General features: G+C 40.4%; 9 protein-coding genes across 14 annotated transcripts; 6 read left to right on the top strand and 3 right to left on the bottom strand.

Annotated features, from left to right (window-relative positions):
• Window positions 1–11,359: 11,359 nt before the first annotated feature.
• LOC139443921 (uncharacterized) lies at window positions 11,360–18,936 on the bottom strand. Of its 2 annotated transcripts, none has more exons than XM_071224810.1 (5): window positions 18,865–18,936; window positions 17,995–18,137; window positions 16,138–16,504; window positions 13,357–13,575; window positions 11,360–11,763 (listed from the first exon to the last, which is right to left on the bottom strand). In XM_071224810.1, exons 2-5 carry the CDS (start codon window positions 18,094–18,096, stop codon window positions 11,546–11,548), a joined length of 906 nt encoding a protein of 301 aa, XP_071080911.1. In that variant the 5' UTR covers window positions 18,097–18,137; window positions 18,865–18,936; the 3' UTR covers window positions 11,360–11,545. The 2 variants fall into 2 exon arrangements, with proteins under 2 accessions (XP_071080911.1, XP_071080912.1); XM_071224811.1 differs by having other exon boundaries at window positions 17,995–18,134; window positions 18,865–18,930.
• A 36,224-nt stretch (window positions 18,937–55,160) lies between these two features.
• On the bottom strand, window positions 55,161–70,144 carry LOC139443340 (dr1-associated corepressor-like). The gene is made up of 7 exons (XM_071224320.1): window positions 70,063–70,144; window positions 69,903–69,975; window positions 68,356–68,449; window positions 67,119–67,256; window positions 64,783–64,861; window positions 61,313–61,506; window positions 55,161–57,926 (listed from the first exon to the last, which is right to left on the bottom strand). The coding sequence occupies exons 1-7, from the start codon at window positions 70,102–70,104 to the stop codon at window positions 57,812–57,814; spliced, it is 735 nt and encodes a 244-aa protein (XP_071080421.1). The 5' UTR covers window positions 70,105–70,144; the 3' UTR covers window positions 55,161–57,811.
• A 264-nt stretch (window positions 70,145–70,408) lies between these two features.
• On the top strand, window positions 70,409–84,716 carry LOC139443492 (uncharacterized). Its single transcript, XM_071224477.1, has 6 exons — window positions 70,409–70,581; window positions 75,806–75,939; window positions 77,557–77,684; window positions 79,601–79,669; window positions 82,404–82,557; window positions 84,465–84,716. The coding sequence occupies exons 1-6, from the start codon at window positions 70,483–70,485 to the stop codon at window positions 84,646–84,648; spliced, it is 768 nt and encodes a 255-aa protein (XP_071080578.1). The 5' UTR covers window positions 70,409–70,482; the 3' UTR covers window positions 84,649–84,716.
• A 4,156-nt stretch (window positions 84,717–88,872) lies between these two features.
• Window positions 88,873–194,542, bottom strand: LOC139442323 (UTP--glucose-1-phosphate uridylyltransferase-like). 5 transcript variants are annotated; one of them, XM_071223117.1, is made up of 15 exons: window positions 194,464–194,542; window positions 123,759–123,893; window positions 122,393–122,500; window positions 119,845–120,027; window positions 114,301–114,434; window positions 110,169–110,237; window positions 107,820–107,953; window positions 105,735–105,823; window positions 103,157–103,225; window positions 102,488–102,519; window positions 101,084–101,180; window positions 98,931–99,009; window positions 97,988–98,151; window positions 97,081–97,185; window positions 88,873–95,621 (listed from the first exon to the last, which is right to left on the bottom strand). In XM_071223117.1, the coding sequence occupies exons 1-15, from the start codon at window positions 194,470–194,472 to the stop codon at window positions 95,514–95,516; spliced, it is 1,515 nt and encodes a 504-aa protein (XP_071079218.1). In that variant the 5' UTR covers window positions 194,473–194,542; the 3' UTR covers window positions 88,873–95,513. The 5 variants fall into 5 exon arrangements, with proteins under 5 accessions (XP_071079218.1, XP_071079216.1, XP_071079217.1 ...); XM_071223115.1 differs by lacking the exon at window positions 194,464–194,542 and adding an exon at window positions 179,296–179,406; XM_071223116.1 differs by lacking the exon at window positions 194,464–194,542 and adding an exon at window positions 178,947–179,388.
• Window positions 178,864–230,366, top strand: LOC139442324 (protein O-mannosyl-transferase TMEM260-like). Its single transcript, XM_071223119.1, has 20 exons — window positions 178,864–179,465; window positions 197,412–197,543; window positions 198,736–198,872; window positions 200,689–200,720; window positions 201,676–201,827; window positions 205,286–205,466; window positions 206,524–206,637; window positions 209,835–210,014; window positions 210,666–210,706; window positions 211,572–211,655; window positions 213,600–213,720; window positions 214,514–214,587; window positions 216,130–216,208; window positions 216,679–216,809; window positions 217,963–218,017; window positions 220,359–220,510; window positions 222,733–222,912; window positions 223,869–223,922; window positions 224,691–224,778; window positions 225,641–230,366. The coding sequence occupies exons 2-20, from the start codon at window positions 197,446–197,448 to the stop codon at window positions 225,884–225,886; spliced, it is 2,199 nt and encodes a 732-aa protein (XP_071079220.1). The 5' UTR covers window positions 178,864–179,465; window positions 197,412–197,445; the 3' UTR covers window positions 225,887–230,366.
• A 5,070-nt stretch (window positions 230,367–235,436) lies between these two features.
• On the top strand, window positions 235,437–236,200 carry LOC139443411 (uncharacterized). Its single transcript, XM_071224400.1, has 2 exons — window positions 235,437–235,656; window positions 235,824–236,200. Exons 1-2 carry the CDS (start codon window positions 235,437–235,439, stop codon window positions 236,198–236,200), a joined length of 597 nt encoding a protein of 198 aa, XP_071080501.1.
• Window positions 236,201–239,809: 3,609 nt separating this feature from the next.
• Window positions 239,810–240,556, top strand: LOC139443367 (uncharacterized). Its single transcript, XM_071224354.1, has 2 exons — window positions 239,810–240,021; window positions 240,151–240,556. The coding sequence occupies exons 1-2, from the start codon at window positions 239,810–239,812 to the stop codon at window positions 240,554–240,556; spliced, it is 618 nt and encodes a 205-aa protein (XP_071080455.1).
• Window positions 240,557–243,293: 2,737 nt separating this feature from the next.
• LOC139443412 (uncharacterized) lies at window positions 243,294–244,068 on the top strand. Its single transcript, XM_071224401.1, has 2 exons — window positions 243,294–243,513; window positions 243,692–244,068. The coding sequence occupies exons 1-2, from the start codon at window positions 243,294–243,296 to the stop codon at window positions 244,066–244,068; spliced, it is 597 nt and encodes a 198-aa protein (XP_071080502.1).
• Window positions 244,069–250,224: 6,156 nt separating this feature from the next.
• On the top strand, window positions 250,225–250,986 carry LOC139443417 (uncharacterized). The gene is made up of 2 exons (XM_071224408.1): window positions 250,225–250,444; window positions 250,610–250,986. The coding sequence occupies exons 1-2, from the start codon at window positions 250,225–250,227 to the stop codon at window positions 250,984–250,986; spliced, it is 597 nt and encodes a 198-aa protein (XP_071080509.1).
• The last annotated feature ends 16,241 nt before the right edge of the window (window positions 250,987–267,227 follow it).

Here is a 267,227-nt window from a genome sequence, read left to right as displayed (position 1 = left end):
CCGTTACCGTCGTTCGGAATATCCCGTGTTAACATTTTTGAGGTTGCACGATAAGAAAACACATTCCGACTGTCACTTTCATGATCTGGTAAGCAACGCTTTGATTGGTCGGATGAAAGGTCGTTCTGAGGTGACCCGTAATGGGATGTCCTCAGGTCTTTGTTTAGCGATAGCGAGAACTAAGATCTGATTTTAATGAGATTGTACGATGATTATGACATTACTTGGTACATCATCAGAGGTCAAGGTCAACTGTGATCACTTGGGAACTTCCCATACATCATGCATGTAAGTGGTGGTTTTATCTCGTTATCCTGTTACACAAAACGTATATAAATAAGTCATGGATGGCTGTTTTTGTAACTGTTGAGATCTGTTTTCATTTTGACAGTTGGTTCAGCATGTCAATACCACCAAAGGAAATGGTCAGATTAGCGACTGTTAAATTGTCAACACTTCCAAACCCAATGTTACAATGAAGTTGTTATGCACACAAATTCCAAATCCACCACTTTGTCTAATATGGAGGTGCTTACTCTTTTCCGATGTACATTTTTGTTGTTTTTCCCAGTGATGTTACTTTTTGTTTTCTGGTTTTATTTTCCAGCGACTCTCTATTGTGTTCTATGATGGTGTTATCATGTGTATTGACCCCTCCCATGTGTGCTACTTACGAGCGTATTGGAGCTACTATTGCATGCATTTTCTACTGGCATTGCATATGATGCATCTGTCGCTAGGGCAAAATGGATGTCCAGTTCCGATGCTTGCAGGGATGTTGACTTAGAAATTCATGTTGTCAAAGAACAAAATGTCATTAATAAAAAAAATATTCATATCACAAAGAGTTTCTGTTGTGTGTATTACAAGCAAGTTCCTGCATGGAGTGTTGACCTATTTTTAAGGTGTTCACATTGGAGTTTGAATAGGGGGTTTAACACTGCTTTGAACCTTATAACTGTTCTAGTTATATCATGGCCTGTTAGCTTAATGTGTAAGGAAAGCCCGAAGTGATGCAAGTCTTAGCTGTTTACCACTGAGCTGAAACTCACGATCTATGGTGTGGGGCAAACCTAGAAACAAAATTTTTGGGTTTTGAACAAACTATCATAGGTTCCTGGTGTGCCCAAGGGAGGCAACTCTGCCCAGCAAATTGCAGTACCTTAGACAACTGGGCTAACCATGTTACATGATTTTAACTGTGCTCTCCATTGGAAATGGAATTGTGTAAGCTTGACGATTTCACATATGATACAGATATAGCTGATATTAATTCTTTTGCATAAATATGGCATCTAGTTTGTATTTGATGACTGCATTGGTGTTTTAGATTTGTCAAGAGTTTCATGAAACTGATGTAATACATAGCTTCTATTAAAGCAGGACATAATAGCACAATTATTACAAGAACACGGTAAACTGAGAAATATTCAAAACTGAATTTTTTACCTCTTTAATGTTCAATATTGAATCCCAACAATACACTTCCCAGTCATTTTCAATTATATTTCATGGATCTCATAACTGATTAATCACTTGAATCTGTTGATTTTGGAAGTTGTCCCAAACTCAAGTTGATTCTACTCCTTGAATGAACAAATTCGAGTGATTACTCCAACTCAAACCATGTTATGGTCGATATAGTGAGTGAGTTGGGTTTAACGCAGGTCTCAGACGTTTACCACTTCGGTGAAACCCACGAGCACAGGTATGGTGCTGACAAACCTAGAAACAATTTGAACAGGATTCGAACCCACAATCATAGGTTTCTAACGTGTCCAAGGGACACAACCCTGCACAGTCAATCACGGGGCCTTAGACGACTGGGCCACCCCGGCCCCCATGGTCAGTTTAGAATTTTGCATACTGACCTATCGATTTCCTAGCTCAGAATCAACTGCAACATCAATAGCATGACATCATTATGGCTTAAATCATAGGTGTTGATTGAAGTCCATTTTATCCACTGTTAATCATCTACATCAATAGCATGACATCATTTTGGCTTAAATCATAGGTGTTGATTGAAGTCCATTTTACCCACTGTAAATCATCTACATCAATAGCATGACATCATTTTGGCTTAAATCATAGGTGTTGATTGAAGTCCATTTTACCCACTGTAAATCATCTACATCAATAGCATGACATCATTATGACTTAAATCATAGGTGTTGATTGAAGTCCACTTTACCCACTGTAAATCATCTCCATCACTGGCGACAAGAATCAGGAATCTTACAGCAACCGAAAGTAGATCACGTTTGAAAAGAAAACAACTAGTCATTATGTGTTTTATTTGAGGACCTAAGTGTATCTAGATGTACACATACACATTGCTCTAGCATGACAGAACATCAGAATTTGTACATGACGGGAGGATCGGGGTTCATACATCCACTGCTGTAATAGCATTATACATAGACAGTATGCTTAGTTAAACATGACAATCAAGTACGACATAGCCTGCTGTCAAACAAGAACATTGCTGACACTGTCTCATCCATTCACCAAAGATGTTACAACTCAACCCAATACAAACGCTTCTGATGTGATGTTAATGGACTTTATTACAAAGTTAACATCAGTGTGTCATAACATGTTCATCAGTATAGGTCTCAAAAATTGTTACCGTATTCGACGTAATAAGCGCCCGGGGTGCTCTCAAAATTAGAAATAGGGGGCTCTTATCAAAATATTATTTTGGTGAAAAAAAAAAGAGTTGAAAGATAAATTTCGTGGTTTATGCTTACAGTCTGAAATGTATACTAGTATGTATGGCAGATATATTTTTTCCAGAATTTAATTGCCCATAATTAATGGTGCATATATCACAGGAGTGCGTATTCTACGCAAATGAATAAGTCTTGTTTACATTGATCAATCGGAAGGGGTGCTAATTGGGATTGTTCACATGCCAATATATTAACAAATATCGCCGTTGGCGCTTAATAGAGCGGGGCACTTATTACGTCAAATACGGTAAGAGTCCCTGGGGACGTAACATAACATTTCCTAGTCCATGCCAGTTTGTTTTCATGTCTTTACAGATTAAAACGAAAATAAAATAATTAAACACTGCATACTCAATATATGCTGCTTTTTAACAAATTTGTATTTTAGGGTTTGTATCAAAATTAACCCTGATTAACAATTATATCTGTCTGCTTCCTGATGGCATGCTGGCCAAGACTGTGAAACATGACAGAAGATCTTTCTATGATCTTTCATCCCTGAATTTCCAGCGTATTGTCACCTTTCTACTATAAAACCAATCTCATTAAAATCAGATCTTAGTTTTCGCTACTGCTAAACAAAGATCTAAGGACATCCCATTAGGGTTCAGGTCAGAACGACCTTTTGTGAACTTTGACCGATCAATGAAATGACTGACAAGAAATCGACATTTGCCAATCAGAAGGCAGCTTTCTTGAGCTTTACGACACTAGTTTCAAACTGGCGACTACACTTCGAAACATATTTTGATGTGTCCCAATTAAATTTTTAAAACTGATAAAAAGAACATTCTGGAATGGCTTATAGATGGCCTAGATTGTATGGATATAATCATGAAACCCGTAACTGTCGTTCGGAATACCCTCTGTTAAATATTTCAAGGTTGCATGATTAGAAAAAACATACCGTGTGTCACTTTCATGATCTGGTAAGCGACGCTTTGATTGGTTAGATAAAAGGTCATTCTGACGTGACCAGTAATGGGATGTCCTCAGATCCTTGTTTAGAGATTGGGAGTTCTATGATCTGATTTTAATGAGATTGCTATAAACATACCTTGGCCCCAATCTCCACCAAAGTTTGTTTCTACAGTAACGTCACCTCCATCTTGCTTGTCACAAACTTAGCACAGAATTTCTCTTACTCATGATGGCAATTAGATTGGATGACTAAAATTGTTGAACCCTATTCAAAATGAAGCTGTGGTGGCTAATAGTTCCAGGGTACTTATAATAGAATGAAGAAATAATACTCTTGATAATCGAGGATGATGTACCATTCAGTGTATCACTCCTTTGTACTGTAGCCTGTTTCTACTTGCTCGTGATCTCGCATTCAACAAAGTCAGTCATATGCCACACCAAATAAAGCAGTGCACACTTGGTAGAAACATCATCACAAAACAAATTCATAATTAACAACAGTCTGTACACAACTAAGTACATGTACATGAGACCTATTCTGTGACACAAGTCAAGGCCATTAATAATTTGCATCACTCTCAAGAATGTGTCAGTAGCTGAAATATAATTCATTGATGAAAGTAAAAACTCAATCTCATTAAAATCAGACCTTAGTTCTAGCTACCGCTAAACAAAGATCTGTAGACATCCCATTAAGGATCACGTCAGAACGACCTTTCATCCGACCAATCAGTACCATATTCGACATAATAAGCGCTCAGGGCGCTCTCAAAATTAGAAATAGGGACTCTAAATAGAATATAATATTGGTGAAAAAAAAGTTGAAAGATCGTAAATTTCTATGTTTATGTACCTGAAATGATACAAAAGAAAAGTCTGGGCATATTTTACACGACAGATATATTTTTCCAGAATTTAATTGCCCATAATTAAGGGTACATATAACACACAAGTGCGTATTATACACGAATAAATAAGTCTTGTGTACATTGATTAATCGGAAGAGGTGCTATGTGAGATTGTTCACTAGCCAATATATTAGCAAATGTCACCGTGGGCACTTATAAGAGCGGGGCGCTTATTAAGTCGATTACGATATGCTATTTTCAATATGTTCTTTAATAAAATACTTTTAGTTTGATTCATGGTACTACATGCCAGTATCCTGGCAACTCAAAGAAATGAAACAAATACTTCAGGAATTTACGAAAACATCAATAACAAAAAAAAATCATAGCGACTGTCTTGTTCAGCTACCAACACATTATCCTTGATATCACAGTAGCTGGTTGATATATTAACCAGCTGACAAGATAGTACGGAAGCCTTTTAGGGCCATTTGTTTTTTAAAAAAATTTTCGATACTATCTTGAAATTTCAAGAAACTAAGTTGAAATTTTAAGAAACTAAGGTGAAATTTCAAGATACTAAGTTGAAATTTCAAGATACAGAAGTTAAAATTTCAAGATACTAAGTTGAAATTTCAAGATACTAAGTTGAAATTTCAAGATACAGAAGTTGAAATTTCAAGATACTAAATTGAAATTTCAAGAAAATAAGTTAACAACCTAAGATGTAAAAATACATTTGAAGTGAATAATCTTGAAATATCATCTTAATATCTTGAAATTTCAACTTCTGTATCTTGAAATTTCAACTTCTGTCTCTTGAAATTTCAACTTAGTATCTTGAAATTTCAACTTAGTATCTTGAAATTTCAACTTAGTATCTTGAAATTTCTAGATAGTATCGGGAATAAATAAAAAAACAAATGGCCCTAAAAGGCTTCCATAAGATAGTGTACGTAGACATGTCATCTGGCATTCAACTCAATGCAACACACACGACAACCAATGTATCGAGACTCGAAGAGATATAGAAGAAAATGAAACTCCCATGTCGCACAGGTGAGGGGGTGAGGGGGTGAGATACCAAGCCTAGTGGTTAGAGCGTTCGCTCATCGTGCCGAGGACCCGGGTTAGATTCCCCACTGGTACAATGTGTGAAGCCCATTTCTGGTATCCCCCGCTGTGATATTGCTGTAATATTGCTAAAAGCGGCGTTAAAAACCATACTCACTCACTCAGTGTCTGAATGACATTAGTCAGAACCGTGAGTCTAGTAAAATTAATTTTGGTTTAGTTATCTTATATTGAAAGTCTATATGTTTTGATACAGCTTGTTCAGTTATTGGGTGAGTTAGTTTCCTTTCACAGAGTTTGGTTCCATACCACTACCATAATATTCCACTTATATCATGATGGGACATCACAGATGGGCTTGACACATTGAGGTAATAGTAGTGAGTGAGTATGGTTTTACGCCGCTTTTAGCAATATTCCAGCAATATCACGGCGGGGGACACCAGAAATGGCCTTCACACATTGTACCCATGTCGGGAATCGAACCCGGGTCTTCGGCGTGACGAGCGGACGCTTTAACCACTAGGCTACCCGACCGCCCCTGAGGTAATAGTACCCTTGTGGGATGTCCAACCCCAGTCTGTTGAGCCAATACGTTAACCACTCACTAGGGCCACCCCCCTACCTTGCATGGAAGGAGGATAATAATACTGAATGGTTCATTAGAGTGAGTGAGTTGGTTTGCTGAAGTTTTCAGCAATACTCCAGCAATATCATATTGGGGACACCAGAAATGGGCTTCACACACAGTACCCATGTTAGGAATTGAATCTGGAGCTTCGGTGTGACGAGCAAATATTTTAACCACAAGGCTACCCACCACCTGATTCATTAGAAGACAAAATCCTAAGGACCTTTGCGGATAAAATACAGTTTCAACTTACACAAGATGTGTTTGATAGTAAGTGTGACCATGCAAGTTGACAGACAATAGGGCTGGGACGGGTAATTCGGGTACCCTGGTCAGGTGGGTACTGACAAGGACCCGGGTACCCACAGGACTACCCGGACCCGTGGTTAGTCACGTGACATATTGTTTATTGACAAAAATTATCCAGAACTCTATGGTTACACTACAAGTCACTAATGTTCACATTTCTTTCTGACTATGCACCCATTCCTTCTGATTTTTCATATGGTTGAATAAAGATATAACTTAATTCAACTTCATTGTATGAATGACCAGATTGTTTATTACATGTATCTAAATACTTTGGCCAGGGCTATGCTATGCTGTTCCCAATGGGACATTTTGAGACATCTCCTGAGACCTTCGGTTGGTACCCGGGTGGGGTCGGGTAATAGGGGAACGGGTACCCGGGTAGTAAATTTGGACTCGTCCCATCCCCAACAGACAAGACACGTCAGTTTCATTTACTTCTACATTTCCTTATGTTAAACAACAACAGATTATGTATAGGTACCGGTACATCACAGAGATATGTAGAATGTTACCACTGGGCTTTGTAGCAGCACAGCATATTTATCAATATTATGGATAGGATTTCTCAGCAACCATACACCACGGAATACATGTTGCTTTGTTGAGAAAATACATCAGCCAGACGATGCTTGATACATTCAAACCGGAATAACATCACTCCAACATCTGTAAATTTATTAATAAGCTTATTGACAAAAAGAATAATTTTTCCCTTGATAAACATGATATAATACTACTCAAAAGAAGTTAAAGAACACACAATTCTTTCATGTTACTATAATTTACCTTATCAAAGTATTGTGCATCATAATCGAATGGAGATAATTTCGACACTATGATCAAAGTATTGTGCATCATAATGGAATGGTGATAATTTTGACACTATGATCCAAGTATTGTGCATCATAATCGAATGGAGATAATTTTGACACTATGATCAAAGTATTGTGCATCATAATCGAATGGAGATAATTTCGACACTATGATCAAAGTATTGTGCATCATAATCGAATGGAGATAATTTTGACACTATGATCAAAGTATTGTGCATCATAATCAAATGGTGATAATTTCGACACTATGATCAAAGTATTGTGCATCATAATCGACACTATGATCAAAGTATTGTGCATCATAATTGAATGGAGATAATTTTGACACTATGATCAAAGTATTGTGCATCATAATCAAATGGTGATAATGGAGATATAACTTGATGAAACCTGGTGACTTCAAAAATAATATTTATCCATGTTTCCTGTATATAACAGCAACAATGTCACTATCTACAGCTATCTTACAAGGTGGTATTTTCAAGGTTTAATCCTATCATAGCACCATGAATGTGACGACTCCAACGTAACCATAACAGTGGTAGCAACCACCCAATATAATACAGCACATTATGAAACAAAGTAGATAGATGTTATGTTGGGATGGCATATACAACATAAAAAAAAACATCATGGACATTTATCAATATATTCATGGACAGAATCTGAAAATTAACATTTATTTACAATTAAATCATCCTGTATAAGAGCGCAGCTAAAGGCTCTAGTCCTAGTTAGAGCACAGCTAAAGACTCTAATCCCAGTTAGAGTGCCGCTAAAGGATCTAGTTCCAGTTAAAGCACAGATGAAGGCTCTAGTCCCAGCAAGAGCACAGATAAAGGCTTTTGTCCCAGTTAGAGCACAGCTAAAGGCTCTTGTCCCAGTAAGCACACACACAAAGGCTCTTGTCCCCGGTAGAGCACAAACAAAGGCTCTTGTCCCAGTTAGAGCACAGCTATAAGCTCTAGTCCCAGTTAGAGCACAGCTTAAGGCTCTTGTCCCAGTTAGAGCAGACAAAGGCTCTTGTCCCAGTTAGAGCACAAATAAAGGCTCATATCCCAGTACGAGCACACCTAAAGGCTCTTGTCCCAGTTAGAGCACACCTAAAGGCTCTTGTCCCAGTTAGAGCACAAATAAAGGCTCTTGTCCCAGGTAGAGCACACCTAAAGGCTCTTGTCCCAGTTAGAGCACAAACAAAGGCTCTAGTCCCAGTTAGAGTACAAACTAAGGCTCTAGTCAGTTAGAGCACAAATAAACGCTCTTGTCCCAGTTAGAGCGCAGCTTAAGGCTCTAGTCACAGTGAGAGCACAGCTAAAGGCTCTTGTCTCAGCTAGAGCACAAACAAAGGCTCTTGTCCCAGTTAGAGCACAGCTAAAGGCTCTCGTCCTAGTTAGAGCACAAACAAAGGCTCTTGTCCCAGTTAGAGCACACCTAAAAGCTCCAGTCCCAGTAAGAGCACAGCTAAAGGCTCTTGTCCCAGTTAGAGCAGACAAAGGCTCTTGTCCCAGTTAGAGCACAAATAAAGGCTCATATCCCAGTAAGAGCACACCTAAAGGCTCCTGTCCCAGTTAGAGCACACCTAAAGGCTCTTGTCCCAGTTAGGGCACAAATAAAGGCTCTTATCCAAGTAAGAGCACACCTAAAGGCTCTTTTCCCAGTTAGAGCACAGCTAAAGGCTCTTGTCCCAGTTAGAGCACAAATAAAGGCTCTTATCCCAGTAAGAGCACACCTAAAGGCTCTGGTCTCAGCTAGAGCACAGATATAGGCTCTTGTCTCAGCTAGAGCACAGATATAGGCTCTTGTCTCAGCTAGAGCACACTTGGAGTTGTACACGTGTAGTGCAATATGACCTTGATAATGTACTCTGACAGAAAACACTTTATACAGCAGTACTGCTTGAGGTGGATTTATACACACTTGGACTAGCACGTTCATGGCCTTCTATCAAAAGTGCCATTAGCTTGAATTCTTCCCTTATTTCCAGTTGCGCTATTAGACAGAGAAATGTGACAGAACTATACTGAAACACAATCAAAATCAATAATCAACTTTAACTCGAAATCAGAATCATGTGTTTTTTGTGCTCAAGTTCATTTCCAAACACATCGGACCGCCTCCGTGGTCTTGTGGTAGAGCGTCCGCCCGGAGAGCGGAAGGTCCAGGGTTCGATCCCGGGCCTCGTCATACAAAAAGACGTTAAAAGATTGTACTTGTTGTTACCCTGCCTGGCGCTCGGCATTAAGGGGCTAAAACAAGGACTGGTCGGCTCGGAGTCAGTATACTGTGTCTGAGTGGGGTATTCATGTTAAACTGCGGCATGGTATCTCAGTGAGCTAGCACTATAAATCGGCATCAGTCCGGACTAGAACAAGCAGCCACACACACACATACACGTGCATGCATGTCGCTATATAAGTGCAATAATCTTGGACGCGACGTTAAACCCAATTTCACCTCACCTCACCAAACACATCGAATGAGATTCGAACCCATACGACGACATTGTTTTGTTTGATTCCTCATGCCTAATTACCCAGAACAACTTAATTTGGTTTTCGTGTCCATTTTGCCAAATATTACAAGAAAAAAGAATATGAGTTTTCAAAGTGTCAGTATATAAATGGATATAAAGCAACAGATGCAATGACAATAGGTGTCATCTTTGCAACACCTTCGCTCTGTCAGCTGTACCTTGATATCCTTACAGTCGCTCGTCCTCTATACTGAGAGATCAACATGATCACGTGAAATACATTTACATCCTTAAGAACATACTGCAAACAGTACACCTTGACAGAATGTGTGTTACACATTCATTTCAAGCACCATCTTCCTGAGGCAAGGGAGTTAACTGACTTAAAAAGTCCAGTTTCCACCCTTGCCGAACTAGGCTGGAATTCCTGGGCTAGACCGTAGCGCCACCAGTGGCTATTACGAGTTATGTCCTTTCTATGCCTCTCCTATTGACCAATCAGATTCAACCTCTCATATCACTTGCATTTGCTTCAAACAAAACGGTGGTGCCCAGTCAAGATGATTTGATCAATAATCAAGATCTATTTTGTGATAAAACGAGTCTTACATCGCGAAGTGCATCAAATCACGTGAGCACCTTCATTAAAAGCATGAAAAGATTTAGAAAATATCTGTTGACAACGAGTTAGCGGTGCACATGCTTTGCAAATCCTGCAGTCCACTGAAATCTACATGACACTTTACGAAGCGGATTTCGATTTCGGTGCGCGATTTTGATTGGACTATGCATAGACTCGTTAGTCCAGCCAAAATGTAACTCCATAATACAAGCCTAGTTCGGCAAGGGTGGAAACTGGACTTTTATAGTCAGTTAACTCCCTTGCCTCAGGAAGATGTTCAAGCACTGTGACAGTATATTATCCAGGTAAATACGGTACCGCTGTTAGAAGGATCCTTGATATGGCATCACACAGTTTTCAATGACCATGTCTTTTATATCCAGATAGTATACTGTCATTTGTTTCAAAGCATCAACAAAAACTCACACATTATTCAAAGATGAACACACACCATGAGCCAATGAAACACAAAACCTCATATTTCAGATATTATAACACACGCTCTCCCATTGTCTTTGGTTTCTTGGCATGACTGACAATGAAGCACCCTCATTTTGGTATGCATTACTTTATAGTTACTATTAAACAAGATTTCAAGGCAAATAGTCATGCTTCTATTTTGCAAATCAACTCAAGAACGGGTTCTTCATAAAAAAGCAAGGCATCTTATGTTTTCACCTCCCTAAAAAGAGGATGTTTGGCATTGCAGCATAACAGCAACATCCTCTACAACAGATGTTACCATGGTTACCAGACAGTGCTATAACAGTCAGTAGTGAGCCATTGTAGCATCACAGCAACATCCTCGACAACAGATGTTACCATGGTTACCCGACAGCGCAATAGCAGTCAGTAGTGAGCCATTGTAGCATCACAGCAACATCCTTGACAACAGATGTTACCATGGTTACCAGACAGCGCTATAACAGTCAGTAGTGAGACATTGTAGCATCACAGCAACATCCTCTACAACAGATGTTACCATGGTTACCAGACAGCCCTATGACACTCAGTAGTGAGACATCGCAACATCACAGTAACATAGTATGAGCAACTGTTGCTGCTTCACATCGTCTGTCCTTTCACCATTCCTTTATGCAATGGCATAGTCTGCAAGAAAGTCTGCGAGTTTCATAATAGCAGTCTGGTTGATATCACACTGGTGCAGCCCCTTCTCCTTCCAGAAGGCCATGTCTACGATGGCGCCAAGCTCCTGGAACTCGGCTCCGGTCAAACTCTTTTCACTGGAGAGTTTGGGCAGAACATGGACGTCTTTGTGATGGAGAACAACTACAGCCACATCTTCACTTGCTGTAGACAGAGAATAGTTCCATATATGTATAATCATATTTATAGCTGTAGGGAATTCCTCTTAAGTTACTTCTCCTTATGATGTATATGAAGAGCAAGAGACTTTATTGTTTAGTCTTAAATCATTGCACAGAATTCTGAATTCAATATACCGATAACATGAACCTAAAAAAATAATCTGATTTATGGGGATGGTTTAAGTCCTAACTTATCCCTGCTTAAACGAGTTTTATCTAAGTTCTCACCGTGCAGACATCAGTTTGTAAAGGGCCAGTAAAGTCAACATAGCAACTTTGCAGATCTTAATACTTTGGGGCATACTTAACCACAAATGCTTGACCAAAACTAAATTCTAAAAAATGTAAATAGCGTAAAACAAACAATTAAAAAACGACAGGGGAAATTGTTCGCCAAAATGAATGATTCCTCCACTGCGGGGAATCCCCTTCCTGGGTGCTATTGTACAAAAAAAAACTAATGGGAGTTACGATCACCTTAGCGCCAAGAGAGTTGCGATCCCCTTAGCGCCAAGACAGCTTTGTTCAACGGAACTCTGGTGGTTAAAACGTGTTCCTGGTGTTGGACGCGCTGCACAATTTCAATGATCATGACAATCTGGCCAATGCCCAGTCTGCCTGCATCTGGCTCAGATTTTGGGATACGTTCATTTGAATCCGTGTGTGGAACATATGTCACCTTAGTAACAACACTGAAGATGACTTCAGTTTTTTACACAGGGGATTAATCCATGACAGGTATTTATTGTGTTGAACAGAGCTAGGTGCAGCGTTTGTTTTATTACCCAAACAGGATGTTAGTAATAAAACTCTAATTACCAATCTTAACTTGTTATCTTTATTATTCACTATGTCAAAATTAAGTGAGTGAGTGAGTGAGTGAGTGAGTTGGGTTTAACGCCGCTTTTAACAGTATTCCAGTTATATAGCGGCGTGTCAGCTTAATGTGGGAGGAAAGCCCGAAGTGATGCAGGTCTCAGACGTTTACCACTTCGGTGAAACCAGCAAGCACGGGAATGGTGCTGACAAACCTAGAAACATAATCGGGGCAAACTGGGATTCGAACCCACAATCATAGGTTTCTGGCGTGCCCAAGGGCCGCAACTCTGCACAGCGAATCGCATCACCTTAGACGACTGGGCCACCCGTGCCCCCTCAAGAGTAAGGGTTGTTTCACACTTTTAACAATGAATGCAATGTTGTTATGTTTGTAGTACACACTACACACTATTTATGTAAAACGGCTAAAAATCACAAGAAAGTTAAACGTGGCAAATATATAAGCAAATAAAAACAGCTGTCACCACTGTGGCGGTAGCTTTATGCCACGCCCCCAAAAAGGTTCTTATTTTGAAACCGATTACAAACCGAGTGATTTCAGTACTTTCACGTGGACAAAGAATATTATGAATTTCTCTCTCTTGGAAATTGACTGAATGTATCAAGGAAAACTGATTTTCGCAACAAAATCGCAATAATCTTTTTCACTTTACTTGCTCTTTAAACTGTACATGAACCTAATTCCATTCATGTAGATCATTCCTCAAACAACAAGACCAGTAGATGGCAGACTTACCTCTGACATCTTTGAGGGCATTGGAGACATCTGTGCCCAGTCTGGAGACGTTAACACATAACAATATAGCCGGTCTGGCCTGTTCCGGTACAGGGGTCTCGTCGATCGTTTCTGGAATAAGTTCTATGTCCCTCTGAAGTAGCTCCTCTCCGATACGTGATGTGATGTCACTGACAGGGGGAATCTGCTCCCTCTGGGGACTGTACAGGTACACATACACTGCAAGGACAACAACATCACACATTTTCTTGTTGATATTCACCAAGAGTTATTAATATTAATAAAAAATAACTGGTAGGATGAAATGGTGATCTGACTGTTACCCTTCTAGTGCTTCAGGGGGCACGGGTGGCCCAGTCGTCTAAGGCGACGCGTTCGCTGTGCAGAGTTGCGTCCCTTGGGCACGCCAGAAACCTATGATTGTGGGTTCGAATCCCAGTTCGCCCCGATTATGTTTCTAGGTTTGTCAGCACCCGTGCTCGTGGGGTACACCAAAGTGGTAAACGTCTGAGACCTGCATCATTTAGGACTTCCTCCCACATTAAGCTGACACGCCGCTATATAACTGGAATACTGTTAAAAGCGGCGTTAAACTCAACTCACTTGCTCTAGTGCATCACAGACAGCTTGTGTTGTATACGACCCAGGGAGCTGAGAATGAATATCGATTGCACGCTGACCTATTGATCAGGGTAATAATACAACTGGCAATGTCAATCAGTTTGGGCTGAAGACAAATGGCATTGGGACCTTTATATGATTTCATCAACTTTTCATAGGACGTTTTCCTTTATTTATTTGAACTAAAATATTCAGGACATCTTGGAATATACTCAGTCAATGACCAAGCAAATGAACTGATCTGAAACACTGTCAATGCAGTGTTTTATAACGACAGGTCAGTTTCAGTCAATTAATTGGAATCTGATCACAATGCCACACATAATCAATCCAGCGGTAACTATATTAAGAACAAATCAGGCCTCAAAGTGGTGACTAAAATGGTCATCAATGCGACCTAAATATCAATTTGTCTACTGTCTAAAATTCAGAGGTAGCCAAATGACTACCTAGAAAAATATCTTGTGGCGTCTAAATTCTATTGCTACATATCTGTAGACACAAAAATAAATAACAGCTGGAAAACATGTCTGTTAATAATTGTACTCGCAAATAATTCCTTCTAAAGTCAACAATGTACCAAAATACATAAATATTAAAATAATTAGTATTTTACTTTAGTTGATAATGTAATCAATGATATACCTATGTAATCTAGTAACATAAATTGCATCATTGTTCGAGTCACAAGTAACAAAAGTCAAGTACAGTTTCCACTAATATACAATTTCAAAACTAGTGCTATGACTTGTACATATTATTAAAGTTATTTGATAAAAGATAATTTCAAATGCTTTTGGCTACCTACAATATTTGCTTGACTCTTTGATTTTACCACTGGCTACCTGGAAAAAAATACTTGTAGCCACTTAGCAAAACTTTAAACTTTGAGGCCTGCAAATGGAATTAATGTTTTGTTATAACTGAGAAAAAGATGGAAAAGGGATTTATGCTTCTCTTAGCGATGATTATCCAGTGATATTAAGACAGGGGACACTAAGTGAGTGAGTGAGTGTGTTTTATGCCGCTATCAGCAATATTCCAGCAATGTCACAGCAGGAGACACCAGAAATGGGCTTCACACATTCTAACCATGTCGGGAATCGAACCTGGGTCTGCAGCGTGATGAGCGGAACCTCAGTGCATTAGCTACTTCTGTTGAATCTTTCGAGGTTAATGGCTCAGCCTCTTTGTATCGACTAGCCACATCCACTACTGTTAAAGCGTATTTATACGTTTTGCGTTTTACCTTATCGTGGGGAAGAAACAAGAGGTCAGCCTGATGAACTTCATTCGTCGTAGAAATATCAAACTTCTTCCTCGGTATATAACGCGGTGCCGGTAAATATATTTGCCACAACGCTTGTTTCTTTAACCAATCCTTGGCCACATCTTTAGATACCTTAGCCGCGGTGGCTAATTTTTTTATTGCTCCTACACCTTTCCAATATCCTCATGGGCTATAGTAAATTTTATTCATTATTAATTAATATTGATGTTTCGTTTAATACGAATCCAGCTCCAGTGGAAGTGGTCCAGAACCATCATTACCTATTAAAATTTATATCATAGACTCCAGGTGGTGGTCAATTTAGCTGAATCTCATGACTATCGTTGAATCGCATAGTCATTTACACATAAAAAATTCCCTCTGTAGTAGCAGTATAGGTATATGAATCCCGCTCCAGTGGAAGTGAGCCAGAACCCCCATTACCTATACTACTACTATATATGGCTGAGCACTAACCTCGAAAGATTCAACAGAAGTAGCTAATGCAATGATGTGCTTTAACCACTAGGCAACCCGACCGCCCCTGGACACTAAGAAAAAGCTTCACATGTATCCAAATGTAAAATCGCATCTGACTCTTTGGCATGACGAAGAAATTTCCCAATTATCAATAATTATATTTACTGCAGGGAAAACAACCTGTTCCACTTAACACTTACATGAATTATAACAAATAGACACTGTTAAAAAATAGGAAACTTTTTTCTTGACAGGAGGATCCTATTAATTTGGTGAAATTGCTTTCAGTGAGTGGGAAAGTGCATTTAAAAATAAGCAATTTATGAACAAATATCAGAGTACTAAAATTCACTCACAGATTCATATGATAAATAAAATCCATAACTATCATCACAAGTCAGCTAAGTTACCTTTTTGCAACTTTTTGCGTTTAAGATCTTGTATCCTCTGATTTGCCATCCGAGATGGGTCAACACCGGACTGCCAGTTAGACATATCATCTCCTCTGTAGCCTGTCTGCCCGTAGCCTGTCTGCCCGTAGCCTGTCTGCCCGTAGCCTGTCTGCCCGTAGCCTGTCTCTTGCTTCAGTCGGTTTATCTCACACCGCTGCCTTTCCACTAATCTCTCAAGTTCACTGTTCTTCATGCTGATTTCCTTGTTTATCCTTAAGATATGATTTCTTTCAAATAATAGCTTTTGCACTAATTTATGCTGAACTGAATTCTGTGATTGGATTTTCTCAAGCATTTTTCCCATTTGTTCTGGTGTGCAACTTCTCTGAAAAAAAGAAACACAAACAAGACATAAATAAGGGAGTTAGTGGATGCTTTGGACTGTGTTTCAGGAATATTAGAGAGTCAGAGCAGTAGAAACTAATAGTTTTAGTCCACTAGTCCTTTTAATGATAACGTATAGTAAATCTCATAAAAATAGCAAATTTCTGCTAGTCCTTAAGATACCTTCACTATTGGGCAATTTGGCAAGGACTACAGGACTAGTGTCAGTTTCTAACGCTGGAGTCAGCTTGATGTGGAAGGAAAGCCTAAAGTGATGCAGATCTTAGACGTTTACCACTTTGGTGAAACCCATGAGCATGAGTATGGTGCTGACAAACCTAGAACATAATAGGGCAAACTGGGATTCAAACCCATAACCAAAGGTCTCTGGTGTGCCCAAGGGACACAACTTTGCACAGCGAATTCCTACACCTTGTGCCACCAATATATGTTAGTATTGAGGCAGAAAAGGAATAATTCAACGCAGGGAAAAGTTCTACCATCAACAATAAGAACTTTCCACTCACCCAAAGGATATACCATTAACAGTATTCCATAATAAAGAATGTAAATTAAAGGGTCCTTATCACAATCCTGAAATTAAAAGATTAAAATAAGCGGTCTCTGAATTCATATACTACAGCAATAAACCTCCAAGGACCCGAGAAACTTTATCTTATCACACTGATTAACACGCTTTGGGATAGTAGACCAGTCGCAGACGTAACGTGTATGCAAGACGGCTCTGCCGTCTCTTGTACGCAAGACGGGTGCGGTCAGCAGTATTCAGTGAAGCGCTTGATACTAATTAATTCAATCACCGTGACTGTGCTGTCACCCGCGACCTCCGCGAAAGTAATTAAAGCGCTATGTAAAATCTTCCACTGCCGAGAGGGACCACAATCCACCCAAGGTCGTGACTGGCGGGTTGCGTGTGCATCGAGGCATCCGCCTTCCTATTTTCACATACCCTATTTTCGAACAGTTAAAACATGTCAACATGTCATTCAGGACTGGATACACTTGAAAGTGTCCACGTCGAAGCTAGCGACCAGTATTCACCATTTTTCTTGTTATTTCTGACATATTTCGTGTATACTCGGACCTCGTGGTACCGCGGTATTCATCGTATCGCGGCAATTGTGATTTCCGGTCGCTCACGCGGGACACGCCTTTTAGTGGGTGTCTGTCAATGAAAATCATTAACCAGGAAGTGCTTACTCCGTAAAAAATTTCAATTTCCTCGGAATGTTCCGTCTGCTGCAAGTTACGGTTCATTTTCACATTGATACTTATGGCATCTTTTAATTATTACCTCATCCCCATCTGTCAATGGACAACAATATGACCAGCAGTTTCCCAAATAAACTTTCTCTCTCGACCTGAACTAGATCATCTAGACAAAAACCTATTATTCTCCGTAAATTGAAGAGCATACACAAGCATGGAAAGTGGAGAACAGAATGTCATTGACAGACACTGGATAAATACCTGGTATTCTCTCAACAGTTCATCGACTGTCTCCATGTTGCACCCTTGTTCCTCTGTACTCAGACGAACTTGATCTTTTCTAAACCAGCTCAACACATTCATGATACTGCTTCAGTTTGCCTGACAGGCAGTGTCGAACACTGCTGGAAGAATAAACAGACATATCAGACACAGAGAAAAATAAGTTAAACATGAAAAAAAAGCTGTAAATGGTTAACATGATTCACCATTACAATATATTTTCACTGCATGTAATTTGTGACCATGACATCTAATGAGTGAATGAGAATGGTTTTATGTGGCTTTTAGCAATATACCAGCAATATCAGAGCGGGGGACACCAGAAATGGGCTTCACACATTGTACCCATGTCAGGAATCGGCGTGACGAGCGAACGCTTTAACCACTAGGCTACCCGACCGCCAGACATCTAATGTAAACAATTGCCTAGCCTAACACATCTTATTTCAAATAAATACTAGTTTAGGGCTATGCTATAGGCCAAGGTACCTGTAGGCTAACGTGTAATGAATGCACACATGGAAAACAGTCGTTAATGATCGTCATATAAGGTAATTTAAACATGTTAAATCGTAAATAGAAAACATTGGTTACCACATTTCAAGTAACAAGCGAGACATTTCTCCCCGAAATGGAGCAACAGCATTTACCCTGAAGCATGAACTAACAGCCGTCATGACTAAGTCCATTACGCACCGTTCACATTACAGATTCCCAAATCAATGAATCATCTTGACAGTATCCCTAAGCTAGTGCTTGCCCAGAGAACGAGCATTCAGACGAGTGCATGTTTCAACATTTCCACAAAATAATAAAGTCGACTAGTGTTAGCTGTATGATTGTAATTACGGTAAATTTAGCCCGATGGAAGCTGTTTCAAGACGAGCCGGCAGTCAGACAGCAGACGAAAGTAAAACCAGGTTTCCAAATGTATCGGGGACTTGTTATTGTTTATTTCTACATCCAGCTTTTTTACAGACTTAAATTACAAACACAATATTCGTGTATGTTATGTTTGACATATTTCACGCTTAAAATATATTTTCTCTTCAGACATGTTCCATATAATTCTGTCATTTCTTCGAAACATCTGAATTAGGAGACAATCATTCACCGGTCCCCTAATTAGCTAGGGGCAAATAACTCTACCTAAAAGGTATTTCTGCTGTATAAACTTTGGAACGCGTGTTCGAATCCTCACTCAGATTTGTAAAACAATTTTGTTTTCTTAAAACCTCTGGTTACCTTAATATCAAATACATATCATAAAAGATAATCATCTTATGCACAATAACATTTTCTAAAAATGAATTCATAATCATATTTATCTATTAATTCTTTGATAAACGAAGTAACCTGAGACTTAGGTGATGCTCTGTTTCTAAATGTAGTACAACATACGTTCTTGAATTTTCGATTCTTTCTCTCAATCTAACATAAAGAATACAAACCATAAATTAAATTACCTTAAAGAATGAAACGACGTAAGGTTAAATTCACGAAGAAAGGACATCTCGTTGAAACGTGTAGCCTTATAGAACGTTGATTCAGCATTGACTGACCTACTGGATATAGTAAGAACAATGTGCCTGATTGGACAGTATCTCTTAAGCCGGTGCCGATTGAGCTACAAGCTGTCTGACTTACTCCTAATCTGGTTAAAGCCGCCCCTTCATTACCATATTTACACAGAGCTCGCGGGATCTGGGAATCGCAGACAAAAGACCCCCAAAGAGGCAGATGAGTGTTTAACAATCATTTCGCTTTCTTTCGTCACGAGGGGAATAAATTTATATCCCTACATCTAAATTGTGAAAAGGTCAAATCTCATATACTTATTATGCACTTTTACCACGATAAAAGTAATACTGGATCAAACCGGAAATATTGAATGAATATTAAAAAAGATATAACGTATCGATTGTGTGTGTTTTTTTAGCACCGCTGCTCTGCGCTATTCTTGACGATGCATTGAAATCGTCCGTCGATCAGAGAACACTCTTCGCCCGCCCGTTTGTTCTAAGGATGTATTGATTTTATTGCGTTCCATGTCAGTAAGGTGATATTTTATTCCGTACATAAAATCGTTTTAATTCTTCCACACATTGAGTACCAAAGGAGAATATTTGACGAGACAATGGCCAGACATCGCGCTATCCTGCTTACAAAAAGCCGTAAAATAAAAACTCAGCTCTCAAAATTGGCATTGATGGCTATGCTGGCATACCACCATCTTCCCGAGGCAAGAGAGTTAACTGACTATAAAAGTCCAGTTTCCACCCTTGCCGAACTAGGCTGGTATTGTGGAGTTACCTTTTGGCTGTACTAACGAGTCTATGCATAGTCCAATCAAAATCGTGCACCGAAATCGAAATCCGGTTCGTAGAGTGTCATGCAGATTTCGGTCGACTGCAGGATTTGCAAAACATGTGCACCGCTAACTCGTTGTCAACAGATATTTTCTAAACCTTTTCATGTTTTTTATCAAAGGGCTCAGTTCGCGATGTAAGACTCGTTTTATCACAATATAGATCTAGATTATCAATCAGATCGTCTTGACTTGATTTGTTTGAGACAAATGCAAGTGCTTTCGTCCCCACTCGCCTCTTTCCGTGACCTGCAAGAAGACTCGTCCCCCTATCGATGAATGTTATGTGCAAAAATACGACAAACCAATCAGAATGCGCGTATGATTTCAAGTTCTTCGTCAAAGAATCCCTCAGAAATAATTTTTGATTTTACATATGTCTTGCATCTAAAAATATACCCAAGACACAGTTAAATGTGTTCAATCATACTGTATAAATTCGCATGTCCCGATGTGATTTAAATTGCATGTGAAATATATATAATATATGGGGAAATAAATGTGAACCATTACGCAACGAGTTGACAATTGTTTTAGGTATGCCCGTTTGCGCTAAGACGGAACCCGGTCGCAAAAATGGCCATGAGAGGGGCACGAGTCGCTATTCGGCTTGTCCCGGAATAACACGAGTTGGTCACGAATGATGCAAGTGATACGAGAGGTTAAATCTGAATGGTCAATAGGAGAGGCATAGAAAGGACATAACTCGCAAGGAAGCCCAGGAATTCCAGCCTAGTTCGGCAAGGGTGGAAACTGGACTTTTAAGTTCAGTTAACTCTCTTGCCTTGCGCGGGAAGATGGCATACCACCGTCCATTCACTCCGTTGGCGGGTATATCCGGGGCAGAATGGTCACCAGTATCCCATGAATGTAGTGGGTATTTAAAATGAGGATCGGGTGGTCACAATGTGTGTCCTGGTAGATTGTGTGTCATCGTACCCGACCACAGAGACACTGCCAGTGCTATCAACCGCTGATTTTCCTTATCCAGATTCGATCATCTACAGGCAGGCTTCGTATTGCTGGAATATTTGTGACTGCGGCATAAAACAACAGCCACCCATTCTAACCCTTTTCTCTTCACAAAAACGAAGGGAATGCACACGATTACACTGCCTTGCGGTCGGCATAAGGGGATAATCAATTTATTCAATAAGTAACGCCGCACTCAACAATATTCCAGCAAAATGACGGCGGTCTGTAAATAATCGAGGCTGATCCTGACAATCCAGTGACTGATATCACGAGCATCGATCCACGCAATTGGAATCGATGACATGCATCAACCAAGTCAGCGAGCCTGACCACCCGATCCCGTTTGTCGCCTCTTATGATAAGCATAGTCGCCTTTCACGGCAAGCATGGGTTGCTGAAGACCTATTCTGCCCCGGATCTTCACGATTCCTTGACATAAAGGGCTAAAACAAGGACTGGTCGACTCGGAGTCAGTATACTGTGTTTGAGTGGGGAATCCATGTTGAACTGCAGCATGGCATCTCGGTGGGCTAGCATTTAACCAGCGTGTCTTGACTAGTCACACACATACATTCATGCACGTTGATAATCTCTGTAATAATCTAACTGAACGCGACTTAAAATCAAATTTCACCTCACCTACATCCGACATTACAATCAACTGCTATATAGAGGCAATGGATAGTATATGTACCCATGTTTGACGGTGAATAAAAATGAAACAAACAAGAAATGCCTATTCGATGGCGATGTTGTTTTTTTGTTGTTGTTTTTTGTTGTTTAACGCCGCACTCAGCAATATTCCAGCTATATGACGGCGGTCTGTAAAATAATCGAGTCAGGACCAGACAATCCAGTGATTGACATCATGAGCATCGATCCACGTAATTTAACGACAAGCAGAGTCGCCTTTTACGGCAAGCATGGGTTGCTGAAGACCTATTCTACCCCGGAATCTTCACGGGTTCGATGGCGATGTATTTGATATGGGTACCATAGGCGATCTTACACGCATCACATCAATGTGTATCTGACAAGCCTTTGCTTTCAAACAAGTAATATTTGTATTTTTTGTCAAATCTAATTTTCAAGTATACATTCTACTTTAACTTGCCCGGCAGTTAAAATAGTGCTGTGACGCGTGCGTCAGTTCGCCGCTCTGTTCAATCTGATATGCTCTTTACCTACGTCCGGAGAGCCGGTGACAGCCGGGAAATCGATATCATGGGATTGAGATTCCTACATCCAAACAATTTCTGGACATTTCCAAACACTATCAATGTTGGCCCCTAGCCGGCGGTCAGACCCCCAGCGGAGGTATCGGTAATCGCGACTAATTTGCCCATGACAAGAGACACTTTAAAAAGCGGCTGAAGGCGCTTCCCGCCATTGAACCGGAAGTGCTCAATGAAGATAGAATCCGACTGTTGGAAGAAAATGGCGAGGAATCAATTACACCTACCGTCCTGTGCTAATTGGACATTTTGCGGAGCTGGCTGACAGTACCTAATTTCGACTAGTTTTCTCAGTAATCACGAGTCTCTTGATAAATGGCTTTTTATTCATTGTCTGTTTCAGGGCACAGTCCACAGTGATCCTTTAATGCTGTCTAGTCAATTTGGGCTAGAGTACTGCTATTACCTTTTAGGGGAATCTTTATGTACATTTATCTTACTTAATTACTGGTCTTGTCAGTTCTCGTATGTTGAGATATTTCTCAGTCCGGTTGATCTGGCGAGTATATATAAAGGCTATATACACTCTTCTTCAATGTGCACAAGAAAATCCGGATGAGTGTTGAAACATGGAATGTTCACGACCATAACAATTTATCTTAAAAAAATCCTCAATCCTTCTAGCCCCGATCACCATTCATTGTGACCACCAAATCAACATTTGAAGCGTCTTTTTATGACGCCATTGCATTGAAACCCAAAAGTGTCAGAATTTTACGCTTGTTACTTTGAAATGACATATCACGATGCATGGTCTATTTTGCTCCTTAAAAGTAGTTCTCTATTGAAACTTGTCATCTTATTCATGGATGCCAGATGTAGATAATTGCATTTAATATACCCCATTTGTCTCATACCACGGGAGGGGCGGTCGGGTAGCCTAGCGGTTGAAGTGTTCGCTTGTCACGCCGAAGACCCGGGTTCGATTCACGACATTGGAACAAACGACGTTAAAATATGGTACTTGTTGTAACGCTGCCTGGCGGTCGGCATTAAGGGGCTAAAACAAGGACTGGTCGGCTCGGAGTCAGTATACTGTGTCTGAGTGGGGTATTCATGTCAAACTGCGGCATGGTATCTCGGTTGGCTAGCACTATAAATCGGCATCAGTCCGGACTAGTACAAGCAGCCACACACACATACACACACGTACATGCACGTCGCTATATATGTGCAATAATCTTGGACGCGACGTTAAACCCCATTTCACCTCACCTCACCTAGTGTCCCCCGCCGTGATATTGCTGGAATATTGCTAAAAGCAGCGTAAAACCAAACTCACTCACTCACTCACTCACTCACTCACTCACTCACTCATACCATGGGAAACATCTTGTATCATATACTTTCTCAGAACTAAATGGCAATGTAATAAGGAACTTTAATGACATTTGTGGAATAAAAATATTAAAGAAATATAATGTCATCAGGTTTTCTTTTTCATATGAAACGTGATGGGTAGATCGCGTGCGGTGATCTTTCTAAGAGGACTGGACACTTTGCAGGGTGGGGTTCATTGGATTGAGTTCGTTCCTGAGATATTGATTAGTTTCGTAGTTTTCTAGCCACGTGAAACTGAAAATGCACAATGTGTCCCCAAAATGGTGCATTAATATTGGAATGCAAATTTTAGTGAAGATAAGAAATAAACCACTAACCAAAAACGCATGCAAGCATTACGATGGGAGATAACATATTTGATAATCAAACCTCATTAAATGATACAAAAAAGTAGACAACCGCAAGCATATCATCTGATCCCTGGTGCATTATTCTTCACAAACTGATAGCATCACTCCATTGATTTTCCCCGACGCATAACCTGCCTAATGTAATTGGCGACGCTGTTGCTGGTCATCAAATGGTGACTGCAGGAGTCATCCGTGGTCTGAGTGGCCATGTACCCAACATGGTGCCCGGGGGGTGGGTATTAACAGGGCGGAGGTCTAATTACTGTTGCTACACACCCTGGAGTCCTCTATTCCCCGGTCTTGGCCGGGGGTAAAGTAATCATATCATATTCATACTAATATGTGCTTCACATCCTGCCTCCATTAGCCCTGGGCGTACACGTGGTCATTTTCACCTTCTTGTGTTGTGCCTGTTAATTGATTTTCCTCTTTACAAGTCTGCAAAACTAGTGGTGCATGGATTCGTATTGACCACGAGAAGAGCTCTGGCCTTTGTCCACATTGTATTCTGCTCAGAACAATTCTTCTGCGTCATTCTTTGACCAACAGAGCTCCAGAGCTATATTCAATCCTTCTTCAACACGGAATGCAAATATGTATGTGATTGGTATTACTTTGTGAATAATGTGCAATGTTTAAGAACATGACATGTACCAAATGTTCTATTGTCCAACGTGAAAAGTTTAAGAACTTGACATTTACCAAATGATGTATTGTCCAACGTGAAAAGTTTAAGAACTTGACATTTACCAAAGGATCTATTGTCCAACGTGCAATGTTTGAGAACATGACATGTATCAAAGGATCTATTGTCCAACATGCAATGTTTGAGAACATGACATTTACCAAATGCTCTATTGTCCAATGTGCAATGTTTGAGAACATGACACGTACCAAATGATGTATTGTCCAACGTGAAATGTTTGAGAACATGACATCTATCAAATGATTTATTGTCCAACGTGCAATGTTTGAGAACATGACACGTACAAAATGATCTATTGTCCAACGTGAAATGCTTATGAACATGACATTCACCAAAGGATCTATTGTCCAACGTGCAATGTTTGAGAACATGACATTCACCAAAGGATCTATTGTCCAACGTGAAATGTTTGAGAACATGACATTCACCAAATGATCTATTATCCAACGTGCAATGTTTGAGAACATGACATGTATCAAATTATCTATTGTCCAACGTGCAATGTTTAAGAACATACATTCACCAAATGATGTATTGCCGAACGTGCAATATTTATGAACATGACATGTATCAAAGGATCTATTGTCCAACGTGAAATGTTTGAGAACATGGCATTCACCAAAGGATCTATTGCCCAACGTGCAATGTTTGAGAACATGACATTCTCCAAATGATCTTTTGTCCAACGTGCAATGTTTAAGAACATATATTCACCAAATGATGTATTGCCGAACGTGCAATATTTATGAACATGACATGTGTCAAATGATTTATTGCCCAACGTGAAATGTTTAAGAACATGGCATTTGCAAAATGATCTATTGTCCAACGTGACATGTTTGAGAACATGACATGTATCAAATGATCTATTGTCCAACGTGCAATGTTTATGAACATGAAATTTACCAAATGATCTATTGCCTAAAGTGCAATGTTTATGAACATGAAATTTACCAAATGATCTATTTCCATACATGCAATATTTGAGAACATGACATTCACTTAATGATGTATTGTCCAACGTGCAATGTTTATGAACATGACATTCACCAAATGATTTATTGCCATACATGCAATATTTGAGAACATGACATTCACTTAAGGATGTATTGTCCAACGTGCAATGTTTATGAACATGATATTCACCAAATGATTTATTGCCATACATGCAATGTTTAAGAACATGACATTCACCAAATGCTCTATTGTCCAACGTGAAATGTTAATGAACATGACATTCACTAAATGATCTATTGCCCAACGTGTACTGTTTTAAGAACATGACATTCACCAAATTATTTATTGTCCAACGTGCAATGTTTGGGAACATGACAAGTACCAAATGATTTATTGCCCGACGTGCAATGTTTGAGAACATGACATATACGAACTGATCTTTTGCCCAATGTGTGGTGTTTAAGAACATGACATTTACCAAATGATGTATTGTCCAACGTCCAATGTAAATGACCATGACATTCACCAAATGATGTTTTGCCCAACGTGCAATGTTTGAGAACATGACATTCACTAAATGATTTATTGCCCAACGTGAAATGTTTAAGAACATGGCATTTGCAAAATGATCTATTGTCCAACGTGACATGTTTGAGAACATGACATGTATTAAATGATCTATTGTCCAGTGTACAATGTTTAAAAACATGACATTCACTAAATGATCTATTGCTCAACGTGCAATGTTTAATAACATGACATTCACCAAATCATCTATTGTCCAACGTCCAATGTTTGAGAACATGACATTCACTAAATGATTTATTGCCAAACGTGCAATGTTTAAGAGCATGGCATTTGCCAAATGATATATTGTCCAACGTGAAATTTAAAATATGGCAAGTACCAAATAATGTATTGTCCAACATGGAATGTTGCAATCACGTGCAATCACGTGCAATCGCTTCACGCACACCAGTGTATTGTTTACGTAATCCAGAATGAATTGTTGACGTCATTCGAATCTTATTGTGACGTTAGGTCGGTGTGACGTCACTTTAGAAACAGCGTCATAGCTAAGACAATAGAAATAATGGGTAGAAAAGAAATTATTACACATGTATGCATGTATGTCACACTGAATGTACGGAGCTTGTGTAAGAATTCGTGTATTACCTCTGTTCTCGCTCGGAATACAAGAACTCTGACAACCGTTCGTAACAGCAGTATGACACACATGCTCGTATAATACTCTCTATGTATGGTTCTGAAATTTGGAGAATGAAGTATTATGATGCCGTAGAAAAGGTACATATGCCCTGTTTAGAAAAGGCTTTTGGTATAGGTAAAGATACTTCAAATACGGCTGTTCTGGGTGAAATTTTATTGTTTGTTTAGAATCAAGTTAGAGAATTAAAATATTGGTCATTAGTTTCGGTATTAAAATATTGAAAATGGAGACATAAAGATATTATTGTCACAGTAACAAAATGTTAAGGCAACTCAATAAATATGGTAAATATAACTCGCCTTCACAAGTGAGACATATGATATTTTATATGACTTTACTCATGTAGAGGCAGCTCAAATTTTGAAAATGAAAAGGTATGTTTATTTTCATTTGAGCAAGGAATTGTAGAATATATCTGTGTGTGTGTGTGTGGCTGCTTGTACTAGTCCGGACTGATGCCGATTTATAGTGCTAGCCCACTGAGATACCATGCCGCAGTTTAACATGAATACCCCACATAGACACAGAATACTGACTCCGCGCCGGCCAGTCCTTGTTTTAGCCCTTTAATGCCGAGCGCCAGACAAGGTAACAAGTATCATCTTTTAACGTCTTTTGGTATGACGCGGGATCTCCGGGCGGACGCTCTACCACTAGACCACGGAGGCGGTCTATTCAAGCTTAAAAATCAGCAGTCACACTATAAACACTATATAAGAATGTGTTAAGACATGAAGCTGGACTAATCTGATCTAGAACGACACAACTACCGGCTAAGCTTAAACGGTACAGCTAAAATTTGAAATTGTTGGTTTGTAAATGTTTGCCGTAAGTTCCACAAAGCGATCTTAGAGCTACGACTGTCGTAAATCTACGTTTAAGTAGGACAGTTACGATCGTCTTAGCGCTAAGATCGCTTTGTGCTACGGGGCCGTGGAACATGGGGTTAAATGTTCATGAGCGGGTGAAGGGATTCTGGGCCCACTTGCACGTAGCGATCTTAGCACTAAGGTGATCGTAACTCCCCTACTTTAACACAGGCTTACCATAGTCTTAGCGCTAAGATTGCTTTGTGCATGTGGGCCCTGGTGTATAAGCAGTTATACAACGTCTTTGCCTTTTCTGAGATAAGGTCTTTTTTAGTGTTTTGTGTTTCAATAAGGAAACAATTGTGACAAATTTGCACATGTCTTAAACAAAAGACATCTACATGTTTAGTTTTTTTAAATTTATTCCGACCGACCAAATATTCTCTGTGAACTCAGCATGGAGATGAAAAACACAATATTCAGGATGGCCTGACGCCTACATTGCTTTGACCATATGCTGTCCACCTACTTAATGTACATGTAACAGAAGGGACAAAACCCTAAATAATTAACGTTATCAGATCGATTTCCCCCAGAAGTTCTCGCAGTGGTGTGGCTGTTGCCATACATTCAATTATCAGACGGGTTGGGATCTGGAGACAAATCAAGGCCAGTGCACTTACATCAAACATCCTCGTTCGATAAACACTCCTGCTTAGGAAAACAGTACTGCGTAATCAGGTGCATTTCTCAAATATTTGTGGTTTATAATAGGATTAAATTCCATTTAAGTGGCAACGTGGTTTATTGACATAACCTGTAATGTTGCAGTTGTGTTTGGAGAACACTATGTAAGCTATTACATCGACTCTGAGCTCCTTAGAGCAATAGGAAGGCGTAATTATTAATGGAAATGTCTTTGGGTCAGAGTCGGTCTACACGTGTAGAAATCTCCCTTCACTGGTGCGTTTTTACGACCTAGAACTGGTTTCATTTCCCTGCGCAGCGCGGCATCAGGTGGTCCATGACCTTCAGAGGTCAAGAGGAACGTAATGGCTTCAGGAAAGAAAACTTTAGGACGAATTTGATTGAAAGGGTGCTTCGTTTTCCAATCTATAAACATGGCACGCCAAACAGAATGCGGTGTTATTCAGGTTGGTGAACTACAATGGGTTTAAACGATTTCTTAGACCACACCACGCCACAGTAATGATCTTGTCGGAGAATGACTTTGGGAGTCAATCCAATTACATCTATCACCACCGGGGTACCTGTATAAATATGCTGATGTGCAGTCGTTTCAAACAAGCATATATCCTTCTTAATGGAACTGTAGACACGGGATAGTTGCTGACATCGGCTTTATTGACGAGGGATTATGGAAGATATTCCTCAAGTCAAAGATTTAGTTAATAAGCCACGTTTTTCCGCGAACGGCGTGCTTATAAAGTCGGGAGAGATCCTTAGGAGACATCAAAAAGCAAACATGTAAGCGGCATCCGTGTGTGAATTTGCCTAATCAATACCTCTCAGGAAACAGACTCCGATCATGAACCGCCCAAACAAAATGATAGGCATTGTTGGACTTAGCACGCGATGAGTCGATGACGGTGGGTCCAACGTATAGGTCTTCTGATGCCCTCCAAGTCTCCTTTTTGCTTTGTTCTCAAGAAAATCAATGCTAGTCTGATAGGGAGTGTATGATTAAACTATAAAGAAATACAACAAGACTACGCTCATTCTGTCTTGAGATTGATTAGTGTTTGGTGATTAAACGACCGCCCGATTGTCAATCATGGGGTTATTGGCAACTAAGGTTTAGTACATATTACAAGAATGGAGGAGAGGGTTGGAGGACTTTCGAAACGACACGCGTTATAATTGTTTTATTTCACATATGGATTTTCTCAGGGTCTAGATTTGGGGAGATTTCGACCGTTCAGAATATTTGAATACAACCCCATATCAGCCTGTTAGGCTCGCGGCTTGAACAGCTACATCGACGTTCTACTCTTTAGAAGTACATCGTATATTCATTGTCACGCAGCTTTGATGGCCGCAGTTGATCTGCTCTTTCATCATAATGAGTCATTATGGTTTTATGCCGATTTTAGCAATATTCAAGCAATATCTCGATGGGAGACATCAGACGTTGACCACCGCCTCCGTGGTCTAGAGGTAGAGCGTCCGCCCGGAGTGCGGAAGGTACGGGGTTCGATCCCCGAGTGCGTCATACCAAAAGACGTTAAAACTTGTTGTTACCCTGTCTAGCGCTCGGCATTAAGGGGCTAAAAGAAGGACTGGTCGGCTCGGAGTCAGTATACTGTCTCTGAGTGGGGTATTCATTTTAAACTGCGGCATGGTATCTCTGTGGACTAGCACTATAAATCGGCATCAGTCCGGAGATGTACAAGCAGCCACACAAACACACACACGTACATGCACGTCGCTATATAAGTGCAATAATCTTGGACGCGACGTTAAACCCAATTTCACCTCACCTCAGACGTTGACCGAGGATAGCGTACCCATGGACGTCGCACGTGACGAGAGACGCTTTAACCACTTGGCAACCACTTCTCTCAGAATACAAATACTACACGCTGAATATCGGTCAAAATATTTTCTTGAAGATTCATGATGATTGGTTAGTTCATTGAAAGTGTGCAACAGCTTTGATTGTGATGTCACCCTTGTTCAATGGGTAGAACAGCTGTATCTATTTTATCTGGAGACCGATATTTTGAGATACATGTTCATAGAAAAAAAAATGTATTACATAGTATTTATCCATCGGGAATTGATATGCTGCGTAACGCTACGAGGTGACGTGTGACATGACGTTACGAAGTGATGTGCGACGCAGCTTGACGCATCTTGATGCTGCATGGCATTACGAAGTGATATGTGACGCTACTTGACGCAACTGCATGCTTCATGACGTTACGAAGTGATGTGCGACGCAGCTTGACGCAACTGGATGTTAGATGGCGTTACGAAGTGATGTGTGACGCAACTGGATGCTTCATGACGTTACGAAGTGATGTGCGACGCGACTTGACGCAACTGGATGATACATGGCGTTACGAAGTGATGTGTGACGCAACTGGATGCTTCATGACGTTACGAAATGATGTGTGACGCGACTTGATGCAACAGGGGTGCGTTGCAAAGCGCCAATCGCTTGTAACCGATGTACAGCGATTCGCCTTACAACAGTGCGCTAACTTTCAGCCGCTTGCAAGCGAAACAATCGCTGACTGAGGTCGCTTCGTTCTCAAACCAAAATGGCGGCTTACTTTGACAGCGGAACAAGGAATTATTGATTGGATCAACGAGAAAATGAGCAAAGGTAGCCAACACCCCATCATCCTCAGTCTACTCCACATTTTCAAAGTAGTCATAAATTTCATCAGCTCGTCATCGAGCCTTTTCTATTATGATCTTCATAACGTCAAGGCAATCAAGCGGTAGTTGCCATTTTGGAAGAGTGCGCAAGACTGTTGCAGACCCCGGGATGAGCGATTAATTTTCTTTCTCTTAGCGATTCGTGGCTTGCAACGCGCCCCTGGATGCTGCAAGTGATGCTGCGAAGTGATGTTTGACGCAACTGGATGCTGCATGACTTTACGAAGTGATGTTTGACGCAACTGGATGCTGCATGACGTTACGAAGTGATGTTTGACGCCACTGGATGCTGCATGACGTTACGAAGTGATGTTTGACGCAACTGGATGCTGCATAACGTTACGAAGTGATGTTTGACGCCACTGGATGCTGCATGACGTTACGAAGTGATGTTTGACGCAACTGGATGCTGCATAACGTTACGAAGTGATGTTTGACGCAACTTGACGCTGCATGACGTTACGAAGTGATATTTGACGCAACTGGATGGTGCGTGACGCTATGAGATGCTGCGTGTTGCAACAACCTACTGGGTGTGATGCGTAACGCTACCTGGTGTACCTGCTGTTTTGCCAAGTTCTTATAGATGCGTTTTGCGTGATCTTTCGAGATGTTACGTGGCGATGCGTGAAAATCTGATTTCGAAACAAAAGCAGGTAGCTTTATTCAATTTCCCCATGGCTATACCATACAGCCTTAGTAATTGCACCAGTGCACTCCTCTCTCCTTCGTGTGAAGACATTGGCAGGACTGACAACCCATAAATAATTCTTTAGTACTCCAACTATTCCTATCGCGTGGAAAGTCCTGCAACAAATTACCACCAACATTATATGTTGACAAGTATTCAAATATTAATGACTGGTATAAACCCAGTGTCATTTCACACCAGCTCGTCTTCCATCTAGGTACTGCAGGGTCTATAAAACTACTAAAGCGACTTTCATGAACGTAATAATTTTCCAGCGAATGCACATTTCTTCTCATTATCGATCCATTCCTTAAATTGAAAGCACATTGGAACGGTAATTTTTAAACCGACTGGTTCTGTTGGCTTTATAGCCAGTATCCTTTCACTGTACCGAATGGTTATTAAATGTGACAGATCCACGCCACGGCGCCAATGCTGCACGTCGCTTTAATCATATCAACTTGATTAATATTCGAAGAAAGAAACCGCGAAACCATGTTTGATTGACGCAAAGTGGTTTTAAGATTGTTTTATCGATCACTCTCACATATTAACTTTCTTTGCTGTGACAGTATGCCCAGAAAACACTGTGGTGAAACGCAACACGCTTTTACCTAATGATGAGACTTTCAAAGGCGCTCAACAGACGTACACTTTCGCGTGGACTCGGAATGGCTGTTTCACGGCCGTTCAGCGGAAACCAAAATAAAAAACATCCCGCAGAGTGAATGAAAGTATTCTCCAAGATGTAAATCACTTCAAATCTCCGTGGGAGTTGTTCTTGGTTCTGCTAAACGGATTAATATGATGTGACAATTTACAGCTGAATATAGTCTCCCGCTGAGGTAGGCATTCAGTCGATGATCCATTCATTAATTCAACGACTGAATCATTGATTCAGTACAATCCTATTCCCTTATCGGTGACTGGGCTTTCTCATAACACGGAATTACTAACGCAAAATAGTTGTCAATGTTGTGGTCCAATCAGACAGCTTTCTGAGGGACAACCGGTAAATACCAATAAATATAATCATGATGAGTTATAACAGTAATTATTGCAATGACGTCATCAACGAAAAGCCAAACGTAATGCTTTAAATAAATGTAAAACTTAAACTTATACGAAACTATAACAAAATATACATACATGATATTTTCAAATAGAATAAATCAATTTTGACAGTTCAGAACCAGGTAGGACAAGTTATTTTGGATGGACGCCTTCATTGGCTATCAGGGGCGGTCGGGTAGCCTCGTGGTTAAAGCGTTCGCTCGTCACGCCTAGTGGTTAAAGCGTCCGGGTTCGATTCCCGACATGGGTACAATGTGTGAAGCCCATTTCTGGTGTCCCCCGCCGTGATATTACTGGAATATTGCTAAAAGCGGCGTAAAATCAAACTCACTCACTCATTGGCTATCAGAACTCGAAACCCATACACTGAATACTACATCGATTCTTCTATTCCAAAGTCTATAAGAAATTAAGAAAAGGTAGAGTGTTTCACATACCCGTACACGCACGCAATCCGATCCCGAAAAAATCCTCAATGAAAGACTGGTCCGATATATACCAAGTTTGGAATTTAAAGTGATTTCATCAAGGCTCATGTACCGTATGGCATAGTACAGGGCGTACGAGAAGATCTGCTTCAACGACAACCAGACTCCGATGATTGGAGAAGTTCAGTTCCCGGTAAAAATCACGAATATAAACACAGGATCTCACATTTTCCAAAATTGGATCTTAAATATAATCACACACATGGATATCCAGCACCACTCTATAACGTCCCTATATAAATACAAAGTGGCGCATTTACCAACTCCCATGCGCGATTCATACAATCTAATGACAAAATGTGTGCTGAGCTTGAGGTAACAGATTTGATTTCAGCAAAGACATACGTCAGATATACGGTAGATAATGATGGTATGAACTCCTTACTATACGATAAATCACCATTCTATTCCTGGACTTAATTGCACGTCTATATGATCACGTGGCTAATACCAGGAACCGTATAGCATTGAAGCCTTCTCCACGCCAATAGACACCACGCGTTTATGATTTCCCAAAGCTAAAATCTGAAAGCATTTTCCGAAGCTATATAGAATTTAAACCCATTAAAGACTTAAGGCAGCCTTACAAAGCTAATCAGAATCTATCGACCAAGCCGTGTGGTAGATACCTACATAGCTGACGCGGTGTTCCAATTTAAATTGTCAACGTAACCATGGAAACAATATATAGAGATTTTCTACTTAACGCTGAGTGTAAGCTTGTACATACGTGGAGTACATGTCCCGTGGAAGCTGTTGGGTCTGCCATGTGGGTTGTTGCACTGATCCAATTGGTGGCGCCGGGCATGTCATTGATCCTTATTTCGCTCCCATCCCCTGCCTGTTTGACATGGACGATCCCCGTCCGCTGGTGACTGTCGTGACAGCCTGATGGTCAGAGGCCTTATAGCTTATAATGGTTATGAAGTGAGGCGAATTATTGACCATTGTGCGATCAATATCACTCGCAGACGACCGCCGACATATGGCGGGAAATGCTATTCGACAAGTGTAATGATTTATTATCACAAGGCTTTCGTGGTCCACGTGTCTCAAATGACAACGTGAGAAATTACAGTGACAGAAGACGCCAATAATGCTTGTTTGAGCGTCTGTTTAAATGTAGTCGATCTCCCCGAGGAATCTTCCGTACAATCCAGTAGTGTAGTGAGCCTCGGGATTTGATTTGAAAAACTTAGTGTAAGTAGCATACCTGCATGTTGAGAAGCTGGATGTCATTTAAGGATTGACTTTATTAGCAATGATGACAACAGTACAGCACCTATAAACATCTGAGTTTTCAGGACGAGGCACCGCCCTTCTCTATCGATCGAAACAGTAATTATTGAGACGCATTGTCCGGAAGAGTAAAACCACGGCTTGTTAACATCTCTTGGTCCTGCAGTGGAGTTCTAGTGGTATAACGAAGTTACGTGTTTAGATCTGTAAATGAAGGCGATTCCTGGGCAGGATAGGTACTCCCATAGGTAGAGTGTGCCATATTTAGCGGCTAAAATGGGTTTCGGGTCAGAATGTTTAACGACGATCAGGTTCGTTTACCTTTGAAGGATGCTCCTATAGGACCACCAATGTTATCTTCCACGAACAGCGCAGGCCAATAACAACACTGTTAGCATCGCGTTTTCTTGGACCAGAACCAACCGATCCTGAGGGACCGGAGTTTCTAGCCTTTGATCGAAAGGAGTTGTAGGTCTCTTGTCTCTTTTATCTTAAATAAAACAATCATCCTTCGTCACTTGATATTGAGTTAATTTACGCAATATGCGTTTCAAAGTTGTTGTCAACAGTATTGACATGCACACCTAAAATAATTATTTTTTACTTGCCATATTTATTGTTCACTACTCAGGTTCTAACTTAGCCAGGGGCGGTCGGGTAGCCTAGTGGTTAAAGCGTCCGCTCGTCACGCCGAAGACCCGGGTTCGATTCCCGACATGGGTACAATGTGTGAAGCCCATTTCTGGTGTCCCCCGCCGTGATATTGCTGGAATATTGCTAAAAGCGGCGTAAAATTAAACTCACTCACTCATTGGCTATCAGAACTCGAAACCCATACACTGAATACTACATCGATTCTTCTATTCCAAAGTCTATAAGAAATTAAGAAAAGGTAGAGTGTTTCACATACCCGTACATGCACGCAATTCGATCCCGAAAAAATCCTCAATGAAACACTGGTCCGTATACATCAAGTTTGGAATTTTAAAGTGATTTCATCAAGGCTCATGTACCGTATGGCATAGTACAGGGCGTACGAGAAGATCTGCTTCAACGACAACCAGACTCCGATGATTGGAGAAGTTCAGTTCCCGGTAAAACTGTACTCACTCACTCACTCTAACTTTGCCAGCGTATATACTGATGGAAACAAATAAAGGAACGAGTATACAGCAAGTCGTACCTGCACTAAGAAAAAGAAGTCTAGTGAATTCTACTTACTTAATTAGTGAACAGCGGCCAGAAGATTGGTAAACTTCGAATTTACTATCCTGCCATTTTGAGACAAGGAAATGATTATGGGTCAGAGTGTTGGGTATATATTGGCTTTGTAACGTATTTGATGTAATTGTTTCATGACTGATAAAAGTTAGAAGGTTATGGAAGTTTTCAATGGCAGTACAATGAAGAAGGGATGTGTTTATGCCATTTGTTATTTACTTGTTGCAATTTGTATTCAGCAGCAGTCAACAGAGACCGCAAAAAAATGACCGAGAAACGAGCTTTTATTAATGTGTAGTAAACCTTACTACAAACCTAGTAGACATACTATTTCAGTATTCTTTGAAATATGAATAGTGATATCTACTAACAGATTAGTACGAGAAGGCCACCTACTAGTCTAATTAGCAAATAGATACCAACTGGTTAGTAAAGTCTGGTTGCATGTCAGTTTGTTGGTTGGTTTGTTGTTTAACGCTGCACTCATCAATATTCCAGCTGTATGAGGGCCGTCTAGAAATAATCGAGTCTGAACCAGACAATCCAGTGATTGACATCATGAGGATCGATCCAAGCAATTGGGATCGATGACATGCATCAACCAAGTCAGCGAGCCTGACCACCCGATCCCATTAGTCGCCTCTTACGACAAGCAAAGTCGCCTTTTTCGGCAAGCATGGGTTTCTGAAGGCCTATTCTAACCCGGGCCTTCACGGGTCAGCATGTCAGTGTCTGAGTGGACAGTTACATGCACTAAGTAAGTAGACTTCATTTACTATTTTTGTCAGTGTGTGTGATAACATGACACTGCCAAGCTGACTTGCTCACAGAAAGAACACGAACAGGCCGTCCAAGGGAGACAACACATATTTGATTGGTGTACTGGAGGGTAGATAATGATCTTCAAAGGCTGGCAGGGAACAGGATGTCTTCACAGATAGTTCGGAATTTTCTCCAAGCAGAAGGACCCGCATTTCATATTCCCATCTTAACTAACTGTAAACGTCCAGTTACCACCCTTGGCAAACTAGGTTGGAATTTATGGGCTCGATCGTAGCGCCACCAGTGACTATTACGAGTTATGTCCCTTCTATGTCCTTCTTGTTGACCAATTAGATTCCACCTCTGATATCACTTGCATTTGCTTCAAACAAAATGGCGGCGCCCAGTCAGGACGATCTGATCGATAATCAAGATCTATATTGTAATAAAACGGGTCTTTCCATTTATCACGTGAGTACCTTGATTAAAAACATGAAAAGATTTGGAAACTATCGGTTGACGCTAAGTTGACGGTACACATGCTCACACACGCATCTCTCTCTCTCTCTCTTTCTCTCTCTCTCTCTCTCTCTCTCTGTCTGTCTGTCTCTCTCTCTCTTTGGAAAGTATCGGTTGACGCTAAGTTGACGGTATACATGCTTTACAAATCCTGCAATAGACCGAAATCTGCACGGCAGTTTACGAACCGGATGTCCAATGCGTTACGCGATTTTGATTGGACAGTGCATAGACTCGTTAGTCCAGTCAAAATATAACTCAATAATTCCGGCCTAGTTCGGCAAGAGTAGAAACTGGACTTTCATAGTCAGTTAACCCCCTTTCCTCGGCAAGATGGCCGCCGCCCCGGAGGCAGGTACAGCACGTTCCACTGTCTGTGTCTACACCTTCGACAGCAAAGGATGCCTTTGTCAAATCATAACTTGAGGGTCAGCCGAGAGCGAAATGTCCTCTTCACAGATGAAAATCATAACTGGAGGGTCAGCCAATAGCGAAATGTCCTCTTCACATACGAGTCCAGATACTGTCTAGCATAGCGGGTTTCTTGAGGGAAGACACAGAACAATACGCCAACTATACCATTGTACAACATGGAGATGGAACCTTGATAGTGTGTGGCGGCATTCAAGTTGATGTTGAATCAATCTTGTGTTCATCAAACGTGGGGCACTTAATGGGACTGACACAATTACACCTGTTATTTCTATTCAGATATCTCCTGACCTAAATTCTATGGAACATGCTTGGACATCCTAGAGCGATGTGTTAATGGACATGTGCAGAGCCTGACTCTTCATCACCTTATGCAGGAATTATTGGTAGAAGCGGAACATCCCAAGCAGGAACTTGGTCGTCTCATGTGGTCCGTGTCACGTGTACAAGCGGCATTCTTTCTGTGAAACGGGGTCTAACGCATTACTGCATCTTATAGCTAAAATGGATAGAATTATCATTAAACCGCCCGCACGTTATCAGAAATGAGCGGGCCACTGTAACCTGATAATGCCCTCATATTGCTTGACGACGGGCCATTATCAAGCCCGTTGTTAGGTGACGTCATAGGGTAGAGAAATGACGTCACGCATTATAGTGACGTCATCTGGTTTGTTCTATGACGTTTCCATATTTGTAAAATGTGGTCAGTGACATTCGTGTTGATTGCAGTAAATGTTTCAAAACCGATGTTATTGTTTCTTTTTATTTGATAACAAATTCCATCCATTTTAGCTATAATAACGGTAACGCTCTTTTTCAGGGCATTATCATTTGCAGAAGCCCTCCGTCTTTTCGACAGCCCTCCTTCGTCGGGCAGTTAATGGAAAACCTCGGGCTTCTACAAATGATAATGCCCTGAAAAATAGCGTTACCCTTATATTGTGTGACCTTCACACAGTTGTTGACTGTCGTGATGACCCGAGTATCAGAGTGTCTTCTTGTCATATTGATTCAAACATTAAAACTACATCAAAGATCATTTATTCAAGGAGAAACCTTGTGTTTATTGTTAGTCGTACTGTGCTTACCAACTTTTATGTATAGTTTATAGGACCACATTTTGAATATGCATGTGAAGTTTAGGACGGTTGTACCGAAGAGCAGAGTGACAGATAAGACAAACTTCAACTTGAAGCACCAAGAACTTGAACTGGTTTACCAACCTTACTTCAATAAAAAAATATTATGTTTGGAAATCTCTTGGAAACCGTTCTACAGGGCATAAAAAGTATTTTTATTTTTAAAAAAAAACTGGTTTACCAACTTTACTTCTATAAAATATATTATGTTTAGAAATCTATTGGGAACCCTTCGCCAGGGCATAGGAGAAAACGTATTTTTATTTTTAAAAATAAACGATATGACGCCGTCATGCCTAAGATCTAGTACCTCATTAACATAACATAGGACCTCGGCACTGGCCATAACATGACATGCCTTTATTAGGTACAAAGAATTCATAATACTCGTTTATATCATCCTCTGCTAAATTGTGGAATACATTGCCCGATCAACAAAGGAATCTTGAAACCTACCCCCGATTTAAATTCAGTTTAAGAATAAATAAATCTACAGTTCCGCCATATTTCTCAAAGGTCTCAGAAACCATATAATCACACACACACACACACACACACACACACACACACACACACACACACACACACACACACGCACTCACGCACGCACGCACGCACGCATGCACGCACGCACGCACATACACACATTTAGCTATATCACTTATCTATATATATTGTTATTCAATATGATCTGGTCATATATCTGAAAAGCACGTGCGCGTCACGTACCAAGGGGCAATAAACAGAAAGTGACAAAAATAAAACCAACACACGTCTGTCACTCGCGTTGTTGTAGACGTTTGAGCTTTATGTTTCTTCACCAAACGATTTTCTTTCTCAAAATTGCGCACACACGCACACACGCACACACATACACCTCACTTACCCTTGAAGATCCGGGTAAGACTAGGTCTTCAGCAACCCACGCTTGCCGTAAAAAAGGCGACTATGCTTGTCGCAAGAGGTGACTTACCGGATCGGGTGGTCAGGCTCGCTCACTTGGTTCATGCATGTCATCATATCCCAATTGCATAGCTCGATGCTCATGATGTCAGTCACTGGATTGTCTGGTCCAGACTCGATTATTTACAGACATCTGTCATATAGCTGGAATATTGCTCAACAATAACAACAACAACAACAACAACAACAACAACAAAAACAACAACAAAATTGACAGTGATAGAGAACTATTTCTTACATTTTCTGGCCATTCGCACCGAGCCACTAAGTCGTCTTTCCTTTTCATCAACCCATGTTTCTTGAGCTGAATAACTGATAGATCTTTGTAATCCTGGGAGCGAAAAATGTTTCACATGTAAATATTCCAGTGCATGAGGATCAACATCCCCCATGCCCAAGTGTAGTATACAGCCATTCTATAGATAAATACCCAGGACAATTCATCACCTACGCTTCATCTCAGAAGTGACATCACCAGATCCCTCATCTCCACCTCAGCATGGAATTTCTCTCTCAATCACTGGATTGTTTGGTCAATACTGGATTATTTACAGATCACCGTCATACACCTGGAATATTGCTGAGTGCAGCGTTAAACAACAAACAAAACATTGACCTCACACGCACACACCCATCTCACTGACTCACACACACACACCTCATACACACATACCTCACACACGCATCTCTCTCTCTCTCTCTCACACACACACACCTCATACACACATACCTCACACATGCATCTCTCTCTCTCTCTCTCTCTCACACACACATACCTCATACACACATACCTCACACACGCATCTCTCTCTCTCACACACACACACATCTCATACACACATACCTCACACGCGCATCTCTCTCTCTCTCTCTCTCACACACACACATACCTCACACACGCATCTCCCTCTCTCTCTCACACACACACACACACATACCTCACACGCGCATCTCTCTCTCTCTCACACACACACACACACACACGCGCGCGCGCGCACGCACCCATCTCACTGACTCACACACACCCCATACACACATACCTCACACACGCATCTCTCTCTCTCTCACACACATACACCTCATACACACATACCTCACACATGCATCTCTCTCTCTCTCTCTCTCTCACACACACACACACCTCATACACACATACCTCACACACGCATCTCTCTCTCACACACACACACACACACCTCATACACACATACCTCACACACGCATCTCTCTCTCTCTCTCACACACACACACACACACCTCACACACGCATCTCTCTCTCTCTCTCACACACACACACCTCATACACACATACCTCACACACGCATCTCTCTCTCACACACACACACCTCATACACACATACCTCACACACGCATCTCTCTCTCTCTCTCTCTCACACACACACACCTCACACACGCATCTCTCTCTCTCACACACACACACACACACCTCATACACACATACCTCACACACGTCTCTCTCTCTCTCTCTCACACACACACACACACCTCATACACACATACCTCACACACGCATCTCTCTCTCTCTCACACACACACACACCTCACACACGCATCTCTCTCTCTCTCTCACACACACACACCTCATACACACATACCTCACACACGCATCTCTCTCTCTCACACACACACACACACCTCATACACACATACCTCACACACGCATCTCTCTCTCTCTCTCTCTCTCTCACACACACACACACACCTCACACACGCATCTCTCTCTCTCTCACACACACACCTCATACACACATACCTCACACACGCATCTCTCTCTCACACACACACACCTCATACACACATACCTCACACACGCATCTCTCTCTCTCTCTCTCTCACACACACACGCACCTCATACACACATACATCTCTCTCTCTCTCTCACACACACACATACCTCACATGCGCATCTCTCTCTCTCACACACACACACACCTCATACACACATACCTCACACACGCATCTCTCTCTCTCTCACACACACACACCTCATACACACATACCTCACACACGCATCGCTCTCTCTCTCTCTCTCTCACACACACACACACACACACACCTCATACCTCACACGCGCATCTCTCTCTCTCTCTCACACACACACACACACATCTCACTGACTCACACACACACACATACCTCATACACACATACCTCACACACGCATCTCTCTCTCTCTCACACACACACCTCATACACACATACCTCACACACGTCTCTCTCTCTCTCTCTCACACACACACACATACACACATTTTGCGAAAGGAAGTCCCAACCAATTACACGTAATTTTTTGGAACAATTATTCTCGTTTTTAAACCTGGAGCAAAACGATTACAATTACGATTAAAAAAACAAACTCGATCGCTGTTCGATGTATCTTGGATGAACAGACACACAACCCACAAGGAACGTGTAGGCTTTTGCGTTAAGCTGGACTCCCGCAGTGAAGCTGTCCCATTAGCTGGCTAGTCCCCCCTGTCTCCCACACTGGTGTCAGCTGGATCCCGCTAGAACCCACAGATAGCCACAGGGATAAGCAGGCTTCCATTTTCAGCTTGGCGAGGTTAATCTTTCTTCAGATATAGCCTGTCTTCAATAGGCAGCACAAGGAGATAGAAACTGTTCGAGACGTGTAGAGTAGGCCAACAGACAAAAGTCCCATTACCGTAGAGGAGGTAAAGAAAGTCCAAATGAGACTTTAATGATCGTTGGGAAACTCTTGATCGCTTTCTTCCAGGGATACTGTAGCAGGACTGCCCTTCTAGATCTGGGTCGTATGAGATTGCTCTATAATTACCCAAGTTAATCCCATAAAAGATTCATTCCAAGAACAACCAAATACTTGACTGCGTTTGCAACATCGTATGGGGTTGTTTGGGTTGTTTTTTTATTATTGCACATTCGAAAGTAAAGTGAAAAATACTTGCAATATTTTTGCGAATATATATTTTCCTAGATATATTCAGTCAAATTCCGAGAGAGAAAAATTCTTAATATTCGTAGAAAGTATTTATATGTCCAAGTAAAAGTGCTGAAATCACACGCTCCGTAATCGGCTTCGAAAACAAATCTATTTGGGGGCGTGGCCTGGCGACTGTTTTCATTGGTTGGTATTTGCCGCGTTTATCTGTCTTTCGATTCCTTGCGTATATATTGTTTCTGCTTTTTCTGTTAATCCTACAAAAAAAATTCATAAGTTGTTGAATGTGTGAAACAATTCTTGATCGTGACATTGTGAATAATTAAAATATTTTAAATCGGTAACTAGCGTTATATTACTAACATCCTGTTGGGGTAACAAAACACCAGCTGCCCTTTTCCCTATACCACGCAATAAATGCCTGTCAGAGATCATTCCCCGGATCAAACAACAGAAGGCATCTTCAGTATTGTTACTCTAAGCTGACATAAGTTGTGGACTGGGTAATCAAATGTATTATAAAATCTGGGGCAGAAGCAGGTGTCTGCCTGATCGTTGAAATTGCGCAGCGCGTCAAACACCGGAAACCCGTTTTAACCCTGCAAGGGGATTCCCCTCAGTGGCTGAATTGATCGTTTTGGGACGATTTCGCCTGTCGTTTGTATCGTCTGTTTTACGCCATTTCCGTTTTTCAAATTTAATTTTGGTCAAGCATTTGTGATAAGGTGCCTTTTGTATTAACATCGGCAAAGTTGGTATGTTGACTTTACTTGCCCTTCGTAGTTACCTTTTAGCCACCCCTCATTTTAGAAGTGTGTGGCTATTATTTGGCTGCATATAATGTGGTCTGTTTCATGCAAGAGTGAGTGAGTGAGTTGGGTTTAACGCCGCTTTTAACAGTATTCCAGTTATATCACGGCGTGTCAGCTTAATGTGGGAGGAGAGCCCGAAGTGATGCAGGTCTCAGACGTTTACCACTTGGGTGAAACCAACGAGCACGGGTATGGTGCTTACAAAACTAGAAACATAATCGGGGCGAACCGGGATCCGAACCCACAATCATAGGTTTCTGGCGTGCCTAAGGGACGCAACTCTGCACAGCGAATCGCGGCGCCTTAGATGACTGGGCCACCTGTGCCCCCGTTTCATGCAAGAGAACGATATGATCTAAAAGTAATATTCCTAAAAAAGTATCAACGCATTTGGTAAATACTTTTTGATATGGACAACACCTTCAATTTGACGGTGGTACCTTGCAGAAACTAATCATCATTATAATATACTTCAAATTTCAGTTCTACCAACGTGGTATTTTAAAATTAAATGTATTGTTCAATTTTGAGAAAGAAAACCGTTTGGTGAAGAAACATAAACCTCAAACGTCTACAATAACGCGAGTGACAGACGTGTGTTGGTTTCATTTTTGTAACTTTCTGTTTATTTTCCCTTGGTACGTGACCCGCACGTGATATTCAGATATATGATCAGATCATATCAAATAGCAGTAGATCTATACTAGTGATAAAGCTAAAGCTATATGGGGATGGGAGTGGGGCACTTATGCCTTAAGCCATCTTGAGAAAACAGATTTTAACGATCTTTGTTAAAATATTTATACCAGGGTGTACTTTGTAAAATCTAAATACACTCAGAAATGACGCTTCTCCATAAAAGGATATCGATTATTGTTTGGGGGTACCGATTACGCAGAAGGGCAGTTAGGTAGTTTTTTATCTTCCCTGCAGCTGTGTTGCAGAAATACTGCAGGGTTATCAGCGTGTGGTTTATGTTTTGACGTATGCTCTCTGTACTGTAAAGGACCGCCTCCGTGGTCTAGTGGTAGAGCGTCCGCCCGGAGAGCGGAAGGTCCGGAGTTCGATACCCGGCCGCGTCACACTAAAAGACGTTAAAAGATGGTACTTGTTCTTACCCTGTCTGGCGCTCGGCATTAAGGGGCTAAACAAGGACTGGTCGGCTCGGAGTCAGTATACTGTGTCTGAGTGGGGTATTCATGTTAAACTGCGGCATGGTATCTCAGTGAGCTAGCACTATAAATCGGCATCAGTCCGGACTAGTACAAGCAGCCACACACACACATACACACACGTGCATGCACGTCGCTATATAAGTGCAATAATCTTGGACGCGACGTTAAACCCCATTTCACCTCACCTTGTACTGTAAAGAACACGGAGTACCACCGAACTAGAATTAGGGTCGGCACCTTATACACGGGTGGCCCAGTCGTCGTAGGCGCCGCGATTCGCTGTGCAGAGTTGTGTCCCTTGGGCATGCCAGAAACCTATGATAGTGGATTCGAATCACGGTTCGCCCCGATTATGTTTCTAGGTTTGTCAGCACCATACCCTTGCTTGTTGGTTTCGACGAAGTGGTAAACGTCTGAGACCTGCATCACTTGGGGCTTTCCTCCCACATTAAGCTGAGTTGCGTCCCTTGGGCACGCCAGAAACCTATGATTGTGGGTTTGAATCCGGGTTCGCCCCAATTATGTTTCTAGGTTTGTCAGCACCATACCCGTGCTCGTGGGTTTCACCGAAGTGGTAAACGTCTTAGACCTGCATCACTTCGGGCTTTCTTCCCACATTAAGCTGACACGCCGTGATATAACTGGAATACTGTTAAAAGCGGCGTTAAACCCAACTCACTCACTCATAACACATGCTCATGGCACACTGTTGGAATCGTACAATCGGCTCCGCTTATAGCAGATATTTCTTGTGACCATGGAAAGGGTTTGTCGCTTTTATTTTCAGTAGAGACATCACTTGAATAAATTGGATTTGTGGTGAATTTACACAGCAAGATCCTATCCTGTCTATCCTGTCTTTTTAACACATTCTTACCCTTTTCGCGGACACCGTGTGTCATCCATGATTCCATCTTCCTGGGGCGGGGCGGTCGGGTAGCCTAGTGGTTAAAGCATTCGCTCGTCACGCTGAAGACCCGGGTTCGATTCCCGACATGGGTACAATGTGTGAAGCCCATTTCTGATGTCCCCCGCAGTGATATTGCTGGAATGTTGCTAAAAGCGGCGTACAACCATACTCACTCTTCCTGAGGCAAAAATGACCACTGACCTATATCATATATAGCCTAGGTGGAACTAGACTTTGATGTAGGCTAGTGGACACGCTGCGTCGTGATGATGCACTGATTGGTATAAATTTCAACACGACTTTGCCTTTTTCACCCAATTGAATCTGTTTTTAAGGATAATCGAGACTTAGTATTCTTTAACGTTGGCGTATTAAATTTATATGAAAATGAGTGAGTGAGTTAAAATTTAAACACACTTCGGTATTCCGCCATATCGTGACAATAAAAAGTTAAACATTAATATGATAAATTTTAAACTATATTATAACCTGTCATAAAAGGATAGTAATATAATTAGACTATTACAGATTAATATTTAAAACTTAGTCTTGTATATAACCTTAAAGAAATATCACTATAAACATAAGAATGTGTTGTTTAACGCCGCAATATTCCAGCTATATGACGGCAGACTGTAAATAGTCGAGTCTTGTCCAGATAATCCAGTGATTGACTTTATGAGCATCGATCCGCGCAACTGGGATACGATGAAATGCATCAACCAAGTCAGCGAGCCTGACCAACCAATCCCATTAGTCGCCTCTTACGACAAGCAAAGTCACATTTTTCGGCAAGCATGGGAAAATCTGAAGGTTTATCCTACCCCGGATCTTCACGGGTTAAACATAACAAGACCACCTAGGGACTATGGGGATTTACGGTACCTCTGCTACCTGCACATATTTATTTATATGTAAGTATGACATTACATAATTGGCATCAATATTGATATTTACTGTGACAGTATGGGGAAACAGTTATTGATGCATTCACAAGTGTATAAGTTGAAGGACAACTCACATGCAATCGCCTTACGTCACAGAATCAAAGGCAGAATGAACTGCACACCAGACGACCAACTGCAGTTCAGCTCTTCGCTGTGATCTAATAACAATATTCTAGAAGACTAAATTGTAACAAAAATACTCCAGCGACCGAAGTATGTTTTCTTTGTCCCGTCGCCATAACAAGTCAGTAACGAGGACGAATGCGGCTCAAGCCAAAACTAGTTACCGTCATTATCGGAAAAAATCCATTGACAGATGTCGTCTGCCCTTCTCTGATGTCGTCTGATCACAAGAACTGGCTTAATGTGGTCGTATGAAAGATCAAGGCAGTCAAGAAAAGTGGGTCCGTCCTTTGACAAGAAAACGCCATATTTAATCTGGGATAAGCGTCATTACTGATTGTGTCTCATGTTATCGCCTTTAGTAATTGTTTTTCGTCCGCACAGGGTAATTAACGACTGTGATTTCTCTGAAAATGTTCTGACCCAGAAACAATTAGTATTATGATAGACAATGTGATCATTAGGTTGTGTTTGATGGGTTTACAAATTACGCTCTCAATAATTGATAAAGATGTCACTCACAGTTTTTTAACTTGGCAGTGGTGTGAGTAGTGAGGTTGTGGCGGAATCAATGCCACACAATTACAAATGTGCCACAACAACCAGGACATATCAAATCTGGACCAGGAAAACCAGTGGTTGATATAATAAGCAACCCATGCCGTCGGTTTGCAATGACACCAACTCGCCGAACCTGTACACACACGACTATACGATCAGAGTGTAACCGCTCGACCCTTATGTTAAGTTTTTTTTCTTTCTTTCTTAACGCGGCCCTCTTTCTTAAAGCGGCAATATTCCAGCTATATGACGGCGGTATGTAAATAATCGAGTCTGGACCAGAAAACCAGTGATTGACATCATGAGCATCGATCCACGCAATTGGGATTCGATGATTTGCATCAACCAAGTCAGCAAGCCTGACCACCCGATCCCGTTAGTCGCCTCTTACGACAAGCATGGTCGCCTTTTACGACAATCGTTATTATTCTAACCCCGGATCTTCACGGGTCTTATTGGAAGTGGGCTGTGTCGCAGGACAGTAGTTGCAGCAACGGCTCGTCAAGTTCATGACACAGGATCGATTCTCCACATTGGTAAACTGTGTTGAGCCAATTTCTGGTCGTGAGGTTGCTTATCATTGACGTCCAAACACACTCTCAGTCATGGTAGTCGGATCTTATGACAAGCATGGGTTACGGGGACCATTTCCTCCCCTGGAATCCACAAGGGAAAGCATTAACTGAAGAAGTGATCAACGATGGAGGGAAATAGAATTAATAACACACGGTCAGAGAGTTCAAATATTGTAGCCACACGGTCCTTGATTTAAGTGAGCGCTGAGTTAACCTAGTGGTTACAGCGTCAGTTCGTCACGCCATGACGTGCGTTCATTCTCTACATGCGTACAATGTCTTTAAAGCCCAGTTCTCTGTCCCTTGTCGTGAAATGAATGGAATATTTCTAAAAATAGACGTAACAACCTACGCGATTCTCTTAGTCAGCTCTTGTGACAAGCATTGGTTACTGTCGACAATAATGTTGGAGAATTGTCAAAGTGGTGGCAATGATGGGAAATATGTAGAAGTACAAGAGACGATAACCATCTACTGAAAACGGTTTCCAGGATATATTCCCTTGCTCTCATTGCTCAAAGCCATCATGGCTTTTGGCACATATTGAAATAAGGATATTTCCCGTTTCAAAATTCTCTCGTCAACCCACGTGTGCAACGTTACCCAGTCATTAAACGGACAAATTAGTTGTCTTGGCACATATCTATACTTTCTTTCGCTGCATTTGCTGTGCTCCAGACCGTCATTACATGGACAAAGTATATACATTTTGGCAGAGATCATGATTTTGTTTGTGGTTTTACGGCACAGTCATCTGTATCACCCTGGTATGTAAATAATCGTGCCAGGGCTAGCCAAACCAGTGAATGATATTATGAGCAATGCCCCAGACTGTCGGGGTGCGGTGACACGCACTGAATCAAGTCAACGAGCCTGGCCACACGATCCATTTAGTCGCATTAGCAACAGACTGATGGGGATCTAGCTATTCCAACACGAGTCTCCACGAGGTCAGATCCTAAGTACAACAGCTGTCCTGTCCGCTGCTTGTCTGCTGTCCTGTCTGCTGTCTTGTCAGCTGTCTTGTCCGCTGTCCTGTCCGCTGTCCTGTCTGCTGTCTTGTCAGCTGTCTTATCTGCTGTCTTGTCAGCTGTCTTATCTGCTGTCTTGTCCGCTGTCTTGTCAGCTGCCCTGTCCGCTGCCCTGTCCGCTGTCCTGTCCGCTGTCCTGTCCGTTGTCCTGTCCGCTGTCCTGTCTGCTGTCTTGTCAGCTGTCCTGTCCGCTGTCCTGTCCGCTGTCTTGTCCGCTGTCTGCTGTCCTGTCCGCTGTCCTGTCCGCTGTCTTGTCTGTTGTCTTGTCTGCTGTCTGTCCTGTCTGATGTCGTGTCCGCTGTCTTGTCTGCTGTCTTGTCCGCTGTCTTGTACGCTGTCTTGTCCGCTGTCCTGTCCGCTGTCTTGTCTGCTGTCTTGTCCGCTGTCTTGTCTGCTGTTTGTCAGCTGACAATGCATGCATATATGGTTGTATATATCAAACTGTATACAATGTCTATAACCATCTTATTTCTCAAAAATAACCTATCATGTTGAACCTTATGCGGAGGAATACATCGGAATGAGATTTAGAGTGAAATCGGGCACTACAACTACCCCAACCAGATGACGGAATAGGCCGACCCGATGCATGTTTGTTGGGAATATCCCCCGATCTTCACCCGTAGACATTGTATCGTGATGAAATTCAGTAATCTGTACACGATTCCCACATCAATTCTTGCTAAAGTCTACCATGCGCGCTGGTAGAGCGTCGCTAAACAAAGCATCCGAGCGATTGTCACATTTCATAAGGTCAGTCTCTGCTGCCATTGAGTCGAGCGAATAAGAAGTCTCACTTCCGCAGTTTCTACAAACCTTTTACACAGGAAATCAATAAATCAGATTATCCCCCTCGTGCTCTGACACTTTTGGGGGATGACTTCTTCAAATATTTATAACAAGGGCCGAGTTGGACGTGTTGCAGCTATCATCAACACGCCCTTTCAATACCATGAAATGAAGTACAGATGACACGCAGGCAGCATGGCCAATTGAACCGGAAATGATTGGGTTCGGAAAAAGAGATTGCTAACGATTTCTGATAGTATTTACAGACTCCCGACCTTTATACACAATTGTTTGCACGCCATCTTACTGACGGGCAGTCCAACTGCAGCTTTGTTAGATAGATGGAATCAGGCGCTAGGATATCAAACGGTGCTCACTTGTAGGACGTTCATCACTCACTCTCGGGAATACGGACTATTTCAATGCAGACATGAACAAGATTGAACATGTTATCGTTACTGACCAAACCAAAATATATTTCCATAATAAAATCTGATTTTTCAGTAACACCATCTAAATGTATAAAAAAACGGAAACGACAGAGAATAACCAGTCTCGATTATCCACAGAAAAAGGCAAACTAGCGGTGAAAATTTTATGAATGGATCACCGAAAATCAGTGATGACACCAGGTGTTAACGAAAACGTTATGCATGCCCTGCCCTACAGGCAGAACCCGCCACTCACACAAGTTACATCAAAAAGTAAGTGTGTGTTTCCTGACGCCGCACACCAGTACTAAACAAACCAGAAGGAAGATACCCTCGCAGATTTCAAAACGAATGCAATATCAACATTATCATTTAGGACACCTGCATTAACTTCGTTGCTAATAAGCCCAAACAAGAGTCATCAGAAAGATGACATATCCCCCCGGCAGCTGTCTGTAATGTAACCACAAGTAAATGTGCAATTCTGTATGTAATGAGTTAAGAGTTGAATGTTCTTAAAGAAGCATACATTGTTTACCAACAAAAGTTCCACCATGGTCGCATCCATATGAAATGGAAAGCAAAAACGTGTGTTTTTGTGTGTTTTTTTATGCAAACAAATGACAAATTACAAGAAACAAGCGTATAGTCAACGAAGTCATCTATATCCCCGAACCATTTTAACACGTTATGGTCCCAAACCAGGTAACTGACCCAACATTTCTCTTTGCCCATGTCAAAATAGCTGCAATGCATTATATGCCGGGGGGATAAGAAACACTTTCTAACTTCCTGACATGCAAGGTAAACACGCTATAGATTAATACTAAAAAAAACACACTTTCCCTTTATAGTTTAACATGAAATTTAATGAAAATGTAAATATAAGCGTCAAAAACCTTTCCTGTATTGATAGGAAATATTTGCCAAAAACAGAGTCGATTGTACAATTCCGACAATATCATGAGCATGTGTTTATGAATCACTATCAAATAGTTCCTGAAAGGTGAGCGTATCCTGCTTCACCGGTCACAAACACATGCAAAGGCATGTCAATTGTTCACTTGAAAAAAACAAGGGAGGGTATGGTTCAAGTCAAAATAGGGAATTTCATCGGACATCATGTTTGTCAGTGGTGCGTCTTATTTGAAAACGTCCTCCGCATGTCTACCATAAAACGTTTTGAAAGCTTTACTGAGGCCTTGGATGTTGTCACATTGATCAAACAACTTCTGGGTAAGAACCGTATGGCGCTCTTTGAAGCCTCTGGAAGAAAGAGCATCCTCGGGTGTACGTCAAAATGCTAGAGCTGAAGGAATATTACTCGACATAAAGGGAAAGTTGAATATTGGAGTGAGTGAGTGAGTTGGGTTTAATGTCGCTTTTAACAGTGTTCCAGTCCCTGAAACCCACGAGCAAGGGTATGGTGCTGACACACCAAGAAACATAATCGGGGTGAACCGGGATTCGAACCCACAATCATAGGTTTCTTGCGTGCCCAAGGGACTTACAACAAGCATAGTCACCTTTTACGGCAAGCATAGATTGCTGAAGACCTATTCTACCCCGGATCTTCACGGGTCGTCTGTACGATATGTTTATTTCAGAGACTAGATGTTAGTCTAGGATGTTTATGGAGCTCTCAAAAACTGAATGGTCATTGGAATCCAGTACAAAAGAGGAATGGACACGTCTACGTGGTTTCGAGTAAAGTCAAAGGTTGATAAAACTGATGAATGTTTTTTGCAGACTTTCCCTCAGTTATGTACTGACCTTATATATAGTAGTATTTGATACTAGTATGTCACACATACCAAGTTCTTTGATCAAACAATGAAGTGATGGTTATTTTGTTTGAGACCTTCTCAGCATGCTCAGTGGGAACAGCTACAAACGTTTCATGTAGGACAGCCTGAGTTAGGATGACAGCAGAAGTCCATCCATAGGACCTGGAAATTACTGATTCGGGACCAGAAAAACCAGTGATTATGTGATTGGAGGAACTGATGACACACCATCAATCAAGTCTGACCACATCATCCAGTACATTCGTGACCAATTCCGGGACAAGCCGAATAGCGACTCGTGCCCCTCTCGTGGCCATTTTTGCGACCGGGTTCCGTCTTAGCGCAAACGGGCATACCTAAAACAATTGTCAACTCGTTGCGTAATGGTTCACATATATTTCCCCATATATTATATATATTTCGGATGCAATTTAAAGCACATCGGGACACGCAGAATTATACAGTATGATTGAATACATTCAACTGTGTCTTGGGTATATTTTTAGATGCAAGACATATGGAAAAATCAAAATTAATTTCTGAGGGATTCTTTGACGAAGAACTTGAAATCATACGCGCATGCTGATTGGTTTGTCGTATTTTCGCACAAAACATTCATCGATAGGGGGACGAGTCTTCTTGCAGGTTACGGAAAGGGGCGAGTGGTGACGAATGCATCCAGTAAATGGCCTCTTAACACTGGTGGAACCCTGTACCCAGGTATTGGTGATGACATTCATCAGTGTTTCAAACCAACTGCAGATCCTGGCAGCCAAGGGAGACAACTCTCCTTCAGTACTCATTGAAAATAAACACTTGCCTTTAGTTGTAATAACATGAATGTATTTCTTTCTCTGACTGCTACCTGTACAATTATATACAGACATATCTGCATCTCGCTCTGTACACATCAACAACATCTGAACTACAATGATCAATGAGTAAAATACAAATACTTTTATACACATTAAATGATTGAGTGAGTTGAGTTTGACTCTGCTGTTAGCATCATACCAGCCGTATCACAGGGAAAATGATTCAGAATGATATCAAAATGACAGAAACAATGGAAATGGGATTCTTTCTGACTACTATTGACCATTTTCAGACAAATATATCTGATGTGACCTCATTTCCCTCTTGACAGTCCCCTACAGATTAATTTGTTCGTTTAAAGCCTCACTCAGCAATATTCCAGCTATATGACGGCGGTCTGTAAATAACCGAGTCTGGACCAGACAATCCAGTGACATTGATCTGAGCATTGATCTACGCAATTGGGATACGATGACATGCATTAAGTCAGCAAGCATGATCACCCGATCCTGGCAGTCGCCCCTTAAGACAAGCAAGGGGGTCTCCCTTAGAGGAATTTATACACCTGTTAGTGAATGTTCATACATTGCATAAAATTGTATACACAATGAAACAGACAAAAGGAAAAAGTGAGTGGGTCAGTGAGTGAGTATGGTTTTACGCAGCTTTTAGCAATATTCCGGCAGGTGACACCACAAATGGGCTTCGCACATTGTACCTACGTGGGGAATTGAACCCGGGTCTTTGGCGTGACAAGTGAATTCTAAATCCACTAGGCTACCCTATCCCCACCCCCCCCCCCCCCCCCCCCCCCAGGAAAAAACTGTTTATGTGTTTCAGCCATATTTTCTTAAGGCCAGTTACTTTCTACTTGGATCAGACTTATTTATGTGCTCCTTCAAATGAGAAAGAAAAAGAAAGAGACATGTTTTGCCAATTGCAAACCTGGTCCTTGTGTTTAAAATATTTTTTGTACTAAGTCAACAGAATCTTTTTTTATGCCCCCCCTTTCACTGCAACCACGAACATCCTGAATCACTCTGAATAGGAAATCTTTCATGTTCGTAGATAAATCTCAATCATTTCTTGAAGTTCTTAAATGAATGTTATTTGATTCACAAACATTCATACAGTTCGCGTGAGTTCGTCGAATTGGCGTGAAAGTTTTTTTTGTCAAAAACTTTAGTGGAAGGGTCCCCAAATTGCAATTTCATGGCTGAATCGTAATCCATTCATAATTAATTCTTATGTTCCGTAACAGATTTGTAATAGATTCTTTTGCATTCTTGGCTATTCTTAGCGATTCTTGGCTCCCCAAATGTCTTGTCCTCAAACTGAAAACATCCCGAAACAGCCAAGAATGTCCCGAGTCAACTACGAATTAAGAATTAAGAAAGAACAACATTCGGCATATTCGTTACTTAGTCGTAGGTGATTCTTACAATTTGTGCATGATCCGTACATGAATCTTGTAATTCGTACATGTTTCTTAACCCATTCCTGGCATTCTTCATATTTTTCAACCCGATGAGCCACGAAAGTTTGCAGTATTGGCCGAATCATCACAAATTTCAAAAGTTCCGGGTGACTCGGGATATTCGTGGTCGTAGTGAAAGGGGGGCATTAGTCTTAATAGACATTTTCTTAATCCCAAATATACATAAGATATGGAATTATTAATGGTTATATGAAAATTTGGCCTTAAAAGCACAATGCAGGGACATGATCACCAAAATATTTCTTGCAAAGACTGAAAGTCGGAAACTGACAATGATATCAATGACATCAAAACAACTTCAAAGACAACAAGAAAACAACACAGATGATATGTGTGTAAGAAGTAAAAACAAGCGATGTAGCCTGAAAACTGTACCAAGCTTGTACCCTGGTTGTACACGAGTGACACATCTTAACAATCAACAAACACAATGGCTACACCTGGGAAAATGTCAAGCACCTCACACCACATATTTCTATAAAACAGCCATTGTTTGGGTTGTATTCTGTATTCATTTCATGACGATCACTTTTAGTGTTTTTTACATGAGTGACATTCCTATAGAAATACAGACTCCACAAGGCCTGTCTAATGGCCTGTGTTGTATGTCTCACGGCAATAGTACTGGATTACCCTTTCCACTGCATCCCTGCATCCCATGACCCAGGAGTTGTGACCATCTGGATGAACGTACACTTCTCCTACAACAACTTTCTAGTTAATACAGAGGGTATCATGAAATTGTTGCAACTGAGATCAGCGCCATATGTAAGTATGCATGGGCGGATACAGAGGGGAGGTGCGGGGATGCGCACCCCCCCCCCCCCCCCCCTTTTTATTTGAAAAAAATCTTTATTTCTGTATAAATTACCACCAAAGACAATAAATGGATCTTAATTGTGCACCCCCCCTTTTCAAAAAAGCTGTATCCGCCAAGGGTATGTATACATTTTCAAAAGATACCTGGGAGCGTGGCATATATGAACGAACATAAGGAAGAGATGCTGATTGGCTTTTTTCAGGTGAATATTAACAAAAAATTAATAACTACAATATTGTTCTTAAAAAACAACTCATACTTAAGAGTTTCTATATTTCTCAGTGTTACACAAAGTGTGTACGTAACAGGAAATCACAAGGCCACAACGTAACTCCACGTTTCCAGGAAAAATTATCTTCAATCTTAGGATTGGCTTTTTTCAGGAGCATATAACAGAGCCATAAACTGCCATATTGGTAACTGTCCTTCAAAACCTTCTCCCAGCTAGGAGTTTGATGATTTCTCAGTGACAGTGTCACCATTGTTACACAAAGTGTGAATGTAATAGGAAATCGTGACGACACAACTCCAGGTTTCCAGGAAGCTGATTGTACTTAATGATCTCGTCCTACTAAAACAATGTCCCTACTGCTGCCTTGCGTACATACATGTTTTCGTTCACATCACAGACACCATGTATAGCAGATAAATCTTGGTTTTGTCTGGTACAAAATATGGTTGGCATACACATGTCTCATGAATGTTAAGACTGTTTGAATCTGAACACAGCGTTAGAACTTAGTTCTAGTCCTGTAATCCTTCCCAAACTGCCCAATAGTTAAGATATAATAATGACTAGTTGAAATTTGCCATTTTTTTAGTTTTGCTATATGTTATCATAAAAGGACTAGTGGACTAAAAAGTTAGTTTCTACTGCTGCAAAAACATTCTTAATGAGAGATTAATCTTTGTCTAAACCTTGCCACCACCGTTGCTAAAAAGTTTGTTTGAAATATTTCGGTGTGTAACACGAAAAGTTACTTCAACAAACTTGTCAGCAATCATGCAAACTGAGAATAAAGTCCAGGCGAACTGGTAAACATTTCATTCGGCTGAAAATACACATGAACTCTAGCTGCTACACCTCTGGGTTCAGAGGAATGTACAGCACCATGAGACTAACAGCACAGGTAAAGCGACCAAGTCAGGGGGAAATGCTGCCCACAACAATATCTCAGTAGATATACATGGGGAAGGCTTCCAGTATAGGCTCTTAATAGTATTCCAGTTATATAACGGCGTGTCAGCTTAATGTGGGAGGAAAGCCCGAAGAGATGCAGGTCTCAGATATTTACCACTTCGGTGAAACCCACGAGCACGGGTATGGTGCTGACAAACCTAGAAACATAATCGGGGCGAACCGGGATTCGAACCCACAATCATAGGTTTCTGGCGTGCCCAAGGGACGCAACTCTGCACAGCGAATCGCGGTGCTTAGACGACTGGGCCACCCATGCCCCGTTATTAGCAAAGGGTACGGACAGCAAGCAAATTACATGTTTAAATGACATGGTGCGTAATTTGCGACTAGCTGATCGGCAAGTGCCAACAGATCCCCACTGTCTCCTGAAACAGTTTGGCTTGAGTCAAACCAAACTGTTTCAGGAGGCAATGGGGATCTGTCAAACCGTTTGACTGATTTAGTGAGTGAGTGAATGAGTTGAGTTTAACAACAGTTTGAACAGTTATAAAATTGTAAAACGGCAGATCCAACTAATGCGGGATGAAAGCCCAAAATGATGCCAGTAATGGATGCTGATGAAGCCGATGAATATGGGAATGATGACACAGCATCACCTGAATCTAAACATACCGTGTTGATAAACATTAACAGACAGGGATAAACTATGACAAAAACTAAACATCTTCTTGGCAATGTGGCAGTACGATGGATCAATCACTTCTCTTGAAGAATACAAGTTCTCACAGTTTTTTCAAGTTGGACTTTGGGTTGTACACTGAACAGTGCATATATACCCAACACAAAGATCGTAAACAACAAAGTTGTACTGACTATTCCAAATCTCTCCGAGTAAAGCTGAAAATACAAGCAAAAAGCCTTCCAGTGTCTACATACCAGTGATCTACCGTAATTATAGTCCAGCTATCAGAGAGGACTGACAAACCATATCTACTACAGACAGTTTAGATCCCACCTCACCCAAAACCGTTCTAAACTTCAATATTGAACCAAAACGTTTTTCAAATTATTTTCATCAACTGGGCTTTCTTTTCGACTATCCCTCTTGGTTTCTGGTTGTAACCATGGTAACAGACCAAGCTGACCGACTTGGCTACAAAGTCAGGTTTACTGATAATACACAGAATATTCACTGTACGAAACAAAAGACATGAATGAAATTAAGCCAATAACCATATCATTTAGTTCATTTTTTGTAACAATCATAAAAAAAATAAAAGGAAAATCACTGCAGGGAAGTGTTGTTTTACTTTTAACACACATTGGATGACTGAACATTATACTTTATAAGTACAACATCGTCACAGGACACCCAATAACAAAGTTCACGTTAAAACCATGAATAATATACACAACATGGGCATTAAAACATGAAGAGTTCAGCAGCCAGTTTTGGAAACAAGAGATCAGTATATTTCTCATTAGCTGCAGTCCTTAACTGTGGTTCATTAACATCTATTGTGTAGAATCATGTATCGTAGTCGTCATCTTCTATTACTTTCTGCTGCGGCAGCGAGGATGACATGCCCGACACCGACGGCATACAGGGGACCTGAGACATTGGGGGCATTGAATACGGGATGCTGAAACGAAAAAAACAAAACATTGTAGCTAACACTCAACTGAGTGGCTATGAACATTTTACAGGTGTCAGGGGCAGACGGGTAGCCTCGTGGTTAAAGCATTCGCTTGTCACTTCAAAGACCCGGGTTTGATTCCTGACATGGGTACAATGTGTGAAGCCCATTTCTGGTGTTCTCCTGATATTGCTGGAATATTGCTAAAAGCAGCATAAAAGCGTACTCAATCACTCACTCAATTATAGGTGTCAGGCAAGTAGGCCATTTACACCTTGCCCTTAATACAATTTGGATAAAAGTCTAGAAATAGGGCTAAATATCATGAACAGAGAAACATCATATGTTTGAATAGAATGAGTCAGATTTTATGCTGCTTATATATACCAAGCGATATTCAGCGATATCACGACAGGGGACACCAGAAATAGGCTTCACACAGTGTAATGTGTACCCAACCCAGGTCTTCAGTGTGACTTTGTGCTTTAACAGAGGCCTGAATTACATCTGGAACTTCCTGGCGAAAATAACCCTAGGACATCCTAGACCAGCTAATGACATCAATACTCAGAATACTCAAGGACTCAACCATACCATTACACTGATCTTTTTGAACAGTGCAGCAAATAAGGCGGCGAGAGTTAGTTCCCCTTATACAAAGAGGTGCATGCTCCTTCCTAGCGCGTGACACCTTCGTTACACTCTCAGTAACATCGCTGCCACCAGTCTGGGCGCGGCCATTACAAGAATCTTGAAATTTGCCCTTCAACCCCATATGTAGTAACGTTGATACTTTTGTTTATGTCTTTGGGAATGCCATCATATTTCAATTTGAAAAGGTTTATGACTGACCATGTTTTCCATATGAATTTACTTTGTTGTTTTAATAATCAGATTGGTTCGAGATTGCAGACGGAAAATCAACCAACTTCTCCCTTACATTCTTACTATATCAATAACACAATAGTTTTAATGAAACAGAAATTCAAATTGACAAACAAAGAAAGTAATTTAGCAGCGATAAGTGTATTCTGTGTCACGACAGTCGTCGGTGGTTTATAAACATAACGGTCATTCGGTTGTGAGTTCAACTCCAAGCATGGTTGTGGCCACCTATTGACAGTCGGGAGTTTGGACTGGTGGCAGCGATAGTATAGAGAGCTCTGCGAACGGGCTATCGCTGTGAGGAGCTTGAAAGAGGTGTACATCCGTGATCATGTTTAGCCCATAACAAATGGATTGCAAGAAATCGTATTACAGGTACTAGAATATCATCAAACTTATTTATATATATATATTTTACATCCTAGTGTGGGCAACAGCTGTTTAAAACAACAAGGATATATATTAAAAACCGACTAGAAATATTACTCTGTATGTATTTATTTTGATATAGAGTACAAACAGAAGAGTGATACTTCCCCTTCAAGACAATAGGCATCAAAAGGGACAGATGCAGGCAGGTTTTGGACATATCATAGGGTCACAGCAGATGGGATTACACTGCTTTCATGTTTCAGTGTGTATATGTGTGTGTGTGTGTGTGTGTGTGTGTGTGTATGGGGGGGGGGGGGGGGGGGTTGGTTGGTTGGTGTGTGGGGTGGGTTTGGGTATGGGGGAGGGGGGTGCAAAGGGGTAGAGGTAATAATTGGTCAGGGATCATTATTTAGTTAATTTTGTATTAGCAATTATTATAGACATCAAGTGGATCAGTAGGATTAAAAGTTAAATTATTACAAGGTGTTAACTTGACATGCAGGCTGGCAATACATAATATATTTACTCTTATGACTCTGACAATTGCTAAATAATGTTACTTTATCATGGACTTAATACGATTATTGCAGAAAATAAGTCCTGTATGGTTACAAGAGAAAAACAGAAGGAAAAATTATATTAATATTTCAAGCAATTCACATTTTTGCCAAAACATGTTAGTGGAACTGTATCATAAGGGTGAAAATAGACTTCTCTACCAGTAGGTTCATGAATATTATCCAGAGTGATATGTTATCGCTCTTGCTGATAGAGAAACATTTATGCTGAAACTTTTACCTAACAAGCTTGGATGTAAGCCAAATTCAAGGTTGTTATATGACCAATGTATTGTCACACTTCCGACCTTTTCAAATGAGTAATCCGAATTACAAGCTTTTTAAAGCCTGTTTGATCTATGTGTACACAATTGGCAGCTCAACCTGTATGAGATACGTGCCCTGGGGTGGGTTATCTGAGTGCCTGGTGCCCTGGGGCGGGTCAGTTGACCTGAGGAGACCTACTCCACACCTGGGTCAACATAACAGAAGTATTGTGCTCCATCTTGAGCTTGTTGAAAGAAGAATGCTCAACTGTCTATTGCTTCTTGAATGACTTTTTGGGGGTTGTCAAAACAAAATTGAAATTTCAAAATCATATATTTTGATTTAAACAGAAAGGTTCACGAAAAAAAAATAATACATAAATGCACAAACATTATGTTGAGTGGTGCTTTGAATGAAATTACTTCCCTTCTCATAGTGACCTACTTTGGAGAATATTTCTTAATTTTGAAAACAAATTTGGGAGAGGAATACGACAATTCCTAGACATTAAATATTATTCCATATTTGCATTTTTTTCATCAGTGAATGCAACCTGTTAACATACCTGATGGCAAACCAAAAAAACCCCAAACCTTCAAAATGTCCATACATTCCACATTTGTGTAACCGTGACTATGTAAGACAAAAGTCTGTTTAACTCCACACCGTCCACTATCCCAGCTATATGATTAATAATGATGTTATAATCGCGTCTGAACCAGTACAATGATTTGTCCGACCATCAAATCGCCTCTTACGATAGCAGGAGCCCAATTCCAGAGCTCCAGATTGGCTGCGTATCTGCGTAAAATACGCATCAGAAATGCAGAAATACGTAACGAACATTATGGATACGCTACAAAAATAAAACTTGTGCGTATCATTAAAATATTGTTAAGTAACCCTGCATATTCGATTAGCAAATCAGCAACTTATTTTGAAATTATAAATGGGCATTCCGTCAACCTTGCCAAACTCCACGATGACAGTTACATCATGATCAATTGCCATCACACTTTCTTGTGGAAGTATCGTGGTATTTTTGAGTCCGATAAAGCTCTCTAACCCACACGACACCAGTTTGCAGGGACTAGATGAATAGTGTTTTTAAATATTTAACTTAAATACCCACATGTGTAACAACTAGTGGGTAACAGAAATTTGAATACCCATATAGAATTACTGATACCCAATGATTTTAAAATGCATGGGTAAAATACCCACAACACCAAAAGCTTATCTGGAGCTCTGCAATTCTAACCTGGAATCCCCAGGGGGAGGGGGGCGAGCTAGCAGATGGTCAACACCTACCTGTTGAAAGGCATCTGTGGTGGGCATGGTGGGAGTGACTGCACATGAATGGGGTGTGGCGCTGGGATGTGAGCTGTGGGGGGTGAGTTCAGCTGCTGGCTGGTGGAGGGGGAGGTCATCACAGGGGTGGTGGGTGCCGACGTCCCATTGTTCTCCTCCTCATCCGTCTCTGTTTCCTCATCATCTTCATTTGCCTGTCAGTTAAGGAGATGTACAACATTGAGACATCATGTATTTCGTCCTTGTTTTATCACCTAATTCCATAAGAGAGAGAATCTATGGATGCCAAATTCTTTACTTTGAGAAACACAACATTTTGGAGTATATGCTTACTCCTTCATCCCCTAATGATGGAGTAAGCATATACTCTGAAATGTTGTGTTCCTCATAATAAAGAAGTTGGCAAATACAAATTCTCTCTGTTATGTGTATCACTTCTTAATCCCAGTCAAAGACCAAATTCCAGTACATCACATGTCAGAGCTCCAGATAAGCTGCGTATCTGCATAAAATACGCATCAGAAATGCAGAAATAGGCAGTAAAATAAAATTCAAGCGTATCAAATACGCAACGAACATTACAGATACGCTAAAAAAATACAAAAAAAAAACTTGGGCGTATCATCAAAATATTGTGATGTAACCCTGCGTATTCAATTAGCAAATCAGCAACTTATTTTGAAATTATAAACGGTCATTCTGTCAACCTTGCCAAACTCCACGATGACAGTTACATCATGATCATTTGTCATCACACTTTCTTGTGGAAGTATTGTGGTATTTTTGAGTCCGATAAAGCTCTCGAACCCACACGACACCAGTTTGCAGGGACTAGATGAATAGTGTTTTTAAATATTTAACTTAAATACCCACATGTGTAAAAACTAGTAACAGAAATTTGAATACCCAGATAGAATTTACTGATACCAAATGATTTTAAAATGCACGGGTAAAAAATACCCACAACACCAAAAGCTTATCTGGAGCTCTGCATGTACTCACAGAGAATTATCCAGCCTCATTAAAATCAGGTCTTTCACTCTGATTCAGGATTTCCCAATGTCAAAATCTGACACACCCTCAACAAGATTTTGAGCTGTGTCAGCTTTCTAACACAATTCAATGTCCAACTGGCGGCCTTGGACAATGCTCAACATGCTCAAAGGACAAGTTAACAAATGTTTGGTTTTGAGAAAAATGAAACCACAGCTGAAATATATTCTCATGATGATGATGAAAGATGTGACTTGAACGACAGGATGTAATCTATCCACAACCTATCAGAACTACTCACATAGGTTCAATTTTGAGATATATGAATTAGATATGCTGGAGTGAATGTTCTGCTCACTCCTACTGAGAATTTCAAAAGTCTCCATGCTGACTAGCTGAAAATAAAGTCCACTTGATACGACCTAGTCTGGAAGAGTCAGATCTTGATGGAGAGCTAAAGTCTCCATGCTGACTAGCTGAATATAAAGTCCACCTGATACGACCTAGTCTGGAAGAGTCAGATCTTGATGGAGAGCTAGAGTCTCCATGCTGACTAGCTGAATATAAAGTCCACCTGATACGACCTAGTCTGGCAGAGTCAGATCTTGATGGAGAGCTAAAGTCTCTATGCTGACTAGCTGAATATAAAGTCCACCTGATATGACCTAGTCTGGAAGAGTCAGATCTTGATGGAGAGCTAAAGTCTCCATGCTGACTAGCTGAATATAAAGTCCACTTGATACGACCTTGTCTTGAAGAGTCATGTCTGGATTGAGAGCAAAAAGTCTCCATGATGACTAGCTGAACATAAAGTCCACCTGATACAACCTAGTCTAGAAGAGTCAGATCTTGATGGAGAGCTAAAGTCTCCATGCTGACTGGCTGAATATAAGTCCACATGATACGACCTAGTCTGGAAGAGTCAGGTCTGGATGGAGAGCTAAAGTCTCCATGCTGACTAGCTGAATATAAAGTCAACCCGATATGACCTAGTCTGGAAGAGTCAGGTCTTGATGGAGAGCTAAAGTCTCCATGCTGACGAGCTGAATATAAAGTCTACCTGATACGACCTAGTCTGGAAGAGTCAGATCTTGATGGAGAGCTAGAGTCTCCATGCTGACTAGCTGAATATAAAGTCCACCTGATACAACCTAGTCTGGAAGAGTCAGATCTTGATGGAGAGCTAAAGTCTCCATGCTGACTAGCTGAATATAAAGTCCACCTGATACAACCTAGTCTGGAAGAGTCAGGTCTTGATGGAGAGCTAAAGTCTCCATGCTGACGAGCTGAATATAAAGTCCACCTGATACGACCTTGTCTGGAAGAGTCAGATCTTGATGGAGAGCTAAAGTCTCCATGCTGACTAGCTGAATATAAAGTCCACCTGATACGACCTAGTCTGGAAGAGTCAGATCTTGATGGAGAGCTAGAGTCTCCATGCTGACTAGCTGAATATAAAGTCCACTTGATACGACCTTGTCTTGAAGAGTCATGTCTGGATTGAGAGCAAAAAGTCTCCATGATGACTAGCTGAACATAAAGTCCACCTGATACAACCTAGTCTAGAAGAGTCAGGTCTGGATGGAGAGCTAAAGTCTCCATGCTGACTGGCTGAATATAAGTCCACATGATACGACCTAGTCTGGAAGAGTCAGGTCTGGATGGAGAGCTAAAGTCTCCATGCTGACTAGCTGAATATAAAGTCAACCCGATATGACCTAGTCTGGAAGAGTCAGGTCTTGATGGAGAGCTAAAGTCTCCATGCTGACGAGCTGAATATAAAGTCTACCTGATACGACCTAGTCTGGAAGAGTCAGATCTTGATGGAGAGCTAGAGTCTCCATGCTGACTAGCTGAATATAAAGTCCACCTGATACAACCTAGTCTGGAAGAGTCAGATCTTGATGGAGAGCTAAAGTCTCCATGCTGACTAGCTGAATATAAAGTCCACCTGATACAACCTAGTCTGGAAGAGTCAGGTCTTGATGGAGAGCTAAAGTCTCCATGCTGACGAGCTGAATATAAAGTCCACCTGATACGACCTTGTCTGGAAGAGTCAGATCTTGATGGAGAGCTAAAGTCTCCATGCTGACTAGCTGAATATAAAGTCCACCTGATACGACCTAGTCTGGAAGAGTCAGATCTTGATGGAGAGCTAGAGTCTCCATGCTGACTAGCTGAATATAAAGTCCACCTGATACGACCTTGTCTGGAAGAGTCAGATCTTGATGGAGAGATCAGATTCTAGTGAGATTTTCATTCATCATGTTTATTAACCATTGACAATAAAGACATAATGTATATTCTCTTGTCCAAAACATAATCCAAATGTTGCATGTAGAGTCAATGTGTATTGATAACCATGGTAACATTGGATCTAAAGAATCAATTAGATAAACATTACCAAATTGGATCCATGACTATTGCTGTGTTACAATGTATCAGTTGACTGAGCTGTAGAAATATTGACCACTCACGTTAGCTTCTGAACTTTCCGATGAGGACTTTCTCCCTGTTCTCTTCCTTGTACTGGTGCCTTCTCTGGGCTTCCGTGGCCTGTAAAAAAAGAAAAAGGAAATACCTGGTAATCACAATGGTAAGGCCTTGATATCTAAATATCGAATCTTAAAATGGGATTTAGAAGTTGTATCAACGAGTGAGTGAGTGAGTTGGGTTCAATGCAGCTTTTAACATTATTCCAGTTGACAGTGTGTCAGCTTAATGTGGGAGGAAAGTCTGATGTGATGTAGGTCTCAGACGTTTACCACTTTGGTGAAACCAACGAGCACAGGTATAGTGCTGACAAGTCTAGAAACATAATCGGGGCGAACCGGGATTCGAAGCCACAATCATAGGTTTCTGGCGTGCACAAGGGACACAACTCTGCACAGCGTATCATGGCACCTAAAACGACTGGGACATCCGTGCCCACTTTGTATCAACGATGGCATGGTTGACATGCCCCACCCAGTTATTGATCACTAACTTGATAAAGGTACAAGGTACCAAATTATGAAGATTCCGGGGTAGAATAGGTCTTCAGCAACCCATGCTTGCCGTGAAAGGTGACTATGCTTGTCGTAAAAGGCGACTAACAGGATCGGGTGGTCAGGCTCGCTGACTTGGTTGATGTATGTCATCAATCCCAATTGCGTGGATTGATGCTCATGATATTAATCACTGGATTGTCTGGTCCAGACACGATTATTTACAGACCGCCGTCATATAGCTGGAATATTGCTGAGTGCGGCGTTAAACAACAAACCAACCAAATTATTGCATGTAAGTTGACATGCATAAGTCAAGACTGTCTTTACCAAAATGTCCTGATACCGCGATATTTTTTGCACAACAACCCCAGTACATCTGGTGTGCATTAGCTGATGATTATATAGACCTATATCATCATGTTGGTTTTGTTTTTTAATGCTTCACTCAGCAATATTCCAGCTCTATGACCATGATGACAGCAGTAGGGGTGAAACGATACATGCTATCATGCTAATAGTTCTCAGGAATGAAGTTGCTAAGTTCATAATTTCATTTATTTGACACTTATGTACACTTTGCCAACAAGATGAAAACATGCATGATTTTGAAAAAATGCAACATACCGGTATTTTCCAAATGCATCGTGATATGTATTCATTCCCATTTCAAATTGTGGTATACTAGTACACTGAAAATATCATGCACCTCTACTCTTACCACACACATAGTTTTCAGAGGATCAGTTCTAACCTTGAATCCCCAAAGGGTCCAAACATCATGAATGTTGCCTTTCAGAATGGGCGTGATTAGTCAGCAGGAGACAAATTGTTTGTTTGTTTGTTTAATGCTGCAGTTAAGAAATAGTCAAGCTATATGATGGCATATGTAAATAATCGAGGCTGGACCAGACAATCCAGCGAATGATATGATCATCAATCTAGGCAATTGGGATACGATGACATGCATCAACCAAGTCAGCGACCCTGACCACCCGATCCCGTTTTACGCCTGTTACGACAAGCACTGCCGCATGTTATGGCAAGCATGGGTTGCTGAAGACCTATTCTAACCCAGATCGTCACGGGTTAGCAGCCAAATCTCATTACAATTGTCATTATGATTTCTACAAGAAGTGGGGCACTTCTTGGCTTCAGTAAAACTGTAAACAAAACTGACTCCTCAATGGTGTTGATTGAGATTTATAAACCTATTCATTTGGATCGCTATTAAGTAAGAGACTTCTTTCTATAGGCATTAAGACCTATTGTGAGGTTTTACTTTCCAGTTGGGTTAAATCTCATAAACAGGGACGTTGTAGTGTCCCTGGGATTCTATATAATATCCCAGGGATTTTATATAATATCCCAGAGATTTTATATAATGTCCTGGGTATTTTATTAATATAACTTCTGTTCAGATTGTAACATGTATTGAAATGTAAAATCAAATGACAAATGTTTTCTTTATATTCCCGAGGATCAAACTCGCAGCCTTCATATCTGTAGCCCAGTGAGTGTACCACGAGGCTACAGAGGTGTTGATAAGCCTCACTGGTGTTTAGAATATCCTTTTCAAGATCCGTACGCCAGCAACAGACATTTTACCCGCGTTTCCTAAGGTTCATGGAAAGTATGTTCGAAGCATACAAATGTTGATAAATGTTGTTTTAAGTTTCTTTTTTCGCCCCCGTGGTTTTTTCCCTCTCCCCATGGCATGCTCTGTCTACCAAAACCTCATGAACGTGTTTTCTCCAATACTAAACATATGGTAACGAATCCCGCTACATTGGACTGTTGATGTCTCAGTCACCACAGCTACTAACCCTCGCGGTCCCCTCGGTTTCTTGGGTTCAGCGGCCCCTGAGTTCTCCCCTCCATCTTCCTCGGTCTGGTGGTCCGGGATGTTGGACACGAGATCCCGCAGGAAGTCAAACTTTTTCTCTGCCTGAATTGTCTGCTTTCTAAAGTCAAACAAACAAAACACCATGTAACTATTACTACCTGAACGAAACAAATATTATCACCTGACAGACTGACTTCACACTTATCTTTGTCTTTCATTATTGGATCAACAGAAAATCGTTTCGTGATGAATAGTTATTTAACAAGTGTAATACGCCATTGCCTGAGAGTGAAGAATTTCCTTCATAGCGTCAATTTCATACCAGTACTTGAGGACTATAGTGGAAACTATGACATGTTACCATGGTTACATCTTCCCAAGGCAAGAGCGTAAACTGGCTATAAAAGTCAGGTTTCCCCCCTTACTGAACTAGGCTGGTATTATGGTGTTACATTTTGGCTGGACTAACGAGTCTATGCATAGTCCAATCAAAATCGAAATCCGGTTCGTAAACTGTCGTGCAGATTTCGGTTGACTGCAGGATTTGCAAAGAATGTGCACCGCCAACTGGTTGTCAGCAGATATTTTCCAAATCGTTTTTCATGTTTTTAATCAAGGTGCTCATATGATTTGATGCATTTCGCGAAGTAAGACCCGTTTCATCACAATATAGATCTTGATTATCAATCAGATCGCCCTGGATGGGCGTCACCATTTTGTATGAGTGAGTATGGTTTTACGCCGCTTTTAGCAATATTCCAGCAATATCACGGCGGGGGACACAAGAAATGGGCTTCACACATTGTACCCATGTTGGGAATCGAACCCGCGTCTTCGGCGTGACGAGCGAACGCTTTAACCACCAGTCTACCCTCGCCCCTCCATTTTGTTTGAAGCAAATGCAAGTGATACGAGAGGTGGATTGGTCTATAGGAGAGGCTTCGAAGTGACATAACTGGTAATAGCCAGTGGTAGCGCTACGATCGAGCCAAGGAATTCCAGTCTAGATCGGCAAGGGTGGAAACGGGACTTTTAAAGTCAGTTAACTCTCTTGCCTGGGGAAAATGCCATGGTTACAGCAAATTCATTTTCTGTAAAGAACAGCATGTAAGCCATAAAAACTATCAACAGTATAGTTTGAAAATAGTTTGTCATATCAAATTTCTATAAGAGAACTTCTTTACTATTTTGGGGAATTATATGATGATCATACTTACATGTGTGACGTTGTAAGGGTTTTTGCATTCTTTGCTGTTGTAGTTTCATTGGTCTTGAGAATGAGAGATTCAATGAACAGCTCTAAAGCCCTGGCTGTGAGGAAGGTTAAGAAATATGCAACAAGAAAGTATCTCAAAGATACAAGACAGTTTGATGAAATATCTCAAAATAAATATGTACGCAAATTGACTCATAATACAAAACAATGATATACTCCTGTAAAAAACATGTTAATTATGCATTCAAAAAAATATTGAGAATGCACAAATTTTATTCCACCCACTCTATTCTACAATTACGATTCCATTTTCTGACATGAACATGAGGAAGAGGCAATGTTAATCCCTTATGTAAATTGAGCAAAATTGTAACCGGGTAACAGCGCAAATGGTAAGCCTGAATAATTAAATATATACCTTTATTCAGAGACAAAAGACCATACATCCAATTAGACAAGGTACTTTCAGTGACCATATAACAATCCAATGGTTGTACATGAATGAATTTATAATAGAAAGAAGTGGGTGTGAATCTGACTTTCTAATAACTTACACTTACAGGGGCTGTGAGCACTGACAAGATTAGAGAAGCTGGCGGAGGTGTTAATTGTCCAATTCTAAACTTAACAATGCATCTTAATTAGTAACACAGATGTTAATAACTGGCTTGTTCCACTCTAGAAAATCATAAAACAATTATCATGGTCCATGTCAACTGTCCAACATCATGAACATGTTAAGCGTCACCAATGTTCAACATGCACTACATGGTATTTTTAAAGGGTTAGACAATATCCTGAAATTGTGTTGATAAAACTAAAAAAAACCAACTGTTTTACATGAACATGACGAAGAGATAAAGGGATTAACATGATGTAAGCATAATTTCGGATTAGCTGACATCTTCTAATTCCAATATAACTGATATTATGACAAGAATGAGACACAAATGAACCGTATCCTTTATCATCTTGACACGAATAATATGCTTGTTTTGTGAGAATAGCCTTAGAATCTGAGAAAAGTTCACTTTGGATGAAAAACAATTAACATTATCTGAGCTGAACATTTTATTTATTTTTGATAAATAATACATCATTGAACATGTATACTGAACAATGATTCAACTGAGCATATTGTCCCAATACAAAATTGTGGCAAATTTAGATTCTAAAAAAGCTGATGTGGTAATGGTATGATTGTTTGTTGTTATTGTTTACATATCATAAATAGGAAATACCACACACAATTCACTGGAGTTTAGAAAAACTAAACGTTTGCCAGGCAATTCTTAAACACTATTTTGGTAATGAATATGTGTATTCACGATTTACATGACTATCATTAACATATCAATGTCGAAATGTTGTTTTTAATGATCGCAACTAAGTGTCTCAGATAATGCCGTTTGATTTTGAAGTCGATGGTGATTTGTCTGATGAAAAAGCAATTGCTGAAGCATTCCAGAGCAACACCTAATAAAACATAAACTTAATAACAATAATTCAGCATCTTAGATAGCCTACTGACTTTTCCACAAAGGATACAAATAATAACTGGAACAGCCGCAGCCACTTTTCCAACTTCATCATCGGTTTGCATGATCTTCTTAATTCTTGCCTGAAAGCATGAAATGTAGGTTTTGAGTGTGTCAAGGTATCGTTTACATCGATAGAATACATAATATACCTGTCAAGGGTTTCTTACCGGGGGAAATCGTGAATTATACTTCTTCTTTTTGCTCGGCATATCTATCTTTTGTAGGGAAAACAGGGGTTCTTATCAACCGGAAGTCAAAATGCCTGAAAGTAAAAAGAAGAAGCGGGAGGTTGGTTCTAAAACGAAATATGATTCGCTAAAGACATCACTTTTGTGGAACAACTTACAAAACACAGCGCTATTATAAGCTGTATTTTAGAAAAGAGTATTTGTAGTCTTATTTACTGATTAAATTATTTTTATTAAGATCTGTTATCAATTCGTATATTTGTGTGCTTCATTCGTTTATTAGTTATTTTATTAAACCCGTTGCCTTCTGCGCATGCCAATTAAAATGAAAGGAAGTGGACGGGGCGCGACGTATAAAACTTTTTGACGTGAATTATTAGGGGCTGTGTGTTTGGTTAAATGATCTCATATGGACAAAGAGACACAGATGTTCGGCAGTTTACAATGTCAGTGACGATTCGTGAAAGGCTCTCAGTTCTTCAGTCACAAGTTAAAGGAGTATGTCATTTTAAAATCTGTTAGATATTTGACAATATTTTGGCTGCAGATGATAAACATAGATCTGAGTAGGACTGATGGCTATTGTGTCTCTGTATATATGTACTGTAGGAAATTATGTTTTCTGTTACAATTCATAATTTAATCGTCTAACGAAAGGAGTGTAAGTGTTGGGGATCTAAGGGGGTATATGTTTCACCTATTTCATATTAAATTTGGGGCGGTTGGGTAGCCTAGTGGTTAAAGGGGCACTGATCTAACGCAATTCCCCGGGACTGGTTGTTGCCTTTGTTATTGTTTTTTCCCAGTGAGTACCCGGATGTAGAGCAGAAATCTAGACTAGCTCGCGACCTCTGTTGCGCCATTCGTAAGCGCTTTAGTCACTTTTATGGATACCGGTAGTAATAAGAGCGTATGGTCACATTGATCAACAAAATGTAATACAGTCTTCGAGATAATAAGGAAATGTAGGCATCTTTGTTGGTAGCATCGGTAATGGTGACGAAGTTTTGATAAGTCACTTGCTTGGTAATTTTGCGATTTTCGTTTACACTATTTTGACTTGCAACACAAAGTAAATATTTCACCTGAGCATTGCTTTTTTTATAGTGTGTATATTTTTTTACTGTCAAAATGTGTAACATATTTATTAAACGTCTAAATATTCAGTTATTTTACAATGTGACTGAAAAACATTTCCATCTGTATTATTATGATAACGAATTCCAAACATTTGGATGTTTAATGTCATCACACAGAGACTGAAAATGTTACGTTGAAAAGTACATTTCTATGTTGTTTGGCTTCTAATCCTACATAATAATCTGTTGTGATATTTGTAGGCCCTTTTGATCGTCTTAATCAATCTGGACAGATTTTTTAGTCAAAATGACTGAAATATTTACACATTTTAAAAATTGCCTGAGAGAATCACATTTTACAAATTGACGGTAATCTATACACGCTTACAAAGGAAATGGCCTGTGAAAACAACGTCTATCGCGCATTGAAGAATTTCCCAACCAAGACGTAGAAAAACAAGAACGAATCGGTTCAAATGAAGGAAAAAAAATGCAAATACCATAATTACAACTTACCAAATTTATGTGTATAAATAGGCAGCTTCCTTATTCGAGGAATGTATCCGTGAATATCCACACAAAGGAATAATATCCCACTTGTCTGCAGCTATACAAAATAACTTATTCGATGTCACGTGTCTCTGTAACTATCAAATATTCTAAAAGATATATATCGTTTTGGGTGTCAAGTCTCAAGGGTCGGCTGAGAAAGGCCACGTGACAACTATTTTCATTACGTCGACGGTTCCTAAAACATCCATTGAGTTTGATAACAATGAGCAACCAATCAACGTATTATCAGTTAACCCTTTGAACAAATTGTATGTTGTTTTTACATCAGCACTTCACGCCATGATATGAGTGTATTCCCTTTGTTTTAGTAAACCTAGACATGTAAACACTCACTTTTGACATATCCACTGTGCAAGATAACAGTGATTAATCAATCAACGTATTTTCTGTTAATCCTTTGATGACTAGGAACGATCCGTTGATTTACAAAAAAAAGTAAACTGATCATTCATCTCTTGCTGGGCTGCCACGTGCATATTACATAACCTCACTTCAAACCTGGATTTAGATTGAATAATTACCCCAGACACAATAAATGCCAAATGAGAACCTTTGTCAGGTAATCTAAGTGGTGCTACCACTAATTGTACCTGTAATAAATTCATTAACTGAGCATCAAGTGAATGACGACAAATACACAAGCGTAGGGTTATACGAGAAAACGTGTATGACAACAAGGGAGTAGTAATCGTATTACACAATCCGAAATCCGAAAATGCTTTCACTGCATGGATACTTTTTTTAGTATTAAACTATAACCATCTTGGGTATTTCCAAATGACGACTTCCGATGAGCTCCGCCGTTCTTTTTGTCTGTTTGTTTAGGCTGAAGAAATTATTTAACATGCGCCCTTTGTCGAATCTTTATAGATCACAGTTAACCAATCAGTGTTTATGCAAAAATGCGTAAAACAAATATTGCCTCCAAGTTTATTTAGCTGTCCTTGCAGACGGTAGCCCAGTCTCTGGTCACGCTCAGTTGCGTTGCGTATCATCCGGGTACTCACGGGGGAAAAAACAATAACAAAGGCAACAACCAGTCCGGGGAATGGCGTTAGATCAGTGCCCCTTTAAAGGGTTCTCCTGTCACGCCGAAGACCCGAGTTCGATTCCCAACATGGGTACAAAGTGTGAAGCCCATTTCTGGTGTCCCCCGCCAGAATATTGCTAAAAGCGGCGTAAAACCATACTCACTCATTAAATTTATATTCGGACCCTGTGGTACCGTGGCATTCATCGTATCGCAGCATTTGTAATGTCCGTGGGGCACTCCTCTTCGAGGATGTCTATTAATGCAAATCAGTAACCAGGACATGCTCGCTTCATAAACAATTTCAATTTCCTTGGAATGTTCCGTCTGCTGCAAGTAAGGAGTTATATAGTAACGAGATGATACTTACTGAACCAGAAACACAACTTTCCATTTAAGATAGGTGTACAAGTTATTGTCACCATCTAAACATGCTCAACGGCATTTGCACTTCTTTAGTAATACAAGTTGCATTTCTTTTGGTCCCTTGTATTACAGTCATTTTAGATTTTAATTACTAAGAACTGTTTTTGTTAATTTGTCATGTGCAAAGGGATACAAACCAAGATTATTTGTTTTTAAATGAATTAGGAAATTTATAGTTCCAATATGGTAATTCTTAATGACATTTGGGGCAGTCGGGTAGCCTAGTGGTTAAAGCATTCGCTCATCACGCCGAACACCTGGGTTCTATTCCCGACATGGGTAGAATGTGTGAAGCCCATTTCTGGTGTCCATCGCTGTGATATTGCTGGAATGTTGCTAAAAGCGGCGTAAAACCATACTCACTACTCACTTAATGACATTTGCTGCAGACTTTGGCAGGGATAGACATGACCACTAGTCTAAAATCAGCTGCTGACTAATGGTATCTACCCCTGTTGGGGCCGCATGTCACCCTTTGAGCAGGTCTAGATACATCCCTGTCAAAACTGCTTCCTTGTATTCCAAGCCCTTAATGTATTGTTCCTCATGTATTTTGTACCTTGGCTCCATTTGCCACCACTGCTTCGTTTTGAGCCTGGTTCGAATGACTTGACGCTAAAAATAAATGTGCAATCAAATTACCCATCTTCCATGATTGAAACAAGCATCGATATCACTGTACACAAATGAAAGAAAGTAGATAGTCCCTGAAAAACAAACCATCATTATTGTGGCGGGTTAAAGTGACAGACGGCAAAGTCAGTGGATAAATCCTTATTACAGTGAATTATGAATGTGTAGCGTTTTCTGATCTAAATGAACAATCAAGTGTACTCTGCTGAAACGTCTACAGAAACACAAGGATCTAAACTATCGAAAGTATTCATTTACTGAGTTTGTTTGCCATCATTGATATATCTTATTTACATTGTGTGTACATTTGTATATATGTATATATGTACGTGAACGCTACGTAATACTGCTGATCTTGTTCTCATACTGTAAACAGGGAATTTTTTGCGACCGTTTTATTATTGCGAGTTTTGCGAACGAGACTCAATCGCAAAAATTAAAAACGCAAAAATAAGTATAAATAATACATACATACTTTATTCATTGCAACGCGTCATCAAACGTCATCATCAACCAGAATTACAAGTTACTCAATAAGTTAAAAACACAAATGAATGCAGAATGGTCACACAATACATCACAAATGACAGTGTAAACAGACCAGTTAGTGTCACTGTTACCTCACAGTAATTCTGCCTTCTTCCAACCTCGCTTGATTGCGTCAGTGTCCTTTGCAATTTTGTCCACACATGACATGACACTGAGTTGAGTCAATTATCGTATTTGATAATTAGTCGCAATCTCTTCCGGTCAACTTTCCGGCCAACTCAGAAAAACTAGCTTCGGAGAGAAGCTGTCTATTGTTTGGTACGCGAGGGGTCATCTCAACACGGCAACTCGCAAAAATATCTCGTCGCAGTATTGTCTTTGGCGTGGTATTCGCAATATTTTAACGGTGCAGAAATAAAGCTGTTTACAGTATATGCCTGTACTGTAACAGCTAAACACCAGTCCTGTACAACTCAACCATGTCCACGCCCTCTATGCAGTGTGTCCCTGGACAGTAAATCTGATTTGTCTTCCTGATTAGTAGATATTGTAGCCGTGGACCATAAACTCAAATACTATAGGAACTCCTGATTATGAGACCCGTGAAAAGTCCAGGGTAGAATAGGTCTTCAGCAACCCATGCTTGCCTTATAACTGGATCAGGTGGTCAGGCTTGCTGACTTGGTTGAAGCATGTCATCGATCCCAATTGCGTGGATCGATGCTCATGATATCAATCTCTGTCTGGTTCAGACTTGGTTATTTACAGACCGCTGTCATATAGCTGGAATATTGCTGAGTGTGGCGTAAAACAATAAACCAACCAACCTGTCCTAATTGTGACTTCCCTCCCCTCAGCTTAATATTCAGAAAAAAAATTCCAGTTACAGTATCATTTCTAGCAGTCGTCTGATTCGATTAAATGTGTTGAGAGCACACTCACTCAAACAAGACCCGTGAAGGTTCCGGGATAGAATAGGTCTTCAGCAACCCATGCTTAACGTATAAGGTGACTATGCTTGTCGTAAAAGGTGACTAACGGGATCAGTCGGTCAGGCTCGCTGACTTGGTTGATGCATGTCATCGATCCCAATTGCGTCGTTCGATGCTCATGATATCAATCACTGGATTGTCTGGTCCTGACTCGATTATTTACAGACCGCTGTCATATAGCTGGAATATTGCTGAGTGCAGCGTTAAACAACAAACCAAACAACACTCAAACAAGGCTGCCATTTTGAAATTAGACCTCTGCCGAACACTCTTCCAGAACAGTCCTTTCGAGTGGTTGTTGATTACCAGCTCACAAGCAAGAGAAATTCTATGCTAAGTTGGAGATGAGGGTGATGGTGATGTCACTTCTGAGATGAAGCGTAGGTGATGAATTGTCCTGGGTATTTATCTATTGAATGGCTGTATACTACACTTGGGCATGGGGGATGTTGATCCTCATGCACTGGAATATTTACATGTGAAACATTTTTCTCTCCCAGGATTACAAAGATCGATCAGTTATTCAGCTCAAGAAACATGGGTTGATGAAAAGGAAAGACGACTTAGTGGCTGAAGTTGCTGAAGTTGCTGAACAAGAGCTGAAACCTGTCTTGGATTCAAATGGCCAGAAAATGTAAGAAATAGTTCTCTGTCACTTTCACTTTGTGTTTTGTTGTTTAAGGCCACGGTGAGCAATATTTCAGGTATATGAGGGCGGTAGGGTAGCCTAGTAGTTAAAGCGTTCGCTCGTCACGTCGAAGACCCGGGTTCGATTCCTGACATGGGTACAATATGTGAAGCCCATTTGTGGTGTCCCCCGCCGTAATATTGCTGGAATATTGCTAACAGCGGTGTAAAACCATACTCGCTCGCTCACTCAAGCTATGTGACAGTGGTCTGTAAATAATCAAGTCTGGACCAGACAATCCAGGTGACTGACATTAGCATCGATCTGGCAACTGGAATATGATGACATGCATAAACCAACTCAGCGAGCCTGCCCACCAGATGCTGTTAGTTGCCTCTTAGGACAAGCATGGTTGCTGAAGTCCAATTCTAACAAATCTGTCATTGTCACTGAATATATGGCTTCTGTGACATATGTTAGTAGTTTGTGTAAGTGTTTGTAGGTATAATGTATTCTAACAGAACATACCTAGGGCTATTGTCCATCTGTTAGATGTTGCCTTGTTGGAATAAGCATTTCCTAAGTACTGAGTTTACCACCCCTGTTGGGTAATATTCACAGTCATTATTGTACTATTGTCAGCATCATATTTGTCTTTTACTCAGTGCTTGTGCAAAGTGTTTGTCAACGAATAGCTATCAGGAGTCTTTTTATGTGCTGGCTCATGAATATGTTCCCATATGTTGAAGACTAGCTATGACACACTACTTGTGCAGAGGCCCATGAAGATTCCGTAGTAGAATAGGTCTTCAGCAACCCATGCATGTCGTAAAAAGTGACTATGCTTGTCGTAAAAGGCGACAAACTTGATCGGGTAGGAACTCGCTGACATGGTTGATGCATGTCATCGAACCCAATAGCGTGGATCAATGCTCATGATATTAATCACTGGATTGTCTGGTCCAGACTCGATTATTTTCAGACCACCGTCATATAGCTGGAATATTGCTGAGTGCGGCGTTAAACAACAAACCAAACCAAAAAACATGTGCAGTAATACCTGTTTCAGAGGGTACAACGCAGAGCTTGCCTGTATGGAAGACTCACTTTGTATGTTGCAGTTCTTGTGTGTGGGCCTTGTTTAATATATAACAGGAAATTCCAATGTCTATTCAATTTACTATTTTGTTTTGTGGGATATCTTCGATGAAGATATTGTATTGCACGGATGTTTTTTACAAAAGGCATGTTGGTTAGGTCTTCCAGCCTTTGTGATGGGGGGCACGGGTGGCCCAGTCGTCTCAAGCGTAGTGATTTGCTGTGCAGAGTTGCGCCCCTTGGACACGCCAGTAACCTATGATTGTGTTCGAATCCTGGTTTGCCCCAATTATGTTTCTAGGTTTGTCAGCACCATACCCGTGCTCGTTGGTTTCATCGAAGATGTAAACGTCTGAGACCTGCATCACTTTGGGCTTTCCTCCAACATTAAGCTTACACGCTGTGATATAACTGGAATAATGATAAAAGTGGCGTTAAACCCAACTCACTCACTCACTCAGCCTTTGGGTAATGCTTGATGTCATCCTTTAACATCACTCACCATGTGGACGGTTCTTGCTTCAGATATAGCCGTGTTTTGCCCCTGGTGAGGGAGATTCACAAACTTGAGGTGAAAAAACAGCAGCTTCTTGACGAACTTCACCTGCTGCAGGTGAGACAAGACGTCCACTGTGTCTTCACCACACTCACAGGTAACCTAGTAATACTAACACCCAACAAGTTGTGGGTGTACCTCTCTCATTAAAATCAGATCTTAGTTCTCGCTACCGCTAAACAAAGATCTGTGGACATCCCATTACGGGTCATGTCAGGCTGACCTTGTGCGAACTTTGACTGACCAATGGAATGACCTGTCAGAAGGCAGCTTTCTCGTGCACTACGCTTCGAAACATATTTCAACAAATTCTTGATAACAAATTTTTAAACCTGAACAAAGGAACATTCTGGAATGGCTATTTGATGGTCTAGATTGTATGGATACAGTCCTTAAACCCGTAACTATCGTTCGGAGTTAGATTTTGAGGCTGCATGATCAGAAATCACATTCCGACTGTCACTTTCATAATCTGGTAAGTGATGCACTGATTGGTCGGATGAAAGGTCATTCTGACGTGACCCGTAATGGGATGTCCTCAGATCTTTGTTTAGCGGAGGCGAGAACTGAGGTCTGATTTTAATGAGATTGTGGGTGTACATTTTAAATTTGAGATCAAAGGAGAGATGAAATTTTTTTCAACATGCTGTTTCTGGTGTTAACATGCTAGTGGTAATGTTTTTATATGAAAAATAGAAGCCAGAATTCATGTCTGCATTTATGATATGCGCTCCCTTCTACAAAGCTGTATTCTGTAGAAATTGCGTGTTGTACATAAGAAAATATGAACTGTAATGTTAGGCTAAAAAAATAATAGTCTTGGTTCTCAGGCACTTCCCACATCATCATAAAGTCATCATAAAGCATGTTTCGTTTTTATTTCCTTTTTAAAAAAAATAAAAAATTCCATTACCATGATTACCAATACTTAAAAACAATGCGATCCAATATAGCATGCAATTACTTCCCTTTCCATGTGCACTGCTTTACTGCACATCTCGTGTTAGGGTCATGGCAGCAATAGGAGTTTGTATGCTTGTTTATGTAGGGAGGCAACAGGTTGATGGTACACAACTGTTTATTTGCTTACATACTAGTTTGAACAAGCAACCGACCGCCCGTACTATATTTTCAAAAGTCATTGCCTGAGAACCAATTCTTTTATTTTTTTAAACCCAATCTCATTAAAATCAGATCCTAGTTCTCTCTATCGATAAACAAAGATCTGAGGACATCCCATTACTGGTCACGTCAGAACGACCTTTCATCTGACTAATCAAAGTGTCGCTTACCAGATCATGAAAGTGGCAGTAGGAATGTGTTTCCTTATCATGCAACCTCGAAAACGTAAACACGGTGTATTCTGAACGACAGTTACGGCCCATACAAATGATCCTGTCAAAATTATCGTCTTTTTCTCGCTTCCGTGGGAAAAACATTTGAACAGACAAGGCGTTGCACTGTACGTGGGATTCACTGCCATACAATATCAACGGTATTCCGGAATGTTCATTTGTTCATTTGTGCTTTCTAATTGGCTGATGTCGACTTCTTATTAGTCATTACAGTGGTCGGTCAAAGTTTGCGAAAGGTCGTTCTGACGTGACCCATAATGGGATGTCCTCAAATCTTTGTTTAGCGACAGCGAGAATTGAGATCTGATTTTAATGAGATTGGTTTAAGCCTTAACTTTAATTCAGTGTAGGGGTGGTAATGTTTTCACTACAGCACAAAAAGCCAGAATGCTTGTAAGTGTGTACCATGCACTCCCTTCTACAAAGCCCTATGTTCTGTAACAATGTGTGTTCTACACACAGACATGTGAACCGTTATGTAAACTTTCGTTCTTTTAAAGATTACATGCAGATAGGTCGAGTAGTTGGTTTGAGGGCGCTTATTGGAGTGGGGTGCTTAACATGGCAAACACTGTAGTACAGTGTACTTTGCACAGAGTACGTCATGTTATGTTTTGAAATTATTTGATGAACCAGTCACTCTCCCTTCATTTACAAGCTACGACTGACAGAAGAGGAGCTCTGTACCCCTGGTTTTCACAGTTGGAGAAATTAGCAGATTATGATGGTAAGAACAGTAAAACAGGGGCCATGGTTGAAAATTTAGAAATAAGCATATGTTTCATAACTATGTTCGGGGTCACGGGTGGCCCAGTTGTCTAAGGCACTGTGAAGAGTTGCGTCCCTTGGGCACGCCAGAAACCTATGATTGTGGGTTTGAATTTCCGGTTCGCTCCGATTATGTTTCTAGGTTTGTCAGCACCATACCCATGCTCGTGGGTTTCACCGAAGTGGTAAACGTCTAAGACCTGCATCACTTCGGGCTTTCCTCCCACATTAATCTGACAGGTTGTGATATAACTGGAATACTGTTAAAAGTGGCGTTAAACCCAACTCACTCACTCACTCAAAAAACTCACTCACTCACTCACTCACTCACTCACTCATGATAACTTATTGAATTGTGCACCTATGTTTAATGAACTTAAAATGAAGCTTTATATGCTTCAATTCCTTGGCAATAGTGAATACTGCTCGCATGACAACATATCCAAGCAGTTAGTCAGACCTCACCATGACACTCAGAATATCCCTATCATTATTTGAGTAGCACACCTCTTGCTGTTTTGAGATACAGATAAAATAACTATTAATTGACATGAAAGATTCTTGAATGAAAACTGCTGAAGTTTGAAGATACGCTGAGCTTTTTTGGATAACACATTCTTTGTAACATTTCAGGGCTACATCATTACGTACGTGACTGAATGGGTGAGAAGTAGTACCAAGAAAAAAGAAATTATGATTTGTTTGTTTGTTTTTTGTTAAATGCTGTCTTTGCACATTCCATTTTTGACGGCGGTCTGTAAATAATCGAATCTGGACCAGATATCCAGTGACTGATATCATGAGCATCTATCCACATAATTGGGATCGATGACATGCATCAACCAAGTCAGCGAGCCTGACCACCCTATCACGTAAGTGGCCTTTTACGACAAGCATAGTGGCCTTTTACGGCAAGCGTGGGTTGCTGAAGACCTATTCTACCCCGGATCATCAAGGTTTAATGTTTAATGTCTGCATGCTGCTATAGGTGGTCACTGCATGAACTGACTGCCTCCATGGACTAATGGTAGAGCGTCCGCCCGGAGAGCGGAAGGTCCAGGGTTCGATCCCCAGCCGCGTCATACCAAAAGACCAGAGGTCCAGATAAGCTGCGTATCTGCGTGAAATATGCATCAGAAATGCAGAAATACGCAGTAAAATCAAATCCAAGCGTATCAAATACGCAACGAACATTACAGATACGCTACAAAAATAAAACTTGTGCTTATCATCAAAATATTGTGAAGTAACCCTGCGTATTCGATTAGCAAATCAGCAACTTATTTTGAAATGATAAACGGGCATTCCGTCAACCTTGCCAAACTCCATGATGACAGTTACATCATGATCATTTGCCATCACACGTTCTTGTGGAAGTATCGTGGTATTTTTGAGTCCTATAAAGCTCTCGAACCCACACGACACCAGTTTGCAGGGACTAGATGAATAGTGTTGTTAAATATTTAACTTAAATACCCACGTGTAAAAACTAGTGGGTAACAGAAATTTGAATACCCAGATAGAATTCCTGATACCCAATGATTTTAAAAAGCATGGGTAAAATACCCACAACACCAAAAGCTTATCTGGAGCTCTGAAGACGTTAACAGATGGTACTTGTTGTTAGGGATGTGCGGTTTTATTGGTATACCGGTATATTGCAATACAAATTCATCACAATACGTATCACGATACTTTTTGGGCGTATTGGTTTTTCCGTCATTATTCAAACACCACCTGATAAAAATATGTCTTCAGTCTGGACTAGTACAAGCAGCCACACAAACACACACACACGTATGTGATTACTATGAAGACTAGGATTTGATGTTGCTTTACTTTGTTTAACTTGTTTTTGCTGGCTTTTCACTATCCAGAATACTAAAGAAAAACACATTTCATTGTGATCACAGTACTGGTAGTGGTAAAACATTTGAAATTTGACCAGTTGTATCTTTTGACATTGAGTGTAATTTTTTTCGCAATGTTTGATGAGAGACAATGACTGACATGGAATTTGTCATGATGTATAATTTTTCAAACTGTTTCAGAGAATTAACATTATTCAAATGTGATTGAAAAAGGTTGGAGACTGTGACTGACATGTATATGCCATTATGTATAGTCTTACCTTATTAAATCAAAACAAAGACAAAACAAATGCTTCATACTCTTTATTTGATTGTAGATAAAAATAATAGTACAATTTATTATAAATTGGTTCATAATTTTGACCAAATTGTTAACATTGCAGCTTTCATATTAATATTTGTCAAATGGATATGAAAAAAAGCTTTTCTCTCGGTAGAAATTATTTCCCAATATATTGCAATAATATTGCAATATGTTTTTGAAATATTGCAATATATCGCAATACACTTTTTGGTCCAATTCCCAACCCTACTTGTTGTTACCCTGTCTGGCGCTCGACATTGAGGGGCTAAAACAAGGACTGGTCGGCTCGGAGTCAGTATCCTGTGTCTGAGTGGGGTATTCATGTTAAACTGCAGCATGGTATCTCAGTGAGCTAGCACTATAAATCTGCATCAAGCAGCCACACACACATACACGTACATTCACGTTACTATATAAGTGCAATAATCTTGGACGCGATGTTAAACCCCATTTCACCTCACCTCACCTCACCTCACCGCATGTACTTGATCAGAGGATGTTTATTTGACATGTTGTAGATGGTGGAGAATACAGGAGCTGCTGTCAGCAGGTGAGATACTCCCCTCGAGTGGAAGCTGATCAACTGGTAGAGCGGCTCTGCCTCACAGTGCTCTATGGTGGCTTCGCTGTGCAGGTGTCCATATCAGCAGCAGCCACCCTGCCTGAAGACAGGTACACAACTCTCTCTACATTCCACCCTAGTTATTGGTTGGTTTGTTATCCCCCAGGCATATAATGCAGGGGGATATAGCGATCAGCCAGTCTGTCTCTCCGTCTGTAATCATTTCCTTTTCCGGGGCAGAATTCGAAAACCATTCAGTGTATTTGATCGAAACTTGGCAAATCTGTCAGGCACATACTGAAGTGGTGCCTTTTGATATTTTGGGATTTTTCTAATTTTCATTTTTTAAAGTTTTTATGGAATGAAGTTGGACATAGACTCAATTGGGGATGGGGTTTGTTTCCGGGGCAGAATTCGAAAACCATTCAGTGTATTTGATCGAAACTTGGCAAATCTGTCAGGCACATACTGAAGTGGTGCCTTTTGATATTTTGGGATTTTTCTAAATTTATTTTTTAAAGTTTTTATGGAATGAAGTTGGACATTTGGGGATGGGGTTCGTTTCCGGGGCAGAATTCGAAAACCATTCAGTGTATTTGATCGAAACTTGGCAAAGCTATCAGGCACATACTGAAGTGGTGCCTTTTGATAATTATCCCCCGCCCAACGAAGTTGGCGGGGGATATAGAAACGGGCTCCGTCCGTCCGTCATGTTTCGTTTCCGGAGCATAACTCATAAACCGTTCAATATTTTTTCATGAAACTTTGCAGGTCTGTCAGCTACATGCTGAACTGGTGCCTTTTGCTATTGAGAAATTTTAGAAATTTTAATTTTTTACGTTTCCATGGCAGCAAGATGGACTTAGGTTCCAAACTCATCTTTTTTTTACAATTTACATGACAAGTTCCACCTTGGTTAATTTTTTTGGGGGGTTTGTTTAGATTTTATTATGTCATAAATTCTGCAACAGGGGCGGGGGATATAGCCATGTTAGTGGCAAACTCTTGGTGTGTTTTTTACGAAATTTTATTTTTTACAATTTTTATGGAAAGAAGTTGGACCTAGACTCCATTGGGGAACGGGTTCGTTTCCGGGCCAGAATTCGAAAACCATTCAGTGGGTAAACAATTTATGCTTCTTAAAGAACATTCAACTGTTGACTCATTACATAGAGAATTGCACATTTACTAGTGGTTACTTTACAGACAGCTGCCGGGGGGGATATGTCATCTTTCTGATGACTCTTGTTGTTTAATGCTGAACAATATTCCAGCTGTAGGATGACGGCTTGTAAATAACATTAAAATCAGACCTTAGTTCTCGCGATCGCTTGACAAAGATCTGAGGACATCCCATTACGGGTCACGTCAGAATGACCTTTCATCTGACCAATCAAAGCGCTGCTTACCAGATCATGAAAGTGACAGTCGGAATGTGTTTTCTTATCATGCAGCTTCGATAATGTTAACACGGGGTATTCCGAATGGCAGTTACGGCCCGTACGACTGATTCTGTCAAAATTATATATGGTCTCTCTCTCACTTCCATGGGATAAACGGAGGGTGCGTTGCACAGTACGTGGGAAGCACTGCCATACAATCTCAACCATATGTTAGACTTTCCGGAATGTTTGTTTGTTCAGTTTTCAAAATTTTAATCGAGAACTGTGTCAACATATTTTTCAAGCGTAGTGTGAAATGGAAGTCGCCAAGTTGAAACAAGTGCCGTAAAACTCGAGGAAGCTGCTTTCTAATTGGCTGATCTCGACATCTTCTTAGTCATTTCAGTGGTCGATCAAAGTTTGCGAAAGGTCATTTTGACGTAACAGGTAATGGGATGTCCTCAGATCTTTGTTTAGCGGCAGTGAGAACTTTGATTTTAATGAGATTGAGTAATGTTCAGAAGTGCATAATAGGATGTCAAACACCAAACCGAATTGGCCAAGTCTTGAGTGTAACATCCCTTTCACTTTTTAGCAGTGTGAGAATAATTGATGGCTTGTCTTATCGTTCCCAGTGATGCCAGCAAGGTTCCAGGAGATCCCCATGTTGTTGTCAGCAGTAGTGTTCACATGGAGGGACTTGGAGACACAGTGACAGCTCTCCTGGAGAAGGACAGCCCAGTGGATGGATTGTTATGTTTTGTGATAGAAACACTGAAGAAAGGTGTCCTGGCATATGTCAGAAGGGATGGCTTGTAACCAGATGACCAAATGCTGATCATAAACATTGGTGCTGAGGGGAAACGAGTAAAGTTATTTTCTCATTTTGTTTTTTGTTTTCCATTTGCCTTCTCTGTGAACAATTTGATGTCCATGTGATCATGATTCAGTCTGTTAAGGGGGGCACGGGTTGCCCAGTCGTCTAAGGCGCCACGATTTGCTGTGCAGAGTTGCGTCCCTTGGGCACGCCAGAAACCTATGATTGTGGGTTCGAATTCCGGTTTGCTCTGTTTATGTTTCTAGGTTTGTCAGCACCATACCCGTGCTCCTGGGTTTCACCGAAGTGGTAAACCGAAGCTGCATCACTTCGGGCTTTCCTCCCACATCAAACTGACACGCCGTGATATAACTGGAATACTGTTAAAAGCGACGTTAAACCCAACTCACTCACTCACTCACTCACAGTCTGTTAAGTTTGGAGCAACAACTCACACCTTGTTTTCCATGAGGGTTAGCGTTCGAAGTCAACAGCAGTGCAACAAGACTGAGTGAATGTTTATTCATGTCTCATTCAACAGCATTCCTGGGGATCTGCTAATAATGAGGGCCTGGCAAACCAATGGTTGATGGCATGAGCAAAGATCCTTGCCGTTGGGGCATGAAGTCCTATGAGATACTGTAACTACATGACAAGCATGTTCTTGCTCAATGCATGGATATCTGGTGACAAATTCTGTCCTGGGGTTGAGTATTGCGTACATTTTTAAACAGGTTCCAAGATTATGTCCTTGAACCGACAATTATTTGTAACAAATATTTCCCTGCATCAACATCGCAGTCCTTGATTACCAAGTGCATCATATCCCTGTTCTAATATATTAAGTACTTTGGGCCCATTAACCACCATAGCCTCATTGGGGAATCGATGATCACTTCATGACAAACTTAGCTCAGAATTTCTCTTTCTCATGTGAGTTGTTTCATTGGATGGCTATTTTTAGCATACTTTCATTTGAATTTGGAGGAACGAGTCCAGTGTATTTGTCATAATAGAATGGCGATGTAATAATGCCATTACTGAATCTGTTCACCACCCATCGTATCATAAAACTAGATCTATCTCATGACAAATTAGGGGGCATGGGTGGCCCAGTCGTCTGAGGTGCTGCGATTTGCTGTGCAGAGTTGCGTCACTTGGGCACGCAAGAAACCTATGATTGTGGGTTCGAATCCTGGTTCGCCCTGATTATGTTTCTAGGTTTGTTAGCACCATACCCGTGCTCGTGGGTTTTACCGAGGTGGTAAACGTCTGAGACCTGCATCACTTGGGGCTTTCCTCCCACATTAAGCTGACACGCCGCGATATAACTGGAATACTGTTAAAAGCGGCGTTAAACCCAACCCAACTCACTCATAACAAATTATTTAGTATTGGAAAATATATATTTATGCATGTTTCTTCGATCGTCAGGGTTAGTCCTGTTTGGGTTATGGTAGGTTACCCAAACTCTATCCTTAGCCCTTGGATCCTTGAAAATAACAGTGGCAAATATAGTCTGTATCGGCTCCAAAATAATATCTGGATAATAGAGAACGCAACACGCAGGCAATACAGGTTACAGAGCTCCAGATAAGCTTTTGGTGTTGTGGGCATTTTAAAATCATTGGGTATCAGTAATTCTATCTGGGTATTCAAATTTCTGTTACCCACTAGTTTTTACTCGTGGGTATTAAGTTAAATATTTAAAAACACTATTCAGCTAGTCCCTGCAAACTTGTGTCATGTGGGTTAGAGAGATTTATAGAACTAAAAAATACCACGTCACTTCCACAAGAAAGTGTGATGGGAAATGATCATGATGTAACTGTCATCGTGGAGTTTGGCAAGGTTGACGGAATGCCCGTTTATCATTTCAAAATAAGTTGCTGATTTGCTAATCAAATACGCAGGGTTACTTCACAATATTTTGATGATCCGCACAAGTTTGATTTTTGTAGCGTACCTGTAATGTTCGTTGCGTATTTGATACGCATGGATTTTATTTTACTGCGTATTTCTACATTTCTGATGCATATTTTACGCAGATACGCAGCTTATCTGGAGCTCTGGGTTATGCAAAGAACAGAAACAAACAGTAAATAGTTTTTCATTGGTTTACCTTTATTCCTCTTTGGCACAAATATATATCTATGTGATGTCAAAATCTCAACAGAATAAGGTGCTATTTGTTCAGCATAACAGAGAAGCTGTGATAACAATAGTTGTTGAAGGACACACAGTGTGGAAATTGAGGGTAACATCTGTAAATACAACCACGGAGATCTCGGGTAACATCAGGGAGAGATCAACAAATTAGGCTTAAAAAAGGTAAAAGAATTGGTTCTTAGGCAATGAGTTTCGAAAATAGTGTGCAGGCTTTCGTTTTTGTATTTTTGCTTGTTCAAAGTAGTATGTAAGCAAATAAACATTTGTGTACCATCAACCTGGGAAAGGGTCTCCCTACATTAGCAAGCACAGAAACGCTTATTGCCACCATGACCATAACACGAGATGTGCAGTAAAGCAATGTGCATGTATAGGGAAGTAATTGCATGCTATATTGGATCGCATTGTTTTTCAGTATTAGGATTTTTATATTTTTTTGAAAATGGAAATTAAAACGAAATGTGCAGCAGACTTTATGATTATGTGGGCGGTGCCTCAGAACCAAGACTATTAATTTTTTTAGCCTTAGTTACATCAGTTTGGATCAGTTTGAATGATGATTATCTTGCAAGTTTTTGCAGGCAGGAATGCATTGATAGCTGTTACCTGATGGTAACAAAATCTTTTACACTGATAGTTGCCTTAACTTCTTTTGAGTAATGGAAAATCACTAAAATGCCTGCATTTCACTATGACAACGAATATCCCCGAATAGGAATTTTTTCATGTTCGTAGATAAATCTCAATAATTTCTTCAAGTTCTTTAATGAATCTTATATGATTCCCATATATTTCGCGGGAGTTCGTCGATTTGGCAAGAAAGTTTTTGTTTGTCAAAAACTTTAGTGGAAGGGTCCCCAAATTGCAATTTCGTGGCTGTATCGTAATCCATTCGTAATTAATTCTTATGTTCTGTAACAGCTCTGTATTCGATTTTTTTCCATTCTTGGCTATTCTTAGCAATTCGTGGCTCCCAAACTTTCTTGTCCTCAACCTGAAAACATCCTGAAACAGCCACGAATGTTCCGAGTCAACTACAAATCATAAGAATTAAGTAAGAACAACATTTAGCATATTCGTAACTCGTAGGTGATTCTTACAATTCTTGCATGATCTGTACATGAATCTTGTAATTCGTACATGTTTCTTAACCCATTCCTGGCATTCTTCATATTTTTCAACCCGATTTGCCACGAAAGTTTGCAGTATTGGCCGAATCATCACAAATTTCAAACATTTCTGATTCCGTGTCATTTGGGATATTCGGGGTCGTAGTGACAGGGGGCTCAAGTAAAGACAGCTGCCGTGAGGGTAAAACAGATTCAGCTGCTGGATTCTTCGTCCTCTTTAACTATTCCACATTCTTGAACAGTATTTCAGGAATGTCACAGCATTCAGCTCCATGGAGGAAAGCCTGATTGATGCAGGTCTTGGATTACCGTAGGTCCACGGTCATGTTTCTGGCATGTCTAAGGGAGACAACTGTTCACAGCAAACATATGGCCGAACATCCACAAAAAACATAATGAAGACAGACACTCAATATGTACACATGTAACCATCGTTTGTCTGGAAGTATGTCATTACCCTAGACTTGGGAAATGTGTCCGAAATGGGAGAATTTCAATTTATAAATCTGACATTACTCCAGCAGTGTTCCTGCTGACTTTTGAAACTGACAGTCCTGGTGGACTGGCAACACTATAAATTACAAGACCCTTCCTAACTTTTTCAATCCCAACTTTCAACAATTAAAAAACCGTAAAAAAATTATCTGGTTTTAATTCATTCAACATGACATCATCTCTGAAGGAACTTAGTGTAGATGCAAGATTTCCTCATGTTTCCAAGTATGAACTGTTAGAAATGAAATGACATGAAATCATGTTAAAATTATTACAACTGATTTTAACTTATTATCCATGGTGGTCCAATGATAAGGACTCTATTAGTAATCTAATGTTCTAAAGTTCAATTTCCAAGTAATATTTATCAATTCTAAGATGGGTACAATGTTTACATGTTCTTGGTAACTTTCCACTACCCCTTGACCTTGACCTTGACCTTCATGTGTAATGTCAGCTCACAGGTTACGTCACGACCTCTTCAAAGCTCATGCATTTCGAAGCACATGCTAGCAAGTGAGTATTGGACCTCCATGCTGCCAGGTTACTGCCTGCTATATTTGAACTATTTTCTCTTCTTCTTTTTTATTCTTCAAGACTTAGTCGCTTCAAATATATATTTAACCTCGAACCAAAGCAAAATGTTATTTCCTTGCACTAAAAATGAAGGTAACAGACAAGCTGACTTCATTCGAAAAATATACTTATATGAATGTCGCTGATGTTTTGTTCAACAACAAAGATTTATAAGGTACTCTCTTTGCCGATCCACGGGGACGAGCAGCCACATGAATTACCAGTCTAATCCCAATTTTACCGGTAATAAACTGGTATTGTCCAGTATGAGAGGCCCCACCCAATAATGCAACGCCTATTTACATTTGGTATACAACTGCCAAACCCATACAGATTTCACAGCATCCATGCATCCCAGTAACAATTAGCATTATCACATCTGAAACCCTCACAAACCAGTATCCCAAAGTGTATTCTTACCAAATCCAAGCATATACACATCATCATCCACCATTTAACCATACATAAAAGCCAGATAGCTCAAACTTCTCAGTGGAATCAATAGTTTCTTTTGCCAACTTTTAAAAATACAGTCAAGTCCCGTTAATCGGACATGGTTGGTTGCATATTATTTTGTCTGATAAACAAAATTAAGTAGTATCAATGTTTGTTAAAAGCATAGTCTGGAATGGAAGTCGCAAGTTGTGAAACTTGCACCGCAAAGCTTAAGACTCGTCTCACATCAAAACACGGGTTTTGTACTCGCGGGCAGATGACGTATGCTGATCACTGTGTCGGATTAACGAGACTGATTAATGAGTGATTTCGGTAATTCTTTGCAATTAGGTGTGTCGGAATCGGAGCGAGAGACTGTCGGATTTACGGGTCTAAATAGCACTGATTTAATCGGTTCCAATCATTAGTGTCGGATAAAGCCAATTGTCGGATTAACGAGACTTGACTGTCGTTGGCATCACTAATTTCATTATTAGTTTTTCATCCAAATGTGAAAAAACAGTTGAGATGGAGACATAACTTTTTTAAACTGATGATGGCATGTCTGTGTATAGTAACTATCAACATCCTATCTACATGCATATGGTATATTTCATCAGGATAAAAAAGAATGGATCAGATTGAATATGTAATAATTTATGAGTGAATCATACTCGTAACTTTATTCAAATACACAAGGATCACACAAACTCCATCTCATATCTTAACCATTAAATTTGTAAACTTTCTTGCTGGTGATATTGTTGCTTTTGACTTAAGATTGTTTTCTTCTGACCAGAGACTTTCGTAATTACTTCCAAGGGTGCTAAAAAAGTTTCTCTACAGCTAAAGAAACCCGGTCTGTTTTAACTATAAAAAAGCAGACAAACACATTAGTACAGTGCTCAAGCATGAAGGTGTTCTACTGTGAATCTATTTTTCTTTTGAAGTCCCATCCCATGTACCGTATTCGACATAATAAGCTCCAAGGGCGCTCTCAAAATTAGAAATAGGGGGCTCTTATTAGAATATTATTTTGGTGATAAGGAAAAGGAGCTGAAAGATCGTAAATCTCATGGTTTATGCTGACAGCCTGAAATGTTTATGTACGACAGATAAATTTTTCCAGACTTTAATTGCCCATAATTAAGGATGCACATAACACGTATTATACACAAATAAATAAGACTGTACATTGATTAATCAGAAGGGGTGCTAATTGGGATTGTTCACTAGCCAATATATTAGAAAATATCGCCGTGGGCGCTTAATAGAGCGGGGCGCTTATTACGTCGAATACGGTACTCTCATTTGTTTCTTTTGACTCTGGATGAATCCTTTTTGTGAAATAAATAGAAGTATCAAGTACAACCACTTTACTTTCATGACAAACCAAGCAAACAAGAGTCATCACAACACAAATGGAACAAACAAGTAAGCAACACACTGCAATGTATGGAGTTTGTATTCTGTAAATGTGTTTGGTTTTATGCCATTGGGCATATTCCTACAGACAAGTGTCAGAGTTTATCATATCTATGACCAAGGCTTGTGATATCAGTATTGATTCAATGCTACGAGTACTAGTATATATTTCAATGACACCCCGGCATGACCAATTTTATACCCCACTTCCAGTACAAGTGTATTGGAAACAAAGACATGAGTCTCCAAGGGTCTAAACGTGTTGAGCCCCGTGAAGATTCTGGGGTAGAATAGGTCTTCAGCAACCCACACTTGCCGTAAAAGGTGACTATGCTTGTTGTAAAAGGCGACTAACGAGATCGGGTGGTCACACTCGCAGACTTGGTTGATACATGTCATAGTTCCCAATTGAGTGGATCGATGCTCACGATATCAATCACTGGATTATTCACAGACCGCCGTCATATAGCTGGAATATTGCTGAGTGCGGCGTTAAACAACAAACCAACCAACCATCTAAACGTGTTGGTGTCCAAAATGTATTCATTGACATTAACTCCATTGAAACTTAACTAGGGTATAAATTGGTTATAGCCTCACTTCTCAGTGTATCTGGTAATATCCTACAAATTGTTGACTTGAAGTCACCTCAGCTCTGCCTCCACCAAAACTGTTGGGAATTTGACAGATACACTTAAAGATATGTGGGCATAACTATGAAATATCCACTATTAATACATTTCAGACCAGATATGCCACTGTATAGCTTCTGTTATAGCTATAATGGATAGAATTATCATTAAACCGCCTGCATGTTATCAGATATGAGCGGGCCACTCTAACTTGATAATGCCCTCATATTGCTTGACGACGACCCATTATCACGCCCGTTGTTAGGTGATGTTATAGAGATAGGTGACATCACGTTCAATAGTGACATCATCAGGTTTGCTCGGTGACGTTTCCATATTTGTAAAGGTGGGTCAGGGACATTCTTGATTGCAGTAAATGTTTCAAAACCAATATTGTTTATTTGATGACAATTTCCATCCATTTTAGCTATAATAACAGTTACGCTATTTTTCAGGGCATTACCATTTGCAGAAGCCCTCGGTCTTTTCAACTGCCTTCCTTCGAAGGGCAGCTAATGGAAGACCTCGGGCTTATGCAAATGGTAACGCCCTGAAAAACAGCATTACTGTTTTATCATGACTGATTACTGTGCTAAGTTCAGTATTCTGCTGATACAGCAGTAAACTCACTTTGTGGTGACAAATACTTACTCTTGACACCTATAAAAGTACAATACCACACTAACTATGAATAAACAAGCATGATTTAATTTTGCATAAATTACTATTCTCACACAGTTACTCAACTATACATAAACTTTAGCAAACTGGTATCACAGAAATAGAAAATGAATGTCAACTTAACTTACATGAGTTAACAGGGGACAATTGTATATATTGTTGCAAAGATTGTTATTTCCTAAAGAAATGTAGGTATACAACCTGGTATATAATAGGTATGCACATAATGACATCTGTGTAAACAGATACCTAAACTGCAACCCTGACTCCTAGGTATGTCAAAATACCATATTTCCTCAATAAGATGCAGGGAGATTGGGTAGCCAAGTCACACCGCTTGTCATACCGAAGCCCGGGTTTGATTCCTTACATAGGGACCCGTGAATAGATCTTCAGCAACCCATGCTTGTCGTAAAAGGCGACTAACGGGATGGGGTGGTCAAGCTCGCTGACTTGGTTGATGCATGTCATCGATCCCAATTGCGTGGATCGATGTTCATGATATTAATCACTTGATTGTCTGGTCCAGACTCGAATATTTACAGACCGCCGTCATATAGCTGGAATATGGCTGAGTGCGGCGTTAAACAACAAACCAACCAACAACCTTACATGGTTAAGTGTGAAATCCATTTCTGGTGTCCCCTGCTGTGATATTGCTAAAAGTGGCATAAAACCATACTCCCTGACTCATTCAGATGCCGGGACTCAAATTGATGCTGGGCATGAGCTCTGTTCCAAATATAGATGCCGAGGATCTATCAGCTTCCATCTGACCACTGTACCAGCTTTAAATAGACACCAGGTCTACAGCTTGCGTGAAATCAACAGAAGCTCAGACGTCTAATAGAGGAAATATGGTAATTGAAGTCCCAGGGAACAGAGGTGAACAATAAATATACATGTTATCGGTTGGTACCGTATTCGATGTAATAAACCCCCAGGGCGCTCTCAAAATTAGATATAGGGGGCTCTTTTTAGAATATAATTTTGGTGAGAAAAAAAATAGTTGAAAGATCGTAAATTTGGTGGTTTATGCTGACAGCCTGAAATGATACAAAAGAAAAGTCTGTGTGTATTATACACGAGAGATATTTTTCCAGAATTTAACTGCCTGTAATTAAGGGTGCATATAACACACAAGTGCGTATTATACACAAGTAGGTAAGTCTTGTGTACAATGTTCAATCGGAAGGGGTGCTAATTGGGATTGTTCACTCATAAACCAATATGTATTCGCAAATATCGCGAGTGGTGCTTATTAGAACAGGGTGCTTATTATGTCGAATACGGTAATGTATTGTACAATAGTTCAAGGAAATACAGATACATTCTAGAAGTGAAGGAACTGGGGCACATTTTAAATTGATGAAATTGATTTCCATCTTGAAACAGCTGTAGAACATATTTCATCAACTGATGAATGAATATTCAGAGTGAGTTTGGTTTAACGCCGCTTTTAACAGTATTCCAGTCATATCACGGCGTGTCAGCTTAATGTGGGAGGAAAGCCTGAAGTGATGCAGGTCTCAGACGTTTACCACTTCGGTGGAAGCTACGAGCACGGGTATGGTGCTGACAAACCCAGAAACATTATCGGGGCGAACCGGGATTCGAACCCACAATCATAGGTTTCTGGCGTGCCCAAAGGACGCAACTCTGCACAGTGAATTGCGGCGCCTTAGACGATTGGGCCACCCGTGCCCCAGAATATTCAGAAAGAGTATGAGTAGGATATGATAAGGAGTAGGGCTGGGACGAGTCCAAATGTACTACCGGGTACCCACCACCTTATTACCTGACCCTACCGGGTACCCCCAGTAGATATTTAGAGACAGGTACAAACTGTCCAATATGGAAATGTTTGACCTTAGCCCTGGCAAAATGGTCACGTATAAAACGATCTGGTCATGCATACATTGAAGTTTCATCTTTATTCAAACATATAAAAGTCAGAAGGAATGGGTGCATTGTCAGAAAGAAATGGGAACATTAGTGACTTGTAGTGTAACCATAGAGTTCTAGATAAATTTTGTCATTAAACAATATATCACCTGACTAACCACATGTCCACGTGGACCTGTGGGTCAGGACCCACCCGACCAGGGTACCCGAGTTACCCGTCCCAGCCCTAATAAGGAGATAGGGGAAATTGCGATATAAAATTCCAGATGCTTCAGGAAAACTGGAATTAGTATATGTAAAGAGAATAATCGGTAATATAAGCACCTGTACAACCGGAAAATAATATCTGTATACTAGACATTCGTCATGAACACACTGCAAAACGGAACACTGTTTAAAGAAATCAACAAATAACATCTGTGTAAAATAATGCAGATATGTTGTCTGTTACAGGGTCACACCAACATAAAAAAATCGAATAAGCAAGTTTTTCATTTTCTTTTATACCAATGTCAGGAGATCATCATCTCAAACAACCTACCAAACAATCTACCAAACAATCTACCAAACAATCCCTTGTGTGAGTTTGTTCATATTATTTCTTATCTACAAATTACCTAAAATGATCTACTTTGTTGTCACCGTCATATAGCCGGAATATTGCTGAGTGCGGCGTTAAACAACAAACAAACAAACAAACTTAGTCAACTTAAATGTACATCCTTATATTTACATTGCAAACTTAGGTGGTGTAACATCAGAACTTGACTTATACTGCTGAATACTGTGGATATAAGGATATAAATAGATCGAGACCCATGGAGAACTGTCAATACATTTCTGCTCATTAGGCCATGAAAAACAAAACTGTTTCACATCGTTGTACGGGTCAATTAAAACATGAATGATGTTTAACAGAGTGATCAATAATGTTTGGTTTTTCCTTGATTTAAGTCCGGATTGTCCTGATTTTAAAAGTAGGGCTGTATGCAGCCATCATCACATAGTGTTCTCAAAAATATATATAATAAATACACTTCTGATACAAATTTGTTTACGTCCTAATTGTGTGAGGGAATAAAAGCTTATATGTTTGGCACCTCGGAGAAATTCTGTCTGAAGCATATTCCGAGTTCTGCTGATTAATTATACCAATTAACTGTCTTATTTTCAAAAACATTCTTTCCAAAAACAACCACCCCACAAACCCCATGCTAACAACCATCTCACCAAAGGTTGATCCCTTAAATCAACTCACTTGTGAAAAGTGATTAACAGTGTTAGAGTTATCAAACCCATTCTCATAATTTGTCCAAGAACCATGCTTACATAACGCGGTGTATCTTATCTGTTGAGAGTGTACGTGTACAGGTATAGTGTGACAGTGCCGCTAGCAGACAATAGTTGTAATTCTTCGTCTTAATGGTCGAGGATGCGGAGGTTGCCCGATACAATCTTGTTTTCCAAGATGGCCCCGGTTGGGATATCTATCCTCTCGCCATGGTTCGCTATGATGATGACAGTACCCTGTTAATAAAAATAAAATACAACATATTTAGGAACATCGTAATAATATTCACACCATACTCGTAGACAGAGGGGAGATAACTTGAAGAGATAGTTGCCCCTCCTCATCCAAGAACAAATCATCAACCAGTTTGTGTTTATCTTGTATGAATGGTTAATTGAAGTTCTGATAGTTTTGTGCTATCAGAATGGTTAATTGAAGTTCTGATAGTTTTGTGCTATCAGAATGGTTAATTGAAGTTCTGATAGTTTTGTGCCAACAGAATGGTTAATTGAAGTTCTGATAGTTTTGTGCCAACAGAATGGTCAATTGAAGTTCTGACAGTTTTGTGCCATCAGAATGGTTAATTGAAGTTCTGATAGTTTTGTGCCAACAGAATGGTTAATTGAAGTTCTGACAGTTTTGTGCCATCAGAATGGTTAATTGAAGTTCTGATAGTTTTGTGCCAACAGAATGGTTAATTGAAGTTCTGACAGTTTTGTGCCAACAGAATGGTTAATTGAAGTTCTGATAGTTTTGTGCTATCAGAATGGTTAATTGAAGTTCTGATAGTTTTGTGCCATCAGAATGGTTAATTGAAGTTCTGATAGTTTTGTGCTATCAGAATGGTTAATTGAAGTTCTGATAGTTTTGTGCTATCAGAATGGTTAATTGAAGTTCTGATAGTTTTGTGCTATCAGAATGGTTAATTGAAGTTCTGATAGTTTTGTGCTATCAGAATGGTTAATTGAAGTTCTGATAGTTTTGTGCTATCAGAATGGTTAATTGAAGTTCTGATAGTTTTGTGCTATCAGAATGGTTAATTGAAGTTCTGATAGTTTTGTGCTATCAGAATGGTTAATTGAAGTTCTGATAGTTTTGTGCCATCAGAATGGTTAATTGAAGTTCTGATAGTTTTGTGCTATCAGAATGGTTAATTGAAGTGCTGATAGTTTTGTGCTATCAGAATGGTTAATTGAAGTTCTGATAGTTTTGTGCCATCAGAATGGTTAATTGAAGTTCTGATAGTTTTGTGCTATCAGAATGGTTAATTGAAGTTCTGATAGTTTTGTGCCATCAGAATGGTTAATTGAAGTTCTGATAGTTTTGTGCTATCAGAATGGTTAATTGAAGTTCTGATAGTTTTGTGCTATCAGAATGGTTAATTGAAGTTCTGATAGTTTTGTGCCATCAGATTTAGCATTTTGTTTCATGGTTTTATTACAGCTGTATGACGGCGGTCTGTAAATAATCAAGTCTGGTCCAGACAATCAAGTGATTGACATCATAAGCATCCTTCCACGCAATTGGCTTATGATCACATGCATCAACCAAGTCAGCGAGCCTGACCACCCGATCCCGTTAGTCGCCTCTTACGACAAGCATAGTCGCCTGTGATGGCAAGCATGGGTTGCTGAAGACCTATTCTACCCCGGGTCTTCACGGGTCTTCCTGGGTCTTCAGTGAGCTAGTGCCTACCTTAAGGCTGACATTCTTGCCGAAGGTGACGTCACCCGACACCGTGAGGTGGTCCAGCTCCATGATGTCGGGGATGCTTGAAAATCTGGACAAGAATTCCTTAACCTGGAATAAAAACACAAACACAAAAAGATCAAAATCATAATATCTAAAAAGATATTAAAAAGAAATATTATCCACAGAGAAATCCAAACTGGTGAAAAAATTATTGCAAATTTGGTCAACACCACACTCCATAATATTCCAGCTATATGACAGCAGCCTGAAAATAATCAGGTCCCAACCAGACAATCCAGTGATCAATATTTGAACCAATGATCCATGACACGCAATCAACCAAGTCACCAAGCCTGACCACCCGATCCACTAAGTCGCCTCTTTCGACCAGCCTTGGTTGCTGGGGACCTATCCTAACCCAGAATCCCCCGAGGATGAGGATGAATTTCCCCTGCTGCAACCTCCAATGGAGGGGTTGCCTGGTCTTCATGCAGAGAGGCATTGTATCAGAGTAAAAGATATAATTTAAATGAGATTGCTTAGCAACTTGGGTTCACATGGAGGGTTCTAAAAATAAGGACAAGATTTAAGGTTGGTTGGTTGGTTGGTTGGTTGGTTGGTTGGTTTGTTGTTGAACGCCACACTCAGTAATATTCAAACTATATGACGGCGGTCTGTAAATAATCGAGTCTGGACCAGACAATCCAGTGATTAATATCATGAGCATCAATCCAAGCAATTGAGATTGATGACGTGCATCAACCAAGTCAGCGAGCCTGACCACCCAATCCCATTAGTCGCCTTTTACGACAAGCATGGGTTGCTGGAGACCTATTCTACCCCGGAATCTTCACGCGTCCAAGATTTAAGGAGCTTCAAATGATGTTTGTAGATTGTCCTAAGGGCCCACCTTTGTGAAGTTTGTTCCCAGTTTGACCAGGGGCACAGTTGGGAAGCATCGTTTCGGGCTCATCTCCAGCGCTCCTGTCTTCATGTGGTACAAGTTGCTCATCACTATCAGCAAGTCTGAAGTCGTCTTCACGGGAAGGAAACGACTCCTCGGGACGTTAATACCTTGATACATTTAATCATATATGAAATACAGGGACAAGCGGAAAAACATATTAATACATAACCAAGGTTAAACTTTTACAGACTTTTACAGATTCAACCAGTGACCAAAGCAATAATCAGATTGTAAATAAATAATTCTAAGTACAATGTTTATCTCAGACGTTTACCACTTATGAAACCCATGAGCACCCAATCAGGGTGAAGCAGGATCCTGGCGTGCCCAAGGGACACAACTCTGTACAGTGAATTGTGCCCCTGAAGACTGGGTCATCTGTGTCCCCACAAAGACTAAAGAATATGCAGAGCTCAAGATAAGTTTTTCAGCAATTGCATTTTTACTCTAGGGTTTCTATTTTAATTGGGTTATTCCATTTTTCATCGGATAACTGGTATTTTTTCACTCATCTTATCATCACTCTATTCGTTTTTTTCCCAAAATTAGTGAACATTTTAAGATTTAAAAAAAAAAGGAAATAATTTTTTAGAAGCATATAACTGTTCTAAATATATAGGTTTGACTCGGAAACTAAATTAGCTCGTAATTGCGTTTCAGAAAGTCACTCCTTTGCACTCATGCTGAAAACGCTTCATTGGGTATTTACGCGTGATTATTTCATATATTTGAGTTTTTCATTTAATGCATGCGTTTCTGTATGCATGTTAAATGAAAGTAATTAGGTTTTGAATATTTTTTTGGGGTATCTTACGCAAATACGGTGCTTATATGTAGCTCTGTAATATGAAAACATACGTTGACAAGAGGCAGTTTCTATGGTTACCTATTGCTCCTTCAAAGCTCTTGATGGCAGCTCCCACTGCTGTCTCCAGTTGTATAACATTGGTGCCATTGTCCAGAGTCTGGGTTAGAAGCAGAGTCAGATACTTGACACACACAGACACACCTTCCAAATACATACATAGTGGTACTGGAGGCACCAATAGCAGTGAATTCTGCCAACTGCAGTCAATATTACAACAATCTCATTAAAATTAGATATCTCGCTGCTGTAAACAAAGATCTGAGGACAACATTTAACGGGTCTCGTCAGACCGACCTTTCGCTAACTCTGACATTAGCCAATCAGAAGGTAGCTTTCTCGTGCTTTACTGCACTAATTTCAAATTGGCGACTACGCTTCGAAACATATTTTTACAAATTCTCGCTTAAAAATTTGAAACCTGAACAAAAGAACATTCTAGAATGGCTAATATATGGTGTAGATTGTATAGATTCAGTCGTTAAGCTTGTAACTATCGTTCGGAATACCCGTTTTAAAGTTTTCGAGGTTGCATGATTTGAAATCATATTCCGACTGTCACTTTCATGATCTGGTAAGGGACGCTCTGATTGGTCGGATGAAAGGTCATTCTGACGTGACCCGTAATGGGATGTCCTCCGATCTTTGTTTAGCGGCAGCGAGAACTAAGATCTGATTATAATGAGATTGATATTCCAAGAATATCAAGGCAACCTCTAAATAAAATTTGGAAGTTGATTGGTGACAACGAAGATACAATTTATGGATAACAACTTCTTTATTTACTGTAGAGACCTTGCTTGACAACAGTATGAGGATCTATACCGTAACGATGCCTTTACAGTAAATAAAGAAGTTGTTATCTATAAATTGTGTCTACTTTGTCAACCTCTAAATAATCAGATCAGGCAAACCAGTAAGGACAAGCAAAGGTAAACGCCATAGGGACATGTTGACATGACCTCCTCCATTGCTTGAGTGAGTGAGTGAGTGAGTTTGGTTTTACGCCACTTTTAGCAATATTCCAGCAATATCACAGCAGGGGACACCAGAAATGGGCTTCACACATTGTACCCCCATTGCTTGACAAACTCGGGACACTGGGGACCAGTTCTACCAAGCAGGAACACAAACAGTTCAACACCAGGAATAACTTTCAGACATGTTTGTTTGTTTGTTTGTTTGTTTGTTGCTTAACGCCACACTCAACAATATTCCAGCTACATGACGGCGGTCTGTAAATAATCGAGTCTTGACCAGACAATCCAGTGATTGACAACATGAGCATCGATCCACGCAATAGGGATACGATGATATGCATCAACCATGTCAGCGAGCCTGACCACCCGATCCCGTTAGTCGCCTCTCACGGCAAGCATGGGTTGCTAAAGACCTATTCTCTACCAGATCTTCACGGGTCTATTTATATATGTCCTGTAAAAGGCTGGAATATGTAGATGAAGGTGTAAAAAAATCCTAGATGCTTGAAATTTCACCAAAATACACAAATGGAAATCTCAATATTTAAAATCCTCATTCATTTTGTAACAAGGGGAATTTCTTCCCATACAGACTAGTATCAAAGGTAAACTTCTCTAGATGTACACAGGTAAATATACCCTGGCTTAATTACTTCAAATCCTGGTTAAGTTTCCCAGTAGTCTTACTTTGTGTGAGTTTATTGGAGCATAAACCTTTATAGAGTGAGGACCAAACTGTATGAACGTCGGAGCTTGATTGAGAGATTTCCGAAGTTGCTAATGAACCAGTGGCGGTTTATATAAATATGTCAGTCATCATTGATCAACTGGCCGATCATTGAAAGGTGATTAAAGATGTGTCAAACTGACTCTAAGGTAAATTCATAGACTGCAGTAAACGGTCACTGTCAGCCCAGACACAGATAGTTTGGATGTGCATTTCTTCGGTTTGTTCATTAGAATGGGCTGTAGTGAGGATATTCGTGAACAATCATGCAGTCAAACACTCTGACGTTTCTCAACGTGAGTGAGTGAGTGAGTGAGTGAGGTTTAACACCATTGTGAACAGTATTTCTGTTTGTCATGGCATGCAAGCTTGATGAGGGAGAAAAGCCTGAAGTGATGCAGGTCTATGCCATTTATCACTTTAATACAGATGCAATGTGGAATGAAATACAAGGTAATCGCCTCTACCTTTGGGTTGACAATGATCTCCATGTGCAGCGTTTTCTCTTCTATTACCCTCTTGATAGCCTCTAGATTCATCCATAAGTTGTTCGTATTGAAAATCCTGGAAGAAAAAGTGGGACACCGTTATATTCATTCGTCACCACTCGCCCCTTTCCGTAACCTGCAAGAAGACTCGTCCCTCTATCGATGAATGTTATGTGCGAAAATACGACAAACCAATCAGAATGCGCGTATGATTTCAAGTTCTTCGTCAAAGAATCCCTCAGAAATAATTTTTGATTTTACATATGTCTTGCATCTAAAAATATACCCAAGGCACAGTTAAATGTGTTCAATCATACTGTATAATTCCGCATGTCCTGATGTGCTTTAAATTACATCTGAAATATATATAATATATGGAGAAATATATGTGAACCATTACGCAACGAGTTGACAATTATTTTAGGTATGCCCGTTTGCGCTAAGACGGAACCCGGTCGCAACAATGGCCATGAGAGGGGCACGAGTCGCTATTCGGCTTTTCCCGGAATAACACGAGTTGGTCACGAATGTGTTATATTGTGATTGTGAGGGAGACTTCATACAGTGGTATATGGAAGGACTGATTAGAAACAAAAGCCAAGAATAAAAATGAAATAGATACAATGTAACTTTCTATATTCGCCCATTTAATTTTGGATGGATTAGAAAGTAGAAGCAGATATTGTTTGAGTCCAGGGTCCCGTTGTACAAATCTCCCATACTTTAACATAGGCTTAGGACAGTCTTAACGCTAAGGTTGTTTTGTACAACGGCTCCCAGGGCTGACTAACCAATGTTTGTGGATATGTCGCCACAGTCAACAAGGTCAGATAACTCTGAAACTCCATCTTACCAAGTAGTCTATGTGTCAAATATCACTTTTATTACTTCGAAAAATAAAAAACCTACAATGTCATATTATCACCTAGAAATATCAAAAACTGACTATGTTGTGGTTACAAGTGAAATTTCACATTACCATATTCGACGTAATAAGCGCCCCGCTCTAATAAGGACCCATGTCGAGATTTGCTGATATATTGGCTAGTGAACAATCCCAATTAGCACCCCTTCCGAACCCTATTCGCATATAATACGCACCGCTTTCTTCCCCTATTCGCGTATAATACGCACTTGTGTGTTATATTACCCTTTATTATTGGCAATTAAATTCTTGAAAAATATATCTGTCGTACATAAATATTTCAGGCTGTCAGCATAAACCACGAAATTTATCTTTCAACTCCAAAATAATATTCTAATAAGAGCCCCCTATTTCTAATTTTGAGAGTGCCCTTGGCGCTTATTACCTTGAATACGGTAACCCTGATTGTATATGGATTTCTTATTAGAAGACATTTTTCTCCTGTTTCGTTTACTTACTTGAATTTGCTTACACTCTTGAATTCATCAACCTGTGGAATAAGGAGATTGTTTGTTAATATAAGAGTAACGCTATTTTTCAGGGCATCATCATTTGAAGAAGCCCGAGGTCTTCCATTAACTGTCTGACGAAGGAGGGCAGTTGAAAAGACTGAGGGCTTCTGCAAATGATAATGCCTTGAAAAAGAGCATTCCTGTTATTATAGCTAAAATGGATAGAATTTGTTATGGAATAAAAATAAACAATATCAGTTTTGAAACATTTAGTGCAACCAACACGAATGTCACTGACCCACTTTTACAAATATGGAAACGTTATAGAACAAACCAGACGTCACTACTGAACGTGATGTCACCTTTCCCTATCCCCATGACGTCACCTAACAACGGGTGTGACAATGGCCTTTTATAATATAATATCCCACACACACATCCCCCCGATGATATAAAATGGTCGGTACCTCACACCTGGAGTGAGTGAGTATCATGGTTTTACACTGCTTTTAGCAGTATTCCAGCAATTTCTCAGCGGGGGACACCAGAAATGGGCTTCACACATTGTACCAATGTTGGGAAACGAACCTGGTCTTCAGAAAGGACAAGCGAATGCTTTAACCACTAGGCTACCTGACCGCCTCCCCTACACCTGGAACAGACATGACTACTTACATGTTCTTTAGGGACTTGGGCAATTTCCAGCAACCGAGTCTTGCCCTCATACTCCACAAGCGTCCCGCCCTGAAGTGTCAAGTGTAAGAGTAAGGGAAGGTTGATTAGATTCATAATGAAGTCTTTTTCCCCACAGTCAGTATTTTGGTTTGGTTTGGTTTGTTGTTTAACGCCGCACTCAGCATTATTCCAGCTTTATGACGTTGGTCTGTTAATAATCGAGTCTGGACCAGACAACCCAGTGATTAATATCATGAGCATTGATCCACGCAATTGTGATCGATGACATGCATCAACCAAGTCAGCGAGCCGGACCACCCGATCCCGTTAGTCGCCTCTTACGACAAGCATAGTCGCCATTTACAACAAGCGTGGGTTGCTGAAGACCTAAGACTCAGTAAGAGTAAGGGAAAGAAATCAGTTTCAGGTTGACATGGAACAAGGCTCACCATATGCTGTATCCTATCAGAGTTTTCCCTCATCCAAAATTTCACAACGATAAATAAAAATTAGATTCATAATGAAGTCTATTTCCCCACAGTCAGTATTTTGGTTTGGTTTGGTTTGTTGTTTAAAGCCGCACTCAGCAATATTCCAGCTTTATGACGGCGGTCTGTAAATAATCGAGTCTGGACCAGACAATCCAGTGATTAATATCATGATCATCGATCCACGCAATTGGGATACGATGATATGCATCAACCAAGTCAGCGAGCCTGACCACCCGATCCCATATGTCGCCTCTTACGACAAGCATAGTCGCCTTTCAGGGCAAGCATGGGTTGCTGAAGACCTATTCTACCCCGGATCTTCACGGGTCCCCCCTGTCAGTAACAGAAAAACTTCAAAAGTAGATTTCTATGGAAAGGGGGAAACTGTTTTGACTCATCTTAAAAGACCATACAAATGAGAATTCACTTTGATAAATATATTTTTTGCAATTTCCATTCTCTTCTTATTTTTATTTAAAAAGTCTTTTAATCAAAGTAATGAAATGCTTTACTATAGGAATCCTACTTTACTTGATAAGGCATGCTTGATCATCCAGTGTATTATATCGCCCTTCTGTTTTGATAAATTTCCTGGACCAATCGCCACCATAACTTTCTTTGGAAAGTGATGTCATCTTCTCCATCTCGCTCCATCACTGAATTTGTCTTGTTTATGTAAATAATTTGACTCATCCTCCCAAGGCAAGGGAGTTAACTGACTATAAAAGTCCAGTTTCCACCCTTGCCGAACTAGGCTGGAATTTTTGGGTTCATCGTAGTACCACCAGTTGCTATCAGGAGTTATGTCCCTTCTATGTCCCTCCTACAAGCTCCTTCCCAGTGTGTGACACCTTAGTTACACTCTCAGTAACATCGCTGCCACCAGTGTGGGCGTGGCCATTACAAGAATCTTGATATTTGACCTCCAACCCCATATGTAGTAACGTTTATACTTTTGTTTATGTCTTTGGGAATGCCATCATATTTCAATTTGAAAAAGTTTACGACGATGAATTTACTTTCTTGTTTTGATAATCAGATTGGTTCGAGATTGCAGACTAACGGAAAATCAACCAACTTCTCCCTTGCATTCTTACCATATCAATAACACGATAGTTTTAATGAAACAGAAATTCAAATTGACAAACGAAGAAAGTAATTTAGCAGCGATAAGTGTTTTCGGCGTCACAAAAGTCGTCATTTGTTTGTAAACATAACGATCATTCGGTTGTGAGTTCAACTCCAAGCATGGTTGTGGCCACCTATTCACAGTGGGGAGTTTTGACTGGTGGCAGCGATAGTATAGAGAGCTCCGCGAACAGGCTATCACTGTGTGGAGCTTGCCCCTCCTAGTGATCAACCAGATTCTACAGCTCATGTCACTTGCATTTGCTTCAAATAAAATGGTGTCCCCAGTGAAGATGATCTGATTGATAATCAAGATCCATATTGTAATTGACCACAATCTGCACGGCTGTTCCTGAAACGGACGCTGATTTCGTGACGCGATTTTGATTGGACTATAAGGAAGCGCTCCTTAACCCTCCAACATCATCATCATTGGACTATGCATAGACTCGTATGTCCAGTTAAAATATAACTCTATAATTCCAGCCTAGTTATGCTATGGTGGAGTGAGTGAGTGAGTGAGTATGGTTTTACGCCGCTTTTAGCAATATTCCAGCAATATCACGCCGAGGGACACCAGAAATGGGCTTCACACATTGTACCCATGTCGGGAATCGAACCCGGGTCTTCGGCGTGACGAGCGAACGCTTTAACCACTAGGCTACCCGACCGCCCCTTTATGCTATGGTGGAAACTGGACTTCTATAGTAAGTTAACTCCCTTGCCTAGGGAAGATGCATTTGAATGGATGGCTATTTTGTATTTTGAGCATTGTGACATTTGAAAAGGTCCCAATTAGGTGACGAATGAGTCTTATGTATCTATCTTACTACTATTATGATAATAGCATGGAGATATAACACCCTGGATAGACACAGTGTCGATGAGGATTGCATCAAGACCAATTTTGTTTGGAGGGTGTCTGGTTGCTGTGAGACTGACAATCAAGAGTTGTCTACCTTGACATCAGCCCTGGTCTTGTCGGTAACCTCCATCACAAACTCTGGAGCTGGGCCATTCTCTGGTTTCAGAAGGAAATTCAGGATATCTTACACTGGTTAAGGTCCAAACCAATGTGTCTATTATAAAGATTTATCATGAAATCATACAATGTGGTGTTAGTAGATACAGTGGCGAAGATGTTAGTTACATTTCTTACTTTCCAACAAACAAAACTGTGAGGAGCGTCTATCTAAACCACATTGGTCTGAACCCTGTTAGTCTGGAAAGAGCATTAGACTGAACCCCGTTAGTCTGGAAAGAGCATTAGTCTGAACCTTGTTTGTCTGGAAAGAGCATTAGTCTGAACCTTGTAAGTCTGGAAAGAGCATTAGTCTGAACCCTGTTTGTCTGGAAAGAGCATTGGTCTGAACCCTGTTAGTCTGGAAAGAGCATTAGTCTGAACCCTGTTTGTCTGGAAAGAGCATTAGTCTGAACCCTGTTAGTCTGGAAAGAGCATTAGTCTGAACCCTGTTGGTCTGGAAAGACCATTAGTCTGAACCCTGTTAGTCTGGAAAGAGCATTAGTCTGAACCCTGTTTGTCTTGAAAGAGCATTAGTCTGAACCCTGTTAGTCTGGAAAGACCATTAGTCTGAACCCTGTTAGTCTGGAAAGAGCATTAGTCTGAACCTTGTAAGTCTGGAAAGAGCATTAGTCTGAACCCTGTTGCTCTGAAAAGAGCATCAGTCTGAACCCTGTGATAGTCTGAAAAGTGCATAAGTCTGGGTATAGATTCTGCCTGTCACTCACACCAGCTGTTGCTAACAAAGTGAGTGAGCCTGGGTATAGATTCTGCCTGTCACTCACACCAGCTGTTGCTGACAAAGTTAGTGAGCCTGGGTATAGATTCTTCCTGTCACTCACACCAGCTGTTGCTGACAAAGTGAGTGAGCCTGGGTATAGATTCTTCCTGTTTTCCTGTCACTCACACCAGCTGTTGCTGACAAAGTGAGTGAGCCTGGGTATAGATTCTTCCTGTCACTCACACCAGCTGTTGCTGACAAAGTGAGTGAGCCTGGGTATGGATTCTGCCTGTCACTCACACCAGCTGTTGCTGACAAAGTGAGTGAGCCTGGGTATAGATTCTGCCTGTCACTCACACCAGCTGTTGCTGACAAAGTTAGTGAGCCTGGGTATAGATTCTTCCTGTCACTCACACCAGCTGATGCTGACAAAGTGAGTGAGCCTGGGTATAGATTCTTCCTGTCACTCACACCAGCTGTTGCTGACAAAGTGAGTGAGCCTGGGTATAGATTCTGCCTGTCACTCACACCAGCTGTTGCTGACAAAGTTAGTGAGCCTGGGTATAGATTCTGCCTGTCACTCACACCAGCTGTTGCTGACAAAGTTAGTGAGCCTGGGTATAGATTCTGCCTGTCACTCACACCAGCTGTTGCTGACAAAGTTAGTGAGCCTGGATATAGATTCTGCCTGTCACTCACACCAGCTGTTGCTGACAAAGTGAGTGAGCCTGGGTATAGATTCTGCCTGTCACTCACACCAGCTGTTGCTGACAAAGTGAGTGAGCCTGGGTATAGATTCTGCCTGTCACTCACACCAGCTGTTGCTGACAAAGTGAGTGAGCCTGGGTATAGATTCTTCCTGTCACTCACACCAGCTGTTGCTGACAAAGTGAGTGAGCCTGGGTATAGATTCTTCCTGTCTTCCTGTCACTCACACCAGCTGATGCTGACAAAGTGAGTGAGCCTGGGTATAGATTCTTCCTGTCACTCACACCAGCTGTTGCTGACAAAGTGAGTGAGCCTGGGTATGGATTCTTCCTGTCACTCACACCAGCTGATGCTGACAAAGTGAGTGAGCCTGGGTATAGATTCTTCCTGTCACTCACACCAGCTGTTGCTAACAAAGTTAGTGAGCCTGGGTATAGATTCTTCCTGTCACTCACACCAGCTGTTGCTGACAAAGTTAGTGAGCCTGGATATAGATTCTGCCTGTCACTCACACCAGCTGTTGCTGACAAAGTTAGTGAGCCTGGGTATAGATTCATCCTGTCACTCACACCAGCTGTTGCTGACAAAGGATACTAAGGTCGACAGTTGCACCCAGGTTATCGATGTTGGAGACGAACACATACTTCTTCCCTGCCTTTATAAACTCATCCAACAGCCCGGAGTTGTAGAAACTGAGGTAAACATCCCCGTGGCCGGGGGGATACCACCTGTAACACAAACAATCACAATCATGAATACCAGGAATTTTTTGATAGGCATTACTTAGAAGTTGACGGATGACAAGATAGACACAATTTTTATGGATAACAACTTCTTTAATACTGTAAAAGGCGACGTTTCGGTATAGATCCTTATACCGTTGTCAAGCTGTTGCTGACAAAGTGAGTGAGCCTGGGTATAGATTCTTCCTGTCACTCACACCAGCTGTTGCTGACAAAGTGAGTGAGCCTGGGTATAGATTCTTCCTGTCACTCACACCAGCTGTTGCTGACAAAGTGAGTGAGCCTGGGTATAGATTCTTCCTGTCACTCACACCAGCTGTTGCTGACAAAGTGAGTGAGCCTGGGTATAGATTCTTCCTTGCTTGACAACGGTATAAGGATCTATACCGAAACGTCGCCTTTTACAGTATTAAAGAAGTTGTTATCCATAAAAATTGTGTCTATCATGAATACCAGGGCTGGGACGGGTAACTCAAACCCGGGTCGGGGGGTACTGAGTAGGACCCGGGCACCCACAGGACTAGCCGGACCTGTGGTTAGTCAGGTGATATATTGTGTAATGACAATAATTATTCAGAACTCTATGTTTAACCTACAAGTCACTAATGTTCGCAGTTCTTTCTGACTACTACACCCATTCCTTTTGACTTTTATATGTTTGAATAAAAATAAAACTTCAGTCAACTTCAGTGTATACACCAGATCTTTTTATACATGTATCTAAACACATTTCAACAGAGCTAAGGTCAAACTATCCCCAATCGGACAGTTTGTACCCTCACCTTGAGACCTACAGCGGGTACACGGGTAGGGTCAGGTAATAGGGGGATGGGTACCCAGGTAGCCCAAATGAATACACACATGTATATATGAGTGTGTGTGCATGTGCGTGCGCATGCTCCAAAGTGTACTTGTGTGTGTGCGTGTGTGCGCGTGTGTTGCTGTTGCATTTTTGTTGTTTAATTCTATTGTTTCTGCACTATTCTAGCTACGTGAAAGAGGCCTGTTAATATTCCAGTCTGGACCAAAAAATCCAGTGATTGATATTATGAGCAACAATCAACAATGTCGGGTCACGTTGAAACAAACAGGCCTGACAACTTCTTCCATTAAGTCACCTACAACCATCATTGGTTGCTAGGTAACAGTTCTAACCTGGGACCCCTCTGGTTTGTGATCTTCCGCTGTGTGTGTGTGTGTGTGTGTGTGTGTTTGTGTTTGTGTGTGTGTGTGTGTGTGTGTGTGTGTGTGTGGCTGCTTGTACTAGTCCGGACTGATGCCGATTTATAGTGCTAGCTCACTGAGATACCATGCTGCAGTTTAACATGAATACCCCACTCAGACACAGTATACTGACTCCGAGCCGACCAGTCCTTGTTTTAGCCCCTTAATGCCGAGCGCCAGACAGGGTAACAACGAGTACCATCTTTTAACGTCTTTTGGTATGACGCGGCCAGGGATCGAACCCTGGACCTTCCGCTCTCCGGGCGGATGCTCTACCATGAGACCACGGAGGCGGTCGCAGCTGGTACAAGTACATTAGACAGATATTTTCACATAAAATGTGTGCTCATAAGCTTAGGGCTAAATATGTTATTGATTTGTCACTCACTGCAATAAAAAAGACGGAAAATGAATTTCAAAATTGAAATATTGGCATCCTTGCACCAGGTAAACATTTCATGGCATCCAGCTTACTGCACTGTGGCATCTGGAATACCCTTTCACAGGGATCGGCATCCATCGTTCCAAAAGGGGGGTTGGCACCCTCATTTAGTTGTCTCAAGCGTCTCTTGACCTATTCGTAGTGAGTGAGTGGTATTCCAGTTATATCACAGAGTTTCAGCTTAATGTGAGAGGAAAGCCCAAAGTGATGCAGGTCTCAGACGTTTACCACTTCGGTGAAACCCACGAGCATGGGTATGGTGCTGACAAACCTAGAAACATAATTGGGGCGAACCGGGATTCGAACCAACAATCATAGGTTTCTGGCGAGCCCAAGGGACGCAACTCTGCACAGCGAATAGCGGTGCCGTAGACGACTGGGCCATCGGTGCCCCCTACTTGAGTAGGGATTTGTTGACATGGTATTTCCTGAGTTAAGTGCTCATAGAAATGTCTTTGTGTTGTGGGGAGAAAACATAAAAACTCTTCAGACGACCCCCCTTGGAAGCCCCCCACAGCGATATATGGTACATACCCGTCCTGGCTCTCAGCGCCAAAATTAAGAGAGACAGGCAGTAGGGACTCTCGGTTGATCCTTGGATATCTGAAACAGAACACACACATTATAAGGGTTATGCTCTTTTTCAGGGCATTATCATTGCAGAAGCCTGAGGTCTTCCATTAACTGCCCGATGAAGGGCAGTTGAAAAGACTGAGGGCTCCTGGAAATGATAATGCCCTGAAAAATAGTGTTACCGTTAATATAGCTAAAATGGATGGAATTTGTTATCAAATAAAAAGAAACAACAATATCGGTTCTGAAACATTTACTGCAATCAACACGAATGTCACTGACCTACTTTTACAAATATGGAAACGTCACAGAACAAACCAGATGACGTCACTATTGAACGTGATGTCACCTATCCTGTCCCTATGACGTCACCAAACAATGGGCGTGATAATGGCCCGTCGTCAAGCAATATGAGGGCATTATCAAGTTACAGTGGCCCGCTCCTATGTGATAACATGCGTCCTGTTTAATGATAATTCTATCCATTTTAGCTATATGAAGTGTTCAGTGGACAACTGATCTATCACTAATAAGAAATATACGCATTTAGTGAAAGAAAATCAATAGTTTTTAATTCATTACTAAATTGAACATCTGACAGTGATCACATAGATGCAATCCTGCTGCACATGCATTATTGGTGGCAATGTTTGTTTACGAGACAAATTAAGTATACTCCGCTGAATTCTAAAACCTTAAAGAAATTTATTCTTCAGAACAATATCTCTATTCATATAAAATCTCCAATAGAATATGGAAAGACATATGGCTTTAAACAGTGAAGCCAGGCCTTGCACTCCCATTACGCCCTCTAGTGTTTCAAGTTGTATCAAAGCACTTTTATCGTGTTGTAAGCACCTCAAGCGTTTCTCTAAACAAGAAGCCACAGGGAACGCTAAGATACCATCTAACACAGAACATCACACTAATACACTGTTTACTGTTTATTCTAGACATGTAAACATGAATAATTTTATTGTCCTTTATTGATATACCCGAGGCAAGGGCGTTAACTGACCATAAAAGTCCAGGTGCCACTTGCACAAAGCGATCTTAGCGCTAAGATGATCGTAACTTCCATACTTTAACATAGGCTTACAATAGTCTTAGCGCTAAGATCGCTTGGTGCAAGTGGGCCCTGGTTCCCTTCTAGTTGAACTGGGGTGGAATTCCTGGGCTTGATCGTAGCGCCCCCAGTGGCTATTACTGGGTATGAGTTGTGTCCCTTCTATGTACCTCAATCAGATTCCATCGCTTATAGTTACGGCATTTGCATTTGCTTCAAACGAACTGGTGACGCCCAGTCAAGGCGATCTGATCGATAATCAAGATCTATATTGTGATAAAGTGCATCAAATCGTGTGAGCACCTTGATTAAAAACATTAAAAGATTTATAAAACATCTGTTGATGCTGAGCTGGCGGTACACATGCTTTGCAAATCCTGCATTTGATCGAAATTTGCACGTCACTTTACGAACTGGATGTCGATTTCGTTATGCGATTTTGATTGGACTATGCATAGACTTGTTATTCCATCCAAAATATAACTCCATAATTCCAGCCTAGTTTGGCAAGGGTGGAAACTGGACTTTTATAGTCAGTTAACTCCCTTGCCTCAGGAAGATGCCTTCATAGAAGATATTTGTATTTTCTTGTCAAATAACATGTTTATCTCATCGAGTGACTTGAATAAATATTTTCAAGGCACTGTAGCTCACCCGGATATATAGTTAACAGTGGAAAATGTCAAGAAAGACAAAAGTCACTGTCAGCACTGATGTTCAAATATTGTTTGCATGAATACAGAGGACACATTAAAAAAATCTAATTATATGAAAAAAATATGTCATCATAAGGAGAAATGGACCTCCCACAGTCTGATGTACACAAGAGGAAGGGGAAGGCGTTTAGAGAGCCAAACATGCGCACTGGGAGTATTTAAGAGCATGCTCAAAAAACAATATCAAAATATCACTTTAAAAAAAAGCCCCCAGAACATACAGTTGTGGGACATAGGTATTTGTCAGTGTATGCTTTTGTGTCGTACAAAATGTTTGGTGCCATTAATGGCATGCTTGCTGTGGAGGTCACTAGCCTTTCTCTAAAAAAGGTCAAGGTTAGTTGTGCATGTGATGGTCATGTGATGGTCATGTGATACTGCCATTTTGTACTTGTCTGCTTTTTGCTGAAACATGTGGGCATATCAAAGAAATCAAAAACCTTTTAGGGAGAAAAAATAAGTCAGAATTGGCTAAGACACTGGGAATTCTTTGGAACGGATATATGCAGATGTTTATATCCTGACGTACCCTAATTTCAAACAGTTAAGATTGCATTGCTGATATTTCGAGGGATGAGTGAATCAAAACTCAAATTCTGCTTCAAACCAGTAGGTGATGTCTCCAGCAAAAGAATTCAGCTACATTCAAAGAAAAAAAATCCTTGATAAAATGCGTGACCTCCATTGCCTCGTCTGTAAACTTCTGCAGCATTCGAGTGCACACCTATTTTCGAACACCTCAATGATTTTATACTTTAGCAGGGTTTCCATGAATGAACAGACATGTTTTGGTGCACATTTCTCAACATAATTCTTGCAGGTCGCCATTAAAGCTCAAAAAGTAATTGAAAGTTTGAAATCTATTCACAAAATATTCATATTTGTCAAATTATAGTGTTCACACTATTTTACTCTTCCTTTTATCATGACACAGGCGCCAATATTCTGAATGACGACATAATGTTCTGACAGGTGTACAGTATATCCGTGACCAACTCGTGTTATTCCGGGACAAGACGAATAGCAACTCGTGCCCCCCTCGTGGCCATTTTTGCGACCGGGTTCCGTCTTAACGCAAACGGGCATACCTAAAACAATTGTCAAGTCGTTGCCAAATAGTTCACATATATTACCCATATATTATATATATTTCAGATGCAATTTAAAGCACATCGGGATGTGCGGAATTACACAGGATGATTGAACACAGTTAACTGTGTCTTGGGTATATTTTTAGATGCAAGACATATGTCAAATCAAAAATCATTTCTGAGGGATTCTTTGACGAAGAACTTGAAATCATACGTGCATTCTGATTGGTTTGTCGTATTTTCACACGTAACATTCATCGATAGGGTGACGAGTCTTCTTACAGGTTACGGAAAGGGGCGAGTGGTGACGAATGGTGTACTGTACTTCACATGAACCAAATGTTGACAGGCTGAACGCGTGTTTTGATGACGTCACACCTCTCGTTATAGCGACAAAAAAATATCAAATACGGCTGTTCGTAAATATTTTGACAGGTGTACAGTACTTCACATGAGCCAAATGTTGACAGGCTGAACGCGTGCACTCTCGAAGCGGCAGTTTTGATGACGTCACACCTCTCGTTATAGCGACAAAAAAATATCAAATACGGCTGTTCGTAAATGTTTTGACAGGTGGACAGTACTTCACATGAGCCAAATGTTGACAGGCTGAACGCGTGCACTCTCGAAGCGGCAGTTTTGATGACGTCACACCTCTCGTTATAGCGACAAATAAATATCAAAATACGGCTGTTCGAAAATAGATGTCGTTAAAAATAGAGTACTGGACAATATACAGTGGAATCTACCAAAACATGACTGGAGAACTGGTAAACTCTCACTAATCTGGACCTCTGTCTAAACTAGACTACCGTCTTCAACATAATAAGCACCCAGGGCGCTCTCAAAATTAGAAATAGGGGGCGCTTATTAGAATATTATTTTGAGTTGAAAGATCGTAACTTTCGTGGTTTATGCTAACAGCCTGAAATATTTACATACGACAGATAAATTTTTCCAGAATCTAATTGCCCATAATTAAGGGTGATATAACACACGAGTGCGTATTATACGCGAATAAATAAGTCTTGTGTACATTGATCAACCGGAAGGGGTGCTGATTGGGATTGTTCACTAGCCAATATATTAGTAAATATCGCAGTGGACGCTTATCATAGCGGGGCGCCTATTATGTCGAATACGGTAATCTTTTCAGTCCCCTACCTGTTTCAGCAGACTTAAAGCCCTGAAGTTGAGAACCATGTATTGCTGTTCCTTACCTGCTTTGGTTGAAGGTGTAGATACTGACTTTCACCTGTCCATACTTCTTCAGCACCTTGGCGGTGTCTTCGTCGGTGTTGAAGGAATTCATCAATACTAGCGGGACATCTGTGTTGTAGGTTTTGTTTAAATGCTGCAAATATAGGAAATACAAAATTAATTTTCACATTCTCTTGTTTTTGAAGACTAATTATTTTGACTTCAATCACACACACACCTCTAAACCGGTTTGATAATGTATGACTATACTGAATAAAGCATTTCTGTAAGGTAAAACTAATGTATATTCTCGGTTAAATAAGAAAAGTCTAATATTCTGAATTTTTATCCAATTAATTACATCTTTGGTTGTACACTCTGACCCACTGATCGGGCCTATTGCATGCTTTGGTTGTACTCTCCCAGGGCACTCTGACCCACTGATCAGGCCTGTCACGTGCTTTGGTTGTAGACCCCCAGGGCACTCTGACCCAGTGATCGGGCCTATTGCATGCTTTGGTTGTACACTCCCAGGGCACTCTGACCCACTGATCGGGCCTGTCACGTGCTTTGGTTGTAGACCCCCAGGGAACTCTGACCCAGTGATCGGGCCTGTCACGTGCTTTGGTTGTTCTCTCCCAGGGCACTCTGACCCACTGATCGGGCCTGTCACGTGCTTTGGTTGTAGACCCCCAGGGCACTCTGACCAATTGATCGGGCCTTTCACATGCTTTGGTTGTTCTCTCCCAGGGCACTCTGACCAATTGATCGGGCCTGTCACGTGCTTTGGTTGTAGACTCCCAGGGCACTCTGACCCAGTGATCGGGCCTATTGCATGCTTTGGTTGTACACTCCCAGGGCACTCTGACCCATTGATCGGGATTGTCACGTGCTTTGGTTGTAGACCCCCAGGGCACTCTGACCCAGTGATCGGGCCTGTCACATGCTTTGGTTGTTCTCTCCCAGGGCACTCTGACCCACTGATCGGGCCTGTCACGTGCTTTGGTTGTAGACCCCCAGGGCACTCTGACCAATTGATCGGGCCTTTCACATGCTTTGGTTGTTCTCTCCCAGGGCACTCTGACCAATTGATCGGGCCTGTCACGTGCTTTGGTTGTAGACCCCCAGGGCACTCTGACCAATTAATCGGGCCTGTCACGTGCTTTGGTTGTTTATCTCCCAGGGCACTCTGACCCACTGATCGGGCCTGTCACATGCTTTGGTTGTACTCCCAGGGCACTCTGACCCACTGATCGGGCCTGTCACATGCTTTGGTTGTACACTCCCAGGGCACTCTGACCCACTGATCGGGCCTGTCACATGCTTCGGTTGTTTATCTCCCAGGGCACTCTGACCCACTGATCGGGCCTGTCACATGCTTTGGTTGTACTCTCCCAGGGCACTCTGACCAATTGATCGGGCCTGTCACATGCTTTGGTTGTTTATCTCCCAGGGCACTCTGACCCACTGATCGGGCCTGTCACATGCTTTGGTTGTACTCCCAGGGCACTCTGACCAATTGATCGGGCCTGTCACATGCTTTGGTTGTAGACTCCCAGGGCACTCTGACCCACTGATCGGGCCTGTCACATGCTTTGGTTGTAGACTCCCAGGGCACTCTGACCCACTGATCGGGCCTGTCACATGCTTTGGTTGTAGACTCCCAGGGCACTCTGACAAATTGATCGGGCCTGTCACATGCTTTGGTTGTACTCTCCCAGGGCACTCTGACCCACTGATCGGGCCTGTCACATGCTTTGGTTGTTTATCTCCCAGGGCACTCTGACCCACTGATCGGGCCTGTCACATGCTTTGGTTGTAGACTCCCAGGGCACTCTGACCAATTGATCGGGCCTGTCACATGCTTTGGTTGTAGACTCCCAGGGCACCCTGACCCACTGATCGGGCCTGTCACATGCTTTGGTTGTAGACTCCCAGGGCACCCTGACCCACTGATCGGGCCTGTCACGTGCTTTGGTTGTACTCCCAGGGCACTCTGACCAATTGATCGGGCCTGTCACATGCTTTGGTTGTAGACTCTCAGGGCACTCTGACCAATTGATCGGGCCTGTCATGTGCTTTGGTTGTACACTCCCAGGGCACTCTGACCCACTGATCGGGCCTGTCACATGCTTTGGTTGTACTCTCCCAGGGCACTCTGACCCACTGATCGGGCCTGTCACGTGCTTTGGTTGTAGACCCCCAGGGCACTCTGACCAATTGATCGGGCCTTTCACATGCTTTGGTTGTTCTCTCCCAGGGCACTCTGACCAATTGATCGGGCCTGTCACGTGCTTTGGTTGTAGACTCCCAGGGCACTCTGACCCAGTGATCGGGCCTATTGCATGCTTTGGTTGTACACTCCCAGGGCACTCTGACCCACTGATCGGGATTGTCACGTGCTTTGGTTGTAGACCCCCAGGGCACTCTGACCCAGTGATCGGGCCTGTCACATGCTTTGGTTGTTCTCTCCCAGGGCACTCTGACCCACTGATCGGGCCTGTCACATGCTTTGGTTGTACACTCCCAGGGCACTCTGACCAATTGATCGGGCCTGTCACATGCTTTGGTTGTACTCTCCCAGGGCACTCTGACCCACTGATCGGGCCTGTCACATGCTTTGGTTGTTTATCTCCCAGGGCACTCTGACTCACTGATCGGGCGTATCACATGCTTTGGTTGTACACTCCCAGGGCACTCTGACCAATTGATCGGGCCTGTAACATGCTTTGGTTGTAGACTCCCAGGTCACTCTGACCCACTGATCGGGCCTATCACATGCTTTGGTAGTAGACTCCCAGGGCAATCTGACCCACTGATCGGGCCTGTCACATGTTTTGGTTGTTTATCTCCCAGGGCACTCTGACCCACTGATCGGGCCTGTCACATGCTTTGGTTGTAGACTCCCAGGGCACTCTGACCCACTGATCGGGCCTCTCACGTGCTTTGGTTGTACATTCCCAGGGCACTCTGACCAATTGATCGGGCCTGTCACATGCTTTGGTTGTAGACTCCCAGGGCACTCTGACCCACTGATCGGGCCTGTCACATGCTTTGGTTGTAGACTCCCAGGGCACTCTGACCCACTGATCGGGCCTGTCACATGCTTTGGTTGTTCTCTCCCAGGTCACTCTGACCCACTGATCGGGCCTGTCACATGCTTTGGTTGTAGACCCCCAGGGCACTCTGACCCACTGATCGGGCCTGTCACATGCTTTGGTAGTAGACTCCCAGGGCACTCTGACCCACTGATCGGGCCTGTCACATGCTTTGGTTGTACTCTCCCAGGGCACTCTGACCCACTGATCGGGCCTGTCACATGCTTTGGTTGTTTATCTCCCAGGGCACTCTGACTCACTGATTGGGCGTATCACATGCTTTGGTTGTACACTCCCAGGGCACTCTGACCAATTGATCGGGCCTGTAACATGCTTTGGTTGTAGACTCCCAGGTCACTCTGACCCACTGATCGGGCCTATCACATGCTTTGGTAGTAGACTCCCAGGGCAATCTGACCCACTGATCGGGCCTATCACATGCTTTGGTAGTAGACTCCCAGGGCACTCTGACCCACTGATCGGGCCTGTCACATGCTTTGGTAGTAGACTCCCAGGGCACTCTGACCCACTGATCGGGCCTGTCACATGCTTTGGTTGTACTCTCCCAAAGCACTCTGACCCACTGATCGGGCCTGTCACATGCTTTGGTTGTACACTCCCAGGGCACTCTGACCAATTGATCGGGCCTGTCACATGCTTTGGTTGTACTCTCCCAGGGCACTCTGACCCACTGATCGGGCCTGTCACATGCTTTGGTTGTTTATCTCCCAGGGCACTCTGACTCACTGATCGGGCGTATCACATGCTTTGGTTGTACACTCCCAGGGCACTCTGACCAATTGATCGGGCCTGTAACATGCTTTGGTTGTAGACTCCCAGGTCACTCTGACCCACTGATCGGGCCTATCACATGCTTTGGTAGTAGACTCCCAGGGCAATCTGACCCACTGATCGGGCCTGTCACATGTTTTGGTTGTTTATCTCCCAGGGCACTCTGACCCACTGATCGGGCCTGTCACATGCTTTGGTTGTAGACTCCCAGGGCACTCTGACCCACTGATCGGGCCTCTCACGTGCTTTGGTTGTACACTCCCAGGGCACTCTGACCAATTGATCGGGCCTGTCACATGCTTTGGTTGTAGACTCCCAGGGCACTCTGACCCACTGATCGGGCCTGTCACATGCTTTGGTTGTAGACTCCCAGGGCACTCTGACCCACTGATCGGGCCTGTCACATGCTTTGGTTGTTCTCTCCCAGGTCACTCTGACCCACTGATCGGGCCTGTCACATGCTTTGGTTGTAGACCCCCAGGGCACTCTGACCCACTGATCGGGCCTGTCACATGCTTTGGTAGTAGACTCCCAGGGCACTCTGACCCACTGATCGGGCCTGTCACATGCTTTGGTTGTAGACTCCCAGGGCACTCTGACCCACTGATCGGGCCTGTCACATGCTTTGGTTGTAGACTCCCAGGGCACTCTGACCAATTGATCGGGCTGATATTTAGAAGAATTCCTTAAATGGATTCAAGAACCAGAACTGCTGTAGGAGTTGTGCTCAACTGGTATTCCTTGTCCAGTCATGGAGTGCTTGTATTGCTTTTATATGAATTAACGTAAGTATAAAAAGAAAAATGAATTAAAAAAATAAACAAGAAATGTTTTTGTCCACAGACGCAAACCAGTATTCCCCTTAAAAAAAATACATTTATCCAAAACACTATTTACAATGTATTTACAATATATTCAGGCTATGCATGGTTGCAAAAAGAGAGAGCTAATTTTGCTTGGAAATCATTATTTTGGAAAGAAATGGCAGAACTATTTATGCATCATCTGTTACTTGAACTAGTCATGTAACATTCCTGCATGTCTTTTCTAAAGTCTAAAGATGTATTCTTAATAATTCATAACCAGGGTCAATTTCAGCATTTAGGGTAAATATGTATCCAAAATAATAATGACAGAATGCTAGAACATGGTGTTGAGGGAAATTGGTGAAGAGTTTTATCTACTTATAAGCCGAAAAAAGAAACTTAAAACAACATTTATCAACATGTGGATGTTTCAAACATACTTTCCATGAACCTTAGGAAACTGGCATAAAATATCTGTTGCTGGCGTACAGCTCTTGAACAAGACATTCTAAAAAGTATTACAATTTATCAGCGCCTCTGTAGTACACTCACTGGGCTAGAGATACGAAGGTTGCGTGTTAGATCCTCGGGAATATAAAGATAACATCTGTCATTTGATTTTACATTTCATTACAAGTTACAATCTGAACGGAAGTTGTATTAATAGACTCCAAGGATATTATCACACATTATATAGCAAATATCCCTGGGTTGTTACATAAAATCCCGGGGATATTATAACGTCCCTTTTTTTTAGATTTAACCTGAATTGAGAACAATAGGATGACGTCACTGGAGGTCTATAAGAGATGTTCGGACCTGATACACTCATCACACATCAAAAAGGCAATTCCAAAAGTTAGCATACCTCTATTTGCTGTACAGTAAGATCAAGGAACGTGAGTTCATTTCGAACGGAGATGACACTCTTTGGTCCTTTACATCCCATTCCCGTGCCAAGGCCGCCATTAAGCTTGATGACCACAAGCTGGTTGAGGAGCTCCTTAATCCGAGCAGGGTCTGGTGTAGGCAGACCACCATAGCGACGAACCTGAGGGAAATACACAGACACATCGTGAATCAGTTAGAGAGTTGGGGTAGAGCTAGGCTATCAGGTAGCTCCTTAATCCGAGCAGGGTCTGGTGTAGGCAGACCACCATAGCGACGAACCTGAGGGAAATACACAGACACATCGTGAATCAGTTAGAGAGTTGGGGTAGAGCTAGGCTATCAGGTAGTTTCTATATCCGAGCAGGGTCTGGTGTAGGCAGACCACCATAGCGACGAACCTGAGGGAAATACACAGACACATCGTGAATCAGTTAGAGAGTTGTGGTGGAGCTATCAGGTAGTTTCTATATCCGAGCAGGGTCTGGTGTAGGCAGACCACCATAGCGACGAACCTGAGGGAAATACACAGACACATCGTGAATCAGTTAGAGAGTTGGGGTAGAGCTAGGCTATCAGGTAGTTCCTATATCCGAGCAGGGTCTGGTGTAGGCAGACCACCATAGCGACGAACCTGAGGGAAATACACAGACACTTCGTGAATCAGTTAGAGAGTTGGGGTAGAGCTAGGCTATCAGGTAGTTCCTTAATCCGAGCAGGGTCTGGTGTAGGCAGACCACCATAGCGACGAACCTGAGGGAAATACACAGACACATCGTGAATCAGTTAGAGAGTTGGGGTAGAGCTAGGCTATCAGGTAGTTTCTATATCCGAGCAGGGTCTGGTGTAGGCAGACCACCATAGCGACGAACCTGAGGGAAATACACAGACACTTCGTGAATCAGTTAGAGAGTTGGGGTGGAGCTATCAGGTAGTTTCTATATCCGAGCAGGGTCTGGTGTAGGCAGACCACCATAGCAACGAACCTGAGGGAAATACACAGACACATCGTGAATCAGTTAGAGAGTTGGGGTAGAGCTAGGCTATCAGGTAGTTCCTATATCCGAGCAGGGTCTGGTGTAGGCAGACCACCATAGCGACGAACCTGAGGGAAATACACAAACACATCGTGAATCAGTTAGAGAGTTGGGGTAGAGCTAGGCTATCAGGTAGCTCCTTAATCCGAGCAGGGTCTGGTGTAGGCAGACCACCATAGCGACGAACCTGAGGGAAATACACAGACACATCGTGAATCAGTTAGAGAGTTGGGGTAGAGCTAGGCTATCAGGTAGTTTCTATATCCGAGCAGGGTCTGGTGTAGGCAGACCACCATAGCGACGAACCTGAGGGAAATACACAGACACTTCGTGAATCAGTTAGAGAGTTGGGGTGGAGCTATCAGGTAGTTTCTATATCCGAGCAGGGTCTGGTGTAGGCAGACCACCATAGCAACGAACCTGAGGGAAATACACAGACACATCGTGAATCAGTTAGAGAGTTGGGGTAGAGGTAGGCTATCAGGTACTTCCTATATCCGAGCAGGGTCTGGTGTAGGCAGACCACCATAGCGACGAACCTGAGGGAAATACACAAACACATCGTGAATCAGTTAGAGAGTTGGGGTAGAGCTAGGCTATCAGGTAGTTCCTTTATCCGAGCAGGGTCTGGTGTAGGCAGACCACCATAGCGACGAACATGAGTGAAATACACAAACACCTCCAAACAAATGCTTTAACCTACCACTAGCCTACCAAATCACTTACAAAATATTGATTGAAAAATCCCTTTCTTGAATGAGTATCAAATCTGTGTTTAACCCCTCTAAATTGAAAACACAGTAGGTTTATCCCTCATTTGACTCACCTCAGTTGGCCCTATCTGACTCCCCATCTTCACACATGTATTCAACCATACTATACAGATCAATCTTACACACTAATGCTGACGACATGTAACATTTATCATTTGTCACAGCTGGGAGTGAAACACATTTCACTGGGACGGAGCGGAGGGCATCAATAACTAACATGCAAATTACTGACGCAGGTACGGGGACTATGTAGGCCATGTAGCAGTGATTCTGAATGCATGAAATGTTCCAGATCCTTGCATTGAAATCCTATCATTGGGTGTGTTTTGACCGAATCACCGGTAGATTCCAAGAAAACGTGTGTACAGCTGATTGCAGTTTCCGGCTTTGTTATGAGAAAATACACAAGGTAATCTTAATCCCTGGATGTAAAACAATGCTTAGCGGAACAAAAAATACAATTTAAACGGTAAATAAACATGTCTGCTGATTTTTTATCTCAAATTTCGAAATTTGTACTGACCAAGTTTCTCATCACCCGTTTGTTAACCGGAATTCGCTGAAGGGGTAGATCTAAGGTGTAATTTTTTTCTGCGCTTGACATTCGATTTTTTTTCCCAAAATACTGAATCAGCTAGAGGGGGTGCGCATTATACATGGGTGTGCAGTATACTCAAGAAAATACGGTAATATATATTACATGGAACACTGAACTTACAGTTTCATCAGAGAGCTGCTTGATCTTATCCCAGATGACGGATGGACCTGATTCACTGAGGAAGCGGGCAAACAGACCTTCAAAACCATCAAACTCAGTCCGGATTTTCTGAAAATTAAATTCACTTTCTGAATTCTACAAACAAAATTAACTATAAAAAAGAATAGGTTGTTGGGATGGATATGACCAAAATTGTTACATTCCAATGATGAGACCGCATCAGTGGTCTAGTGGCAGAGCGTCCTGGATAGAGGAAAGTCCGGGGTTCGATCCAAGGTCGCATCATACCAAAAGACGTTAAAAGATGGTACTTGTTGTTACCCTGTCTGGCGCTCGGCATTAAGGGGCTAAAACAAGGACCGGTCGGCTCAGAGTCAGTATACTGTGTCTGAGTGAGGTATTCATGTTAAACTGTGGCATGGTATCTCAGTGGGCTAGCACCATAAATCGGCATCAGTCCGGACTAGTACAAGCAGCCACACACTCACACGTGGATGCACGTCGCTATATAAGTGCAATAATCTTGTACGCGATGTTCAACCCCATTTCACCTCACCTCACACTTCAAAACCACAAACCTCAAAATCAAAATGCAGCAGCTGGAGATTTCAAGCCAAATCTCACGCCTCGCCCAATATTTTTCTGCTTACCTAATATGACACCGTATGGAGCAAATAACTAATATGATGCATCCTGCGTTGGTTTTATACCACAAACTGGGGACGAGTGGTATAAAACTGAACGAAGATCACATAAAACCACATATACCACTTGTGATCCTGCTACAACAAATGTACATCTTACCGACATTTTTCAATCTGCCATTGTAAACATGTTAAAAGAAATTAAAAAATTGAAAATTGATAGAAAACAGCTGTTTCAAAGCTGAGGATAACTTGTGCTGTTTTCCTGCTGTTTTCCTGCTGAGAAATCCATGTGCAGTCTGTGTTCTTCAGGGCGGGTTATAGGGTATTTATTTGCATTTATATATTATTAATAAAGTTATGACTGGTACTCTTACTGACTCTTCACTGTCGTAATCATAAGCGTCGGCTAAATACATCCATATCTCTAGAGTTAAGTTACAGGAAATACTCACATCTTTCATACCACCTTCATGGCAAGGACATCATCAGTGTCTGTTTAGTACATCCACGACACCAGTGTGAAGTTACAGGACATACTCACATCTTTCATTCCACTTTCAAGGCAAGGACATCATCAGTGTCTGTTTAATACATCCACGACACCAGTGTGAAGTTACAGGACATACTCACATCTTTCATTCCACCTTCATGGCAAGGACATCATCAGTGTCTGTTTAGTACATCCACGACACCAGTGTGAAGTTACAGGACATACTCACATCTTTCATTCCACCTTCAGCTGTCTGCACCAGCTTCTGCAGCTCCTTGTTCATGGCGGTCTGAGCATCTCGGCGGGTCAGCTCCTTGAACTCAATGTCACTGGGAGTTCGACGGTGCCCTCGAACAAATGCAGTCTGAAAAATCATTTCACAAAATCAATAAAACATTTACAAAAATTACCGAATCTTACCCATTGACAGCATGATTCAATTACTGTAAAATCATTTTGCTCAACAACTACAGGTGTACATCTGTTCTTAGCCCAAGATTCCTAAGGCCTCATATTTTTTAAGTTGGTTAATCGAGCCTGACACACACACACAAAAAGAGAAATCAAGAAAGGATCAAAATGACTTTTTGAGTGACAATTTTATTTGACTACTCCATGACATTTTATAACCGGTGTTTGTACAAAATGGTGAATAATATGTGTAAAAATCTTTAATCTAACAGAGAATCCAACCAATTATCTTTCGGTGTCTTGACATGTTAAAAAGTGTTGCTTCTAATTCATTAGTACCACTAGTAATCTGGAAGTTAAAAATTATCGTTTCAGTGAAGGACTAAGGAAAATAATATCATTAAACCATAAGTATTTCTTCTGCTGATAATTATTATTTTGTGGAGTGTACTCACTACTGTTATATTGAGGTCATGCATATGGTGTGCATACACAAAACCCATGGATATGCACATGAATCTTTTCATCTCAAGTACAATCAATCCATTGATATCTTAATCCCATGGTTCCCAGTAGATCTGTGTTCAGTGCATGTGATGTTGAATTCTACAGTTGTGAATGTTCTGCACTGATTCCTTCCCTTATCCCTCTCTAGGAAGTTTTGAGTAGAATTTACAGTGTTTGAAACTGGCACCAGTCCTTTAGTCCTTGCCAAACTGCCCAATAGTTAAGGTATCCTAAGGACTAGTAGAAATTTGCCATTTTAAAGGGTTTTGTTATATGTTATCATTATAAGGACTAGTGGACTTAAACTGTTAGTTTCTAACGTTGATTTAAGAAGACTTGTAATAGATTTTGAAAACCTTAAAAAATAATTAAAAGTGCATGCTTGTAAACATTATGACACGATATCTTGTAATCTTTTGCCATTTTGTTAATCTACACTTACAACTGGTATAAATAGCAGGATAAGTACATATATATATATATATATATATATATATATATATATATATATATATATACCGTATTCGACGTAGTAAGCGCCCTGCTCTAATAAGCGCCCACAGCGATATTTGCTAATATATATTGGCAATTGAACAATCCCAAATAGTTTGATCAATGTACACAAGATTTATTTATTCGTGATTAGTGAGTGAGTGAGTGAGTGAGTTGGGTTTAACACCGCTTTTAACAGTATTCCAGTTATATCATGGCGTGTCAGCTTAATGTGGGAGGAAAGCCCGAAGTGATGCAGGTCTCAGACGTTTACCACTTCGGTGAAACCCACGAGCACGGGAATGGTGCTGACAAACCTAGAAACATAATTGGGGCGAACCGGGATTCGAACCGACAATCATAGGTTTCTGGCGTGCCCAAGGGACGCAACTCTGCACAGCGAATCGCCGCGCCGTAGACGACTGGGCCACCCGTGACCCCTATTCGTGAATAATACGCACTTGTGTGTTATGTGCACCCTTAATTATGGGCAATTAAATTCTGGAAAAATATATCTGTCGTATATAAACAGTCAGGCTGTCAGCATAAACCACAAAATTTATCTTAAAAACTCTGTTTTTTCCACCAAAATAACATTCTAATAAGAGCCCACTATTTCTAATTTTGAGAGCGCCCTGGGCGCTTATTATGTCCAATACGGTATGTGTGTTTCCCATACAACACTTTAATGAAAACACAAACGTTGACAATGGGATATAGAATGTACTAATTGTGAACACTCAAACAAGTATTATAGCAGTAATGAATAGAATTATCATAAAAATGCCCGCATGTGATCAGAATTCTGTTGGCCACTGTAACAACGGGCTGCTATCTATTGCTATGTGACGTCACTGGTGTCATTATTCTTGTTTGTGTCGCATCCTATATTATGTTCTATGATTTTGCTATATGTAATTCAGTGACCTCCGTTGTAAGAGTTTGACTCTTTAATCTATTAATAAAATCACAAACGTGGTTACTTTAAAAATGAATATCTTTGTAAACAATTAATGATATTAAAAAACATAACAGTGTCAAATAACACATTTATGTTCGAGAATTTTCATGAGAAATATGTGAGGTGGGTGTTGGAAAATCCAAAATGGCTGTTACTGACCGTATACGGTCTCATATTAGGTCAGTAACAACCATCTTGGATTTTACTGACGATATATGCGGGCTCATTTCGGGTTAGTAGTTCTGCTCCTTGATTGGTCACTCTCTTTGAGGCATTATAATAGTCGATATAGTGACATATTCAAACAGTATATATATAGGATATTACATGTGTCAAGTGAAATATGTTTCTCTCATCCAGTGACAGGGGCAAGCAGAGGTCCAGATAAGCTTTTGGTGTTGTGGGTATTTTACCCATGCATTTTAAAAGCATTGGGTATCAGTAATTCTATCTGGGTATTCAAATTTCTGTTACCCACTAATTTTTACACATGTGGGTATTTAAGTTCAATATTTAAAAACACTATTCATCTAGTCCCTCCAAACTGGTGTCGTGTGGGTTCGAGAGCTTTATAGGACTAAAAAATACCACGATACTTCCACAAGAAAGTGTGATGGCAAATGATCATGATGTAACTGTCATCGTGGAGTTGGGCAAGGTTGACGGAATGCCTGTTTATAATTTCAAAATAAGTTGTTAATTTGCTAATCGATACGCAGAGTTCCTTCACAATATTTTGATGATACGCACAAGTTTTATTTTTGTAGCATATCTGTAATGTTCGTTGCGTATTTGATACGCTTGGATTTGATTTTACTGTGTATGTCTGCATTTCTGATGCGTACTTTACGCAGATACGCAGCTTATCTAGAGCTCTGGGCAAAAGAGATATTTTCACGAGTGGCGTACGCATGAATGAAAATATCTCCTTCCCCAATCACTGGATGAGAGAAACATGGTATTTCACTCGACAATTGAAATATCCTGTTTATTACATACTTTGTGAGTAGTTGACTACCCGAAACTTAAATCATTTCATTACAAATGTAAAACCTTGAAAGGTAAACTCTCCCCACCTAACACACAGGGACCATTCACAACTCCTTGTGTTTGCGACTAAGAAAGTAGCGTTGTGTTTGCAAAATTTTAAAGAATATAAACTAAAGTATCAAAAAATATTTTGGGTTATGAAAATTCTTCATCATACATTTAGATATGATTATATACAAAATGAAGCTTAACAAATAATATTCTTGAAAACTAAGAGACCACCTTTGGAAGCGAAAGAATACACGCTGGTCAAGTAGCAAAAATGGCATTTTGCGAAACGAACAGTCTCGATTGACAAGATAATAACCAACTACAAGAAGTGATATTTACTCCATAAATGACCATCTGTCATTATCTCGCCTTGTCAATGTGGAACTCAGGTAAAACAATTTGTTTACGGGCTAGACACGAACGATAAAGGGAGACAAATTGAAGGGAGGTAACTCTTGTATGACAACAGTTTTGTAAAAGTGTTATGCTCACTACAGTGAAATAGCAAGTGTTATGTTCACTGCAATGAAAATATCACTTTACTTAACTTCAGAAAACTCATTCTTTCACACTGGAGAATATAATAAAAATTGAAACTAGGGATGTCACGATACAACTATGAATGGGTCCATGTGTGAATTGAGTGAGAGAGTTGGGTTTAACTCCGCTTTTAATAGTATTCCAGTTATATCGCGGCGTCAGCTTAATGTGGGAGGAAAGCCCGAAGTGATGCAGATCTGAGACTTTTACCACTTCGGTGAAACCCACAAGCACGGTTATGGTGCTGACAAACCTAGAAACATAATCGGGGCGAACCGGGATTCGAACCCACAATCTTAGGCTTCTTGGATCCCAAGGGACGCAACTCTGCACAGCGAATCGCAGCGCCACAGATGACTGGGCCAACCGTGCCCTCCACCCCCCCCTCCCCCACGCCCCCATGTGCAAAACAATACCGGATAAAAAAAATATGATATGATAATACATGTGTATGTGTATTACATATCGTATCATCTGATAATATTATCAATGCATCATTGTATTGGTGAATCGTTACATCCTGACTTGAAACAGTTACACTCTATAAATTTAACAATGCTCAGAATGTCACTCACAAATGGGGAATTGTTAAGTTAGCATTCACAGTCAATAATTCCTGGTCCAAGTTCACCAGTGGTTGATAGTGTGAGCATCAACCCCATGATTCAGGGCTCAAAGAGACATGTGACATCACAACACATACCATCGCAACACATACCATCGCAACACATACCATCGCAACACATACCATCACGACACATACCATCACAACACATACCATCACAACACATACCATCGCAACACATACCATCACAACACATACCATCGCAACACATACCATCGCAACACCTACCATCGCAACACATACCATCACAACACATACCATCACGACACATACCATCACGACACATACCATCACGACACATACCATCACAACACATACCATCACAACACCTACCATCACAACACCTACCATCACGACACATACCATCACAGTACAACATCACAACACATACCATCACAACACCTACCATCACGACACATACCATCAAAACACATACCATCACGACACATACCATCACGACACATACCATCACAACACATACCATCACAACACCTACCATCACAACACCTACCATAACACCTACCATCACAACACCTACCATAACACATACCATCACAACACATACCATCACAACACATACCATCACGACACATACCATAACAACACATACCATCGCAACACAACATCACAACTATCACACTCAACAAAGATGTTTCCCAAACAACTGATATATTAACTTCTTTGATAGGCATTTAGAAGTTGGAGTACTAAGTAAGGATAAGAATTTATGGATGAACAACTTCTTTATTACAATTCAGAGCGATGTTTCGGTGTAGGTTCTAACACCCTTGCCTGATAACGGTGTTAAAACCTACACCGAAACATCGCTCTTAAGTGTAATAAAGAAGTTGTTCATCCATAAATTCTTATCCTTACTTAACTGATCTATATATACTTGATGTTTCTATTCTGCCCCAGGAACTCCCTTGGGAGATATCATCATGTAAATCACAACAGCAATAAAGTTTTGTCATTCAAGACTGATCGTTGCAATAATGGCTATGAATAATTCACCCTAACAATGGGTTAAATTCTGATTTTACTGGCCTACGGTTGCATTTCCTAGTGTTAAATTCTGCACCCTAGCATACTTGTCAGGGTCTGCATATATTATCATATTTTGTCCGTGTTATCTAGAACTTTCCTACAAAGAAGTACTACCTAATAAACATGCCATCAACATAAGAATACACCCATAAAATGTTCATGGTGAAGTTAAACATGAGCTTTAACCATTTGTTAACATCAATAGGTGAAGAGATTCAGCATGATTTGCTTGTTTGTTGAACACCGCACTCAGCAATAATCCATCTATAAGAGGTCTGTAAATAATCAAGTCTGGACCAGTAAATCCAGTGATTGATATCATGAGCATCAATCAAGAAAAATGAAATATGATGACCTGCATCAACCAAGTCAGCGAGCCTGACCACCCGATCACGTTAGTCGCCTCTTACGACAAACATAATCGCCTTTTACGGCAAGCATGGGTTGCTGAAGACCTATTCTACCCCGGATCTTCACTGGTCTAGTCTTTAATAGTATCATGCAATCAGATTTAATACCTGTATCAGAACAGGTGGCAAGGTAATGCTTATAAGTCAATAGTAGGGGTAGTTTTAGTCTGGGTTGTTGCAAAACTTTGTAAATACAGTCGTGCCCCGCTTATACGGACTTCAGATATCCGGAAACCTCGGTTCCCGAACGATTTTCATTCAAAACGAAATAATTACTATATAAATTTACCCTTATATACGGAAATTCAGTTTCCGGAACCGGACGGTCATTTTCATAACACAAAACACTGAAATACACACAAAATTGTCTCACTTTTCCGGACAATACACTTCTGCTGGTGGTAATCCTTTGATTCGTGAGAAGTCAATTAACCAAGTGACACTGAGTTACACTGTCAACCAGCGAAACGTAAGCGACACACAGTTACAGCACGCGAAAAAAGAGAAATTTGAGTGGATGTATCTGTTTGTTCTGTCATCTGTCATGAGTTGCATAATTGAAGGGAAGTAACTCTTCCAGTAAGAAGCTGGTTTTAGTTATACGGAAATTCGTTTATACGGACGAATTGTGAAATGACGCAGGTGTCGGTATAAACGAGGCACGACTGTATTACTTTGTGAAACTTGATTCAGAATGCAAATTAGAATCAATAGAAGTAGTCTATCCTTATAGTATCATCAGGCTAAAATTGGCGATACAGTGATACATCTGATGAGGATCAAAATGAAGGAGTTCAATATGAGGTTTACCAAATGGAGGTTAAACAGGAGGAGGTTCATTAGGAGGTTTACCAAATGGAGGTTAAACAGTAGAGGTTTAATACGATGTGATGCAATGCATAAGAAACACTTCTGGTATGTGGGTGAAACAACCTCTATCCTCAGTTGGGAAGGCGGTATCAATGGATGCATCTTCACTTATCATGCAGCTGAGTGAGTGAGTTGGGTTTAACGCCGCTTTTAACAGCATTCCATCCATATCAAGGCATGTCAGCTTAATGTGGGAGGAAAGCCTGAAGTGATGCAGTCCTCAGACGTTTACCACTTCAGTGAAACCCACGAGCCCGGGTATGGGGAAGACAAACCTAGAAACACATTTAAAAATGTGGTCCTTTTTTCAAATTTAGGGATTAAAAGTTTGTTTGTTTGTTTGTTGTTTAACATCTCACTCAGCAATATTCCAGCTATATGGCGGCGGTCTGTAAATAATCGAGTCTGGATAAGACAATCCAGTGACTGACATCATGAGCAACGATCTAGGCAATTGTAGGGATTAAAAGCACAAGGCCCCGTCCTAGAATTATCCCTGTATGTGGATAACTGAATACATTCACAGCAACATGGAGGTTTATTTAATGCTGAACTGAAATCGTCACTATATGGCTGAACCGATGAAACGTTAAACACACGTCACACACTGATGCTTAATTCACACTGAACATTATTCCTTTACAAAAACATCAAATGAACGTAAAGCCTGTCTTGGTCATACCAGCAAACCAGAAGAAAAGAATATGATAGACTTGCTAATGGTTGAATTTGACATTTAATATGATCAGGTGAGGTGAAATGAACGCTTTAAAAACAAGGCTCCACGACCGCCCCTAACTTCTTTTGAGGTAAGGTGAGGTGAGGTGAAATTGGGTTTAACGTCGCGTCCAAGATTATTGCACTTATATACCGACGTGCATGTATGTGTGTGTGTTTGTGTGGCTGCTTGTACTAGTCCGGACTGATGCCGATTTATAGTGCTAGCTCACTGAGATACCATGCCACAGTTTAACATGAATACCCCACTCAGACACAGTATACTGACTCCGAGCCGACCAGTCCTTGTTTTAGCCCCTTTATGCCGAGCACCAGACAGGGTAACAACAAGTACCATCTTTTAACGTCTTTTGGTATGACGTGGGCGGGGATCAAACCCCGGAACTTCCTTTCTCTGGGCGGACGCTCTACCACTAGACCACAGAGGTGACTGAGAAGACTGTAGACTATTCCTCTTGTTTTAACATTTGCTATTTCAAGTCTTAGAAAGCATTTAAAAGTGATGCACACATAAGGAAGATAATTTATGGATTTCAACGTCTTTATTATGAGGAACACATCGTTTCAGTGTACCGTATTCAACGTAATAAGCGCCCAGCTCTAATAAGCGCCCACGGCTTATATAGGCTTATGAGGGAACAATCCCAATTAGCACCCTTCTGATTGATCAATGTACACAAGACTTATTTATTCGTGTATAATATGCACTTGTGTGCTATATGCACCCTTAATTACGGGCAAATAAATTCTGCAAAAATATATCTGTCGTGACTTTTCTTTTGTATCATTTCAGGCTGTCAGCATAAACCACGAAATTTACAATCTTTCAGCTCTTTCACTAAAATTATTTTCTAATAAGAGCCCCTTATTTCTAATTTTGTGAGCGCCTTGGGTGCTTATTACGTCGAATACGGTATATACTTACACTTTCATGGGATGAATGATGAAGGAGTAAGCATATACTCCGAAACGTTGTGTTCCTCATGATAAAGAAGTTGACATCCATAAATTGCTTTCCTTATTTGCTATTTCCCCCAAAATGGCTCAGTGGGAGGACAATACTGTGACATAAATCTTCTACTTCCAAGTCTGCTGAGACAGACAATAAGTTACCTTCATCCAGACTCATAAAAAAATTCTACTGTCATCAGACCACACAAAAACACTTATTTGTGACAGGTTATATTAAGTGTACAATACATCAGCCAGCATAGGTTTAAACTGTTCACCGGTGCAGAGCTCTAGATAAGCTTTTGGTGTTGTGGGTATTTTACCCATGCATTTTAAAAGCATTGGGTATCAGTAATTCTATCTGGGTATTCAAATTTCTGTTACCCACTAGTTTTTACACATGAGGGTATTTAAGTTCTATATTTATAAACACTATTCATCTAGTCCCTCCAAACTGGTGTCGTGTAGGTTCGAGAGCTTTATCGGACTCAAAAATATCACGATACTTCCACAAGAAAGTGTGATGGCAAATGATCATGATGTAACTGTCATCATGGAGTTTGGCAAGGTGGACAGAATGCCCGTTTATAATTTCAAAATAAGTTGCTGATTTGCTAATTGATAACGCAGGGATACTTCACAATATTTTGAAATGACGCACAAGTTTTATTTTTGTAGCGTATCTGTAATGTTCGTTGCGTATTTGATACGCTTGGATTTTATTTTACTGCGTATTTCTGCATTTCTGATGCCAGTTACGTAGATACGCAGCTTATCTGGAGCTCTGCTGGTGTGACAAAAGCCAGGAGGGAAGTCATTTAATAAACCTTATAGTCCGGCAGAGAAATGAATATTTTCCCCCAACCCAGAATTAGGGGATAAAGTTTTTTTATTGCTGGATTTGTTTAATGATGTACTCTAGATTATGAAACTGACTGATGACACTCTGTCATCTTTGGGCATTTTGAAATATTCAAGATGGCCGACAAGATGGCCGCCAAAACATGAAAATATCGCTTCCTTGCTAACAGTATGGAATATGATACCACTTTTGGAGCAAATCACTAATATTTTGATTTCAACTAATTAGAATATGGTATTCTAAATGAACTGGTATCATTTAAAACATAATTTGATTCTTAAATAAGCAAGATAACTGGCAAAATGCCTGTCGAAACATTATAAAGTCAACAAGCACGGCATTCTTTTTAAGGATAATTCTGAACTTTCAAAAATGAATATTGGCTCAAGGTTTTCTTCACATACATACAATCATCATCAACAACACGGTTAGTGAGTTGGTTGAAGCAGACACTGGAGCTACAATGTAATAGGAGAAGGCCTCGTAAGTGTGTGACTTGTGCCTAATCCATTTGGTTTTCCGAAATAAAATATGTTTAATTCAATACCGCCGCTGGTAGTTTAATTTGTGAAAAAATAGCAGGACATTCAGCTGTCGGGGCTATGGGTCAGTGGGTGATTGACGATTTGTGATGGCGCCAGCTGGGGGCGGAGACGACACACTTTCCAAATTATTTCTCAACCTTATCTAATGCTAATTCAACAAGAGACACAGAGACACATAGTTTTTGATAGAGGCTACTTGTTATAATACATTGTTGATTAAAATATGTAAAACTATGTATCTCTGGCTGTCTTGTCATCCCTTCATTCAGTAAAGTGGACTGTTCCAACTACACACATTACCTAATTATAAATCTCATCCAGGCATGGCATACCCACATCACCTAATTGTATTTTGGTACCTTGTGGGGAGAAATTAGGCGATCTGGGAGGATACCGTTATATCATCTAACATGTCCAACTCTGCTCTTAAGTAAACAAGAACCTAATCAGTGAGGGGTCCTTTATCATCCATATTTGACTGCTTATAAAAATCTTATATCTCTCCTCACAGCTGGTTATTATATATTTTTGCTGCTGAATATTCGAAACAGAGTGATTGAGTTGGTACAACACATGTATACGGTTCCAATTTAAATGACTGCAGCGCTCCATTATGAAAACAAGTTGTTTTAACGCCGCTCTCAGCAGCATTCCAGTGATATATGACGGCGGTCTGTTGTATATGAAATAAATGCAAGTTGAATCTTGAATCTTGAAAGTTGCAGCTTTTCCGCAAATCAGTATGACATGCAGTATACAGTATATCAACTGCAATATACTGTATACAACATGCAGTATACAGTGTGTTTGCTTGTTTTTGTAAAGGCGTCAATGCGGCAATACGACAACGCGACAATGTCCCTTCCAAGATTCCATAGTGATCCGTGCAAATAAAACTGAGTTATGAAATAGAAGTTTAACATGCCAGTTAAAAGATAAAGTGTAAAAATGCGCTGATGAGTTCATCTGCATGCCGAGTCTATACGCTGTGATGAACAATAATGCTCTGAGCCAATACATTTTGTCAAATGTATGACATGTATTACCTGTAGGAACATATTGCTTATACTCGTCCATGTTTTTGACGGACAATATAATTTACATGCTCGGTAATAGTGAGGACGGGCATCATTGTGTGTTTCCGTGCTTTGTTCAGGTTGACTTGTCCTTGCATGTGTTTGTGACGGGTGCCACCTGTATGGCAGAATACGCTCACCTTTCGCGAACACCCGTTGGATGGCCTGAACCACTTCGGATTTGTATCCCACATCAGTCTGATACACCGTGATATAACTAAAATACTGTTCAAAGTGGTGTTTAATGCGATCACCGTAGTGTGTTACTGCAACTGTCCAAATTTTGTGTAGTGATGTTATGTAATATGTAAAATAAAGCATATTCAATTATCCAATTGATTTGATTAGAGTATACTTGCGTCAGTGTATTTTATTAACGCCCAAACCCGTATTTGTTAAACACATATAATAACAGATCATATACACGCATTGTGCCTTGACTTACTATTAGCTTTAATAGGCCATTCCGGAATAAAATAGTTCCCCCCAAAGCGAGAAACATCTGTTTTAGTTTGTTTACAAGAAATGTATTCCCCAAAATATCCTCATTAGATGAGAAGGTCCGTTAAGAACTACCTCAGTAAGTCAATCACAATGACAGAGCGTTGTAATACATTTACATCAAGTACAAAATGGCCGACACGATAAACGTGACGGGAGATATTTCCGAAGTTGTTAATTAACCTGTGACGATTTCAAGCCTTTGTCATCACTGATCAATTGGCCGATCATTGAAAGGTGATTGTAAAGATGTGTCAAATAGATACTAAGGTAAATTCATAGATTGCTGTAGATTGTCACTACGATAGTTTGGATTTTTGGGTTGTTTTTTTTCTCTAGGATGGGTATCCTTGAACGGCATGCAACCAAACTCTATGACTTATCCCAGAGTATGCTAAGACGCTACGTTCAAAATTAAAGGGTCTAAATGATGAAAAACAACGCTTCTGTATGAATTCGTACTTGGGAATTCCCAGGGTTTTCCCCAGGAATGTGGAAGTAGTCAGTGTTTACGTAATTTCAAGAATACAGTCACCTGATAAACGTCATGTGACCCACCTCTCGTCCTATGGAAAAGCCGTATATCGTGTAAACTTCACATTACAAAATTAGTTACTGTTATAACCAAATGAAACACAACCCATTATCCGATAGAGGTAACTGTGCATAGCGGAGGGATATGTTATCTCAATAAACTTGGTAGCATGGTTTGGTTTGACTTCTTGGCGTGTGTCTGAATTCCATTAACATGTTACATATCCTAAAACTGACTTATCAGCAAATCTCGCTGCACTGCGCGCGACAGATACTAGAGCAAGGCCTGCCAGAAATACGAAACTTAATGCTTCCGAAAAGAAGCCTTGGGTATCACGTGCGTCGGGGGACCAGCGCCATCTGATTGGCCGTTAACAGTTGTACAAGGCGGAGCAAAAAGCATCGTTTTTCCGTCCATTTTACGCTTGAAAAACTCGACGCTTTTCCGGACACTTTCTAGACGCTAACCAATTAATCAGTTTTAATTGTTGTTTTTTATAATTTGATTTCAAAATGCAGTGGGAATTTATCTTATTTTGTAACTATAGAACATTAACAATCGTTAGAAAATCCACAAGCATCCCAGTTGACACTGAATAATATAATAACAAATGTATATATAACGATATATACTGATTTGGGGTTTTTCATAGACAATATTGCCTATTATTTTTATTAATTACATTTCCAAATGAAACTATTTCATTAAGAATAACATATTCTAATATGTTGATGGCAAAACAATAGTGATATGCACCAAAAGTAGTCCCATATTCCATACAATTAGCACGGAAGAGATATTTTCATGTTTTAGCGGCCGCCTTGGCGGCCATCTTGAATATTTTAAAATGCCCAAATATGACAGAGTGTCATCAGTCAATTTCATAACCTAGAATGTGTACTTAAACAAATCCAGCAATAAAAAAAACTTTATCCCCTAATTCTTGGATTTTGTCCTCTCTGCCAGACTATTAAACATGCTCAACATGTATAACTATCTACATGATCTAGGCCATCTCTGAAGACCCTCCCCCAGGCCGTCATACTTTTCCATACACAGCCAAACCTCAGTGTTATCTCGAACCCCGTTATCTCACATGTACCGATATCTCAAACCTATTCTCCAGTCCCGACCACCACATGATATAAATACATTTAAATATGCTCGCTTATCTCAAATTTGAGAAAAATACACAGCGCTACATCGAGTCGAACCTTGGCCTACTTCTTCACCATAGAATTTTAGATAGAAAGTTGGTATTTGCCACATTAACAGTTCTGAAAAGTGCAATTATATCTCGTACCTTTCCTCACACATCTAACATCGTGGTTGAAGAACAGTTTAAATTGCTCAACCAATCATGTACAGTCCAACTTGGAGTAGACATGAGTCAATACATGGTGCTTCCTGGTTAATTACCGTATTTTCTTGAGTATAGTGCGCACCCATGTATAATGCGCACCCCCCTCTAGCGCGTTCAATATTTTGGAAAAAAAGAAATTTGAATATTATGCGCAGAAAAAATTTACACCGTACCCTTTCAGCGAAGTCCGGCAAACGAACGGGTGCTGAGAAACTTCGTCAGTGCAAATTCGAAATTTGAGATAAAAAATCACCAGACATGTTTATTTACCGTTTAAATAGTATTCATTGTCCTGCTAGGCATTGTTTTATATCTAGGGATTAAGATTACCTTGTGTATTTTCTCGTAAACTAAGCCGGAAACAGCAATCAGCTGTACACACGTTTTCTTGGAATCGACCGGTGATTCGGTCAAGACACACCCAATGATATAACTTTATAGGATTTATAGGTAATTAGAAAAGTGATTGGCTGAAACCTGATGAAATAAATCCTGTTGGTATATACAAGGGTAATGCTGGCCCAATGTGGTGTGTTCCTGTACAACAGGATGTCCTGAAAACCACCAATGTTAAGTGTCCTGGTGCATGATCAACTCCTTAATCTTTAAGACACATTCATACATTCCCCACCTCCTCTGAATATGAACATCTTAAATTCCACATCAACATGTTTCAACTAGCCGTCCCTTGTATTATTCATAGTTCATACGCATGAATAAATTACCTTGCTTTTAAAGTCATGTCTTTCTTGGTAAATATCTATTTGGGGAGCTGTAATATTGTATGATTACAATTAGGGCTGGGACGGGTCCAAATTTACTACCCGGGTACCCACCCCCCTATTACCTGACCCTACCCGGGTGCCTGTAGATATTTAGAGATAGGTACAAACTGACTGATTTGGAAAAGTTTGACCGTAACCCTGGCAAAATGTATTTATACAAGTGTAAAAGGATCCGCTCATGCATACACTGAAGTTTAATGCATGAAGTTTTATCTTTATTCAAACATATAGAATTAAGAAGGAATGGGTGCATTGTCAGAAAGAAATGGGAATATTAGTGACTTATAGTGTAACCATAGAGATTTAGATAATTTTTGTCATTAAACAATATATATCACGTGACTAATCACGGGTCCGGGTAGTCCTGTGGGTACCCGGGTCCTACTCAAGACCCACCCGGACCGAGTACCCGAGTTACCCGTCCCAGCCCTAATTACAATCATATCTTGGTGTTGTGTGACAGTTTATTATAACAATGTTGTGGCAATATGGTGATGTAGGCATGGAGGGAGAATGTTGTGGCAACATGGTGATGTAGGCATTATAATAGAGGGAGAATGTTGTGGCAACATGGTGATGTAGGCATTATAATGGAGGGAGAATGTTGTGGCAACATGGTGATGTAGGCATTATAATGGAGGGAGAATGTTGTGGCAACATGGTGATGTAGGCATTATAATGGAAGGAGAATGTTGTGGCAACATGGTGATGTAGGCATTATAATGGAGGGAGAATGTTGTGGCAACATGGTGATGTAGGCATTATAATGGAAGGAGAATGTTGTGGCAACATGGTGATGTAGGCATTATAATGGAGGGGGAATGTTGTGGCAACATGTTGATGTAGGCATTATAATGGAGGGGGAATGTTGTGGCAACATGGTGATGTAGGCATTGTAATGGAGGGAGAATGTTGTGGCAACATTGTGATGTAGGCATTATAATGGAGGGAGAATGTTGTGGCAACATGGTGATGTAGGCATTATAATGGAGGGAGAATGTTGTGGCAACATGGTGATGTAGGCATTATAATGGAGGGAGAATGTTGTGGCAACATGGTGATGTAGGCATTATGATGGAGGGAGAATGTTGTGGCAATATGGTGATGTAGGCATTATGATGGAGGGAGAATGTTGTGGCAATATGGTGATGTAGGCATTATAATGGAGGGAGAATGTTGTGGCAACATGGTGATGTAGGCATTATAATGGAGGGAGGATGTTGTGGCAACATGGTGATGTAGGCATTATGATGGAGGGAGAATGTTGTGGCAATATGGTGATGTAGGCATTATGATGGAGGGAGAATGTTGTGGCAATATGGTGATGTAGGCATTATAATGGAGGGAGAATGTTGTGGCAACATGGAGATGTAGGCATTATGATGGAAGGAGAATGTTGTGGCAACATGGTGATGTAGGCATTATGATGGAGGGAGAATGTTGTGGCAATATGGTGATGTAGGCATTATGATGGAGGGAGAATGTTGTGGCAACATGGTGATGTAGGCATTATAATGGAGGGAGAATGTTGTGGCAACATGGTGATGTAGGCATTATAATGGAGGGAGAATGTTGTGGCAACATGGTGATGTAGGCATTATAATGGAAAGAGAATGTTGTGGAAACATGGTAATGTAGGCATTATAATGGAGGGAGAATGTTGTGGCAACATGGTGATGTAGGCATTATAATGGAGGGAGAATGTTGTGGCAACATGGTGATGTAGGCATTATAATGGAGGGAGAATGTTGTGGCAACATGGTGATGTAGGCATTATAATGGAGGGAGAATGTTGTGGCAACATGGTGATGTAGGCATTATAATGGAAGGAGAATGTTGTGGCAACATGGTGATGTAGGCATTATAATGGAGGGAGAATGTTGTGGCAACATGGTGATGTAGGCATTATAATGGAGGGAGAATGTTGTGGCAACATGGTGATGTAGGCATTATAATGGAGGGAGAATGTTGTGGCAACATGGTGATGTAGGCATGGAAGGAGAATGTTGTGGCAACATGGTGATGTAGGCATTATGATGGAGGGAGAATGTTGTGGCAACATGGTGATGTAGGCATTATAATGGAGGGAGAATGTTGTGGCAATATGGTGATGTGGGCATTATGATGGAGGGAGAATGTTGTGGCAACATGGTGATGTAGGCATTATAATGGAGGGAGAATGTTGTGGCAACATGGTGATGTAGGCATTATAATGGAGGGAGAATGTTGTGGCAACATGGTGATGTAGGCATTATAATGGAGGGAGAATGTTGTGGCAACATGGTGATGTAGGCATTATAATGGAGGGAGAATGTTGTGGCAACATGGTGATGTAGGCATTATAATGGAGGGAGAATGTTGTGGCAATATGGTGATGTAGGCATTATAATGGAGGGAGGATGTTGTGGCAATATGGTGATGTAGGCATTATAATGGAGGGAGAATGTTGTGGCAACATGGTGATGTAGGCATTATAATGGAGGGAGAATGTTGTGGCAATATGGTGATGTAGGCATTATAATGGAGGGAGGATGTTGTGGCAATATGGTGATGTAGGCATTATAATGGAGGGAGGATGTTGTGGCAACATGGTGATGTAGGCATTATAATGGAGGGAGAATGTTGTGGCAACATGGTGATGTAGGCATTATAATGGAGGGAGAATGTTGTGGCAACATGGTGATGTAGGCATTATAATGGAGGGAGAATGTTGTGGCAACATGGTGATGTAGGCATTATAATGGAGGGAGAATGTTGTGGCAATATGGTGATGTAGGCATTATAATGGAGGGAGGATGTTGTGGCAACATGGTGATGTAGGCATTATAATGGAGGGAGAATGTTGTGGCAACATGGTGATGTAGGCATTATAATGGAGGGAGAATGTTGTGGCAACATGGTGATGTAGGCATTATAATGGAGGGAGAATGTTGTGGCAATATGGTGATGTAGGCATTATAATGGAGGGAGAATGTTGTGGCAATATGGTGATGTAGGCATTATAATGGAGGGAGAATGTTGTGGCAACATGGTGATGTAGGCATTATAATGGAGGGAGAATGTTGTGGCAACATGGTGATGTAGGCATTATAATGGAGGGAGAATGTTGTGGCAACATGGTGATGTAGGCATTATAATGGAGGGAGAATGTTGTGGCAATATGGTGATGTAGGCATTATAATGGAGGGAGGATGTTGTGGCAACATGGTGATGTAGGCATTATAATGGAGGGAGAATGTTGTGGCAACATGGTGATGTAGGCATTATAATGGAGGGAGGATGTTGTGGCAACATGGTGATGTAGGCATTATAATGGAGGGAGAATGTTGTGGCATTATGGTGATGTAGGCATTATAATGGAGGGAGAATGTTGTGGCAATATGGTGATGTAGGCATTATAATGGAGGGAGTATGTTGTGGCAACATGGTGATGTAGGCATTATGATGGAGGGAGAATGTTGTGGCATTATGGTGATGTAGGCATTACAATGGAGGGGGAATGTTGTGGCAACATGGAAATACATAGTTTGATGAAATATATATGATGTTGTCGTCACTCCAGTTTGATAATGGTGTAAGAATCTCTGACGAAATGTCGCTATATCATATGAAATAAACCACAGGTTATTATTCATAAAGTTTACTTTTTCTTATTGACTCGCCAACTTCTAGACTGCCAATAAACAGATAAACAGATAAACAGATTTGAAACCCTGATCCTTTAAGATTTAAGGTAAGATTTAGATATCTATTATCTAACATAGAACATTCCATCCCCTAAAATTCAGTAATACTGAATTCAACGTAATAAGCGCCCAGGGCGCTCTCAAAATTAGAAATAGTGGCCTCTTATTAGAATATAATTTTGGCGAGATTAAAAACGAGGTTGAAAGATATTAAATTTTGTGGTTTATGCTGACAGCCTGAAATGAAATAAAAGAAGAATCTATGTGTATTTACTATTATACACGATAGATATATTTTCGAGAATTTAATTGCCCATAATTAAGGGTGCATATAACAAACGTGTGCGTATTATGCACGAATAAATAAGTCTTGTGTACATTGATCAATCGGAAAGGGTGCTAACTGGGATTGTTCACTAGCCAATATATGAGCAAATAACGCCGTGGGCACATATTAGAGCAGGGTGCTTATGACGTCGAATACGGTACATGTAATATTCATATTTAAACTTTTTCATAAAAAAAAGCCACTGAAAAAAAGTCACTTCATCAGGAATACTAATCATGCATTGAATTATGTCTGAACAATGAACAGGTCTTAATTAAATCAAACATGAAAGTACTTACCTGAGGATCTTTAAAACCCACATATATCCTATTTAAACCAAGAATTGAAGCAATATCCATTATGAATAAATAATCTCTACAAACGACACAAAGCTGTACATCAACACATTGAAAACATCAATCTGATTTTAAATATTTCTTAACAAATAATAATATTTTGAAATTGATGCTTCCTGAGAGCACTAAGAAAGAAGAACAAAATAAATGGCATAGCAAAACTCCAACCAGTGTCGGTGAAGTGGTATACAATTAACCATGTTTCTAGACCAAATGACAAATATCTACTCCATCCAGGTGCACCCAACATAGGTATTGAGCCAATCAAATGCTAGCTGTTTGGATTTATTTACATAGACTTCTATATATTTAAGCAACTTTTACACAGTACACCAGCGTTCAAGATACCTGCCTGCCCGACCGTCCGAGACGGGTTGATTTCAACTCGGGCTGCCAGGTTTTCAAATCCCCATGCCCGACGGTCGGGTTATATTTCATAGGTGACAATATTCTAAATATTTCCCGATGATAATCATTAATTCACATGTAAAGATGAATGATAAAATGTAACCAAAAAGAAACCCTGTTAACTTATCCTGAGAAACATATGATTACAGTGGGCAGGCAGGTTTTGGTCAGGGTAGCCAGTCCTGTGGTCTGGCTGAGATATTTGGGAGTTTCATAGCCTGACTACACACTATCAAAATTGACTACATGTTGAAATTAGTCGGATAAATAGAGCAAATCATGCATGTACCATCTTGTGGTATTGATCAATGACACATATGACGTGAAGTCTCTTGTATATAGGTTGCATATACAGTTTTATACACATATATTAACACTCATTCTACCCTGAAGGCTTTACTAGGTTTTCTTTTGGGGCGCCCACCTCATGTTAGTTTATGAATTGATGTGCTTCATGCTTTCAATGGCTGTCATTATATTCAAGTGAAGTATTTCGGTGCAAAAGAAACTGCTTGAGCATACACAGTGCCACGTTTATTTGAAGGTTGTTGTCAGTGATTCCGTAATTCAGATTGACAACACGCTCAAAACATGAGTTGGACACAACCCCAGCTTTATCAATCAACCCTACCCGCGTACCCGCTGTTGCTGTCAAGAAATAGGTATAAAATGTCCGATTGGGAATAGTTTGACTGTAGCCCTGGCAGAATGTTTTTAGATACATGTATAAAACGATGTGGTCATGCATACACTGAAGTTGACTGAAGTTTTAGCTTTGTTCAAACATATTTAAGTCAGGAAGAACGTGTTCATAGTCATGAAGAAATGCGAACATCAGAGATTTAAAATTGTCGTGTAACCATGTAGTTATAATTATAGTGATTTTTTTGTCATGAAAGAATATATCACGTCACTAACCACAGGTCCGGGTAGTCCTGTGGGTACCCGGGTCCTACTCAGTGCCCACCCGACCCGGGTACTCGATTTACTCGTCCCAGCCCTAGCTCCAAATTCATTCTATTACTTACTTGTTGATAAGTAAGTAAATATTTTAAATCACTAGCCAAAATGAAATTCAGGTGAATTCACACTACGTAATACATTTACCACTGGCATGCAACTTTAGATCTACCTACTATCGTGATGAATATTATAATGTGAAACTCGTTTCCAATTTATCATGTTTATTGTAAATGCCATTTCTTCATTACAATGCAATATGCAGTATTGACTTAAATTTTTAATTCATCCCCATTTTTCTCATCAGTTTGGGTATCTATGACATAAAACTGTAGCATAATAGCTAATTTAGATATGGACGGCTTTTTTCTGTTGTATAAACTGTAGTCTGGTTAGCTGGATTATTCCTGAGTGAGGCGTTAAACAACAAACCAACCAACTGTATATTTTCTATGTCTGTGAGAATAACGCACTTTAATATGCTCTCAGTTAAACTTCTAACTGCCATTAAGAAAATCCAAATTCCACCAATAGATCACCAACATTGTATCTGACCATCTGTGGTGCTGCACCTGAAGCCATGTCTCCCTAACATATACCTGATGGAACATTCACAATTTTATATTTCTTTTCTTTGTTGATAGATTTATCAGTTTCAGTCACGTTAATTTGAAAATATGATGTGATTCGTTTTCCTTTTATTTGTTATCCATAAATTATCTCTACCTTGTCATGTTTGATATTCATATAAAAATCAAAGATGGCTCCCTCAGGTGGCCATTTTGAAATTACACTTTTGATGCGTTGAACAAACTTGTACCCCCTATTGTAACAAACATTCACACAAAACTTTCAGCCGGCTGACTTGCAACAATATCTGTAAGTTCTCATAATCTTTCAAGAAAAGGTAATGATCATCCCAATAATCATGGCAAATGTTGCCTGCAAGTTTCACCATTAGGGGGCATGGGTGGCCCAGTCGTCTAAGGCACCGCGATTCGCTGTGCAGAGTTGCGTCCCTAGGGCACGCCAGAAACCTATGATTGTGGGTTCGAATCCCGGTTCGCCCCAATTATGTTTCTAGGTGTGTCAGCAACATACTCGTGCTCGTGGGTTTCACCAAAGTGGTAAACGTCTGAGACCTGCATCACTTCAGGCTTTCCTCCCACATTCAGCTGACACGCAGTGATATAACTGGAATACTGTTAAAAGCGGCGTTAAATCCAACTCACTCACTCACTCACTCATTTAGTGTTCCGCTGACAGGAGAACATTCTATGTGGTAACAAAGGCCATATGTCTGGAGAATCATGACAGCTGATTCAAGTCAGTAATTCAATTTTGTATGCAGACTTAATCGTCATTTATATAATAGTTTGTTTAATCACAGATGTCATGAAAGTAGGACCCAGGACTTGGCAGAACAATCAGTTTTAGCTCACATTTCTTTTTTTCTCTTTTTAAAAAAAAAATATGTTTAATATTTTTTATTTAATTCAGAATATGATGCTACATTAATTTACATAGAGTAACATGACATGTAATATACTTACCGTATTCGACGTAATAAGCGCCCAGGGCGCTCTCAAAATTAGGGTACTAATTGGGATTGTTCACTAGCCAATATATTAGCAAATATCGCCGTGGGCGCTTATTACGTCGAATACGGTATTAGGTGTAGGTTACATACCTATACAGAAGACAGCAAGTTTTAGTTGGCGGTGAGGGAAAGCAACTCTGCACAGCAATCGCGGCGCCTTAGACAACTGGGAACTCTAAATGAACTGACCTGGCGTAGAATAGGTCTTCAGCACCCCATGCTTGCCATAAATGGCTAATATGCTTGTCTTAAGAGGCGACTAACAGGATCGGGTGATCAGGCTCGCTGACTTGGTTTATGCATGTCATTGATCCCAAATGCGTGGATCGATGCTCATGACATCAATCACTGGCTTGCCTGGTCCAGACTTGATTATTTACAGACCTCCGTCATATAGCTGGAATATTGCTGAGTGCGGGGTTAAACAACAAACCAACCAACCATTAAATGAGACATGTCCTTGGCCACTGAAAACCAGGGATGCTACACCAACTGTGCGATCCATTATGTATCCTGATACCTTGCTCATGATCCCATACGTATCAAATACTTGCATATGCCCTTATCTGTGGTGCGTAAGCTATCTTTTTCAAAGACAGGATGGCCAAATACCTGGCACACTGACGATTTAAAGTTGGCAGTGTTTAGTATGGAACAATGGATGAAAATGTCATTACTTGTTTTCACTGGTAATTAGTGTTACCATATTCGACGTAATAAGGGCCCTGATCTAATAAGCGCCCACGGCGATATTTGCTAATATATTGGCTAGTGAACAATCCCAATTAGCACCCCTTCCAATTGATCAATGTACACAAGACTTATTTACTCGCGTATAATACGCACTCGTGTGTTATATGCACCCATAATTATGGGTAATTAAATTCCGGAAAAATGTATCTGTCGTATATAAACATTTCAGGGTGTCAGCAAAAACCACGAAATTTATCTTTCAACTCTCTTTTTTCCACCAAAATAATATTTTAACAAGAGCCCCCTATTTCTAATTTTGAGAGCGCCCTGGGCGCTTATTACGTCAAATACAGTAAGTGTAACATTTATTAAAGAATACAGTTAAGGAAGGAATCAATACTTTTTGCTTAATGTGCAATTGTGATCAATACTTGTATCGAGAAGTAAAAAATCGTCATCCAATGCATCAGTATATCCCACTACTACAGTGAAAACATATTAATGGTTCACTATTATTATTTAAAGGATAAAGAACTGACTTCAATACTTTTGGTGTGTCTGATGTTTACGGTTCCCACACTGAGTGATTCTGTTCATTAGGCAAATAAATGAATCAACAGTAAATGAGACCAACCTTTTGTTTTTTGGGAGGGACTGTGGTCCTGTTGAGGGAAACAATTTCATTAAAATCAGACCTTGGCTCTCGCTACCGCTGAACAAAGATCTGAGGACATCCCATTAGGAGTGAGTGAGTGAGTGAGTTGGGTTTAACGCCGCTTTTAACAGTATTCCAGTTATATCACGGCGTGTCAGCTTAATGTGGGAGGAAAGCCCGAAGTGATGCAGGTCTTAGACGTTTACCACTTCGGTGAAACCCACGAGCACGGGTATGGTGCTGACACATCCCATTAGGGGTCACGTTAGAACGACCTTTCATCCGACCAATCAGAGCGTCGCTTACCAGATCATGAAAGTGACAGTCAGAATGTGATTTCTAATCATACAACCTCGAAACCTTTAACACAGGGTATTCCGAACGATAGTTACAGGTTTATGGACTGAATCAATACAATCTGGACCATCTATTAGCCATTCCAGAATGTTCTTTTGTTTAGGTTTTAAATTTGTAATCGAGAATTTGTCAAAATATGTTTCGAAGGTAGTCGCCAATTTGAAATAAGTGCTGTAAAGCATGAGAAAGCTGCCTTCTGATTGGTCATTCTATTGGTCATTCTATTGGTCCGTCAAAGTTCACGTAAGGTCAGTCTGATGTGACCCATAATGGGATGTCCTCAGATCTTTGTTTAGCGGTAGCAAGAACTAAGGTCTGATTTTAATGAGATTGATCGAAGAAATAAACTGTTCCAGTAAAAGCTTGAAAATTAATAATTATGCCTCAGATTGTTAAAAAGAAGAAGAAATTGTCAGCCACAAAAAATACATTATCTGAAAGTGGGCGTGGCCTAATCAGTTAAGTTGCATGTATATAATCCCACTACAATGACCACCCCAAGTCTATTTAGAATATAAAATTGGTAGTGGAGCTGGTCAGAATCACAAAAAAACACTCCTGATAATTTCTAATATATATATTTATGATAACAGGCTAGCAATTTTTGGCATATAGCTGATTTCGCTTCTTTGGTGGCCGTCTTTAAAGAGTCATCAGAGAGATGACATATCCCCTGGCAACTGTCTGTAAAGTAACCACAAGTAAATGTGCAATTCTGTATGTAATGAGTCAAGAGTTGAATGTTCTTGAAGAAGCATACATTTTTTACCCACATACATTTTTTACCCAAGGTCGCATCCATGTGAAATGGAAAGTAAAACAAGTGTGTTTCTCTGGTTTTTTTTATGCAAACAAATGACAAATTACAAGAAACAATAACTAAACAAGTGTACAGTTGACAAAGTCATCTATATCCCCCGCCCATTTTAACACGTTATGGTCCCAAACCAGGTAACTGACCCAACATTTCTCTTAGCCCATGTCAAAATAGCTGCAATGGAAATTCTAAAATAAACATTTCTAAAACTCCTGAATATCAAATGGCACCAGTTCAGTATGTGCTTTATATATATAGACATGCAATGTTTGGCAAGGAAATATTTAACAGTTTATTTGTTATACTCCATAAGTGAACCCACCCTATATTAAAACTTAAATCCAACTTGTTGCCATGGAAACGTAAAAAATAAAATTTTATAAAATTCCTAAATAGCACTATGCACTCGTGTGTAAATGTTATATGCACACTTAATTATGGGCAATTCAATTCTGGAAATGTATATCTGTTGTACATAAACATTTCAGGCAGTCAGCATAAACCACGAAATTTATCTATCAACTCTGTTTTTTCACCAAAATAATATTCTTATAAGAGCCCCCATTTCTAATTTTGAGAGTGCCCTGGGTGCATATTACGTTGAATAGGGTAGCTAGTTCATAATATCCTTCAAAGAATCAACACAAAATTGTCGAAATTATTGGAATACTTGTGGCAGCTACCAGCCCTTGAGTTTGTAAGATCAACAATGGAGGACAGGTTGACCCATCCTACCCATGCTTCATCGGGAGAACCGCAACTTTAGTTCACAGCCCCTCCTCTCTACAGTCATCCTTAGGAGGGTCAAAATCCCTCACAATAAACATCCATAACACAAAGACATAAACAAGGTTCCGCCCTTCCCAATATTTCTTTGCTACTGATACACTCATCATATTGAAATCAAGGTGTATGTCAAATTCTTCTCATACAGGTTTGACATAAGAGAACTGACTCACTGATATGACGAGTATGCCTATATATGGCTGTAATGAATGTCACAATCAGGATACAGGATATACACTCACCGTAAAAAACCCGGGAACCATAAAATTGTCTGTTTGTTGTTTATTTGTTGTTTAATGCCCGACTCAGCAATATTCCAGCTATATGACGGCGGTCTGCAAATAATTGAGTCTGGACCAGACAATCCTGTGATTGATGTCATGAGCATTGATCCAAGAATTTGGGATCGATTACATGCATCAAAACCAAGTCAGCGAGTCTGACCACCCTATCCCGTTAGTCGCCTTTTACGACAAGCATAGTCGCCTTTTACGGCAAGCATGGGTTGCTGAAGACCTAAACTTTACACACTAATTCTTCACGAGACAAATGGTGCATCTCGAGTCAATGGATCTATTCATGAGCGTCAGTCACGCAATAAACCAGTATGTTTGCTTGTGCATCGAACCAATCAAATATTTCTTAAATATGAGTAATCCTGCATTCATATGTTAAATAAGGCTGTTATGAATATGCAGTCATGCGTATTTACATACCCTGTACCTAAAAATATCCATAAGAACTTATTATATGCATAGATTTCTTAAACAAGAGTCATCCGAAGATGACATATCCCCCCGACGTGGCATGTCAGTAAACTGTGTGTACCTTCAAATGTATTTAGTTTGGCAAGGAAATCTTTTTCCTTTAAGCCAAAACCAGAAATATGATGAAGGTTTTTAAATATTGGTTCATGAAGCTCACTTTCTGATGATCTCATGAAATTGTAATAACAATAACTTCGTAGATTCGCATATGAATAGCTCTGTAGTAGCCTCATGACACAAAGGCATAAAGAGAATGTACAAGGGATTGATAAAAAAACAAACCTCAACATCTTGTTTCATTATACGTCAAGGGCTACAAATTAATAAGATTAAAATCTGTAAATAACAAACTGCACTACTAGTGAACATGATTGATATATGCATAAAGTTTGGTGAATCTCTGTCGCATGGTTTAGAAGATATGCTCCAGACGAGGACATTACCCTAAGTTCATCAATTTTCAATTTAGATTGAAAAAAGAAAAAAAAAGAAGAAAAAATCTGTTAATAGCAAAGGCACCACAACATAACCTGCTTGATAGGTGTAAAAACTTTTGAGAAGCTAAGTTGATTGGTTCAGGAGATATGGTCCAGACAAGAGCACTACCCTCAAATTTCCTAAGTTCATCATATTTCCATGGAAACGGCAAAAATATAAAATTCTAAAAATCTCTAAATAGCAAAAGGCACTTCTACTGAGCCTGATTGTTAAGTGTACCAAGTTTTGCAAAGCTAGGTTGTACGGTTTAGAAAATATGCTCTGGACAAGAGCAGTACCCTCAAATTTCCTAAGTTCATAATATTTCCATGGAAACAACAAAAATATAAAATTTAAAAAATCTCTAAAATGCAAAAGGCACTCCTACTGAGCCTGATTGTTAAGTGTACCAAGTTTTCGGAAGCTAGGTTGTACGGTTTAGGAAATATGCTCCGAACAAACAATGATTACAGACGGACAGACGGACCGGCAGACAGACGGACAGACTGATGGCTATATCCCCCCGTCTTTATATGTCGGGGGGATAAAAAGACAACACTGTTATGGATTTAATTTGACAGTAATGTAGTCACTGGTTTTGTCGCATTTGAGCAGATACTAGTACCTGGATAAGTGCAGTATATAAATGTGTGATGTAATCATAATTAACACTGTCAACATGGACAAACCATGTCAAATAATATATTTTTCTATTGTGTCACTGAATATAATAAATAATACATAAATTGCGGACTTGATATTGTGTTTGTGAATCTATATTCATATTTATTACCTTATATTTGTGATACGTATCGTATTCGCCTTGTAGTGTATTCGTTGCAGCCCTAATGTTAACTAACATGTATGGTATTCGAGATTCTTTTGTCAGCGAGTATAGTACATTGACATGCTTCTACCTGTGTTACATCTCAAGGGGGACAGAGAGAGAGTTACACTGACACTAATACATCCTGTTGACTACATTCTTACAACCTTTCTGTGTTCCTCTGCCTGAAGTCCGCCGTGTAGCTGATTATACCTTAAATTGAATTAAGAGCCACTAATACTATCATGACCCATCTTCCCTAGGCAAGAGACTTAACTGACTGTAAAAGTCCAGTTTCCACCTTGCAAAACTAGGTTGGAATTCCTGGGCTCGATCGTAGCGTCACTAGTGGTTATTATGAGTTATTATGAGTTATGTCCCTTGTAAGCCTCTCCTATAGACCAATCCGATTCCATCACTTGCATTTGTTTCAAACAAAATCAGTCAAGAAGCTCTGATCGATAATCAAGATCTATATTGTGATAAAACGGGTCTTACATCGCGAAGTTCATCACATTATGCGAACACCTTGATAAAAAAACATGAAAAGATAAGGAAAAGATCTGTTGACAACTAGTTGGCGGTGCACATGCTTTGACAAATCCTGCAATCGACCGAAATCTGCATAACAATTTACAAACCGGATTTCGAATTTGTTGTGCGATTTTTATTGGACTATGCATAGACTAGTTAGTCCAGCCAAAATGTAACTCTATAATACCAGCCTAGTTCGGCAAGGGTGGGAACTGGACTTTTATAGAGGCTTCTTAGAGGGTTAATACAATTATTTAATTGATTTATTTCCAAACAGTTTACCTTGAATATGTTGAAGGTAGAATTGTTACAATACTTTATGACTGAGAGACATCAGATTTAGAATATACAAAGCATATATTTAGCATTGATTCCATTACTTAATGTGAAAATGTGTGAAAAGGTCTTTCATCCCAATTGCAGTATAAATCAAAATATATTATTTTAATTGACCATTTCCATAACCAATACTAGTATATTTCTACACTAGGCCTGTCAAATTTAATTACCATATTTGACGTAATAAGCGCCCAGGGCGCTCTTAAAATTAAAAATAGGGGGGTTCTTCTTCGAATATTATTTTGGTGAAAAAAAACCAGACTTGAAAGATGAATTTTGTGGTTTATGTTGACAGCCTGAAATATTTATATATATTTTTCCAGAATATAATTGCCCATAATTAAGAGTGCATAACACACGAGTGCGTATTATACACGAATAAATAAGTCTTGTGTACATTGATCAATCAGAAGGGATGCTAATTGGGATTGTTCACTAGTCAATATATTAGCAAATATCCCTGTGGGCGCTTATTACGTCGAATACAGTACTTGTTTATAAGAAAAATGCTGTCCGTTTGCTTTGCTGGAGTGAGCTGGAGAAAACAAACATAGTCAAAAAGTCATTGGAGCAGTTAATTTTGAAGTAAAAGGTTACTAGGCCAGCATGACATTTTGTAATTTTGGAGGAAAATGGCTTAAATGTGACAGGTGGATCTGAAGAACGCACAATCAAATTAGTCAGGACTTAGTCATACATTTGAAAAAAGTGATATTTTTGGTTCATATTTGTTGAGATATATTATTTCTGACATAATTACATCTGGCAGAGAATATCATAACTGATAGTTAAAGATGTTAAAATTAAAAAAACATAATGAAAAAATATTGTAGCAGTGGTCTGGTGTTTGTGTGGCTGTATAACTTATCTGAGTTAATCCGTATGTTCAGCTGAATAACTGGCTGCACATCAACCCTAATCCCTTACTGTTTGTCAATCCAGACACACTGAGTGGAACAGTCTCCTTCACAACCTATCAGCTGGCCCCTAGTGACCCCAGGCTTCAGATTTCATTGGGTCACCTTGACCTCCAGTCAGTGTTCATAGCTGGAGTACCACTGGTACAGAAGCTCACCTTTAGGAGATGGTATAGAGGTCAGGTCAAATTTGCGTTCAAGATTATGAGCACACTAATACTATCATGACTTTGTGTGAAGTTTATTGCTTCTTAGAGGGTTAATAAAGTTATTCAATTTATTTTTTCCCATACAGATTACTTTAAATATGTTGAAGATAGAAATGTTACAATACTTTATATGAATAAAAGACTTCAGATTTAGAATACACAAATAATGTGAAATTGAGTAAAAAGGTCTTTCATCGGACCCCAGGCTTCAGATTTCATCAGGTCACTGAGAGAGAAAGAGAGAAAGAGAGAGAAAGAGAGAGAGAGAGAGAGAGAGGAGGGAGAAAAGGAGAGAGAGGGAGGGAGAGAGAGAGAGAGAGAGAAAGAGAGAGAAAGAGAATGACAGAGAGAATGAGAGGAGAGAGAGAGAGTGAGAATGCGAAAAAGATTGAGAGTGAGAGAGAGAGAATGAGAGAAAGAGGGAGAGAGAGAGAAGAGGGAGAAAAAGGAGAGAGAGGGAGAGAGAGAGAGAAAGAGAGAGAGAGGAGAATGACAGAGAGAATGAGAGGAGAGAGAGAGAGTGAGAATGCGAAAAAGATTGAGAGTGAGAGAGAGGAGGGAGAAAAAGGAAAGAGAGTGAGAGAGAATGAGAGAAAGAGGGAGAGAGAGAGAGGAGGGAGAAAAAGGAAAGAGTGAGAGAGAGAGAATGAGAGAGAGAGAGAGAGAGAGAGAGAGAGAGAGAGAGAGAGAGAGAAGGAGAATGACAGAGAGAATGAGAGGAGAGAGAAAGTGAGAATGCGAAAAAGATTGAGAGTGAGAGAGAGGAGGGAGAAAAAGGAAAGAGAGTGAGAGAGAATGAGAGAAAGAGAGAGAGAGAGAGAGAGAGAGAGAGAGAGAGAGAGAGAGAGAGAGAGAGAGAGAGAGAGGAGGAGGGAGAAAAAGGAGAGAGAGGGAGAATAACAGAGAGAATATCACAATATCATTGCTTCTGAATTATTATTTTTTTATTATGCAATATATCATAATACGCATCAAAATTCGGCCTTGTGCACTGCAAAATATTGTGATCCACTTTCAGCCTGCAATACCCATCCCTGGTGTGTGCATGTGTGTTTGTGTGTGTGCATAATGTGCATGTGTGTTTTGTTTGTTTGTGTGTTTGTAGTTGTTTGTATGTGTGTTTGAAAACAACCTAAATAGTTTTGAGTTCGAAAATACAGTGACCGCCTTCCCCAATATGAATCACCAATAATGCAGTTTTGACATTGTACCTTTTACTTTTCTAATCTATCAAAGTCTTCTCCAGACAACCCAGTGATTGACATCATGAGCATCAACCCATGCATAGGGAATACGATGACATGCATCAACCAAGTCAGCGAGCCTGACCCCAATCCCATTAGTCTCCTCTTACAAGCAGTAGTCAGACACATTCTAGCATCCATGAACATGATCTAGCTCATAAATGATTGTTTACTTGTTTGGATTTCTGTTCCTGGATATATTTTAGTTATTTTTCTCATACACTGTCATCACAAATAACTGTATACCAAAGTTAAAAGAGACGATCACTCGGATGGCCAATTCTCATTTTCCGTGGCTGATCTCTAGCCGAATGAATCACTAAGCCAGGCCTTCTAATAGACTTTCGAAATTTAACTACGGTACTCATAGTCTGATAGGCTCATTCTTCTATCTCTTCTTATGATAATCTTTGTCATACAGGCATCAGTCGAGGCCACATCAACCGATGTCGATATCTCAACACACCTTGTACTCTATGCTACCAACTACCATAGACCCATGAAGATGGTCTTCAGCATCCCATATGCTTGCCGTAAAAGGCGACTATGCTTGTCGTAAGAGGCGACTAATGGGATCGGCTGGTCAGACTCGCTGACTTGATGGATGAATGTCATCGTATCCCAATTGTGTTCATGAAGCATGTCATCACATGGTTTTACATGGCGCGTAATTCATGTGTATTTGATGCAATAATTTCCTGAAATACTCACAATATGAGTCATAACTGATACAATAAATTCGCGAAGCAAAAATAAATTCAGACTGAGTATTTAATTTATCGTCAAGTCAGAACTCTTCAGTCTAACTGTTTGATTTGCATTCTAGAATCCTAGAAATTGGCATTTCTTCTATGCTCTTCATCTTGAGAATCAGTTTCGTTAGAGTTTAGCATGACCACGCTCTAGTCTCTGAAAAGAACTAATTTTTACAGAAAAAAAAGTTGTTAAATTACCGGTATAGTTATTAAATATAATAACAAGGAGCCCAGAGACTCTACATTTTAAGATACTGTAGTAATCTAGACATGCCAAACATTATAGACTTGCAAGGGCTGTATTGGATATATTTGTTTCAGGATCTGTATGACAGCCCAGCATGCACCCTATTACACATCCTAATCATATAGTCAATGACTTTTGTCTTAGGACCGCCTCCGTGGTCTAGTGGTAGAGCATCCGTCTGGAGAGCGGAAGGTCCGGGGTTCGATCCCCGGCCGCGTCATACAAAAGACGTTAAAAGATGGTACTTGTTCTTACCCTGTCTGGCGCTCGGCATTAAGGGGCTAAAACAAGGACTGGTCGGCTCGGAGTCAGTATACTGTGTCTGAGTGGGGTATTCATGTTAAACTGCGGCATGGTATCTCAGTGAGCTAGTACTATAAATCGGCATCAGTCCGGACTAGTACAAGCAGCCACACAAACACACACATGTACATGCACGTCGCTATATAAGTGCAATAACCTTGGCCTCCTTTAGTCTGAGCCTGAGGGTTTTATTAACTGAGCTAACTAGACTAAAATAATTTGTGTTGTTGCCAGCTTTGATCTTGTGAGAGGACACTGTACTTGATTGACACAATAGCTTGATTCCTTTTGTCCTTGACTAATGGAAGCTATGCTAACTGTAAACAAAGGCACAGTTTGATATCAATATGTGCACTGCAACTTGTGGCAATTTTTGACAATGTATTGTTGCATCAATAGACAACAGCTGCCATTTCTAAACAAATTTAAAATAAGCTTGAAATGCTCATTTCCCCCGTCAATATCACATGTCCGATTGTGTGCAATGCATTAGCTCCTGTGAACTATGTTCACTGGGCCTTTTTGTAAATGGCCTAATTGCAGCACGAAGAAAAGTTATTACTGGACTTGTTTTGCCATCTGCATTTTATACTAGAATATGTAACTGTATTTGTAATGAGTAAGGATGAGACATATCTATATGACAAACAACTTCTTCATTACAATTAGGATCGATGGTTTCGGTGTAGGTCCTAACACCGTTATCAAGCAAGTGAAGTGCAGAGTATGGTTGACAAGAATATATACAGGATAGGAGGCAGTGATCATGCAGTTCAGTAGGTTTAAGATCAGTTACGCTCTTGTATTTGTTATGTTCCTCACGTTCGTCCCTTTTACAAAGGTCACCATCTTCCTGATGCAAGGGCGTTAACTGACTATAAACATGATAAAAGTCCAGTTTCCACCCTTGCCGAAGTGGGCTGGAATTCAGGAGTTACACTTTGGCTGGACTAACAAGTCTATGCATAGTCCAATCCAAATCGTGTAACGAACTAGACATCCAGTTTTTAAGCAGACATGGATTTCAACATGCAGGATTTGCAAAGCACGTGTATCGCCAACTGGGCATCAACAGATATTTTTCAAATGTTTTCATGTTTTAATTTAAGGTGCTCAAGTGATTTTATGCAATTCCCGGCATAAGACCTGTTTTATTACAATATAGATCTTGATTAAGGATCAGATTGTCTTCACTGGGCGCCGCTATTTTGTTTGTAGCAAATACAAGTCATATGAAAGATGAGAATCTGATTGGGCAATAGGAGGGACAAAGAAGGGACATAACTCATAATAGCCACTTATGGCACTACAATCAAGCCTGGAAACTGAACTGAACTTTTACAGTCAGTTGACGACCTTGCCTCGGGAAGACGAAAGGTCATAGACGCCTGCTTAGTTTATTGACCATCTTCCCGAGGCAAGAGAGTAAACTGACTTTAAAAGTCCAGTTTCCACTTGCCGAACTTGGCTGATATTATGGAGTTACATTTTGGCTGGACTAACGAGTCTATGCATGTATCTCCAATCAAATCGCGCACCGAAATCAAAATCCGGTTTGTAAACTGTCAAGCAGATTTTGATCAATTGCAGGATTTGCAAAGCATGTGCACTGTCAACTTGTTGTCAGCAGATATTTTCCAAATCTTTTCATGTTTTTAATCAAGGTGCTCATGTGATTTGATGCATTTCGCGATGTAAGACCCGTTTTATCACAATATAAATCTTGATTATCAATCAGATCGTCTTGACTGGGCGCCACCATTTTGTGTGAAGCAAACGCAAGTGATATGAGAGGTTGAATCTGATTGGTCATTAGGAGAGGCTTAGAAGGGACATAACTGGTAATAGCCACTGTTGACGCTATGATCGAGCCCAGTAATTCCAGCCTTGTTCTGCAAGGCTGGAAACTGGACTTTTAAAGTCAGTTAACTCCCTTGCCTCGGGAAGATGTTTATTGACGTGTCAGAGTGAAACAATTTGCTCAGTTGACTCAAGTTTTTGTGGATATATACGGTACAAGTCAATGGTATCATGTTTTATCCACAACAATAGATTTTACTGATATGCAATTTGTTCCAAATGAAGCTCAGAAATTACCAATGAACCTCATTCCTTTCATACCTGTTATTGATGAAAATGTCATGATAATACACATGAAAGAAAAAAAAGCACCCTGGAAATAATTAATACTGAAATATTCCCATTCACAACAACTGCAAATTTTGTGATGAATATGTCAAGAATGGTGTTCTGTCAACATGTTTTTTTTTCAAATTCAGTGTCTGTACACCGTTGAAGCATTATCTGTGAACATGGCATAAAGATGGTCAGAGGCGCAAAGATGGCGTATTATTAGTATGCAATCAACAGGTATGAAATACAAAATAATAGGACATCAACCGATCTCATTAAAATCAGATCTTAGTTCTCTCTATCACTAAACAAAGATCTGAGGACATCCTGTTACGGGTCACGTCAGGCTGACCTTGCGTGAACTTTGACCGACCAATGTAATGACCAATCAGAAGGCAGCTTTCTCTTGCTTTACGGCACTAATTTCAAATTGGCGACTACGCTTCAAAACATACTTTGAAAAAATCTCAATTAAAAATTTGAAACTTGAACAAAAGAACATTCTGGAATGGCTAATAGATGGTCTAGATTGTATGGATTCAGTCGTTAAACCAGTAAATATTGTTTGGAATACTGTGTGTTCAAGTTTTCGAGGTTGCATGATCAGAAATCACATTCCAACTGTCACTTTCATGATCTGGTAAGCGACGCTCTGATTGGTCGGACTCTTCACCTCCATGCCTATTTTTGCAAAAATACACTGTGTCTCTTGAGTTTTTGTAAGAACCATGATAAAACTCTAAAAAATATACAGGGGTGCATACCAATTATGGTGCTAGTTTTTGTAAGAACCATGATAAAACTCTAAAAAATATACAGGGGTGCATACCAATTACTAGAGAGTAAAAGTCAGTGGTTACAACATCTACAATGGAGATTGGGGTCAGTGGTTACAACATCCACAATAGAGATTGGGGTCAGTGATTACAACATCCACAATAGAAATTGGAGTCAGTGATTGCAACATCCACAATAGAGATTGGGGTCAGTGATTACAACATCTACAATAGAGATTGGGGTCAGTGATTACAACATCTACAATAGAGATTGGAGTCAGTGATTACAACATCTACAATAGAGATTGGGGTCAGTGAATACAACATCTACAATGGAGATTGGGGTCAGTGGTTACAACATCTACAATAGAGATTGGGGTCAGTGGTTACAACATCCACAATAGAGACTGGGGTCAGTGATTACAACATCCACAATAGAGATTGGAGTCAGTGATTACAACATCTACAATAGAGATTGGGGTCAGTGGTTACAACATCCACAATAGAGACTGGGGTCAGTGATTACAACATCCACAATAGAAATTGGGGTCAGTGGTTACAACATCCACAATAGAGATTGGAGTCAGTGGTTACAACATCCACAATAGAAATTGGGGTCAGTGGTTACAACATCCACAATAGAAATTGGGGTCAGTGGTTACAACATCTACAATAGAGATTGGAGTCAGTGATTACAACATCCACAATAGAAATTGGGGTCAGTGGTTACAACATCCACAATAGAGATTGGAGTCAGTGGTTACAACATCCACAATAGAGATTGGGGTCAGTGGTTACAACATCCACAATAGAGATTGGAGTCAGTGATTACAACATCTACAATAGAGACTGGGGTCAGTGATTACAATATCCACAATAGAGATTGGAGTCAGTGATTACAACATCTACAATAGAGATTGGGGTCAGTGATTACAACATCTACAATAGAGATTGGAGTCAGTGGTTACAACATCCACAATAGAGATTGGGGTCAGTGATTACAACATCTACAATAGAGATTGGGGTCAGTGATTACAACATCTACAATAGAGATTGGGGTCAGTGATTACAACATCCACAATAGAGATTGGGGTCAGTGGTTACAACATCTACAATAGAGATTGGAGTCAGTGATTACAACATCCACAATAGAGACTGGGGTCAGTGATTACAACATCTACAATAAAGACTGGAGTCAGTGGTTACAACATCCACAATAGAGACTGGGGTCAGTGATTACAACATCTACAATAGAGATTGGGGCCAGTGGTTACAACATCCACAATAGAGACTGGGGTCAGTGATTACAACATCCACAATAGAGATTGGAGTCAGTGATTACAACATCCACAATAGAGATTGGAGTCAGTGATTGCAACATCCACAATAGAGATTGGGGTCAGTGATTACAACATCCACAATAGAGATTGGGGTCAGTGATTGCAACATCCACAATAGAGATTGGGGTCAGTGATTACAACATCTACAATAGAGATTGGGGTCAGTGATTACAACATCCACAATAGAGATTGGGGTCAGTGATTACAACATCCACAATAGAGATTGGGGTCAGTGATTACAACATCTACAATAGAGACTGGAGTCAGTGGTTACAACATCTACAATAGAGATTGGGGTCAGTGGTTACAACATCCACAATAGAGATTGGGGTCAGTGGTTACAACATCCACAATAGAGATTGGAGTCAGTGATTACAACATCTACAATAGAGATTGGAGTCAGTGATTGCAACATCCACAATAGAGATTGGAGTCAGTGATTGCAACATCTACAATAGAGATTGGAGTCAGTGATTGCAACATCCACAATAGAGATTGGAGTCAGTGATTGCAACATCCACAATAGAGATTGGGGTCAGTGATTACAACATCCACAATAGAGATTGGAGTCAGTGATTGCAACATCCACAATAGAGATTGGAGTCAGTGATTGCAACATCCACAATAGAGATTGGGGTCAGTGGTTACAACATCTACAATAGAGATTGGAGTCAGTGATTGCAACATCCACAATAGAGATTGGAGTCAGTGATTGCAACATCCACAATAGAGATTGGGGTCAGTGGTTACAACATCTACAATAGAGATTGGAGTCAGTGGTTACAACATCCACAATAGAGATTGGGGTCAGTGATTACAATATCCACAATAGAGATTGGGGTCAGTGGTTACAACATCCACAATAGAGATTGGAGTCAGTGATTACAACATCCACAATAGAAATTGGGGTCAGTGATTGCAACATCCACAATAGAGATTGGAGTCAGTGATTGCAACATCCACAATAGAGATTGGGGTCAGTGATTACAACATCCACAATAGAGATTGGGTAATGTGGTTATCTACACTTACTGATATTGGGGTCAGTTGTAAATGACATTTACATCGACTGCGGCCACTACTTAACACCATCGAACACATGCTGTTTTGCTCCACACATTCTAGAACATTTTCAATTAACCATCAATCACACTTACCAACAATCTCCTATATCATTATCAGTTCAATAAGTAAAATTAGGAAATCTTGGAAAACAATCAGATCATGTTCCGGAGTATGAACGATCCTGAAACCCTGTAGCTTGTTAACTTCGGCAAAGTAAACTTCAGCAATTTAAAAGTAAACTTCAGCAAAAGTAAACTTCCTGTATTGAAGGCAGGAAGCTATATTTCAGTGATATTTTAGAGAAGTAAACTTCAGAAATTTAGAGGTAAACTTCAGCAAAGTAAACTTCCTGTATTGAAGGCAGGTAGTATATTTCAGTGATATTTTAGAGAAGTAAACTTCAGCAATTTAAAAGTAAACCACAGCAAAGTAAACTTCCTGTATTGAGGGCAGGAAGCTATATTTCAGTGATATTTTAGAGAAGTAAACTTCAGCAATTTAGAGGCAAACTTCAGCAAAGTAAACTTCCTGTATTGAAGGCAGGTAGCTATATTTCAGTGATATTTTAGAGAAGTAAACTTCAGCAATTTAGAGGTAAACTTCAGCAAAGTAAACTTCCTGTATTGAGGGCAGGTAGCTATATTTCAGTGATATTTTAGAGAAGTAAACTTCAGCAATTTAGAGGTAAACTTCAGAGAAGTAAACTTCCTGTATTGAAGGCAGGTAGTATATTTCAGTGATATTTTAGAGAAAGATTCATGTCACAACATTCACTGCCAGATCATTCACTCATCATTCATCCATGAAACCATCTCGTACATGAAATGATCTCAGTAAACATTCAACCGTGAAATGTCAATTGAAAGATTATAGAGCTTCCCACTTCTCAACGAAATCTGAAATCTAAATCTTAAAGAACACAAAAGGATAAAACACAAAAAATTCCACCTTCCACTCATTCCTGCACAACTGAACAAGTCTATGTTCAATTAACCGAAAACGATAAAAGCAGTTGCTGCTGCGGCGGCCATGTTGGAAATGCATCTTACTGTGGTGCTGTTTATTGACACACTGTTGTAATAGTAAACAAATAGTAAACAAATAATAAACAGCATTGTTTCAAACTAAAATCATTGTTGCATGCTCATGGACAATTGAGTGAGTGAGTTGGGTTTAATGCCGCTTTTAACAGTAATCCAGACTTACATGCGGCGTGTCACCTTTATGTGGGAGGAAAGCCCGAAGTGATGCGGGTCTCAGACGTTTACCACTTCGGTGAAACCCACGAGCACGGGTATGGTGCTGACAAACCTAGAAACATAATCGGGCCGAACCGGGATTCGAACCCATGATCATAGGTTTCTGGCGTGCCCAAGGGACGCAAACCTGCACAGCGAATTGCAGCGCCTTAGATGACTGGCCCACCCGTGCCCCAAACAGTCTAGGAAAGAGTTGCCAGACGTGTTTGCAAAAACTCAAGGGTGTATTGGGGTATAAAGGGTTTCATAGAGGTAAACCGTAGCATATTGTATTGGCAAATTCGTATTGCAGTATACATGTAAACAGGTAATATCACACCTAGTAAATTGAATTTTAGAGGAAAGCAAGCAGTGGACGTTCAAACCCATGATTAGTGAATCCTGGCATGACTAAGGGAGGCAACTCTTAACTGTGAAATGTGCTCCAAACAAATGGAACATCCAAAACAGATGAGTAGTGCCAAAAGGTATTTCAAAATGGCTGAAATGGTGGAAAGTTAAAATTGGATCAATATAATTTATCACCCTCACACTAAATATTATTCCTTGGCTGATTGGTGAGTCATGGGTTTCAAATTACAGTCATCAGTGAACTGTCTATCTAAGTGCAATGAAAGTACACAACCTACATATGTTTTGAGTTGCAAAAAGTCAGAATCTACTACTTCCTTTACTTGCGTAGTGCCGTGAAAATGTCATATACTTGACATACGGTAAATAATTACTTGCTGACTTTTCATGATGATTAATATGATTCAACTAAAATAATATGAATGTAAAGCTTGAAACGAATAATGGATTTTTCTCATTATATCATCATCATTTACCGTATTTGATGTAATAAGCGCCCAGTGAGCTCTCAAAATTAGAAATAGGGGGCTCTTATAAGAATATTATTTTGGTGGAAAAAAACAGAATTGAAAGATAAATGTCATGGTTTATGCTGACAGCCTGAAATATTTATATACGACAGATATATTTTTCCAGAATTTAATTGCCCATAATTAAGGGTGCATATAACACACGAGTGCTAATTATACGCGAGTAAATAAGTCCTGTGTACATTGATCAATCGGAATGGGTGCTAATTGGGATTGTTCACTGGCCAATATATTAGCAAATATGGCCGTGGGCGCTTATTAGAGCGGGGCGCTTATTACGTCGAATACGGTATCTTGTAAAATCAGGATTAATTTAGTTTACAAGTGGACTTACATCTGGAAGATAGATAAAGAGATAAAGATCAAATTAATAAGACGAGGTACAATTTCCACAGCATGGGGGTTTGAGCAGGTGTAATTGATTGTGTTATCTGGCAATTTATAACGTCCATATGAAGCAGATTGTAAGCTGAGGCATTAGACCACACCCCAACCCCTCTCAACCTCTGTATTCAGCATGTTCTTATCAGGATCATCAAATATTATATATACAACTGCTCGCTCAATCTTGCCTAGCCACATCAGATACCCCCACCCCCCACCCCCTCTCAACCTCTGTATTCAGCATGTTCTTATCAGGATCATCAAATATGATATATACAACTGCTCACTCAATCTTGCCTAGCCACATCAGATCCCCTAGCCCAACCCCACCCCCTCTCACCCAACACGCACCTCCACCCCACCCTACTCCACACGCACCCCTTCCACACAACTCTCAATCTCATTATATTCAACATGTTCAGGATCATGAAATATTACATATACCATAATCAACGTAATAAGCGCCCCGCTCAAATAAGCGGTGTCGGCCCGGGAAGTCGAAAATCTATTTACCAGTAGTACCGGAAAGGCGAATGGAGGGGTAAGGGACTGGGGACCGGGAAGGCGAATGAAAAGATCAGTGATGTGTACCCTCGTTATGTATACAACGGACACTTATACATTGAGGACACTGGGGTGTTGTGAGACGGAAAAGTGAAGAAAGAGATAAAACAAATTGAACTCAGAGAATGTGATTACTAACTTCCATTGAACTCGTGAGACGGAAAAATAAAGAAAGAGATAATCTACTAAAATTGTTAAAATTGAACGCAGAGAATGTGATTACTAACTTCCATTGAACTCAGATTAAGTAATCTAGTAAAAAAACGATGAAGCTATAACAACACGTGGGAATCAGTTAATCTCTACTACTATATCTTGTATTGAGAAGATGCGACTTTAACGCAAAAGTTGTTTGAATTGTGAGTAGGATGTCTCTTTGTTCTGAAACCCAAGTTAGAAGTATATCAGATTTTTATATGTACAAGATCATTAACGTTCAAAACGATGGCTAATGCACAGGTACGTTTGATTTTCATCGACTCTGTTCGTGGCGGCAAGCATCTTTACTACAGTGGTCATAAGTATCGTATTAACAAGAAGACTGATGAAGGAGAGTGTTGTCCAGATTAAATAGTGTCCTCATTTCATTGGTGTTTTCTTTGTAATTAACAAGTACCAGGAAGGCGATCATCTGCCATAATAAGAATTTTTGTGATGACCGGGAAGGCGAACGTAATTTCTAACTCTGAGGGATTGATTTTCGCCTTCCCGGCCCATAACCAAATAAGCGCCAACAGCCATATCTGCTAAAACATTTGCTAGTGAACAATCCAAAATTAGCACCCCTTCCGATTGATCAATGTACACAAGACTTATTTATTTGTGTATAATACATGCTTGTACCAGGTGCCTCTCACTGCATCAATACTAAACCATAAATGTTCACGTTTGACAACGTAGAGAATTAATGTAGGTCAGCATCTCGCAGGAGTCAAATAGAAGTATATGCATGCCAGAAGTATACCTGATGGTGTGGATCATTGGTCATAATATCAATCACTGGTCTGTCTAATAAACAACAAAATAAACATACAAACTTAACAAAATTAAAAAACAGTAACAGCATTAGAGTGAGCATGGTGAGTGAGTGAGTGAGTATTCCAGTTATATCACAGCGTGTCAGCTTAATGTGGGAGGAAAGCCCGAAGTGATGCAGGTCTTAGATGTTTACCACTTAGGTGAAACCCACAAGCACGGGTATGGTGCTGACAAACCTAGAAACATAATCAGGGCGAACCGGGATTCGAACCCACGATCATAGGTTTCTGGCGTGCCCAAGGGACGTAACCCTGCACAACGAATTGCAGCACCATAGACGACTGGGCCACCCGTCCCCCCTATACTGTTATCACCATCAAGGCTTTGATTGTCTCATGCAAATTTTCACTTAAGTTGTTTACAAGACATTTATCTCTGTCTATAGCATGGAGACCAAGCACCTTATCAATCTCCACCCTAACTGTCTGACGATGCTTTAGCAATGTTAAGCATTATCTGTCAAGCAAAGTTTGAACAGCATGTTGTAAACATGTCAGATCTGTAGTCTATACTTCTGAGTTCATTGCACACTTAAAAGTAAGGCAGCCCTTGGCCAGGAGGTTTAGAGAGTACAATATTTCCTCTATAAGATGCCTGGGTGTCTATCAATTTTGCACAAGCCATTGACCTGGAATCTATTTGAGGCCTGGTGTCTATTTTGTTTAATGGTGGCACAAGGGCAAATCACTATCTTACCGAATCCGAAAATCTGAACTGCGTACCCTTGACATGCCGTTTCCAAATACATGTTGAGTTACTGTCTGTGATATGGAGGAATAGTTACATGCTGCAAATTAAAGTGTTAGGGGTCATTAATTTCATTAAATGATGGACCCAGCCTCTATTAGAGAACCTGCATCTAATAGAGACGAGAGTCCATTTTTTGGACCGTTTGACCTGGCTTCAGTGTGAGGTCAGAATGAAGAGGAACTACGGTATTTACACTACAATTCGCACAAAAATAACCGATGACTATCCTTAGGTGTACAAATGGAGAACAACTTTTCTTTCTGTTGATCGCAGAACTTGCGATACACACCCATTGTTTGTCCTAGTGTGCTGCCATTGGGAGGAGGAAATATGAGTGAGTGAGTGAGTGAGTATGGTTTTACACCGCTTTTAGCAATATTCCAGCAATATCACGGCGGGGGACACCAGAAATGGGCTTCACACATTGTACCCATGACAGGAATCAAACCCGGGCCTTTGGCGTGACGAGCGAACGCTTTAACCACTAGGCTACCCGACCGCCCCAGGAGGAAATATGAGTGCTGTATATTCTTGAACAACACAATGCTCTTCAGTACATAAAAACACATGGCAACTCTATATATAAATCCACACATGAACACGACCTCTCCTACATTAAATACATATCACCGAACTATAAGACATGATATTTTGTTTTACTACTAGACCGTGACGAGATCATCCATTTAATAGACATTCAGCTGTATTTGACATTCTGTAATACCGAAGTGCATGCTTCATAATGTCTTTTGTGAACAAGTTTCACTAACAGGTATTGAAAACTCCCAACATAACATCCCTGGGCTCATTCAAGGACATTGCATGTAGAGATGATAGATCACTGAGAGGAGCTGATACACACTCGATGACCCCAGCAACCCAAATGTTGCTAAGCTGATTTCTCATGGCATAGTGGATCTTGCAAAAAAAAAAACCACAAATTAATCATAAGTATTAATAATGATTTTCAAGGTGCTAGCACAGATTAACTACTATGAAAGAAATGGGTGATATGTGTAGGTATTAGGGCTGGGACGAGTCCAAATTTATTACCCGATACCTGACACCCTATTACCCAACACCCTATAACCCGACCCTACCCGGTTACCCACTTTAGGTCTCAAGTTTTACTGGTGTTTGTGTGTGTGTGTGTGTGTGTGTGTGTGTGTGTGTGTGTGTGTGTGTGTGTGTGTGTGTGTGTGTGTGTGTGTGTGTGTGTGTGTGTGTGTGTGTGTGTAACCCTACCCTACCCGGTTACCCACTTTAGGTCTCAAGTTTTACTGGTGTGTGTGTGTGTGTGTGTGTGTGTGTGTGTGTGTGTGTGTGTGTGTGTGTGTGTGTGTGTGTGTGTGTGTGTGTGTGTAACCCGACCTTCCCCGGTTACCCACTTTAGGTCTCAAGTTTTACTGGTGTGTGTGTGTGTGAGTGTGAGAGAGACAAAGAAAGACAGAGAGAGAGAGAGAGAGAGAGAGAGAGAGAGAGAGAGAGAGAGGGAGAATGAGAGCGAGAGAATATCACAATATCATAGCTTCTGAATTATTATTTTTTTATTATGCAATATATCATAATACGCATCAAAATTCGGCCTTGTGCACTGCAAAATATTGTGATCCACTTTCAGCCTGCAATACCTATCCCTGGTGTGTGTATGTGTGTTTGTGTGTGTGCATAATGTGCATGTGTGTTTTGTTTGTTTGTGTGTTTGTAGTTGTTTGTATGTGTGTTTGAAAACAACCGAAATAGTTTGAGTTAAAAAATACAGTGACCGCCTTCCCCAATATGAATCACCAATAATGCAGTTTTGACATTGTACCTTTTTCTTTTCTAATCTATCAAAGTCTTCGCCAGTGATTGACATCATGAGCATCAAGCCATGCATAGGGAATACGATGACATGCATCAACCAAGTCAGCGAGCTTGACCCTGATCCCATTAGTCTCCTCTTACAAGCAGTAGTCAGACACATTCTAGCTAGCATCCATGAACATGAGTGAGAGTGTGTGTGTGTGTGTGTGTGTGTGCTAAAGAAGCTGCTAAGATACATGCATTAAACGATCTAATCATGGTTGAGGTGAGGTGAAATGGGGTTTAACGTCGTGTCCAAGATTATTGTACTTATATAGCGACGGATGTGTGTGCGTGCGTGTCTGCTTGTACTAGTCCAGACTGATGCTGATTTATAGTGCTAGCTCACTGAGATACCATGCCGCAGTTTAACATGAATACCCCACTCAGGCACAGTTTACTGACTCCGAGCCGACCAGTCCTTGTTTTAGCCCCTTAATGCCAGGGTAACAACAAGTACCATTTTTTAATGTCTTTTGGTATGACGCGGCTGGGAATTAAACCCCGGGCCTACCGCTCTCTGGGCGGACGCTCTACAACTAGACCACGGAGGCGGTTCTATCTGATCATGCATACACTGAAGTTGACTGAAGTTTTATGTTCACTCAAACATATACAAGTCAGAAGGAATGCGTGGATAGTCAGAGAGAAATGGGGACATATAGCACCTTGTGTAACCATGGAGTTTTATTGTTATAGCTATTAGCCAATATATCATGTGACTAACCCCGGGTCTGGGTAGTAATGTGGGTACCCGGCAGGCCTTAAAATTGCGACTAAAATGGTGGCCAATGCGACCTAAATTTCAATTTGTCTACTGTCTAAAATTCAAATGACTACCTTCAAAAATATCTTGTGGCGACTAAATTCTATTGCTACACATATGTAGACACAAAAATAAACATGTCTGCTACTGATTGTACTTGCAAATAGTTCATCCTAAAGTCAACAATGAACCAAAATGCATAAATATTAATGTAATTAGTACTTTATTTTAGTTGATAGTTTATTTGATTAGCAAGGATATACCTATATAATCTCGCGACATAAATTGTATCATTGTTCGACTCACAAATAACAAAACTCAAGTACAGCATGTACAGTTTCCACTAATATACAATTCCAAGACTAGTGCTATGACTTGTACATATAATAGTTATTTGATAAAAGATCATTTCAAATACCTTTGGCTACCTACAATATTGGCTTGACTTCTTGATTTTACCACAGGCTACCTGGAAAAAAATACTTGAAGCCATATGGCTACATGGTAAAAATTTAAACTTTGAGGCCTGACCCGGGTCCTACTCAGGACCCATCCGACCCAAGTACCCGAGTTACCCGTCCCAGCCCTAGAAGGTATATCCTGTATCATACCATATACAGGACAGTCATAAACAGTAGGTGTGGAATTTATCAAATTTGGCCAAACTATGTGTAGCACCCTTAAAATTTCTGAGTCCCGTGATGGGATTCGAACCACGGACCTTCTGATCAGAGGTCGGACGCCTTGTCCACATGACCAAAGAGGTCAGGATGTCATTTGTGGGATGACTCCATGCCCTGCTACATACTCCTCCGTCAACAGAAGGCACGTCCCGAGCCGCATAGTAGGGTACTGAGGCTTATTTTGCTCAAATTTAATATGAACATGCTCAGCCCCATGTTGGGTGCCAATCATGATAGCGGCCATAAAATAGAGTCCCGTGATGGGATTCGAACCACGGACCTTCTGATCAGAAGTCGTATGCCTTGTCCATATGACCAAAGAGGTTAAGCTGACAAGGTAAGGATGTCATCTGTGGGATGACTCCACACCCTGCTACATATGCATGATCAGTTATTCCACATACCAGATATCTTCTGCACAAAAAATTTGATGAAGACACATGCAGAAGTAGCTTAGTAATGGTCCCTTATGGTAAAACTGATATCTAGGTCACATGAGGTGTACTGTCTATTTAACCAGTGAGAAGTCCATATTGTTACAACAGCTAAAGCAAGCAAAAACTACAATGTACAACCTGCGTTTCCCATATAACAATCTATCACCATAATCCTTCTTGAAGAGGCATGGGAAACTATTCCAATTTGTTCTATTGATAAACCCAGAGCTCCAGATAACTTTTTGAGCAATTGAGTTTTTTACTCTAGGATTTATATTTTAATTGGGTTATTACATTTTTCATTGGGTAACCAAATTTTTTTCACTCATCTATTCATCACTCTATTGGGTTTCCCCATAATTAGTGAATATATTAAGATTTTAAATAAAAATGAAATAATGTTTATATGTATATATAGGCTTGACTCGGAAAGTAAATTAGTTCGTAATTGTGTTTCAGAAATTAGCTCCTTTGAACGCATGCTGAAAAAGCTTCATTGGGTATTTACGCGAGCTTATACATTTGAGTTTTTCATTTAATGCATGTGTTTCCGTACACAAGTTAATTTAAAATATTTGAGTTTTGAATTTTTTGGGGGGTGTATTTTATGCAAATATGCTGCTTATCTGTAGCTCTGTAAACCTACCTTAATTTCAAGCAAACCATTCAGTATGTCTTTTCTCCCTACGTAATATTCAAATAAAATTTGTTTTGAAATTTCATTTTTATTTTATTTTGACAGTCAACCATATAGATGCCCCTAGTTAAACCAAGTATTCAAATAAATATGTTTCAGAGTAATATGATAAATCCTGATGTTACAATTCTTGTAAGGCCTTGTGAGTTTTTATTAGTTGGTCTACAAACGTTTGGATTAAAATCCAATGCAGTTGGTCAGTTTCTTTTGTTGATAGATTATACCTCAAGATTATTTCTTCTACTACTTGAAAAACAAACAAGTTCTAACAAATAATTTTTGTTTGTTAGAACAACAATTTTTATATATTTTCTTCACTATTTGTTATGAAAAGCGGTGATAAATTCTTGTCACCTAAATCTAAAACAGAGTCAGCCCAACAAAATTTGGTCCAACTAATCTTCAATATTCCAGCCATATAACGGCGGTCTGTAAATAATCGAATCTAGACCAGACAATCCAGTGACTGACATCATGAGCATTGGTCTACACTTTGCTCGTTTGTTTGATTGTTGTTTAATGCCGCATTCAGCATTGTTCCAGCTACAGGACGGCAGTCTGTAAATAAGCTAGTCTGGACCAGACAATCCAGTGATTGATATGCGCTTTGATCCACACAATTCGGATACAATCACATGCATCAACCCAATCAGCTACTCTGACCACCCGATCCCGTTAGTCACCTCTCACGACAAGCATTGTCACCTCTTAAGCACAAGCGTGGCTTGCTTAAGACCTATTCTAACCCGGATCTTCACAGGTGTTGGTCTAAGCAATTGGGATACAATGACATGCATCAACCAAGTCAGGAAGCCTCATTCTACCATGAATTTGGAATTTACTCGATTCTGATTGGTCAATCAGAGGCTATTAAATCACAATAACCCCCCTCTGACTGAAACAGCTGGTTTGACGGCCGCATCACCGCGGAAGCTAATATTCATAGAATAGTACTATTTTCAGTCATTGTCGGTAGGCATATTTAAATAATTATATCTACAATTACGGGTTGAAAAAAGGCACAGATACGGTTACTACAATATTCAAAGGATGTGTGGCAATACATTTCGTGCAGAAAAACACGACAGAAATCAACAAAGGGAATGTATTTACATTTTGGAGACAACAGAGAGCTTGGAATTTTGGCGCTTTTCTATATACAACTGTGACATCATATCTTTTGCGTCACAATGAGCGATATGACGTCATAATGGTGACGCACGATGTAGAGTGAAAGCCTTGCAAAGCTTGCTTTGTTTTCTTTAGGGATGCCCACCTCATGTTAGCTTACCACGTTGCCGTGCTTATATGCTTTCAATGCCTGTCATATGTTCGAGTGAAGTATTACCGTGTAAACAAACAGCTTGAGTATATACGGCACCATATTTTGTTCGGTGATTCCGTAATTCAGATTGATAACCCACTCAAAACACTGGACTCAACCCATGCCGCTTCACTCGGTATATTTGCTAACACCAAAGAGTTCACGTTTTATTTAGTCATGGTAGAATGGAGATAAACATACTGTGTTTTCAATGTAGAGCTAGGTTACCTGTAGATTTAACCGCACTAAATTTAACATTTGAAACCTCACGCTGCGCGTTCGGTTCCAAATTCAATTTAGCGGGGTTAAATCTACAGGTAACCTAGCTCTACATTGAAAACACAGTATGTTTATCTCCTAATTGATAACCAACAGACCCCATAAGTCGCCTCTATGACAAGCATGGGTAGCTGAGGACCTATTCTAATCCGGAATCTTATGGGACGGGCTGCTTGGTTCAGGGTCCTTAAATGATAACATTTAGCAAAACCGTTAAAAATGGCAAATTTCTACTAGTCCTAATGATACCTTAACTACTGGGCAGTTTGGCAAGGACTACAGGACTAGTGCCAATTTCTAATGCTGTTTTGGCAATGTGTCCTGGATATTTCACGTAGGACTTGACATGAATTTACATAACAAATGTTTACTCTGTGATAAGCAAAGAATATTAAAAAAAATTATTAGGTAGTGATGCACTCAGAGATCAAAATCTTATTATGGCCTACAATGGAACACAGCTGAGGCAATTTTCACTTACCTGACAATGTAACAACTGCAATATCAATATTGGATTAAATTTCTACTGTGTCTACTGTTCCTTGCAGTTATTAGAGACATACTGCTACACGTTGTATTAGACATCTCCCCTATATCCCAGGCCAATCAGGTTGACTGTGTTATTCAAATCTTAAAATTCATGAAGATCCGGGGTAGCATTATATAAGGTCTTCAGCCACCCATGCTTTCCGTCAAAGGGGACTATGCTTGTTGTAAGAGGCGACTAAGGGGATCGGGTGGTCAGACTTCTGACTTGGTTGATGCATGTCATCGTAACCCAATAGCGAGGATCAATGCTAATGATGTCAATCATTGGATTGTCTAGTTCAGACTTGATTATTTACAGACCGCTGTCATACAGCTGGAATATTGCAAAGTGCGTGTTACACATCAAACAAACAGACAAAAGACACAGCATTTCTAGTCATGTTTCCAACATCTCACAAAATGATATCAATTCTTATTAAAATGTCAACAATAATAACCTGATACATTGCTTATTGACTTGAATAGACTCAAAATCATATAGACAACAATACAGAATCGGAGATACTGTGCAGAAGGTAAAACAAGCCTTTCCAATTCTATTATCAAGCCAATCAGGAGACCATAGTCCTTTAGTGGGCGTGGCCTGAATGTTTTTTGGTTTATGGAAACATAAATGAAAAAAAATAATTGCTAGGTTAGCCAAAAAAATGTAATGGAAACGCTTGCAATGTATTTATATTAAAACATCTTCATTGGCATTCTAACGATCACTGTGACCACTCACTGGTCCTGACTGGGCTGTATTTCTGTTAATATTAAATTGTCAGCCTGGTAGGAAGGCCGAGAGACATCAACACCTTTCTGATGTTGACGTTTCTTGTTACAGGCAAATAAATTTGGTTTAATGAAACTCCGCCTTCAAATACCATATTCGATGTAATAACCGCCCAGGGCACTCTCAAAATTAGAAATAGGGGGCTCTTATTAGAATATTATTTTGCTGGAAAAAAAAGGGATGAAAGATAAATTTCATGGTTTATGCTGACACACTGAAAAGTTTAAATGCGACAGATTCGTATTGCCAGAATTTAATTGCCCATAATTAGGAATGCATATAACACACGAGTGCGTATTATATGCGAATAAATAAGTCTTTTGTACATTGATCAATTGGAAGGAGTGCGAATTGGGATTGTTCACTAGCCAATATATTAGCAAATATCGCTGTGGGCTCTTATTAGAACGGGGCGCTTATTACGTTGAATACGGTACTTGTCTGGGACAACTAGAAGCCTGATCCTGTGACATTTTTACAAGAGCATGTCAACTAAAGTACCAATGTCAGTAACACCCAAACAGACACATGACAAATGTTTGGGGGTTGTGGACCTGACAGTGGGCACCATGATGGATGATCAGAGATTTGAACTCCCCAAAACAGCAGAACCTGGCAAGCCAAGGGACATAACTCTGGACAACTACCAGATGATGCTTTCAGACCCCGACGGTTTTGCCTGTCCTTATTGTCGAAACAAAACCCATGCTAGTGGGTTTCACCGAAGTGGTAAATGGCCGAGACCTGCATCACTTCGGCATCACTTTGACATCACTTCGCCATCACTTCAACATCACTTCAGCATCACTTCAACATCATTTCGCCATCACTTCAACATCACTTCGCCATCACTTCGGCACAACTTGGACATCACTTTGACATCACTTCGGCAATGAGTGTGAGTTTGCCCTTCAGAACTCCTGACAATCTAGGTGTATTCAAACTTCAACAACCAGAAGAAAAATCCTTTTCAGAATAAACTGTATTCAAACTTCAATGTCCAGAATGAAATTCCTTATCAGAACTAACTGATATTCAAAACAACATAGCAGATTGTTATCAAGAAAAATTAATTATTTTCAGCCTAGGTTTATACTTGGTCTGTGAAAACATGTCTTTAAAATAATTGTAATTTATCTTCTTAAAAAAAACCAAAAACCTTCTTCTACTGGTTTAGTTTGATCTGTACTTTCATAGGGTTTTAGTATTATTTTTCAGAAAGCATGGCCTCTACTAGGACTAAGTCTTAACCACTTATTGCTACTCAGACAACTGTGGCTGCTTGTAGCAATTGATCAGATGTTGAACAGATTCCGTTTTCAATGACTGAATCCATTGATAGCATTGTTTTGATACAAAACACACGATAAAAAGTATGTAAAGATTCAAATCAACAAAGGAGGACTCAATGTGACATTGTGATAGTGGACACTTACCGTATTCGACGTAATAAGCGCCCCGCTCTAATAAGCGCCCACGGCCATATTTGCTAACATATTGGCTAGTGAACAATCCCAATTGGCAACCCTAGCTTCCGATTGGTCAATGTACAAAAGGCTTATTTATTCGCATGTAATGCGCACTCGTGTGTTATATGCACCCTTAATTATGGGCATTTAAATTCTGGAAAATATATCTGTCCTGTATAAACGCACAGACTTTTCTTTTGTATCATTTCAGGCTGTAAGCATAAACCACAAAATTTGTGATCTTTCAACTCTGTTTTTTCTCACTAAAATTATATTCTAATAAGAGCCCCCTATTTTTAATTTTGAGAGCGCCCTCGGCGCTTATTATGTCAAATATGGTATATATGTCTCTAATAACATTATAGCTAACCCCATAAAAATGGCAAATTTCTACTAGTCCATATGATACCTTAACTATTGGGCAGTTTGGCAAGGACTACTGGACTAGTCCCAATTTCTAACACTCACATGATACTGAGTGTTTCAAATCACAGACATATATTGTAAATTAATGGAAATCATGGGGTCCCTGGCATAACCCCAGGATTAAAACAGTGTTCAAAATTAGGGGGTCCTGAGTTCCTTGATCGTTTAGTACTCATACAAATATTTTATTAAAATTGCCAAAGGCCTGCTAAATTTTAACATTTTTTGTCTGACGATTACATGTTTGTTTGTTTGTTTGTTGTTTATGCCGCACTCAGCAATATTCCAGCTACATGACGGCGGTCTGTTAATAATCGAGTCAGGACCAGACAATCCAGTGATTGATATCATGAGCATCGATCCATGCAATTGGTATCGATGACATGCATCAACCAAGTCAGCGAGCCTGACCACCCGATCCTGTTAGTCACCTTTTACGGCAAGCATGGGTTACTGAAGACTTATTCTACCCCGGAATCTTCAAGGTCTATAGAGTATGTCACATAGTTTATTCTTGTTGTTTGTTCAACTTTTATGACACATCAATAAGGACGGATCGATGCTGATTTCTTTAGCTAGATCGGCAAACAGGTGCAACTCTATATTGTCGCGTTATTGCTATTTTTAGGTATAATAAATGTGGAATATGTGTATTACATCACTTCCTGTAATGAATTTTGCATAATCATTATGCATACGACCTAGGTTGGATCAACGGAGATGGTCCAAACAAATGGGTTCCTTTCTGACCAACTGGAATGTAGGTAGGGGTAATACCACTTCAAAAACATTCCACTATGAATTAGGTTTACTTACAAAGCCGTGACATTCCGGAGCGAGTCCTGTATTCAATAAAGCAATGAAATATCGTGCTTATATCTGCTTAAAGGGGAAGTGTACACGCAAAAATCACTTTCTTTCTTTTTCTAAACAAAACGCAATTTTAGAATTAGTTAGTATCTGTGTTTGAAAATATACACTCATTTTCTTTCACAGTGAAAGTAGGAAGCTCACAATAGTGTGAAAGTGATATGCCGTTAAAACAACATGGTCTACGACACACTCCGGCGCAGTGGTGACTCAGCATAACACAATTCTGGCTGGCATCTGAGATGCTAGAATCACAAAACTGTACCTACACCACGTGAAGCGGCTCTAACAAAGCATGATGACGTCATAATGTTTATCAATTGGCACCAATGACGTCATATTGCAAGGGGCATAAGCCATGGTGTTTTTGTTATGGAAATAGAACACTTGGTAAATGTGAAAAATATAAATCGTTTTATTGCAAAAAATATGTTAATTAAATATGATGTTTTCATATTTTTGTCTATGACACTTCTATGTTAACACTTTTAATGTGGAAAAAGTACAAGAAAAAATGGTTCATTTCCGTGTGAACTTGCCCTTTAAGCAAACAGCAGACAGGGACATGGGTTAAGAGATTTTCTGATATCGCGATAACATAGAGTCTTTGTTAGTACAGAGTCCGAACATATACTCACCGCAAAAAGAAACGTGAATACCATATATGTTCTTATATTTGCATAAGTAAACAGCAGACAAGGGACCCGGATTACGAGATTTTCTGATATTGTGATTACATAGAGTCGGTGGTGATATTAAGTCGGAATATATACTCACCGCAAAAAGAAACGTGAATACCATATATGTTCTTATATTTGCATAAGTAAACAGCAGACAAGGGACCCGGATTAAGAGATTTTCTGATATCGCGATACCATAGAGTCTTTGTTAGTACAGAGTCCGAACATATACTCACCGCAAAAAGAAACGTGATTACCATATATGTTTTTATATTTGCATAAGTAAACAGCAGACAAGGGACCCGGATTACGAGATTTTCTGATATTGTGATAACATAGAGTCGGTGGTGATATTAAGTCAGAATATATACTCACTGCCAAAAGAAATGTGAATACCATATATGTTGGTTAATATATGTAGACTTACACATATTCAAGAGATAATAGATTGGTTCTAAGCACAAAGCATCTTCCCGAGGCAAGAGAGTTAACTGACTTTAAAAGTCCAGTTTCCACCCTTGTCGAACTAGGCTGGAATTCCTGGGCTCGATCGTAGCGCCACCAGTGGCTATTATGAGTTTTGTCCTTTCTATGCCTCTTCTATTGACCAATCAGATTCAACCTCTCATATCACTTGCATTTGTTTCAAACAAAACGGTGGCGCCCAGTCAAAAAGCATTGACAGAAGTCTGCCATGCAGACCCTGAAGCAAATATATCCAATATATCCAATGCATCTCTATAATTGTTGGCAAGTCTAGATTACAGCGGTTACAGGAACAGTCCCTGGTTTCCTTTTTATTACCGTATTCAACGTAATAAGCGCCCCGCTCTAATAAGCGGCCACGGCGATGTTTGCTAAGATATTGGCTAGTGAACAATCCCAATTAGCACCCCTTCCGATTGATCAATGTACACAGGACATTTATTTGCGTATGATACGCACTCGTGTGTTATATGCAGCCTTAATCATGGGCATTTAAATTCTGGAAAAATATACCTGTCGTACATAAACATTTCAGGCTGTCAGCATAAACCACAAAATTTATCTTTCAACTCTGTTTTTTTTCACCAAAATAATATTCTAATAAGAGCCCCCTATTTCTAATTTTGAGAGGGCCCTGGGCGCTTATCACGTCAAATACGCCATGTTTTAACAGATTTTAGTCTACGTTGATAGAAACACAACACTATTCAGCCCTGTTTGTTGAAGGCCTTTAGCGTATCACGATACATCATGTTATGGGCCTGATAGTACTCATAGTAGTCGGACTTTCTGTTTCCCGGCAACCCTGACTATCATGCTATGTAATCTCACTCCACAGCATTAAAAGAACAAACCCTCAACATGCACAATCAAATCATTGAAAAGAAATCTTGTCAGAGTATTGAGGTAGACCTTTTCTCCCTCAACAGGTACAGCCTGACCGGCAATTAGCGTTTTGCTGATGAAAGGACATTAGGGGGCATTCTTTGCTGAACTGACTTGACCTTTGTAACCAAGACTATAAAGTTGAAGGTTAGAGATATCCATGATGTGTATACTACTCAAAAACGTTAAGATAACACCCAATTTTTTTACCAATTACCATATTGGACGTAGTGAGTGCCCAGGGTGCTCTCAAAATTAAAAATAGCGGGCTCTTTTTAGAATATAATTTTAGTGAGAAAAAACAGAGTTGAAAGATCGCAAATTTTGTGGTTTATGCTTACAGCCTGAAATGATACAAAAGAAAAGTCTGTGCGTATTATACAGGACAGATATATTTTCCAGAATTTAATTGCCCATAATTAAGGGTGCATATAACACACGAGTGCGTACAATACACGAATAAATAAGTCTTGTGTACATTGATCAATCGGAAGGGTGCTAATTGGGATTGTCCACTATCCAATATATTGACAAATATCGCCGTGGGCGCTTATTAGAGCGGGGTGCTTATTACTTCAAATATGGTAACTATAGTTACAAAGTAGACACAATTTATCGATAGCAACTTCTTTAATACTGTATATAACTATAGTTATATAACCATAGATATATGAAAAGTTGTCATTCATGACTATTACTGACTGGCTGTTTTAGCACAAGGTTTAACCAATTCATTTGTAGAGGCATGATGAGTGAACGCTTTTACCACTAGGCTCCCCGACCGGCCTGCCCATACTGTAATGCTGGAGCTCTAAATGAAGCAAGTCTAGATTTACAACAGGTTAAAATATCTGACCCATCTCACTGGGGCTCCTTTTAAGAAAATCTGACAATAGAGCAGCATTGCAAGGTCATTTCTGAATTCACTTGTGATCAATGAAAATTATTTTAAAAAATTAAAACACGAGTTAACAATATTTCTTTCCCTGCTTTTACCTTACCCTCATAGCGGTTGACAGATCTTACTTGTGTTCATCGATATCTTTGTTACCAGTTTTCATGAAAGAATGCAGAGTGACATGACACATTCTTATAGAATACAATATATACAATCAGAAGTTTCACAAGTGGTCAAATACACTAAGGGTACGCATAGTGCAACATGTAACAAAATAAACTGGTGATATACTGCGATATATGATAAATAATAATAAGGCTATTTGTATAGCGCAAAATCCACATCACTGAAGGACATGCTCAATGCACATAAATGTTATTCTTACTTTCATGAAGTTAATTACGAAGGGTAATATTATAAGGGATTATCAAAGCCAAATACAGCTAACATACACATGACAAAAATAAAATTCTAATTCATCAGTTCAAGAAGAAATCGACCCAACCCACATGTGTCATGAATGTCAAGTAACCTTTCTCGACAATGTCATTGTAAACAGTAGACGACACATATTCGTTAAACAATTATCAAGTGAGAAACTATAGGATACAGTAAGCGATAAGGCAGTACTCACATATCCTGTCTGTAGGTCCATGCTAGGTGTGACGTTACGACAGGTTACAGACAGACAGATGACAAGCACTCAGACAAGGTGAGAGGAGTTATAGCAAACAAATAATCCCAAGGCATTGCTATCAGGGCAAGTAAAGGAAGTTGCCCTAGATAAAAGTTTCTCTAGGTGGCCACGTTGGTGACGTGACTGCTTTTCTTCAGTGTAAAACGTGTCCTATATAGACAAGCCAGATTACAAGGAGGTGGCGTTAGTTTATACCCACAGTCGTCGTGTTAGTCTATCACAGATCAATACAAGTAGGTCTGGTACAAATGACTGACTGGTATAACCCCTGAGTTCAATGGATCACCTGCTGAGTGAAACCGGCATGCCTGTCCATTTTGGATGTGGAGATGTTGTATAAAGACCCAACCTCAGAAATGACCTGACCGTCCCTGTGCTATCACAGCTGATGCCTTGAGGGTTCGCTACACACACAGCTCGAGGACAGGGTTGAATAATGCTACAACCCACGGTATGGTGAGTGTTTACTTTCAACATGTTTTATTTGTCTCCGGCCAGCCTTCTGAGTCAGTACACTTGAAATTCTCTTTAATTGTGTATGCAGTTTTTGTTTGTGAACTTGTACTGTTATTGAAAATGTAAAACTGTTAACATTTTGTTTTTTTAAATCTGGTTAAAATACTGTTTCAACAACATAGTTGGTTAAAATACTGAATTTAGGATATCAATATGTCATCTTTTGAGAGCTGTACAAATATCAATTTGTGAAGAATAGTTTAATATTTTTTATCATCTAAAGCTGGCTCCCACAGGAGATATCCTAGGGTGAGATCAAGTGATATCTACACTGTCGATATCCATTACTGCAAAGTGTGTGTTGATCTTAAGACATGACATGACATGAGTATATAAACATTCATAAGTCTCTGTGAATTAATTCTTTCTATCTACCTATACACATGTGCATTACAAGTCACAGCAAAAGGCTTTCAGTGATCGTGTGGCCATAACTTGTTCAATCAGGTAGACATTTTTATAAAGAATCACAATGTGTGCTTTGAGATTTCTTTTCAAGTGTGATCAACCATTAAATCCGATTCTTGTACATGACAGGGTTAAAACTCCTCAAACAGGTTATAGAGAAGTGAAAAGCTTGTGGAAGACATGTCAAATAAAAACCACAATAGTACTATTTTGGTGTGTGTTAGGCCATATGCACTGGATGACACGACAGGGCTTCCTACTTGGGCTGAACCTGTAAGTGGCAATTGGGATCTTTACAATCCTAAAACTGGAATGGGATTCCTTTTGTGCAAGTGTATAGGTGCGATAAATGCACACACACACACACACACACACAGTGCAGAGTGCAGGTGTATAGGTGCGATAAACGCACAGAGAGAGAGAGAGAGAGAGAGAGAGAGAGAGAGAGAGAGATATCAATGTACACAAGTGAACAATCCCAATTAGCACCCCTTCTGATTGATCAATGTACACAAGACATATTTATTCGTGAATAATACACACTTTTTTTTATATGCACCCTTAATAATGGGCAATTAAATTCTGGAAAAATATATGTCATATATAAGCATTTCGGCTGTCAGCATAAACCTCGAAATTTACGATCTTTAAACTCTGTTTACTCCACCTAAATAATATTCTAATAAGAAACCCCTATTTCTAATTTTGAGAGTGCCCTGAGGGCTTATTACATAGAACACGGTAATTATCCATTCTTATAAACTATTGAATGTGTGGATATCTGTCTTTACTAAGTATATCAGCTGTGCAACAGATGTTCAAAACAAAAAGTTTATTCGACAGATGTCCAATAAACTCCCTCCAGGTCGGGCAGCTGATTGATTAATATGTGCATGAGAGTATGGACATTGTGCTGATGGAGAGCTGGAAATAATGCTTGCTATTTCTCCTGAACCTAATCATCTAAATATTGTCAATATTCAGTCATCATTATTGCTTCTGGTAGGATAATGAAAACAGTTCATTGTATATATTCCCTGAACACATTATCTTTCATGTTTTGTTCAAGTAACTTCCTACAAAATAATTTGTTTGTTTGGTGTTTTACGCTAATCATCAATAAGACAGCAATGGCGTCCTGTAATAAACCAGTGGTTGATATTATGAGCAACATCCCATGTTGTCATGGTATGATGACGTTCAATTAACCACTGACTACCCGATCCAATGTGGTCCTACAACATAAGCTACAGGGGACCTACTCGTGAGGAATCAAGAGCCGGACTACCCTACCCGATCAAAAGTACAAATCACACAATCAGAACAAGAAGAATATATCAACAAATACAATACAGCTATGACGTCAGTCTATTGTTTCAACCATCTGTAATGAATCAACAGTTTACTGACCTACTTTCTGCAATGTGAATTTTAAGCTCATGATGACATTCATTTATTTTAAGCACGTGTACCTCGAATGTACTGGATACAGCGATCAAGCTGCAAGAAATGCATACATGTGCAATACAAATACAGAATGCAAATGCAGCACAGATAAGAAGCTAGAGGTAATTGATTCTCATGTGTTATGAGTGTGCTGCATAAATTTCCATGCAGCACGTTTTAAGCTGTATTTTGATACTGATTACACTAGGGCTGGGACGAGTCCAAATTTACTACCCCACCTTGCCCCGCCCCATCCCTCCCTACCCTACATTGCCCCGCCCCTCCCTACCTTGCCCCGCCCCTCCCCACCCTACCTTGTCCCGCCCCTCCCCATCCTACCTTGTCCCGCCCCTCCCCTCCCTACCTTGCCCCGCCCCTCCCAAACCCTACCTTGTCCCGCCCCGCCCTATCCTACCTTGCCCCGCCCCTCCCCACCCTACCTTGCCTCACCCCACCCTGCCCCACCCCTCCCTACCCTACCTTGCCACACCCCACCCCACCCCTCCCTACCCTACCTTGCCTCACCCCACCCTGCCCCACCCCTCCCTACCCTACCTTGCCACACCCCACCCCACCCCTCCCTACCTTGCCACACCCCACCCTACCTTGCCCTGCCCCGCCCTACCCCACCCAACCTTGCCTCACCCCACCCTGCCCCACCCTACCTTGCCCTGCCCCGCCCCGACCCACCCCATCCTACCTTGCCTCACCCCACCCTACCCCACCCCTCCCTACCCTACCTTGCCTCACCCCACCCCACCCCACCCTGCCCCACCCCACCCTACCCTACCTTGGGGGCAACTGTAGGTCTCAAGAGATGGGTCTGACTGGCAATTGTTTTACCGCAGCCCTGGCAAAGACTATTTAGATTCAAGTATCAGACGATCAGATCATGTACCCTGAAGTTGAGTGAAGTTTTAACATAACTCAAAAATATACAAGTCAACATGTGCATCGTCAGAAAGAAATGCTATCATTAGCGACTTGTGGTGGAACCACTGAGCTATAGTGAGTTTTTGTCATGAAAGAATATATCACGTGACTAACCACGGGTCCGGGTAGTCCTGTGCGTACATGGGTCCTACTCAGGACCCACCTGACCTAAGTATTAAGTTACCCGTCTAAACCCGAGATTACACAGTATTTTGTTTCTTTGAAGTTGTAATTGGGCATAACGCTGCTTGCATGTACATGATTTGTAAAAATGTCCGTTTACTTGTGCGTTATCCTCACAAAGAGGCAAAGTCTAAGTCATAGCAATTCGCTGTGCAGAGTTGTGTCCCTTTGGCACGCCAGAAACCTATGATTGTGGGTTCGAATCCCGGTTCGCCCCGATTATGTTTCTAGGTTTGTCAGCACTATACCCGTGCTCGTGGGTTTCACCAAAGTGGTAAACGTATGAGACCTGCATCACTTTGGGCTCTTCTCCCACATTAGATGAGGTGAGGTGAAATGGGGTTTAAGGTCGCATTCAAGATAAGTGCACTTATATAGCCTGCATGAGTGCATGCGTGTGGCTGCTTGTACTAGTCTGGACTAATGCCTAATTTTATGAGATACCCCACTCAGGCACAGTATACTGACTCCAAGCCGACCAGTCCTTGTTTTAGCCCCTTAATGCCGAGCACCAGACAGGGTAACAACAAGTACCATCTTTTAACATCTTTTGGTATGACACAGCCGGGGATTGAACCCCAGACCTTCTACTTTGCGTACAGACACTCTACCACTAGACCATAGGGGTGGTCCCTCCCACATAAAGCTGACACGCCGTGATATAACTGGAATACAGTTTCAAAGCAGCACTAAACCGAACTTACTCACTATCCTTACAAGCAACACTTTGTGTGTTTAGGTGAGCCCAGCCCAGCCCTATATTTCTTGCTTTCCTCTTGACACACTACTGCCACTAGTCCTCTATCTGTCTTCAACAAAGCCAAACATAGCACGTCCGTGTATATGGACTAAACACACATTTCACACAAACAACTCTCCACTCACAGTTTCCACTTACGACCCAGCCATCTTGATTTCAACTGTTGAACTTAGTGTACTAGTTGGTGGACTTTATTGGGACATAATTGTAGTACACCTGTCCAAAATGACAAACAGCCATTGGATCATATCCTCTAAACCTTCAAAAAGAGGTTAACTAAACTACCGTATTCAATTTAATAAGCACCCTGCTCTAATAAGCCCCCATACCGATATTTGCTAAGATATTGGCTTGTGAATAATCTCAATCAGCACCCCTTCCGATTGATCAATGTACACAAGACTTATTTATTTGCGTATAATACGCACTCGTGTGTCATCTGCACCCTTAATTATGGGCAATTAAATTCTGGAAAAATATATCTGTTGTATATAAACATTTCAAGCTGTCAGCATAAACCACGAAAATTTACGATCTTTCAACTCTGTTTTTTTTCTCACCAAAATAATATTCTAATAAGAGCCCCCTGTTTGTAATTTTGAGAGCAACCTGGGCGCTTATAATGTCGAATACGGTAATTGTTTAACCTGAAGAATGGTAATGAGACCTATTATGCTGGTGGTAGGGAGCTCCAAACGTTTGCATCGCCTGAAGTATGCATTGCTTTCCCAAACTCCAAATTTTGAATCTTATCTCACACTTTTCTTCCTTCTTCTTTTGACCCTATGAGGATACATGCTTGAACAAAGTTTCCAGCTTCTTAAAAACAAATCACAGGAACACATCCCAACATCACCATGGTCACCACCCAAACAAATGGGTCATGCACTGTCCGCTCTAAGAAACAGAATGATGTGGCAAAACAATATTCTCTTAAGAACCCCCTATTTCTAATTTTGAGAGGGCCGTGGGCACTTATTATGTCAAATACGGTAACCATTATTTGAAAATTAAGAATGAAAGTCAAACCTCAAGGATTTCTTGGCTCAAGTTAATTTGGCCTGACAGTGTTCCCGCTGTCTCTTGAAACTGCCAGTCCTGTTGAACTGGTAACTCTAAAAATTACCAGTCCCCCCCTAATATTAATCAGTCCCAACTTTAAAAAAATAACCAAAAAACAATTACCTGGTTATAATTCTTTCAACATCATGTTCAATGCAATGTCATCTCTGAAGTAATTTAGTTAGGTCTACACAATATTCACACAAAGTTCAGTCACAATTTTCTCATCTTTTGTTTTGATATTTCAATATGAAGTCACTACGAATATATTTTTAACCTTGAAGCAAAGCAAAATGTCATTTCCTCTCACTAGAAATTGACAAGGGGAAACTCTGATGGTAACAGACAAGCTGACTTCGAAAAATATACTTATATGAATATCACAGATTTATAAGGTACTTTATTTGCCGGTCCACAGGGTACTGGCAGTCACATGAATTACTGTCCCAAGCCTAATTTTACGGTAAAAAACTGATAAATACCGGTAAACAGGAACACTGCCTGAAGACAATCAAGTCTGGATCAGACAACCAGTACCTGAGAGTGAGTGAGTGAGTGAGTTGGGTTTAACGCCGCTTTTAACACTATTACAGTTATATCCCGGCGTGTCAGCTTAATGTGGGAGGAAAGCCCAAACTGATGCAGGTCTCAGACGTTTACCACTTCAGTGAAACCCACGAGCACGGATATGGTGCTGATAAACCTAGAAACATAATCGGGGTGAACCGGGATTCGAACCCACAATCATAGGTTTCTAGTGTGCCTAAGGGACGCAACTCTGCACAGCGAATCGCGGCGCCTTAGACGACTGGGCCAACAGTGTCCACCAGTACCTGAGAACTTGAGGATTGTTCCAAACCTTTGTGGCACATTTAACACCTCAACACGGCCTAAACCCGTTGATCTAATCCCCGATCTTATGACCTCACTGTAATAACAGTTCAAGGTGAAATATAATAAAAATAATAGCTCATTGGCCTCCAGTAAAATAATATTTTCAGTTTTTTTGTTTCCTGTATCATGAGTATTTGGTATCTACATACATGTAGACTAATAACTAGGACTGCAATGAATCCGCTATAGGGTAACGGATATGAATATTTATTCACGAATACAATAACAGGTCAGTATCAGTTGATGTATTATTTATTATGTTCAGTGAAACAATAACAAAATAATTTTTGTGATATGGTTTGACCATGTTGACAGTGTGAATGATTATTAATATATTATACATTTATATACTGCACTTATCCAGGTAGTAGTATCAGCTAAAATGTGACATAGACCAGTGACCACACTACTGTCAAATTAAATATGAATATCTTTGAAGAAATCTATGTATGGATATATATTAGTTCTATGGATATTTTTAATTAAAAAACACTCATTTTATTTTTTTCATAAATATTTGATTCTTGCATCCATGAATAACAAATACAATCATGAAGGGATGCGGTTCGATTCACTGAATACATGAGTGAATTGTAACAGCCCTACTAAAAAAACAAAAATATAAAAAAGTTTTGCCATGAGGCCTTCAAAAAGAATGTGGTTTCTATTACCTCACCTACCGATACATTAATTTAAGGTGAGGTGAGGTGAAATGGGGTTAAACGTCGCGTCCAAGATTATTGCACTTATATAGCGACGTGCATGTACGTGTGTGTGTGTTTGTGTGGCTGCTTGTACTAGTCCGGACTGATGCTGATTTATAGTGCTAGCTCACTGAGATACCATGCCGCAGTAAACCATGAATACCCCACTCAGACACAGTATACTGACAAGGGCTACTGTTTTAGCCCCTTAATGCCAAGCTCCAGACAGGGTAACAACAAGTACCATGTTTTAACGTCTTTGGTATGACGCGGTCGGGTATCGAACGCCGGACCTTCCGCTCTCCGGGCGGACGCTCTACCACTAGACCAATAATCTTGGACGCGACGTTAAACCCCATTTCACCTCACCTCAATATATATTTATATATTCAACGTAATAAACGCCCAGGGAGCTCTCAAAATTAGAAATAGGGGGCTCTAATTAAAAATAGGGGGCTCTTATTAGAATACTATTTTGGTGAAAAAAAGAAGAAATCTTTCTGTACGACAGATATATTTTTCCAGAATTTAATTGCCCATGATTAAGGGTGCATATAACACATGAGTGCATATCATACGCGAAAAAATAAGTCTTGTGTCCATTGATCAATCGGAAGGGGTGCCAATTGGGATTGTTCACTAGCCAGAATACTAGCAAATATTGCCGTGGATGCTTATTAGAGCGGGGCGCTATGTCGAATACGGTATATATATATATATATATCATCTTAATGCTAAGTGTGTCAGGCAGGCTAGCAACAAGTACCATCATTTAATGTCTTTTGATATGACACAGCCTGAGGATTGAATCACAGACCTTCTTCTCTTCAGACAGACACTCCATCCACTAGGCTAGGGAGGCAGTTGAGCACATATAAAATATGTACCTAACACAGCCTAACCTTACAGTAGTTGGCCATCACAGAAACAGCGTTTTGAACAAAACAAAACCAAGCTTATTTTGAAGTGTAAAAGCAGCATTAGAAATTGACACTAGTCCCATAGTCCTTTCCAAACTGACCAATATTTAAGGTATCATGAGGACTAGCAGAAATTTGCCCACTTTAAGGGTTTTGCTATATGTTATCATTATAAGGACTAGTGGACTAAAACTGTTGGTTTCTACCACTGAAGTGTAATCAGAATGACAACATTATATTTATCAGGTCAAAGATAAAGAGGAAGATCATAATAATGCTTAAAAATGTTTTAAAATGTTACATAGTAATTTGTCTCAAGTAATATCCCAGCTCATACACCATGTTCTGAGTCTCCAGGTTATTTCAGAAGCCCAAAAGAGTTACCTCCATTCAGAAGCCCAGAAGCAAGCTCCTTCCCAGTGTGTGACACCTTCGTTACACTCTCAGTAACATCTCTGTGAATTGTTCAGTGTGGCTCTGGAGTGAGTGAGTGTGTGAGTTGGGTTTAACGCCGCTTTTAACAGTATTCCAGTTATATCGCGGCGTGTCAGCTTAATGTGGGAGGAAAGCCCGAAGTGATGCAGGTCTCAGACGTTTACCACTTCAGTGAAACCCACGAGCAAGGGTATGGTGCTGACAAACCTAGAAACACAATCGGGGCGAACCGGGATTCGACCCCACAATCATAGGTTTCTGGCGTGCCCAAGGGACGCAACTCTGCACAGCAAATCGCGGCGCCTTAGACGACTGGGCCACCCGTGCCCCCTTTTGGCTCTAGAGGGACAGTCAGGTGGTCAGTAGTGCACAGGTCAAGCAGAATTGAACAAAGTCTACCACAAAGTACAGATTGTCACGCTGTGATTAAGTAAAACAATTTTTATAATCATTGATAAGCATAAAGGTGTGGGATAGGGCTGGGACAGGTAACTCGGGTTCCCAGGTCAGGTGGGTACTGAGTAGGACTCAGGACTACCAGGACCCGTGGTTAGTCAAATGATATATTGTTTGATGACAAAAATTATCTAGAACTCTATGGTTACACTACAAGTCACTAATGTTCACATTTTTTTCTGACTATGCACCCATTCCTTCTGATTTTTTATATGGTTGAATAGACATATAACTTAAGTCAATTTCAGTGTTTGAATGACCAGATTGTTTAATACATGTATCTAAATACGTTTTGCCAGGGCTATGCTAAAAATGTTCTCAATCGGACATTTTGAGACATCTCCTGAGACATACAGTGGGTACCCGGGTAGAGTCGGGTAATAGTGGGGTGGGTACCCGGGTAGTAAATTTGGACTCGTCCCAGCCCTAGTGTGGGAGGAAGCATTGATGTTTAATCCTGTGGGGAGAATTCAATGGTTACCTCCCTTCTCAAGTCCACTTGTATTTTTCAGACTGTTGACCCAGACATGATATTGACCTTGTAACAATAGCATATCACTACGACATGCTATTTATAACTATCCCAAGGTTGGTCTCCCTGTCAGAGTCATATGCCTGTATCTACTGTGACAGAAAGAAACTAAATACTTCAAAAACTTTCAAATCACAAGGTAAACTACCAACTATACTTCTTTACGAAACAAAGAACATAATAAGCTCATTCATAAAAAAACCATACTGATGGAGATCACAACAGAGTTGATTGTTGCCTGCGGATTGAGATCATATACTTTAGATCTACACGTAGATAATAGGGCTGGAACGAGTCCAAATTTACTACCCAGGTACCCAACCCCCTATTACCCGACCCTACCCTCTGTAGGGCTCAAGAGTTGGGAACACAGTGTCGAATTGGGAATAGTTTAACTGTAGCCCTGGCAAAATAGATATATGGTCTCTTATGAAACGATCGAATCATGCGTACACTGAAGTTGACTGAAGCTTTATCTTTACTCAAACATATACAAGTCAAAAGGAATGTGTGCATCACCATAACGAAATGGGAACATAAGTACTTGTAGTGTAACCACTGAGCTCTAGCGAGTTTTTGTCATTAACAATATGTCACTTGACTAACCACGGGTCCGGGTAGTACTGTGGATACCTGGGTCAGGACCCACACGACCTGAGTACCCAAGTTAGCTAACAACGCGTGTGGGTCCGGCGTTGATTAATGAACAATTTGCATACTCATATATGCAAGGGGCCCACGTATGGTTCCTGTAGGAAGTGACAACTTGGTGACGATGGCTTGCGGTATATACAGTTTTACTTTATATATGTAGATATAAACATACAGAGGACACTATGTGCCAGGTCAGCACATGGTGGTAGTGGTTGTTGTCTAGGTGCCCCGGAGCACCAAGCCTAACCCTAGCTAGGCTAAGGGTAAGACCTTTCTTTCTCCTTTTTCTGGACCAAGGCTTATATAGCCAAGGTCACCTGACATTTAGTAAATAATAAATACAAATGTAAACAGTAAATCATCAGTGACATACTTGCACATCCTGTTCAGGATGGCAGACAGGCGATGTACACAAAAATGGGGATTAACAAATAGGATTAGCATCTTATAAATAACAGCAATTAAATGTTTCAAGGCATATAGATGTCATGGCTCCAGGGTAATGAGCCTTTGCAATCAAATGTTCTTCAGACAATGGGTGTCGTAAATCAGTCACCATGACATAGCCTTCCCAGCCTTTGCACAATGTTGTAGATAACATGCAAGTTTGAGCATGTAGATAACCTTATACATGAGTCTATACAAACATGTATTGTTTTCCCTGTGGGACATAACTGAACTCACAATGTCCTGGGCCCACTTGCACAAAGCGATCTTAGCGCTAAGATGATCGTAGCGCCCATACTTTAACATAGGCTTACGATAGTCTTAGCGCTAAGATCGCTTTGTGCAAGTGGGCCCAGGTCACAATCCCAGCTTTTTGGCCGGGACTAAACTGACAACATGATAAATTCATAGTCTCTCATACAGTGAGTGAGTGAGTATGGTTTTACGCTGCTTTTAGCAATATTCCAGCAATACCACGGCGGAGGACACCAGAAATGGGCTTCACACATTGTACCCATGTCGGGGATCGAACCCAGGTCTTCGGGGTGACAAGCGAACGCTTTAACCACTAGGCTACCCAACCGCCCCTCTCATACAGACCCAGAACAGTGAAACTAAATATTTTAAAACACCCAAGTAAGTCTTCAATACTTTGGCAAGTCTAGATTTCTTCATTTTCTGAAAATGTAGAGATTCTCTAGGTTCCTTTCTATTACATATTAAAAGACAAATTAACAAAGAAATCTTAAAATATTTTCATTTCAGAGACGGAACATTAGTCTATATTGGTCATGTGGGCCTCATGACATATTCATTAATGAATTCAGAGGTCTTTTTAACGAGTTAGTGACTTACCACTTTCACAGTTTTTGACTTAAAGGGGCACTGATCTAACGCAATTCCCCGGGACTGGTTGTTGCCTTTGTTATTGTTTTTTCCCAGTGAGTACCCGGATGTAGAGCAGAAATCTAGACTAGCTCGCGACCTCTGTTGCGCCATTCGTAAGCGCATTAGTCACTTTTATGGATACCGGTAGTAATAAGAGCGTATGGTCACATTGATCAGCAAAATGGAATACAGTTTTCGAGATAATAGGGAAATGTAGGTATCTTTGTGGGTAGCATCGGTAATGGTGACGAAGTTTTGATAAGTCACTTGCTTGGTAATTTTGCGATTTTCGTTTACACTATTTTGACTTGCAACACAAAGTAAATATTTCATCTGAGCATTGCTTTTTTTATAGTGTGTATATTTTTTTACTGTCAAAACGTGTAACATATTTATTAAACGTCTAAATATTCAGTTATTTCACAAAGTGACTGAACAACATTTCCATCTGTATTATTATGATAACGAATTCCAAACATTTTGATGTTTAATGTCATCACCGAGAGACTGAAAATGTAACGTTGAAAAGTACATTTCTATGTTGTTTGGCTTCTAATCCTACATAATAATCTGTTGTGATGTTTGTAGGCCCTTTTGATCGTCTTAATCAATCTGGACAGATTTTTTAGTCAAAATGACATTTTACATTTTACACATTTTATAAATTGCCTGAGAGAATCACATTTTACAAATTGACGGTAATCTATACACGCTTACAAAGGAAATGACCTGTGAAAACAACGTCTATCGCGCATTGAAGAATTTCCCAACCAAGACGTAGAGAAACAAGAACGAATCGGTTCAAATGAAGGAAAACAAAATGCAAATACCATAATTACAACTTACCAAATTTATGTGTATAAATAGGCAGCTTCCTTGTTCGAGTAATGTATCCGTGAATATCCACTCAAAGGAATAATATCCCACTCATCTGCAGCTATACAAAATAACTTATTCGATGTCACGTGTTTCTGTAACTATCAAATATTCTAAAAGATATATATCGTTTCGGGATATTATAACCAGTGTTCGTTTCTCAACTGATCACTTGGATTGTTTCAGGTGTTTCACATAGGTGTCAAGTCTCAAGGGTTGGCTGAGAAAGGCCACGTGACAACTAGTTTCATTACGTCCACGGTTCCTAAAAAATCCACTGAGATAACAATGAGCAACCAATCAACGTATTATCAGTTAACCCTTTGAACAAAGTATGTTGTTTTTACATCGGCACTTCACGCCATGATATGAGTGTATTCCCTTTGTTTTAGTAAACCTAGACATGTAAACACTCACTTTTGACATATCCACTGTGCAAGATAACAGTGATTAATCAATCAACGTATTTTCTGTTAATCCTTTGATGACTAGGAACGATCCGTTGATTTACCAAAAAAAGTAAATCAACTGATCATTCATCTCTTGCTGGGCTGCCACGTGCATATTACATAACGCACATTTCACCTCACTTTAAACCTGCATTTAGATTGAATAATTACCCCAGACACAATAAATGCCAAATGAGAACCTTTGTCAGGTAATCTAAGTGGTGCTAACACTAATTGTACCTGTAATAAATTCATTAACTGAGCATCAAGTGAATGACGACAAATACACAAGTGTAGGGTTATACGAGAAAACGTGGATGACAACAAGGGAGTAGTAATCGTATTATCGACGCAATCCGAAAACCGAAAATGCTTTCACTGCATGGATACTTTTTTTTAGTATTAAACTATAACCATCTGGGGTATTTCCAAATGACGACTTCCGATGAGCTCCGCCGTTCTTTTTGTCTGTTTGTTTAGGCTGAAGAAATTAATTAACATGCGCCCTTTGTCGAATCTTTATAGATCACATTTAACCAATCAGTGTTTATTCAAAAATGCGTAAAACAAATATTGCCTCCAGCCTCCAAGTGTATTTAGCTGTCCTTGCAGACGGTAGCCCAGTCTCTGGTCACGCTCAGTTGCGTTGCGTATCATCCGGGTACTCACGGGGGAAAAAACAATAACAAAGGCAACAACCAGTCCGGGGAATGGCGTTAGATCAGTGCCCCTTTAAGAAGATTTGGGTAGGAGGTGAAGTGAAATTGGGTTTAATCGCGTCCAAGATTATTGCACTTATATAGCGATGTGCATGCACGTGTGTGTGTGTGGCTGCTTGTACCAGGCTGGACTGATGCCGATTTATAGTGCTAGCTCACTGAGATACCATGCTGCAGTTTAACATGAATACCCCACTCAGACACAGTATACTGACTCCGAACCGACCAGTCCTTGCTTTAACCCCTTAATGCCGAGCACCAGACAGGGTAACAACAAGTACCATGTTTTAACGTCTTTTGGTATGACGAGGCCGGGGATTGAACCCCGGACCTTCTGCTCTCCTTGCTGACGCTCAACCACTAGACCACGGAGGTGGTCTGATTTGGGTAGGAAGAGCTATGCTGGTACCTATTCTTATGTGTTATCCCAATGTAAGTTGCCCAGGTAACCATGCCTCTGCTGGTCCCTTTAAACAAATTTGATAATGAATTGTCGTTTAACAGAGCAACAGGCTGTCCCATTGTGTTTTCAGCAAAGTGCATGCCTCTTGATCTAACGACAAATGTAACATGATTCATGTCCAAAGACACATCCCTTTTAGATTGTGCAACAATATATTAACTGATTGAGTCATAAACTGGACCATTAAAGATTATCTGTACCCTCGCAATGATTCCAACCTGATAAGTACTAGGGCCGAGACGAGTCCAAATTTACTACCGGGTACCCACCACCTTATTACCCGACCCTACCCGGGTACCCGCTGTAGATATTTAGAGATAGGTACAAACTGTCCGATATGGAACAGTTTGACCTTAGCCCTGGCAAAATGTATTTAGATACATGTGTAAAACGATCTGGTCATGCATACACTGAAGTTTTATCTTTATTCAAACATATAAAAGTAAGGAGGAATGGGTGCATTGTCAGAAAGAAATGGGAACATTAGTGACTTATAGTGTAATCATGGAGTTTTAGATAATTTTTGTCATTAAACAATATATCACTTGACTAACCACGGGTCCGGGTAGTCCTGTGGGTACCCGAGTCCTAGTCAGGACCCATCCGGCCCGAGTACCTGAGTTACCCGTCCCAGCCTTAATAAGTACATAGATCTACAAAGTTGCATGACTGAAAATTTAAGTACATGGATTTGAAGGCAAGTGTCTTAAGAAGTGAATGATGTTGCATTTGTTGAAAGTTTGACCTTGAAATATGTTAATATTATTTCTTCATGAATTCTAGACATTGAATAAATATCAATATACTATGAGGATTAACAGCTCCACATGCAAATGTAGAAATCACATTACACTCAATTATATTGACAGAAAAGCGTACACTTTCGTGAATGCGATAATTCATCTGAAAAGTCTATTTCCATACCATTTGAATGATAAATCATAATTTGACTGACATTGTATACAGGGAAGCGAAAATAAAAAATCCTGAATAATAATTGCGCTGTGCACAGTTTAACGTTGTCTCGTCAAAAGCCGCTTACACCAGGATACTGTAGGGTTATACATTCAGGCCTATAATTATGAATGTGATCAGTGATATGTCTTATGATGTAGGTTGATTAGAAAGTCTAAGGAATTTTATCCTCTTGCCATTTTGGGCAAAAAGTACTCAAAATACAACAAAACATGATATTCATGTTGTATCTTTTGTGACTGGGTTGTTATGGGTGATTGGGTTTTTTGGGGGGATTTTTTGGTGGATAATGTATTTGTTATCTCATTACCCAGACCTCTCATTATTACTTGAGTGTATTACAGTACCTGGGGTACATTTCTACAGTACCTGTGCCGATACCAACGACTACAACAGGCCTTAGCAAAGGCTGTTTTTTACCAGCTCCAATAAACATGGATAGTCATGGAGCTATTGAGATGCTGTCATATGGTGAAAATGATGCTAGACGTTTTCGCTGTGTGGTTGTACTCCCAGTGCCTTAATCATCTGACTATAATTACCACCTGTCGAATGACACTTCGCTCAGGTCATTTGTAACGACGCAGTGAGGGACCGAAAACAATTTGGCGTAACCTCACGAAATTAGGTGCCATTAGGGGTGCCATTGCTTACCATCAGTTATACGTCCGATAAATCGAACGACCAAATTTCTTTATAGACGTTATATCTTGCAAACTGACTAAAATACTTACATTTGCCATGATTCCTTCTATGCAAGTTAGATGGAATTCTTATAACATTGAAGGATTCGCACTGGAGGTGAAGGTGAGACGAGCAGGGTCAAGGACGTATATTTACTCATTCACCAATAAGGAACCGTGTAACAAAATCGGTGCTTTCGAAGGTCAAGGCCGTAATCCCAATTCAATGCCCAACTGCAAAGTTTACATGTTGAGGACGTAAACAATGATGGCAACACTGTGCATGCTGACAGTTTAACGGAGAAATACACAGGTCATTTTCATAATATGTTTGTCGTCGAAGAGGGGCCAGGGCGATCCGTTATACTTTTAGGACACGTATAAATAATATCCTATCAGGAAAGAGCGAGGGACAGAGGCAACGCAAGGTTCCTCGAATGTCGTCAAACGAAGTCTCCGTGCACTAACACCGCTATTCGAACAGAGGAGAGCCGGTAGACTTTTATCATTCGACGACGAGTCTAGTACACTGGAGATAACAAATCGATTACTGATGACACTCGATAGCCCCATAATAATTACGCGATATGCGTGATGCTGATTTCAATGAAGAAAATTATTTTGATTTAGTCAACGAAACGTATATATAGGCCTAATCTAACTCACCTGTCCATGTTTAGTTGTTATTGTATTTTATAAATTAAGCAGTCTCTGATTATTATGGTCATGTTAAATTGTGACGATAGCTGCAGCAAAATTTTATTTTACCAGCAATAAACATGACGACCCTGTCTTGTAAAATTATATAGGGGATTCAACTCTTTATTTTCATGATATTAACAACGCGTGTCGGTCTGACGTTGATTAATGAACAATTTGCATACTCATATATGCAAGGGGCCGACATATGGTTCTCAGTAGGAAGTGACAACTTGGAGATGATGGCTTGCGGTATATACTGTTTTACTTTATACATGTACATACAAAAAACACTATGTGCCAGGTCAGCACATAGTAGTAGTGCTTGTTGTCTTGGTACCCCGGAGCACCCAGCCTAACCCTAACTAGGCTATGGGTTAGACCTAAGACCTTTCTTTTCTCCTTCCTCTCCTTTTTTTCCCCTCTCTGGACCAAGGCTTATATATAGCCATGGTCACCTGACATTTAGTAAGTAATAAATATAAATATAAACAGTAATTCATCAGCAGGATGGCAGACAGTCGATGTACACAAAGATGGGGATTAACAATTAGGATTAGCATCTTATAAATAACAGCAATTAAGTGTTTCAAGGCATATAGATGTCATGGCTCCAGGGTAATGAGCCTTTGCAATTAAATGTTCTTCAGACAATGGGTGTTGTAAATCAGTCGCTATGACAATATTCAGAATTTTGGATGCTACACTCACTCTAGGCCGTTAAAATGATAAAATTGTCCTATATTTCAGAAGGGTGGTTTGGTCCATGACTATGCATGAGTTTCAATAAAAAGTCCTGTGATTCACCTAGGGTACGTCAATTGACTCAACTCAATAATAATACCATTTTTTAGCAGTTTGTGAATTCCACTAAAATATTGCCGATTGGTTTCAGATTCTGTTACATATATAGATCTACATGTAGCATAAAACAATTTGGAGAGCACAAGAATCTGATTCGTTTGTTAACACAAAATAGACCCACTTACAGTGTTTGGAAGAAATGTCTCACTCATTTGATAAGATATTGGTCTATTTCCAAAGTTGGGGGTAAGGATACATTGCATACATTTGTAAAGATGTGAGGCGTGTGGACGTACTAGTTTGAAGATATGCTGAAACATCATATGTGACAAATTTCATGCGAAAATCTCCGAGGCTTGCTGAGGAGTTTTTCCACTTTTATCAACAATGGTTGATATAATTGATATCAAAAGACAAGAGGGTGAGATTTTATTTATCATCCAACATCATTCTTCCAACTTTTTTTAGTTTGTAGACAGTAATAAGCAGTGTCATAAGTGTAAAAAATACTGCTAAAAGCTTCAGTAGTAGAGCCATTAGTGATGTCATTTGATTGTGACGTCATGGTAACCAATGACGTCACAATTGTCTGCAAAGCATTGTGAAGCAATTTCATTGCAGCGATATCTACAATAGAAATCAACACATTGATAGTTTCTGGAAAAATAACTGGAGCAATAGAGAGCTAGAGCACATCATGGTCAGCATTTGTTGTTGTTTAAAGCCGCACTCGGCAATATGACTTGTTTCACCTAACTCAGTGTTCCCACTGGATTTTGAAACTGCCAGTCCTAATGGACTGGTAACTCTAAAAATTACCAGTCCCCCCTAATTTTTGTTAATCCCAAATGAAAATTACCCGGTCACAATTCTTTCAACATCATGTTCAATGCAATGATGTCATCTCTGAAGTAACTTAGTTAGATCTACGCATTATTCACACAACATGCACAAGGTTCAGTCACAATTTTTTCTCTTTTTTTTTGTAATATTTCAAGGCAAAGTCACTACAAATATATTTTTAACCTTGAAGCAAAGCGAAATGTTATTTCCTTGCACTATAAATCAACATGGGGAAACCCTGATGGTAACAGATAGGCTGACTTCGTTCGGAAAATATACTTACATGTATATCACCATTGTTTTGTTCAACATTGAAGTGGGGCGGTCGGGTAGCCTAGTGGTTAAAGCGTTCGCTCGTCACGCCGAAGACCCGGGTTCGATTCCCGACATGGGTACAATGTGTGAAGCCCATTTCTGGTGTCCCCCGCCGTGATATTGCTGGAATATTGCTAAAAGTGGCGTAAAACCATATTCACTCACTCACTCAACATTGAAGTTTTACAAGGTACTTTATTTGCCGGTCCAAAGAGACTGGCAGTTGCATGAATTACCGGTCCTAGCCTAATTTTAGCGGTAACACAACTGGTAATTACCGGTAAATGGGATCACTGTTAACTTCAAGTATATTTGATATAATAATTTCTCATATGCAGACTGAGCGTTTACAGTTTCTGACCAAGTCTTCCGATGGCGAAGGCTATGAAGAAGAAGAAGAAGGATGCCTCTCAAAATCAGCTGGAGGCATCGGAGCTGAAGCTAATGAGCCCTCTCAACCCCAGACATGGGTGAGTTATGTGAAGATAGGTTTGTGTCATCTTCCCGAGGCAAGAGAGTTAACTGACCATAAAAGTCCAGTCTCCACCCTTGCCGAACTAGGCTGGTATTATGGAGTTACATTTTGGCTGGACTATGCATAGTCCAATCAAAATCGTGCACCGAAATGGAAATCCGGTTCGTAAACTGTCATGCAGATGTCGATTGATTGCAGGATTTGCAAAACATGCGCATCGCCAACTCATTGTCAGCATTGTTCATGTTTTTAATCAAGGTGTTCAATTGATTTGATGCATTTCGCGATGTAAGACCCGTTTTATCACAGTATAATTTCCTGATTATCGATCAGACCGTCCTGACTGGGCGCCACCATTTTGTGTGAAGCAAACGCAAGTGATACGAGAGGTCGAACCTGATTGGTAGGCTCAGAAGGGACATTACTCGTAATAGCCACTGGTGGCGCTACCATCGAGCCCAGTAATTCCAGCTTAGTTCGGCAAGGGTTGAAACTGGACTTTTAAAGTCAGTTAACTCTCTTGCCTCGTGAAGATGTTTTGTGTGAGACCGTGAAACATTTATTGACGAAGTACCAATATATGCAAGGGCTTGTCTTGTGGAAATTGTTGGCATAATAGCAAACCTATTTGAAGGCAGCAGATGTGAAAACATGTAAAGTTTGACAGTCAGATAAATGGATCTATCTAGCGATTCGCTGTGCAGAGTTGCGTCCCTTGGGCATGCCAGAAACCTATGATTGTGGGGTTGAATCCCGGTTCACCTCGATTGTGTTTCTAGGTTTGTCAGCACCATACCCGTGCTCGTGGGTTTCACCGAGGTGGTAAACGTCTGAGACCTGCATCACTTCGGGCTGTCCTTCCACATTAAGTAGACACACTGTGATATAACTGGAATACTGTTAAAACCTTTACAATTCATACAGAGTAATATATGAGAAGTACATTTCTGTCTGGTGTGTTTTGTCATCATTGTGTGTTCGCTTAGAATAGACAACTAAAAATAGAATAGAAACCTCAAACATTCACTGATTTCAAACTGCCATCTTGTATACAAGTAAGACCCATCTCAAATTATGATACTACATGCATTTTTTATTGTTTCCATTTATAAATTAAGCAATTTATGTAGAAAACAATACATCACCATGACAACAACTAATCTAGTCTGTTTCTTTAATTATTGAAGGAAAACGGCTAATTGCAGAGATTCAGTTGTGGCAGTGGATGTCCTATCGTCACTGTGGAAACCTGTTACAGTTGCAGTGGTTGTTTTTGGGGTGTACTTGCAAACACTGCATCCCTCCTTACCAGGAGGGGATTCAGGTAAGATGCTCCTGTCTTTACCCCATCAGAATAAGCCCACACTACTTTGTGCTGGGTGTAGGAAACAATCTGTACATTTATTCTACGTATATAAGTCTGCAGTACAAGCAACGGACACAACTGACAATATCACACACACAGAGACACAATATGTTCAGCCCTCCGTAACATACCATTCCTCTCTCCCTCGTTACCCAAGCTAGGGGCGGTCGGGTAGCCTAGTGGTTAAAGCGTTCGCTCGTCACGCCGAACACCCGGGTTCGATTCCCGACATGGGTACAATGTGTAAAGCCCATATCTGGTGTCCCCCGCCGTGATATTGCTGGAATATTGCTAAAAGCGGCGTAAAACCATACTCACTCACTCGCGTTACCCAAACTAACTGCCCCACTACGTCACGCCATTACATCACAATCTCATAGAATTTATAGACATACACAACAGAGAATGAAACGAATGCAAGGATACAAACCAACCTTGAGTGTCGAACTAAACCGAAAGTTATATTGTATGGAATATGAAGGGAGATAACTCCATCATGGGATAATGTAAAGGCCACTAGAAAATATGGTCAGAATAAAACTTTATATTGTCATAGCAGGTCATGCTCTGATTGAGTGTCTTGGACCCCTATGACATGGATTGTTATGTCTTCTCTCACACACACCCCACAACTCCCATACCCCCATGTCCCCACCCCACCCCCCAATGGGAGGGGAGACATTTTGTTTTGGGCGTTTTCCCATAGTCGTTGGTGTTCCCACACTATTCTGAGCCATAACTTGAAAACCATTCAATATTTTTCTACTAAACTTGGCATATGCATTGCTCATCAGCTCAACTGATGCCTTTGGCTATTTTAAATTTTTCCTAAGTTTCCATGGAAACAATTTCGACTTCATCTCAAACGAGGGTAAGGTTCATTTCAGGGCCATAACTTGAACATTCCTCCTTACCAGGTGACTCAGGTAAGCAATCTTACCACATTCCCCCATCAAAATAGGCCCCCACTACGTCATGCTTGTCATTAGAGCCCTCCCTGCTAAAGTGGGTAACTTGATTGTGTGTCATGGACCAATGATGTGGAGAGCTGCATCCATATTTGAATATTTTCATGACGCTTTAATAAAGCTGGAATAATTGCATCAAACGACACTCACTCATACTTACTCACAAGCTAACAACTTCAATTGTTTGATCCCCACACCATCTAAGTATTAAAAAAGAATTACTTGTTGATGCTCAATAAGATGTGAACAGTTAGCAATGTCCATGTAGGTTTTTAGCGGTATGCTTTTTATGTCTACAAAATTTAACTTCTACCAGGGAGGGGGCACGGGTGGCCCAGTCGTCTAAGGCGCCGCAATTCCCTGTGCAGAGTTGCGTTCCTTGGGCACGCCAGAAACCTATGATTGTAGGTTCGAATCCCGGTTCGCCCCGATTATGTTTCTAGGTTTGTAAGCACCATACCCGTGCTCGTGGGTTTCTCCAAAGTGGTAAACGTCTTAGACCTGCATCATTTCGGGCTTTCCTCCCACATTAAGCTGACATGCCGCAAAAACTGGAATATTGTTAAAAGCGGCGTTAAACCCAACTCACTCACTCACTCACTCACTCTACCAGGGAGATGAAAAATAATATCTAGCACCATATTATGACTTAATAAATTTGTTCTTGATAAGCAGTTTTATGGTGAAATGAATGGTATTCTTGAAAGCCAGAATAGGTCTCGTTTTGTTTATTGCATTAACACGAAACATAACATGGAAATGTTTAAGAAGAGTCTTTGAAAATCATGAAATTGAACTTTCTTCAGGTGAACTCATCGTGGCTGCGAGTGAATTCGGTGTAAGTATAAAATGTTATTCCTTTTCATTACAAATATGAATCTCTAATTAGGGGCCATGGGGTAGCCAAGTGGTTAAAGCGTTCACTCGTCACGCCAAAGACTTGGGTTCGATTCCCTTCAATTTTACAATGTATGAAGCCCTTTTGTGGTGTTCCCCACCGTGATATTGCTGGAATGTTGCTAAAAGCAGCGTAAAAATCATACTGACTCACTCACTCCTTTTGCTGTTTTTTAAATACATTTATTATTACATATACAGCGTATTTGACTTGAGACTAGAACAACACAAAAGTGCACATCCACAAAACTAAACTGTGTAACCTAGCATAGTTTATTTGGGCAGATGGTCTCACCAATACTTCTAAGAGTATCTTGCCTCTTCTAGAGTTGTCGCAATTTGAATTTCCACCATTTTCCTTAACAAACATTTTGCAAAAGCTTCCCTCTGCTCTTCCTGACGGGGCGGTGGGGTAGCCTCGAGGTTTAAGCATTCATATGTCATGCTGAAGGCCTGGGTTTGATTCCCCACATGCATGCGATGTGTAAAGTCCATTTCTAGTGTCTCCTGTTTGGATAATGGTGGAATATTGCTAAAAGTAGTGTAACCCACTCACTCGCTCGCTCGCTCACCCACTCACTCACTCACTCACTCACTCACTCACTCACTCACTCACTCACTCACTCACCCAACCACCCAACCACCCACCCACTCACTCACTCACTCACTCACTCACCCACCCACCCACCCACCCACCCACTCACTCACTCACTCACTCACTCACTCACTCACCCAACCACCCAACCACCCACCCACTCACTCACTCACTCACTCACTCACCCACCCACCCACCCACCCACCCACTCACTCACTCACTCACTCACTCACTCACTCACTCACTCACCCACCCACCCACTCACTCACTCACTCACTCACTCACTCACTCTTCCTGACAGGTAGCACATCCCCCAGGTTACCCCCTGTTCACGGTGCTGGCGCAGTGCATGCTGGAGTTCTTTCCCTTTGGTAATCCGGCGTGGCGAATCAACTTGCTGACCGCCCTCACATCAGCTGTCGTTGCAGGAGTGCTGTTTGTGGTTGTAGAGAGGTGAGGAAACAATTGTTGCTTTGTGTCATCAGTGTTGAAATTAAACATGAGAGTTGTTGATTCGCCACATAATCCTAATGGTGTTGGAATCCTTATACATTATCTTCATAATACAGACATCACCGAATTTCAAATACTTCAAACCATCTTCCCAAGGCAAGGGAGTTAACTGACTGTAATAGTCCAGTTTCCACCCTTGCCGAACTAGACCGCAGTTTCTGGACTCGATTGTAACGCCACCAGTGGCTCTTACGAGTTACGTCCCTTCTTTGTCTCTCCTATTGACCAATCAGATTCCACCTCTCATATCACTTGCATCTCCTTAAAACAAAATGGCGGCGCCCATCTGATTGATAATCAAAATTTATGTTGTGATAAAACGGACCTTACTTTGCAAAGTGCATCAAATCGTGTTAGCAACTTGACCTAAAACATGAAAAGATTTGAAAAATATCTGTTGACACCGAGTTGGCGGTACACATGCTTTGCAAATCCTGCAATCGACCAAAATCTGCACGGCAGTTAACGAACCGAATGTTGATTTTGTCAAGTGATTTTGATTGGACTATGCATAGACTTTTAGTCCAGCTAAAATATGACTCCATAATTCCAGCCTAGTTCGGCAAGGGTTGAAACTGGACTTATATAGTCAGTTCAGTCCTTTGCCTCGGGAAGATAACTCCGAACATGTACAGTTAGATGTATGTGATGACACCAGAGCTTCATTCCACAAATTGATCTCAGCCATGCAACTGTTGTAAGTTAGTTTTAAAGGGGCACTGATCTAACGCAATTCCCCGGGACTGGTTGTTGCCTTTGTTATTGTTTTTTCCCAGTGAGTACCCGGATGTAGAGCAGAAATCTAGACTAGCTCGCGACCTCTGTTGCGCCATTCGTAAGCGCATTAGTCACTTTTATGGATACCGGTAGTAATAAGAGCGTATGGTCACATTGATCAACAAAATGAAATACAGTTTTCGAGATAATAAGGAAATGTAGGCATCTTTGTGGGTAGCATCGGTAATGGTGACGAAGTTTTGATAAGTCACTTGCTTGGTAATTTTGCGATTTTCGTTTACACTATTTTGACTTGCAACACAAAGTAAATATTTCACCTGAGCATTGCTTTTTTTATACTGTGTATATTTTTTTACTGTCAAAATGTGTAACATATTTATTAAACGTCTAAATATTCAGTTATTTTACAAAGTGACTGAAAAACATCTCCATCTGTATTATTATGATAACGAATTCCAAACATTTTGATGTTTAATGTCATCACCAAGAGACTGAAAATGTTACGTTGAAAAGTACATTTCTATGTTGTTTGGCTTCTAATCCTACATAATAATCTGTTGTGATGTTTGTAGGCCCTTTTGATCGTCTTAATCAATCTGGACAGATTTTTTAGCCAAAATGACTGAAATATTTACACATTTTAAAAATTGCCTGAGAGAATCACATTTTACAAATTGACGGTAATCTATACACGCTTACAAAGGAAATGACCTGTGAAAACAACTTCTATCGCGCATTGAGGAAATTCCCAACCAAGACGTAGAAAAACAAGAACGAATCGGTTCAAATGAAGGAAAACAAAATGCAAATACCATAATTACAACTTACCAAATTTATGTGTATAAATAGGCAGCTTCCTTATTCGAGGAATGTATCCGTGAATATCTACACAAAGGAATAATATCCCACTTGTCTGCAGCTATACAAAATAACTTATTCGATGTCACGTGTCTCTGTAACTATCAAATATTCTAAAAGATATATATCGTTTCGGGTGTCAAGTCTCAAGGGTCGGCTGAGAAAGGCCACGTGACAACTATTTTCATTACGTCGACGGTTCCTAAAAAATCCATTGAGTTTGATAACAATGAGCAACCAATCAACGTATTATCAGTTAACCCTTTGAACAAAGTATGTTGTTTTTACATCGGCACTTCACGCCATGATATGAGTGTATTCCCTTTGTTTTAGTAAACCTAGACATGTAAACACTCACTTTTGACATATCCACTGTGCAAGATAACAGTGATTAATCAATCAACGTATTTTCTGTTAATCCTTTGATGACTAGGAACGATCCGTTGATTTACAAAAAAAGTAAATCAACTGATCATTCATCTCTTGCTGGGCTGCCACGTGCATATTACATAACCTCACTTCAAACCTGGATTTAGATTGAATAATTACCCCAGACACAATAAATGCCAAATGAGAACCTTTGTCAGGTAATCTAAGTGGTGCTACCACTAATTGTACCTGTAATAAATTCATTAACTGAGCATCAAGTGAATGACGACAAATACACAAGTGTAGGGTTATACGAGAAAACGTGTATGACAATAAGGGAGTAGTAATCGTATTACACAATCCGAAATCCGAAAATGCTTTCACTGCATGGATACTTTTTTTAGTATTAAACTATAATCATCTGGGGTATTTCCAAATTACGACTTCCGATGAGCTCCGCCGTTCTTTTTGTCTGTTTGTTTAGGCTGAAGAAATCATTTAACATGCGCCCTTTGTCGAATCTTTATAGATCACAGTTAACCAATCAGTGTTTATGCAAAAATGCGTAAAACAAATATTGCCTCCAGCCTCCAAGTTTATTTAGCTGTCCTTGCAGACGGTAGCCCAGTCTCTGGTCACGCTCAGTTGCGTTACATATCATCCGGGTACTCACGGGGGAAAAAACAATAACAAAGGCAACAACCAGTCCGGGGAATGGCGTTAGATCAGTGCCCCTTTAAGTATGAGCGTTGCAATCATCTCGGTCCAATGGGATCTTAGCAGTACAAAGACCTAAGTATTGTCTTAAAGGGAGTTAAGATTGTTGTAATCCTTAGATTACCGGAACTTTGAAACAAGTGCAGAGGGAGGGTGCAGAGGTTGGGCCAACGGATGTCACCGTATCGAAATTCAATTTGAAACATTTAGGATGTGCCTTGTTCAGTTTCAGTATGAAGTTGATTAATTGCAGGTCTTAACCTGGGTTTGTATCAATACACACACAGAATGACAGAGTTTGTCGATCGATATTGTGATACTTTGGAGTCGATGTTATCAATAGTAACATTTCCAATCAATGACAGCCCGAGTTTGTCCCACCCTTAATTTACAGTTGTCTGCCCCTGTATCAGATGTTTTTGTTGACTTGGATAGTTTGTACCACTGTTTTTCTAAATACTGATCGTGCTCAGGATACAATAAACACTTGTGTAGAACGCCAATTTCAGATTTTCATATCTTATAAACTTTGCAGTCAATTTGGTTTGGGGCTTTGAATAAAAACTTTGTAATTTGGAATAATTAATCTTTTCCTCGCTAAATGTTTGTCAACAGTTCAATAAGAATAAATCCTCTGTACTTTAATTCCATTATCTATATATTGATTATATTGATCTGTTTACTGATTTCTGTGTTGATTATGACCACCCTGACAGACTGACATGCTGGTCATCAGCTGGTGTCCTGGCCGTCGCCGTCTTTTCCTTCAGTCGACTCACCTGGACCTGGGCAGTGACGGCCGAGGTGTTCGCACTCAACAACCTGTTTGTTGCACTGCTTATGATGCTGGCTGTCATGTTCGAACAGAGTCAAGGCAACAAGACACGCCTTCGGACGGTAACGTTCCACATCTAGTTGCATGGTGTACTGTAAATCTTGAAATTAACGCGAGTGTGAACGAAATGCGAAAAATGCGTGTGGTCTTTGCTCGCATTTTTAAACATCGCATTTATGTCAACAATAAGACATTTTGGATAGCAAAAATACCAATTTAGACATACGCTGATGTATTCCACACCTCTGTTTATTGAGCAGCACTTGTATATAAAGTATATAAATAATGTCATTCAAACACTAATTACGTCCTGTGAATTGTCACTGCTGGGGTCAAGACAAGAGTTCTACTCATTTATGTCATCACTGATCACACCTGCAAGTCCAGACAGACGCCACCCTTTGTTCTTTGCGACTGCATCAAAGGCCAACACGAGCCAGCGCATATGTATTGTTTTTGCGGAAGTTCTTTACTCAGCGCTAACAAGCGGTGCTATTTGGTGTGTGATTGGATTAATGTAAGGTTGGATTAAGGTGAGGATTCTAAACCTGACTGAGGACATCTTTAGATATAAATCCACTGATGCTTGAGAGGAGGGGGTGTCGCATTCATATTGAGTCTCATTTTTGGCTAGGGTCCAGTGGTCGCATTCTTTTGGAGACGCATTAATTTCGCGATTTACAGTATGTAATGGATAAGAGTGTCAGTTATAACCGGTATTCTGTAAACTGAGGTCCGTTCTTTCCACGATACATATCACAATATCATGTATACATCCTCGATTTATCAGGCGATTTAAAAAATTGGGATAGTTTCTGTTATGACTTGTCGTAAGAGGCGACTAGCGGGATCAAGTGGTCAGACTCACTGACTTGGTTGATGCATGTCATCGTATCTCAATTGCAGAGATCGATGCTCATGATGTCAATCACTGGATTTTCTTGTCCAGATTTGATTATTTTCAGACCGCCATCAGATAGCTGGAATATTGCTGAGTGCAGCGATAAACAAACAAACAAACAAACAAACAAACAAACAAACAAACAAATCTAGTGGCTAATGACCAGTACACTCTCCATCCATCACGTGTCCAGCATGTAATCAGTGTCCTTGTTTCAGCTTGCGCTACTGGGTTCTTTCTGCTGTGGCCTGAGTCTGTGTAACCAACACACGTGTGTCCTGTACATCGTGTGTGTCGTGCCCTGGGCCTTCACTATCCTCTACACAGCACAGGTCAGACCAGCCTCTATGTGAAACCTGCATGTTACTCTATGTTACTCTCCTTGGGGCACGGGTGGCCCAGTTGTCTAAGGCGCAGCGATTCCCTGTGCAGAGTTGCGCCTTTGGGCACACCAGAAACCTATGATTGTGGGTTCGAATCCTGGTTCGCCCCGATTATGTTTCTAGGTTTATCAGCACCATACCCGTGCTCGTGGGTTTCACCGAAGTGGTAAACGCCTGAGACCTGCATCACTTCAGTCTTTCCTCCCACATTAAGCTGACACGCCGTGATATAACTGGAATACTGTTAAAAGCGGCGTTAAACCCAACTCACTCACTCACTCACTATGTTTACTTGACCTTATAAACAAACCTACTGGCTGTTTGTGTAACTCGATATGGAGTTTTTGAAATTGTGGTAACTCCTCGCAGGAGGGCTTACAATCATTGTAAATCCTTGACAGAACAAAAACTACGAACAGCCTACGAGACACACGAGCAGATTTTCGTGCCATTGCGAGACGCACGTGCAGATTTCGCACCGTTGCGAAACCCACGTGCTGAGGTCACTGGTTTCATTGAACCGAGTTCACGACTGCAGGCGATATTTCATCTCCGACACAGGTTATACATTTGAGAGTTTTTAGTACAGTTATTTAATTAAAAACGTTCTCTATGTGATGAGTCGGTTTATAAGTTGAACAAACCATTTCTCCTCAGGAATACCAGCGATTAAAAACCCTGACATTCGGTGACATACCTCGGGGGCCTACGGCCTACAGCCCCCTCGGTATGTCACCGAATGTCAGGGTTTACAATCCCGAGGAGAAATGGTTTCTCTTATACAGCGCACACTGCATAAAGTGATTGATGTGCTACAACTATTGTATGCCTGTATTAAGCAATGGGAGTTACAATAGTCATTGCTGAGATGTCTTTGTGCAAGTAGGCCCAGGACAAAAGTTTCAGTGAGATTATGGACTGGCATCTGTTGTCTGATATTGTTTCAACAATAACATATATTTCAATAAGATGTTCCATGTGAAAAGAATAAAATAACTTATTTTAACTTACTTAGAAACAATGCGATCCAATACAGTGCGCAGTTACTTCCCTTTACATGTGCAATGCTTTACTGCGCATTTCGTGTTATGGCCATGACTGCAATAGGAGTATGCTTGTTTTGCCGTTGGCAAATTTGGTCAATGTAAACATGAAGTTTATGATAAAACATCACCAGACATGATGATTTACAGATTAAATGGTATTTGTGTACTGTATGCCTGACAATGTTTCATACATAGATAAAATAAAATAAGCCGGAAATAGCAATCAGCTGTTCACAAATGTTCTCCCCGATCTATGCGTGATTTTGTTTAAAAAAAATACTTATTGGCATAGCCAATATCATAACTGAAAACAAATTTCATAGGAATTGATAGGAAGACAGAAGACTTTTTATCTCTATCTCTCCAACGTTTATTTGAAGGCGAGTTCATGGTGATTTTATCTGATTTACTGACCATATCATACACGATTCTGCTAAAATGACTCTAAACAAAATTGTTTGAAATCCGGATACACGATGAACACTTTCATCGCCAGATAGAGTAATCATAGGACCAACTTGTGTACTTTGTTGACATGCATCTTCCGTTGTCGTCACATTGTGAAATAATATCAACGTTCATTGTATGCATGTATTATGCACGCACTGGTAGTCCAATGGTTGTCCAAAACTGTATTCCAGTATTTTTCTCATCAAGGAATACATTTATGTAGGGGGCCCTTTCCCAGGTTGAATGTACATAAAAAACACGCACAAAAAAACAAGTCCGCCCGTCCGCACAATATTTTAAGAAGCCATTGCCTTTGAACCAATTCTTTTATTTTTTAAGCCTTAGGTATTTACTTAAGGATTGACTGTATTTTTTTCGGTTCATTGAGGTATGAATCGAAAAACCGATTGAAACTGTATGAATCCGCGTAGCGGATTCTTACAAAAGTTTGCGCATCGGTTTTTCGATTCATACCTCAATGAACCGAAAAAAATACACAGTCAATGCTTATAATTAAATTCGACAACGTAAAACATGTTTTATCTACAATAGTTTAACCCAAAACAGTTGCATATATCAAAACAGACAAAAATGACGGCTTTGATGAACATTCCAGGTGTAGGAATACATACAGTGGTGTGACATGAATCAGGTGATCGTTTAATTTATGCACATAACTTGACACGCCTACACAGTCAGTAGCCAATCAACGGAGAGTGGGATTAAAACAATGTTCATTTGACCTGCCAATTAAGGCAAGAGGCGAAAAGACTTGCAACAGTCAGACTGTAACGAACCGGAAGAAATATGTCCGAGAGAAGGCGGCTGTTTCAAATAACATGGTCATTTACTGCGTGATTCAAACATTACTTCTCTGATTACGGTAAAACAGTTGGAGAAATGCTAGTTAGAAATGAAACGCGAAGACATGAAAGTTGAACCGAGGCGAGCGGGAAAAAAAACTGGCGAGCGAGCCTGCACGTTTGCTGTTTCATTCATTCTCGGCCTTCGGTTTCAAAGGGTAGTTTGGACAATGAATATGCATGAAAGTCGCTAAATGTCCTGTGCATGACGATACACGTGAGCAGAAAGGGAATTCCCTCGACTGTAATATTGGGATTCCCCGACATTCCGCAGTAATAAAAGTAGTGCGCAGCGGTGGGCGTGGCTTAATTTTTTACATTCATTGGGAAATGAATGCAATAACACGTGACCAATTCAGCTAATCAGAATGCAGGAATTTCCATGAACACAACGAAAATTTAATTATATTATGATGAATTCAATACTTCACAAGTGAAATCTGCAGCAGTGTTATTTTGCCCTTCTACTTCGTGTCTCCCAGAGTTTCAGGTCAACATCAGTGAGTGTTGTGCATTATTTGATCTATATGGATTGTTGCAGGCGCTGACCGTAGGGATGGTGTTGAAGTTGTCTGTGACGATGTGTCTGGGCCTGCTCCCTTACGCTAATCAGAATGCAGGAATTTCCATGAACACAACGAAAATTTAATTATATTATGATGAATTCAATACTTCACAAGTGAAATCTGCAGCAGTGTTATTTTGCCCTTCTACTTCGTGTCTCCCAGAGTTTCAGGTCAACATCAGTGAGTGTTGTGCATTATTTGATCTATATGGATTGTTGCAGGCGCTGACCGTAGGGATGGTGTTGAAGTTGTCTGTGACGATGTGTCTGGGCCTGCTCCCTTACGTGTACCTCCCCGTGTCTGCGTACACCCGGGCGGCGCGGTGGACGTGGGGGGATCAGCGCACGACCATGGGCTTCGTCACACACCTGCTGAGGATGGAGTACGGGACTTTTGACTTGGTGGGTACACTTCGTGGCAACCCACACTGGTCGTAATTGATCAGGGTTGGTGATTTGGTTCACAGGGCCGTTTAACTAATAATGATAACAACAAATCTCGAAAAGGAGGCCATTTTGCCTCATAACAAGTTTTTTTCAGGTTTTTAAAATTTTATTATTATTATTGTTGTTGTTGTTGTTGTTGTTGTTGTTGTTGTTGTTGGGTAAATCCCTGTTCACCCCGATTATGTTTCTAGGTTTGTCAGCACCATAACCGTCCTCGTGGGTTTCACTGAAGTGGTAAACGTCTGAGACCTGCATCACTTCGGGCTTTCCACCCACATTAAGCTGACACGCCGTGATATAACTGGAATACTGTTAAAAGTGGCATTAAACCCAACTCACTCACTCACTCACTCACTCACTCATACTTTGATAACATGGGTTGATGTTCATAATACCAGTAAATGGTGCTAAAACATGGTGCGATAGTTTAATTATTACTAAAAATAATAATAATAATAATAATAATAATATCTACTTTACATGCTTTACAGTAAATGCAGGATATTATGAGAACAGATTTTCAACGATGTTTTTTTATGATTGTAACATGACTACACCAATAACTAATATAAAATTAAAAAAGAATTATTTGTCTTTATTTTTCAGCTAAAGGATCATACAGGGCAGGGGTTAATATACGGTCTCAGGTGGGTCTGTGTGTACTCCTGTGACAAGCATGTTGCAACCTTTATGGTTAAATACTAACAGATATAAATTATTCTAAACTAATCTTTAAGATCATTAATTTCAGTGTTTGTTTACACCCAACTCACGCAAGTATAATGTTACAAATGTTGTATTGGGATAACACTTGCTTAGTAAAGTACAGATTCTAGTACTTTGTTGGGTTGAGTCCCATCCGGGAGACAGCCTCCATGGTCTAGTGGTAGACTGTCCGCCCGGACAGCAGAAAGTCTGGGGTTTGATCCCTGGCCGCGTCATACCAAAAGACGTTAAAAGATGGTAATTGTTGTTACCCTGTATGGCGCTCAGCATTAAGGGGCTAAAACAAGGACTGGTCGGCTCGGAGTCAGTATACTGTGTCTGAGTAGGGTATTCATGTTAAACTATGGCACGGTATCTTCATTTCAATGTAGACCCAAAAATCATGTGACTGACACTGACCTTGAATGTTAACTCATCACATGATCAGTATTGACCTGTCATGTGATGAATATTCACTCGTGTTAGAAAACAAGATGGCGCCTCGTACTAACATTTTATGGTTCTCAGTTTAGTTACTGTAACGAAACTAGAGCACAGTTTAATGACTTAATTAACTTTAAATTGAATTTCGGTATAACAAAACAAATGACGTAAATATCAGAAAACAAGGCCCCTCGGACCCAATTCCTTCGGCCTTGATCCGGTCAGACTTTCTCGGGGGTCGGGTCATAGGGTCCTTGTTTTCGAAAATTGACCTCATCAAGAATAAATATTTGTATTCTTACCTGAAGCAGTGACACAGAAACATCTGAGAGTTGATTTATTGCTGTGTTTGTTCCCATGTAGGTTATACCTGGAGCACATATACACAGATCTGACCCCGGTCGGGTACCTGCTGGCCATATTCTCTGTCATTGCTGCTGTCAAAAGGTAGGAATACTTCAGATTCATTTTCCTATTGAGCAAGGGACATTTTAAGGATGATCCCAATGTTGATAATTTTAAAACAAATCCTATCTCACCCTATGCATTTCTCTTTCTTTCTGATGTGGAAGCGCCCAGAAATGTTTCTAGATTCAAAAAACATTTTAACATTCATAATGCTCTGTAACATCCCAAAATGGTCTTAAGCCTAGCCAGCGGTTACATTAATATTGCTCCCAGACCAAAAATACCTAGTTGGAGACCTCCTCCTTGGTTTAGTGGTAGAGCATCCGCCTGGAGAGCGGAAGTTCCGGGGTTCAATCCCCGTCTGAGTCATACCAAAAGATGTTAAAAGATGGTACTTGTTGTTACCCTGTCTGGCACTTGGCATAAAGGGGATAAAACAAGGACTGGTCGGCTCAGAGTCAGTATACTGTGTCTGAGTAGGGTATTCATATTAAACAGCGGCATGGTATCTCAGTGAGCTAGCACTATAAATCGGCATCAGTCCGGACTAGTACAAGCAGCCACACACACACGTGCATGCACGTCACTGTACAAGTGCAGTAATCTTTGACGCGACATTAAACCCCATTTCACCTCACCTAATACCTAGTTTGATGTTTATTGTTCAAGTTGCATCATACATGCATTATGCCTGTTCACAAATGATCTTTCTGTAAAGTAATATTACCGTATTCGTCGTAATAAGCACCCCGCTATAATAAGCGCCCACGACGATAATTTCTAACATATTAGCTGGTGAACAATCCCAATTAGCACCCCTTCCGATTGATCAATGTACACAAGACTTAGTTATTCGCATATAATATGCACTTGTGCGTTATATGCACCCTTAATTATGGGCAATTAAATTCTGGAAAAATATATCTGTCGTACATAAACATTTCAGACTGTCAGCATAAACCACGAAATTTATCTTTCTACTCTGTTTTTTCCACCAAAATAATATTCTAATAAGAGACCCCTATTTCTAATTTTGAGAGCGACCTGGGCGCTTATTACGTTGAATTCGGTAATTGTTAAACCTGAAGAATGGTAATTAGACCTATTATGCTGGTGGTAGGGAGTTCCCAAACGTTTGCATCGCCTGAAGTTTGCATTGCTTTCCCAAACTCCAAATTTTGAATCTTATCTCACACTATGCATTTCTTCCTTCTTCTTTTGATCCTATGAGGATACATGCTTGAACAAAGTTTCCAGCTTCTTAAAAACAAATCACATGAACACATCCCAACATCACCATGGTCACTACCCAAACAAATGGGTCATGCACTGTCCGCTCTAAGAAACAGAATGATGTGGTAGGTTATGTCAGGTGATCAGGTCGTCTAGTGTCGCAGTTGACAGGGTTAGAAACTAACAGTTTTTGTCCACTAGTCCTTATAATGATAACATATAGCAAAACCCTTAAAATGGACCAATTTCTACTAGTCCTTAGGATACCTTTACTATTGGGCAGTTTGGTAAGGACTACAGGACTAGTGCCAATTTCTAACGCTGAGTTCATAGGATTACATTGCGTGACCCTTTTGTTAGCTGGTGACCTTTGTGATGCTGGGATGTGTTCTGGTCCAATGTTTTTTGAAGCTGGAAACTTTGTTCTTGGGTGTTTCCACACCAGGATCGAAACAAGGGGAAAATGCATAGTGTGAGATAGGATAAGTATTATTTTGAGAAATCCGAATTTTGAACAAAAGAATGATCATTCTCCCATTTTGCCTGTTAAGAGCACTGTAAACTACATAAATCATAAATGATCAGCATAATCTTTCTGTCTGTTTTTTTTCTAAAACTGAGCTGAAAAAAACATGCAATGTGTCTCCACAAGCTTTGCATACGATTTACAAGTGATTTCATTTTGAATTTTCAACTTTTGTGATTTCGAAAATTCTTCTCCTGTCAACGCTTGCACCTGTGTATGTGCAGGTTGTCCCAGCAGTACAAGTCTTCCAGTGTCTGCATCTTCTACCTGATGCTCTTCACGTACATTGTCTTCTTTGGTTGGCGGGCCAATCTGGATGTGAAGAACCCCCTGCTGCTGGGGGTGGTGAGTAGTTCCAGACCCCCTGATGTGCTGTACAGGCCGGCGGTCACACTCACTCACTCACTCAATCACTCAATCACTCAATCACTCAATCACTCACTCACTCACTCACTCACTCAACCCGTGAGGTAGAATAGGTCTTCACCAACCCATACTTGCCATAAAAGGTGACCATGCTTGTTTCTCATTCCACGTTTCAGTTGGAACTATATTGCCTGTCGTCACTGTCCGACTGACTAATCACTGACACTGTGACACAATGTATTAATGCACACATTTAATTATGTCAATGTTTTCCAGCTTCCAGGTGAATATACCTTTCATATTACTTCATAACCTACTGTAAGTAAGAACCCGTTAAGACCCAGGGTAGAAAAGGTCTTCAGCAACCCATACTTGTTGTAAAAAGCAACTATGCTTGTCGTAAGAGGCAACTAACGGGATCGAGTGGTAAGGCTCACTGACTTGGTTGATGCATGTCATCGTATCCCAATCGGTGGATCAATGCTCATGATGTCAATCACTAGATTGTCTGGTCCATACTTGATGATTTACAGATCCCTGTCATAGCTGGGATATTGCTGAGTGCTATATTAAACAACAAACAAACAAACAAACTGTAAGAAAGATTCAGTGTTTCTGCCTTAAAGAAAAATAAATTGTTGTTTGGTACATCTAAATGTGAGATCAGATTTAGGGGAGTTTGCCCTGTGGTAGATAGATGCTTTCCCAGGTGGATTAATGGCTTGTAAAGTTGTATTTGTGATTGATACTTGATGGCTTGTTTGTGTTGCAGGTGGAGAGGTTTTGGATGCAGAGTGACATCGTGGTGGCAGTGCTTGCTGCTGTCACCTTCGTCGACTTCATCAAGTGAGTTATCCCTGACAACTGACTACAACTGTATAAATCAAGGAATGGAACCTGTCTGTTGCCACCTTTGTATTTGATGTTTTGGGCGACCAACTATGCATGCTTCTGGCTGTTTGACCAATGCCGGTTTTATTGTGATAGCCCACTGAGATACCATGCCACAGTTTAACATTGGTATGACAGGCCAGGGGATCAAACCCCCGACCTTGCTCACTCTGACCAGGGGCTCTATCCACTTGACCTGTGTAAAAGATACAGGTCACAAATCAGGTGAAGCTAAGCAACACTGGTCGCCTATTGTGGTTGGATGGGTGACCAGGTTCGGCTGTTTGATTCCTGAGAGTATCTAGGCCTTCGGTCCTGCCCCAATCGTCTCCTAAGGCATGTGACTTTTTTTCGGAATATGACTCTGTTCACCCAGCAGTGAATTGAATGGGTACTGTCACGGATCTGGGGGGTTCGCTTATTTATACATGATGTCACAGTTAGCTTTTTCCAAATAACCACAGAACAAGATATCTTTGTTCAACAATACAACTGTAATTTTTTTACATGAATTAACCACTCAAACTATATTAATAAAGATTTATATATATATATACTATTCTACCTAATACACAATGTATTATCTCCAACAGAGCCAAATATGAATTGGTGGCAGCGTGTTAATACATACTTACAATCTCATGCGACCGACTCCGTTCAGTCCTCCTCTCCATCTCACTCATCTAACCGTAAAAAAACAGCAAATGACGTCACAACTAGCTGATCAGCTCTAACGGTAAACAAAACGTGACGTCACAGCTGGTCACTGAACGAATATTAACTTAGATATTATTTATAACACAAAGCATACGACTAACATAATAATTTAAGAAACTGACTGAAGTAAAGGAAATTAAAATACGGCACTTTATGCAATAATTGTAATGTAACCGAGGGAACACAAATATCGATGACGTCATGATCCCAAAATGGCGCGGCCCGGTAGCCTGGCATGTCGCTCTGTGCAGTCCGTCATCGAAATACAATCTTAAGGTAATTTACGGCAAATAAACATAATCCCTACGTCTATTAAATTGTTACTCACGTAAACACAAATGTTATACACAAATTAACTTGGAATAGTGCCTATAACTGAAGATAAACAATGAACGAAAACAGGACAATGTTACGCGCGATATATGAGAACTCTTGCACATAACAGGTACCATAGGCAGATTCAAAGTGGGTTGGGTTCTGGACCTCACTCCCCCCCCCACACACACACATACACTAACCCCACACCCCACACCCCCTTTTTAAAAACCAAGTGTGTTAAATTGACTGAGAGAGGATTTTGAAAATGCTGGAACTGCCCAAGGGCACCCAGAAGGATGATATGGAATATGGATATATCACGGTTTATCATGCTTTAGGGTGTGGATTTGGCACATTATTATTTTTAATACTATTCGAAGTATTGTTAAACCTTAACCACCCACCCACACACTGTATTTCGTGAGAGCTGTAGCTACAGTTACCCGGCACCTTGCGTTCCAGCATGGTGCACTGGCTCATTGATCTCCACAAGTGGCGGCTGGATCTTATCTTTGCAGTGGCTGTAGCAGTCTTCCAGCTTGTGAGTATCACACTGACCTTCACCTTCCTCTAGGTAGCCATGACCTGTGTTGACCTATGCATCTCCATCAGGTGGCCCAGTCGTCTAAGGGGCCGCGATTCGCTATGCAGAGTTGCGTCCCTTGGGCACGCCAGAAACCTATGATTGTGGGTTCGAATCCCGATTCGCCCCGATTATGTTTTCTAGGTTTGTTAGCACCATACCCGTGCTCGTGGGTTTCACTGAAGTGGTAAACGTTTGAGACCTGCATCACTTGGGGCTTTCCTCCCACATTAAGCTGACACGCCGTGATATAACTGGAATACTGTTAAAAGCGGTGTTAAACCCAACTCACTCACACATCTCCAACAGGTGGACGTAGAGCAGAAATACTCACTATCATATTCTAGTGTAAAAAGGGAGAATCCTTTACATGTTGCCACTGGGATGTGGTTGAGTAATAATGTATGCAACTATTTTACTTTGTTAAGCACAGAAACTTCCCTCTGTGTGACCAGAGCACCAACTACGTGGTCCGAGACTTCGCTGTGTCGTTACTGAACAGCCTTCCGAATGGCTCCATCATCCTCACGAAGGGAGATCTTCCATCCAACACTCTCAGGTACAACACAGTAGTAGACAGGGGCTAGCATGAAATAGTGTTTTTATAATGCAAAGATTTCTGTCATATTCACAGACCTGGGCCCACGTGTACAAAGCGATCTTAGCGCTAAGACTATCGTAAGCCTTTGTTAAAGTATGGGAGTTACGATCATCTTAGCGCTAAGATCGCTTTTGGCAAGTGGGCCCAGGAAGCGGTCACATGTCAATGCATATTGACGCCATTCAGGTCTGATAGTTCCGGTACTGATTTGAGTTACTAAAAATAGAATTGGAATTACCCGGAAATGGCATTCCCCAAACCTAAGCCAATTAGATGTCTCTGTTTGTAGGAACTTTCAAACATTATATTGACCGCCTCCGTGGTCTAGTGGTAGAGCGTCCGCCTGGAGAGCTGAAGGTCCGGGGTTCGATCCCAGGCCGCGTCATACCAAAAGACGTTAAAAGATGATACTGGTTGTTACCCTGTCTGGCGATCGGCATTAAGGGGCTAAAACAAGGACTGGTCGGCTCCGAGTCAGTATACTGTGTCTGAGTGGGGTATTCATGTTAAACTGTGGCATGATATCTCAGTGAACTAGCACTATAAATTGGCATCAGTCCGGATAAGCAGACACACACACACACACACACACACACACACACACACACACACACACACACACACACACACACACACACACACACACACACACACACACACACACACACGTGCATGCACGTTGAAATATAAGTGCAGTAATCTTAGACACGACGTTAAACGCCTATCATCTCACTCCAAACATTATTGTAGAAATAAAATCTGTTAATTAATTAATATAAAAAGGCCTGCGGAACGGTACAGCCTGAAGAAGAACTGCCAGGCTGCGCGGTTCACAGCTTGTCAATCAAACACTGGGATGATCTGATAGTGCATATACCGCCGCTATACATGGTGTACTGCAGTTATTGAACAGTCAAGATTCATGTTGTTTTATCACTATAGATCTGTTTCATTGTGAACGTCTGATGATGGTTAATATTGTTGGCAATGTTTGGATTAACACAATATGCAAAATAGGTCCGAGACAAAGATTGTGAAATTGGTGTAAAGCGTGGATCTTCATGGGCGATTATTTCTGATGTAAATGCTGTATCATTTGACTTTTTTTCAGATATTTCCACCTGTGTGAGAACGTCCGCCCAGACATCATTCTGTTTGATCAAGAAGTAAGTTTTGGGCGTGATACTTATTTCTCTCCCTGTGGGGATTCCAGGTATGAAGTGGTCTCCAGCAACCTCTGCTGGTCATATAATGCGACATGTTGGATCAGAAGGTTGGGCTTGATTGCATGCCATAGTGACCTAACGGTGTTGGATGTTGCTCATACTATCAGTCACTGGTTTGTCTGGTCCACTTTAGGTTTGTCTGATGATCACTTTTAATCCCTGTATGTTATTTTCTTATGTGCATAAGAATTTTCGCCATAATACTTAAATCATCTTTACAGACTGCTGTGATATAGTTGGAATATTGTTGAGCAAACAAGCTAGCAAACAAACAAGCAAACAAACATAGCAAACAAACAAGCAAACAAACTAGCAAACAAACCAGCAAACAAACTAGCAAAGAAACAAGCAAACAAACTAGCAAACAAACAAGCAAACAAACTAGCAAACAAACCAGCAAACAAACTAGCAAACAAACAAGCAAACAAACTAGCAAACAAACCAGCAAACAAACTAGCAAACATACAAGTAAACAAACAAGCAAACAAACCAGCAAACAAACCAGCAAACAAACTAGCAAAGAAACTAGCAAACAAACAAGCAAACAAACTAGCAAACAAACCAGCAAACAAACAAGAAAACAGACAAGAAAACAAGCTAGCAAACAAACAAGCAAACAAGCTAGCAAACATACAAGCAAACAAACTAGCAAACAAACCAGCAAACAAACTAGCAAACATACAAGTAAACAAACAAGCAAACAAACCAGCAAACAAACTAGCAAAGAAACAAGCAAACAAACTAGCAAACAAACTAGCAAACAAACAAGAAAACAGACAAGAAAACAAGCTAGCAAACAAACAAGCAAACAAGCTAGCAAACAAACAAGCAAACAAACTAGCAAACAAACCAGCAAACAAACTAGCAAACATACAAGTAAACAAACAAGCAAACAAACCAGCAAACAAACCAGCAAACAAACTAGCAAAGAAACAAGCAAACAAACTAGCAAACAAACTAGCAAACAAACAAGAAAACAGACAAGAAAACAAGCTAGCAAACAAACAAGCAAACATACAAGCAAACAAACAAGCTAGCAAACAAACAAGCAAACAAACTTAAAGCACATGAAAAATGAAGGGCCCCTTGCAACAGCAAGCTCACAGTACACACCACCCGTGAAGATCCGTGGTAGAATAGGTCTTCAGCAACCCATGCTTGCTGTAAAAGGCGACTATGCTTGTCGTAAGAGGTGACTAATGGGAACGGCTGGTCAGGCTCGCTGACTTGGTTGATGCATGTCATCCTATGAGTACTTATTCCCAGGCAGGTAGTGAGTATGACTATTTCCCAGGCAGGTAGGGAGTATGACTATTTCCCAGGCAGGTAGGGAGTATGAGTGTTATTTCCCAGGCAGGTAGTGAATATGACTATTTCCCAGGCAGGTAGTAAGTATGACTATTTCCAAGGCAGGTAGTGAGTATGACTATTTTCCAGGCAGGTAGTGAGTATGACTATTTCCCTGGCAGGTAGTGAGTATGACTATTTCCCAGGCAGGTAGTGAGTATGACTATTTCCCAGGCTGGTAGTGAGTATGACTATTTCCCAGGCAGGTAGTGAGTATGACTATTTCCCAGGCAGGTAGTGAGTATGACTATTTCCCTGGCAGGTTGTGAGTATGACTATTTCCCAGGCAGGTAGTGAGTATGACTATTTCCCAGGCAGGTAGGGAGTATGACTATTCACCAGGTAGGTAGGGAGTATGACTATTTCCCAGGCAGGTAGTGAGGTCTACCACTTGTAAGGAAGTGTTTGTGTGACGCCAGGTGTTGATCTGTTTGTGTGACACCAGGTGTTAACATGTCTGGGGGACACCAGGTGTTGATGTGTTTGTGTGACATCAGTGTTGACGTGTTGGTGTGACACCAGGTATTAACATATCTGTGTGACTACAGTGTTGACATGTCTGTGTGACACCAGGTGTTCTGGTGTTTGTGTGACACAAGATGTTGACATGTCTTTGTGACACCAGGTGTTAACATGTCTGTGTGACACCAGGTGTTGATGTGTTTGTGTGACCTCAGTGTTGACGTGTTGGTGTGACACCAAGTATTAACATATCTGTATGACTACAGTGTTGACATGTCTGTGTGACACCAGGTGTTCTGGTGTTTGTGTGACACTAGGTGTTGACATGTTTGTGTGACTCCAGGTGTTGACATGCTTGTGTGACACCAGGTGTTGACATGTTTGTGTGACACCAGGTGTTGACATGTCTGTGTGACTACAGTGTTGACATGTTTGTGTGACACCAGGTGTTGACATGTTTGTGTGACTCCAGGTGTTGACGTACAAGTGGTCAGTGGAAATGATGAGAGACACAAGCTCAGGGCTGCTATTCCCTGGCGACTTCATGCAGCTGAAGGACGGAATGGTCGAGGATGGAAGGACGTCCTTCACCTTCAGATCTCTGCTAGATGCAAACATACAGAGGTAGGTGCTCGGTTACCTTCTTCCCTTGCACGACCAAGGGGGGACATGAAGTAAATTCCCAGTACACCATGCTTGGCTTGAAAGCTGACTGCTCCAGTGATTAGTGTGTCTCATTGTTTGCTGTTGTACTCTGATTGAATCGGTTAATGCTCATGCTGTCATCCACTTGTTTGTATGGTCAAGATTGCAATACTATTGTTTTAATTTATTGAATCTCAAATCTACCAACCCTCTTTTTATCAAAACTGGAATCATATGGCTAAAAAAAAAAATATTCTTGGTTCATAAAGCCCATACACGTTTCGTTTTTATTTCCATTTAAAAAAATAAAATCTTTAAATATTCCGCAAAATTTAGTTACATACTAGCTTGAACAATAAAAAGAAAACCACCACCAGCCTGCACCATATTTTCAAAAGCCATTGCCAGAGAACCAATTCTTTTATTTTTTGGGGCCTAATAATGTTCACCTATTTTCTCCACTGACAGCTCACACATACAAGAAAATTTTGTGATTACTCAGTATTTTGCTGAATCCATCTGTTGTAGCTGATCCTGTGCATAATAAATTATAAGCCTTGTTCTCTAAGCCTTGTACAGATACTGCCAAAATAACGCCCCTGAATTAACTGTTCTTAAGAAGACCATCTAGTGGGCTAGTGACTAGATGTGCCAGGAGAGCAGAAGGTTGGTCGTTGGCCTCATCATACCAAAAGATGTTAAAAGATAGTACCACTTGTAACCCTGCCTGGCAATTGGCATTAACGGGATTAAAGAAAGACTAGTCGGCTCAGACTCAATATACTGTGTCTGAGTGGGGTATCCATGTTAAACTGCGGCATGCTATCTAAGTGGGCTAGCACTATGAAATCAGCATATGTCCAGACTAGTACAACCAGGGCCCACATGCACAAAGCGATCTTAGCGCTAAGACTATCGTAAGCCTATGTTAGAGTATGGGAGTTACAATCATCTTAGCGCTAAGATAGCTTTGTTCAAGTTGGCCCAGACACACATGCAGGCAAGTCGCTTTATAAGGGCAATAATTTTTACGAGATGTTAAGCGGCTTATGCCCATTTCACCTCACCACCTCTTCTGAACAACGCAGACATTTTGAACACCTATGTTGAATCTCAAAGGTACTGAGGCTGATGTCTTCTTTTTTATATTTTCCCTTCTCCGAATTCTGACTTTGGCAGGTGAAATCTGTGATCCAGTGAATAAGAAAATAATGTCCTTAAGAGTGACTGAGTTGGGTTTAACGCCACTTTTAACAGTATTCCAGTCATATCACGGCGTGTCAGCTTAATGTGGGAGGAAAGCTCGAAGTGATGCAGGTCTCAGACGTTTACCACTTCGGTGAAACCCACAAGCACAGGTATGGTGCTGATAAACCTAGAAACATAATCAGGGCGAACGGGATTCGAACCCACAATCATAGGTTTCTGGCGTGCCTAAGGGAGGCAACTCTGCACAGCGAAACGCGGCGCCTTAGACGACTGGGCCACCCGTGTTCCCATGTCCTTAAGAGGATACTGGTGTAAAACACCATTCACACACTCCCTCGTTACCTTAATGTTGATCACTGGTGTATATATTGCGACAACAGCCTGTTAACAAAATATGGTGATGCATATGATGAAGCAGTTCGTGTACACCGTAATACTTCACTCGAACATATGACAGGCATTGAAAGCATAGAAGCACAGGAACTTGGTAAGCTAACATGAGGTGGGCATCCCTAAGGAAAACTAACCCAGGTTTGCAAGGCTTTCGTTCTACATCACACGTCACCATTACGACGTCATATCACTCATTGTGACGCAAAAGATATGATGTCACAGTCATATATAGAAAAGCACCAAATTCCAACCCCTCTGTTGTCTCCTAAACTTAAATACAATCTCTTTGTAGATTTCCATGGTGCTTTCTGCATGACATGATTTGCCACACATCCTTTGAATATTCTAGTAACCGCAACTTTGCAACCTGTAATTGGAGATATAATTATTTGAATATGCCTACCGACAATGACTGAAAAAAAGTAATATTCTATGAATATTAGCTTCCCCCGTGATGTGGCCGTCAAACCAGCTGTTTCAATCAGAGGGGTTTATTGTGATTTGACAACCTCTGATTGACCAATCAGGATCGAGTAATTTCCAAATTCATGACAGAATGATGTATGTATTGCAGACATGTCTATTCTCTGTTCCTTCAGACGACCAATGTTTGGCTGTATCGGTGTGCAGGACCATGAACCATCTTGGCGCAGCGGCTACGAACTCTGGCCGTATGGTGTCTGTTCACAGTTTATACAAAAAGGATCCACGCTTGATCTTTCAACATGGATAAACAATACAAAAAATATTGGTGTTGATTGGAAACACCCACATACTGGGTAGGTGATACAGACAGGAAACAAATTCCATGGCATGTCATGGGTAATAACTTGTGTCTTCATATTAAAAGGAAATAATGCTCCAACTCTTAACCATCTAGACGGCGCCGTATTAATTAGCCCACATAATCACTGGATGCTAATTAGCGTCAGCTACCCAACCACCGCCTCCGTGGTCTAGTGGTAGAGCATCCGCCCGGAGAGTGGAAGGTCCGGGGTTCGATCCCCGGCCGCGTCATACCAAAAGACGTTAAAAGATGGTACTTGTTGTTACCCTGTCTGGCGCTCGGCATTAAGGGGCTAAAAAATGGACTGGTCGGCTCGGAGTCAGTATACTGTGTCTGAGTGGGGTATTCATGTCAAACTGCGGCATGGTATCTCAGTGAGCTAGCACTATAAATCGGCATCAGTCCGGACTAGTACAAGCAGCCACACAAACACATGCACGTCGCTATATAAGTGCAATAATCTTGGACGCGACATTTAACCTAATTTCATCTCATCTCATCAGCTACCCAACCAAATGGGCTTCATACCTATATATATATATGTATAGCACTGTGAAGCGACACCTATCGGAGGATCAAAGATTGAAATATATATATTTCAATCTTTGATCCTCCGATAGGTGTCGCTTCACAGTGAGAATAACGCCAAACACAAGAAAATACAGTCAAAATTATAGTCCACAATAATCAAATTTTGATTTCACAAAAAAACAGCAGAGATCCATATTTCAATACTTTCAAAGTTTGAACGTGCTTCCTTTTTATTAAAAAAGTATATATGACAGAAAACTGCATTAGCCATTGAATAAGACAAAATACCCTTATTTTTAGCTCACCTGACTGAAAGTTGGATCGCTATGATCACTTCATGATATCGTACACAGACTCGTTGAATTTGAATTTGCTCCACATAGAACATTGTGGTGCTAATTCCTGTTTGTGTTGCAGCTATCCCCCGACATCCTGGGAGCACGTCGCTACTGGGGAAATGTGGGCAGCCATGTGAGTAGACAGGTCAAGCAGATCAGTTTGTCTGGAGGCTTGTTGGTTGGTTGGTTGGTTTGTTTGTTGTTTAACGCCACACTCATCAAAATTCCAGCTATATGACAGCGGTCCGTAAATAATCGAGTCTGGACCAGACAATCCAGTGATTGATATCATGAGCATCGATCCACGCAATTGGGACCGATGACATGCATCAGCCAAGACAGCGAGTCTGACCACCCGATCCCGTTAGTTGCCTTTTACGACAAGCACAAGCAAAGTCGCCTCTTACGGCAAGCATGGGTTGCTGAAGACCTATTCTACCCCGGAATCTTCACGGGTCTTGTCTGGAGGGCTTGTGGAAGCAGCTTGGTGTTATGTGACAATAAATCACAACTCGACCTCGGACATGACTATTTATTACGAGTCAAAGAACAGAACAAAACAATACAAAACACAAGGAATCCACCTGGGTTATGGACAGACAGAATGTATGAGTGAGTGAGTGAGTGAGTGAGTGAGTATGGTTTTACGCCCCTTTCAGCAATATTCCAGCAATATCACGGCGGGGGACACCAGAAATGGGCTTCACACATTGTACCCATGTCGGGATTCGAACCCGGGTCTTCGGCGTGACGAGCGAACGCTTTAACCACTAGGCTACCCGACCGCCCCAGAATGTATGACAACGAACTGAGACTCCCACAGACATGATACAGATAACAGAAATTATAAGATAGCTTTGTGATATGGCGATATGGATGACTGTATTCTTGTTTATTTCAGGACAGCCAGTGCTTTCTTCCTGTTAGATAAGTCGGGTACTTACAAGGACGGCCCAGAGAAGACGGCCATGTTGTTATACTCCTTTCAGGTGAGTGATGTAGTTTCATATTTCATGGATATTCTTGGTCAGCATGCCTACAGACAGAGAGAAAACAAAACTAATTGTCATTTTGGGTTTAACTTCAATAAAGAGATTAACAATACAGTCATGCCCCGCTTATACGGACTTCTGATATCCGGAAACCTCGGTTCCTGAACGATTTTTTATTCAAAACGAAATAATTACTATATAAATTTACCCGTATATTCGGAAATTCAGTTTCCAGAACCGGATGGTCATTTTCATACACAAAACACTGAAATGCACACAAAATTGTCTCACTTACCCGGACAATACACTTCCGCTGGTGATAATCCTTTGATTCGTGAGAAGTCAATTAACCGAGTGACACTGAGTTACGTTTGAGACGAGCTTGTTTATTGTACATGTAATCCCATTCCATAAATATGAAGTCTGTGGAGGGCAGAGACAGATTTTTTGAAACGTGTATGTCTTGAATAAAGATTGAGTGGATGTATCTGTTTGCTCTGTCATCTGTCATGAGTTGCATAATTGAAGGGAAGTAACTCTTCCAGTAAGAAGCTGGTTTCAGTTATACGGAATTTTGTTTAAACGGACGAATTGTGAAATGACGCAAGTGTCCGTATAAACGAGGCACAACTGTAGTATGAAGACATGTTGAACACCATACTATTAATCAAACAAAGGAATATTGTTTTCAGTTATCTTTTTTTACTTTTTCGATTTTTTTTTTTTTGAGAGGGGGGTGGGTGGGGGGGGGTTGTATGTAAACAAGAAAGAAAGGTGGCCAAATGAAAAAGAAATTGCTTTGTGATACAATGGATAATGTTTGAAAAATGTCATGATATCCCACTTGTTTTGTTACCAGCTGTATCGAGAAGCTCATCGCCAGCACAAGTCCGTGCCAAGCTACTGGCATAAGAACTTTGCGTTGGTCAGTGAGAGGCTCTTCCAGACGGACACTGACCTTGACAAGGCAGAGTTACTTAAAATCAGCATTAAACAATTCAGGCTCTACTTGAAGAAGGAACCTGCAGATCCAGATAAAGACAAAATCAAAACCGCTGTCGCAAGCCTACAGAAATATTTGGATCAACTTAAAAGTGTATTATAATCAGTGCATAGTGATTGCTTCAACTTCATGCCTGTCATTCATTCATTTCATAGACTTGTCAACCCTCATATAATCGAGGCAGAGGATGATTATCACAGACATCAAAACCAGTGTGAAAACGACTGACCAATCAAAAACGATAAAGGCCATAATAAATAATTGAATTATTCCGCCTACCTCATTATGAAACGTCCCACCTTACATTAACTCTTTGTACCCACAGAAAAAGAAAATCACTGTGTGTACGCATGTTTCTGTACTTGATGAAATACTTTATATACAGTGATCCCTCACTACAACGCTACCTTTGGGGTCCAAATACTGTAAATCTTGAAATTAACGCGAACGGGAATTAAATGCGAAAAATGCGTGTGGTCTTTGCTCGCATTATTAAACATCGCATTTATATCAACAATAGGACATTTTTGATAGCAGAAATACCAACTTAGACATATGCTGAAAACAAACAACTATGTATTCCATATCACTGTTTATTGAGCAGCACTTGTAACAAGTATATAAACAATGCCATTCAAACACGTATTACATCCTGTGAATTGACACAAGCGTTCTACTCACTCATGTCATCACTGATCACACCTGCAAGTCCAGACAGATGCCACCGAACACAGTGTCTTTGGTCTTTGAGACTGCATCAAAGGCCGACACGAGCCAGCGTGCACGTATTGTTTTAGCTGAAGTACTCTACTCAGCGCTAAAAAGCGGTGCTATTTGGTGTGTGATTGGATTAATGTAAGGTTGGATTAAGGTGAGGATTCTCCTGTAAACCTGACAGAGGACATTTTGTTTAGGTATAAATCCACTGATGCTTGAGAGGAGGGGGTGTCACATTCATATTGAGTCGCATTTTTGGCTAGGGGCGAGCGGTCGCATTCTTTTGGAGACGCATTAATGTCACGTTTTACAGTAATTGATGAGCGTTATAGACGATCTGCGGTTTAACCAAGGAGTAGTAGGGGGTAGATGACCCCCAAAACAGTACATGCTCTGCCTACTTAACACGATCTACGCTGCACGTTTCAGAATTTGAAAAAAATATTTGAATAGTAGTTGTTTATGATTCATAGTGTAAAAAACAGATTTACATCATGTCATTGGAAAACTTGAGTTTATTAAAAATGTAAGTAAATTTTGTGAGCTATGCACTACTGCGCACTATAACGAGTTAGCGCTATATTGAAGGGCACAATAGCGAGGGAACACTGTACATAGTCGTAGAAATCAGTCAGTTTTCATGTCAAACTTATCTGTTGAGAGTAACTGTAAGCAGATGCCTTGAACAGTTTGTTTTTGGCTTTTTGAAAGTAAAAAATAAAATGCTTTTTACCTCACATTTAAAAACAATTTGGATTAAGATCTAATAACTGATTTATTGTGGCCTAAGACATAGATTTTGTCAGAAGAGTTGTTCAGGTCCTGCAAACCAGATGGTTTCAATTTATGATGAAACAATGCTTTTTTAATCAAATGTTTTTATTCTGTTCAGTTTTAGCCCATTTCATATGAAGTTTCACGTACATTATGATTTGAAGCAGGATCACTCGAGGTACATGGGGTTTTATGCGTCCTCATTAGGTTTTATACCACTTGTCTGAGCAAGAGGTATAAAACCTAACGTGGGATGCATAAAACCTGATGTGCCCCGAGTGATCCTGCTCCAACGAATTTATCTTACCGACATGTTTTAATGTGAAATTGTTAAAGAATTATTACAAATTCAAAATTGATAGAAAACAGCTGTTTGATTGAGCTGAGGTTAACTGTTCTATGTCACGTGACTTCCATTGCCTAGGAAAAAGCGTGCAGGTTTTTGCTTTGAAGCAGGGTATAAGGGATTTATTCTGTCCCTCAGAAATCCATGTGCCGCCTGTATTGTTCATGGCGGGGTATAAGAGATATATTCCGCGATGAATTTTTTTTTTAACCCCCAAGGCCGGTTACCCAGTATTTTATCAAGATCATGTGGACCAATCAGATCTCATCATTCTGACATGGAGGTCTGATAATGAAACTTAATCTTGACATTCTCATTCAGTGTCAAAACACAAGAGAAAAAAGCTGAGGGATGTCTGCTTGTTTGTTCACAATGTATGTAAAACTGTGTCAGTAAACTTTACACATGTGAATAATGCAGATGGTAGTTGATGTATCAATACATACCGTATTCGACGCAATAAGCGCCCCACTCTAATAAGCACCAACGGCGATATTTGCTAATATATTGGCTTGTGAACAATCCCAATTAGCACCCCTTCCGATTGATCAATGTACACAAGACATTTATTCGTGTATAATATGCACTCATGCATGTGTTATATGCACCCTTAATTATGGGCAATTAAATGCTGGATAAATATACCTGTCGTGTATAGATCTAATACTCACAGACTTTTATTTTGTATCATTTCAGGCTGTCAGCTTAAACCACGAAATTTACAATCTTTCAACCCTGGTTTTTTACTCCAAAATTTTATTCTTATAAGAGCCCCCTATTTCATATTTTGAGAGCGCCCTGGGCACTTATTACGTTGAATACAATACTTGTATCTGTACTCAAGGACAAATGATAGATTACTGCAAATTAATAATAAGGCTTATGGCATATTGATCAATATTATATAACACTCAAAAGAAGTTAAGGACCACTGGATTCGTTCATGTTACAACAAGTAATTTTTGCGTGGCATGCCAAATTAACTACAGTACTATGAAAGAGTCGGATGGTCCTTATATTTTTTAATGGTATGAGAAAACTGTATGATGAATAAGAACTTTTGCCTTTGAGTATACTAGTCAATACCATCTTCGTCTTCCCAACGCAAGGGAGATAACTGACTGTAAAAGTCCAGTTTCCACCCTTGCCGAACTACATTGGAATTGATGGGCTCGATCGTAGCGCCACCAGTGGCTATTGTGAGCTATGTCTCTTCTGTGTCCCTCCTATTGACCAATCAGGCTCCACCTCTCATATCACTTGCATTTGCTCCAAACAAAATGGCGGCGCCCAGTCAAGACGATCTGATCAATAATCAAAATCTATATTGTATTATAACGGATCTTACTCATTTACTCTAACTCATTTGAGCTCGATGATTAAAAACATGAAAAGATTTGGAAAATATATGTCGACGCCCAGTAATGTCCTGCAGTCGACTGAAATCTGCACGTTAATATCCATGTTGTATCAAACCGAATGTCTAGTTTGTTACGAGATTTTGATTGGACTATGCACAGACTTGTTCGTCCAGCCAAAATGTATCTCCATAATTCCAGCCTAGTTCGGCAAGGGTGGAAACTGGACTTTTATAGTAAGTTAACTCCCTTGCCTCAGGAAGATGCGTCATGTTACAGCATGCTGCTAATTTATTCATTCATTACATGCAGTATTTGTGGATGGAAGTCCCTGTCATTACATTGTAACTTTGTGTTGTTGTCAACATTATTACAATTAATTACATGTGTGTCCCTGTTACAAGACAGTTGATTTTAGCGTCATTTTATCAGATTCTGATCTTTTCTCTGATAAAATAAGAAGATCTGACAACCCTCCATTCAAGGTGAACTCTGAGCTAAGTTTGACTGCCCATTGAACATAAAGGATGAATGTTGTTTTAAGCCAATCAGATGTCTGCTTTCTGAAATAATACAGCTTCAGTAATTTGCCACTTTGGTCCAAAAGAAAATGTACACCAAAATAGTTTTCCCTTTTTTGTCATATCATGGTGCTCCAAAAAAATATGTAAGATAGACAATATTATTTCCATTCAGAACTGCCCAATTAGATTTGTTTGCAAGATAAGGAAACCATATAAGGAAACCAAATGCTTCGCTTGCTGGTACCGTGAATTGAGAAACCTCCATATTGATTGGCAGATACTAAGTCCACCTGATTGGACCTCCTATGTCAGCCCAGGGTATGTCAGTCCAGGGTACATCAGACCAGGGTATGTCAGTCCAGGGTATGTCAGACTAGGTATTGGAGTAAATAAACAGCTTTTAATGCGAACAATCCGTACAGTGTCTTAAATCCCATCTGAAACAGTATTCCGTCAAGTGCCCCTTTATCCTCGGCTAACTCCTGGGCACTTCGTAAATCGATGTTAAGGTATCAGATTTTCAAAAGTCGTAGCTAATATTGCTCTGTGCAATGAGAACCTTGGAGCACTACTTAAGATGATTACCGTCATTTTTTAAGCAAATAAAACAAGATTTACAGCTGTGTTGGAGGTGGTTATTTCCTAAATAATGTCAACGTTATTGTTGAAGTTTGTTGAAGTAAAGATACAGATATTTGATATATTGTATTCACCAGTGGAGACCTTTTCGTCTGGGACCATCTGCCCATAAGAACCAGCTGAACTTGCAACAGAATTGAGATGGCACTATGCGTACCCCGACCTGCTCACAATGCAGATATCCAGACTTTTGTGGAAATGATCTCAAGTCGTACACGTTCAACATTCCCTTCACTCTACAGCGAGGGGGGGGGGGGGGGAGGAGAGGGGGGGGGGATATGATATTGACTGTCATACAATATGTCCTTCACTCTATGTAAGTTCAAACAGAGAATGGGGAATGGGACTTCACTTGCCGAGTTGTCATGGAGGCATCCGTGGTACTTACAATAGAATGGAGATACAACACAGTAATCAAGGATGTTTTTCCCCCAAGGCTGTGCTGTGAATAGGAATGTGTACCTTTGGAGGTGTTCCTACAGGCATGATGGAGAAGAGTGTCTATGAACAACCAGTACATTCATCACTGTAATGCATACTTGGGACATCTTCCCGAGGCAAGGGCGTTCACCGACTGTAAAAGTCCAGTTTCCATCTTTGCTGAACTAAGCTGGAGTTTCCAGGCTCGATCATAGTACCACCAGTGGCTATTACGAGTTGTGTCCCTTCTATGTCCCTCCTATTGGCCAATCAGATTCCATCTCTAATATCACGGGTATTTGCTTCAAACAAAATGGCAGCGCCCAGTCAAGACGATCGAATTGATAATCAAGATCTATATTGTAATAAAACGGCTCTTAACCTTCTTTGATGGGAATTTAGAAGTTGGGAGTACTAAGTAAGGATAAGATAAGGATAAGAATTTATGGATGAACCTCTTAACCTGCAAAGTGCATCAATTCACTTAAGCACCTTAATAAAAGACATGAAAAGAATTGCAAATATCTGTCGACGCCCAGTTGGGGGTACACATGCTTTGCAAATCCTGCAGTCGACCTAAATCTGCACGTTGAAATCCATGTTTACGAACCGGATATCTAGTTAGTTACGTGATTTTGCCTGAACTATTCATAGACTCGTTAGTCCAGCCAAACTGTATCTCCGGAATTCCAGCCTGGTTCGGCAAGGGTTGAAACTGGACTTCTAAAGTCAGTTAACTCCCTTGCCTCAGGAAGATGGCTTAGGGTTGTGCTTTAGTGAAACTGAAAATTTATGGTATGCTTCAGAACAATTATTTTCTGATATGCCAGCTGTTTTATGGGGGCTCCAGGGTTCGAATCCCGGTTAGCCCCGAATATGTTTCTAGGTTTGTCAGCACCATACCCGTGCTCGTGGGTTTCACCGAAGTGGTAAACGTCTGAGACCTGCATCACTTCGGGCTTTCCTCCCACATTAAGCTGACACGCAGTGATATAACTGGAATATTGTTAAAAGCGGCGTTAAACCCAACTCACTCACTTGGTAAGCATCCTTAAATGTTTTTGAAATTCCATTCATTTGACGTCCAATATTTCTAGTTATATATCCCTGTTATGGGTTTTCGGACGCTTAACAAACATTCGTAATTTTCTCGTTAATCACAAAGACAACTGAAACATCTCACTCGCTTTTAAAAGGCAACTTTATCTTAAAAACAGGCCTTCATATGAGTATTTACAAAGTCTGTTACGCCAAACGCCTTGTTTTCACGCGACTAACCGCGATAAACATGGCCGTCCGAAAACCTATGATCCGACAATACTCAACTTAGCTCATTCCGATGGGGGCGGTCGGGTAGCCTAGTGGTTAAAGCGTTCGCTCGTCACGCCGAAGACCCGGGTTCGATTCCAGACATGGGTACAATGTGTGAAGCCCATTTCTGGTGTCCCCCGCCGTGATATTGCTGTAATATTGCTAAAAGCGGCGTAAAACCATACTCACTCACTCATTTCGATGGATGATATTTTTACAGACTTGGTTGTTACTCATGTTAGAAAATAAAGCTTTCAGCAGTGTCATGTTCTGCATTCATAGATGTAGTTCATTAAATGGCATTGGGTCCACTTCTTCATCGATGTGGGACAGTCGCTGGTCAGAGTTCAAGTGCTGGAGTGGGGATGGCGTGTCAGGCTTAGCATATTTAATAAAACATGTCTGTATTATAGTGTCTGTATTGCATACTACTCAAAACAAGTAGAGAACACCACACTTGGAAGTATGTGTTGCAATACCCACCACCCGTGACAGATTAACTATGGTCATGTGGGTGTTCTTTTACGTCTTTGAGTAGTATATATGGTTTCAACAATAGTTATGTCTATAATAACCCATGAAGATCCGGGTAGAATAGGTCTTCAACAACCCATGCTTGTCGTTAAAGGCGACTGTCGTAAGAGACGACGAACGGGATTGGGTGGTCAGACTCGCTGTTTTGGTTGATGCACACCATCGTATCCCGATTGCGTGGATCGATTCTCATGATATCAGTCACTGGATTGTCTGGTCCAGTATATCAACCCTGACCTATGAAAAATCTCCTCCACAGAGAATTGTTATCGGGAACAAGGTTGTGTACATTACATTACAATGGAGCATTACATTACCAGGAACAATCACTTGGAGATGGACATGCCTCTCTGAACTGCAAGTCTTGTATTGCTGATTTTTTTTATAAATAAGATATAGTACAGTTCCGGGAATTATTACCGGGGGTAAGTACTTTCTGAAAATGGAGGAAATATTTATTTTTGAAAAACTCTACATGTCAACTAATTGCTTCGTTTTCTACAATTCTCGTGCTATGTGGTATTTTGTTTATACAAATAAAACGAACTCTTCGTCTCTCAGCTATGTACTTATGAACACTGTAAAACACCTCGACCACAGTGGTCGATACCATGAGCACCTTTTACACCGTTGCATAAGAAAATGTACAACTTTATGGGTAACAACTTCTGGGTTATTGCGTATAGCGACGTTTCGATATTGATTCTGGCAACGTTATCAAGCTGCAGTGGCTACAACCGTGTGGAGCATGTTATATGTGCCTTGTATCCTATTAAGCTAGTCAAGAGGACCATGTCCACCACACTCCAGACCAGACCAGACCAGAGTCCGCCCCCATCAGAATCACCCTCCCCTATACTGGCAAGATTTCTCATCAATACATGACACTTTTATAGGGATAAAAACTTCTTTTATTCTTTGTCACTGTCTCTGTGGTCTAGTAGTCGAGCGTCATCGGCCGCGTCATAACAAAAGACGTTAAAAATGAAACTTGTTACCCTGTCTGACTGGTCGGCTCGTAGTCAGTATTCATGTTTAACTGTGCCATGGTATCTCAGTGGGCTAGCACTAAAAAATCGGGATAACCCCGGACTAGTACAAGGCTGTATAAGTGCACTAGTCTTGGACGCGAAGTTGAACCCCATTTCTCCTCACCTTACCTGTTATTTTTTGTCAGGTAAATGCTTGAGCAAGAAGTACGACCCAGAAGTAACTCTGAAACGTCGTGACAAGGAATAAAAGAAGTTGCTATCCATAATAAAGTGTCATGTATTCAAATTAGTAAACTACGGAAGCACCAGTCAGACATCACTGGCTCCCCATCGCTCAGTACCATCCTCCACAGAGTTGGCCCCAAACCTCCCCCCAAAAAGCAACTCTTAAAAAGGAATGATCTAGGAGATTAATTGCACCTGTGGTGAATCGTACATTGATGAAACCTCCCGCGTGGTAGATACCGGCATCAAAGAACATAAGATTTCAAAAGCCAAAGCAGACAGCAAAATAGCCCTCTCAGACCACCAGCAAAAAATCCAAAGCCTTCTAATTCTGTTTGACAAAATCCTCTAAACCACACGTCACGACTTCACGAAAAAAAAACTCGCAAAAGGTATAGAAATCCACCGTCGCAAACCTCAATCAACAGAGATCGAGGACATTACATTTCGTGTTGTGAAGATCTAATCAACCAATAGACCTTTCTTAATTAGTATCCATTCAGATTGTCACAACTGTTTAATCCTTATTCTTGCTGTACATCTGGCTTCATTCTCTGTGTGCGATTTGTTATCCTGACCGTACACGTGGCTTCAGCCTATCATCTGTCTGCTACCTGTTATCTATTACCTGTTGTTAATCTGCTTATCACACATACCTACCATCATCAAGAAGTTGTTATCCATTTATTTATTTACTCACTAAGTTTTAGAATGCCAATCAAACCGTTACACCCTTGCAGTACGTTACCATACATACAGCTAGACCAACCGCCCGTCCGGATACAGGGCAGTATCCTCAGCCCCACCCTCTTCAATATAATGATAAACGATCTATTCGAGGGCCTATCCCCTAAAGTAAACACATCAAAATTCGCGGATGATGGAGCCATCTGGATCCGCACTAAAAGCATGAAAATGGTCCAAAATTTACTCCAAAAATCTCTTAATAAATTCAACAATGGGCTGACAAATGGGGCTTCTCCCTTAACTCAGAAAAAACAACAGGAATAGTATTCAAACATAAAAACATGAAACCCGCCTCCCCAATCCTCCAGCTAAACAATCAAACAATCAAATTTAAAAAAACAAACCAAATTCTTAGGACTTATTTTCGATGAACATCTCACCTGGGATGCTCACATCCAAAACCTAATAACTAAATGCAGTAAAGACCTAAACACCCTAAGATGCCTAACTGGCTCTAACTGGAGAGCCTCCAAAGATACCCTCCTCTCTCTCTACATATCACTAATTAGATCAAAACTAGACTGGTCAATAAAGGACAGCAATAGACGACGTCACTATGTCCAGGTACTTCCTAAACAATGCAGTTAAAGTGGTGTAGTGACAACTTTAATAAGATTTTGAACAACTTCTACAGGAAATGAAGCAAATAACCGTCGTCTTCCGCAGTATCATACACTGAATGATGAAGGCTGAACAGACACTTCAGTTGAACCTCACTCAAAGGATCCTTGTTCATGGAGCGTTGCAGTGAACTCTCTGATGTCAACTATCAACGCGTACACAGCTTTGATTCTACTCCACGCCAAGGAGTCTGCCACCTCCCTGCTTATTGCTGAAACAACAACACCTGTTAATGATAGCAGTGTCGGCTTGTGCCCTTGAAAGAGATTGTTTATAGAGGTTTTAATACTGAGTGATTCCATACGAAGTAATTAGTGATGTCGCTACATCCAGACACTCAGCTTTGATCGGTCGAGGCTGTTTAACCTCCCTGATTGGTCACGTGATACAACTGGGTTTAAGACACCCAGTACCCGCCTTAGTCCACCATTCACATTGTTCATCATGGACGTACCAGCTCACCTGCTTCAACCTCTCTGTATCGACACCAACATCATCTACGACTTGGATACCACCAAGTTCCCCGGTCTGGACCATCCACAACACATGTATCATCCTGCTCTGTTGGTAGCGTCACCGGCGACACGACAGTCGTGGTTGTCGGCCTTGAAGCATGACGACATCTCCGAAGACTTACTCACTGATGATCTGTTTGAGCTTATAGGTATGTATCAACCCCATATGAATAGATACATTCATGATCTTACGGATTTCAGTATATTCCATGGTGGAGATATCACACAACTATATACCTCCAATAACAAAGCGGCTTAGGTAGATAAAGTAGAATTGTCAAAAACATTTTAATTCATTGTTATTTTTGTTTTACAGAAAACTGCTCCACAGAAACCTTCCTACATCCTGTCAGTAGTGACTCCGATTCCACATTGGCCAAGAGTGTGTTTGATGACATCATCGACTCTACATCATCTGACCAACCCGAAGACGACTTCAGTCCCTCAGATGTCACATGGTTCCAGACAGATTCCTGCGCGACTTCCCCGTGCCCTCCATCTGGTCAACAAGTGGACCTGTCTTCGCACTGTTGGGATAGTTCTTGTGTGTCTTCTACATGTACCATGAGTCTGAAGAGAAAACGAGAATCTGATGACTTGGATTTGTCCAAGAGAAGCAAACTGGATGACCTCATCAGCTCTTGGGTTTATGTCCCCAAAGAGACGTATAACATGTGTGTTCGAGGTTTCTAGAGTGGATTTTTAAGCGTTTGTTATTGGAATGTTGTTAATGATTGTTAATTGTAACTTACAGTGGCTATGTTTGACCTTATTTATGTCGACAATGATTTATCATTGAATAACAAAGTGGCTACAAAAGTCTGAATTGTATATCTTGATAGTGCTTCCATGTTCGTTTAATGCACAGATTGACCTTTTACGAGTTGTTGAAAACGATTTAAATACAAACCGAAACAAATGTCTCTTGTTCTTCATTTCTTCCATGGTGTCGTTAAAATGATGTGTCTAATCGCCAGCACACAAAGTCAGCAAACCAAGTCACTCAGCCATCAAGGCTTCAACAAATATGGAAGTCTGAGCAAATGATAAGTCTAGATCACGTACCTTGCGTACCCCTCTGTAAACTGACACGGTTTAATGGCCGAATGCCATGAATACAGCAATGTCCTTTTCAAAGTGGTCATATGTAACCTGTTATTCTTGTATTTGGGATACATTCTTAGTAAAGGACAAAGTCCAGTACTCCATCCATCCAATATTCGAACCCACACTAACGGATTAAGGTACCTTTCCAGGAAATGAACATGTGTGTATGATAAGCTGTCACCCCAGAAGCCTACACCGACTTCAACTAGATGGCTTTAATAACTGGACTGGTGATTTGTTTTATTGTTTTACGTCAAACTCAGTAATATTCCATCTGTGTGACATTTACATAGTCGAGTCTGGATTGCCTCTTTCATTGTAGTCCGGAATCCCCAAGGGGCCATATTCTGTGTACAATCAGGGTCACTTGGCAACACAGGTCTTTATAGAACAATGATGGTCTGATAGAACAATCAGTACAAAGGTTTCCAAATCCCCCAATCCGCCTTCTTTCGGGCCTTCTTTCGGTGCTGATGAACCGGTTGTGGTACATGTCAGCTGTTTGGTGGCATGGGTTCTTCCCTCTAGGGTTGAGCTGGTGTTGATCGTCTGGTCTACTGGTATGGCAGGGTAGTTGTTGAAGTGTGTAGCTGTTGTAGTTCGTCTTCATTGTGTTCTGGCTTGGAGCAGATGTTCTTGGCTCGTCAGGCTGGGGTGGCTATATACCTCTCTTACCTTTTAGGGAGATGGTTTCATAAGTAACCTCTTTTTAAAAAACGGAAAAAACATCTTATTCGTAAACAACCAATGAAGCTTGGTTGAGGAGGGAAGACACTTTATTAACTAAAAGAGAACGATATGGTGAGATTTAACGGGCGCTTCCAACTATTCTCATTTCGCACTCTACAGACAGACATCAATGTGGAGATGTTAAAACAGCATCCAATATAATGTGGTATAATGTTGTTAGCTTTACAAACCACTAAACAAACAACTCCTTTCATGTGTACAAGCCGACATTACTGTCATTAACAGATGTTGTTTGAGCAATGATCAAGGAGGCGACAGACATTTTGGCGTGGAGTAGAATCAAAGCTGTGTATTTGCTTGATTCAAGCTGTCTTGAATGAGTTAATTACATAGACCACTGGCTGCAATTGTCTCTACATTCCCAGTACCCCTACACTAAGTTAAAACAACAAAGGAAATTTACCTTTTGTAACAGCAGAACAGTCCTATGAAGCTAATTAATGCTTCTGAGTAACGATAACCTGTGACTGAATGAGCAGGGGTTAACAACCTTATTATTTGTCATCAGTTTTTCGTTTGATCATTTCCAAATATTTATCTGTTGCTATAATTCTTTGTCGTGTTCTAAACTGAAACCATCATAATTTGGTATATAGTTTTTTTTTCCACATTTATAGATAGCATGTGTATATTATTTCATTCTTTAGTTGTAAAATGCACTGATATATCATCCTATTTTTCTTCACATTTTGGATTGCTATATCTATTGTTCATGAATTTACAGTCGTTTTCATATTCAGACAAAAAGATCAATCATGGTTTCAGAGGACCCTTTACTTTTCTTGGGGTACTGTTAGTACATTTCTTTTTCACAAATGGCCATCACATTGTAAAAACTGAAGTTTTCCTATGTCAAAAAAAAGTCAACTTGTATTTTCATTAATATTCCTTATCTCTTGAGAATACTAATCTAACAGTTTAACCTCCAATTTTTATTTATCGTTGTAGCATAAACTTTGTGATACTATAGTATGTTGGTCATAATCCAATTCTAAATTTTGCTGATGCTAAGATCACATCTGCTAATAACCAGACATATAAAAAAACTAACCCATTCCTGGATGCTGGGGTCGTACTCAACTGTAAAGTTTTTTGTTATTAGTTATGGGTTAGGAAGGATACAGTGGCTGTAACTAAACGCAACGTGTATACACCACTGAATGCAGGTAAACGATAAGGTAAACAGGTAAACGAAGCCAAAGACCAAATGATATAATCGGTATTGCATATTCTTTTCAAAAGAATCCCAGGCACCCAGATTATGAAATGATCGGTAACTTTGTTGGCTTAACCAATAAAAGCTTTAGCCCATTTCATTAAAAATACCTTCTAAACATTGTAATCATTTATGACAGCTATTGTTTTATACTGAATTCATTATATAGCATTAATTTTTGATTTTGGATTCTTGATAACTTTTGATCTTTGCCAGATTAGAGCTCAGCCCCAAAACATACCATTCGACATTTAACGGAGTTAATGACGAGTACTCTTCCGAGCTCTCCATACAACATGTATAAAGGTGTATATTTCTTAATAGGAAGTAACTTACATGAAAACTTAATTCAATTTATGTACTATTTACAAAACCCAAGAATTCACAACCATATAATAAAGAGAATTGGTTTTACCCAAAGGTATATATTTGGCATTTTATTGACAGATTAAATGTTCTTATACAAATTACTTGTAATAAAATCTTTGCGGCAGATTCACAAATTGCATTTATAGAGGTTTTGAAAGAGTTATTGTTTGTAAAAACAACGGAGAGATCTAACTGACCATTAAGTTAGATTGAAAAACAACAACACTAAGGCAATTTTGAGAATATCCAACTGTTTCCAGATCATTTAGAAACAATGAAAACAATATTGGAGACATATGGCGTCGTCCATATGTTCAGGTATTTCCTATATAAAAAAAGTGAAAGTACACAAAGAGGAACTGGTGTAGTATTATTGATTACCGTATTGAATACGATTTTGAACAACTCTTACAGGAAATGAGACAAATAGCGTGTCATCTTGCACACTATCATACAAAGACTGATGAAGGCTTTAAGTTTCAAGTTGAACATCACAGCCAGAGGCTACTTGTTCAGAGCGTTCTGTCATAAACTCTTGATGTCAACTATCACTCGAGTACATTCCACGCCAAGGAGTCCGCCACCTCCCTGCTTATTGCTGAAACAACAACACCTGTTAATGATAGCAGCGTCAACTTGTACCCTTGAAAGTTATTGTTTATAGAGGTTTTAATACTGAGTGATTCCACAAACAACATTTCACACGCAGTAATTAGTGATGTCGCGACATCCAGACATTCTGAGTAGATTATCTCAGCTTTGATCGGTCGAGGCTTTTTAACCTCCCTGATTGGTCACGTGATACAGCTGGGTTTAAGACACCCAGTACCTGCCTTAGTCCACCATTCACATTGTTCATCATGGAAGTACCATCTCACCTGCTTCAACCTCTCAGTATCGACACCAACATCATCTACGACTTGGATACCACCAAGTTCCCCGGTCTGGAACGTCCACAACACATGTATCATCCTGCTCTGTTGGTAGCGTCACCGGCGACACGACAGTCGTGGTTGTCGGCCTTGAAGCACGACGACATCTCCGAAGACTTACTCACTGATGATCTGTTTGAGCTTATAGGTATGTATCAACCTCATATGAAAAGATACATTCATGATCTTACGGATTTCAGTATAATCCATGGTGGAGATATCAACTATATACCTCCAATAACAAAGGGGCTTAGTAAAATATGAGGTAGAATTGTCAAAAACATTTTCATTCATTGTTATTTTTGTTTTACAGAAAACGCCTTACATCCTGTCAGTAGTGACTCCGATTCCACATTGGTCCAGAGTGTGTTTGATGACATCATCGACTCTATATCATCTGACCAACCCGAAGACGACTTCAGCCTCTCAGATGTCACGTGGTTCCAGACAGATTCCTGCGCGACTTCCCCGTGCCCTCCATCTGGTCATCAATTTGACCCTTCTTCGCTCTGTTGGGATAGTTCTTGTGTCTCTTCTACATATACCACGAGTCTGAAGAGAAAACGAGAATCTGATGACTTGGATTTGTCCAAGAGAAGCAAACTGGATGACCTCATCAGCTCTTGGGTTTATGTCCCCAAAGAGACGTATAACATGTGTGTTCGAGGTTTCTAGAGTGGATTTTAAAATGTTGCTTATTGGAATGCTTGTTAATGCTTGTTAGTTGTTACTGACAGTGGCTATGTTTGACCTTATTTATGTCGACAATGATTTATCATTGAATAACAAAGTGGCTACAAAAGTCTGAATTGTACATCTTGATAGTGCTTCCATGTTTGTTTAATGCACAGATTGCCCATTTACGAGTTGTTGAAAACGATTTAAATACAAACCGAAACAAATGTCTCTTGTTCTTCATTTCTTCCACGATGTCGTTACAATGATGCGTCTAATGGCCAGCACACAAAGTCAGCAAACCAAGTCACTCAGCCATCAAGGCTTCAACAAATATGGAAGTCTGGCAAATGATAAGTCTAGATCACGTACCTTAGTACCCCTCTGTAAACTGACACGGCTCCAGTGGCCGAATGCCATGAATACGACAATGACTACCATATTTAGGTCGACAATGATTTATCATTGAATAACAAAGTGGCTACAAAAAACTCTGAATTGTACATCTTGATAGTGCTTCCATGTTTGTTTAATGTACAGATTGCCCTTTTACGAGTTGTTGAAAACGATTTGAATACAAACCGAAAGAAATGTCTCTTGTTCTTCATTTCTTCCATGATGTCGTTACAATGATGTGTCTAATCGCCAACACGCGAAGTGAGCAAGGCTTCTACAAATATGGATGTGAAGTCAGCAAGGCTTCTACAAATATGGATATGAAGTTAGCAAGGCTTCTATAAATATGAAGCCGAACATTTTTTTGTAACGCCAAGGGCAAGATGATTTTTTCCAGTATTAAAAATAGTAAAGATACAATGCATGTAGTAAAGACGTTTTCTACAGGCCTCCGGAAAAGCAAATGGTCGGTCCCATAATTAAAGGATTTTTTGGGAGGGAGGAGTGACAGTTTAAGATCGAGACGGCTACTGTGAGTTGTCCCGGCATGACTAGTCATCTACAATACTTGAAGATCGTGTCAATGTATAATCTGACTATCTCCCTACTCGTGCCGTGGTTCCTATGATGTAAACTACATTTCCATCATACTGTCTTTCTTACAAGATTTAATGCATCTCTCCGACCACCAGCAAAAATTCTCTCCAATTCTGTTTGACAAAATCCTCTCAACCAAACGTCACGACTTCACTAAAGAAAAACTCGCAGAAGGTACACAAATCCGCCGTCACAAACCTCAATCAACAGAGATCAAGGACATTACATTTCGTGTTGTGAAGATCTAATCAACCAATAGACCTTTCTTAATTAGTTTCCATTCAGATTGTCACAACTTTTTAATCCTTATTCTTGCTGTACAGCTGGCTTCATTCTCTGTGTGCGATTTGTTATCCTGACCGTACACATGGCTTCAGCCTATCATCTGTCTGCTACCTGTTATCTATTACCTGTTGTTAATCTTCTTATCACAACGTATAATGCAAACATACCTACCATCATCAAGAAGTTGTTATCCATTTATTTATTTACTCACTAAGTTTTAGAATGTCAATCAAACAGTTACACCCTTGCAGTACATTACCATACATACAGCCAGACCAACCGTCCGTCCGGTTCTCAATACGATGTTGTAACTTGCCCCAACTAAGCATTTCATACCTCAGCTGTCGAGTTTAGGATATTACGACCACTGGCAGATTCAGCTGAGGAGAGTTATCCGATCTAATTGATCAGCTGGGCTGTTAAGGTACTACTAAGAACCATTCAGAGCAACACAAAGTCGCGATATTCATGTATATTCATTAACTAACCCTCTCACACCTGTTAATGGTAGTGTTCTACTGAGACAAAGGAATCGCCGAGATTTTTTTCTCAGTCAAAGGATTATCGGTTAATCCTCAGAAAACATCCTTCGAAAGACACATATTAACGATATGTCACCAACAGCAGGCAGTTAGCCCATGTCATTAACCATCTTTCAACAAGAAACATCTCCACATATACCCTAGGTGATACTATACAAAATTGTTAAAGTAGACACAAGTTCTGGATAGCAAAATCTTTAATTACTGTAAAGGTGACGTTTCAGTGTATATCTTTGTAGTGTTGTCAAACAAGGCTGTTGTTTGTACGAAATTGTTGTTTGCGAAACCCGTATAATCAAATTTTATAGCCTTGAATAATGTTAACTCTTTGGAAACAAATGTCAATATTTCATGACGTGGTCAATATCCATTAATACCATCAAATGTTTATGTGGAGGAAATCGCTTGCTTGTCTGTCGGTTTCTTGACATTGCCGAGAAGAGAATCCTACCACTTCCTTACTTTGAAATATGCCGACGTCTTTCGCAGTATCTACACTGAATGATGAAGGCTTAACAGACGCTTCCAGTTGAACCTCACTCAAAGGATCCTTGTTCATGGAGCGTTGCAGTGAACTCTCTGATGTCAACTATCAACGCGTACACAGCTTTGATTCTACTCCACGCCAAGAAGACTGCCACCTCCCTGCTTATTGCTGAAACAACAACACCTGTTAATGATAGCAGTGTCGGCTTGTACCCTTGAAAGTTATTGTTTATAGAGGTTTTAATACTGAGTGATTCCACAAACAACATTTCACACGCAGTAATTAGTGATGTCGCGACATCCAGACATTCTAAGTAGATTATCTCAGCTTTGATCGGTCGAGGCTTATTAATCTCCCTGATTGGTCACGTGATACAGCTGGGTTTAAGACACCCAGTACCCGCCTTAGTCCACCATTCACATTGTTCATCATGGACGTACCATCTCACCTGCTTCAACCTCTCAGTATCGACACCAACATCATCTACGACTTGGATACCACCAAGTTCCCCGGTCTGGAACGTCCACAACACATGTATCATCCTGCTCTGTTGGTAGAGTCACCGGCGACACGACAGTCGTGGTTGTCGGCCTTGAAGAACGACGACATCTCCGAAGACTTACTCACTGATGATCTGTTTGAGCTTATAGGTATGTATCAACCTCATATGAAAAGATACATTCATGATCTTACGGATTTCAGTATATTCAATGATGGAGATAACATACAACTATATACCTCCAATAACAAAGGGGCTTAGTAAAATATGAGGTAGAGTTAAAAAAACCGTTTTAATTCATTGTATTCATTGTTATTTTTGTTTTACAGAAAACTACTCCACAGAAAACGCCTTACATCCTGTCAGTAGTGACTCCGATTCCACATTGGTCCAGAGTGTGTTTGATGACATCATCGACTCTACATCATCAGACCAATCCGAAGACGACTTCAGTCTCTCAGATGTCACGTGGTTCCAGACAGATTCCTGCGCGACTTCCCCGTGCCCTCCATCTGGTCAACAAGTGCACCCGTCTTCGCTCTGTTGGGATAGTTCTTGTGTCTCTTCTACATATACCACGAGTCTGAAGAGAAAACGAGAATCTGATGACTTGGATTTGTCCAAGAGAAGCAAACTGGATGACCTCATCAGCTCTTGGGTTAATGTCCCCAAAGAGACGTATAACATGTGTGTTCGAGGTTTCTAGAGTGGATTTTTAAGCGTTTGTTATTGGAATGGTTGTTAATGCTTGTTAGTTGTTACTGACAGTGGCTATGTTTGACCTCTTTTATGTCGACAATGATTTATCATTGAATAACAAAGTGGCTATGAAAATCTGAATTGTACATCTTGATAGTGCTTCCATGTTTGTTTAATGCACAGATTGCCCTTTAACGAGTTGTTGAAAGCGATTTAAATACAAACCGAAAGAAATGTCTCCTGTTCTTCATTTCTTCCATGGTGTCGTTACAATGATGTGTCTAATCGCCAGCACACAAAGTCAGCAATCCAAGTCACTCAGCCATCAAGGCTTCAACAAATATGGAAGTCTGGCAAATGATAAGTCTAGATCACGTACCTTGCGTACCCCTCTGTAAACTGACACGGCTCCAGTGGCCGAATGCCATGAATACGACAATGACTACCATATTTAGGTCGACAATGATTTATCATTGAATAACAAAGTGGCTACAAAAAACTCTGAATTGTACATCTTGATAGTGCTTCCATGTTTGTTTAATGTACAGATTGCCCTTTTACGAGTTGTTGAAAACGATTTGAATACAAACCGAAAGAAATGTCTCTTGTTCTTCATTTCTTCCATGATGTCGTTACAATGATGTGTCTAATCGCCAACACGCGAAGTGAGCAAGGCTTCTACAAATATGGATGTGAAGTCAGCAAGGCTTCTACAAATATGGATATGAAGTTAGCAAGGCTTCTATAAATATGAAGCCGAACATTTTTTTTGTAACGCCAAGGGCAAGATGATTTTTTCCAGTATTAAAAATAGTAAAGATACAATGCATGTAGTAAAGACGTTTTCTACAGGCCTCCGGAAAAGCAAATGGTCGGTCCCATAATTAAAGGATTTTTTGGGAGGGAGGAGTGACAGTTTAAGATCGAGACGGCTACTGTGAGTTGTCCCGGCATGACTAGTCATCTACAATACTTGAAGATCGTGTCAATGTATAATCTGACTATCTCCCTACTCGTGCCGTGGTTCCTATGATGCAAACTACATTTCCATCATACTGTCTTTCTTACAAGATTTAATGCATCTCTCCGACCACCAGCAAAAATTCTCTCCAATTCTGTTTGACAAAATCCTCTCAACCAAACGTCACGACTTCACTAAAGAAAAACTCGCAGAAGGTACACAAATCCGCCGTCACAAACCTCAATCAACAGAGATCAAGGACATTACATTTCGTGTTGTGAAGATCTAATCAACCAATAGACCTTTCTTAATTAGTTTCCATTCAGATTGTCACAACTTTTTAATCCTTATTCTTGCTGTACAGCTGGCTTCATTCTCTGTGTGCGATTTGTTATCCTGACCGTACACATGGCTTCAGCCTATCATCTGTCTGCTACCTGTTATCTATTACCTGTTGTTAATCTTCTTATCACAACGTATAATGCAAACATACCTACCATCATCAAGAAGTTGTTATCCATTTATTTATTTACTCACTAAGTTTTAGAATGTCAATCAAACAGTTACACCCTTGCAGTACATTACCATACATACAGCCAGACCAACTAGCGACGTCCCGCTAGGTAGCGACCACTTCCCCATAAACATAACCATAGGAAATACAAACGTACCAATCCAAACAGAAAACCAAGAACCAAAATTCCATTACAACAAAGCTAACTGGGACCAATTCCAAGATATCTGCAACGAAGCTAACTTAAACGAAATAGAAAATAATGATCCAGAAACCTATTGTAAAAACCTAACAGACTATATAATAAACGCAGCCAAAACCTCCATCCCCTTCAAAGTATCTAAGACAGGCAAACCGACGGTACCATGGTGGAATGAGGAAATAGAACAGACTAGACGAAAACGTAAATCAGCCTTCAATAAAGCAAAACGCGACTACAAATATTTAAACATAGCCCACGAACTAAACCACCAGGTTCAAAAACTAGTCCAAATAGCCAAAAGTAGAGACTGGAAAAAATTCTGCGAAGGTATAAATAACCGTACAGATGCCAGAACGGTCTGGCGCAAAATCCACGCCATTAGAGGCTTAAAACGACATAAAAAAAACCCTAACATTAACAACTCAACCAACCCCGCCCAAAAAGCAAATAATCTCGCCAACCACTTTTCGGCCGTTAGCAGTAACAGCAACTTCAGCCAAAAATTCCAAGATAAACTTAAAACAGAAAACAAACCCACAAAAGAACCAAACAATAACAATCTAGAAATAAATCAACCCTACACAATGGAGGAGCTCCTCTACGTAATCCAAAACAGGAAAAAGGGCACAGCCCCAGGATTAGACCTAACCTCTTACCAAATAATTAAAAAACTCCCCCTAAAACTGCTCCAGGCACTACTCAAACTATACAATCTCATCTACCTAAACGGACAGGTTCCTACACCCTGGAAACAGGCCCTAGTCATACCAATCCCTAAACCTAATAAACCAGCTAATCAAGCTAACTCATATAGACCAATATCCCTAACTTCAAACTTATGTAAAGTAATGGAATCAATGGCTAAAAATAGATTACAACATTACTTAACCCAAAATAACACCATAAACCCAGATCAAAGCGGTTTCACTCCTGGCCGCTCAACCCTAGATAACCTCGCCCGACTAGAACAAGATATTAAGACAGGACAACTAAATAAACAATATACCACAGGCGTCTTCTTAGACTTCTCTAAAGCTTTCGACATGGTATGGCACGATGGGCTAATACAAAAACTTAAAAAAATAGGACTCAAAGGTCAGATAATAAACTACATCCAGGACTTCCTAAACAATCGTAAAATAACCGTGTGTATAGACCAAACTCTATCGGACCAATGTCCCCTAGAAAATGGCACTCCACAGGGCAGTATCCTCAGCCCCACCCTCTTCAATATAATGATAAACGATCTATTCGAGGGTCTATCCCCTAAAGTAAACACATCAAAATTCGCGGATGATGGAGCCATCTGGATCCGCACTAAAAGCATGAAAATGGCCACAAATCTACTCCAAAAATCTCTTAATAAAATACAACAATGGGCTGACAAATGGGGCTTCTCCCTTAACTCAGAAAAAACAACAGGAATAGTATTCAAACATAAAAACATGAAACCCGCCTCCCCAATCCTCCAGCTAAACAACCAAACAATCAAATTTCAAAAACAAACCAAATTCTTAGGACTTATTTTCGATGAACATCTCACCTGGGATGCTCACATCCAAAACCTAACAACTAAATGCAGTAAAGACCTAAACACCCTAAGATGCCTAACTGGCTCTAACTGGGGAGCCTCCAAAGATACTCTCCTCTCTCTCTACATATCCCTAATTAGATCAAAACTAGACTACGGCTGCGCCATATACAACACCCTAAACAACTCTCTATCCAAAAAACTTGACTCAATACAATATCAGGCTCTCAAACTCATTACACGCACCCAACATGGCACCTCCTACACCTCACTTCAGGCCTTAACAGGAGAAATGCCACTAAGTCTACGCAGGGAACAGCTAAGCTTAAATTTCTGGGCCGCGTCCCAATCAAACCCTCTCATCCAAAACTTAATAAACCAAAACATCAGCCCTAAAAACCAAGCTCTAGCTCGTAAACACCCCTTACTTACCCCAATATCCCAAAGAATAACAAACTACCTAAATGAACACCAAATTAAAAATCTTAAACAAAACTGCAAACAATCAAATATCTTCACCCCTAAACTTAAAATACTCAAAATAGACACAACACTAGCTAGCCAAATAAATAAACAAACCGACCCAAACATAGCTAAAACTACCACACTAGCATACATACACAAAAATTGGCCAAATTGGTGTCACATTTACACGGACGGATCCTCAGATCCGACCTCCAAACACACGGGTTTCGGAGTCCATACCACACAACCAACTAAAACCACACAATCCTTCCGACTCCCAAATAACCAATCAATATTCACGGCCGAACTAATGGGCATGGCCTCAGCCCTCCACAATCAAGAATCCAAAAACAACCAAAAAATCCTAATACTTACCGACTCCCTAAGTGGACTACAAGCCCTCCAAAACAAAAATACCAAAAACCGACCTAAATTAATAAATCAAATACTTAAAAGCTCCAACGACCTAACAAAAGCAGGCAAACAAATAACCTTCTTGTGGATACCCGCCCACGTAGGAATATACGGTAATGAAAACGCCAATAAAGCAGCTAAACTATCCCTTAAAATCCCAGAAATAAGCTTAAACTTACCCATCTCAAAATCAGAAATTAAAAGTGTAAACAAACAAAAAATCACAAAAAAATGGCATAACCTATATCTAAACTCAAATAGCAAAATCAAAAGAGTGCTCAGCAAACCACTAACCAAACCAAAAATTCTCCATCCATCAAAAAAAATCGACAGAGTAATCACTAAACTCCAAACAGGACACACCAACCTAAATAACCACCTAAAAAAATTTAAAAAACACACTACAGGTAACTGCCCACACTGCAAACAACCAGAAACCCCAGAACACGCACTCATCCACTGCACACACTACCTAACACATCGAACCGCATTACAAACCACCCTCAATCTAAACAAGGCTCTCACTCTAGAAGCAATACTAAACCCACAAAATAAACTAGAAAACTTCAAGGCCTTAGGCGTATTCTTAATAAAAACGGAACTAATAAAACGCATCTAAAACCATAATAACCTACCAAATCAAAATCACATAAACAAACAATCATCCACCATACCCAGCTCCCTTAGTTCTCCTCCCCAACCCCATCAGCATCTATTCCAAATCTCAAAATTCCCAAATTCTATATAAGCAACCCCTAAAGCCCCCTCTTGGGTTGCACAGACCACCCTCGCCCCTTTCGGAAACACATTAAATGGCCTGGCCGGGCCCGTGTGCGAAATACGCATCAGTCGGAAAGCGCACGTTAAATCTCCAAAGTAAGTAAGTAAGCAGACCAACCGTCCGTCCGGTTCTCAATACGATGTTGTAACTTGCCCCAACTAAGCATTTCATACCTCAGCTGTCGAGTTTAGGATATTACGACCACTGGCAGATTCAGCTGAGGAGAGTTATCCGATCTAATTGATCAGCTGGGCTGTTAAGGTACTACTAAGAACCATTCAGAGCAACACAAAGTCGCGATATTCATGTATATTCATTAACTAACCCTCTCACACCTGTTAATGGTAGTGTTCTACTGAGACAAAGGAATCGCCGAGATTTTTTTCTCAGTCAAAGGATTATCGGTTAATCCTCAGAAAACATCCTTCGAAAGACACATATTAACGATATGTCACCAACAGCAGGCAGTTAGCCCATGTCATTAACCATCTTTCAACAAGAAACATCTCTACATATACCCTAGGTGATACTATACAAAATTGTTAAAGTAGACACAAGTTCTGGATAGCAAAATCTTTAATTACTGTAAAGGTGACGTTTCAGTGTATATCTTTGTAGTGTTGTCAAACAAGGCTGTTGTTTGTACGAAATTGTTGTTTGCGAAACCCGTATAATCAAATTTTATAGCCTTGAATAATGTTAACTCTTTGGAAACAAATGTCAATATTTCGTGACGTGGTCAATATCCATTAATACCATCAAATGTTTATGTGGAGGAAATCGCTTGCTTGACTGTCGGTTTCTTGACATTGCCGAGAAGAGAATCCTACCACTTCCTTACTTTGAAATATGCCGACGTCTTTCGCAGTATCTACACTGAATGATGAAGGCTTAACAGACGCTTCCAGTTGAACCTCACTCAAAGGATCTTGTTCATGGAGCGTTGCAGTGAACTCTCTGATGTCAACTATCAACGCGTACACAGCTTTGATTCTACTCCACGCCAAGAAGACTGCCACCTCCCTGCTTATTGCTGAAACAACAACACCTGTTAATGATAGCAGTGTCGGCTTGTACCCTTGAAAGAGATTCTTTATAGAGATTTTAATACTGAGTGATTCCACAAATAACATTTCACACGCAGTAATTAGTGATGTCGCGACATCCAGACATTCTGAGTAGATTATCTCAGCTTTGATGGGTCGAGGCTTATTAATCTCCCTGATTGGTCACGTGATACAGCTGGGTTTAAGACACCCAGTACCCGCCTTAGTCCACCATTCACATTGTTCATCATGGACGTACCATCTCACCTGCTTCAACCTCTCAGTATCGACACCAACATCATCTACGACTTGGATACCACCAAGTTCCCCGGTCTGGACCATCCACAACACATGTATCATCCTGCTCTGTTGGTAGCGTCACCGGCGACACGACAGTCGTGGTTGTCGGCCCTAAAGCACGACGACATCTCCGAAGACTTACTCACTGATGATCTGTTTGAGCTTATAGGTATGTATCAACCTCATATGAAAAGATACATTCATGATCTTACAGATTTCAGTATAATCCATGGTGGAGATATCAACTATATACCTGCAATAACAAAGGTGCTTAGTAAAATATGAGGTAGAATTGTCAAAAACATTTTCATTCATTGTTGTTTTTGTTTTACAGAAAACTGCTCCACAGAAAACGTTTTACATCCTGCCAGTAGTGACTCCGATTCCACATTGGTCCAGAGTGTGTTTGATGACATCATCGACTCTACATCATCAGATCAACCCGAAGACGACTTCAGTCTCTCAGATGTCACGTGGTTCCAGACAGATTCCTGCGCGACTTCCCCGTGCCCTCCATCTGGTCAACAAGTGTACCCGTCTTCGCTCTGTTGGGATAGTTCTTGTGTCTCTTCTACATATACCACGAGTCTGAAGAGAAAACGAGAATCTGATGACTTGGATTTGACCAAGAGAAGCAAACTGGATGACCTCATCAGCTCTTGGGTTTATGTCCCCACAGAGACGTATAACATGTGTGTTCGAGGTTTCTAGAGTGGATTTTTAAGCGTTTGTTATTGGAATGTTGTTAATGATTGTTAATTGTAACTTACAGTGACTATGTTTGACCTTATTTATGTCGACAATGATTTATCATTGAATAACAAAGTGGCTACAAAAGTCTGAATTGTACATCTTGATAGTGCTTCCATGTATGTCTAATGCACAGATTCCCCTTTTACGAGTTGTTGAAAACGATTTAAATACAAAACGAAAGAAATGTTTCTTGTTCTTCATTTCTTCCATGGTGTCGTTACAATGATGTGTCTAATCGCCAGCACACAAAGTCAGCAAACCAAGTCACTCAGCCATCAAGGCTTCAACAAATATGGAAGTCTGGCAAATGATAGTCTAGATCACGTGTCTTGCGTACCCCTCTGTAAACTGACACGGCTCCAATGTCCAAATGCCATGAATACGACAATGTCCTTTTCAAAGTGGTCAAATGTAACCTGTTATTCTTGTATTTGGGATACATTCTTAGTAAAGGACAAAGTCCAATACTCCATCTATCCGATATTCGAACCCACACTAACGGATTAAGGCACCTTTCCAGGAAACGTACATGTGTGTATGATAAGCTGTCACCCCAGAAGCCTACACCGACTTCAACTAGATGGCTTTGTTAACTGGACTGGTGATTTGTTTTACGTCAAACTTAGTAATATTTCATTGTAGTCCGGAATCCCCAAGGGGCCATATTCTGTGTACAATCAGGGTCACTTGGCAACACAAGTCGTTATAGAACAATGATGGTCTGATAGAATAATCAGCACAAAGGTTTCCAAATCCCCTGAACCGCCTTCTTTCGGTGCTGAGGAACCGATGGTGGTAAATGTGAGAGACCTGCATCACTTCGGCCTTTCCTCCCACATCAAGCTGACACGCCGTGATATAACTGAAATACTGTTCTACACACTACTGACTTGCTCTTACAAAAATAATGTTGTTCATGTCATAGGATTGTGTCCATTTGGATTGCTACGATGCGATTTCTGGTGTAAGTCAAACATAGGCTGTCACTCGGAAAAGTATATACATATATGGGAATCAGTTTGTACCCACTCAGAAAGGACATCGGTGAAGTGAAGAAGTTCGCATGATGAACAAGGGATACAGTTCTATGGATAAACAATAATTACAATAACTACAAGATACTAACACCAACATAAACTGATATTGTGTGGTCCTGACATAAACGTGTTCGAAAACAAGTCGCAGATAATGTCGATGTATATTTTGATTGTCTTGGTTTATCCATGATACAAACTATATTTCCAACAGGCTATCTTACTTGAAGAATTAATGCGTTATCTAAGTGGAACCTTATTTCCATCGCGGATTAATCTCTTTTTTAAAAAGTGAAAGCCTTATTGGAAGAAGATGTTATTCTCAAATAACCAATGAAGCCTGGTGTTTTGGGTTGTTGTTTTTTTGTGGGTTTTTTTTGAGGGGAGACACTTTTTGAACTGAAAGAGAATTGTGAGATGAGATTTAGAGGAGGGGGGGGTGGGGTGGGGGGGTTGTATTACCCGGACCTGTGGTTAGTCACAAAAACTCACTAGCGCCCAGGGGTTACACTAAAAGTTGCTAATGTTCCCATTCTTTATAATGATGCACACATTCCTTTTGATTTGTATATGTTTGAGTAAAGATAAAGCTTCAGTCAACATAAGTGTACGCATGGTCGTTTCATGAGAGACCACATACCTACTATATAGTCTCTGGTTTCATACATGTATCTAAACAGTTTTTGCCAGGGCTACAGTTAAACTACTTCCAATTAGACATTGGGTTCCCAACTCCCAGCTGTGAGACCAACAGTGGGTACCCGGGTAGGGTCGGGTAAGTCGGCGTTTGGTACCCGGGTAGTAAATTTCACAGCAAAAAAGTGTACGTTTCCGTCTTTCGGAAACCTTCCGGATACCTACCCATTTTGGATCCGGACCGGATACCTTCCGGAAACCTTCCAAACAAAATGTCAAAATTTGGGGGGTGCATTTTGTTCACTTAAGTGTGAAACACATACAAAAATTATCTTGAAAATACCATGAAATTTGAAGGTTTCCGGAAGGTATCCGGATGCAAATTTTCTTCATGTCTTGTTTCTGGTAAATAATGTTAGCCTCTGCATAACAGATAGCTGTTGTAATATTCTGTGTTACTTTAATGGTAAATATCCTCCTAAAACATTTTTGGAGAAGACAATTGTTCAATTTCATATATTGTTCTTTTCAGATGTTATTGGTATTTAATGAACAAACATCAGTTCTCGTATAATGATATCCTTAAATTTCATGTCCAGACTTCCAGTTTGTACTGAGAAACAGAAAAATTCATTGACAATGTGCTCACTTGAGCCTTTGGTCCTAGTGAGATGATTATAAGACTATTTGTAACGGTACATGTACTTGTTATATCAAAAATGCTAACTTCATTGAAATTTGCCTCACCCTAGTTTTATGGTACTACATCGAGCTCTACCTCAGTTACTGTGAATTCTTTTATTAAAAGAGATTGAGAGTTAATTTGACACCGGATTTGTAACCACTGCTCATATATGTGTATTCAAATAATATAACAACTATGTGCTTAATGCTTCACAAATATCTCCAGAAATAGGCATTTTAGTTATAATTGCAGAAATACTTTATGAATGACCCCTTCACTATTGCCTTGATCTTACACTTCAACCCTTCATGAGTTATCATTTTTGAGTGTGAATTTGACCTTCAATATCAGTGATAAAAATTTCAAAAACATTTCAAAGAGTTATCCAGCACATAAACCAAATATACAGTCCTTTGGTAGAATTCAACATATCATTGACAAAAATATGAAAATAATAAAATAACCAGTATATGTATAAAAGTTACTAAGATTTCTGCAGAAAAGGCAATTTAGGGGAAAATGTAGTATATATAGGTCACGCACGACCTTTTTCCAACTTCGACCCCTGCCCAAAGGAAGAGTTAGACCACAAACAAACTTTTTGTCTGGTTCTGACTTTGGACTCGTCTCAGCACTAGCTTGTACAAATCAACTTCTTTCAGTAGCATTTAGAAGTTGGTGTGATGAAGTAAGACGAGTTCTATTGATGAACAACGTCTTTATTACAATTAGTGCGAAACGTCGCACTAATTGTAATAAAGAAGTTGTTCATCCATAGAACTCGTCTTACTTGTACAAACCACTAATGAAACAACTCCTTTCATGTGTACACGCCGACATTATTGTCATTAACAGATGTTGTTTGATCAATGATCAAGGAGGCGACAGACATTTTGACGTGGAGTAGAATCAAAGCTGTGTACTTGCTTGATTCAAGTTGTCTTGAATGAGTTAATTACATAGATCACTGGCTTCAATTGTCTCTACATTCCTAGTACCCCTACACTTAGTTAAAACAACAAAGGAAATTTACCTTTTGTAATAGCAGAACAGTCCTATGAAGTTAATTAAGCCTTGAGACTAACAATAACCTGAGACGGAATTAGCTTAGGTGAACAATCTTATTATATGCTAAATAAATATGACACATGCCGTTCATTGTGCTTAGCAAATGATCATTTCCAAATATGCATTTTTTGCTATAATTCTTTCTTGTATTCTAAACAGAAACCATCGTAATTCGGTATATTCGGTAGATTATTGCATTCTTTAGTTGTAAAATGAACCAACACATCCTATTTTTCTTCACATTTTGGCTTGCTATATCTATTGTTAATGTATTTACAGCCGTTTTCATATTCAGACAAAAAGATCAATCATTGTTTCAGAGGATCCGTTACTTTACCTTGGGTACTGTTGGTACATTTTATTCACACATGGCCATTATATTGTAAAAAGTGAAGTTTCAGTCTATATTGTTTTCTTATGTCAATAAATGATCATTTAAACATATTTTTATCCAGTAAATGAATCTGGAATAGTAAAACAAGTCGTCTGACTTATGTTAATACCGCCCCAGTAGAAAGAAATAGAAGCATTTTTTTATCAAGTAATATTGATATATGTTGGTTATTTATAATAGACATTAAAACAGAACCAAAACGCGTGGTCAGCAGTTTGGTGCGGTTGATGGAAAGGTGTTCAAATCATTAAGAAAAACAAGTCACTAACTATTTAATACTCATTACTAAACTTAAAGTAGGAATTAAATCTTAAATTTAACAGAACGCAGGAAGTACATATTGACCAAATTCACAATATCTAAACATTTATTTGTTGCTATAATTCTTTGTTGTATTTGTTAAAAAAAAAATTCACATTGAAATGGCATCATGTGTATATCATTCAATTGTTTTGTTGTAAAATGAACTAATACATCATCCTATTTTTCTCCAGATTCTGGCTTGCTATATCTGTTGTTTATGAATTTACAGCGTTTTTATATTCAGACACTGAAAGCAGGTAAACGATTAGTTTTAAGCCAAAGGCCAAATGATATTTTCCGGTAATACATAATCTTTCCAAAAATTCCCAGGCACCTAAAATATGAAATGGTCGGTAACTTTTAATTAATGGAGTTTCTTGGTATGAGTCCAAGCTGTTCGAGGTGGTGTTAGTTTGAATTTCGGCATTGCATGTGTTCTAAACAATAGTAATGTCAACAATATGATAGACATGTGAAAGTAGAAACATTTGTGGAATTGTAAATTAGTACCAAATGATTCCATATCGTTTGACCGCCTCCGTGGTCTAGTGGGAGAGCGTCTACCAGGTGAGCGGAAGGTCGGGGATTCGATCCTCGGCCACGTCATACCAAAAGACGGTACTTGTTATTACCCTGCCTGGCGCTCGGCATAAAGGGGCTAAAACCAGGACTGGAAGGATTCAGTCTACTGTGTCTTCATCTAAAGGCAAATATTATACAATGCTAAAAGCCAAACCACAGTTTGATGAGTATCTATTATCTCTCCCATTGAAACAAACAATCTGGATTCTTAAACTGAGAACATCAAATCATAGACTACCAATTGAGAAAGGCAGATGGTTTAACATACAGAGTACTGAGAGAACTTGCACTTTATGTAACGACCAAATAGGAGATGAATTTCACTTTCTATTAGTATGTCCAAGACTAAATGACCTTCGAAAACAATACTTTCCGGCATACTATACTAAATATCCCTCCACTCTAAAATACAATCAATTAATGAAATGTTCATACAAACCCATTCTAGTAAAACTGGCTCAGTTCTGTGAAAAAGGTTTAACATTATTTACATAATTAAATATCATAGGATCTATGATCTATGTCGATCTATGGCTAGAAAATTGCCCTTGCGACGTTAAAATTTGTGAATTTCACTCTACAATATAATATATGTGTATATTTTATGTGTTCACGTGTGTAGTTATGCAGATCATACATGTACTATAGAAATGCATTATGCGTGATTGGGTGCATGTATGTATTCATGTATGTATATATTATTAGATATTATTGTTGGTGTGGTTGTGTATATATTCAACCTCATGTATACTCTGTAATCACTCTGTGTGATTTTCTTACGAGCAATAAACTTTTGTTCTGCTCTGTCTGGGTGGGGTTTTCATGTTAAACTTAAAGACACACGCGCGTCGCTAAATAAGTGCAAAACTCTTAGACGCTACGTTAAACCATATTTCACTTCACCTCACACATCAAACATAGTTTAAGATGACATGGCAATAGCTGCGTCTAAACTTCCTCAGACAGTCATTCCACTGTAACTCTGGAATTGATTTCTTCTGAAGAAGCTATTAAAATCTTCCAACATATGTGAGAAAGTGAGGACGATGGAAAGTGTGCGAAGTTAACTGTTTTGAAAATACGCTACAGTCCCTTTGGCTCCGATGAATTGTAAAATAACTCAAAATTGGAAATAGTCTTTTAAATGTCAATACGGTACACGACATTTAATACCCTGTTCCCAACAATATCTGCTGTTTGAAAGAAAATATTTGGCTATCTATTTTCGAAATGTGGCTTTGGCGGCATGTAACCGTTTATGTTGGTGGCGTGAGCACTAACATGGTAGCCATGGTTGTCGTCTTGGAGAAGGACAGCCTCCCTGACAATATATTCACTGGAGAAGGGAAATAGTTCTATGGATATACAACTTCTTTATTACAATGATTGACGTTTCGGTGCACATACTAATATACAGATACAGAATTGGTCGATGCTCTATATACCCACCTCTCTACAGACAGCATCATCCAACTCATCAACTGCTGCACAATTTCAACGTACTTCACCTGGCAAGACAAGACCCTACAACAAACACATGGCTTCTTTTTTGGATGTGTGTGTAGGATTGGTTCCCGACAAGCTATGATTATATATAGTACGGTAGTATGGTAAGGCTCGGTGACATCTTTGCTTGCGGGTCATCGTAACTGGATTGCTGTCTTTCCGCAACGCTTTTTAAAATGTTTAAGAGACGACAGTCGTCGCCATGATTATTAAATTACCTCTCTCTCTATCCTTCTTTTCTTTCGTTGTTGAATCGAGGAGTTTGTTTTTGTTTCCTGTAAGTCTACTGATTTCGTAGCTAAAGTTCCCACATCTCATATTTTATATATTATGTATATATTTTGTTTATATTGTATATAATGTCTTATAAGCCAGTGTCTGGCTGGACGCACTCCATACACCTTTTATCTTATGGGAATCGATTTTATATTGTACATGTTGTGCGTGTGACACATTAATAAACGTTTCCTCCACAGTGTTCACTTGCAATCTTGATTGGAACAACTATGCAAGTATTGCCATCTGTATAATAGATCAGTGTCATGACATCATGCAGAAAACATTTAATTCAGTTTGTGTTTAACTTGATAAGGTTTCAACAACCCGGAAAAGAGTAATCTGTGCAATAATACGAACATGGTCGCACCATCAACATGTACAATTCAGACATTTTCGTTACAATGCGTCCAAAGAAAGAATATAATCCCAAATATAGCATATGTTAGATTTGATAACTTTCAAAAATTGTATTGTTTATTCATGGCATTCGACCATGGGAGCCAAGCCTGTTTATACATATTAGAGGGATAGACAGAGTACATGTTCTAGACGATCAGTTGTCAGATTTCTACAGAAGCCTCGGTGGTTCAGTGGCTTGGTTCGCTGACTTTGTGTGCTGGCGGTTAGGCGCCTTGGTTCGAATCCCGGATTGGACTTCACTCCTCCAAGGTTGGTTGGTTGGTTTGTTGTTTAACGCCGCACTCAGCAATATTCCAGCTATATGACGACGGTCTGTAAATTATCGAGTCTGGACCAGACAATCCAGTGATTAATGTCATGAGCATCGACCCAAGCAATTGGGATGGATGACATGCATCAACCAAGTCAGCGAGCCTGACCACCCGACACCGTTAGTCGCCTTTTACGACAAGCATAGTCACTTTTTACGGCAAGCGTGGGTTGCTGAAGACCTATTCTACCCCGGATTCTTCACGGGTCCACTCCTCCAAGGACAAGAATCTATACTTTTCCAAGAACGTGAAACTCCAGATATAACATATGTGAAGGTGAAAAAGATGCAACCATGTGATGATTGTCACGACATCGTGTAAGATATAAAGAACCAGAAAACATTTATTTCAGTTTGTGTTTAACTTAATAGGGTTTACATAAAACGAACATGGTAGCACTATCAAGGTGTATAATACTGATTTTTGTAGCCTCTTTGTTATTCAATGATAAATCAGTGTCGACATAAATAAGACCAAACATAGCCACTGTCAGTTACAACTAACAAATCATCTTCCAACATAGCAACAGCCAATCCACTAGAAACCTCGAACACACATGTCATACGTCTCTATGGGTACACAAATCCAAGAGCTGATGAGGTCACCCAATTTGCTTCTCTTGGTCAAATCCATGTCATCAGATTCTCGTTTTCTCTTCAGACTCGTGGTACAGGTAGAAGATGGACAAGAACTATCCCAACAGAGGGAAGATGCGCTTAATTAGGTCTGTTTTGATTAGGAATACGCCCAGGGCCTTGAAATTTTCTAGTTTTGAGGGTTTGGACTAACTTACTTACTTTGGAGATTTAACGTGCGCTTTCCGACTGATGCGTATTTCGCACACGGGCCCGTCCAGGCCATTTAATGTGTTTCCGAAAGGGGCGAAAGTGGTCTGCGCAACCCAAGAGGGGGCTTTAGGGGTTGCTTATATAGAATTTGGGAATTTTGACATTTGGAATAGATGCCGATGGGGTTGGGGAGGAGAACTAAGGGAGCTGGGAATGGTGGATGTTTGTTTGTTTATGTGATTTTGATTTGGTAGGTTATTGTGTTTTCAGATGCGTTTTATTAGTTCCGTTTTTATTATGAATACGCCTAAGGCCTTGAAGTTTTCTAGTTTATTTTGTGGGTTTAGTATTGCTTCTAGAGTGAGGGTGGTTTGTAATGCGGTTCGATGTGTGAGGTAGTGTGTGCAGTGTGTGCAGTGGATGAGTGCGTGTTCTGGGGTTTCTGGTTATTTGCAGTGTGGGCAGTTACCTGTAGTGTGTTTTTTTATTTTTTTTAGGTGGTTATTTAGGTTATTGTGTCCTGTTTGGAGTTTAGTGATTACTCTGTCGATTTGTTTTGATGGATGGAGAATTTTTGGTTTGGTTAGTGGTTTGCTGAGCACTTTTTTGATTTGGCTATTTCAGTTTAGATATAGGCTATGCCATTTTTTGTGATTTTTTGCTTGTTTACGCTTTTAATTTCTGATTTTGAGATGGGTAAGTTTAAGCTTATTTCTGGGATTTTGAGGGATAGTTTAGCTGGGGGACTAACGCATGTACTGGATATTTATATACCCAGCTGTATCACGTGGATAATTGGGTGGTAGTGGTAAAAAGCCTCCGAGCCATCAAATGCTGAGATAAGCTCCTCCCAGTGTCTGGATGTCGCGACATCACTAACTAATCCGTGTGAAATGTTGTTTATCGAATCACTCATAATTAAAACCTCTATAAAAAATCTCTTTCAAGGGTACAAGCCGACACTGCTATCATTAACAGGTGTTGTTGTTTCAGCAATAAGCAGGGAGGTGGCAGACTCCTTGACGTGGAGTAGAATCAAAGGTGTGTACTCGCTTGATTCAAGTCGTCTTGAATGAGTTAACAACATCGACCACAGGTTAAAGGGTATGCTTATTACAAAAACTAATTACAAATCTTTGAAACGCAAATACTGAAATCGTGACAGTCTCCAACAATCAAAACTTCATGGTATTATTTGGGCCATGTCTTCAAGCAATAAAAATTGTGGTGAACATTATATTAATGGATCACTGAAAATCAGGGATGGTTACGAGGTGAAGTGGATGTCCGGTCCTACCGTTAGCACCCGGAAATGACACGTTATGTTGAATGCCTTCTCTTGATGGTTATATTTAGAACACCTCCGAACCGCATGTATCAAATTTAATATTTGATGAGGTATCTGTTGTTGGGGAAAATTCCAATAGATGCCAGTAACTGCAGCGGTAAGGTGTAACTGCTTTCATAACATCATATTATTACAAAGGTTTCTGTCTTACCTTTGCTGTTATGGGTATGGTGCTGAAAAACCTAGAAACATAACTGGGGCAAACCGGGTTTCGAACCCACAATCATAGGTTTCTGGCGTTCCTAAGGGACGCAACTCTGCACAGCGAATCGTGGAACATTAAACGGACAACTAATCTTTGTGTGGTTACATACTGCAACAGTGTAATAGGTGCTGAGATCGAGCACGGTATCACAACTTGAACTCCTCCCTTATCTTTTGAAACATCTTTGACTATACCACTGGAAATTGTAGAAAAATAAACACATCAGACCAATATATAAAGAAACGCGAATTGCGTACATGTTTGTTTGTTGTTTAACGCCGCACTCAGCAATATTCCAGCTATATGACGGCGGTCTGTAAATAATCTAGTCTGGACCAGACAATCCAGTAATGGACATCATGAGCATCGATCCACGCGATTGGGATCGATGACACGTACTTGTTGGTTAGTATAGGAAGACTTTCTCATATTCAGGAGACATTAGATTGGTTCGATGCACACACGAACATACTGGTATATTGTCTGAACCGATGCTCATGAACGCATCACTTAAGCTTGTGACGTCATAGATCCACGACCCGAGATGCACATTTGTCTCGTGAAGGATTGGCGTGTAAAGTTCGGACATCACGTGCAGCATATCGCGTTAAGAATAAAGACACTGTGGTAACACTTGACTGATTGATAAAGTAAGACGAGTTCTATGGATGAACAACTTCTTTATTACAATTAGCACCTAATTGTAATAAAGAAGTTGTTCATCCATAGAACTCGTCTTACTTCATCACTCCAACTTCTAAATGCCACTGAAAGAAGTTGACTGATTGATAGTTTTGTTTGGAAACATCTCTTTTTAACGAGTATATAATTCTATAAGTTTCTTGGTTTCGCGTTTCTTTTGGCGGTGAGTATATAAGCACGGATTGGTGATTTCTTTCAAGTGAGTGAGTGAGTTTGGTTTAACGCCGCTTTTAACAGTAAGCCAGTTATATCACGGCGTGTCAGCTTAATGTGGGAGGAAAGCCCGAAGTGATGCAGGTCTCAGACGTTTACCACTTCGGTGAAACCCACGAGCACGGGTATGGTGCTGACAAACCTAGAAACATAATCGGGGCGAACCGGTATTCGAACCCACAATCATAGGTTTCTGGCGTGTCCAAGGGACGCAACTCTGCAGAGCGAATCGCGGCGCCTTACACGACTGGGCCACCCGTGCCCCCGATTTCTTTCAAGATGTATCTCTAAATTCACTTAGTAACGATGACACTGTTGACTGTTTCTACAATGCAGTGCTGAGAATTACAGAATATTGCTGCGTGCGGCGTAAAACAACAAACAAACAAACAGTAAAAGTTTCTGAAGAACAACCAACAGCTGACAAGAACACAACTTACGAAATGTTTTCGATGAAGATCAAGACTCAAGATGGCAAAATACTTACGTCATCTAGAATATCATGCTACGAAACTAAGAAAAAGTACGAATTTGTAACACACCCCAAATCTTATCTTAGTTGTCGCTATCCCTAAACAAAGATCCGAGGACATCCCATTTAGGGTCACGTCAGAATGACCTCAATCGGAATGTGTTTTCTAATCATGCAAACACGAAACATTTACCACGGGGTATTCCGAACGACAGTTACGGGTTTTATGATTATATCCATACAATCTTGGCCATCTATAAGCCATTCCAGAATGTTCTTCTTATCAGTTTTAATTTTTTTAATCGAGAATACGTCAAAATATGTTTCGAAGCGTTGTCGCCAGTTTGAAACTAGTGTGGTAAAGCTCGAGAAAGCTGCCTTCTGATTGGCTAATGCCGATTTCTGGTCAGACATTTCATTGGTCGGTCAAAATTCGCGAAAAGTCGTTCTGACGTGAACCGTGATGGGATGTCGTCAGATTTTTGTTTAGCGGTAGCGAAAACTAAGATCTTATTTCAATGAGATTGTAGCACACCCCAGACGATGGACTGTTTGCCTTTGGCAATCTCAACAGAATTCCAACACAGCTGGCATGCCAGGGACTACGCTGGAAGTAGGCCAAGTTCTGCAGCCTTTCCACGTTTTTAGCACGTGCAATCGCGCATTCAGCATCAGCCTTAGAGAAGTGTTCGCATTATGGCATGTGAGACAAGATAACACCAACAGTCGGTGTTGTGCCCAATACTTGAAACATACTTGTAAATATTTGTTAATGCTGCATTGACTTTATGTTGGTGTATGTAAAATTAGTTTCCAATTAGTAAACTACGGTTATAACGAACACGCTTATAACGAACTGACGGATATAACGAACTTACTTTTTTGTCCCGACTATTTGCTGTAGTTATGCTGTATATATGCATATAATGAACCACGGCTACAACGAACTAAAATTAGGGGTCCCTTTGAGTTCTTTATAACAGTAGTTTACTGTAATAATGATATTGATTGAGATTTTATGTCTTATTTTTTATTTTACTTTAAAGTATACTCTACAGGCAAAATAGAAAAAGTTACAAATTTTGAAATGCTCCCCGACAGTAATTCCTCATTGTATTGTTCACATTATCCGATATTCAGTACAGAAAACTACGGTTATTACGAACTTAAAGGTACCACTTATTTTAGTTCGCCATAACTGTATTTCGTTATAACCATATATACAACATAAATACAACACATGGACGGGACTACCAAATAAGTTCGTTATATCGGTCAGTCCGTTATAAGCGTGTTCGTTATGTCCGTAATGTACTGTAGGTACCTGCTTTGAGTTCCTTCACTTGGTTTGGACCCAAGCTGAACGCACGTCGGCCCCGTGGCTCCTTGGCCCCTCGTCCACTGTAGAGACTATTTGTAATACAGCAAACTACGGTTATTACGAACTCAAAGGGACCACTTTTTTTAGTTCGTTATAACCGGAGTTCGATATAAGCATATATACAGCATATATACAACACATGGACGAGACTACAAAATAAGTTCGTTATATAGGTCAGTTCGTTATAAACATGTTCGTTATAACCGGAGTTTTCTGTAGTAGAATAAAGGAGGCGGTTCAGTCTGTTAGAGATTAAAATAAAATAAAGGAGCAGTCGTAATGAAGAGGAGAATAAATCAAGAAGAATAAACTACCAATATGGTTTGATTTGGCTACTGCCACATGTACGAAATATTTAATATGCATAGATTTCGTAGAACAAATAGTGACTTAACATAGTTTTATATAGCGCATCTTACACCCCCTGTTCAGGAGCCCTCAGTCACATGTTCTTTTGAAGATGCTTATATGCTCGGAGCTCCTGACATCCCAACGGAAGCATCCGAAGAAAGGTTTCAAATTCCTCAGCACCGCTCTCTTTCATAACAAGGAGGCAGGGGTTACCCGATGGTGGTAAATAAGGTTTATCACTTTGGGCTCACACGCCGTGATATAACTGAAATAATTTATAAGCGGTGTTAAACCTCACTCACTCACTCGTCTCAAGGCAATGGGCAGAATACTTGTTCGTTGTTTAACGCCGCACTCACCAATTTTCCAGCTACATGACGGCGGTGTGTAAATAATCGAGTCTAGACCAGACAATCCAGTGATTAACATCATGAGCACTGATCCACGAAATTGGGATACGATGACATGCATCCAATAAGTCAGCGAGCCTGACCACCCGATCCCGTTAGTCGCCTCTTACGACAAGCACAGTCGCCTTTCACGGCTAGCATGGGTTGCTGAAGACCTATTCTACATCGGATCTTCACTGGTCTGGAAATTTGTACTTACTGATTCCTGTCAAGTTTGGTGGTCTCACTTCCGTTATGAAGCTATTAAATGAATAAATGCAAATGACTAAAAGACTTTTTACGGCTTTTCATGTCAGCGGGGTTATTCTCAGATACCTTGCATACGCGACCTTAAAAATCACATTCCTCCGTCTCGATCAACAAACCCAGCAGTTGTAGACACATGTGATGTTAGCAAGGAATGTGGACGCAAAAAGGAAATCATTATGCCACGAAAAATGACGACTCATGCCAAATATTCTGTACCCTCTCCTTACTCTATTCACAATTTCCACTGTGGAGCCTCATGGTCAGCATCCAACACAATCCCCACTGTGTGTGCCCCCTTACAAAGTTACCCCGTTGAAGGGAGATAACTCTTAAAGGGCTGTAATCAATGCTGTACTTTGGTCCAGTAAACGAACGCCTATGTACCTATATATTAGATAACGCAATCATATGCACACGCCTTTAAATCTCGTAGTTTGATAATAATAATAATAAGAAGAAGAAGAAGAAGAAGAAGAAGAAAATTAATAATAATAATCTAGGTAGGGCGGTCGTAAAATATAGGAAATTTACAGTACGTTTAATTTTGACAACATTCAGATTTCTTGGGACTTGACTTGACCAAGCACTTACTTGATACATGTCCCCCTAGTGACTAGCTGTTTCAGCCTTCCTAAAATGTCCCGATCCCCTGATTCAAGGTCCACTAGTTACCCCGACTCTATGATTCAGGCTCCAATAGTTACCCCGACTCTATGATACAGGCTTCACTAGTTACCCCGACTCTATGATACAGGCTCCGCAAGTTACACCGACTCTATGATACGGGCTCCGCAAGTTACACCGACTCTATGATAAAGGCTCCACAAGTTACACCGACTCTATGATACAGGCTCCACTAGTTACCCCGATTCTATGATGCAGGCTCCACGAGTTACCCCGACTCTATGATGCAGGCTCCACGAGTTACCCCGACTCTATGATGCAGGCTCCACGAGTTACCCCGACTCTATGATACGGGCTCCACAAGTTAACCCGACTTTATAATACAGGCTCCACAAGTGATCCCGACTCTATGATACGGGCTTCACTAGTTACCCCGACTCTATGATACGGGCTCCACAAGTTACCCCGACTCTATGATACAGGCTTCACTAGTTACCCCGACTCTATGATACAAGCTCCACAAGTTACCCCGACTCTATGATACGGGCTCCACAAGTTACCCCGACTCTATGATACAGGCTCCACAAGTTACCCCGACTCTATGATACAGGCTCCATAAGTTACCCCGACTCTATGATACGGGCTCCATAAGTTACCCCGACTCTATGATACAGGCTTCACTAGTTACCCCGACTCTATGATACGGGCTCCACGAGTTACACCGACTCTATGATACAGGCTCCACAAGTTACCCCGACTCTATGATACGGGCTCCACAAGTTACCCCGACTCTATGATACAGGCTCCACTAGTTACCCCGACTCTATGATACGGGCTCCACAAGTTACCCCTACTCTATGATACAGGCTTCACTAGTTACCCCGACTCTATGATACGGGCTCCACAAGTTACCCCGACTCTATGATACAGGCTTCACTAGTTACCCCGACTCTATGATACAGGCTCCATAAGTTACCCCTACTCTATGATACAGGCTTCACTAGTTACCCCGACTCTATGATACAGGCTCCATAAGTTACCCCGACTCTATGATACAGGCTTCACTAGTTACCCCGACTCTATGATACAGGCTCCATAAGTTACCCCTACTCTATGATACAGGCTTCACTAGTTACCCCGACTCAATGATACAGGCTCCATAAGTTACCCCTACTCTATGATACAGGCTTCACTAGTTACCCCGACTCTATGATTCAGGCTCCACTAGTTACCCCGACTCTATGATACAGGCTCCACAAGTTACCCCGACTCTATGATACAGGCTCCACTAGTTACCCCGACACTATGATACAGGCTTCACAAGTTACACCGACTCTATGATACAGGCTCCACAAGTTACCCCGACTCTATGATACAGGCTCCAATAGTTACCCCGACTCTATGATACAGGCTTCACAAGTTACACCGACTCTATGATACAGGCTCCACAAGTTACACCGACTGTATGATACAGGCTTCACTAGTTACCCCGACTCTATGATACAGGCTTCACTAGTTACCCCGACTCTATGATACGGGCTCCACAAGTTACCCCGACTCTATGATACAGGCTTCACTAGTTACCCCGACACTCTGATATAGGCTCCACAAGTTACCCCGATCCCCCCATGCAGGCTCCAGAACATGCCTCGACTCACTGATATAGGCTCCACAAGTTTCCCCGACTCATTGATATAGGCTCCAACATTTACCCCGACTCCCTAAGGCTCCTCAAGCAACACTGACGTTCTGCTAAAGGCTCAAAAAGGCGCCCCGTCCTGACTCCCTGATATAGGCTCCGCGAGTTACCTTCAAGCCCTGATTTTGGCCCCACAAGGTTGCCCGACTCTCTAACACAGTCGCCCCGTGAAGATTCCGGGGTAGAATAGGTCTTCAGCAACCCATACTTGCCGTAAAAGGCGACTATGCTTGTCGTAAAAGGCGACTAACGGGATCGGGTGGTCAGACTCGCTGACTTGGTTGATACATGTCATCGATCCCAATTGCGTGGGTCGATGCTCATGATGTCAATCACTGGATTGTCTGGTTCAGACTCGATTATTTTACAGACCGCCGTCATATAGCTGGAATATTGCTGAGTGCGGCGTTAAACAACTAACAGTTACAGTTCTAACACAGTCTCCACAAGTTGCCCTTCCTGATGCAGGCGCCACATGTTGCCTTTACGCCCTGATATAGGCGCCACACGTCAGATTGACGCAACGATATAGGTTTCAC

Source organism: Haliotis cracherodii, unplaced genomic scaffold, assembly GCF_022045235.1.
Source record: "Haliotis cracherodii isolate W230 unplaced genomic scaffold, xgHalCrac1.p SCAF_5, whole genome shotgun sequence".
Classification (NCBI taxonomy): Eukaryota; Metazoa; Mollusca; class Gastropoda; order Lepetellida; family Haliotidae; genus Haliotis; species Haliotis cracherodii.
The sequence above is the reverse complement of the archived record's forward strand: the minus strand, read 5'-3'. Positions and strand labels throughout refer to the sequence as shown.

Coding starts and splice junctions, on each gene's coding strand:
- LOC139443921 (XM_071224810.1), bottom strand. CDS start 18,096: ATGAATGTGTTGAGCTGGTTTAGAAAAGATCAAGTTCGTCTGAGTACA. Junction 13,576..16,137: donor ACGCAAAAAGTTGCAAAAAG/GTAACTTAGCTG, acceptor TTGTCCTTGCAG/TGTATGTGTACCTGTACAGT. Junction 11,764..13,356: donor TGCCCTCAAAGATGTCAGAG/GTAAGTCTGCCA, acceptor CTCTGTCTACAG/CAAGTGAAGATGTGGCTGTA.
- LOC139443340 (XM_071224320.1), bottom strand. CDS start 70,104: ATGCCGAGCAAAAAGAAGAAGTATAATTCACGATTTCCCCCG. Junction 68,450..69,902: donor GGCTGTTCCAGTTATTATTT/GTATCCTTTGTG, acceptor CCTTCCTCACAG/CCAGGGCTTTAGAGCTGTTC. Junction 57,927..61,312: donor CCACAGATGCCTTTCAACAG/GTAGGTGTTGAC, acceptor TTTTCGTTTCAG/CATCCCGTATTCAATGCCCC.
- LOC139443492 (XM_071224477.1), top strand. CDS start 70,483: ATGATCTCATATGGACAAAGAGACACAGATGTTCGGCAGTTTACAATG. Junction 75,940..77,556: donor GATTCAAATGGCCAGAAAAT/GTAAGAAATAGT, acceptor TTCTTGCTTCAG/ATATAGCCGTGTTTTGCCCC. Junction 77,685..79,600: donor TGTCTTCACCACACTCACAG/GTAACCTAGTAA, acceptor TTCATTTACAAG/CTACGACTGACAGAAGAGGA.
- LOC139442323 (XM_071223114.1), bottom strand. CDS start 142,162: ATGGATATTGCTTCAATTCTTGGTTTAAATAGGATATATGTGGGTTTT. Junction 114,435..119,844: donor TTACTGTACAGCAAATAGAG/GTATGCTAACTT, acceptor CTATATTTGCAG/CATTTAAACAAAACCTACAA. Junction 101,181..102,487: donor AAGAGTGTAAGCAAATTCAA/GTAAGTAAACGA, acceptor TTTTTCTTCCAG/GATTTTCAATACGAACAACT.
- LOC139442324 (XM_071223119.1), top strand. CDS start 197,446: ATGGCGAAGGCTATGAAGAAGAAGAAGAAGGATGCCTCTCAAAATCAG. Junction 205,467..206,523: donor ACAAGACACGCCTTCGGACG/GTAACGTTCCAC, acceptor TCCTTGTTTCAG/CTTGCGCTACTGGGTTCTTT. Junction 218,018..220,358: donor TCATTCTGTTTGATCAAGAA/GTAAGTTTTGGG, acceptor GTGTGACTCCAG/GTGTTGACGTACAAGTGGTC.
- LOC139443411 (XM_071224400.1), top strand. CDS start 235,437: ATGGACGTACCAGCTCACCTGCTTCAACCTCTCTGTATCGACACCAAC. Junction 235,657..235,823: donor TGATCTGTTTGAGCTTATAG/GTATGTATCAAC, acceptor TTTGTTTTACAG/AAAACTGCTCCACAGAAACC.
- LOC139443367 (XM_071224354.1), top strand. CDS start 239,810: ATGGAAGTACCATCTCACCTGCTTCAACCTCTCAGTATCGACACCAAC. Junction 240,022..240,150: donor CTCACTGATGATCTGTTTGA/GCTTATAGGTAT, acceptor AATATGAGGTAG/AATTGTCAAAAACATTTTCA.
- LOC139443412 (XM_071224401.1), top strand. CDS start 243,294: ATGGACGTACCATCTCACCTGCTTCAACCTCTCAGTATCGACACCAAC. Junction 243,514..243,691: donor TGATCTGTTTGAGCTTATAG/GTATGTATCAAC, acceptor TTTGTTTTACAG/AAAACTACTCCACAGAAAAC.
- LOC139443417 (XM_071224408.1), top strand. CDS start 250,225: ATGGACGTACCATCTCACCTGCTTCAACCTCTCAGTATCGACACCAAC. Junction 250,445..250,609: donor TGATCTGTTTGAGCTTATAG/GTATGTATCAAC, acceptor TTTGTTTTACAG/AAAACTGCTCCACAGAAAAC.